We start from the raw sequence: 288,358 nt of genomic DNA, 5'->3' as shown, positions 1-288,358 counted from the left end.
CTTTAGAAAGGAACTTAACTATTTAAACAATAGGATATGTATGTTTTTATTTAAATTTTTTTAAAGCATGAGCTCTTTATTGAAATGTTCACAGAGAAAAACATTGCAACTGATATAAAAAAGTAGTGGATATCATAGAGATAACAATTGCAACCTACAGATGTAGTACACAAGTTTAAGCATTCTGAGAGAAAATCAGGCATGGTATACAGGTCCTATAATATGTTTAGTGAGGTTGGGGCAGAAATTAGTAATCCAAGTGTCCCATGCTGTGGGAAACTTCTTGTAAGCTGGTAAGCAATAAATTGTTCAAAACTTACTATCAAGCATATTTGTTGTTAGACCTCTAATATCCTTGGGACTATATTGCCAATCCATTTGCTCACAATCATCAATCTAGTGACATAGAGTATATGCACCCATCACAGTTCTTTGTCGACATGTGCACTGCCAAAAAAATGTGTTTTTTTGTTTTTTCGAAAATCCCAAAATTCTACATAATAATAACTATTAGATTATAGGTATTGGAATTTCCTTTCAAATTTGGCTGTTAGTAAATGTAACAAATAAAAATTCATCTGAAGTTACAAATTATCCGAAATAAAGAGTGCCACATCTAAACAAATGGAACTAACAAAAAAGATAAAAATTAAGTTCAATGCTTCCGAGCATGCGTCGACTTGATTCTGAGCATGCATGGATTTTTAACCGATGGACTTGCCCACAGATAATCGTTTTTTCTATCGGTTTTTTAACCATCAGATAATTTTAAAACAGGTTCTAAGTTTTTTCACCGATGGGAAAAAACCCGATGGGGCCCACACACGATCGGTTTGTCCGATGAAAACGGTCCATCGTGTGTACGCGGCATAATTGGTATGATTTTCCAGTAAAGCTGTTGCCTAAAACTTGATTTTGTGTCATGTTGTCTGTTGATGTGAAACTAAAGTTTACATTTACAATTGTGATTCTTTTTATTCATTGATAGTTGAAGTAGCGAATAAAAATATTAGTGGGGGAGTTAAAATCTTATTATTTTTTTAGAGTAATTACATACTGTACAAGTGATTTTTAACTGCAGCTATATTTTATTAGATTTTTTGAGGTTGCACTTTTTATTGCAGCAAGACTTAATAAGAATACTGATATTATCTTGGCGCCCGTAACACACACAATTTTTTATATTTTTTTAGAATTGTGAAAAACCTGCCGGAAAACAATAGCACCCAAGTCTTACATTGATTATTACTGAAGTAGGCATGTCAAATTTTTACAGGGCCATTCTGTTGTCACATATGCACCCTTTGTATTTGTGGGCTTTTTCAACCAATAAACAGAGGGGACTTGTGCACACAGCATGGCAGTGGTTTTAAATTTGGATCTCAGCTACCATCATTTTAACAGCAACTGCCTTTTTTTATGGAACCCATGCTAAAGCATGAAAAATGGAAAATATCTTACATGCACATAAAGTCAATATTTGGTACAAGGTTGCTTTTAAATTTAAAGATCCAATGTTGGGTATACGTCCCAAAAAAAATTCTAATGAGGAATCAAGAGGCAACATGTTCTTTTTAACACTGAAAAATCAGTATATACTTAAAAGAAATAAATATGACATTTAGTTTGCTAAAACACTTGCTATAATGAACATCTGCTATTTTCATCAATTCTGTATTCAATTTTTATTTATTTTTTTGCATAGTATTGCTCCCGGAGAACCACAACCTTTTTCATCCACTTTCTGTTCACAAGCACTCTGTAACACTCTATTAAAAGCCCCTTCCTGTCTACAAGTACTCACTCTAAAGTTGGCTATCCATCATAGCCCCTGACTGGATTTCTGACTGTGGCAATAGCAGACAGAATGACAACACAGGCTCACTGCTAATTTTTTACCCACAGGAGTAAGTGTCTAAACAGGAACCTTATAGTGGGTTTACCATGTATTCTACTTTTTAATAAAAAAACTGAATATTTTAAATTATTGAAAACAGGGCTTGAAATTACATTAATATGTTAAAACATGTAAGAGATTGTATTGATTAGGTTTAAATATATTGTAACATAAACCAACAGAATCTCGTAAACATGCTAATTATACTAAAACATTCTTACCCTGGACACATTGAAGTAAATAATGTTAAAAATACATGCATACCCTAACATCATTACTCTTTGGTGACACTGTAATTGCAAGTGGGAATACTTTTGAAAAATGGGGCAGAGCATGACATCTTCACTGACATGATACAGGTTTTTGTAGCAGATGTGACCTATATTTCCTCTAGATGGGCAAGCTGTTGTATACAAATTGTTTAAGCCTTAACCTTTCAAAAATAATAATAAACAGTTATGCCCTGTACACACGATCGGATATCTGATGAAATCTAATCCGATGGATTTTTCCGTCGGATATCCGATGAAGCTGACTTTCATCAGTCAAAAATCCTACCATGTCCAACGCGGTGACGTAAAACACTACGATGTGCTGAGGAAAATGAAGTTCAATGCTTCCGAGCATGCGTCGACTTGATTCTCAGCATTCCATGGATTTTTCTCCGATGGAGTTTCACACAGACAATCGTTTTTTTTCTATTGTTTTTTTATCCATAGGAAAATTTTAAATCATGTTCTATTTTTTTCACCGATGGAAAACAAACCGATGGGTCCCACACGCGATCGTTTTGTCCGATGAAAACAGTTCATCGGTCTGTTTTCATCAGACAAACCGATCGTGTGTACAGGGCTTTATAGTTACTGTACTTGGTCACCTGTTCCTAAAATTCTGTTGAAGTGCAATATTAGCCTAAATTAGATATTAAAGAGTCTCAGAAGAAGCTCATACATTAGAAAACAGTTGTAATCATCAAACATTTGACATTGTTTTTTGACCAACAGACATTTTTCACTTGGTAATATGGCTTTGCCAGTCTATAATAAGAAATACATTGAATAGCAATGATTTTACTTTTTTCTAACCAGGTTTTAAAACCTGTTACCCTTAAAGTATGTCTATATCAACAATCGATGTACCAGAATACTACTAGAACAACGTCCTGTGAAGAGAAAAAATATAAATTTCCAGTTTACGAAAATAAAACACAGCCTACCAACATCTAATTCCAGCCATGAAGCTTAGTGAAGGGCATAATCATGTAGTCAGACTGCTTTGTTATCTCCAGACCTGGAGCGTTTGGAAACAATTTAGATATATATGAGTTCCAACTTGTAACAAGAACTTTTGCAATAGAATATTAGATTGCATGTGATCTAAATCACAAAATATTTTGAGTCATAAAATAAGACAGCTTCATACAGAATTAAATGAACAGAAAAGTCATTAAGACTAAAGTAATTAGCTATTTCAGCTTGACCAAGTCAAAGTGCTGGCCTAAGTCCCATTAATATGTTGTGTCATCATTGAAAACAAACTATTTTAGAAAAACGTGCCACGTTAAAGCTTAACACCAGTCAGGAAAACTTTGTATCAGCAGCTGGGAAACTAGATATATGTAGCTATACCAAGAAACTGGGACAAGACCATGTATGTATAGTGAGATTTTTTTACAGTGAACAATAACCACACATCAACAGCAATAAGAAACTAAACGACAAAATTCATAACAAGCAACCGATAAACTAACTACCGTATATACATACAAATGAGAAACACACAAGGCAAAGGAAAGCAGGGAGCAGTCAGGGAGGGAGAAAACAAAACTGGGATGGGAACAAGGCAGCAGGATACTGGATGCAGGGCAAGGACAAGAGCAATATCAAGAGAAAATGGCTACAGAGTCAGGCAGCAGTATGACAAACAGGGTACAAGCAGGAGCAGCAAAAACACTGAGGCAAGGAGCAGTGGAAAATGTGGAACTCAAGTACCCTCCCAGGAGATGTAGTCAAGTGGAGCTGTTTGCTGGAACCTACTGGCTGCTGGTGGATAAAAAAAACTGCAGCTTTCTGCCCAGAGCACCACAGTGCCACTAGCAGGTGAACTTGGTCCTAACATATGGCTTTGCAACCCCAGATATTACCTTGAAAAAGTCACATTGGCATCATGACTGTGCTGCGCATAGCCTATCCATAGATCAAATCTCTGGCCCTGGGATGGAAACAGAAGGTCTCACCCACATAAAACTGCATCAAGAAAACTACAGGGAGGGTGGAGATAAGACCAGTTATCCTGAACAATGAGAGAAAGTATCAGTGATCAGTCTTATTACAGTACATTCCTGCACAGAGACAACATTTACACTGGATTGCTGCAAATGTCCTGGAAGAAATACACCAAACACTCCAAGATTCAGATCACACTCCAGTTTTTGTGCAAAAAAAAAAGCCTGGATTGGCTTACAAAAAGTAGGATGAATGAAGGTAATTGTCAGTTACCCCACAAAAGAATTGACAACAGATCATAGTCATATGGCTGCACGGATAGATCTGGGAATATGGTAAGGATTCACAGATTTTTCTGCTGTTTTAAACCAAGAGAATTGAAATACTAATGATCAAATAACGGATATATGAACAGGCTTAAGCCTCGTACACACGCTCGGTTTTCCCGGCAAGAACCAGCAAGGAAACTGCTGGCAGAGCTTTCTTGCCGAGTAAACCGAGCGTGTGTACGAGGCTTCCAGGTTTCTCATCTGGATATCTGGCCAGAATCTCAACGAGAAAAATAGAGATCCTGCTCTCGATTTTCTCATCGAGATTCTTGTCGGCCTGTTTCCCTATGAGAAACCCGAGAGTGTGTTTACTTACCTGTCGCTGTGGAAACCCGTGCATGCTCAAAATGACTTTGACGCATGTGCGGTAGCTTCCATGGCATAGGTAGGGTGAAGCAAGATGGCAGCGACGGCATCGAATGTGACGAGCGCATGCTTGTTGTACGCCATGATGTCACCATGTTCTTGCCTTTCAAGAGAACCGCGGTTCTTTTGAAAGGTCTGTGTGTACACTCGGGCGGCAAGAGATTCTTGTCAAGAATCTCGTCGGGAAAAACAACGTTTTTTTCCTGACGAGATTCTTGCCCATGTGTACGAGGCCTGAGACTAAATTTAGGATATGGGTATGTTAGATTGTAGTAGCTCTGGCAAAAAATTATATTAGCCAAGTTGAATTCTATGCTCATGAAATGTGTCATTGCAAATTAAAAAGATGAGATCAATAATCAGTATATGTCTTTACACATTCTATGCTGATTCGATTAGGGAACTGTGCTACCTGTGTGGATATAAATACTGAGGTATGTTTATGACACTCATTTGGACTAAAGAGGTTTAGATAGTCTTTGTCACATCATCACCATTACAGACTAAGTCTATCTGAATGTAATAAACTACTACGAGCTATACCATGACCTGGATAAACAAGAGCCTTCACCAACATATTTATCGCTATCCTCATGCCGCGTACACATGGTCGTTTTTTGTGATGAAATAAAACAACGTTTTTAAAAACGTCATTTAAAATGATTGTGTGTGGGCTTCACATCGTTTTTTGTCTTCTAAAAAAATGTCGTTTTTTTTGTGTCATAAAAAATGATAGTGTGTGGGCTAAAACGACGTTTTAAACAACGTTTTAAACCCGCGCATGCTCAGAAGCAAATTATGAGACGGGAGCTTGAATGGAACAGAGTGCCGTCGTACGTGTTGTACGTAACCACGCTTTGCTAGAGCATTTGCAGAAAACGATGGTGTGTGGGCAATGTCGTTTTTTTAAAATGAAGTTTGAAAAACGTTGTTTTTTTTCATGATAAAAAACAACGTTTTTTTACAAGACAAAAAACGACCGTGTGTACGCGGCATAATTTTGGAATAAAATATGAAGACTTCAAAATAACACAGACTTGTTTATTGTATGCACTTATTTATACACCCCAAAAAAATGTCTTATTAGTATACACTGCAACCATTTATCATGATTAGAATATACCAGTACGTTTCTTATGCCGCGTACACACAATCATTTTTCAGCATGAAAAAAAACGTTGTTTTCAGCATGTTGAAAAAACAACGTTTTTCCAACTTCATCATTAAAACGACAGTTGCCCACACACCATCGTTTTTAAAAAATTATCTAGCAAAGCGCGTTGACATACAACACGTACAACAGCACTAAAAAGGGGAAGTTCCATTCGCCTTTGGGCTGCTTTAGCTGATTCCGTGTTAGTAAAAGACGATTCACATTTTTTTGTCTGTTACAGCGTGATGAATGTGCTTACCCCATTATGAACGGTAGTTTTACCAGAACGAGCACTCCCGTCTCATAACTTGCTTCTGAGCATGCGCAGGTTTTTAACATCGTTTTAGCCCACACACGATCATTTTTTACAACCCGAAAAACGACATTGTTTAAAACAACGTTAAAAAATGCAGCATGTTTGAATTTTTTTGGGTCGTTTTTCAGAACCTGAAAAATGATGTGAAGCCCACACACGATCATTTAAAATGATATTTTTTTTTTAAATTACATTTTTTTTCATGCCAAAAAATGATCGTGTGTACGCGGCATCAGTCTTAAAGGGGTTGTAAAGGAATAATTATTTTTTTTCATAATAAGCATCCTTTACCTGCAGACATTCCTCTTTTCACTTCCTCATTGTTCGTTTTTGCTCAGAAGTTGCTCTATTTCTTCTCTGTTCTGTTCACTTCCTGCTTGTCTGATTTTACTGACCACTGTGATGGGAGGCTTTACTGCGGTGGTCAGTAATGTGCTCACCCCCTCCTGATAAAGTGGAGGAGATGTGCTAAAACTTGAGAGTGCTGATCGTATTGGTATTGTCCCCTCTTACCCTTCTCTCCCCCTCTTTTCCCTTTTTTTCTTCTTTTTCTTCTTCTTCTTCTCTGTTCTCCCCTGCTATTTTCCCCTTTTTTTTTCTACTCATCCGTTTTTTCTTCTTTTTTTCCTTTTGTGCTTTCCCTTTATCTCTTTTGAACAAATGTTTTTTTTTTGTGCCGCTATTATTCCCCTTGACGTTGATCCAGGGAATAGTTTGTTTATGTGGGGACTAATGTCTGGGTCTGGGCGGTCTGGGGGACTTCCCCCCCATTGGCACAGTGAGTTCCCTTACGGGGTGCTGATGGGTGGAGGGTTTTTCCAGATGCCCTTATGATTTGGGTCTCTTGGGTTTGGGTTGGGGCCACTTACAGGTTTATTTGTCTCAAAGTGGAGGAAGATTGTATACATTATTTGGGTATTTACAGGGTTAATTTTGGGGTTTCTCCTAATTTTCATGCTATATGTCTAAGTATCCCTGTCTTTTTTATAGCTATTGCTTCATTTTGGTTGTTAAATGGGGCAGGCCCTATACTCTTCCATGACATCATATCTTCCCCAATATTTGTGTTCTGTTTTTCATTTGTTTTTTGTCTCTGTGATTGTACGAATGATTGTTCTGTACCCTTTACACCCTGATTCTTGTTTTTTTTTCTCCTTTGAAAATAAAAACTTTTGAAAGCAAAAAACTTGAGAGTGCAAAATCGAGTGCAGCTGTGCATGGTAGTCAACTTCTAAGCTATAGGCCCCTTTCACACAGGAGCCTCCGTTAAGCGGAATCCACTTGCTCCGCTAATCGCCACTGGCGGATCACAGGTCCATGTCCACTCCGCTATGCAAAGCGGACATGAAAACAGTTCCGCTCTCCTCTGTGAGGCGATCAGATGGGAACGGCCTGCCTGTCTGTTCCCATCCGATCTGCCAGACAGATTGGGAATAGGTCCACCATCTGTCTGTTTTTGGCAGACAGGATCAGATCAGATGGCGACGAGTGTCAGCGGACATGTGCTGACATCCACCGCTCCATAGACTGGAGTGTCTGATCAGGTCCGCCTTAAAAAACTGACAGGTGGACCTAATCGGACAGCCCGTGTGAAAGGGGCCTTATTGTCAAAGATTAAAGGGGTTGTAAAGGAAAACATTTTTTTTTTCATAATAAGCATCCTTTACCTGCAGACATTCCTCTTTTCACTTCCTCATTGTTCGTTTTTGCTCAAAAGTTGCTCTATTTCTTCTCTGTTCTGTTCACTTCCTGCTTGTCTGATTGTTACTCACCGCCGTGAAGGGAGGCTTTACTGCGGTGGTCAGTAACGTGCTCACCCCCTCCTGGGAACTACATCTGAGTGCCCGGATGCTCTCTTTGTGTTAGAGACTTCAAGGAGGTGTGAATTACTGGGCGTGCTGCAATTCATACTGGGAAATGTAGTTCTTACATGAACAAACGATGCAAACCAGGAAGTGAATGAGAGAACAGAAACTAGAATGCCGGAGGTGATATAGATGGAGGAATTTAATAGGTATTTACTAGTTTTTTAACAGAATCATTACACTTTTCTGTCTGTCTGCCTTGCAGACATTAATTTTAGGCAAAACATTTTTTTCCTTTAGTGACCCTTTAAGCTTTTGAAGAAGCATGAGACTGTAGGCCACACACACACCAGCACCCATCTTAATAACCTATTATAACTGGTAAATAAAGAAACATACACCATTTTCTCTTTTGTCAAATATAAAGGCCGCGCGTACCTTTATTGGTTTTAATCATCATAACAAAAACCACTTTATTTATTAAACTCATCTTTCAATTTTTCAATAAACACCAGCGTCCTGCCCAGTTATCCAAAACTCGGGCAGACAGTATACACCATTTTATTTAACAACCAATAGTCCCCACCAGGCGGGCTTGCTTCAAGCCCGGCCCACCCCCACCACCGCGGCCATTTCAATACCGGATTGCAAACCAAGATTAAACAGATTCAAACCTATTTACGAAAGGTGAACCCCATCAGATCTGTAGAAACCGGGAACACCACCTTCCAGGTCAATATGACGATAAGATAGCCCACCAATGGTGGGCATGTATTTCTCCATGGCCCTATTCACCCTTTTCCTCATCCGCTCCATTGCCCTCCTCATCTTAGAGGAGAGCCATGCCAGGCGAGGAACTATTTCCGAAAATATGGTGACCGTATTTGGGGAAATAGCATGAAATCTACCAAGATCCCGCTTGATAAAACCTAAAAGATCCACAGTTCTGAGATTCCCTAAATCGTTACTTCCTAAGTGCAGCACCAAGATAGATGGAGGTGGCCAAACCTGAAATAAACGTGACAAATGAAAATATAACTGATGCCATTGGAGGCCACGCACTCCTTTCCAAAGCAACCTGTAGGATTCTGGTTGTAGTGATAAATTACCGTATATGGACGATGAGTCGCTCTCTTATGAGCCCAGTGTATGAACGAATGTCCCAGAATCCAAACAGTGCAATGTAAATCTGAAAATTAAACAAACAATTTAGGTCTTATGTACAATTTAAAGCAATCCGACCTCCACCTCCCCATTTCCTTAATAGCAGACTCTTCCATACCCCTCATAGCTCCTTCTGAAGCTGCACCTATCCGGAAAGAATGTGAAGAAAATTTTAAACCTTGTAAACTCAACAAACCCAGGCATTTGTTGAAAACAAAATTAAATTGGTATCTGGATAAAGGCGCTAAATTATTGTGTATAATTGGCCATTACCTTGCGGTCTTACCTTTAAAAATTGATGAACCAAGGATACCGGACATACCACCTCATTGATCTGAGCCTGCAAGGTAATCAAAGAACCTCTACCACATCGATCCATCTTTGATTGCTGCAGCCAAATGCGCACCACAGAACCTTCCACCACCACATGCTCCGAGCGGATGCCCGAGCCACCATATTTGGAATCCGGTACTAACTCTGAAAACCGGAACGCACCAAAAATGCTAAAACAAAAGCGGTTTGAAAAGCAATGCTTCATAATCTGAAAAACACACCATGTTAGTCCCGGCACACAAGCCGGACAGTATTTCCAGTGAGATAGGCCTTCTGTCATCCGCTACAAAGGTTCTCCTTCTGTACCCTTTAATTGCCTGCTTGATTGAAAAATATGACATGCAAGATGGCAGACCTTTTAGCCGACAGAAAAACGAAATACCCGCTAATGATCTTGCTAAATGACTGTAAGGAAAACCATCCTCCATGAGATAAGCCACAAAAGCCAATAGCCCGCCTTCCGACGGCGTACTGCCATTGAAACCTGGATTATTAGCAAAAACCGTCCAATCCCTCCAGGAGGCCGCATAGCCTGCCCATGTCTTGGGCGCCACGGAACTCCTAATCGCCTCGGCTGCCAAGCTCATACTATCGACCATAAGTGGTCTGGGCACCTGGCGCCCACCTCGTCTGCCTCTGGCAGCAAGCTCCGAAAGCGGTCCATCTGAAAACGCGACAGAGAGTCAGCGATTGTGTTAAGTACACCAGGGGTGTATTTGGCTTTTAGCCAAATGTTATATTTTAAACAAAAAAAAAAAAATTTGGCGTAAGGCTTTTGCCACCCATAACGAGCTAGATGATAGACAGTTTTATAGCAAATAACACTCCTTTGTTGTCCGTTTCTACCAAAATATGCTGATTTGCAAACGACTCGCCCCATAATTCCACTGCCACTAAAACCGGGAAAAGCTCAAGCAGAACTAAATTTTAGTAGCACCCAGATGTATCCAGAAATCTGGCCAAGCTACACAACACCAATGGGATCCCCAAATAGCTCCAAAACCCTTGGAACCTGCTGCATCTGTAAATAACTTAAAATCAGAGGCAAACAAAAATCCTTTTGAAAAACCGATCTCCCATTGTAAGATTCCAGAAATCTCAACCACACACGCAGGTCCTCCTTCATAGAAACCATTAATCGAATGTGAGCGAACGGGGATTTCAAACCTGACGTGGCCAATGAAAGCCTCCGAGAAAAAATGCGCCCCAACGGCATTATCCTGCACGCAAAAGCCAAAATGCCTAATAAGGACTGCAGTTCCTTTAACAATACCTTTTTCTTCTGCATAAAACGTGCCAACGTGCCAGAGGATCCCTGAAAACCCTCCTCTTCAGAGAAGCCTATCCTACCCACACCTAACAACTGGATTTGCATTTGAGTCCATCTGATCATCCCCCACAGCTACTACCCATTGTTCCACTTGACCCTCCCTTCTAGATTGTAAGCTCTAACGAGCAGGGCCCTCTGATCCATCCTGTATTGAATTGTATTGTGACTGTACTGTTTTCCCTGATGTAAAGCGCTGCGCAAACTGTTGGCGCTATATAAATCCTGTATAATAATAATAATAATAATAAGAACCTCAATTTTTTAATTTTCGCCTCAGGCAGGCTGAACTCCATCTTCACTGTGTCAATATGTATCCCCAAGAATTCTAAAGAAGAAACTGGTGCGCATGTTTTTTCCTCCGCCAGTGGTATGCCAAAAGACTGCGCCAAGGACTGAAAAGTACACAACAAATTCGCACAACGTGAATAATCCGCTGTCCCAATAAATAAGAAGTCATACAAATAGTACACCACTGTGTGCCCCTGCTTTGGAACAAACTACCCACTGCAAAAATGTGGAAAAGACTTCAAAATAAGCACAATGATTAGCCCATTGGAAGACATTTATCAAAAAAGAAACAGTCATCAAACTGAAAACCTAAAGAGTTAAATGCCCCAGGGGAAATGGGCAACAGACAGAATGCTGACTTTATGTCTGCCTTAGCTAGCAGAGCCCCTGGACCACAAGACCTGATTTTCTCAATTGCCTCCTCAAATGTAGCGTAAGAAACTGAACATAAAGACGCGTCTATATCATCATTCAAAGACTGCCCTTTCGGGATGATGATGGATTAAGCGAAAAGAATTAGGTTCTCTTTTAGGAACTACCCCCAGCGGTGACAATCGGAAATTTTCAAAAGGGGGGACCCCAAAAGCACCTTCCACCCGCCCCTCACTAATTTCCTTCCAAATCTTATCTCTTGCCACTTGGGGATAGGCCGAAACTGATTTCAGGTTTCCTACCATCTCACACCCAACTCCCTTAAAGGTAGGTATCTGAAAACCCTGGGAAAAACCATCAATGAGAACATGGGCCTTCTCCCTGTCTGGATACTGTTCCAGCCATGGGCGCATTTTTTCCAGCCTCACTGGAAAGCAGGCCTTTGGGAAAAATATCCCTCTGTCCAGGTGTGGATACGGCGGCATTCTTTTTAAAACATTTCGCGACCGGATGCGCACCAGCACAAAAAGAATACTCGTGCCTATATTTGCAAGAGGCATTCCAACGACATTGCTGTTCGTTAAAAGCAAAACAGCAACCTTTCCTATAGTTGGCTGATGTTTGGGGAACGGCCATACCCTGCCTAGGGGTATGCTGCTTTTGGGACACCATTAAGTTGAGCCATAGGCCCACGTCCTTCATGCCCCACCTGAGAGAAGGGTGGATAGACAGTTTTTGACGAAATGCTTCGTCATAAAAGAACCATCCTAAACCCCCAACATTTTTATAGGCTTCCAGTATGTGGTCTAAATGCTGGAACAACCCACCGCATACACCTGGGTTTTTTTCAGCCATCACACCTGAATAAATAAAAAATGCCTGGAGCCAATTGTGAAAAGATCTGGGAGCTTGCCTGCGTCTATCCTCCTCCTGCTTCTCCTCCTGCCTGTCAGTTTTAGAAAACAGCTCTTTTTGCATGGGGAGCAGGGACAAAATTTCTATGAAATCTCCTTTCCAGATTTTCTCTTTTACCTGCCTACTCAGGTGGTAGGGAGAAAATTCACATGGCATAACATCTTTCATAAGAGTTTCAGGCAGCCTCTGCTCCATTACAACCATTGTATTGTTAATATTAGAAACATCATCCAGCTGATGTGACAGAGAATTAGAAAAAACAGAGATATTAGCAAGAGAAGCAGATACTGCAGCAGTAGAGGGCGCAGCAGTGACAGAGTTAACAGGAGGAGAGAGAGATTTTACCAAGGAAGACAGGGAATCCATAATAACCTGCAGTGCCTGTGCTTGATTACACTCACTAGCCACTGGGGGTCCTCCTGCTCCCTGCTGCGACGCTCTATCCAGGAACACGCTCTGCACTGTGTCCGTGGAGTTCTGCAGCTTGTTAGCATGGCTGACTGCTGGCTGCTGGTCCCTGTCAGCGCTGAGAGGCCTGGAGACTTTAAAAGGGGATGGCCCCCCTTTTCCTGCCTGATTCGCGGGCTTCTTCGGTCCGCCCCGCCGTCCGCCGCTTGCTGGTGATCGCACACTGGTCCCCCTTTTTCTGCCTGCCCGACTGGCCGCCGCTGACCTCCGCTGCCATGTTCTCCTCCACCGCCGCGTCCTCCGTCCCTGCGGCAGCTGGGCTGGATCTCCTGGTCGCCATTCCGCGCCTCTTTCGTCGGCTCGTCCACCCACTGACCCGCGCTTCTCCTCTGCGACGTGGAGCAACCTGCTTCCTCTTAATCCTCGCTTGCGGTGGCAGGTTCAAGGCATCGACGCAGCCAGGCTTCACCTCCCTCTTCACTGGCCCTGTTCAGGAGCAGCTTCACCAGGGACTCCATTATTCAGGTAGGATGGGTGTTGAAAAACCTGGCAGCACTTCGCCTGTTGATCTGGTCCAGGGGGAAGAGAATGAGCCCCACAGCAGCTTGATCTTTTATAGGCCTACCTGAGGGCTTCCAGTACCTTCCCTGGGTTCCTATTGGGTCAAACACACCTGTAAGGTAAACTGTACATAATTAAGCAGCCTAGCTATCGCTTAATAACTACAGGTGTGTGCTGGCCACACTCTCAAGCAGGAGGGCCCCAATTAGTGCCCTCCTTTTACAATCTATTTGAATACTACAGTGAGATTGTTTACAAATGACCCATAGACTGTACAATTTCTTTACTTTGTATATTGTGATTAAGACACTATGTTATATTTTAAACTGCAAAATATACATAGGAAAGCCTTTCTATAAAAAGTAAGACCTTCTTTTACCTTTCAAAGGTCCATCTTGATTGTATTCTGATCCACACAACTGACCTACACTCTGGGATGCACGTGGAGATCCATGCAAATCCATAAGATGACTACTGTAACTGTCAATGATTTGAACAAGCTGCCTGGAAGACATGTGCATTTTGTGCGGGTGAGGATGACCCTCTGTACGGGTGTACATATCAGTACGCCTGAGTAAATGAGGCCTAAGAAGCTACATTTTTGCAGTCCAAAAACACTCATCTTATGCAGAAGGATATATAGACTATTAACAGCATGGTTTACAAAATCAAGGATGCAATCAGCGCAAAAATATATAAATGATGATAGTAATAATAGTAAAAAATAGTAAAAAACTCCTCCCCCAATAATGCAAGCTGAACACTGACAGGATATTCACAAAAATCCAGAAAATTGCAAAGATGAAAAGAGAAAAAGTTCAATAAGAATATATATATATATATATATATATATATATATATATATATATATATATATATATATATATATATATATATATATATATATATATATATATATATATATATATATATATATATATATATATATATATATATATGACTAATTAATATACAGGTGAAAAAATAAAGTCCAAAGTGTGTGAAAACAAATTCCAAAAATGCCATATTACAGAAATCTTCACCGGGTGATGATTAAAATCCAAACTCAATGTGATCCCTCCACCAGTAAGAATGGGTACTCTCACCTCCAAACATGGACCCCTGTTTTACCAGGTGGTCAAATAAAGCAGATTTCCCAGCATGGAAAGCCAGCAAGCAAGATACATGGATCAATTCCTCATAAGTCAGTGGTAAATGGACCATACATAAAAAAATAAGAAATCCAGATCTAAGTGATCTCTGATGAGCTAAAACATTTATTTAACTGGTTGCCGACCAGCCGCCGCAGTTCTACGGTGGCAGGTCGGCTCTCCTGCTCGAGAGCCCGTAGCTCTACGTCGGCAGGCGAAGCGGCCACTAGGGGCGCGCGCACCCCCGCTCGCTCCTGACTCCCGCGCGCATGCCCGACGGTCGCGATCCCCATCGGGCACCCGCGATCGCTTGTTACAGAGCGAGAACCGGGAGCTGTGTGTGTAAACACACAGCTCCCGGTCCTGTCAGGGGGAAAAATGACAGATCGTCTGTTCATACAATGTATGAACAGCGATCAGTCATTTCCCCTAGTGAGTCCACCCCCCTACAGTTAGAACACATCCAGGGAACATACTTAACCCCTTCCCCGCCCCCTAGTGTTAACCCCTTCCCTGTAATCAATGCCTTTGCACTGATCGCTATAAAAGTGCCAATGGTCCCAAAAATTTGTCAGAAGTGTCCGAAGTATCCGCCATAATGTCACAGTACCGAAAAAAAATCGCTGATCGCCGCCATTGCTAGTAAAAAAAATAATTAATAAAATGACATAAAACTACTCCCTATTTTGTAAACGCTATAACTTTTGCGCAAACCAATCAAACGCTTATTGCGATTTTTTTTTACGAAAAATATGTAGAAGAATAAGTATCGTCCTAAACTGAGGAAAAAAATTGTCTTTTTTATATATTTTTGGGGGATATTTATTATACTAAAAAGTAAAAAATATTAATTTTTTTCAAAATTGTCGCTCTATTTTTGTTTATAGCGCAAAAACTAAAAACTGCAGAGGTGATCAAATACCACCAAAAGAAAGCTCTATTTGTGGGGGAAAAAAGACGCCAATTTTGTTTGGGAGCCACGTTGCACGACCGCGCAATTGTCAGTTAAAGCGATGCAGTGCCGAATCGCAAAAAGTGCTCTGGTCTTTGACCATCAATATGGTCCGGGGGTTAAGTGGTTAAAATTAATCCAACACAGGCTACTCACATTAGCCAAGAAAGAAAACGGCAGTAAAGATGTAAACAGTCACAGAACAGATAATTCAAAAAAATATTTTCCAAGGATGGCAGCGAGGTACAGGAGAAGGAGCCTGGAGACACGTCGCTCGCTGCCATCCTTGAAAAAGATCTTTTTGAATGATCTGTTCTGTGACTGTATACATCTTTACTGCTGATTTCTTTCTTGGCTAATGTGAGTAGCCTGTGTTACATTACTTTTAAATAAATGTTTTAGCTCATCAGAGATCTGGATTTCTTCTTTTTTCATGTATAGTCCGTTTTACCACCGACTTATGAGGAATTGATCCATGTATCTTGCTTGCTGTCTTTCCATGCTGGGAAATCTGCTTTATTTGACCACCTGGTAAAACAGGGCTCCATGTTTGGAGGTGAGAGCACCCACTCTTACTGGTGGAGGGATCACTTTGAGTTTGGATTTTAATCATCACCTGGTGAAGATTCCTGTAATCTGGCATTTTTGGAATTCTTTTTCACACACTTTGGACTTTATTTTTTCACTTGTATATTAATTAGTCTTTATATATATATATATATATATATATATATATATATATATATATATATATATATATATATATATATATTTATATATATATTCTTATTGAATTTTGCACTGCACTTTTTGTTGTCTTTTCATCTTATCAACAGCATGGAACAAGCTTGCTTATGGTGCTTATATTTCTTCTGCTATGGCACTACTGGCCCATATGTTTAGAGTAATTTTTGCAATTGAAAGTGATTGTAAAGTCCTTGGGCCAGATCCACAAAGAAATTACGCCGGCGTATCTATTGATACGCAGCGTAATTTCAAAGTTCCCGCGTTGTATCATTGTTTTGTATCCACAAAACAAGATACAACGGAATGAGGGATCGAACCGGCAGGCGTACGTCTTGGTACACCGTCGGATTGTAGGTGTATATTTACACTGGCCGCTAGGTGGCGTTTCCGTCGAATTCCGCGTCAAGTATGCAAATTAGCTAGATACGGCGATCCACGAACGTACGTCCGTCGGGCGCATTTTTTTACGTTGTTTGAGTTTGGCTTTTTCCGGCTTATAGTTACCCCTGCTATATGGTGGCGTACTCAATGTTAAGTATGGCCGTCGTTCCCGCGTCAAAATTTGAATTGTTTACGTTGTTTGCGTAAGTCGTTCGCGAATAGGGATTTGCGTAGAATGACATCACCGTCGTAAGCATTGGCTTGTTCCGGTTTAATTTCGAGCATGCGCACTGGGTTACCCCCACGGACGGCGCATGCGCCGTTCAAAAAAAACATTATTTACGTCGGGTCATGACGTATTTACATAAAACACGCCCCCATTACATTGATTTGAATTGCGCGTCCTTACGCCGCCAAAGATACACTACGCCGGCCATAACTTACGGCGCGCATTCTTTGAGTATTCGAAAAAAAATAAGTTACGGCGGCGCAGTGTATCTTAAATACACTATGCCTGGCGGAAATATGCGCCGATGTACGTGGATCTGCCCCCTTGTTTTTTTTTTTTCTCTAAAAATTTTACACTTGTTACTTAACTGTTCTGTGCAGTGGTTTTGCACAGGGCAGCCCAGATCCTTGTCTTCTCAGGTCCCTCTTCTGCTCTTTTGGCCTCTCCCTCCTTTCGAGTGCCCCCACAGCAAGCATGCTTTCATATGTGGATGCAATAAACTAAGGTGGAATCTGGACCAGGTTTTCTGGGAGACCTTGGCAGTGTGGAATTCAAGCTAGGTTTTGCTTCCCACTTTTGACCAGCAGCAGGTGGGATAAAGAAGCAAATGGCCTGGGACTTGGGAAAGCCACCTGAGAGAGAACTGCATGTGGAAATTGCTCTGTAAGAAAAAGAAAAGGTTTGAAAAATGATTTTGTCAATGACTGGGAGAAGCCCTTCACCTGTCGGATAGTAATCTGCCCTGTTTGGCTAGTGTGAGGTTGGCAAGAAGTTATTTTCGTGTTATGTTCTGTTTGTTTTGATGGCCACCTTTTCAAATAAAAGTGACTATAAGTCAAAATGTAAAATTTTATTAAAAACGTGCCATTTGGGGACTGTCTCCTTTTTCTCAAGGAAAGTGATCCTCACTATATATATATATATATATATATATATATATATATATATATATATATATATATATATATATATATATATATATATATAAAATATGCTTTTATATACTGACAGTGCAAGGCCCCGCCACTGTACAAAAGGAACGGGTTCACACGGATGCAGAGTGTTTGGCTATTTTGAGTGTAGAAATTTTTTTTTTCAGTTTGTGTAGGCCGTGGCATAGTTCAAGCCTATATACAGATGACAGATCTGCTCCATTGGCGGGACAGGGTTCTCCACCTAAAAAGCCGGATGTATCAAGCTGGGAGACAGGAGGGCTTCATACTAGTGCTTGAGGATTCCCCTATTGATACGCTAGGGCGTGGGCCCATGCATCATGGTGCTGCAAAAAAGAGAGTCGGGAAAGCTGTAACTTTTTTACGTGAGCACAGGTGTTCTGTTAGTTGCTCTGAAGGACCAAGGCAAAATGTGTGTGCAGTGGTAATGCAAAGAGAAGGAGCCAAGTGGCTTTGTATTATTTTGTGCTTTTTCCTGTTTCCTTTTTATAACAGAAGGTGTTATTGCTAGAGGGCTGAAACAATATAGCCAGTGGCCATATTTGGGCATTGATATACCTGCTACATCCGCCCCTTTGTTTAAATGGCTGGGATTCCCAGGGATATCAGTAGTTCTCAGGAACCCAACAGGTGCAAGGCTTCCTTATAAAGCAGTGACAGAGGAAAGTTGTACTATATAGAGATAATACAATTTCTATATATGATTTACAGCTACCACCAGATGAGCACAATTTGGGCATTCACCTGAAACCCTGTAACAGCCAAACTTCAGTCCAAACTAGTGTTGGGCGAATGGTTTGGCCTGAGCATAAGTCCCATTTGGCAAACAGCCAAATTTTCAGGGTGTTTGGCAGTTGTTCGCCCCACTGAATGCCCTGCAATGCACTGCTCGCTGCACAGTGCACAAAGCTTGGCCCAATCAGGGTGCAGTAAAAGCTGCTTGTTAAGAAACAGGGCTGGGAAGCTGGCTGGGAATAGGGAAAATCATAATTGGGGTAATCCGACTGAATGGAGGCACTACCAGTGAAACTGTACGACCAACCTTAGGCCCAAAGTGTCAATATTTTGTGTGGCCACCATTATTTTCCAGCACTGCCTTAACCGTCTTGTGCATGGAGTTCACCAGAGCTTCACAAGTTGCCACTGGAGTCCTCTTTGGGGGTCATTATTATGTTGGAATACTGCCCTGTGGCCCAGTCTTTGAAGGGAGGGGATCATGCTCTGCTTCAGTATGTCACAGTAAATGTTGGCATTCATGGTTCCCTCAAGGAACTGTAGCTCACCAGTGCCGGCAGCACTCATGCAGCCCCAGACCATGACAATCCCACCACCATGCTTGATTGTAGGCAAGACACACTTGTCTTTGTACTCCTCACCTGGTTGCCACCCCACACGCTTGACACCATCTGAACCAAATACATTTATCTTGGTCTCATCAGACCACAGGACATGGTTCCAGTAAGCCATGTCATTAGTCTGCTTGTCTTCGGCAAACTGTTTGCAGGCTTTCTTGTGCATCATCTTTAGAAGAGGCTTCCTTCATGGACAACAGTCATGCAGACCAATTTGATGCAGTGTGCGGCGTATGGTCTCAGTACTGACAGGCTGACCCCCCCACCCCTTCAACCTCTGCAGCAATGCTGGCAGTAGGGATGAGCCGAACATACCCACGTATGAACGTTCGAACATACCGACCGTTCGCGCGAACATTTAGAACCCCATTGAAGTCTATGGGACTCGAACGTTCGAATTCAAAAGTGCTAATTTTAAAGCCCAATATTCAAGTTATTGTTGGAAAACGTCTTTGAGAACCCGGGTCTTGCCCCAGGGAACATGTATCAATGGAAAAAAAAGTTTTAAAAACTGTAGTTTTTTCTGGAGCAGCGATTTTAATGATACTTAAAGTGAAAAAAAAAATTCCTTTAAATATCGTACCTGCTGGGTGTCTAAAGTAGTGGCACGTGTTTATAAATGTCCCTACACAACATGAGATTACTCTCAGAAAAAAGTAATTTAATACTGCTTGCGGCTTTAATGTAATGTTTGGTCCCTGCAATATGGATAAAAATCATGTCACATTAAAGAAAGTTGAGAAACGGGGGGAGGGGGTGTTCTGCTGTCGGAAATGACTCAGCCAGCGAGTTTAGAAGCAGGGTGAGGGGGCGAAAATGACTTCTCACCAGGTGGGGCCTCTAGTAATTTGGGGGGTCCTTTGCAGCTTTGCGGGGCCCTAAGCGGCTTGCATAGTGAGCCTATAGGGAGGATCGGCCCTGACAAGACCCTTTGGCCCTATATACTTTGAACAGCAGTATACAGGCGGTGCAATCAAGACAAGGACTGTAGGTTTTTTTAAGTAGAATCTGAACCATGTCATACTTTGCTGCTGCATATTGCACAATTTCCTAAAGAGACCCTCAACAAACTACATGACACTTGTGCCTGGTGATGAGGCCATTGATGTTCCAGTGGTGGCCCGTGAGCCTGTGGCCATACAGGCTTGGCCCACCAAAGCGCACGTGCTGTGTGGCAACAATATGTTGATTATTTTAGGGGTGGGGGGGACCAATACAATGCCAGATCTTGGCTGAATAAATTATTTTTTTGGGAAAGAAAAATTCTAGAAAAAAGGGTGGTTGCCATCCGGGGCCCCCTTTGAACAAATTCTGTGAAGAGCTCCTGTTCTCTGAAGGCCTCCATTATTTCTGCAAGTCAAAATTTAGCAAAAAAAAATAATGTCAGTCAAGCCTTAGCTTTCTCCCCATATCTAACCCACAAACTCATCCACTGATCATAAAGTCCAAAAATCAAGTTTCGTATCATCGTACTGCACGATCGTTTTCTACCGACTGCGAACGACGTTCTCACTCACGCAATATCCCTTTATACATTGCAGTAAGAGCAACTGCGTTTATGGGCAAATAAACAGCACACGTGCAGTAAGAGCTACTGCGTTTATGGGCAAAAACACAGCAAACGTGCACTAACAGCAACTGCGTTTATGGGCAAAAACACAGCAAACGTGCAGTTAGAGCGACTGCGTTTATGGGCAAAAACACAGCAAACGTGCACTAACAGCGACTGCGTTTATGGGCAAAAACACAGCAAATGTGCAGTAAGAGCAATTGCGTTTATGGGCAAAAACACAGCAAACATGCAGTTGAGCAACTGCGTTTATGGCCAAAAACACAGCAACCGTGCAGTAATAGCGACTGTGTTTATGGGCAAAAACACAGCAAACGTGCAGTAAGAGCGACTGCGTTTATGGGCAAAAACACAGCAAACGTGCAGTAAGAGCGACTGCATTTATGGGCAAAAACACAGCAAACGTGCAGTAATAGCGACTGCGTTTATGGTCAAAAACACAGCAAATGTGCACTAACAGCAACTGAGTTTATGGGCAAAAACACAGCAAATGTGCAATAACAGCCACTGCGTTTATGGGCAAAAACACAGCAAACGTGCACTAACAGCAACTGCGTTTATGGGCAAAAACACAGCAAATGTGCAGTAAGAGCGACTGCGTTTATGGCCAAAACCACAGCAAACGTGCACTAACAGCAACTGGGTTTATGGGCAAAAACACAGCAAACGTGCAGTAAGAGCGAGTGCGTTTATGGCCAAAAACACAGCAAACGTGCACTAACAGCAACTGCGTTTATAGGCAAAAACACAGCAAACGTGTAGTAAGAGCGACTGCGTTTATGGGCAAAAACACAGCAAACGTGCACTAACAGCGACTGCATTTATGGGCAAAAACACAGCAAACGTGCAGTAAGAGCGACTGTGTTTATGTGCAATTAAATAGCCCACGTGCATTAACAGCGACTGCGTTTATGTGCAAATAAATAGCACACGTGCAGTAACAGCTAATGCGTTTATGTTCAATTATATAGCACACATGCAATAACAGCAACTGCGTGTATGTGCAATTATATACCACATGTCCACTAACACTGAGTACTATGTTTAGGTGTAAACTAAACACTATGCAGGCAATACAACACGTTAGGGCACTGCATCTAGCACAATCTACTGCCTAACAATAGGAATAGCTGATCTAGCTATACAGTGTATAAATATATGTACAACGCTAGGATGTATATATATCCTCTACACACTGTAAATTTAACTAAACTGACTAGCCTGCCTGCTATATCTATCTATCTATCTATCTATCTATCTGGTAGAAAAGACGCTGTGTCTCTATCTATCTCTCTCTCTCTCTCTCTAACTGTCTGACTGACTTCTCTTTAACAAAGCCGGAACACGCCTTACAGGCGGCCTTATATAGTGTGGGGCGTGTACTAAACCCCCTGAGCCATAATTGGCCAAAGCCACCCTGGCTTTGGCCAATTATGGTTCTTTGTTTTTTGCGCGCTGTGATTGGCAGAGCATGCAGGGTCATGGTGCATGCTTGACCAATCATCAGCGTGCAATGCCACAGTGAATTATGGGCCAACGCGCATCACTCGAATTTGGCGCGAACGACCCGTTTTGTTCTAAATTCGTCGAACGTACGAACAGACGATGTTCGAGTCGAACATACGTTTGAGTCGAACGACAAGCTCATCCCTAGCTGGCAGCACTCATACGTCTATTTCCCAAAGACAACCTCTGGATATGATGCTGAGCTCATGCACTCAGCCTCTTTGGTCAACCATGACGAGGCCTGTTCTGAGTGGAACCTGTCCTGTTAAACCATTGTAAGATCTTGGCCAGCATGCTGCAGTTCAGTTTCAGGGTTTTGGAAAACTTCTTATAGCCTGGGCCATCTTTATGTAGAACAATAAAAAAAATTTCAGATCCTCAGAGTTCTTTGCCATGTTGAACTTCCAGTGACCAGTATGATAGAGTAAGAGCAATAAACACCAAATTTAACACACCTGCTCCCAATTCACACCTTAGATCTTGTAACACTAATGAGTCACATGGGAAAATAGCGAATTGAGCCCAATTTAGACATTCTCACTTTTGTTGCCAGTGGTTTAGACATTAATGTCTGTGTGTTGAGGGGACAGAAAATTGACACTGTTATACATATACATTGTAGCAAATTGTCCACACTGATGTTGTCACATAAAAATATATATACACAGTGTCTCACAAAAGTGAGTACACCCCTCACATTTCAGTAAAAATGAGCACACAACTTTTGAAAAGTACGATTTTAAGCTTTAGGATTTATTTAGCTAATTACGTGAAAGTAGGGTTACATGAAAGTAGGGTTAAAATTATAACTTGGATTACAAAATCTTCCATTTTACTCAAATTAGTTGCAAAAATGAATACACCCCATAACAAAAAATACTACATTTAGTATTTTGTATGATCTTCATGATTTGTAAGGGCAGCACCAAGACTTCTAGGCATGGAATGAACAAGTTGGCGACATATTGCAACATATATCTTTCTCCATTCTTCAAGAATGACCTCTTTTAGAGTCTGGATGCTGGATAAAGAGTGATGCTCAACTTGTCTCTTCAGAATTCCCCATAGGTGTTCAATGAAGTTCAGATCAGGAGACATACAGTACTTGGTCACTGAATCACTTTCACCTGTTCTTTTTAAGAAATGCAACAGTGGACTTAGATGTGTTTTGGATTATTGTCATGTTGGAAAAGTGTATGACAACCAAGGGCACAGAGTTATGGTAGCATCTTCTCTTTCAATATAGAGCAGTACATCTGTGAATTCATAATACTATCAATGAAATGCAGTTCTCTAACACCGGCAGCACTCATGCAGGACCACAGAAGAACACTGCCACCACCATGTTTCACTGTAGGCATTGGGGTGTATTTATTTCTGCAACATGATCTTGAATGATTTTTGTGCAAATTAACCGCTTAAGGACCTCCTCCTGCACATATATGTCGGCAGAATGGCAGGGACAGGCATATCAAGGAAGGAGGAGAGCTGTTGGTGACGTCATCTGCTCGCGGCCGAGAGCGGTGACAACCATTACACTCGTTACATGCCGTTTTTACAGATCTGTCTGTAAGTGTATCTATTTATTTATTTATTAAATCGTTATTACGTTTTTACGCTATGGAGCCTTCCGTGTTCTTTATTTGATTGCCATCCTTTTGGGAGTGTTATCGTTGTGACCTTTGAGCCTGTACCTGGGGGACTGGAGTGGCAGGCTGGCTGTGAGACCGATATCCCCAGCGGTATCTGCTGTGCTTGTTGAGCCAGCAATATTGTAGGCTTATTTAAGCCTCTTTAAGGTAAGAGGCTTGTGGAAACACATTTCTGCACATCCACACTGTGGGAATCTTGCCGTTTTTTCCATGGTTACAAGCACATATGCACTTCTGAAAATCATGGACTGAAGCATAATTGTGGACTATTGTTTACAGTGGAGCACCTATGCACTTTGGGAAACATTGACTGAAACTTTTTGTCATCATTTATTTTTTGAACACTTGATTCATTTATTTGCATGTTTGTGCACAAAGACACATCTTTTAATTTTAATTTTATTTTTAGTTCACTATGCATGATTTATTCATTGATTTCACCTTATATTTAAAGTAATTGTGGATCTTTTAGTTCCACTTACACATTTTTAATAATTTCTGGTTTGTTTTATTTCATCATTTATCACATTGGTTTTGATATGGTTAGTGTGATATTGCTTTATCTTAATGGTATTAAGATTGTTAATCACCAAAATCACTTTCTCATCCCCCGCATCAGTTTGTTGATGATTGGTGGGTCATTATCGATCAGGAGTGAACCATTTATATTTTTTTCTGACATATTGGGATTGTCGAATTATTATTTATGCACTGTGGGTTGCAGTTAGCAATTTCACCCTCCCTTTTAATATTTTATCATTACACTTTGTAATGGAACACATTATTTGACATGCAGGAATTGTCAGTTTTATATTATTATTATATTTTTAGTACTTAATTTAATTACTAGCAAGCGCCGTTACACCCCCCTCTTTCAAATTGTTAACAGTGTGTGAGCACTATTTAGTTTTGGCTGTTGCTTAGACTTATTAATAGGTTATTAATAATTTTTTATCTTTGCCCTGGTTAGTGTGGTTTTGCGCATTAGTTCCCCCCGTTTTTACATATCAACGTACCAGTACGTCCCCTGTCCGTGTGGTCGCGCGGGAGTATTTTGTAGTATAGTTGTAATATAGCTGTTTACTCAGGTGTACTCATTTATGCTGAGCACTATGGGCCAAATTCTCAAAAGAGATACGCAGACTTAACTCCATTTTTCTAAATTTACACGGCGCGTATATTTGCGCACGATCGTCAAAACGACTTAAGCAAACATTTCCGTATTTTCAGCCGTACTTAAATTAGTTACACCTGCGCATTCCCGGGCGCAAATTACGCTAGGCTCGCCGCTGTTTTTGATAGGCAAAGATGCAAATGAGGGAGTTAGGGCGATTCTCAGAATTAAGTGTGTGTGCCGTATTTTCCGCCCTGTGCGCACCTGTTAGTTTTTCTGACTAAATTTCCACATTATAAAACCAGCCCTAATTTTACACATGCTGTGGAAGGGTTTGCTGAAGGTAGTGACTAGAGGTTAGAGCTCTAGTTGTGAAGGTTATTTGTTGAAAAATGCCAGGACCAGCGATGATTCTGACGGCACTTGCTGCCTTACAGGCACAAAGGAGGAGGAGGGCACAGAGGAGGAGGATGAGGGCACAGGCGCGAGTTTATCGTCCACGGCGTGATATTTGGCAAATGCCAGCTTATGAGGTGATTGGCAACTACCGTTTTGATAGGGAGGCCACCCTGGAGATCACCCAACTCCTTCATGAGGATCTAATCGCCCCAACCCTACGTTCCCATGCCCTGACACCTCTCGAAAAAGTGATGGCAACCCTCCATTTTTTAGCGAGTGGCTCATTCCAGCGTGCATCTGGAGGTGTGGCTGGGATGGTGCAGTCATCAATGAGCAAATGTGTCCATCAGGTGGTCCCTGCCATACTGCGGTGCATGAGCAACCAGTTTGTCATGCCCACCCAGGAGGACCAGCGTGTGCAAGCCATGACAGACTTTTATAACATTGCTGGCTTTCCAAGGACCATCGGGGCGATAGACTGCACCCATGTGGCACTACAGCCCCCCCATGATACTGAACACCTGTTCAGAAATAGGAAAGGCTGGCATTCGATAAACGTACAGGTTATCGTAGATGCACATGGCCTCATCTGGCACGTTTGTGCCAAGTTTCCAGGCTCGTGCCACGATAGTTACATCCTACGGCAGACCAAAATCTACAGAGACTTGGAGATGAACGTTTATGGAGACAGCTGGCTGATTGGTGAGTGACATTGGTGTCAGGTATGCCCCCCCCATGATGCAGACATCACAAGGGGCACATGCATGACTAATATCCTCCTGTCTTTTCCCTTACAGGTGACTCAGGATATGCGTTGGGACCCCACCTGATGACCCCCTTTAGGAACCCCCAAACACCCGGAGAACGGAAATTCAATGAGGTGCACATCCAGACCCGGGCAATAGTAGAGCGGACTTTTGGCCTTCTCAAGTCCAGATTTAGATGCCTTGACAAGACTGGGGGTACACTATTGTATTCCCCAGACTTTGTCTGCCAAATTATTGGGGCATGTTGCATCCTGCACAATTTTGCTTTGAGAAGGGGCCTGCATGTGGAGATATGTCCTGACCTAACCCCCCACCCAGGCAATCCCCCCCCCCCAAACTACTCTACCCGGTCTGCTGAGGGCCAGGCAATAAGGAGACAACTGTCTGAAGGCATCTTTGCCCAGTAAATGGATCCTAATTATCTTTTTGTTTTTGCTTTGCCCAGAACAAATCACAGAGATTATGTGACCTTTAAATATTTTCTTTGCAAATTAAATGCACATTACTTATATGCCAATGAGAATGTTTTTTTTTTGTTACAAAACGCACATTAATTATCTCACAATGAGAATGCATGAATGCACGTCACTGTGGTCCCTAGCACAGACACATCACATGCACATCGAATTGGATTAGATCCAAGTACCCCCCCCCTTTGGTACTTGGGAGCAGTAACGCCCCGCCACGGCTCCAATTATGTCACTGTGCATTCATACACCATTCAGGAACCTAGGATGACTTCTCTCTGGTCCTGGGGATCCATACTCCACCAAAACTGAGGGTGACACCCTTATGATTTCAGGAATGCCACCCCCCCACATTCACACATCATTCACACACATAAACCAAATCATAAGTACAGTAGCAAAAAAAAAAAAAAAAAAAAAATCAAAAGTACCCCTGCAAATTAAGGATGTTGCCGAGTGCTCCTTCTGGGCTGGCCACGGGCACGGCCACGGGGACGGCCACGGCCGACTGGGGGATCTTCACGGGGGGGGGGTCTGTGCAGGGGAGGGAGTATTTTCAGGGGGGGGACTGTGCAGGGGAGGGAGTATTTTCATTGGGGGGGGACTGTGCAGGGGAGGGAGTATTTTCAGGGGGGGGACTGTGCAGGGGAGGGAGTATTTTCAGGGGAGGGGACTGTGCAGGGGAGGGAGTATTTTCAGGGGGGGGACTGTGCAGGGGAGGGAGTATTTTCAGGGGGGGGGGTCTGTGCAGGGGAAGAAGCAGCCTCCCCTGGTGTCTGTCCTCCTGCTGGCCTTCCCTCCAAGGCAACGGCTATCCTTGTCAGACAGGAAGTAATGTCAGCCGTATTGGCCTGCACAGCCCGGGTATTGGCCTGCACAGCCTGGGTGAGGGCAGTCACCTCCTGGGCCACACCTGTTGTGGCGTTCCTCAGGTCCCACAAACAGGTGATGACCCCCACGGAGTTGGTGGCCACGTCACCCAGTGACTCCCTCATTGCACCCAGGCTGCGCTCCACCTTGGTCATTGTTTTTTGTATTGCAGACAGACTGCGGGTCTGCCGGACATTGTCCCTCAACAGACTGACCGCCAGACGCACCAACCCCCCCCTGTTTTCCGGGGTCGGCCTCCTACTTGCCCCTGAGGCTTGTGGCCTTGGAGGAGGAGTTGGAGTGAGCCATGGGTGCTGCTGCATGTTGGAGGAGGGTTGGAAGGGGCGACCCATGATGGTGGCCTGACTGCTGGGCGCCTGTGGGGTTCCCTCAGGGGATGATTCAAAGGTCATATCTTGGCCCATCATTATTTCCTGCCCAATCAGAATATTGTCATCTTCCTCCCCCTCATCCTCCTCCCACTCAACATCCAAATTAGGGGAGTTGTGGGCACTCCCCTCCCATGGCGAATCCTGCCCTTCTTGGGACTCTGCATGAGCCTGTCTTGGGGGTGGTGCAGCAGCCTGCCCTGATGGGCCAGCAACCTCCTGCCCTGATGGGCCAGCAACCTCCTGCCCTGATGGGCCAGCAACCTCCTGACCTGATGGGCCAGCAACCTCCTGACCTGATTGGGCTGCCACCTCCTGGGCTGATGGGGCTGCCACCTCCTGGGCTGATGGGGCTGCCACCTCCTGGGCTGATGGGGCTGCCACCTCCTGGGCTGATGGGGCTGCCACCTCCTGGGCTGATGGGGCTGCAACCTCCTGGCCATCTGGGGAGGACACAAAACAATCACAGGTTGTTGGATCCACACACTTGGCACATCTTCCCTTCCCCCACCCACACATGCTAATCACCAGATAGAAATTCCAAAAAATTACCTGTCCTCATAAGAGGATCATTGTCAAAGCCAGGCAGGCCCACCACCTGCTGTGGGTGGAAACACTGGGCCACTGCCCATTCCTCCTCACTCATCCTGACTGGGCAGGGTCCCCCTCCTCCAGTGCCCCTGGTATGGGCATGCAGCGTTGCCAGCTTGTTCCGGGACACGCTCCTCAAGTCATTAATTTTTTTTTGAACTCCAGCGATGGTCCTGGTCTCCCCCCCCCCGCCGCATTGATCCGATCGGTGATCTTTTGAAGGATCTCCTTCCTCCTGGCCAGGGTGGTGTTGTGGCTCTCAGGGCCATGGAGAAATCGCCCAAATTTAATGACGCCCTGAGCAAGTATATGCTTCTCTGCCAGGGTAAAATTAAGCTTCCTGCGCTTGGGAGCCATGACAGACAACACCCAGCAACAGGGAACTCACCCAAAAAACAAACACTTATCAAAAACAATCAGGCAAAAAAGGAAAACAAAAAACAAACACTTATCAAAAACAATCAGGCAAAAAAGGAAAACAAAAAACAAACACTTATCAAAACCAAACAGGCAAAAAAGGAAAACAAAAAACAATCACACACCAAAAAACAAACACTTATCAAAAACAAACACCAACTATACCCTCCAACTCCACAAACACTTTTCTCACAAAAAAATCTTACCAACAAACACTGACAAACGTTCAAAGCAGAAGCAACTTGCTTTAGGAAGGGAACACAGGGAAATACTTTTGCAATTGAAGTCTGTTTGACTTCGGCTATTTAGACACAGGGCGATCTTCAAACTAAGTACGCTTGGCCTTTTACCTATCTCACTGATTGCGCTGACCAAAGTTCTGCACATGCGCAGTGAGGTCCAGATTCGTGCGCGCATGCGCAGTACGGCCGGCACTTCATTTGCATGGGGTCACGGCTCATTACAATGAAGCACGCCCACTTCATTCCCACTTGCATAACCACGCCTTACGCATTGAAACTTAAGTTAAGGACGGCGCAATTTTGTGCGCAAATGCACTGAGAATACGGTACTTACGACACCAACTTAGGGCGCCGTAACTTAAATGACATAAGTTAGATAATCCTAAATTTACACATGTTTTTGAGAATTTGGCCCTATATATATATAAATTGTATGACAATTAATGATTTTCTGTAAAGTCTGTAATTAATGCTGCTATGTTCAGTGTTTGAGACTTTAGTCAGTATTAATCTTTCTGTGGTCTCACACAGATAGCTGAGAATATGGGGCCAAATCCTCAGCCAGGCGGCGTAACTTAACTTTCAGCAGTTAAGTTACACTGACTTAAAGTTTTTACCTAAGTGCCTGATCCTCAAAGCACTTACGTAAAAATTTCAAGCAGTGTAAGTTAAGTGCCGCCGTCGTAAGGCGTTCCTCCTCTCCGGGGGGCGTTTACAATTTAAATGAGGCGCGCTCCCGCGCCGGCCGTACTGCGCATGCGTGTGACGTCATTTTCCCGACGTGCATCGCGCGAACGTAATTGACGCCGGGCGGCTTTGTGGATTGCGACGGGACACTAAAGTTACGACGGGTGAAAAAAAGACGCGCCGGGAAAACAAATAATTATAAAAAAAAATGACAGCGTCGCTCGGCATGCATTCCTGAGGGAGAACTCCATGCCAATTTTCAATGAAAAAAACGGCATGGGTTCCCCCTCAGGAGCATACCAGGCCCTTAGGTCTGTTATGGGTTGTAAGGAGACCCCCCTCCGCCGCAAAATTGACGTAGGGGGTCCCCCTACAATCCATACCAGACCCGTATCCAAAGCACGCTACCCGGCCAGCCAGGAAGGGAGTGGGGACGAGCGAGCGCCCCCCCCCCTCCTGAGCCGTGCCAGGCCGCATGCCCTCAACATGGGGGGGTTGGGTGCTCTGGGGCAGGGGGGCGCACTGCGGGCCCCCCCACCCCAGAGCACCCTGTCCCCATGTTGATGAGGACAGGACCTCTTCCCGACAACCCTTGCCATTGGTTGTCGGGGTCTGCGGGCGGAGGCTTATCGGAATCTGGGAGTCCCCTTTAATAAGGGGGCCCCCAGATACCGGCCCCCCACCCTAAGTGAATGGATATGGGGTACATCGTACCCCTATCCATTCACCTGTAGGCAAAAAGTAAAAGTTAATAAACACACAACACAAGGCTTTTTAAAATATTTTATTATTCTGCTCCGGACGCCCCCCCTGTCTTCGTTATTAGCTCAATTACCAGGGGGGGCTTCTTCTTCCACTCTCCGGGGGTCTTCTCCGCTCTCCGGGGGTCTTCTCCGCTCTCCGGGGGTCTTCTCCGCTCTCCGGGGGTGTTCCGCTCTCCGGGGGGGGCTTCTCCGGACTCCGGGGGGCTTCTTCCATCTTCTCCCCTCTTCCGCTCTTGACTCGGCGAACCCCGGTTCTTCTGCAGCTCTCCGGTGCCTTCTTCTTCAGCGCTGGCTGCCTGCTATGTTTGTGTGTTAGCTCGATTTCAAACAGGCAGCCGGCGCGGTCTTCTGTGACGTCAGGGTCTTCTGGTCTTCTGTTCTTCCGATGTTGCCTCGTCGCCTGTTGTCGCTGTAATGATGGAAGCGCGCCTTGCATCACATTTATATAGGCATCGCCGTCCCATCATGCTCCGGCAGGTACCCACGTGGTGGGTGCCTACCCACGTGCACCCACCACGTGGGTACCTACCGGAGCATGATGGGACGGTGATGCCTATATAAATGTGATGCAAGGCGCGCTTCCATCATTACAGCGACAACAGGCGACGAGGCAACATAGGAAGAACAGAAGACCAGAAGACCCTGACGTCACAGAAGACCGCGCCGGCTGCCTGTTTGAAATCGAGCTAACACACAAACATAGCAGGCAGCCAGCGCTGAAGAAGAAGGCACCGGAGAGCTGCAGAAGAACCGGGGTTCGCCGAGTCAAGAGCGGAAGAGGGGAGAAGATGGAAGAAGCCCCCCGGAGTCCGGAGAAGCCCCCCCCGGAGAGCGGAGAAGACCCCCGGAGAGTGGAAGAAGAAGCCCCCCCTGGTAATTGAGCTAATAACGAAGACAGGGGGGGCGTCCGGAGCAGAATAATAAAATATTTTAAAAAGCCTTGTGTTGTGTGTTTATTAACTTTTACTTTTTGCCTACAGGTGAATGGATAGGGGTACGATGTACCCCATATCCATTCACTTAGGGTGGGGGGCCGGTATCTGGGGGCCCCCTTATTAAAGGGGACTCCCAGATTCCGATAAGCCTCCGCCCGCAGACCCCGACAACCAATGGCAAGGGTTGTCGGGAAGAGGTCCTGTCCTCATCAACATGGGGACAGGGTGCTCTGGGGTGGGGGGGCCCGCAGTGCGCCCCCCTGCCCCAGAGCACCCAACCCCCCCATGTTGAGGGCATGCGGCCTGGCACGGCTCAGGAGGGGGGGGGGCGCTCGCTCGTCCCCACTCCCTTCCTGGCTGGCCGGGGTAGCGTGCTTTGGATACGGGTCTGGTATGGATTGTAGGGGGACCCCCTACGTCAATTTTGCGGCGGAGGGGGGTCTCCTTACAACCCATAACAGACCTAAGGGCCTGGTATGCTCCTGAGGGGGAACCCATGCCGTTTTTTTCATTGAAAATTGGCATGGAGTTCTCCCTCGGGAATGCATACCAAATGCCGTCGCTTGAATGGGCCTTTACAAGGTGTGACTAACTTTACACCTTGTAAAAGCAGCCCTAGTTTTACACCAGGCAAACTAACACTTACGGCGAAAAAACTAGGTACAAAAGCTTTGAGGATCGCCCTAAGTGCTAATTTGCATACTAACAGAGGCATTTCGACTCGAAATGCCCCCAGTGGCGGATGCGGTACTGCATCCTAAGATCCGGCAGTGTAAGTCCCTTACAGATGTCGGATCTTCTGCCTAACTTAGGAAAACTGCTTCTGAGGATCAGTTCCAAAGTTAGAACCAGAGATACGACGGCTTACGCCGGAGTATCTCTTTTGTGGATTTGCCCCATACTACCCATCAAATCATAAGTCTCAAACTTTTATAACCAATATCTCTACGACAATATGAAGTCATAAGCCCTCTAGCAAACTAAAACGTACAAGCAGAAATACAAGTTTAATTTACAAGAAAGAACATTGTGTATCTACTGCAGCAACACAACTAAAGCCTGCTAAGCACTATCAGAGTAAAAACGTTGCTCTACTATTTATTAACGTCCTATTTAATCTATTGTAATAATAATATATATAATATATTAATCTATGTAATGCTCCTCTTAATAAAAGCAAATGCTCGCAAAGTTTTAAGCAGTGTGGTTCAGTTTTCAAATACTGTACAAAAATATCTAAATATGTGTTTTTTCTCTCTGAATTAAGTATTCATATTTCATAATCACATATTGTTAATGGGCAACTAACTACTACATCTCCTACAAAATGCTTAAAGTCCAGTGGTTGAACCATCTTATTATAGAATGCATGTTTAATGTTTTCATTTCACGTAAGGCTTTTAGCTGTTTTTAAGAGAAACCGCACTGAAAAAAAAAATGTTTCAAAAGGTGATGATTACTTATTAGCTGCATAAATTATTTTTGTTGCTGTACAATTTAGCACTGATGATTTTCATCATCCAATCATGTAAAAGCAAAAATGCTGTATTTCCCCCCGTGGACCTGATTGTGTATTCTTTACAAAGTGAGACTTCACCACATTCACTAAGCTTTGGGGAAAATTAGTGCAACTACACTTGCAAAGTGCACAGTCAATTTGCCTTAACTAAATAATTCCCTTTGTTTGTTAGAGGGAAGCCTTCCAGCACTGGCTTCCATTAAGATGTCTTGTGATCAATTGCCAAGAGACGCAAAGGAAGCTGATGCCGGAAAAAGTTAAATTTAAAGGTCACAATAAAATAGAAAATTGAATATCAAATATTTATCGCAATTTTCCTTTCCATTATTGGCTCCACCTCAGCACACATGGGTAAGGGCCTGCAAACCCCCACAATGATAGGACGTTTAACTCATACATTTTAGCACCTGAGCCAGCACCACGTTCTGTATCTAGCACTCCACTCTAGCCAGTCAGAAAAGGAAAATTGCGGTAAGTATTTGATATTCAATTTTCCATTTTCCTGACAGTTCCATGTCAGCACACACATGGGAAATAACTAGAGAAAATACAGGGTGGGTATTCATTAACAGAAAAATGTTAATCAACATGACACAGAGCCCATGACTCTGGGCCCAACTCCACCATAGTTAAGGCAGCTGGTTCAATACAATAGTGAGTAAGGAAGGCCTTGATGACCAAGTGGCTGCCTTGCAGGTAGTTTGCATGGACACACCCTTTGCTGCTGCCCAGAATGTAGAAATAATGAAAGTAACATGCTCTCTGATGTCATCAGACAATGCCAAACCCTTCACTTATAGGCCACGGTTATAGCTTTAACTATCCAGGAAGTGGTTAGCCTGCTAAATGCTTTGAGCCTTTACTTGATCATGTATGTGAAGAGGACTGAGTTGGCTATCTCAGACCGAGAAGAATGTCGGCAGAACTATTTATTGGTTAGCTGGAATACAGTAGGCACCTTTGGCTCCTTGTAGGCCAGGGCTGCCATCTCCGACATATCTCCCAACGTTTTGAGATGGGAACGAGGGACACCTACTAGCAAAAGTATGTAGGCATAGGACACACCCTATGCCATGTCCCCTTTACAGAGAATTACCCCCCCCCCCCAAAAAAAAAAAATTAAAAAAAGATACAGTAATTAAAACCCACAAGTGATTTTTTTTTTATTTTATTTTTTTTACCACTACTATTCTATTATGTTGTCGTTTGACATTTTGAGATGCAGCAATTGATAAATTGGATGTAAGGTTTAGCACTGGGACACACTTTTTGAAAGATAAATAGTGCATTTTATATACAACTATCCAGATCAGACCAAAATGAGGGACAAATGAGGAGGGCAGAGAGACAGTGAGACAGTCCCCAAAATCAGGGACTGTTGGGAGCTATGATCTCTGAGAATCTCCTTGTGACAAAAAAGGCAGTGTAAAAGGTTAGACACCAAAGGGACATATTTTGCGAGAACATATCTGAAGCCAGAAATCCCAGGACCACGGGTAGGTCTCATTTAAGGAAGCAAAGTTTTCTAGGAGGCTTTAATCTCAGGACCGCTCTGAAAAATTGAACAACAAGGCTACTGGCGGCCCACTGAATCCCAGTGAAGGCATACAGGGCAGAAACATGACCCTTAAGGCCCCATGCACACGAGACGCTGCTAAACTCGAGTTCAGAGGCATTTGGGCATTTTTTTCAACTGCCCCTGAACACATTTAATGTTATCCTATGTGTCCATGCACACAATCACGTTTTTTGGCGTTTTAAAGCAGTTGGGTTTATGTCCGTTTTTTCAGATGCAAAATTTTGGGTTCAGAAGCGTTTTAAACGTTGGGAGGATCTACAATGTCTTTGAGATAAGCGCTGACAGCCGCAAACGCGGTCAAACGCAGATAATCGCGGCAAAACGCTGCGCAATTTGCGGCAAAAACAGGCGTTTAGAGGTGTTTGTAATTGCTTCTCGTGTGCATGGGGCCTAAGAGTACTAAGACTTAGGTTCATGTCTAGGCCTTTTTGGAGAAGGACCAAAATATTACTTATTTGGGCGGAGAAAGGAGAGAAGCCTTGAGTGGAAGCAAAGTCCTGGAACTTGATCCACGCTTATTGTAAGTTGCATTAGAGCTTGGTTTTCTACACTTTAGCAGAGTACCAATTACAGCATTTGGACAGTTGCCTCGATCAGCCTCTGCCTTCCAAAATCCAAGCCTGCACCCGCTGCCTCTGAGGAGATGGATAAAGCACTAAACCCTGATATGGCAGACCCAGGGATATTGGAATTGACTTGAAGTCAGTAGACACAGAAGAACCACAGATGTTTGGTCCAGTTAGGTATTACTGCCAGAACTGTGACTTTACCCTTTATCAGACTTCTGAGAAAGTTGAAGATTAGTGGTATCCATGGAAAGGCATATGCAGTCTGAAAAGACCACGCTGCTGTCAGAGCAAGGTAAACTGGTGTAAAAACATTGGCAGTTTGGCATTCGCTGGTGATGCAAATAGGTCCATCCCCGGTTGAAAAGCCCAAATATCAACATTGACAGATTTGAGGATTCAGGAACTACTTCTTTATTGTCTAACTGATGTCTTGACAAATAGTCTGCCTCGAGAATGGAGAGACCTGGAATTTAGGCTGCCCGCAGAATTGACTGAGCATCCCTGAATTGTAACTTGAAAAAAAGTTTAAAAGACAGCTCCCATCTCCAGGATGTTGGATACTATATTCTTCACTTGGTGGGACCATTTGCATTGGGCTACTCTCCCCTGACAGGTAGCTCCCCCACCTCAAGTACTGGCATTGGTTGTGATAACTATCCAAGCAATCGGCAAAGGGAGTGACTGGAAAAAAAAAATTCTAGGTATCTAGCCACCAACTCAGAATCTTCACCTGTAATGAGGTTTGAATCAATTTGGCTTGTGTTCTCTGACTTCCACTGGGATAGGAAACTGAATCGGCAAGCTCAGGCCTTCCACTGAGTCCATCTGACCATGGCTATTGCAGCTACCATTGTCCCTACTACCTATTGGCACTGTTCTGGCTGCTAGAAAGTTGTCTATCAGTACAGAACAAAATCTCTGATGAATCTCAAAAAAAAAATCTATTCTGGAAGGGACACCATGCTTCGATGAGTACCTATACACACTCCCAGGTATATAAGGCATTGACTAGGTGTGAGATTGCTATTATTTATTTTTTAAGTTGAACAGCCAACTGAAGACCTGAAGAACTGACAGTACTAGCGTCTGGTGTAAAGGAAGAGTTTACCGATTCTGGGCCGGCGAAAGCCTAGGTTATGGTAAAATCAAGCTCCTCTATGTGTTAAAAGGAACACCAGGGAGAGGAGAACCTGGAGCACACCCTTGGAGAGGTTGTAAGCCTGAGGAGCAAACTAACAAACTGATGGTGTAGAGGCCCCAAGGCGAAGCATAGATATCTTGACAGTTTTAATGTATCGGAATATGAAAACAAGAATCTCTTACAGTGGGTGACCGCGATATTGTGTCAATCTCGCTCCCTTTCTCGGCGAGATTGACCACCTACGAGCCCCATCGCGGGAGCCAGCGCCGAGCTGGCTTGCCGCGATGTAGACAAAGCCGTCATAGAAGCGACGGGAGATCCGACTTGGATTCCCGCCAATTCTAGGTGCGGCATTTGGTATGCATTCCTGAGGGAGAACTCCACGCCAATTTTTAAATAAAAAACCGACATGGGTCCCCCCCCAGGAGCATACCAGGCCCTTAGGTCTGGTATGGGTTGTAAGGAGACCCCCCCTACACCAAAAAACCGACGTAGGGGGTCCCCTACAATCCATACCAGACCCGTATCCAAAGCACGCTACCCGGCCTGCCAGGAAGGGAGTGGGGACGAGTGAGCGCCCCCCCCCCCCTCCTGAGCCGTACCAGGCAGCATGCCCTTAACATGGGGGGTTGGGTGCTCTGGGGCAGGGGGGCACGCTGCGGGGCCCCCCCACCCCAGAGCACCCTGTCCCCATGTTGAAAAGGACAGGGCCTCTTCCCGACAACCCTGGCCGTTGGTTGTCGGGGTCTGCGGGGGGCTTATCGGAATCTGGGAGCCCCCTCAAATAAGGGGGCCCCCGGATACCTGCCCCCCACCCTAAGTGAATGGATATGGGGTACATCGTACCCCTACCCATTCACCTGGAGGCAAAGTGTTAAAATTAATAAACACACGACGCAGGGTTTTTAAAATAATTTATTAGTCTGCTTCGGGGGCCCCCCTGTCTTCTTTAGCTCTTTTAGCAGGGGGGGCTTCTTCTTCCGCTCTCCGGGGGGTCTTCTGCTCTCCGGGGGGTCTTCTCCGCTCTCCGGGGTCTTCTTCTATCTTCGCCGCTCTCCGCTGTTGACTCGGGGGACACCCCGGTGCTTCTCGCGCTGTCCGGTGCCTTCTCCTTCAGCTCTGGCCGCCCGCTATCTTCGTGTGTTAGCTCAGTTACTAGCAGGCCAGCACGCTCTTCTGTGACGTCGTCTTCTTCTCCCTGCTTTCGATGTTGACCCGACGGCTCTTCTCGCTGCAATGACAGGTGCGCGGCTTGCATCCGACTTATATAGTCCTCACAGTCCCATCATGCTCTGGTACCTACCCACGTGGTAGCGGGCGGCCAGCGCTGAAGGAGAAGGCACCGGACAGCGCGAGAAGAACCGGGGTGCGCCTAGTCAACAGCGGAGAGCGGCGAAGATAGAAGAAGACCCCCAGAGCGGGGAAGACCCCCCCGGAGAGTGGAGAAGACCCCCGAGAGCGGAGAAGACCCCCGGAGAGCAGAAGACCCCCCCGGAGAGCGGAAGAAGCCCCCCTGCTAAAAGAGCTAAAGAAGACAGGGGGGCCCCCCGAGCAGACTAATAAATTATTTTAAAAACCCTATGTCATGTGTTTATTAACTTTAATAAACACACGACATAGGGTTTTTAAAATATCTGGGGGCCCCCTTATTTGAGGGGGCTCCCAGATTCCAATAAGCCCCCCGCCCGCAGACCCGGACAACCAACGGCCAGGGTTGTCGGGAAGAGGCCCTGTCCTTATAAACATGGGAACAGGGTGCTCTGGGGTGGGGGGGCCCCGCAGTGCGCCCCCCTGCCCCAGAGCACCCGACCCCCCCATGTTGAGGGCATGCGGCCTGGTACGGCTCAGGAGGGGGGGGACGCTCACAGAATCAACGCGATGCTGTCGTGCTAGAAACACATTCTCGGCAACATGTACTGTAGATCCACGGATAGCCGCCAATCTCCTGGTTAAACAACTTTCAGCATGGTTTGACATGATTCTATCTTGAAGTGTTCTTAAAAAAAAGACCATTGTTCTCCTTTTTTAAATTTTTTTAGGGACCAAAAATATTGGAGAACACACGCTCGAGAAGCATTCCTGACAAAGCACTGGGATGATTGCTTTCACAGCAATGTGTTTATATTCAAGGGAAGAGTTCCCCTCTTCACAGAACAAAATCAGCATTTTCGTCAGAATGGACTTCAAGCACGATATCTAGCGAAACAGACAAGCGTGACCCTCGGATATGGTGCGCAAGACACTCTCTCTTACATTGGTCCATACTCTTTGAAACCAGAGCAGACTGGCCCCTACTGGAAGGGACCGGGTGAATGAATCGTCAAAACAGCTTAGAAGCTTCCCGCAGTTAGGCCCAAGCTTTTAATCCACACTTCCATGGCTTGCCACTGACACCAAATTCCATTGAAGGCTTGCATGCATCTCCAACTAATACATAAATCTTTTGAGGTAAAGGTCAGCTCCGATACTGCATCTTCTAGAGATGGGTGACATGCCTTGCCAACCTCAACAGGGCAGAATCAACAACAGGTGACCCATCCAGTTACTTGAGGTCTTCTTTCCTGAAAGGATAAAGTTTGGATAAACAGTTGGGAAAAGAAAATGTGTTCTTTATCTGGGGTCCATTTTCCTGTTGATGTATCTCTGAATTCTTTATGAAAGAAAAAACCCAGCTGTTTTCTCGATATAATTGAAATATTTCTTCTTTTTGGGGTGAGCCTCCAGCTCATTCTCCCATACCAAGGCGCACCTGACCGCCCTCACAAAATCATTCACCTTAGTGAAATCAAACCTGCCCCTGATCTACATTTTCATCTGAGTTTTCTCCTGTATCAGAGCCAGAGGCGTAAGCTTCACAAGGTATTGTAGCTGCAACACCGGTTGCATCCTGAGAAGCAGAGGCCATCCTTTGAAACATTTGTTTCTTATTGACACTAATTTTGATTTGTCTGTTTAGCAAGTAATTTGTCAGGAAGGGCCACGTTTGGACAGGAATAGCATCCGCTTGGTTGTGGCTGTGAGTAATGACTAGACTCATCGCGCTTCTGAGGTGGCCGAAGTTTAATGAAGGAGAAGTGGAGATGGGATACATTGTGACTGGAATGATACATTTCCTTGATCTGCATCCACGTCTTAAAGAGGAGGCACAGTCACCGGTCGAATGGTGATATCTGGAAGGACTATGTTAAATCTGTCATTAGCCAGACAGCTCACGAGAGAGAGGGGATTGAGAGAAAAAAGAAGAAAACAAAAAGTAATATAAATACATATATATATATATATATAGCAACCGCCATACCTTCTTTGCATATGTTGGTGTTTTGGAGGGGTTGGCTCTTGATTTGGCATTCTGTAATAAAAGTCAGGTTAACATCATGCTAATCAAGCAAATACATACAAGACACAACATGCGCATTACCAGGCTTGGGCAGCAGGTGGCAGTGCAGAACATCACAACGTCTGTGCAGAGAGCTTGAAAAAGAGCAAACAGCTGACCCAACATCTTGGCAACTTCTGTCTTAGGTGAACCTGTAGTCACATGATTTAGCCTAGTCCAAGGCAATCCACACAGATCAGGAAGAAGCTTGTAGTGAGGCTGTCTGGCTGGAACTGGGGCGTGCATTCCAGCAACTCTGAAGCCAGGATCCTTTATCCTTCAACAATGGAAAAGCCATGCCAACCCTCCACACAGTCAATATTTACCCAGCCTTACAACAAAGCCCCCGAATACCAGAAGCGGGGTTCCCTCACCCTGCTCCATTTAGAAGCACTCAGTGAGGACTGCATCCAGGCAGTCTCAGATGGACAGCCTGGGATTTACCCCAGCAAGGTAGGCACCGATTGCTCCTGCTATCTCTGTGAGAAGGAAAAAAGAGCAATGTGGTGCTGGCTCACGTGCTAAAATTTATGAGTTAAACGTCCTATCATTGTGGGGGTGGGCGGGGCCCTTATGTGTCTGCTGACATGGACCTGTCAGGAAACAATGGTTTTTAGAATCACCCATCTTTCACCAATAAATCAGTTTATCTGCCATTTAACTGCTATAAAAGCATAAATTGACTATAGGTGCACCCCAAGCCAAAGATTTTCAGTCCTTTCTTGTTGTATATCACATTGTAAAGGTCCTGGGAGTAACCATACAATCTCCTTTTCACAAAATCCAAAACCGCTACACAGATAAAAGTATTTTCAGAAGCACATTTTTTTTTAATCGTATATTTATTAATATTTTCCATGAAAAATACAGAAGTTCAAAAGTTCAAAGAAAACAAAGTGCAATTTGAACAGTATGGTCACCATACAAAGTACCGAAGTCAAGCACAGACGAAAACAAATTAAACTTACAATAATATCAATATAAATATAATATATCAATATAAGAGGTGATATAAAATTGCAAAACTGTTCAAGTGAAGTGTGGACCAGGAGAGAAAGCTTAACAAACAGGTAACATTGTATCTCACTAAAAATAATTTTTACTCTCCAGATCAGCGAACAGCAAGATTCCCAGAGTGTCTGAACTGAAGGACTAGGGCGATTATACTGAACGAAAAAAGAGGGGGGGGAGGGGAGGACACCATGGAGAGAATACTACAACAGTATGCATTCTATGAAGACTAGACTAACAAAAATCGAACGGACAGGCGTTGATCATGAAAGAATTAATGACATGGCACCTGGGTTAAGTTCAGAGTGATACCATAAATCCCAAATTAACGAAAACTGAGGAAGGGTGTGGTGAATTACTGCAGTAAGGTTTTCCATTCTATGGATCTGTTCCAGGATTTGTAAAACCTGTGGGAGTGTGGGTGGGGAGGTTGATAGCCATCTCAAGGGGATAGCCCTTTTAGCCGCCAGTAGGATGAAGGGGGTTAACTTTTGATCGTGTTTGGAGATACCCGGGAATGGCAGACCCAGAAGGTAGTGAATCGGGTCTAAGGGTAGGTTCATCTTGAGTAGGCCTTGTAGGTGTGCTTGGACAGAGGACCAGAATGACTGGATAATGGGGCACTCCCAGAATATGTGAAAGAGAGTGCCAGGATTGTCCTGGCATCTCCAGCATACTAGAGGAGCTTTGGGGTCACATCTATGTAAAACCTCTGGAGTCCTGTAGCAGAAAAATAAAATTTTATCAGCTGTCTCTCTCTGCCCAACACACCTTGATGATTTGGAAACAGCTTTCCAAATCCTCTGCCACTGGAGGTGAAAAATAGGTTGTTGTAGGATCTGAGACCACTTCTGCATATATAAATGGTGTGTATCAGTCAATGGGAGAGAATTGTGGAGAAACTTATAAATATCTGAGGTGAGGTGGGTCTGGTGTAGGCCTTGAGCATATAAAAGTTCAAATGGGGTGGATTTGTCTAGGGTCAGAGTTTGTGACTGAGAGTGGAAATAGTGTTTAAATTGGAGATAATCTTACCTGAAGGGCCTGGTAATTGAATTTGGGGGGACCCCCATGCTTTTTTTTTTATTTTTTATGAATGAATCCTCTCTGAATTGCCGAGAGCCGACAATTCATTATAGCCATGAGTCCGGTTTTAAATGACTTTTTTTCTTTCAGAAATGACACTTTGTGCAGGGACAGTTCTAAGTACTGGAAACATGCGCTATTTCACATGCTAACTTTGCACCCCCCCCCTAGGTACGAAATTTAAAGGAATATTTCACTTTTATTGTTTCACTCTAAGCATTATTAAATTCACTGCTCCCAGAAAAACGGCCGTTTTTAAAACTTTTTTTTTTTGCATTGATACATGTCCCCTGGGGCAGGACCCAGGTCCCCAAACACTTTTTAGGACAATAACTTGCATATTAACCTTTAAAATTAGTACTTTCGATTTCTCCCATAGACTTTAACAGGGTGTTCCGCGGCATTTTGAATTTGCTGTGAACACCTCAAATTGTTCGTTGTTCGCCGAACAGGCGAACAGGCAATGTTCGAGTCGAACATGAGTTCGACTCTAACTCGAAACTCATCCCTAATTGCCAGAGTAGAGAGGGGGATGTGGAGTGAAAGGGCCTCAGTTTTGCTCGCATTTGTTTTGTACCCAGAAATTGAGCCAAATTCTTCTAATAAAACACGAAGATTCTGGAGGGAAGTATGAGGACTGGTCAGCATCAGTAGGATGTTGTCTGCAAACAGAGAGAGTTTATACTCTATCGTAGCGAGACCTCTCGGATGTCAGGATTTGCACGGTTAGCGTCGGCTAGTGGTTCGAAACATAGTATAACGAGCAAAGGGGACAGCGGGCACCCCTGTCTGGTGCCATTGCTCAAGGGGAATAATGGAAAAAAGAACTAGGAAAGCTTAACCTGGGAAGTGGGTCGGGAGTATAAGGCATGTAATGCTGCCATAAAGGGGCCTTTAAAACCATATTTGGAGAGAGTGGCAAACATGAAAGGCCAGATTAGACGGTCAAGGGCCTTTTGTGCATATCTAGGCTCAGGATTAGGGCTGGACGTGTCGTTCTGTTTAGCAGATCAATGAGGTCAATGGTGCGCCTGGTGTTGTCACCAGCATGTCGAGCAGGGACAAATCCTACCTGATCCTCATGTACAAGTTTAGGGATTAAAAGGGAGAGTCTGTTGGCTAATATTTTGGTAAAAATCTTGTAGTCGGAATTGAGTAGAGCTATGGGTCTATAATTGTCAGGGAGGGAGGTGTCCTTGCTGGGTTTTGGGATCACTGAGATGGGCGTGGAGATAGTGAGGATGGGGAACAGTTCCCTCTATCAGGGAGATAAAGAGGGATATTAAATGTGTGCTCAAAATCGAGTAAGGTAGGCCATCTGGGCCAGGAGATTTGTGAGTTGGAAGATTCTTGCCCACGTCTGCTAATTCTTCAGGAGTGACTGCTGAATTTAGGGAGGTAAGCTGGACTAAGGAGAGTTTGGGCAGATGCAGGGATTCAAAAAAGGAGTCAAATTTGTCTTGTGAAAAGAGGTGATTGGGATCTGTGTTTAGACAGTTGTATAGTTTGTGGTAAAATTCTCCAAAGACTTTGGACATAGTAAGGGGACAATAGGTTGGTGTGCCAATAGTTTGCATAAGAAAGTCTGGAGATGAGTGGAAGGGGCAGAGTTTCTGTGGGGTTTGTTGGAGTATTCATAAAACTTCTGCTTAGACCACAAAAGGGATTTACCTGTTTTTTTCATGTCTATGGATCGGAGCTGGTTTTGTAAAAAGATGACGGTTCGGAGTCCAACCACCATGGGGGAAGACATTGGAAGCCTCTTGGCCTTCTGGAGTTTATTTAAGAGATAATAGCGTTGGAAGGTTGCATCTTTTTTTTCAAGCGGGAGCCCATGGAAATACATTGGCCCCGAAAAATGGCTTTGTGAGCTTCCCATAAGGTGGAGGCCTCCAAAACTGTGTTGTTATTGAGCTGGAAAAATTCTGACAAGTTGTTGGATAGGTTCTAGGTGATGCAGAGGACAGGGCAGATCAGGTTATAGGGTCAATTTCTGAGGAGACCATGGATGTCAGTAGGGGAGAGAAGACAAAAAAGTAGTCTAGCCTGGAATAAAGCTTATGAGGGTTGGAGTAAAATGTATACTGTTTTTGTGTGGTGTGTTTAAGTCTTCAAGCATCAAGGAGATTATGTGTTCTAATAAGTTTGCAGAAAGATGTCGAGAGGTGATGGACTGTGGAGGCTGTTGCGGAGGGGAAAAGTATATGTCTATCTTTACCAGGAGACATGGTCATATTAAAATCACCTCCTATGACAGTAAAAGGTTGGGAGACTTTATCTAATTCTGCAAATTCAGTAGAGAGGAATTGGATTTGTCCAGAATTGGGAGCATATATATTCACCAGAATTAGTGAGTGGGTGAGGAAGTAGCAGTCCAAATAAAATATCTGCCATGGGGATCCAAATAAGAGGATTTGAGGTAGGTACGTTTAATTAAAATTGCCTCTTCTGCTTCCCAGAAAGGTCAGAGGCCATATAGGCCATAGGGAATTGCTTACTGGAAAATGTACTGGTTTCTGGCAAATTTGAAGAATCCCCCAGGGCAGAAATGGGTCTATTGTACCATTATTACATCAGCCCCTGGAGATGTAATGTCTTTCAAAGCTAGCCATCGCTTTTGAACAGAGTTTAGGCCTTTAACATTACAAAAACTTCAATGCCATGTTAACTTAAAACATTTAAAGAGCAACCTAAATATAGCATAGAACATAGTAGGTAGGGGTTCCATGGTGTGTGGAACAAGGAAGGGGAGAGGGACATATTAGAAAAAGATTGAAAAAAATCAAAACACTGACATACATGCATCATGTTCAAGAAAGGTCAGAAAAAAAGACCTGAAAAAGAGTACAAAAAAAACAAAAACAAAAAATGAAAGTTACCAAAAAGAAATCTGGGGGTGGTTGTCCGCCAGGAAGCCAGGGCCAAATCCTTGGACTGGGAAGAGGAGCATGGGGTCTCCAAAGATGGGGGAGAGGGTGAACGTCCTCCACCGTCCTCCGGAGTTAGAGTTCCTGGAATATGGATGGTTAATAAACACACATAAGGAGCAAAACAAAAACAAAAAAAGAAGTGAGTGGGCATATAACCAGGGAGGAATAGAAGCAACACATGGTACACTCCATGGGTGTGGGGTGGAAAAAAAGCCTCCATTGTGAAGGCACTGGTCGCGTGGGGAAAAAAAAAGAACATCATGGGGCCAGGTAAGATCAAAGATCAAAGCCAAATCATGGGGTTATGTTCATCAAGTTGGGAACCTGGACACAAGGCATCTCTGGGGTGTGAAGGTGGACTTGTGGTGTTTTTGTCTCACCGGGGTCCAGATGCGGCTTGGAGCTGCTGGTGGTTTAGATGTGACAGGAAGCGGTGCAATGTCCTCTTCAAGGAGGGGTGGGAGACCTAGGTTACGCAGGAAGGCATCACTTTCTTGGAGGTCTCACAGGGAGTGCTGTGTACCATCATGGGAGGTGGAGAGGTGGAAGGGAAAGCCCCAGCCATATGCCACTTTATGAGCCTGGAGGTGGAGTGTCAGTGGACAAAGATTCATCCGTTTTGCAAGAGTAATGGGTGAAAGGACCCTTTTAAATCGAGCCTGGATTTATTGCGGGTTGCAATGATTAGAGCTTCTTTGCTATCATAGTAATGGAAATGGACGATTATGTCTTGTGGGTTTGCCCCAGCCGGGGGTTTGGGAGCTAGTGACTTGTGGGCTCTGTCCAGTCACCAGTCAATATCAGGGATATTGGGAGTCACAACATTGAAGAGGCTTAGTAAATAGGGGTGGATTTCCTGATCTTCCACTGTTTCTAGGATACCTCTAATCCGCAGGTTCTGTCTGCATGCCCTATTTTCCAAATCTTCCTGTTGGGCCTGGAGTTGGGAGACAGTGGGCTAGATTCACATAGATTAGCGGATCTTTAGATCCGCGTAATCTATGTGATTTACGATCCGCCAGTGCAATTTTGCAAGTCACTTACACCAGTCGGATCCAAGGGAGATCTATGCGGAACTGATTCTTATGAATCAGTCGCATAGATCCGACCGTCGGATCTCAGAGATACGACGGCGGATCAGGAGATCCGCCGTCGTATCTCTTGATGAATCTGGCCCAGTGTATTTAATAGGAGCATTGTCCTCTTTCAAGACTTGTACATATTGAACAAGCTCATCAAATTTTGTCTCTAGTGTGTCAGTATGCTCCCCTATTTGTACTATCTCTCCCCTCAGCTCTTTAGCTAACTTTCGCACCTCTTGTGCCATATTGCAGATGAGGGCTTGAAATAAAGTGTTCAATTTATCATCCAAAACCTCAGCTGTCAGGGAGGTAGAGGAACCTTGGGTTTGTGTGAGGGGGAGAACTTGGTGGCGCAACATCCTGGTTACTCGAGGCCGGGGATGCAGGTCTAAGCAGGTAACGGTCCAGGGTGTAGGAAGATCGCGGCCCGGGAAACGAAGAGTAGACGTGCCTTTGATCCCCTATTTTGCCCATGGGGTGTACAATCGTTGTGGGAGTGTAAGGAGGTTACTCCCATCCCTGTTAGAGCTGTGTAATGGGTAGCGGGAGTCCCGGAGTGTTGGCGGGGGACGAAGCCCAAGTCTCACACGTCCGCCATGATCAGAAGCCGCGCATTCATGCCATTGGGAAGCACAGTTTATATATAAGCAAAAAATACAACAGGGAAAAATGAAAGAAAAACATAGGCAAAATACAAAGCCAGAGAAGAAAAACACTACAAGAGAAGACAACTGATAGTGTCAGGAAGAGGCAAAGATTTACAATATAACTAAAATATTATTTTATTTATAGGACTGTTAGTTTTACATATCTTTCAATATTTTTTTCTCCCTTTTGCAGTTAGTTGCTGGTATGCAAAAAATTCACTCCTGCAGTATTAACATGATGACCCAAATTCCAACCATATGAGATGAGGATTGGTAGCATGATACAGTACTTACAACTGGTGTTCTATGTAGTAAAGGCTGCGTGATTATTGCAAAACCTAGAGGGAGGTACATTCACTAAAAAGTCAGCTAGGAAAAATTGCATTTACTCAATAGTGTTTTATCTGTGTGGTACCAAAATATATCAAATTATAATGTATTAATAAAAATAAATTGGACCTTTCTCTTCATGTACTAGTCATGTTTGGAATAGTAACAATGTGAGGGGTTAATGCTCCCCTCAACTCAAGGGAGGGGAATTATATACTGAGGGCAGATTGATTGATGTTAAACACTACAGGGGGAAATGGAAGCACAGAAGGAGAATTGTTTTGCAGTCAGGCTAAAATCAGCCTAAACATAAGGTGGTGGTTCAATCTGCTAGTATAATACAGTCTTTAAATGTATTTTTTAGATTAGCATATAGACACATTATTTTAAAATACATTTTTGTTTATTTAACAGACACCCAAGTGTCAGTCTTAGGAAAGGACAGGAAAAATCCAAAACAACCAGTAGTTTATTCCCCAAGAATTATTGGTCAAAAGTGCTTGTTGTGGACTGATATACCTAGATTCAGGTATGTTGCCGCAACTTTGCGGCGGCGTAGCTTAAGGCATTTAAGCTACGCCGCCGTAAGTTTGCGAGGCAAGTACATGATTTTACAATGTACTTGCCTGCTATGTTACGGCGGGGGTAGCCTAAAGCGGGCGGGCGTAAGGGCGCCAAATTCAAATGTGTGTAAGGGGGGCATGTTTTATGTTAATAAGGCTTGACCTTACGTTTTTGAAGTTTTTTTTTGCTGCGCATGCGCCGGGCACCTACATTTCCCCTTGTTCATTGCGGCTAAGTACGCCGCACGGGCCTATTGATTTTGATGTGGACGTAAACGACGTAAATCCCGATTCACGGACGACTTACACAAACGACGTAAAAATTTTGAATTTCGACGCGGGAACGGCGGCCATACTTAACATTACTATTCCATGTAGGGCTAAGCTCTAACTTTAGGCGGCCTAACTCTAACGTAAACGGCGTAAAAGTACTGCATCAGCCGGGCGTATGTTCGCGAATCTGCGTATCTACTCATTTACATATTCTACCCCGACCTCAATGGAAGCGCCACCTAGCGGCCATCCGAAATATTGCAATCTAAGATAGGATGGCGCAAGCCGTCGTATATTAGATATGTTTAAGCGTATCTCTGTTTGAGCATACACTTAAACATAAGTCGGCGTAGATTCTGAGTTAGGTCGGCTTATCTACTGATAAGCCGGCCTAACTCTTACTGAATATACCTAATAATCCCCATTTTGCTATGCTGAGTTGTCATTTTAAAACTGAGGCCGCGTACACACGATCAGTCCATCCGATGAGAATGGTGCCTACACACCATCAGTTAAAAAAACGTTCGAGTCCAACGCGGTGACGTAAAACACAACGACGTGCAGAGAAAAATGAAGTTCAATGTTTCCAAGCATGTGTCGACTTGATTCTGAGCATACGCGGGTTTTTAACCTACACTTTTGCATACTAACCATCGGTTTTGACCTATCGTTTAGGTGTCCATCGGTTCAAATTTAAAGCAAGTTCTAAAATTTTTGACCGAAGGATAACTGACCGATGGGGCCCACACACGATCGGTTTGGACCGATGAAAAGGTCCTTCAGTCCGTTTTCATCGCTTTGGACCGACCGTGTGTATGCAGCCTAAGTTTGTTGGTCTGGCCTCCTCATATTTTCATGATATAGATGCTGTTTCCATTTAGTTTTGAACTTTAAATAAAATATTTTCTTCACACCATAATTTAAGTCTCATTCACTTCAGAAGCTACACATTTTGCCTTAGCCTTTTGCCTAAACTATTTTTTATTGTTTTATGACTGAGAAGGAGATGATAAGAAATGTAATAAAGTACTGTCCCGGTTGGCATTGATTGGCAAGGAAGGTCACTTGGATCAATAATTTGTTCACACCTGCAATGTTGCACTATTTAAGACTTTGTGCTAAAATTGTCCTTAATGCTAGAAGTAGAGATTTTTATTTTCTCCCAATGCACAAGTAAGATCCATCCATACCCTGTTGCTAATTTGTGAAGGCAGACATCTAGGGCACAGCACAGGGAGACATACAACTTAATATAAAAAGGTATTTTATTATAAACATATTCAAAATATAAAAGACTTTTACAAAAGTCAACTAGAGGAATAGATCCACTTTATATATTGTTCCCCCATGTATCATGCAGGACATCAATGGGCATCAACTTATTAAGTATAACAATAATATGTATAGTTATTTTTTTGTTTGAATGATGACAATAGTGTTGCTCCACTCACAAGTACATGGTCCAGAAGAAGCTGTTTAATGAAACGCATTGGCCATTGCAAGCTGGACAAGATCATCTGGACTATACATATTATTGTTATACTAAATTAGTTGATAGTCATTGGCGTTCTGCATGATATAGGGGGAAACATATATATCTCCTCGCATCTGACCCCAGCTTGGCTGACTACTCTATATCTTCTGCTCCTGTGTATGACCCGGCTTGTTCTTGTAAATTCCTTTGGACTGATTCCTGTGTATGACCCTTGGCCTGGCTCCAGACTTCATTCTTGGTTTACCTACGGTACCACACCTGAACCCTTCCCTGCACGGCTACTGAGTCCGCTCTTCCAGCACACCCCAGCTACCTTGCCTGCATCTACCTAGTCAGTAGCAGTACTGGCAATCCGTGCACCTTTGGACCCCACACTCCCTGTCTCATTCCCAAGGTTGCGGTGCACTTAGCCGCAAGGGGCGCTCTCTCAGCATTCCGGCCTCACACCAGAGACTTGACAGTACAATCCAGCCATGTCGGAGGTCAGCAGAGGTGCGTCCCCATTAGAGGCTCTGTGCCAACAAGCCACAGCTTTGGCCCATGAAGTCCAGAAACTGCAGGAAGCACATCTTCAGCTTGAAGGTCGTTTCCAACACATGACAGAGCTCCTATGGAACCAGCACCATCTTCTACCTACTCCCCAGCATCCGTCCAAGGATCAACCCCAGCGACCCTGACGATGGTGGCTCCTCCTCCAGAGTCCCAATCCCCGAACGATTTTTTAGGGATCGAAGGAGGTTCAGGTCCTTCAGAAATGCCTGTTTACTACACCTGGTTTTGCAACCCCAGACTTTTGCTCTAGAGACTGTTAGGTCGGGTTCCTCATTTCTCTGTTGTCCGGTGACCCCCAGACCTGGGCCCACAACCTATGGGAACAGAAAAGCCTGGTTATTAGCACGGTGGACTCCTTCTTCTCAGCCATGTCACAACTTTATGAAGACCCCCAGCGAACGGCCACTGCACTCGCTACAACAGGGGATTCGGCCAGTGGAGGACTATACTGTGGACTTCCGTCGATGGTCTGCAAACACTGAATGGAATCAAGCGGCTCTAAAACACCAGTTCCGTCTGGGTCTTTCTGAGTTCCTCAAGGATGAATTAGCCAGAGTCGTTATCCCCACTACTCTTGAGGGCCTCATTCAATTGGCCATTCAGCTTGACCGACGCCTGCGATAGCGACAGTCAGAACGGTCTCGGACCCCCAGGCCTGAAATTCTTATTCCTTTTGCACCTCCGCAAGTAGGCCTGGTACGGCACTGACCCCTGACGAGAGACGTCATCGCCGCCAAGCCAACCTTTGCCTCTATTGGGGAGGAAACGGTCACTCCCTATGCAACTGCCCCATAAGGCCCAAGAAGCCATTGTCTTACACCCCAGTGTACTTTCAGGTTTCTGGAACTTCTCCTTCCCATATTGTTCTTCCTATTACGCTGCAGTTAGGGAAAGAGGAAGTGCAGCTCCATGCCATAATCGACTCTGGGGCATGTAGCTGCTTTGTGGACTTAAACCTAGAACCTTGACTTGCCCCTTATCCACAAGAAACAGGGGCTGGAGGTTCACCTGGCAGATGGCACAATGCCTATTTCCGATCCTGTTACCCTAGAGACTGCTCCTCTTCTTGTCACTACTCCTGATGGCCATCGGGAATTTCTTCGCTTTGACACTTTGCGTTCACCTATGTTTCCAGTCACCTTGGGGTTCCCCTGGCTCCAAGCACACAACCCTCAGATCAATTGGAGTACCAAGGATGTTGTGTTTACCTCGCCCTATTGCCAGCAGCACTGCTTGGTCCCTAAATCCGGAAGTATCATCAGCTGCCTGACAGTTCAGCCCACATCTGCCAATAACCAAAATATACCACCAGCCTATCAAGAGTTCTTGGACGCCTTTGATAAGAGAAAAGCCAATACCCTACCCCCACATCGGTCATATGGCTGTCCTATAGAATTGCTCCCTGGGGCCGAAATCCCGTTCGGACGCATCTTCCCTCTCTCTGAGACAGAATTAGGAACTCTACGACAATACGTGGATGAAAACTTGGCAAAGGGGTTCATCCGTCCTTCCTCCTCTCCAGCTGTTGCCAGCATTTTCTTTGTAGAAAAAAAAGAATAAGACTTTGAGACCTTGTGTTGTTTACAGGGACCTTAATAGGATTACCATTAAGAACCGCTATCCACTTCCACTCGTCCCCGAGCTCTTTCAGAGATTCCGCACCACTAAAATATTCACCAAACTTGATCTACGGGGGGCCTACAACCTTGTTCGTATCCGTGAGGGTGACGAGTGGAAGACGGCTTTTAGAACGCGATTTGGACATTTTGAATATCTTGTGATGCCTTTTGGTCTCTGTAATGCCCCAGCAACGTTCCAACATTTCGTTAACGATATTTTCCGGGAATATCTGGATTACTTTGTCATCATCTACTTGGATGACATTCTCATATTCTCGGCTACTCTGGAACTCGATTGGACACATGTTAAGACAGTGGACATGGACATGGACTTTAGGTAAAAGCGGAAAAGTGTGATTTCGAAAAAGAATCAATACAGTTTCTTGGGCTGATCATATCCACTGGAGGGGTAGCTATGGACCCGCAAAAGGTACAAGCGATCCTGGATTGGCTGACTCCATCAGACAAGAAGGGGGTACAGAGATTTGTAGGCTTCACAAATTTCTACAGATGATTTATCAGGAACTTTTCTTCCATCATTTCACCTATCACCCAAGTCACCCGCCTACACACCCGGTTCCAGTGGTCCCTAGAAGCACAATCCGCTTTTGAAAAACTGAAGTCTCTGTTCATCTCAGCCCCCATCCTGCAACATCCTGATCCTGCTCTGCCCTATACTTTGGAGGTCGACGCCTCAGAAGTAGCCACTGGGGCAGTGTTATTACAACGCCAGGGACCTAAGTCATTGCTTCACCCTGTGGCTTTCTCCTCTCAGAAAATGAGTCAGCCAGAGAGGAACTACGACGTAGGTGACTGCGAACTGTTGGCTATCAAAACAGCCTTGGAGGAGTGGAGATATCTTCTCGAAGGGGCCTCTCACCCTATTATGATATTCACAGATCACAGGAACTTAGAGTACCTCCGCACGGCCAAGCACCTGAAACCCCGACAAGCTCGCCAGGCCCTGTTTTTCTCGAGATTTAATTTTCACATCACATATCGCCCCGGTTCCAAGAATGGAAAAGCTGACGCCTTGTCCCGGATGTTTCCTGACACTCCCAAGGAAACTGTTCCAAGTACAATCCTATCTCCACAAAACTTTCTCATGATTCAACCTGATCTAAGGTTCTCATTTGAACAAGCGTCCGTCCAGTGCCCGGAACCAGAGGCATCCTCTTTAAGAAGTCATGGAGGGTACCTTTGGTATCAGGACAAAGTCTTTATTCCACAATCAGCCAGAATCCAGGTCTTAAAGACATTTCATGACCACCAACTTGCTGGGCACTTTGGGGTACGCAAGACAATGAATCTCATCCAACGTTCTTTTTGGTGGCCTGCTTTGAAATCAGATTGCCGGGAATATGTTAGCTCCTGCACAACCTACCAGCGAAACAAGGGGTCCAACGTTAAATCTTGGGGTCTGTTACGACCACTGCCGGTACCAGAACAACCATGGAAGAAAATTTCAATGGACTTTAGAGTAGAGCTACCTCCCTCAGACGAGTTCACAACTATCCTAGTAGTGGTGGACCGTTTGTCCAAAATGACACACTTTTTGCCCATGATGGGTACACCATCTGCTGTGGACACGGCAAAAAAATTTATAAAATAAATTGTCAAAGTCCATGGCCTACCTGATAATATTGTGTCCGATAGAGGGGCACAATTTACCTCCCGATTCTGGAGAGAACTCTGTAAGATGTTGTCAATCGAGCTATGCCTATCCTCGGCCTATCATCCACAAAGCAATGGTCAAACCGAAAGAACAAACCAGACCTTAGAACAATACTTACGCTGTTTCTGCTCTTTTTCCCAGAATGATTGGATTTCATTACTCCCGTGCGCAGAATTCGCATACAAGAATTCAGTACATACTTCCACCAATCAGTCACCTTTTTGGGCTAATTATGGGTTCCACCCCTCATTTTTACCTAATGTCATTCCAGAGGCCTCAGGCCCAGCAGTCCAAGACAGGATAAACTCTATCCAGACAAACTACCAAACCCTTCAGCTAACCATGCAAAGAGCTCAGGAAAACTATAAGAAACAGTATTACAAGAGAAGAAGAGGGAACCCCACCTTTAAAGTTGGTGATAAGGTGTGGCTTTCCTCAGCAAAACTCAAGCTTTCTTGCCCCTCCCGAAAGTTGGGACCTAGATTTATTGGCCCATTTTAAGATCAGACGAGAAATTAACCTAGTAGCTTTTGGACTGGCACTACCAAGTTCCAATAAAATCCACCCGGTATTTCATGTTTCTCTGCTTAACCACTTAAGCCCCGGACCATATTGCTAGTCAAAGACCAGAGCACTTTTTGCGATTCGGTACTGCGTCGCTTTAACTGACAATTGCGCAGTCGTGCGACGTGGCTCCAAAACAAAATTGGTGTCCTTTGTTTCCCACAAATAGAGCTTTCTTTTGGTGGTATTTGATCACCCTTGTGGTTTTTAGTTTTTGCGCTATAAACAAAAATAGAGCGACAATTTTGAAAAAAATGAATATTTTTTACTTTTTACCATAATAAATATCCCCCAAAAATATATAAAAAAACGATTGTTTTCCTCAGTTTAGGCTGATACGTATTCTTCTACATATTTTTCGTAAAATTGGTTTGCGAAAAGTTATAGCGTTTACAAAAAAGGGGGAAGTTTTATGGCATTTTTATTAATATTTTTTTTTTTACTAGTAATGGCGGCGATTTTTTTTCGGTACTGCGACATTATGGCGGACACTACGGACACTTTTGACACATTTTTGGGACCATTGGCATTTTTATAGCGATCAGTGCTATAAAAATGCATTAATTACTATAAAAATGCCATGGGAAGGGGTTAACACTAGGGGCGGGGAAGGGGTTAAAGTATGTTCCCTGGGTGTGTTCTAACTGTAGGGGGGGTGGACACACAGCTCCCGGTTCTTGCTCTGTAACAAGCGATCGCAGGTCCCCGGCGGTGATCGCGACCATCGGGCACGCGCGCGGGAGTCAGGAGCGAGCGGGGGCGCGCACGCTCCTATTGGCTGCTGGGAGAGATGACGTAGATCTACGTGATCTCGCCCAGCAGAGCCGATCTGCCACCATAAAACTGCGGCAGCTGGTCGGCAAGCAGTTAAACCTGTTATCTCTAGTCCATTTCCAGGGAGAAAGGAAGTTCCTCCGCCTCCAATCGCTGTGGGAGATGAAACCGAGTTTGAAGTAGAAGCCATCCTGGACTACCGTCGGAGAGGTAGGACTATTCAATTTCTCATAAAATGGAAAGGTTATTTGGTAGAAGAGAATTCCTGGAAACCTGAAGGCAATATACATGCCCCTAGACTTCTGCAGAGGTTCCGTTCCCGATACCCTAAAAGATGGGCCCGGCTGGGCATCCGAAGGCTGCCCCTTGGGGGGGGCACTGTCAGGGAAACGGCTGTGGAAGTACTGGCAATATTGCCAGTAGAAGAAATGGCCGAAGGCTGTGTTAGGGAAATGGCCGTGGAAGTACTGGCAATCTTGCCAGTAGAAGAAATTGCCGCCAGAGGCACATCATGTGACAGGTGGATCCCCCTGCTATAAAAGGCTACCACTGTCTTACCCAAATTGCTGGATTGTCATCGGTTTCCTGTGTCTCCTGTATCCTGTGTATCCTGAATCTCTGGCTTGAGCCTTGGCTTACATCTGAACCTGTGACTCTGCTTATCTCCTTGCATCTGACCCCGGCTTTGCTGACTACTCTATATCTGCTCCTGTGTATGACCCGGCTTGTTCTTGTAAATTCCTTTGGACTGATTCCTGTGTATGACCCTTGGCCTGGCTCCAGGCTTCGTTCTTGGTTTACCTACGGTACCGCACCTGAACCCTTCCCTGCACGGCTACTGAGTCCGCTCTTCCAGCACACCCCAGCTACTTTGCCTGCATCTACCTAGTCAGCAGCAGTACTGGCAACCCATGCACCTTTGGGCCCCGTACTCCCTGTCTCATTCCCAGGGGTGCGGTGCACTTAGCCGCAAGGGGCGCCCTCACAGCAATCGGGCCTCACACCTGAGACTTGACAGTTTATAATATAATAACTTTTTATATTAAAATGTATGTCTCATACTGTGCCTTAAAAGTCCATCAATTATCTGTACAAGTAATTTTTGTCTGTGTTTTTTGTTAGTATTCATTTAAGATGTTTCCTAAATGTCTGACCTAAGAGCAATTGTACAAGATGCTCACTATCATCTTTATTAGTCATGTAAACCTCTTCTGTGCCCCTTCCTAATTTAGTTTAATTTTGCTGAATTGTAGTCAGACTTTACTTGATTTATGGCTAAACTCCACCTCTTACTATCCCTCACGAATTGCCATTTCATTTGAAAGCACAGGTCACTGAATCGATGTCAGTGGATAATGAAATGGCAGCTGACAGAGCTTAGCCATTAAATTAGAGGCCAGTTACGAACTAAAACTAAATTAAAGTGGGCACAGAAAGAGCTGTATAGAGTAATAGGTATCACTTTTACTTTTTTTTTTTTTTTTTAAATAGCGCACAGGTTCACTATAAATTTGACAAATATACAAGCCACTATGAAAAATATGCATTAGAATCTCATTGATCTACATTATTCTATAATATTAGCACAAGATAGCAGCTTTTGGAGTCATGACATCTATTTATTTCCAGTTTTATATAAAACATTTTTAGAACTTGCAAATTTGTAAAGATATGCAATGTATGCTTTGCATTTCTTTGCATTTTAGGAATGTATTGTTCAGTAAAGTTGGGGCCTGTAGCTGATAATGACGTTTGTCTCAGAGCATCATGTTTCTCTGTTTTGTAGCCAACAAATCAACAACTGCATCCACTCTGATGTTTGATCAAAATATTTAGAGCATGTGCTTGCATTACATCCCCTAGAACTTTTGGAATTTGGGTAAAACTTTAATCAAAGTCATCCTGTAGATTACAACTATTTCTAAGTGAATAGAAATATTGAATACATTTTTATTATAAAATGTTGTCCTGACAGAAGCTCTTGTTAGAACGAAATATGAAGGCTGTCATTCTGATATGCCTGTGAAAATGCTAGTTGCCGTTGACCCCTTTTTCTTTCAGAGTCACTGAGCTGGTACAAAAATAAAAATCAGGACTTCTTATTTTCTTTGCAGTGCCCTCGTTCTTTGTCTTAGTAAAGCTGCAAAAAAAAAAAAAAAAAAACGACAACTAGCATTTTCAAAAGAAGGTCTTGAGCCCTCAAATTTATATTATAACAGGTATTCTTTGCAGTCTATGTAGAGGCATTTTTTTTAAATGTAGTTTTGCATGGTGCAGGGAAGGATTCTGTCAAGTTATTATGACTTTGTCTGTCCCTGTGGAAATACAAGTGTTTGTATATTCTTAATAAGCAGTAAATGAGCTTTAATGCAAATTCTTAGTGACCTGTAATTGTAGGCACTGCAGAACAACCCATCCTCAAAGTTCTCAGTAAGTGCACACATTGTTTAGATTCTTCTCTCAAGTGCTCATCTCACTCTACTAACACCCCACTAAAATATGGTAAGCAAAAAGCAGAAAATGTAATGCATTGTGCATGTTTGAACATGTTTCTACTGCAATCCATCTCTATTGACAAGTATCAATTACTGATAAAACAGAAAATAAATATCACAAAAACTTGATAGTCATGTCATAACTGCATTTTGTGACTGCCTGTGCTTGAAAGGATGCCGTTTGCTTAATTCTACCCTTGACACAAGCCCAACAAATGGTTCTAGCTGTTTTAGAATTTGTCAGACATGCTACAGGGAAAGAAACTATTGAAGCTCCAAAAGTAAACCAAGTAAACTGACATGTATCATTGAAATAAAATATGAATAAGGAAATGGAAGAATCAATACCAACATCAATTAGCCAGTTAGAGTCCCCTAGAGAACTTTATAAATATATTTTATTACTGAACATGCATAAAAAAGAATTGCCTAAGCAATAATCCTTCCTCAGTCACTTTTTGATCTGCACTACTTTATGAGCCTCACCAGGAAAGGGCAAATACATAGAACATATAAGAAAAAAAAAAGTGGCCTCGCGTGAAAATAACACAACACATTTGTACAAAAACTCTGACCTTTTAGCAGTTCAGGCTTTCAGGTTATATAAAATGATTATGCATTTCAGTATCTATCACAGAAGAAAAACACAGCCTGCAGGGACCTAATATAATAACAAAACAGATTGACTATTCATGTGCTGCTGATATATTTACAAAAGCAGTGATCCTGCAATAGAAACAATTCCACTGCTTAAATACATTTTTCAACCCTTTCTGGTTTTTATTTCTAGTCAATTTAGTGTATTGATATAAAACTGAAGAGTGGTAGAGAAATGAATTAAAGAAATAGAAGAAAAATACATTAATGTGGTGCTTAGCATAAAAAAAGCTCTTTTGCTAAGTATATATCACAGTACATGGTGGGTTTAGGTTTGTTTTACAAGTCACTGTCATTTTACATAAAATGCTGCTAACTGTTATAAAGTGCAGGCACCTAGGTGCCCATTATAATGATTTACACCTTGGGATAAATAGGGGTGAAAGGGGGGCATCAAGCTCCAATGCTACTACTAACTGTCAGAGCTTTATCTGACTAGAGAAACATCAGAGGCACTGTAAGACATTTATAAAAGTCTCCAGCTTTTTTTTTATCTTGTTGAAGTGATTGTAGTGACAGTTTCACTTTAAAATAGGTAATTCTTCTTTATAAACAACATTTAAAGTGTATGTAAAGGCAGAAGTTTGTTTAGATAAATAACAACTGCTTGGACCTTGAAGAAGGGGTAACACCCCGAAAGCTTGTCCTGAAAAATTGTATGTTAGTGCAAATAAAAAAAGTATCACGGACAGTACTCAATTTTCTTTAGATAAATAAAGTATGCAAGGATTACATCTGCTCTCATGTTTTATTAATATGTGTGCCACAATTGGGGGAAATTCACTCTTCTACTTATACTGATCAAGAACAAAAAATGTGTGTAAATCTTCCAAAAAAAAAGCTATACATACTGTATACATTAACTCCTCAATTTGGAGATGGCGCATTCCAGACTGTTTTGTGCAGATGGCTTACAAAGTATACAGTAGATTGTCTAACAATTAAAGCCAATCAATTCTTCTGTAACTGGTGTAACCAGACTCCGAACTGTCATGCCTTGTACACACGACCGGTTTTCACGACAAGAAAACTGCCATTGTTTATATTGATCGTGAAAACTTGTCGTGTGTATGCTCCCTAGCAGTTTTCACGACGAAAAAACTGCCCGCAAAAAATTGAAACCAGCTCTCTTTTTTCTTGACGTGTTTCCCGTCAGTCTTTTTCTTGTCACGAAAAACGGTCATGTGTATGCTTTTCCGAGGGGAAAAAGCGTGCATGCTCAGAATCAAGTATGCAGCCCAAAAGCAACCCAAAGGGTGGTGCCATTTGAAAGGAACTTCCCCTTTATAGTCCCGTCATACATGTTGTACATCACTGCGCTTTGGTCTGACGTTTTTTTTCTTGCTGAGAAAAATGGTCGTATGTACGAGGCATATAAGATTTGGAGCAATTGAGAACTGACCTATAGAGAGAAATTGTACCTCTTAATTTCCACAGAAATTAGATATGACAGTTCTCAATATAGTTACAAATATTTACCATCTGGAATTTAAAGATATATTCGATATTTATCAGTAGTTCAATATTTAAGTGACTGCAATGTGAGCAAAGGCACTTTTAAATCAGTTTGTGAACTTTCTGTACATATAATGAAGAATTCAATTAGTGTTTTACTACTGCAATTATATATATGGCAAGCTATTTTTTTTTAGATTTGGATAGATGGGTGGGGGGTTAAAACCAATATTTTATTTTCTGTCTGTGTCCTTGTTATAGAGATATTTATTTTTCTGATTGTCCTGGTCACCAATGTAACCAGAAATGAAAGTTAGGGTAATACAAAATTCTAGGTTAACACCAGAACTTGATTAAAGGAACATTTTTCAAGGACATTTGTTAAAAAATGGGTATATACCTCACATTGGAAATATATCCTCTCACTTTCTATTGAATGTAACTTAGGGGAATTTTTTGGCATTAAAGGCCAGCTGTAAAAAAATGCAGCAGGCAAAAATACTGTCATGGTTATGCAGTAATGTTTGTCTGTCAGCTTATCTCTCCATGTGCTGATTAAGAGGCCAGCTACTCTCACCTGTCTGCTTAAGTAATCTCTCCTCTAAGCATGGCTCCACCCCAGGCCCTATCAGGGAACTCTATATTAACCACTTAAGCCCCGGACCAAAATGCAGCTGAAGGCCCAGGCCAGGTTTTGCGATTCGGCACTGCGTCGCTTTAACAGACAATTGCACGGTAGTGTGACGTGGCTCCCAAACAAAATTGACGTCCTTTTTTTCCCACAAATAGAGCTTTCTTTTGGTGGTATTTGATCACCTCTGCGGCAATTTTGAAAAAAATGCAATATTTTTTACTTTTTGCTATAATCAATATCCCCCAAAAACATATACAAAAAAAAATGTTTTCCTCAGTTTAGGCCGATACGTATTCTTCTACCTATTTTTGGTAAAAAAAAATCGCAATAAGCGTTTATCGGTTGGTTTGCGCAAAATTTATAGTGTTTACAAAATAGGGGATAGTTTTATTGCATTTTTATAAAAAAAAAATTTTACTACTAATGGCGGCGATCAGCGATTTTTTTTCATGACTGCGACATTATGGCGGACACTTCGGACAATGTTGATACATTTTTGGGACCATTGTCATTTTCACAGCAAAAAATGCATTTAAATTGCATTGTTTATTGTGAAAATGACAGTTGCAGTTTGGGAGTTAACCACAGGGGGCGCTGAAGGAGTTAGGTTTCACCTAGTGTGTGTTTACAACTGTAGGGGGTGTGGCTGTAGGTCTGACATCATCGATCATGTCTCCCTATAAAAGCGATCACACGATCGATGCAGCCGCCACAGTGAAGCACGGGGAAGCCGTGTTTACATACGACTCTCCCCGTTCTTCAGCTCCGGGGGAGCGATCGCGAGGGGGAGGCTAGAAACAAATAGCCGCGCCCTCATGCCGGATCGCTCCCACACGATTTTCGACCGCCGCATGTACCGGGGGGGGGGTCCCGATCGGACCCCCGACCCGCGGAAAGGCAGGGACGTACATGTACGTCCATATGCCTGTACGTGCCATTCTGTGGACGTATATATACATGCAGCGGTCGTTAAGTGGTTAACCTGTGCACTGCAAGCCAGCCGTGCTGATCAACATTGTTTGTTAGCTTGTGTGTGTGTCTTGCTGTGTCTTCTACATCTGATTCCAGTTTCCGATCTTGGCTTGTTCTCGACTATCCCTGCCTGCTTGTGACCCTGACCTTTGGTGTGTTCTATGTTTATCCTTGTCTGCTAGTCGCCCCGACCTTTGTCTTATCCCCTTACTATCTTTTGTTATTCTGGGCTGCTGCTTCCTCTCTATCCTCCTGTAGCCTACTGTGAGCTCTAGCTGGGAGACTCTGGGGGCCGCGACCTGGAGCCAGTTGCAGCCCAGTCCATCCTCACCACTAGAGGCTCTGGTAAACACCTTCTGGCTCTTAGACTCTGTGCCCTGGGGAATCTTATGCTCTAGCTCCCTGTGGGATCTGTGTTGCCTTGGCAAGCAGTCATCCTCTTATGATGGAGCTGGAAGGTGAAGCGTATTGGGACATGACTACACTGCAACCAGAAGTGACGCACTGGATAAAAGTCCAGGTGACATGCCGATGGTTTGGCCTACACACTCCCGCGGCTGACTGAGAAGACATTGTGGAGTGGGATATTTGTTTGGAAGTCCCGATGAGATGCCGGGAAGTCCCGGTGAGACGCCAATGATTCAGCCTACACACTGACATTCCCAGGGCTGACTGAGGTGACGTTGTGGAGTGAAATATTTGTTTTTGCTCTTCAGTTTTTTGTGAGTAATTTCTACTATTTTTTTATTAAAATATTTATGCATCATTTTAAATATATGGTGATAGAGCAAGAGAAGGAAGAGATTTGCTGGCTGATTTGTCTGAAGAAAATGGGAATCCCCCACAACCTACACAATCAATTTATGACACTCGTTTTATTAGAGGCATATACACTGCTCAAAAAAATTAAAGGAACACTTTAAAAACATATCAGATCTCAACGGGCAAAAATCTCATTCTGGATATCTATACTGATATGGACTGGGTAATGTGTTAGGAATGAAAGGATGGCACAGAATTTGATGGAAATGACAATTATCCACCTACAGAGGGCTGAATTCAAAGACACCCTGAAATCAAAGTGAAAAAATGATGCAGCAAGCTAGTCCATTTTGCCGAAATTTCATTGCAACAACTCAAAATGGTCCTCGGTAGTTTGTATGCATGCCTGACAACATCAGGGCATGCTCCTAATGAGACGACGGATGGTGTACTGGGGTATTTCCTCCCAGATCTGGACCAGAGCATCACTGAGCTCCTAAACAGACTGAGGTGCAACCTAGCGGCACCGGATGGACCCAAACATGTCCCAGAGGTGTTCTTTTGGATTTAGGTCAGGTGAGCGTGGGGGCCATTCATTGGTATATGAATAAAGGAAATGATGAGCGCAAAAATATAAATGGAATGGTGCAAATACCACATCAAAATGTGAATGATAAGTGACAATTTAAACAGTGAATGTGATCCTCCTAGATAAAGGAACTGACATAAACACACAAACGCCACTAAACTAGTGGTAGCTGGGCTGTGCAATCAAGGGTAATAATGAAAAAGTGTCCAATAAGTGATAATAAATATATTGATAAATATAATGTCCCAAAATGGCAAAAAAGTTGCAGTGATTCCTATGTGAGATATGGAAGCGATGTGCTGTATCTCTTATAGAATGATGAAAACATCCACACGACAGGTGGGCTCACAATGCGCTTACCTCCCCCATGATGGGTAATCAGCCTTAGAAATCCTCAAATGGAAAGCCTGCAGTTCGATCTCCTCTCCCAATGGATGGTCTGCGATGTCCAAGCACTCTCTCCAGAGACGTGTCCTTCCCACTGAATACAGGTTCCTAGGCTTCACAAAGATGGCCGCGCCGTATCCATATAGTTGCCAGGGATATCAACAGAAAAAAGCTCCCATAGTGAAGAATTTCCCAATAGGGATTTATTTATACTTCAAACAATAAATAAAAAGATAGTCCAAACATGGAAAATTTAAAATAAAAGTCCAGCAACGTGTAGTGACAAGCAGTGATGTTTCAAACGAGATGCCGCGTCACTTCCGGTTACGTCTAAAATGCCTTACGCGTTGCGTCACGACACGTGACTTCATCAGAGGCCTTCATCATTCTATAAGAGATACAGCACATCGCTTCCATATCTCACATAGGAATCACTGCAACTTTTTTGCCATTTTGGGACATTATATTTATCAATATATTTATTATCACTTATTGGACACTTTTTCATTATTACCCTTGATTGCACAGCCCAGCTACCACTAGTTTAGTGGCGTTTGTGTGTTTATGTCAGTTCCTCTATCTAGGAGGATCACATTCACTGTTTAAATTGTCACTTATCATTCACATTTTGATGTGGTATTTGCACCATTCCATTTATATTTTTGCGCTCATCATTTCCTTTATTCATTTCCTATATTTGTTGTTAGTACAATTTAGATTTGAGCTGCATTAATTTACATTTAGTTTGTTTGTATTTTTTTACCCTCACTTTGTTAGTATTGGCTAGCGCTTTAGTCACTTCTTCTTTTGTTGCATTCATTGGTATAAATTTCTTCATCCTCCAGGAACTGGCTGCATGCTCTCGCCACATGGGGCCGGGCATTTTCGTGCACCAGGAGGAACCCAGGACCCACTGCACCAGCTAATGGCAGTCAGGGTGCCATTGTGTAGCCTGTAGAGGTCTGTATATCCCTCCATGGATATGCCTCCCCAGACCATCACTGACCCACTATCAGGGAAATAGACGCGCTGATGCGCATGCACGCACAAGGATTCGCGGCACTGTGAATAGGCACACGCGTGTGTGCAATGGTGCACGCCCGGCGTGATGATTGCCCAGCCTATTTAAACCCGCTGCTGACACTGGCGCATCACTGGTGTATCTTCAGCTTGTCCTACATTCCTGAGTTCCGTGTGTCTGCTGTTCCTGATCTGTGTACCGACCCGGCTTGCCCTGACCTGATCCTTCTCACCTTTTGGCTTGATCCTTGGCTTGCACCTGACTTCTCTCCGCCTGCTTCCTGCATCTGATCCCGGTCTGGCTACTGGACTTGTTTATCTTGCTCTCTGAACTTTACTCTGATTCTGGACTGATTTCCTGTGTTGACCCCTGGTTTGGCTTCCGACTCTGCTATCTAGTCTGTCCTCCAGTTCCTGCTTCCTGGACCACCGAAGCACACCTGTCTCCAGTTTCAGCTTCCCGGTGCCCGTGATTCTGTGGGCACCACACCTGCTGTATCACCTTCAGTGGTGTGCTGCGCTCGGCCGCAAGATAAGCCCTCCTAGCATCTCGGCCTTCTACCAAGTTCCTGACACCCACCACCAAACCGGTCATGCTGAACAATGTTACAGACAGCATAAAGTTCTCTGCGGCTTCTCCAGACCCTTTCACATCTGTCACCTATGCTCAGGGGGAACATGCTCTCATCTGTGAAAAGCATGGGGCACCAGTGGCGGACCCGCCAATTCTGGTGTTCAATGGAAAATGCCAATCGAGCTCCACAGTGTTCGACAGTGAGCACAGAGCACACTAGGGGACGTCGGCCCTCAGGCCACCCCCATGAAGTCTGTTTCTTATTGTTTGGTCAGAGACATTCACACCAGTGGCCTGCTGGAGGTCATTTTGAAGGGCTCTGGCAGTGCTCATCCTGTTCCTCCTTGCACAAAGGAGCAGATACTGATCCTGCTGATGGGTTAAGGACCTTCTAAGGCTCTGTCCAGCTCTCCTAGAGTAATTGCCTGCCTCCTGGAATCTCCTCCATGCTCTTGAGACTGTGCTGGGAGACACTGCAAACCTTCTGGCAATGATATGTATTGATGTGCCATCCTGGAGGAGTTCGACTGCCTGTGCAACCTTTATAGGGTCCAAGTATCGCCTCGTGCTACCAGTAGTGACACTGACCCTAGCCAAATGTAAAACTAGTGAAAAAAAGTCAAAAAAGATAGGTAGGGGAAAAAAAATGTCAGACACCTCCACCTGAAAAACATTCCTGTTTTGGAGGTTGTCTCATTGTTGCCCATCTAGTGCACCTGATGTTAATTTCAATTAACAGCAAAGAGGCTGAAACTGATTAACAACACCCTCTGTATACACCCCTCCCCCTCTGCTACTTAACTGACCAGATCAATATCCCAGTTCTGATTCAAAAGTGTTCCTTTAATTTTTTTGAGCAGTGTATATTTAGTGAGTGCAATATCTAAAGGAAGTGGTGAACACACTTGTGTGGTGTTATGAGAGATCACTGGATGAAAGAAGATTACTGTAATACAAAGGTAAACGATCATTGAAATTATTTTTTTGGACTTCAATTTGGATATTTTTGGACTTTTTTTATTTGTTTCATATATTTTGGATTACTTTACATGACACTTGACTCTGGCACTGGGTGTATATATAACTTTAGTTATTTCTTTATATAATATTTTTTAGCGTATGGTTATCAATGCAGGGCCTCTCAGATTGTGTTTCTGATTTGTTTTATAAAAAAATAGAATTATACTCACCATTGGTGCAGCACCAGTCCAATGCCCATTCCAGCTCTAAGACTAAGAAATGAACTATCAAAGGCCACTGATTCCTCCATGTTCCATGATCAGAGAGCTGACGACTGTCACCAGCTCCATGGTTTACTGGAGCACTGAGCTGTGAAGGGGGTGGGAACAGCTGGCTCAGGCACTCAGCAGCTCGCTGAGAGCCTGAGCCAACTGCCAGTCCAGGCAGTTTTCAGAGTCTAAACCGGCTCTGTGATGTCAGCCGACAGTGAGCTTTAGCCTGCTGTCAGCTGAAAACAGATCTCATAATTGCAGAACGAACTGCACTCCTGTGATCCCAGGAAAAGTATAGCCAAAAGAGCTTTGGCTATACTTCTCCATTAAATAAAATACATGAAGATGTAAAACAACCATTATGCGTGACCAGGATGTTGTCTGGTGAAAACCCCTAATATTCTTATTTTAAATCTTGTATTGATAATCTATTGTATTTGAAAAATAAATTACCACCAGGTCAGTAATAATAGAAAAACTATTGTAAATTAAGCTGTGAAAGTCTAAAAGTAATTTATAATAAAATGTGATTTCTGTAGAACTGGATTGTAGATCTATTTATACAGTATTCCCTTGTTATTCCTGTTGTTATTTGTTGAAAGTTGACCCATGTTTGCTCTATACACATATAGAAAAACAGAGAGATTTTCCTCTGGGAAGGCATCTATCAACTAATGCTAAGCAGAAATGAGCAGATTCAGCATTTATGAATAGATTCAGATATATGTTTCCCTGTATCAGAGCTGCCCACATATTTAATTATAATTAAGAATGGGAGACAACAAAGAAGATAAAGATATATTATCAGAATAGTACATTAACTATTGCAGGCATAACTTCCTAGAGAATAGGTTTGCGTCCTATATAATATCTGTGGCTATGCGAATATTGTCTTTTATAATGCAATAGGAAAAAATACTGGTAAGGAGATTTTTCCCCTGCCAGTCTATCCACCAAGATCCTACCAAAGATTTTTAGGTCATTGTTAACTTCCCTGACGGTATAATTATTTCAGATTTTAGGTGCTGAAAGCGGTACCATTATTTTGCATGTAAATATGGTGTTTTATATTGTAGGCCTGTAATTCTTAGGAATAACTCACTTAAATCTGTCCAAACCAAAGCCTAGTAGACATCTTGGGTATGATAACGTTTGAAACACAAAATCATAAATTATAATATAATAAATAATAACAAATAATAATTTAATAATAATAATTAAAAAAAATTGGTCAAACAAGGGTGCAATATTAGTAGTCATGACTCATGTTGCTTCAGTTAATGTCCCGGGTATGGAAAATTTTAAAACAAGGTACAGCACAAATTCCGACGTCACAATCAGGACAATAGAAATGGGTTTCTTTTCGGATTTTCCCTCCAGTGTCATCACGCTTAGAGCAGCAAACCACACACATCTTTGTGGGTGCTGTCTTCTTTTCAGTTGGTGGAATGTGGTCCATAAAGTGACGACCAGTCAGGCGTTCCGGGTTCACAACGCCAGCAGCCCGACGTCCAGATCTGTTTACAGCCGTTGGGGTCTGGTGCTTCAGAAATATAAGTTCGGCAACCTTCCACACAAAGTCTGCATGAACCATAAGCCTGTCACTCCTTTTCCAGCAGAATGAAGGCATTCCACAGCCACTGTTCAAGAAGATGCCTGAAGATTTTTTTGTAATATTTTTTTTGTTGCTTCCTCATGGGTGCATAAAAGGTCATGGCTTGGTCAGCTCTGTCCACACCTCCCATGGTATTGTTGTAATCCAACATGACTTGTGGCTTTGTTACGTCTTTTCCATCTTTGGTGTGTACCATTACATTAGATGTGTTGTGAATGGTACTCATAAGGCACACGTCTTTTTTGTCACGCCATCTCAGTGCCATAATTTTTCCTTTCTGCCAGGCAACTATTTCTCCTGCCCTGAGCTTTTTTTTGGCAAAGGTTGGCGGCATGTCACGCCGGTTATCGCTAACAGTCCCATATGCATCCGTCTTGTTCAGAAGAAGGAACTCAGAGTTCTGGAGAAGTATAAAAATTGTCTGTGTTGACACATTTTTTTTCAGTTTTGGAGCTGGATGAGAACTCTCATCAAAGTGTTCATTATTTGCAAAGTGCAAATATTTCATTATCAGAGAGAATTTGTATTCCGACATTACTGTGCCAAGAAAAGGAGCCGCCAGTAATTTGTTGGTTGTCCAGTACTATTTCCCCACCACACCCTGAAGAATTATAAGGCCCAGAAACTTCCAGATGTCCTCTCTGGTTACCGGTTACCACTTTCTGCTCCTTGAAAACTGTTGATGGGTAGCAGCTTGTTGCTCCTGGTAGCGATTTGTCTCCATAACATTTTTTGCAATAACCTCATCAGTCAAAAAGAGTTTGAGGTATGCCAAGGGGTTGTCATCCTCAACATCTACTTTGATCCCAGGTGCTCCTATAAATGGAAATCTTGGGGGTGCTACGTGCTTCATACCGCAATCAATCGAGCACCAAGTCCACACATCACTGGGCACAGTCGCAGGATCATCCTTGAAATTGCTTTCTGCATCTGATGACGAACTTTCCCACAAGTCGCTATCATTCAACTCCTCTGCAAGCGATTCTGTATCACTGTCGCTGTTTGCCAGCAGGTCATATACCGCTTTTGAGGTGAAGGCACGCTTTTTTGATGCCATGGTCGCTCTGAAGTTTCCAGACACAAATTACAGTAAAACTGCAGGCAAGGGCACTGGAGAAAACACTGGGGGGCAATCTAAGGTCAATTTATTTTGCATTGTAATCCAATAGGATTACATTGTATCAGTGTGTTGGTGCTTTTATACATTTGAATTTGCCACCAGTTCCACCCCCCTGCATTGCGACACTCACGGGGAAGGGAATCCAGGGCACACAGTGTATCAGGTGTAAGATCTGGCCACTGTACACTGCGGAAATACATTGCGGGATCCCGGGAACAAGGTAAGTAACCTCTTCCAGGATGCAGCGATGCAATCCTGAGGGAGAGTGTGATCCTTTAGTTTGCTAATAGCATTTTGTCTAGGAAGCCATTGCCTTATAAGACAGAGTTGAAAAGCCAAACCAGTCTGGGAGACAGATGAGAGGAAAACTTTTTATAATATATGGAGGAGAAACCATCAGGTCTGGGAGCCGAGCCCATCTTTAGTGCCTTGATAACATTCAGCACTTCTGAGTAATTGGTGAGTTAAGTTTATCCAATTGAGAGGTGGTGAGAGTGGGGATTGAAATGGAATTAAACCAGGCCAAATCCTCATCTGAGGGCTCAGACTGAGGAGGCGCCAGCAAAGAAGAGTAAAAATATTTGATGATTTTTAAGACTTCCTGTGGATGAGATGTAGTCAGGCCCGAGGGGGTAGACAATTTATAAACAAATGGAGGGGGGGACTGGTTCTGTCTAGTGTGGAGTTTGCCACCATGTTGAAGTCCCCACCAACAATCATATGAGGAGATTTATATCTAGCTAAGTTATCAAAAATGGGACGTGAAGAAGGAGGCAGAGGATTCGTTTTGGGCGTAGATGCTAGCAATAGTGAGCTCCCTGTTGTGTATAACCCCTTTGATTATGACAAAGCTACTGTCTTTATCCCTATATATCTGACGCACTTCCATCCAGGCGTGTATAAATATGGCAGCACCCCTACTTTTCGAGGAGTGAAGTGTATAAAAGGACTGTGGGAAATTTCTATAAAATTATTTGGGGTGGGAGGCTTGAGAGAAGTGTGTCTCCTGACTCAAAATAATTTTAGTGTTGAGTTGCTTTTAAAAGGCAAAGGCCTTACTTCTTTGATAGGGGAGTTGAAACCTTTAACATTGTGTGAAATGCAGTTAATGAACATAGGTAAAATTTAGGGAATTGTTCTGCTGACTTAATACAATGTAGGTGATTAGGAAGCCAAGCCTCCCATCCCCTAATACTGTAAGAGGTGCTGCCACACTTTGTTGGGAATAGCATAGAGACCACAATAAGATAAACATGCTATTAAACAAGGGTACCGTACCTCACGTACTCATGTAATATATAGGAGAATGACCCATAATCTGAAAGAGATCTGAAAAAAAAGAGTCCAAGAAAGAAAAACATGAAAAAAAGTGAACTGGATTAGGTAACATTATTTAAAAAGAGTGCACTAAAAGGTAGCAACAAGGGGGGAACAAACAAAGTGCACTTCCCAGCTCCAGAAAAAAATAATCTACTCGTTAATGAGATACCATTATGTAGAGAAAAGATCATAAATAATAAAAAAATATTAAAATATATATATATCAATATCATAAAACACCCAGCAGTATGATGTGATAAAAATTATGGGCCAGATTCTCAAAGGCGTTACGACGGAGCAACACCACTAGCGCCGTCGTAACTCCTCATCTGGCCCCGGGTATCTATGCGACTGATTCTTAGAATCAGTTGCGCATAGATACCCATTAGATCTGACATGCGTAAGGCTGTTACGCTGTGAGATCTTAAAAGTATTTTTTTTTCCCGCCGCTAGGTGTCGCATCATCGTTTTCCCCGTCGTCTATGCAAATGAGGTAAGTACGCGAGATTCCCGAACCTACGCGCGTCCGACGCTGAGAATTTACGTTGTTTCCGTAGCGTACGCGACACGTAAGGTTGCCCCTGCTATTAGCAGGGGCAACCAATGTTAACTATGGCCGTCGTTCCCGCGTCGAAGTTTAAAAAAAATACGTCGTTTGCGTAAAGAAGTCCGTGAATGGCGCTGGACGCCATTTACGTAAACGTCTAAGCAAATGACGTTGGGGCGACGTCATTTAGCGCAATGCACGTCGGGTAATTTACCCGACGGAGCATGCGCAGTACGCTCGTCGCGGGAGCGCGCCTAATTTAAATGGTGCCCGCCCCATTTGAATTGGGCGGGCTTGCGCCGAGCGAATTAACGATACACCGCCGCAAGTTTACAGGTAAGTGGGCCAGATTCTCATACATTAACGTTGCTCCTGGGCAGCGTAATGTATGTGCTGTACGCTACACCGCCGCAGGTTTACAGGTTTACATCCTGATTCTCAGAACACTTACCTGTAAACTTGCGGCGGTGTATCGTTAATTCACTCGGCGCAAGCCCGCCCAATTCAAATGGGGCGGGCACCATTTAAATTAGGCACGCTCCCGCGCCGAGCGTACTGCGCATGCTCCGTCGGGTAAATTACCCCGATGTGCATTGCGCTAAATGACGTCGCCCCGACGTCATTTGCTTAGACGTTTACGTAAATGGCGTCCAGCGCCATTCACGGACGTCTTACGCAAACAACGTATTTTTTTTAAACTTCGACGCGGGAACGACGGCCATAGTTAACATTGGTTGCCCCTGCTAATAGCAGGGGCAACCTTACGCGTCGCGTACGCTACGGAAACGACGTAAATTCTCAGCATCGGACGCGCGTAGGTTCGGGAATCTCGCGTACTTACCTCATTTGCATAGACGACGGGGAAAACGACGATGCGACATCTAGCGGCGGGAAAAAAAAATACTTTTAAGATCTGACAGCGTAAAGGTTAAGGATAGTAGCTACTGATACGCTACTGATAATATTGGCCCATTTCCCATAAGGAGATAAGTTTCCTACCTTAGCCGCATATTGATTAGCATATTGGGGATGTCTGTTTTATAATGACATTATTTTGGCATTGTTCGTCTGGTACAAATGTAAACGTAAGGTTATCATATTCCACCGGGTGGTGGGTTCCGCAAAGTGTCTTTGCTAATGTGAAACAATGCGTCTCTACGACGATATGTTGAATTGGTGTATGATACTATGGATTATTTACTTTGTGCAGTGTTAATATATCCTATGCTTTCATTATCCCAATGATATGACAAGAATGACGTCTATGTCTTCCGCTCTCCTAAACACCAATGGAAGCGGACGAGCACGAACGTTCTAACCAATAGCCGTGTAGGAGGGATGGTAAAAGGATGTGATGTACGCCGAGAAGCCACGCCCTCTGTTGAAGTCGGATGTGACGAAACGCGCCAGGCAGTGGCTACGACGGCGTATCCAGGAACTGTTAGGAGTGCGCTCCACCACCGTAACCAGGACAGGCGTCTCCAGTAGCGTGCATTCAGCACAAGCGTGACCCCCTGTGAGCGGAGGAGAGCGGTGAATACACTCTATATGCTCTTTTACAGTGATTTTATTGTACGTAGATAGGAAGCGGTGGGTGTGATTTCACGGGTTTATTGTGTCATATTAAAGCGGAATTACACTATATTGGTGCTTTTGTTTTTTTATGATTCGTGAGTTGGAATTTAAACCTTTGCTGTTTCTGGAATGATGTTGGAGGTCGGATCAGGAGGATCTAACTAATTATAAGGCTGTGTTTAATCTGCTATCTGGTGAGTGTGAACCCCAGAGGGGAAGGGTGCTTCACGTTTTGCGTGGTGAAGATTGGAAGTCGGTGGAGGGAGTAGTACCATTCCTTGAAACACTTCTTTCACTTCTCTGAACTGTGCCTTTTTGACCTACCTGTGGACTTTCCCAATATATATTATCTACATTGGACTCCATCTTAGCGCTGTTTTATCATTGAATAACCATTTATAGATTATATATAGGGTTGAGTGAACCCGAGCTGTAAAGTTCGGGTTCGGTACGGATTCGGTATGGGTTTTTTTTGCTCCCGAACCCGAATAATTGGAAAAAGTCCGGATTCGGAGTTCGGGTATGTTTTGGCGCGCTGCACGGCAGCCAATCGCCATTTGTTTTACAACTGTGACTGGGAACTGATCACAGCCATGCCAACTTATGGCTTGGCTGTGATTGGCCAGTGCAGCGCATGTGACCCAGCATGTGACCAGCCTCTATATTAGATCGAGGCACATAGCACAGATCGTCACTCTGCTTTAGTTATGATAGGGAAAGGCTGCTGATTCTGCGGCTTAGGGACAGTGAGGTTTGATCCTGCTTCATACATCTAAACAAGCATTCATTATTCATAGAACTCCGCTCTAGTTATGACAGGGAGAGGCTGCTGAATGATTCTTAGGGACAGTGTCAGTGAGGTTTGATCCTGCTTCATACATCTAAACAAGCATTCTTTATTCATAGAACTCCGCTCTAGTTATGACAGGGAGAGGCTGCTGAATGATTCTTAGGGACAGTGTCAGTGAGGTTTGATCCTGCTTCATACATCTAAACAAGCATTCTTTATTCATAGAACTCCGCTCTAGTTATGACAGGGAGAGGCTGCTGAATGATTCTTAGGGACAGTGTCAGTGAGGTTTGATCCTGCTTCAGAAATCTAACCAATACTATTTATTTCTTTGACATCATTATCATCTTATGGTTTATGGGCCGCTCGTCAGTCTGGTGTAGCTATGGTAGGGACAGGCTCCGGATTTTGAGGGACAGTGTCAGTGAGGTGAATGCTGCTTCAGAAATCTAAACCAGCATTCTTGATTTCTGTGACATCTGCTTCATATAGTACATTGTTTAGGGCTGGGTTACCTGCTTCTTGGTATAGGTAGAGACATATATAGGTGAATCTCTGCCCATTTCACCAGCACACTCTACCTGTCCCCTGTCAAATACTGTCTGTGCAGTACAATTGTTTAGGGCTGGGTTACCTGCTTCTTGGTATAGGTAGGGAAATATATAGGTGAATCTCTGCCCATTTCACCAGCACACTCTACCTGTCCCCTGTTAAATACTGTCTGTGCAGTACAATTGTTTAGGGCTGGGTTACTTGCTTCTTGGTATAGGTAGAGAAATATATAGGTGAATCTTTGCCCATTTCACCAGCACACTCTACCTGTCCCCTGTCATATACTGTCTGTGCAGTACAATTGTTTAGGGCTGGGTTACCTGCATCTTGGTATAGGTAGAAAAAGATATAGCTGAATCTCTGCCCATTTCACCAGCACACTCTACCTGTCCCCTGTCATATACTGTCTGTGCAGTACAATTGTTTAGGGCTGGGTTACCTGCTTCTTGGTATAGGTAGAGACATATATAGGTGAATCTCTGCCCATTTCACCAGCACACTCTACCTGTCCCCTGTCATATACTGTCTGTGCAGTACAATTGTTTAGGGCTGGGTTACCTGCTTCTTGGTATAGGTAGAGAAATATATAGGTGAATCTCTGCCCATTTCACCAGCACACTCTACCTGTCCCCTGTCATATACTGTCTGTGCAGTACAATTGTTTAGGGCTGGGTTACCTGCTTCTTGGTATAGGTAGAGAAATATATAGGTGAATCTCTGCCCATTTCACCAGCACACTCTACCTGTCCCCTGTCATATACTGTCTGTGCAGTACATTGTTTAGGAATGGCTTCCTGCTTATTGAAATAGGTAGAGAAATATATAGGTGAATCTCTGCCTATTTCACTAGCTTACACTATTTTTGTATTTACAATTTCTCAAAATTAGGGCAAGACCCTAAATGTGAGAAATATATAGGTGAATCTCTGCCCATTTCACCAGCACTCCACCAGTACATTGTTTAGGGCTGGGTTCCTGCTTCTTGCTATAGGTAGAGAAATATATAGGTGAATCTCTGCCTATTTCACCATATTACACTATTTTTGTATTTAACATTTCTCAAAATTAGGGCAAGACCCTAAATTTGAGAAATATGAGGAAAACGTCAAATAAGGGACTTGGCCGCAGTCGTGGTGCTGCTGGTGGAGCTCCTGTTACAGGGAGAGGACGTGGTCGATCTGTGCCAGCTACACGCACAAGTGAAACACCTTTCTCAGGTGCGAGTAACCGACAGAGCCTGCAGCGGTATTTGGTCGGGCCTAATCCAGCTCTGTGAATGTTGAGGCCAGGAGCAGAACAGGCGGTAGTAGATTGGGTTGCTGACAGTGCCTACAGTTCCTTCACATTGTTTTCCAACCAGTCTTGTGCTGAAAGTTCAGAGTTTGCGCCTGCAGCCGATGTCCACCATCAGTCTTTCACCTCACCCCCTTGCAAATCAGCCAAGCAGTCTGAGCCCCAAAGCATCCAGCAGTCTCTTCTTCTTTTTGATGAGTCTGTTAGCATGTGTTCCCAGGGCCATCCACCTAGCCCAGCCCCAGAAGGGGAAGAGATTGAGTGCACTGATGCCCAACCACTTATATTTCAAGATGAGTACATGGGGGGACCATCACAGCACGTCTTGGATGATGATGAAACACAGTTGCCAACTGCTGGTGCTTTTGCAATTGTGCAGACCGACAAGGAGGGCAGTGGTGAAGACTGGGTGGAAGATGATGTGCAGGACGATGAGGTCCTCGACCCAACATGGAATCAACCTCATGCAGGTGACCCGTGTAGTTCGGAGGAATAGGCGGTGGTCACACAGAGCCACCAGCACAGCAGAAGAGGGAGCAGGGTGACAAAAAAGAGCGTCCGTCCCCTAGACAGTACGCCTGCTACTGCCCAACGCAGCAAGTGACCGAGCACACCAAAGCCAGGTCCAAGGAGTTCCCTAGCGTGGCAGTTCTTCACACAATGTGCTGATGACAAGACACGCGTGGTTTGCACGTTGTGCAATCAGAGCCTGAAGCGAGGCATAAACGTTCTCAACCTGAGCACAACCTGCATGACCAGGCATCTAAGTGCAAAGCACGAGCTGCAGTGGAGTAGACACCTCAAAAACCAAGAAAGGTCTCTGGCTCCTCCTCCTTCCTCTTCTGCATCAGTCTCAGGCCTCTCTGCCTCTTCATCCACCTCCGTAGTGACAGTGCCACCTGCCACCCCTCAATTAGAGGACCGGCAAGCAACACTACCACCTGGGTCACCAAACATCTCCACAATGTCCCATGGAAGCATTCAGCTCTCCATCTCCCAAACACTGGAGCGTAAGAGGAAGTACCCCTCTACCCACCTGCGATCCCTGGCCCTGAATGCCAGCATTTCAAAATTACTGGCCTTTGAAATGCTGTCATTCCGTCTGGTGGAGACGCAGAAGTTTAAAAAGCCTGATGGCATTGGCTGTCCCACAGTACGTCGTGCCCAGCCGCTACTACTTTTCCAGGCGAGCCATCCCTTCCCTGCACAACCAAGTGCGGGACAAAATCAGGTGTGCACTGCGCAATGCCATCTGTGCCAAGGTACACCTAACTACGGATACGTGGACCAGTAAGCACGGTCAGGGACGTTATATCTCCCTAACAGCGCACTGGGTAAATGTAGTGGCGGCTGGGCCTGAGGCGGATAGCAGTTTGGCGCATGTCCTTCCACCACCGAGGATTGCAGGGCGCTTCAGTTTGTCTCCTGTTCCTAACTCCTTCTACTCCGCTTCCTTATCCTCTACCGCCTCCTCATCCAGTCAGCATAACAAATTCACCACCAACTTCAGCACAGCCATGGGTAAACGCCAGCAGGCAGTTTTAAAACTTTCCTGTTTGGGGGAAAAACCACACACCGCGCAGGAGTTGTGGAGGGACATGGAACAACAGACCGATGAGTGGTTGGCGTCAGTGAGCCTCAAGCCGGGCCTGGTGGTGTGCGATAACGGGCGAAATCTCGTAGCAGCTCTGGGCCTAGCCGGTTTGACGCACATCCCTTGCTTGGCGCATGTGCTGAATTTGGTGGTGCAGAGTTTCCTGAAAACTTACCCCGATATGCCACAGCTGCTGCAGAATGTGTGGTCAGTCTGTGCGCACTTTCGGCGTTCTCACCCTGCTGCTGCTCGCCTGGCAGCGCTGCAGCGTAACATCGGCCTTCCCGCTCACTGCCTCATATGTGATGTGCCCACAAGGTGGAACTCCACCTTGCATATGCTGGCCAGACTGTGCGAGCAGCAGCAGGCGATAGTGGAGTTCCAGCTGCAGCACGCACGCGTGAGTCGCTCTGCGGAACAGAACCACTTTACCACCAATAACTGGGCCTCCATGCGAGACCTGTGTGCCTTGTTGCGCTGTTTTGAGTACTCCACCAACATGGCCAGTGCCAATGACGCCGCTCTCAGCGTGACTATCCCAGTTCTATGCCTCCTTGAAAAAATGCTACAGGTGATGATGGAAGAGGATGTGGCACAGGAGGAGGAGGAGGAATCATCGGGATCATTTGCAAGGCTTTCAGGGCAGTCATTCACAAGTGGCTCCGAGGGTGGGTTCGTGCACCAACAAAGGCCAGGTACACAATTGTCCAGCAAGGGCACAGTTCTGGAGGATGACGCGGTGGAGGATGAGGAGGAGGAAGACATGGAGGAGGAGGAGGAACCCTGTTCACAGCAGGATGGCATCCAGACCAGCTCATGGCCATTACTGGTGCGTGGCTGGGGGGATACAGAGGACACAGATGATACACCTCCCACAGAGGACAGCTGTTCGTCGACTCTGGGCAGCCTGGCACACATGAGCAATTACATGCTGCAGTGTCTCCGCAACGACCGGCGTGTTTTGCACATTATGACAGGTGCTGATTACTGGGTGGCCACGCTGCTGGATCCCCGTTACAAGGACAATGTACCATCCTCAATCCCCTCACTGGAGCGTGAACGCAAGATGCGCGAGTACAAGCGCACGCTGGTAGACGCACTGCTGGTGCAATTCCCACCTGGCAGCGGGGGCACAGTGGAAGCAGAAGGCGAAGGCAGAGGAGGAGGAAGAGGTCGCCAACGCAGCAGGGGCACCGCCAGGCAGGGTTAGCATGGCCGAAATGTGGAAAAGCTTTGTCAGCACGCCACAACAAACAGCACCACCAGCTGATATGGAACGTTTTAGCAGGAGGCAGCATTTCAGCAACATGGTGGAGCAGTATGTGTGCACACGCCTACACGTACTGAATGACGGCTATGCCCCCTTAAACTTCTGGGTCTCCAAATTGGGCACATGGCCTGAGCTTGCCCTTTACGCCTTGGAGGACCTGGCCTGCCCTGCGGCCAGTGTATTGTCTGAACGTGTATTTAGCACGGCAGGGGGCGTTATCACAGACAAGCGCAGCCGCCTGTCCAGAGCCAATGTGGACAAGCTCACGTTCATTAAAATGAACCAGGCATGGATCCCAGAGGACTTGTCCGTACCTTGTGCAGAATAGACACCGGGCCGGCCTTACCCAGCCATTGTTTTTTTTCTGATCTTTCTAGGGTTGCCATCTCATCCCTTTAAAAGCAAAAACATATTAATTACACAGGTTCTCTGGCTGATTAAGTTGCTGCTAATTAAACTCACTTGGTGCCTTAGCCCCAGAACCTGTGTAATTACTCTGTGTTCTGGTTTAAAGGGATGAGGTAGCAACATATATTAAAAATCAAAACCTGCTGTGTTGGCTACCTCCTCCTCCACCACCGCTTCCACCTACACCGCCACATCCACCTCAACCTCCTAATACATATGGACCTCGTCCTCCTAGGTCAAAATGATTTTATTTTATTTTTTTATTTTTTTTATGTTTTATTTTATGTTATTTTGAGTTATTTCCCTATCCACATTTATTTTAAGAGTACTTAAAAAGAAAAAAAGAGAGAGCGGAGGGCGCACCGACCTAGTGTGATACTGATATGAGTTTTATTAAAATTGTTTAAAATAAATCATTGTACTCACAAGTGGAGTATAAAATCAGGCCTTGAAAGACAATACAGCAGAAATTATTCGAATATACCTCATGGAGTGGGATTGTGTAGGCAGCACAAAAAAGGTTTCAAAATATATAAAAAATTATATCAATTTATTACAAAAATAGATTCAGCATATACAAAAATATCTCAAAAATTACATGAATGTACATTATACAAATCGTAAATGATGCAAATACTGTCCGGCATACGGTACCATCACCAAATTTGGGAGGTAAGTTGTAGCTGAAAGCCGACGCCTTTCGAATGCTACGCATTCTTCATCATGGCATAAACAAGTATTACATCTGAAGTAGATCAAAAAATAATGTAAATATTAAATACATTCACAATATAACATTGTACTTTCTTCATTTAAATACAGAAACAGCACATGTAATAATATACCTTCTTCATCAAACAAAGAAAAAGCACATATATTAGTGAAAAACATCTCACCTATTGTTTAAAAATTCCGCGCCCAAGGGTGTGGACCAAAAAGCCCCCCCGATGTCCTGGGACCCAGATGTCTCCTATTGCAGGCTGCACCATACAGAGAAGTCCCTATTTGGTTTCACTCATAGAGTGGAAAGAACCAATTGGTTCAATTTGAGTGGCGTTGAAAAACCTATATAAGGGAGATAGAGTGAAGAAAAAGATACCCCAGGGGAAGAGGAGAGAGAAACATAAAGTTCTCATCAGTTTGTATAGAAATAAGCCAGTGTTAAGCATCAATTCATCGGTTGGAAATTGTATTCCAAGCAGTTCATGAAACTTACCACCAGTGAGTGGAAATCCTGTGTCCAAAATCCAACTAAATCCAGGTAAATCCTGAAAAAGGGTTTCTGGTTTCCCCAGGCAGGTTCCCCTTGGGGGTAAAAAATGGCTCCTTGCTCTCCTGAATGTGGAGAGGGAATGACACCACAAATCCCTCTTGGCCCTCCTTAAGTACCTACCTTGACTCTGTTCAGGTGATGTGTTCCTCCCCATCCTCCATGGGGGAATTTTTAAGCTTTTAACACAATGGTATGCTACGCCGGATAAGATTAAAAAATGGTACCCGTTGACATCAGATCTTTGCTGGAGATGTGAGCAAGACCAGGGCACTACTATCCATATTTGGTGGGAGTGCCCTCGTCTTAGACCCTTTTGGGATAAGGTGGTCGAGTTGATCAGGGTCATTGCGGATACCACAATTTCTCTCACTTCTGCATGTTGCCTACTACATATTGCAGACTTCTCATGGCAGCATTATAAACAATCACTCACTAGACATCTGCTGAATGCAGCGAAAGTTTTGATCCCCAGACACTGGAAATCGAGGGATACTCCTTCTATCCCCGAATGGCTCAGCGCCATAGAAAATATCTACCAAATGGAGGAAACCGTAGCTATCACCAGGGAATCCACTAAAAAATGTAACCTGATGTGGTCACCTTGGGTGGCGTTTAGGCATTCGGATCAATACCTGCAATTAGAAATGAGATGAGATTGCCGTTGTGACTCTGATCCTTTCTTTTCCACTCTCCCTGATAATTTAAGATGGGCCGTTTTGCACAGTGTCAGCTTCCCCCCCTATCCCCTCCCCCCCCCTTTCCTTTTTTTTTCTCTTTTTCTCTCTTCTCCCTTTTTTTTTTTCCTTCCTTTTTTCTTTGTCTTTTCTTTAATTTTCTTCTTAGTATTAGTTAGTAGCGGGCAACATCCTAGGTGTGATGTGCCCTGTGCTATCTTTTGTGTCTGTGTGCAGTACTCATGTACCCTGGTTGTATTCTGTACTCTGACTCTTTTCTTTTTTCTATTTCAAAATAAAAAAATGTATTTAATAAAAATATTAATTGTTTGGTAAGGAGACATCTCATGTGGTGGTGGTACACTTATATAAATTGTAAACACTGGGTGTATGTGTGTCTCCCATACCCCATAGCATTGATCCTATGATAAGGGTCACCATTTCCGGCAGGATCACACAATTTTTTTTCCTACGTATCCTGTGGAGTCAATTCCCCATTTGCTGAAATCCATCAACATTGGAGGAGTTAGTACTGGTGTGCTAACCAAAGACCTGGGTTGGGTTATAGCCATCTGCCATAATGGCTTACTTTCTGGTAAGCATTCAATTTATCAGGCTGATATAGGACCCAGGAAGTCTTTGTGTTTTTTCTTACCAGCCTTTCCTATTGGACTCAATATTCCAGTACTTTTTTGGACTCATAGCACAATTTTTTATTTTTTATCTTTACTGTGTTTATCACACTATTGTCGCTGCTGTAGAGGGGTTCATAGGATAATTTATTTATTTACACTATCTATTGATCATAGTAAGCACAGTTTTTTACCCTTATTTTTGTACACAGCTGCACAGCAAAACTTAGTTCCATAACAAAACGAATGTGCCTAACCTTGCTGTGAGAATAAGAAAAACATCTTTTTTAGAAACCTTTCTGGGTGGGGAAGTCACACAGCAGCACCGAGGGACAGAATCCGGAACCAGCAGGTGCCATGAGACTGTAGTTGCTCTGTCATCGAATCATGTATAGCCAGGGAGAGCTGTGAAGTGTAGTATTGTTAACTATTGTCTCTGTCCGTGTTGTCATAGCAAATCCTTCATCTATCTTGTCTAGAAGGCAGTGTATGCCAGATTTGAGACGGTCTGGGGGTCAAGGGAGGGCAGTGGTTCGCCTCCGCTCCCAAGAGGCACAGTTTCACCAAAATTTCTTGACCCTCTTGGACCGTAGTGGCTGAATACGTGGATCCGTTATGTGGTATCACCAATTTGAAAAGGAAGCCCCATCTGAAATGGATCCTGGTGGTTAGGAAACCTGCTTTGCGTCAAAGGGGGTGGGGTCACCCATACATGTCACTGGGTAACACCGGCATTTCCCATTGCGTCAGAGGGGGGCAGGGTCACCCGCACACGTCACGGGTGGTCCCGATCGAGTCCTTTTTTTTTTTTCTTCGTATCCTCGCTGGAGATCGAGAATGGATTTACATCGCTGGGGATCGAGAATGGATTTACATGGCTGGATTTTTTTTTCTTTTTTATTCTTTTTACTAAATGACTTAGCCCAAGCTATGAACTGTGGTTTTTAACATTTTTGACACTTTTTTGTGAAATGGTAGGGGTACAACGTACCCCATTATTCACGCTAATTAAATGCAAAGAGATGAAACCGCACCTGCAAGTTCTCAAATACCATCGTATATCATATCGATGGGGGTTCCTTTTCTCCCTGCACTCCTCTTATAAGGGAACTTACTATACCTGCAAATCGAGAAATTAACTCTTGTCATCATTAGAGAAATCCACCTGTTAGCACCCACAACTACAATAGATGGGCCTAAACATGGAAGCATGGAAATCATTTTTCATCTGCACAACAACCTCAAAAATCAGCAAATACTCGGATGGGTCAGCCCGCACAAAATAGGTTGTTTTACCTTCTCCTCCACCTGAAGAAGAATATATTACAGACTGATGCTTTCTAATAGGGGTGATACTTATGTTTCAATCTCCTTAAGATGTTTTCTATAATTCTTGCATTGCATATGGTAACATATTTGTTGTCCTGGAGATGATATTGAGTGGTGTTTGTGCACTTAAATCATGTCTATGACAGATTTAATTTATTTTTTATTATTTTATATATATATATATATATATATATATATATATATATATATATATATATATATATATATATATATTGTAATAGTCAGGGTCCCGGTCACCATAAAAACGCAGCAAAAACGGACACAGAGTCTGCATGTCAGTGGACTGCAGAACTTCACAGCATAACTTTAAAACGGACAAAACTGTTTTGGCAGCTTTCTCCGGGTTTTGCTAAGTTTGAATGGGGCTGTGTGGTTTGGAGATCCTGCAGAGACTTGGGCGGGATGGGATCTCCGGCCCTGTGTCCAGGTCTTGGGAATAGCCAGCAGGTTGGGTGCTCAGGTGAAAACAGCCAATATAATAAATATAATCAGCTGTCTGCCCTTGAAGACTACATCCCTGGTGTGGGGGGGACTTTGTGCCTGGCGGACTGGGAAGGCTGGTAGACCTGAGGTGGCTAGCGAGTCCAAGGGGGCTGGAGGAAGTCCGGAAGTCTGGGAGACAGTAAGCTGGAGAATCCTGTTGAGGCCAGGAGTGGGCCAGGTATAGCAGGTACTGCAAGGCTGAGTGAGCCTGGGAGCCAGGAGGCTTGGTATTTTGTTTCTATGAACATTACTGGAGAAGAACCCCTGCGTGGGAATCCTGTATGTGAACTGTTTATTTTTGCCTTTTAAATAAAAATGGGCTGCCATGCCCTCAAACCTAACATCTGACTGCTGTGGACTCGCTGAAAAACGCATTTACCATTGAGATAAACCCCCAATGTTTACAATATATATACGTTTGGCTGCTTTTACTTCATATTTAAGCATTTTGGCTGATATACCTCTATTTATATATATTAAATTCGATTTTTATTACTTTAAATATTCAATTCAAAGTTTCTAAAATTATAAGGGCTCCTTCAAGCAGTTTCATTAATGGGGCCTATTATTATTGGTATTTGGACTCTTACTAGATATACCATATGAGAATGGCTTTAAGGCTTAGAAAAGTTATTCTATTTTTCACAGGAACAAAGTTGATTACCATTGATTGATGAGTTGATTTGATAGATGGCTTTATCTATACATTGTCTACTCAAATCTATTCAAAGGTTTAATTTTATAATTTTGTTTTTATTCTTTCAAATTTTTAATTATTTTTTATTTTTTAATAATTATATATTGTAACTACTAGTTGCCTCGTAATATTCAAAGGTTTTATTAGACCTATTTTATAATTCTGACTCATTAGTCAAATGATTTTTTTCTTACTGAATGTTGAGATGGCTGTTGTAATCCTGGGGACAGCCACCGCACCTCCATCTTTTCCTCGAGTGACCAGCATAGATTTGGAAAAAAATTGTATCCACTGATTGGTGATGTAACACCATTCATTGGATAACCTACTCCAAATTGGAGCACTTTTTTTATATATATATATTTTTATCTACATTTATAGGTAACTTCTCTCAAACGCCTATAATAATATTGTTACAATAGCCACACAGTAGCGAAACTAGTAGAGATCCTGATCGATATGACCCCCTCCGTTTCATCGCCGTTTCAAGTTTGAATTAATTTCCAAATTATCAGCACATTTTAGCTGCAAAAATCCCCAAGTTTACACAGCCTCGGCTAATACTAAAAAGTGGGGAGCACTAATTGCTTTCCACCCTCAACACCGTTTACCCCAAAAACAGAACGCAAAGACCCTGAATGTAGATACCTGATCCTATCTGGATTACTAATGGATAGTGAGATTACGATTGTCTCTTATTATGCCCCTAACAAAAATCCTGTATCATTTTTTTCCCATCTTTTTTCAGTTATCGAAACACATGAAATAAGTACTCTCATAATTGGTGGTGACTCAAACCAAGTATTATACCCATTCCTTGACAAATCCCCGACTCCACTTAATTCACCTAAAATTCTTCAGAAGCTTATAAACCAATATGCTCTTCTTGATACTTGGCGAGAACATAACCCTGCAAAATGACAATACACATTAATCTTATCCTCATAAATTTTCCAGCATAGATCATCTTTTTGTTCCTGTTAGTACCTCAGCTCTCATTCTAGACTCACAAATTATTCCATGCACTTGGTCAGATCATAATGTGGTAGTAACAATCCTTTCTTCCCTGGTCCCAAAGCCCAATCATCGAACTTAGTACATCAATGATAGCTTGCTGGCAAATTCTTCATATCAATTGGAGTTAGGAAAAGCCATAAAATATTATCTTATCCACAAAAATGCTACTGATACAGACCCCATAACTCGGTGGGAAGCTCTCAAACCCTATATTAGAGGGGTTTGTATTAGTCAAGCATCATCCCAAGAAAAATAACACATACACAAAGGTCTGGAAGAAGGATTTTATAAATCTTCTGAAAAATCTCAGACTACACCTTAACCATCAAATAAACGTATTTATCACAAAACTCGATAGGAACTTGACATATTTCTATCCGAATCAGCTGAAAAAACGCTTTGTAGATCTAAACATACTTTCTATATAAAAGCTAACAAAGCAGACACCTTTTTGGCCTTGGCATTGAGAAAGACCAATTATACCCCAAAACCTATCCATTTAAAAATAATAGAACTGCAAACCGCTATAAAATTACTCAAGCTACGGAAACGACCAGGTATTGACGGCTTTTCAGCCTCTCGGCGAACAGCGAACAATTTAGGGTAACAAATTTGAAAAGCTGCAGAACGCTGTTAAAAGTCTATGGGAGAAATGACACACAGGAGGGGGTGGGGTCATCCATCCACGTCACTGGGTAACCCCTGGGGTTACCCAGTAACGTGGATGGGTGACCCCACCCAGTGACGTCAATGAGTGGAGACTGCAGTGTCGCTGGAGAATGGATCATCATTGGACATCGAGAGACGGGATTACATCACTGGAATTTATTTATTTTTATTTATTTTTTAAAGAAAGGACTTGTCCAGCTGTGTCTGTGTGTTTTTTACAATTTTTGACACTTTCTTTGTGAAATGGTAGGGGTACAATGTACCCCGTTACCAATTCACATGGAGAGGTGGGATTTCAATAAGCCCCCCACCCGCAGACCCCCACAACCACTGGGCAAGGATTGTGGGGATGAGGCCTTTGTCCCCACCAACATGGGGGGGGACATCCTCCCCATGTTGAGGGCATGTGGCCTGGTACAGTTCAGGAGGGGGGTTCTCTCGTCCCCCCTCTTTTTCTGTGGCCTGCCAGGTTAAGTGCTCGGATAAGGGTCTGGTATGGATTTTTGGGGGAATCCCACGCCATTTTTTTTAAATGACATGGGGTTCCCCTTAATATCCTTACCAGACCTGAAGGGCCTAATATGGAATTTGGGGGGACCCCACGTTTGTTTTTTTTGGTTTGGGATTCCCCTCAATATTCATACCAGACCCTTTTTTTCCTTTAGAAATTACATTTTGTGCAGGGACAGTTCTAAACACGGGAAACATGCACTAATTTACAGGCTTACTATACATACACCCCAGATACAAAATTTAGAGGAATGTTTTACTTTATTGTATCACTTTAAAGCATTATTAAAATCACTGCTCCCAAAAAATCGGATGTTTTCAAACTTTTTTCGCATTGATACATGTCCCCTGGGGCAGGACCCAGGTCCCCAAACACTTGTTTATGACAATAACTTGCATATTAACCTTTAAAATTAGCACTTTTGATTTTTCATGTTCATGTCCCATAGACTTTAAGATAATACATCTTGGTCTAATTATAGACCAATATCAATCCTTAATGTAGATATCAAGATATTAGCCACTTCCAGACTTTTTTGTTCAATGAATTTTTATTAAGATAGGACAGACAAATACAGAAAGGAAAAAACAGGAGAACAATGTCGACACAAATACAACACGCATCAGGTCAAGGATCATACAATAAAATAAAAAAAGGGGGGGGTAGGGGAAAGGGACCGCGGCCAGGCCACGGCGAGCCATCGTGACGATTCAGGTGTCGTACATTCATAGCCTATTAAACCTCGCCCCATGGCTTAGCCGCGAACCACTCCCCTCCAATGTTCTTGTCAAATAACACTTGAGCCAAAGCAAAAAAAAATATAGCAAGTGTCAAAGAAAGTCAAGAAGGGAAAGTGCAAGGTGAGGAAAGAAGTAAGAGGCGGAGAAGAGACAGAAAATAGGAGAGGGTGGGGAGATAGGTGGGGGGGGAGGGAGGGGGGAAAGGGGAGGGTAATCCGCAGCAGGTGACCATCAGAACCATTTAGATAAAACAAACATGTTAAGAACAAGCCTACTAGGTAATATCGTCTCAGGGTTCAAGAGATAAGATTGGCATATGTAGAAGTGAATTTAAAGGCAAACCAGTCAGCCCATATTTTGATCGCTAAGTCAGCTTTATTTCTGCTAGATAGTGTGAGACCCTCTATGTGATATGTACTATCAACTTCCTCCAGCCATTGACGCAGAGTTGGAACTGTGGATAACTTCCAGAACCTAGGAATTAGAGACTTTGCCGCATTTAAAAAATGCGGTGTCAAAGATTTCTTATATGAGCTAACTGGTCTGTCCGTACAGTGTAGTAGCACAACCCAAGGGTCGCTAGGGGTCTTGAATCCCTGTATTTCTTTTCATACAATCTAAAACAGAATGCCAAAACGGGCGAATAGCTGGGCAGAACCATCATAAGTGAGCATGTGTCGCTCGATTCCCACAGCCCCGCCAGCAGAGGGGGGAGGTCTGAGGGAAAATCCAATGAAGCACTGCAGGGGTAAGGTGCCACCTGGTAAGAACTTTGTAGTTAACCTCTGCTGTCCTAGAAGAGATCGAAGAGGTGTGGGCTAGACACAGGATCTTGGACTTTTGGGCCTCTGTGAAAGACATATTGAGGTCTTGTTCCCAGTTGTGGAGAAAGATGGGTTGGCCCTTAGTTAACAGGGATATAAGGGCCTTGTAGAAGTAAGAGAGAGGCCTGTCTGGAAGTTGGTCCTCAGCAAAAGCAAGTTCGATGAGTGACAAATCCGTTAAAACTCGAAGTGGACGTGGGAGTGAGCGTACAAAGGCTGAAAGTTGGTGATATTTCCAATGGTCCATTTGAGATACGGGGGGGGGGGGGGGTCCCGTGAGTTCAGGCAAAGGAGTAATTCCAGTGGGGTGAGCACTTGGTGCAGCTTTGTCGCAGTGCCCAAAGACCAATTCTTCCCAGAGGTGTACGTATTCCCTGGAGGGAAGTAGTTGTGTCCAGCTAGAGGCATCAGCGGAAAATTGTGTGCCCATTTGTGAGTTTGGCATAGCGAGTCCCAGATCATCAATGTTGAGAGCGTAAGAGGGGAAGTGGATGTGGCCAAAGACCTGCATTTTCTGGGGATCCACATCTGAGTAGAAAGATCAGTAGCGCACAGGGATTCCTCCAATGACACCCACAATTTAGAATGCTTATGGTATTTCCAGTCCAGCAACCTGGTAAGGACTGTAGAAACAAAGTAGGCTTTGACATCTGGTAGACCAAGGCCTCCTTCTGATTTAGACCTGATGAGAGTGGATCTAGCTAACCTGGGTCGCCTCCCATGCCATATATATTTACATAAAAGGGATCTAAGCAAAGTGAAGAAACCTACAGGAACCTTAAAGGGGATCATTTGAAACAAAAATAGCAGCCACTTCCAGACTTAACCCCATTATAGGATCTCTAATTCACAAAGATCAAACTGGATTTATTCCTTTAAGATAGGCTGGTGACTGACCGAGCTACACTTTTAGCTCATGTGGCTCATACTCACCAAATTCCAACAAACATGTTTCCTTTTATTGGAGATACGAAAGACGTTTGATTTCATTGTCAATGGCCTTACCTACACTCTATCCTTAGTAGATGGGGGTTCGGTCCTCATCTCCTGAGATTGATCACTACTCTATATCAGCATCCTAAGGCATATATAACCTATTTGGGATTTAAATCTGATCAATTTAAAATTGAAACAGGTACTTTTCACTCTCCTCTTTGATTTAGCAATTGAACCCCTTGCCCAACTCATTAGATCCAATCCAGACATAAGAGGATTAGAATTATGTGGTTATCATTATAAGCTATGCATGTTTGCAGATGATGTCTTACTATTCCTTACCTCATCTATAACATCAGTACCAACTCTTCTAGAAATCCTCTTCAAATTTCAAGAAGTATCAGGCCTTAAAGCGGGGGTTCACCCTATTAATAAAAAAAAAAAAAAAAGTACGCCTGTCTTTATTTTTTTAGTCCCGTACTCACAGTGCAATCGTAGACACAAGATTCTGACCCTCCTCGGGGAATGGGCGTTCCTATGGAGAGGGAAGGTGATTGACGGCCAGCTCTGGCACATCACGCTTCTCCGGAAATACCCGAAATAGGACTTGGCGCTTCACGGCGCCTGCGCATAGTCTGTGCGCAGGCGCCGTATAGCGCCGTGAAGAGCCGAGACCTCTTCCGGCTGTCTTCGGGGAGCGTCACGTGCCAGAGCCGGCCGTCAATCACCTTCCCTCTCCATAGGAACGCCCATTCCCCGCGGGGAGTCGGAATCTTGTGTCTACGATTGCACAGTGAGTACGGGACTAAAAAAATAAAGACAGGCATACTGTAGCTCGCGCTACTATGCCTCATGTTATGCTAAAAAGTTGTTATGGAGGGTGAACCACCGCTTTAAGATAAATCCTCACAAATCCAAAGCCCTTAATGTATCCCTACCACTCGATATCCAAACCAAATTAGTTAATTCCTTACCATTTACATGGACAACGACATATAATACATATCTAGGAATTAACCTTACGGCTAATCCTACAGAGCTTTATGCAACAAACTATCCACCAATGATAACACAACTTAATAAACTTCTCACAAATTTATCAAACTTATATCTAGCATGGATGGGTAGAACTGCAGTAAAAAAAATGTCTATCCACCTGAAAATACTATACCTTTTTAGAGTTCTTCCCGTCGCGATACCTTCACACTTCTTACGAATATTACAAAGGAAAACTTTACAATATATATGGGGTAAGATGAAACCCAGATTACCTAAACCTACTTTATATTCTCCTAGAAACCCGGGAGGTCTGGGAGTACCAAATATTACTATGCAGCCCAATTGCACATCTTTTATGGCTCTCTCCTACTCAAAGAAAGATGGTCAAAAAAACCATAACCAAACAACCTGTCTATTTGGGACAGATTGAAAATGTGATTTGGTCTGCAATCTCGCCACAATCCTCTACTTTCCTTTCTTCATAACCCATCATTCTATCCAGCCTGGTCCTCCCCAACCTCAAAGAGAGTATTGACTTGTGCACATAATTTTATACATCCACATCAAATCTCACTACCTTTGAACAAGCCTGATCCTCATAGGCATGGACTAATTTCTGATTATATAGCCAATTACTGTCACACACCACTTCCTCTCCCTTAACCAACAAATGGGAAAGAGACCTTCAATTACAACAAGACAACATAAATTGGACCGAAATCTGGCAAGCCACCAAATGGGCCTTTCTAGGTGGTAACTGATTCCTGACAAAATTTCAAAATGATCTCCACAATATCCTTCCCACTGCTTCCAAAGCTGCCTTACCCCTGGTACACAAGTGCATATATGGTGGGAATGCAAAATAGTCAAATCATTTTGGTCGGAAATGTTTCAAATTTTTAACACAATATTCAACACTAGTGATGGACGAACATCCGACGGGACGGTTCGCGAACGCAAATGTCCACGAACCACAAGTTTGTGGCGGGCCCGCATTGAGTTTAATGGCAGGCGAATATTAAAAACCTGCAGGTCATACTTGCAGCCACAAAATACTTACTAGCTGTGCACAAATAGTCCCACAACATGGACACTGACCTATCAGAAGTATTAAGTAAAAAGCCGATGCATAAGTAATTGCCGCCATTACAAGCCCCAAAAATTAGCCCACAGGCATTCACCTGACAGCAAACAACTTTGTATTATGTGGCTGGAGGTACATTAAGCTATTCACCGGATACAGAATTGTCGGCCATCACAGGCCATAAAAATTAGCCCACAGGCATTCACCTGACAGCCAAACAACCTTGTATTCTGTGGCTGGTGGACATAAGGCATTTACCGGATACAGAAATAAGTGTCGGCCATTACAGGCCCCAAAAATTAGCCTACGGCCACAGGCGTTCACCTGAGCAGCAAACAACCTTGTATTCTGTGGCTGGTGATACATTAGGCATTGTAACAGCACTGGTGAACGGAGTGAACCACACTGCGGTTAGCAAGGAATTCAATGCTATTCTCTATGTGACAACTCAGTATTAGGCCGCAGGCATCACTCCTTGCAACAGGAGTTTGGGGGACCTATACATCATCTCTGTGCAACATAAAGAAAGGTGTTGAGCTACTAAGCATGGACGCATTACAACATGTGACCAAGGTTTAGCGATTAAAATGAGTCAAGGTCAATATCCCAATACACCACTACATGCAGGTGATTATCAGTTCTCTACATCATATCAACCTTAGCATGTAGAGATGTATTTAGGCCACTAGGGGAGATGCTATGAAATAGCATTAACCCCTAGCATAGAAAAGTTAGAGCGAACATGTTCAACAATTAGGTCAAGGCCTATAAGTATTTTATACTTCTGTCAAGCACGTAGTAAATTGTATTTGTAGTTAACAAATAGGGTTTTAGCGAACCCGAACTGTAAAGTGCGGGTTCGTACCGGACTTTTGGATTTTTGGTACCTAGGCCGAACCCAAACAATTTACTGTAAGTTCGGGTTCGGTGTTCGGCAGTGTAATGGCGCGCTGCAGGGCAGCCAATCACCATTTGTTTCACTTGTGTGACCTAGAAGCCATCACAGCCATGCCTACTAATGGCATGGCTGCGATTGGCCAGTGCAGCATGTGACCCAGCATGCGACCCAGCCTCTACATAAGCTAGAGGCACATAGCACAGCTCGTCACTCTGCTTTAGATAGGGTAGGGAAAGGCTGGTGCTGCTGCTACTCTGAGGTAGAGAATTAGATAGGAGTCAGACAGTCTGTCCAGCTTCAGAAATCAAATTACTCAATGAATCTACATAGCACAGCAAGTCACTCTGCTTTAGATAGTTACTTTAGGGAAAGGTTCCTGCCTGGTTTTGCTTTTAGGGAGAGAAATAGATAGGAGTCAGTCCTGCTTCAGAAATCAAATTATACCAGCACTGCATATGTTTCTGTGAGATACACCCTTTAGAAACTTTAGGGAAAGGTTCCTGCCTGCTTTTGCTTTTAGGGAGAGAAATAGGAGACAGTCCTGCTTCAGAAATCAAATTACACCAGCACTGCATATGTTACTATGAGATACACCCTTTAGATACTTTAGAGAAAGGTTCCTGCCTGCTTTTGCTTTTAGGGAGAGAAATAGGAGTCAGTCCTGCTTCAGAAATCAAATTACACCAGCACTGCATATGTTTATGTAAGATACACCCTTTAGATACTTTAGGGAAAGGTTCCTGCCTGATTTTGCTTTTAGGGAGAGAAATAGGAGTCAGTCCTGCTTCAGAAATCAAATTACATCAGCACTGCATATGTTACTATGAGATACACCCTTTAGATACTTTAGGGAAAGGTTCCTGCCTGCTTTTTGTTTTAGGGAGAGAAAAAGGTCAGTCCTGCTTCAAAAATCTAATTACACCAGCACTGCATATGTTACTGTGAGATACACCCTTTAGATCCTTTTGGAAAAGGTTCCTGCCTGCTTTTGCTTTTAGGGAGAGAAATAGGAGTCAGTCCTGCTTCAGAAATCAAATTACACCAGCACTGCATATGTTACTGTGAGATACACCCTTTAGATACTTTTCTTCTATTGTGCTATTCAAAAAACATCCATTTAGGGAACAAAATTGCAGTGTTTCCTCCAGTGTTTGCAGTGTTTCCCCTTCATATCTCTACATGTGAGATAAAACTTTAGCTACTGTTCTTCTATTTTGCTATTCAAAAAACACCCATTTAGGGCAAAAACATATATTTTGCAGTGTTTCCTCCAGTGTTTGCAGTGTTTCCTCCATATCTGTACGTGTGAGATAAACACTTTAGCTACTTTTCTTCTATTTTACTATTCAAAAAACACCCATTTAGGGCAAAAACATATATTTTGCAGTGTTTCCTCCAGTGTTTGCAGTGTTTCCTCCATATCTGTACATGTGAGATAAACACTTTAGCTACTGTTCTTCTATTTTGCTATCAAAAAAACACCCATTTAGGGCAACAAAATATATTTTGCAGTGTTTCCTTCAGTGTTTGCAGTGTTTCCTCCATATCTGTACGTGTGAGATAAACACTTTAGCTACTGTTTTTCTTCCACCTACACTGCCACATCCACCGCCACCTCAACCTTCTACTCCATATGGACCTCGTCCTCCTAGGTCAAGATTATTTATTTTTTATTTTTATGTATTTTATGTTATTTTAAGTTATTTCCCTATCCAGATTTGTTTGCAGAGTACTTGTCATGCTCTTGCCAACATTTTGCTGCCATTTGCAGCCCTCTAGCCCTTTCCATTAGTGTTTTAGAGACATTTTAGTACTGAAAAGTTCGGGTCCCCATTGACTTCAATGGGGTTCGGGTTCGGGGTCAAGTTCGGGTCAAGTTCGGGTCCCGAACCCAGACTTTTTTCCGAAGTTTAGCCGAATCCATCGAACCCGAACATCCAGGTGTCCGCTCAACTCTAGTTACAAGTATTAATTGCTTACGAGAGATGGTGTAGCTCAGGTACTTTGAGGATACACATATAATACACAAGTTGTACTGGCAACTAATAGAAAGGTATGAGAGGCAATATAGCTCAGGTACTTTGAGAGTAAATATAGTATTAGTAGTAACAAGTATTAATTGTATATGAGAGGCAATATAGCTCAGGTACTTTGAGAGTACATATAGTATTAGTAGTAACAAGTATCAATTGTATATAAGAGGCAATATAGCTCAGGTACTTTGAGAGTACACATAGTATTTGTAGTAACAAGTATTAATTGCGTATGAGAGGCAATATAGCTCAGGTACTTTGAGAGTACATATAGTATTAGTAGTAACAAGTATTAATTGCATATGAGAGGCAATATAGCTCAGGTACTTTGAGAGTACATATAGTATTTGTAGTAACAAGTATTAATTGCGTATGAGAGGCAATATAGCTCAGGTACTTTGAGAGTACATATAGCCGGCGTCATTGTTTTTTTACGATCAAACATTTGGGCCACGGAAGCCTGCCTTTTTGCAGAAAAACGTGAGGACGGCATGATGGAAGGTGGAGTGGAGGACAATTGTGAGCATAGAGGGGAAGGAGAAGGAGAATACATTGGACGGTGAGAGCCTGGAGTGTGGCTTTGTGGTTCTAATGGCGTTGCTCCCACTGGGCTCAGTGATGGGAGGCCAGGTGCCTTTCTTAAGGCGGTCGTCCCTAGGTAAGTGTTGGGCTTACCGCGACTTATGCCTTGACTGCAAAGGCTGCAGATGGCAACACTATTGTCTACAGCAGACACGGTAAAAAAAGCCCACACTGCGGAGCCATGGGCCGGCGTCCTGGGAGCTCCAGATGTGACCGTACATTGTTGATGGCTCGCTCCTGATACATTAGGAGTCTTCATTGTCCATCCTGTGCAATGTAAGTTCGGCCTGCTTCTCCTCCCTATATGTTGGTCCATCTCTCCCTCTGAACTCCCCTCCTCTTCCTCTATTGTGGGCACCCACGTGACGTCTGTAGACACGTCATCATCGACGTCACCTTCCCCATCACTAACAATAGAGATCTCGGAGTAGGCAGCAACAGCAGGCACCAACCTCCTTGGGCTGATCTGAGTACTGTCGTCAGACTGCTGAGTGCCGGCTGTTGCTACCTCCTCTTCCTGATCCAATGCCAAGAATGGCTGCGCATCCGAAATGTCTTCTGATGGATCGGAAAATAATTCCTGTGACTCAAGAGGAGGGTATATGGTGGTGGTGGTGGTGGTGGCGAGCCAAGTCTGTTGCGTCCTTTGACGTAATTGAACGAACATTGTGCCACTTCCCACTTTTGCTCCAGCCTGGTGCTCCTGCCCTACCCCTACCACCCCTGCGGAAGGGCCTGCCTCTTCCTTTGCCTGTCATTTTTTAAATGACCCTGTGACAACAAAAGTCTCTAGAGAAGTGCAGTGTATGTGGAAGAAGGTATATAACAAAATCTGTCATTTTGGGGGGGCCACTGGTTTATCGCACCAGTTATGAAACTTTTTTTCAGGATTTGTTTTTAATGTGTGTAGAGGTAACGCAGCGAAAGAGGCAAAAATTCAGCAGTAACCAAATACACTGCCAGTCACAATGCTGCACAATACAAATCCACTTTAATATGCTTTCTATATTCGAAAGTATATTATAAGTGTATATTACACCTATATACTGCAGAGCAAGTAGCACACCTATACCAGTGCTTAAAGGACTTTTGTGGACCTGTTAGGTAGCGATTTGTGTTCCTAAAGTCTGTCCCCTGCTGGAAACGCCAACCTCTCCCTACACTGACAAAAAGTATATGAATGTATTACACACCTATGTACTGCAGAGCAAGTAGGACACCTATACCAGTGCTTGAAAGGACTTTTGTGGACCTGTTAGGTAGCGATTTGTGTCGCTAAAGTCTGTCCCTGCTGGAAACGCCAACCTCTCCCTACACTGACAAAAGTATATGAATGTATTACACACCTATATACTGCACAGCAAGTAGCACACCTATACCAGTACTTAAAAGGACTGAATAAAGCCTGTCCCTGCTCCAAACAGCACCCTCTCCCTACACTGACAAAAAGCAGAATGTAAGATGGCCGCCAGATCAGGTCTATTTATATGGTAGGGGGTATGTCCATGTGCTGAAATGTCTCAATTGGCTGTCCTGCACCACCTGATGGATGTGTCATAGGTCAAAGTTCTTACCCATGTAACATTGCGGACCGCCGCAAACATCGCCAGATGTCCGGCGGTTTGGTGGATCGTGAACGAGCAAAATTTGTCGCGAAACGACCGCCGAGCGAACCGGCAGGCCATCTCTATTCTACCGCCTGATCCAGCTACGGCACTCCTGAACAGTAAACCCCACACCCTATCACATTGTCAATTTAAAGTAATGCTCTTTATAACCACAGCAGCAAAGCAGACTATGTAACTATGTAACTATTGCGACAGCATGGAAATCAAATTAACTACCAGTATGTATTTTATCAGTCAAAAACAGAATTACTCAATCCATGATTCATGCAAAAACCGAAGCAATCTTTCTTGACAGTATATCCAAATATGAAGCCTTGTGGAGACCATGGTTTGAGCATTTCCTACCTCTGGGTTTTGATAAGACATTGTTGTCTCTATGAGGGGAGTTTGCCCTAAATATCCTCTCTGGAAATATTCCTCATTCTCCACTCTATCATTCCCTTACCTGGTTTAGTTTTACATTATTTTTCTTACAAACAAGTTTAAACCAATCAAAACAAGGTCATCTGAGATAGTTAGGAATATAACTTAATCTCCAGATAACGCCAAGTCAATTAGCTGGAACTTGGCCTTGGAATAGTTCATTAATTTCTCCTAACTTTTTTAGGTTATTTTGACCTACTATATCGAGCAAACGCTATCTTCTTCCATTTTCGCGATAACTAAATATTACCTTTTATATTTTTCTATCTTGATTATATATGATTGTTATTGATGATAGCTAGAATAACATCAATAAGTTATGATAACGGAAATGTTGCACTAAGGAATACTCATTACATTTGGTTCTATATACTTCATGAGAGAAGCATAGTTATAACTAGGGTTGAGCGAACCCGAACTGTAAAGTTCGGGTTCGGTACGGACTTTTGTTTTTTGTTTTGTACCCGGACCCGAACCCGAAAAAATTTGCTGTAAGGTTCGGGTCCGGTGTTCAGCAATGTAATGGGCGGGCTGCAGGGCAGCCAATCACCATTTGTTTTACTCCTGTGACTAAGAAGCCATCACAGCCATGCCTACTAATGGCATGGCTGTGATTGGCCAGTGCAGCATGTGACCCAGCATGTGACCCAGACTCTATATAAGCTAGAGGGACATAGCACAGCTCATCACGCTGCTTTAGATAGGGTAGGGAAAGGCTGCTGCTGATCTGATCTGAGGGAGAGAATTAGACTCAGAGTCAGACTGTCCTGCTACAGAAATCATATTACACCAGCGCTGCATATGTTTCTGTGAGATACTCTGCATTAGATACTTTAGGGAAAGGTTCCTGATTGTTCTTATAGGGAGAGTAATATATAGGAGTCAGTCCTGCTTCAGAAATCATATTACACCAGCGCTGCATATGTTACCTGTGAGATACTCTGCATTAGATACTTTAGGGAAAGGTTCCAGATTGTTCTTATAGGGAGAGAAATATATAGGAGTCAATCCTGCTTCACAAATCAAATTGCAGCAGCACTGCATATGTTCCTGTGAGATACTGTGCATATTGCAGCAGCACTGCATATGTTCCTGTGAGATACTCTGCATTATATACTTTAGGGAAAGGTTCCCGATTGTTCTTTTAGGGAGAGAAATATATAGGAGTCAGTCCTGCTTCACAAATCAAATTGCAGCAGCACTGCATATGTTCCTGTGAGATACTCTGCATTTTGCACCAGCACTGCATATGTTCCTGTAAGATACTCTGCATATTGCATCAGCACTGCATATGTTCCTGTGAGATACTCTGCATATTACACCAGCACTGCATATGTTACTGTGAGATACACCCTTTATATACTTCTCTATACTTTAGCCAGTGTTCTTCTATTGTTCTATTCAAAAATCACCCATTTAGGGCAACAATATATATGTGTCAGTGTTTCCTCCAGTGTTTGCAGTGTTTCCTCCATATCTCTATGTGTGAGATAAACACTTTACATACTGTTTTCTATTGTGCTATTCAAAAAAAAAATCTTTTGGGCAAATCATTTTTTTTGGTGCATTTCCTGCATATCTGTAGGTGTGAGATAAACACTTTAGCTACTGTTATTCTATTGTTCTGTTCAAAAAACACCCATTTAGGGCAAAAAAATTATATTTTGCAGTTTTTCCTCCAGTGTCTGCAGTCTTTCCTGCATATCTGTATGTGTGAGATACACACTTTACATACTGTTTTCTATTGTGCTATTCAAAAAAAAAATCTTTTGGCCAAATATTTATTTTTTGGTGCGTTTCCTGCATATCTGTAGGTGTGAGATAAACACTTTAGCTAGTGTTCTTCTATTGTTCTATTCAAAAAACACCCATTTAGGGCAAGATCCTACATTTGAGAAATATGAGAGAACGTCCAAATAAGGGACCTGGCCGCGATCGTGGTGCTGCTGGTGAAGCTCCTGTTGCAGGGAGAGGACGTGGTCAATCTGTGCCAGCTACACGCACAAGTGAAACACCTTTCTCAGGTGCGAGTAGGCGACAGAGCCTGCAGCAGTATTTGGTGGGGCCTAATCCGGCTCTACGAATGTTGAGGCCAGGAGCAGAACAGGCGATAGTAGATTGGGTTGCTGACAGTGCCTCCAGTTCCTTCACATTGTTTTCCAACCGGTCTTGTGCTGAAAGATCAGATTTGGCACCTGCAGCCGATGTCCATCAGTCTTTCACCTCACCCCCTTGCAAATCAGCCAAGCAGTCTGAGCCCCAAATCATGCAGCAGTCTCTTCTGCTTTTTGATGAGTCTGTTAGCATGGGTTCCCAGGGCCAACCACCTAGCCCTGCCCCAGAAGTGGAAGAGATTGAGTGCACCGATGCCCAACCACTTATGTTTCAAGATGAGTACATGGGGGGACCATCACAGCACATCTCGGATGATGATGAAACACAGTTGTCAACTGCTGCTGCTTTCGCAATTGTGCAGACCGACAAGGAGGGCAGTGGTGAAGACTGGGTGGAAGATAATGTGGTGGACGATGAGGTCCTCGACCCCACATGGAATCAACCTCATGCAGGTGACCCATGTAGTTCGGAGGAAGAGGAGGTGGTCGCACAGAGCCACCGGCACAGCAGAAGAGGGAGCAGGGTGCAAAAGCGGAGCGTCCGTTCCCTAGACATTACGCCTGCTACTGCCCAACACACCAAGGGACCGAGCACACCAAAGCCAGGTCCAAGGAGTTCCCAAGTTGGAACTCTACCTTGCACATGCTGGCCAGACTGTGGCCAGACTGTGCGAGCAGCAGCAGGCGATAGTGGAGTTTCAGATGCAGCACGCACGCGTGAGTCGCTCTGCGGAACAGAACCACTTCACCACCAATAACTGGACCTCCATGCGAGACCTGTGTGCCTTGTTGCGCTGTTTCGAGTACTCCACCAACATGGCCAGTGCCAATGACACAGTTCTCAGCGTTACTATCCCAGTTCTATGCCTCCTTGAAAAAACGTTTCGGGCGATGATGGAAGAGGATGTGGCACAGGAGGAGGAGGAGGAATCGGGATCATTTCCAAGGCTTTCAGGGCAGTCATTCACAAGTGGCTCCGAGGGTGGGTTCCTGCACCAACAAAGGCCAGGTACACAATTGTCCAGCAAGGGCACAGTTCTGGAGGATGAAGAGGTGGAGGATGAGGAGGAGGAGATGGAGGAGGAGGAGGAGGAACCATGTTCACAGCAGGGTGGCACCCAGACCAGCTCATGGTTATCACTGGTGCATGGCTGGGGGGATACAGAGGACACAGATGATACACCTCCCACAGAGGACAGCTTTTCGTTGCCTCTGGGCAGCCTGGCACACATGAGCGATTACATGCTGCAGTGTCTCCGCAACGACCACCGTGTTTCGCACATTTTAACAGGTGCTGATTACTGGGTGGCCACGCTGCTGGATCCCTATTACAAGGACAATGTACCGTCCTTAATTCCCTCACTGGAGCATGATCGCAAGATGCGCGTCTACAATCGCACGCTGGTAGACGCGCTGCTGGTGGAATTCCAACCTGACAGCGGGGGCACAGTGGAAGCACAAGGCGAAGGCAGAGGAGGAGGAATAGGTCGCCAACGCAGCTGGGGCACCGCCAGAACCTCAGAAGGCAGGGTTAGCATGGCCGAAATGTGGAAAAGCTTTGTCAGCACGCCACAACAACCAGCACCACCAGCTGATATGGAACGTTTTAGCAGGAGGCAGCATTTCACCAACATGGTGGAGCAGTATCTGTGCACACGCCTACACGTACTGAATGATGGGTCTGCTCCCTTAATTTCTGGGTCTCCAAATTGGGAACATGGCCTGAGCTTGCTCTTTACGCCTTGGAGGTGCTGGCCTGCCCTGCAGCCAGTGTATTATCTGAACGTGTATTTAGCACGGCAGGGGGCGTTATCACAGACAAGCACAGCCACCTGTCCAGAGCCAATATGGACAAGCTCACGTTCATTAAAATGAACCAGGCATGGATCCAACAGGACTTGTCTGTACCCTGTGCAGAATAGACATGTATTCCGGCCTTACCCAGCCATTCTTGTATTTCTGATCTTTCTAGGGTTGCCACCTCATCCCTTTAAAAGCGAAAACATATTAATTACACAGGTTCTCTGGCTGATTAAGGTGCTAATTAAACTAACTTGGTGCCTTATCGACATTAAATTAGCCCCAGAACCTGTGTAATTACTATGTGTTCAGGTTTAAAGGGATGATGTGGCAATCCTAGATCTTTCTCACTCTTTTGGGGTTTACCCTAATTTAAAAAATAAATCAATTAAAAACAAAAACCTGCTGCGTTGGCTACCTCGTCCTCCTCCACCGCCGCTTCCACCTACACCGTTACATCCACCGCTACCACAACCTCCTACTCCATATGGACCTCGTCCTCCTAGGTCAAATTTTTTTATTTTTTTATGTTATTTTAAGTTATTTCCCTATCCACATTTGTTTTCAGAGTACTTGCCATGCTCTTACTGAGATTTTGCTGCCATTTGCAGCCCTCTAGCCTGTTCCCTTAGTTTTTTAGAGACATTTTAGTACTCAAAAGTTTGGGTCCCCATTTACTTCAATGGGGTTCAGGTTCGGGGTCAAGTTCGGGTCCCGAACCCAGACTTTTTTCCGAAGTTCGGTTGAACCCGTCGAACCCGAACATCCAGGTGTCCGCTCAACTCTAGTTATAACTGATTTTTTCATTTTATAATTTTCACTTATGACCTTTGTTATGTTTTATGAAAACATAATAAAATATTCAAACAGAAAAAATTCTCTCGAGAGTAATCAGCTGTAACAAAATAACCAACAGTGCATGGAGGAGTGTTGAAAAAATTGTAATTATAATTAATTCCTCAGAATCTTCATCTCTTCACCACACCACGTGGGCCACTGCTAGCTTAATATTTTACACTCACCAGAAATCAGGTGAAAATCAGCCTTAAATTCCACAAATAAGCAGACTTCCTCTCCTGGTCTTCAGATCATATAACGGACTACCTCTTTAGCTTCTAATGTTATTTCACCAGTATTAGGTCTGTATGGGTTCACACTGTGTTCTATCCTGTAATGCCAGACTCCAATAGATTGCTACTGGATCCCAAGCTCATCAGCGATCATCCCCAAAGGATAAAGAAGCTCTCATAGTATAATTTAGACATGTGCAATTTGTTTAGTTTCTAATTCGTTTTTTAACGAAGAATCGGAAATTCATTAATTTCGAATTTTCGTATTAACGAATTTTTTATTTCCGAATTTTCAGCCTCCCGAAAATTTCGAATTTCCGAATTTCCGAAAATTCGAATTTACAAATTTTTTAATTTCCGAAATTCCGAATTTTTAATTTTCGTATTTCCGATTTTTTAATTTCCGAATTTTCGTATTTCCGAATTTCGGAAATTTGGATTTTCGGAAATACGAAAATTTTTCATTTTTTAAATTTTAGAAATTCCGAATTTTCGTATTTCCGAATGTCGGAAATACGAATTTTTTTTGTTTTTTTAATTCTCGAAATTTCGAATTTTCTAAATTTCGAATTTTTCATTTTTTATTTTTCAATTTTTCAATTTTGGAAATTTCGAATTTTTAATTTTTTATTTTTTGAATTTTCGAATTTTCAAATTTCGAATATTCCAATTTTTTATTTTTCGAATTTTTCAATTTTCGAATTTTCAATTTTCAAAATTTGGAATTTTTCATTTTCGAATTTTCAAATTTCGAATTTTTCAATTTTCGAATTTTCGATTATTTTATTTTTCGAATTGTTCAATTTCGAATTTTCGAATTGTTCAATTTCGAATTTTCGAATTGTTCAATTTCGAATTTTCGAAATGTTCAATTTCGAATTTTCGAATAGTTCAATTTCGAATTTTCGAATAGTTCATTTTCGAATTTTCGAATTTTCAAATTTCGAATTTTCAAATTTCGAATTTTCAAATTTCGAATTTTCAAATTTCGAATTTTCAAATTTCGATTTTATTACTTTCGAATTTCCATATTTCGAAATTTCGAAATTCAGAATTTTCGAATTTTCGAATTTTTCATTTTCGAATTTTTCATTTTCAAAATTTAGAAATTTCGAATTTTTCATTTTCGAATTTTTCATTTTATCAATTTCGAATTTCGAATTTTCGAATTGTTCAATTTCGAATTTTAGAAATTTCGAATTTTCGAATTTCGAAATTTTTCATTTTCAAAATTTCGAATTTCATTTTCGAATTTTCGAATAGTTCATTTTCGAATTTTCAACTTTCGAATTTTTCAACTTTCGAATTTTTCAGTTTCGAATTTTCAAATTTTGAATTTTCGAATTTTTCACTTTCGAGTTTCGAAATTTTAAATTTTCGATATTTCGAAATTTCGAATTTACGAATTTTCAAATTTTTAATTTTCGAAATTTAAAATTTTTAATTTTCGAAATTTCGAATATACGAATTTTTCATTTTCGAATTTTCGAAAATGAAAAATTCGAAAATTCGAAAAATTTGAAAATTCGGAAAAAAAGCGAAAATTCGAAAATTAAATAAATCAGAATTTTCGAATTTTCGAAATTGTGGAATTTTTTGAAATTGTGGAATTTTCGATTTTTTTAATTATCGAATTTTAGAAATTCCGAAATCCCGAATTTTAGAATTACATTTTTTTCGTACTTCCGAATTTTTTCGTTTCCGAACTTTCCGAATTTTTAGAATTTCCGAAAATTTGTTTTTTTTCATTTTCGTTTCATTCGTTTTTTTCAGAAATTTCGTTTTTTTCCGTTTTATTCGTTTTTTGCTTTTTCAGAAATCCGAAAATTCTGAATTCCGAATTTTCGAATTTTCGAATTTCACGAATTTACGAATTTACGAAAAAAGCAAAATAAGTGATAAAACGGAAAAAAATTATTTTTCGATTTTCCCGAATTTCCAAAAAAAAAAAAAAACGAATGAAACAAAAAACGAAAACATTTTTTTTTTGAACTTTCCGAATTTCCGAAAAAAAAAAAAAAAAACGAAAATAACAAACGAAAGAAACGATTTTTTTGGCAGTGCACATGTCTAGTATAATTCCATTTTAAACAGTTTTTAAAAAAAAATCAAAATCCCCCTTTCATATTGCACTTACAAATATAAAAGTGTCAAAATCCAAATCCAAAATCAGTGACCTGATCCGTGATTGGATAATAATTAAATCAGCATATGTGAACAATATATAATTGCCTAAAAAATGATTAATAAATAAAGTCCCAAGATATTGCAGACAGCGCTGCGCATTGATGAAAATGTGATTCAATATGATCAAATATACAGAGTCTTTAAAAGTCCCAAACGAAAAAAAGAAAAAAGAAGAAAGTTGTCCAAAAACTCTTCAATTAAGGTGATCTTCTTAGAAGGGAAAGAAGGGGGGGTGCCACCACCACATGTAAATCTTCAATTTCACCCAAGGTGTAAATATATAGATTGCTCTTACCAGAGCTTGTTGACCACTTTGGTGAAAAAGATGGTCACACAAGCTTATGCAGGATTGTGCCTGCGCACATAAGGATAAGGGAAAACCGATAGTAGATCCAGGAGCTCCAAATAGGATATATGTATAAAAGGAAAACCAGAGGAGATGCCAATAGCGTGATAACGTTTAATTAAAAATACATTAAAATCATGGAAAACAGCCAAATGGCCTCTTACTTAAAAGGGTGCCCACCCGGCACTGAGGCTGCAGACTTGCTACCGCCAATATGCGGTTCGAATTACCGGCTCAAGGGGAGGAAGCTGCCACCGTCACACCACCATGGAAACCTCGCTGTCAACACTCCAGAGCGGGGGGACGTCACGTGACCAGGACCGCCTCCGACGTACGTTTCGTTGTGAGAACGTCTTCAGGGGGGCGTGCCTGGTCACTGATGCATCATGGTATTTGTAGTAGGTAAGGGCCGCTAATTGGTCAATTGGGAAATCTAATGCGGATACAGCCTCGGTGCTAGGACAACACTCACAGGTTAAATTCCACAAACATAGCGCAATAACACAAGGTCTTGTCTCGGTAATCATAGGATTCGATACATACATGTGTGTTTAGAAAATATATACTTAAAAACTTTAAAAAGCAGAGGGGAAAAGGAAAAACAATAAGTTTAAAAATCCGCAACTCTCGCATCCCTCCGGACGTGCAACACCATTGACACTGGATACATCTCACGAAAGATACAATGACATAGGCTGAGATAATCTACCTCAGAAGAGATAGATACGGACTTAATACCAAGAGGTGAAAAATTGGTTTATAAATAGAATGAACTACAAAACCAATAAGTTATTAAAATAATAAAAAAATATAATAAAAAAACGGCACATGAAAGGGAGATAGGAGGAACGCCTCCCCTAACCTTCTGTAGACGTGCATACCCAAAACCAAGGACCAGAGTCTCCCTAAATATATTAGTAAGTTAAATATGATAGACAATCTATTGACAAAGAGTCTAAATCATAAATGGTGGACAAAACCTCAAAATGGGGAACATAGCAATAACCACACATACAGTATAAACTAAAAAAAATAAATAAAAAGATATATAATAAAAAAGGGGGTAATACTTAAGAAAAAGGAGATCAACTTGGTATAAAAAATCAGTCATCAGTTAAAAAACAATTGAGATCTAGCTCAATGTTCAAACCTGTTGGTTGCATCGTACGCAATTTATGAACCCATTTCATTTCATTTTGTGAAACGCTGCGTAACATATGTGTACCTCGCCAGTGTCTATTAATTTTGTCAATACCATAAAAGGTACAAAGGCTAGGGTCACTCCCATGATGGCTAGCAAAGTGCCTAGACACGCTATGATTGGGGAAACTCTTTTTTATATTCGCCAGGTGTTCATTAATTCGAATCTTTAACTGACGGGTAGTTCTCTCCTTTTTTTGAATCGACATGAATCATTAAGATTCTATAAGCGTTATATCGATGACATCATCCTATTCTGGGAGGGACCGGGTGAATGCCTTATGACTTTTGTAGCACAAATGAATCAAAACAATTATGGACTGACTTTTACAGCTGAAACCAGTATGCTCTCTGTTAATTATTTGGATCTTACTATTAGGAAGGTTAATTCTAATTTCCAAACACTTACTTACTTTAAACCTACAGACCGGAATGGGTACGTGCCCACCCATAGCTGCCATCATCCCTCCTGGATAGGGGCAGTCCCTAAGGGACAGTTTATGAGGTTAAAAAGAAACTGTGACACTGAGGAAGATTTTGAGATCCAAGCTAAATTGTTAACCACTAGATTTCTAGAAAAAGGATACACAGGGGATACACTGAAACATGCCTATGATCAAGTTGCCATTTTGGATAGACAATCCTTGTTGGTCCCCAAACCCAAAAAAGAGTATAAGAATGAGGTACCTTTTATATCTGGGTTTCACAGGCAGTATCGTCAAGTAGAGTCAGTGTTCAAACGTCATTGGCACATTTTGATGAAGGACAAAGATCTCATCACTTCAATCCCCAAGGTGCCAAAATTTATCTACAAGAGAGCACCAGGCCTTAGGAATAAAATTGCTCCTAATGTTCCCGATCCACCCAAGAAATTGGTCACCTTTCTGGATGGATCTGGTTTCCATCATTGTACCAGGTGTAAAGCATGTAGGACAACGCGGAAACCTGGAGACAAGAAGAAAAAAATTGAGTTCAGATCTAATGTCACAGGGGAATCTTTCAAAATCAAACCCCTGATCACATGTGCTTCCGACCATGTCACGTATGTTCTCGAGTGTCCCTGCTCTTTACAGTACGTGGGGAGAACTACCCGTCAGTTAAAGATTCGAATTAATGAACACCTGGCGAATATAAAAAAGAGTTTCCCCAATCATAGCGTGTCTAGGCACTTTGCTAGCCATCATGGGAGTGACCCTAGCCTTTGTACCTTTTATGGTATTGACAAAATTAATAGACACTGGCGAGGTACACATATGTTACGCAGCGTTTCACAAAATGAAATGAAATGGGTTCATAAATTGCGTACGATGCAACCAACAGGTTTGAACATTGAGCTAGATCTCAATTGTTTTTTAACTGATGACTGATTTTTTATACCAAGTTGATCTCCTTTTTCTTAAGTATTACCCCCTTTTTTATTATATATCTTTTTATTATTTTTTTTAGTTTATACTGTATGTGTGGTTATTGCTATGTTCCCCATTTTGAGGTTTTGTCCACCATTTATGATTTAGACTCTTTGTCAATAGATTGTCTATCATATTTAACTTACTAATATATTTAGGGAGACTCTGGTCCTTGGTTTTGGGTATGCACGTCTACAGGAGGTTAGGGGAGGCGTTCCTCCTATCTCCCTTTCATGTGCCGTTTTTTTATTATATTTTTTTATTATTTTAATAACTTATTGGTTTTGTAGTTCATTCTATTTATAAACCAATTTTTCACCTCTTGGTATTAAGTCCGTATCTATCTCTTCTGAGGTAGATTATCTCAGCCTATGTCATTGTATCTTTCGTGAGATGTATCCAGTGTCAATGGTGTTGCACGTCCGGAGGGATGCGAGAGTTGCGGATTTTAAACTTATTGTTTTTCCTTTTCCCCTCTGCTTTTTAAAGTTTTTAAGTATATATTTTCTAAACACACATGTATGTATCGAATCCTATGATTACCGAGACAAGACCTTGTGTTATTGCGCTATGTTTGTGGAATTTAACCTGTGAGTGTTTGTCCTAGCACCGAGGCTGTATCCGCATTAGATTTCCCAATTGACCAATTAGCGGCCCTTACCTACTACAAATACCATGATGCATCAGTGACCAGGCACGCCCCCCTGAAGACGTTCTTACAACGAAACGTACGTCGGAGGCGGTCCTGGTCACGTGACGTCCCCCCGCTCTGGAGTGTTGACAGCGAGGTTTCCATGGTGGTGTGACGGCGGCAGCTTCCTCCCCTTGAGCCGGTAATTCGAACCGCATATTGGCGGTAGCAAGTCTGCAGCCTCAGTGCCGGGTGGGCACCCTTTTAAGTAAGAGGCCATTTGGCTGTTTTCCATGATTTTAATGTATTTTTAATTAAACGTTATCACGCTATTGGCATCTCCTCTGGTTTTCCTTTTATACATATATCCTATTTGGAGCTCCTGATCTACTATCGGTTTTCCCTTATCCTTATGTGCGCAGGCACAATCCTGCATAAGCTTGTGTGACCATCTTTTTCACCAAAGTGGTCAACAAGCTCTGGTAAGAGCAATCTATATATTTACACCTTGGGTGAAATTGAAGATTTACATGTGGTGGTGGCACCCCCCCTTCTTTCCCTTCTAAGAAGATCACCTTAATTGAAGAGTTTTTGGACAACTTTCTTCTTTTTTCTTTTTTTCGTTTGGGACTTTTAAAGACTCTGTATATTTGATCATATTGAATCACATTTTCATCAATGCGCAGCGCTGTCTGCAATATCTTGGGACTTTATTTATTAATCATTTTTTAGGCAATTATATATTGTTCACATATGCTGATTTAATTATTATCCAATCACGGATCAGGTCACTGATTTTGGATTTGGATTTTGACACTTTTGCACTAATCAAGGTTTGTGTCTAGTATAGAGCGCCCTCTATCCCCACTTCTAACGTTCACAATCCAGCATTGTTTATGAGGAGCAGCTTTTTTATTTTGTAGATTATTATTTAGGTAATTAGGCGCGGAATTTTTTGCTATTTACACTTACAAATATAGGATTAAAAACAAGCATGTAAACAGTAGCTTGCCTGCCTGGTGTCAATCCACCTCTCCTAGTGTTGAAAGAATCGCGGGGATGCTTCGTCAGAAGGCGTGGCTACATGGCATGGCTCACTCCTATTTATAGGCTGTTTTTTGGTAATTTAACCCTCCGACTGCCTCCAATTTCAATCAATGCAGAGATCACTCTTATCATTACATAATTGCTCTATACTCATAATGTGTGTAGTTTGCATTAATACATCCACCAAACGTACAATGCAACTTTGAGGATAAAATGTTGAAACTATATGATATGTTCTAATGTCTTTGGATGGATCCATGGATGGGTTTGTGCTTCATGTGTAGTGCATCAAACCACCACAAAATATAACTGGATACACATTCTCCAGTCTCTCATTCTAAATGTCTTATATGAATCCATCCAAAACATAAATACTGAATACAAAATACATAATTAAAAACATCTATAATTCATAATTTAAAAATGTAAAATTAAAAAATATTTTAAAAATCCAATCGGTCACTATTGAATAATTGATGTACTGCAAACCCCATAAATTTATATGTAAAGCCAAAATAATAAATTTCTATATTAATAGTCACTAGGGATGAGCCGAACACCCCTCGGTTCGGTTTGCACCAGAACATGCAAACAGGCAAAACATTTTTTTGGACACGCAAACACCGTTAAAGTCTATGGGACACGAACATGAAAAATCAAAAGTGCAAATTTTAAAGGCTAATATGCAAGTTATTGTCATAAAAAGTGTTTGGAGACCCTTTCACACCAGTGGCCTGCTGGAGGTCATTTTGTAGGGCTCTGCCTGTCTCCTGGAATCTCCTCCATGCTCTTGAGACTGTGCTGGGAGATACGGCAAACCTTCTGGCAATAACAGGTATTGATGTGCCATCCTGGAGGAATTGGACTGCCCGTGCAACCTTTATAGGGTCCAAGTATCGCCTTGTGCTACCAGTAGTGACACTGACCCTAGCCAAATCCAAAACTAGTGAAAAACAGAAAAGATGAGTAGGGAAAAAAATGTCAGACACCTCCACCTGAAAAAACATTCCTGTTTTGGAGGTCGTCTCATTGTTGCCCATCTAGTGCACCTGTTGTTAATTTCAATTAACAGCAAAGCAGCTGAAACTGATTAACAACCCCCGCTGTATACACCCCTCCCCCTCTGCTACTTAACTGACCTGATTAATATCCCAGGAGTTCTGATTCAAAAGTGTTCCTTTAATTTTTTTGAGCAGTGTAGAATTTTGGGGGGATCCCCACACCATTTTTTGCACAATTCCGATTAATATCCATGCCAGCCCTGAATGGTCTGATATAGAATGTGGTGGGACCCCCACACATTTTTTTACAGGCACACTATAGACACCCCCCAGGTATGAAATTTAAAGGAATATTTCACTTTTATTGTTTCACTTTAAGCATTATTAAAATCTCTGCTCCCAAAAAAAATTCAATTTTTAAAACTTTTTTTTTGACTGATACATGTCCCCTGGGGCAGGACCCGGGTCCCTAAACACTTTTTATGACAATAACTTGCATATTAAGCTTTAAAAAAACGTTTAAAGGGTGTTCCGCGGCTTTTAGAATTTGCTGCAAACACCCCAAATTGTTCGCTGTTTGGCGAACAGGCGAACAGCCAATGTTCGAGTCGAACTCATGTTCGACTCAAATATAAAGCTCATCCCTAATAGTCACTAATAAAGCAGTTTAAATCCAGCTGGGCAAAGTGTCAGTCAAAAAAATCCATTTAATCCTCTATTTTGACAGTTCCCTGTCTCTATTTTCACCTTGCCAGTTCCTCCAAAACTTCAGGCCTGCAGGGTCCCTGTTATGCTCATGCCTAAAGTGTAATACACTGTGATCTTTATGCCCTGTGCATATATTATAAATATGCTATGAGACTCACTTACCTAGTTTCGGCCAATATACATTAAACCACAAGGGCACTGCATAGACCACTTATGTCGAATTGCAAGAAATAAAATCTTTGATCTCAAATTCACATCCTTTAGATGATGAACTGAACCTAGTAAGACCTCTAATATGAGTATTAACCTGCTGGTAGACCTTACATTTTCTGCATGCATAAAAACTAGTAGCCAGATTCAGGTAGAGCGGCGTATGTTTAAGCGGGCGTAGCGCAGCTCATATGCGCTACGCCAACGTAAAATAGAGAGGCAAGGCCAGTATTCACAAAGCACTTGCTCCCTAAGTTACGTCGGCGTAGCGTAAATGGGCCGGCGTAAGCCCGCCAAATTCAAATTAGGAAGGTAGTGGGCGTGTTGTTTTAAAATGAGTCGTGACCCCATGTAAATGCATGGCCGTACGAACAGCGCATCCACGCGCATGCTCAGAATCACGTCGCATATACTCCCTAAGAAACGACGGCTCAATGCGTACGACGTGAATGTAACCTACGCCCAGCCTCATTCACGTACGACTTACGCAAACAACGTAAAATCCAACGGCAGTTCCGACGTCCACACCCTACACGACTTAGACCAGCTATTTGGTGGTTTATCTTTACGCCGGACGTACGCCTTACGTAAACAGCGTAGCTTACTGCGATGGGCGCAAGTACGTTCGTGAATCGGCGTATCTAGGTCATTTACATATTCGACGCATAAATCAAAGGAAGCGCCCCTTGTGGCCAGCGTAAATATGCACCCAAGATACGACGGCGTAGGAGACTTACGTCGGTCTTATCTTGGCAAAATTCAGGCGTATCTCATTTAAAGAATTAGCATATACTGTAGATACGACGACGCTCATTTGGACTTATGACGGCGTATCAGTAGATACGTCGGCGTAAGTCTTTGTGAATCCGGGCCATAGTGTGTGCCAGAACATCTGTAGTTGTCTGGGCGGATCCAACACTTTCTTTACTATCCTATCCCCAAAAGAAGGTGCTTTTCGAAAAATAAAATTGGGGTAATACTCTTTTTAACTTTTTTCCATACCTAATATCCTCCAATGCTTTTTAAAAATATCTTCTATTCCTCTATATCGAATGTGGAAATTGCTAATAAACCCCCATTCTTGTTTTGTGTCATTGGGTCTCTCATTGCCTTTTAAACATACAAAACCTTTTTCTTCAAAACATTTTATTACGTGTGTAAACATTTCTAAATGCCCATAAATGTGTCTAACACGCCTAAACAAGGGAATAAGCATGTCATTGTTTCTTCTATTGGCTAGAATAAAGTAATACTCTAAATAGTAAAATTAGTTTATGCTCATATGCATCTAAACATAATCTGTGCATAAATGCGCATAAAAATACATATTAGTCCTGGCAAAAAACAATGCTGCATATTTTCATATACCTGTGTGTATGAAGCTTAAGAGGTCTAAGGTGACCTAAGTGTGGTATACTTGTAGTGTCGATGACTACTTTGTGATTGTTGCTTTTTTGTTGCCTCATTATTATCATCCTCCTTGGTTGTCAATTTTACATAGGCATCCAGGATAGTAAACAATATACCATTTATTGTCAAAAGTATTGTGACACCTGCTTTTTCACACACATGAACTTCAATGGCATCCCAGTCTAAGTCCATATGGTTCAAAATTGAGTTTTCCCAGCCTTTGCAGCTATAACAGCTTCAACTCTTCTGGGAAGGCTGTCCATAAGGTTTAGGCTGCATTCACACCTGAGCGACAAAACGCCCGACGCCGGACGCTTCTGCCGCTAGAGGGGAGAATTCCCATTGCTGTCTATGGAGATGGTTCACATCTCATAGACGCCGAACGCCTGTCGCCTGAAAAAAAGTCCCGGACCCTTTTTTTCAGGCGACAGTGGCGTTTTCCCATTGACAGCAATGGGAAGACTTTTGAAAAAAAAAAAAAAAAATGAAAGTTTCATAATCGCGGCAAAATACGCCGCTACCGCCGAACGCGCCTGTCGCTCAGGTGTGAATGGACTCTAAGGCATGTATCTATGGGAATGTTTGACCATTCTTTCAGAATTGTATTTGTAAAGTCAGGCACTGATAATGGAGGAGAAGGCCTGACTCACAGTCTCTGCTCTAATCCAAAGGTGTTCTATTGGGTTCAGGTCAGGACTCTGTGCAGGACAGTCAAGTTCCTCCATCCCAAACTCATTCATCTATGTCTTTATGGACCTTCCTTTGTGCACTGGTGCGCAGTCATGTTGGAACAGGTAGGGGCCATCCCCAAACTGTTCCCACAAAGTTGGGAGCATGAAAAATGTCTTGGTATGCTGATGCCTTAAGAGTTCCCTTCACTAGAACTAAGGGGCCAAGCCCAATCCCTGAGAAACAACCCCACACCATAACCCCCCCCCCCCCTCCACCAAATGATTTGGACCATTGTGCAAAGAAAAGTTCAATAAAGTCACAGGGCCAGATTCTTAGAGGAGATACGACGGCGTATCTCCAGATACGCCATCGTATCTCTGCGTCCGGCCGGTCGTATCTATGCGCCTGATTCTTAGAATCAGTTACGCATAGATATCTATTAGATCCGACAGGCATAAGTCTCTTACGCCGTTGGATCGTAACTGCATATTTATGCTGGCTGCTAGGGGCGTGTACGCTGATTTACGCGCCAAAATAAGTAAATCAGCTAGATACGCGAAATCACAAACGTACGCACGACCGACGCAGTACAGTTACGCCGTTTACGTTAGGCTTTTCCCGGCGTATAGTTACCCCTGCTATATGGTGGCGTAAGTGCAGCGTACCAATGTTAAGTATGGCCGTTGTTCCCGCGTCAAAATTTGAAAAAGTTAAGTCGTTTGCGTAAGTCGTCCGTGAATGGGCTGGATGTCATTTACGTTCACGTCGAAACCAATGACGTCCTTGCAGTGTACTTTGGAGCAATGCACACTGGGAAATTCCACGGACGGCGCATACGCAGTTCGGGAAAAACATCAATCACGTCGGGTCAAGCCTGTTTTACATAACACACGCCCACCTCTTCACAATTTAAATTAGGCGGGCTTATGCCGGCCTATTTATGCTATGCCGCCGCAACTTTTTTTTGAGAATACGGCTCTTTCCTGTAAAAGTTGCGGAGGCGTAACGTAAATAGGATACGTTATGCCCGCACAAAGTTACACGATTCTACGTGAATCTAGCCCTTGGATGATCGAGTTTGGGGTGAAGGAACTTTACTGAACACACCAAGGCCAGTTCTCTAAATGTGCTAGAAACTCAGCCTGTTCCCCTCCAATGATCAGACTTGTCATGACACCCTCCCCTGAACAGCCTTTCACTAAAAAGATTAGTGTGCTGCATTGTAAACTCCCCTAGCTCTTATACAGCTGATAACAGAGGGAATGTAATGACTTACAGAAAGTGTATATATAATGTTTTTTTTTCTATACACAAATGTTTTGCCTTTCATTTCTATTTAAAACTGAATGGGCTGTTTGACAAGGGAAGTTTTTACAATAACTTTTTTTTTTTTAAATCAGAAAGGTGTTTATTGATACATAAACAAATTCAAACAAACAGTACATCTCTCCATTGCACAGACATAGGTTAATTTCTTAAAAGCGTGTAACATACATGAAAATAGACACGTCCCCCTCTTCACCCACCGGCACCAGTCCTCCCCATTTAACAAATATACATGTCCCCCCCCCCCCCGACACCAATAATACAATAGACAAGCCCTTGTGATCCCACAATAGCAGTTGTCTACAAGCACCTCAGAATTCTGGTCATGACAAGCTCCCTGGGGCTCAAACCCGGCGTATCCAGCCACAACCCCCATATTCTCTCAAATCTGCCAGGACACCCTCTATGCTGATAAATATGTTTTCCATCTCTAATGGCTTTCCCACGTGGGAAATCCAAGAGGAAAGGGTCGGTGGGGAGGCAGACTTCCACCTCATTAGTATCAATTTTCTAGCCTGGAACAGTGTCCTAGAGACAGCCACCCTGGTTGCTTCCTCAGGGACTGCATCTTCCAACACCCCCAGCAGGCAACAAACAGGATCGACCGGAACCTTCGTCTGAAAAGCAGAGTTGATTGTCTCCACCACCCCACCCCAGTATCTGTGTAGTTTTGGGCATCACCACAGGAGATGTATCAGGTCCCCCTCGCGCTGCTGGCATCGGCAGCACAACGGGTCCACCCGCCTACCCATCCTGTGCAATCTCACCAGTGTATAGTGTACCCACAGCAATATGTACAGTTGTGAAACCTTTTGTGCGACATTTAGGGAGCATGTAGTTAGGGATTGAAGGGCTTCCTCCCACTGGTCACCCGTAACCTGGCCGAGATCCCTCTGCCAGGCAGACAGTCCCCACATGGGTACGTGTCCAGGTGTTTGGACAGTAGCATCTGATAGCACTGGGAAATAATTCCTTTGGTCTCAGAGATTGATCTCAGCAAGTGGAATACCGGAGCGGGTGACAACGTCCACTCCACAGCATTCCCCTGTGCTGCCACTGCGTGCCTAAGCTGAAGATAGGAGAGCCACATAGATGCCGGAAGATCGAATCGAGCCTGCAGCTGAGGAAACGTCAGCAGCCTGCCATTATGGAATATCTGAGACAACATAGTTATCCCAAAAGTTTTCCAGCGGGATCCCTGCTGCAATTTAGCCAATTCAGTGTAAGAGGAGTTATTCCATATAGGACTATGTTCAGTGAACCCCCTCACCCCCTGGAGCTGCCTACCCTTGTTCCACATCTTTTGAGTTAACGTCAATGTCGGGTTTAGCTTATTGGACTTGAGAAACATTTGTGCCTCCAGGCCAAGGGGAATGGTCTCGGCTCCAGAAGCAAACAGCAGCAGCCGTGCCGCCGATCCCTCTGGGTCCCGAGCCATGGAGCCTACCAAATGCTGTAGCTGTGCAGCCAAGTAGTATACCCAAGGGTTGGGGACCGCCAACCCTCCATCATCCTTAGCTCGCTGGAGCTGCTCCAGCCTGATCCTGGGGGTCCTCCCGCTCCACAGCAACTTTCTGAAAAGGGTGTTCACTACTCTAAAAATCTTCAAGTGAATAACCACCGGGGAGTTATGGAGGAAGTACAGCAGTTGGGCCATTAAGATCATTTTGATTAAGTTTGCTTTGCCTGCCAGGGACATCTTAAGGTTGTTCCATGTGTTAATCTTATCTCTAAATCGGGACAGCAAAGGATATACATTTAGCAAACAGTAGTCTGACAGTTTGGGCGAGATTTGCACCCCTAGATACTTGAAACTATCCACTACAGGAATGGGGCATGAGGCCGGGAGGGTCACCTCCCTGTCCTCATCTAGCATCATCAGGGCAGATTTGGACCAATTAATGGTCAGGCCTGAAAAGTGGCCTTTTACAATAACTTTTACTGTTAGAACTGTTCCCACAAAGGTTACAGTCCTTTAGTGAAGGGTTACTTACTTAACTTGTGCACTATTGATCAAAGTAGAACAATTTCACCATGCTGCCAACCAATAAGTGACAGATGCGGTCTCAAATCCCACTGCTGCCACAGGAATGTGACAATTGCATTCTCTGCATCACGCTGTGGAGAGGTTTTCTAGCTCATAGAACAACAATCTAAATTCCAGTAGATTAACAGTAATCATCACTTGGATGGTTAACTCCACAGCTAACCCTTTACACACATTAAAAGTAGTTGTCATTGTATGAATACACACCATTTATAGAAATGCTGACCTTTACAAAATGTCCGTGATACAACAATATTTGTTAAAAAAATAAATACAAAATAGACAGTAAACTACTCTACAGTAGTCTGCTTGGATTTGGTTTTGACACTCCTGGTAAGTACATTCACTCTGATAAAATAAAGGTTATATATTCTTGCCATTGAGATACTTGGATGTAACAGTGATTGCCGTTTATTGGAATATTAGTGTTGTAATAGAATTTTTTCCCTGGTCCAATTCCAGAATACTTTTCTATTCTGCCTCTGATTCAAATCTATAATGATGTGAATGCATGCATGTAAAAGAATCACACTGGGACACACTGGTTCAGTGCACGCTCTTCCTCATCAACAGGAACCCCTTTATTCAGGTTACAGCTCTTTATAGTCAAAGTGACATAAGCAAACGTTATTACACATGTGTGTATATGATTGGTTCATCCGTATATGGTCCTTTTCCTGTCGACATCTGTTCCTTGCCACGAGGCTGCCTTCCAAAGTTTCAGCAGACATTTTCTTTGCACGGTGGGAGGGGTAGGAAAAGGAGTGAGAGTAAGACATCTGTTTTTCATTTTGAATATCTCTGTCATAATTTTCAGTCAATGAAAATACTACTGTTTCTCACGTGATCACTAAGACTATATATATATTGCAACAAGAAAGAAAATAAATAATAAAAATAATAAAGAAGAAAAGAGAATAACAATATTTGAGTGTTTAAAAGAGAGAGATAACAGAGACATAAAATAATAATTTTATCAACTTCATCACAGTGTTTATGCTGCTTTTAATCCTGAACCAAGTAAATGCAATATTTTACAATAAACATAACTCGTAAGGTGGTTTTACACTATGAGTGTTTAAATATTTATTGGGGACAGTCACCACACTGATATGGATGATCCTGATGATTGTCAGTATCCAGTGGTCGGTTTTGGGATCTTTTCCATCTGGCTTTCTATATGAGACTGGTGCATAAGGTGTCATTTGAGCTTGTGTGACCTTCCGTATTAGGAGGTCCATTTTTTGTGGCAAGGATACATCCTGACCTATGGTGTGGGTAAAGTCATGTGGTGAAGGGATTCTTCTTGGTTCTGAAACACAGGATTACATTTTGTTTGTCACTTTTTTTTTTCCTTTTTTTCACATTTGCATTTTTATATGGACTTTAAATTTCCACTTGGACTTTAGTGCAACACATAAATGAATTCATTGCCTGTTTTTAGGTTTAACTACTTCAGCGCTCACACCTGTAAACCCTCAATGGACCAGAGAAAATTAAAAATTCACGCTATGAATGTTTTTATTCAGTAAATAATGCTTACATGTCTCTCTATTGTCTTGAAACAAGTATCTTTTTAACAAATCCCTAAAAAAAAGTAAGAATACTTAAAATATAATAACGAAACAAAAAAAAATGTAAGTTCAACTCGAACATCAGGTGTTCGCCCGTTCGCTTAACAGCGGGAAATTTGAGTACCACGGAATGCCCCATAATACACTGCAATATGGCAGTGCATTGCTGCATGCTTTGGCCAATCACTGAGATTGGCCAATTATGCCGAGAGGCAGGGTGCCTTTGGCCAATTATGGCTCAGGGGGACTCAAGCCCACGCCCCACACTATATAAGGCTGCTTACATAGCGGCCATGTATAGTGTGTGGACAAAGATAGATTGAGCTAGATTAGGCAGGCAGGTTAGTGGTGCTCAGGCAGTGTATAATATATATATATATATATATATATATATATATATAAATACAGTCTAGTGTATATATATATATATATATATATATATATATATATATATATATATATATACATATATATATATAAATATATATATCCATACCTGACCCTTTTCCGAGCATGCAACCTGGCAGGACGCAGGAAAAGGGGGGACAAGAGAGCGCCCCCCCCTCCTGAACCGTACCAGGCCACATGCCCTGAAAATGGAGAGGGTTGCTTTGAGGTCCTTCCCAAAGCACCTTGTCCACATTTTGATGGGGACAAGGGCCTCATCCCCACAACCCTTGCCCAACGGTTGTGGGGATCTGCGGGTAGGGGGCTTATCGGAATCTGGAAGCCCACTTTAAAGCGGGGGTTCACCCTATCGACGGGAAATTTTTTTTTTTTTTATTTTACCTTAAAATCAGGCATTGTAGCGCGAGCTACAGTATGCCTGTCCCGAATTTTTTACCGTCGTACTCACCTTGTAGTCGTCCATCGAAGATTCCGGGGAATGGGCGTGCCTATGGAGACGGAGGATGATTGACGGCCGGCTCTGGCGCGTCACGCTTCTCCGGAAATAGCCGAAATAGGCTTGGTCTTCACGACGCGTGCGCATAGCCTGTGCGCAGGCGCCGTGAAGAGCCGAGACCTACTCCGGCTGTCTTCGGGGAGAGTGACGTGCCAGGGCCGGCCGTCAATCATCCTCCCTCTCCATAGGCACGCCCATTCCCCGCGGGAGCCGGAATCTACGAGCATGCAACCTGGCAGGACGCAGGAAAAGGGGGGACAAGAAAGCGCCCCCCCCTCCTGAACCGTACCAGGCCACATGCCCTGAAAATGGAGAGGGTTGCTTTGAGGTCCTTCCCAAAGCACCTTGTCCACATTTTGATGGGGACAAGGGCCTCATCCCCACAACCCTTGCCCAACGGTTGTGGGGATCTGCGGGTAGGGGGCTTATCGGAATCTGGAAGCCCACTTTAAAGCGGGGGTTCACCCTATCGACGGGAAATTTTTTTTTATTTTTTATTTTACCTTAAAATCAGGCATTGTAGCGTGAGCTACAGTATGCCTGTCCCGAATTTTTTACCGTCGTACTCGCCTTGTAGTCGTCCATCGAAGATTCCGGGGAATGGGCGTGCCTATGGAGACGGAGGATGATTGACGGCCGGCTCTGGCGCGTCACGCTTCTCCGGAAATAGCCGAAATAGGCTTGGTCTTCACGACGCGTGCGCATAGCCTGTGCGCAGGCGCCGTGAAGAGCCGAGACCTACTCCGGCTGTCTTCGGGGAGAGTGACGTGCCAGGGCCGGCCGTCAATCATCCTCCCTCTCCATAGGCACGCCCATTCCCCGCGGGAGCCGGAATCTACGATGGACGACTACAAGGTGAGTACGGGGTTAAAAAAATCGGGACAGGCATACTGTAGCTCGCGCTACAATGCCTGTCTCGATGGTAAAATGTGTCGGGGGGGGTGAACTACCGCTTTAACAAGAGGGCCCCCATATCCTGCCGCCCCTATGTTAATGGTATCGAGTACATTGTACCCTTACCCATTCACCAAAAAAGGTGTCCAAATGCAAAAATGACAGAAGACAGTTTTTGACAATTCCTTTATTATAAAAAAGTGTCCCGCAATGTCCATCCATCTTCAAAAAAACCCTGCCACCGACTGCTGTCATATGGGCAAGGGCGGGCCATCAGGGTGCTGTAACCAGTTGACCCCATGCCCTTCTGATGTCATGTGATGTCAGATGGGGCGAGGTCACCCATTTACGTCACTGGTTGGCCCCGCCCTTTCCTATGAAACAACTGTCAAAGAGTAAAGACAGCATGGGAAGCCTCCCGTGGAGGCAGAGTTTTACAATTTTTTTGGCGACAATCATAACGCCCTGATTGACAATGGATTTACATTGCGGGACACTTTTTGTTTTTTCTCCTGATGTTTTTACTTTCTTGACACTTGTTTTGTGAATTGGTAGGGGTACAATGTACCTGATACCCATTCACATAAGGGGGGTTGGGATCTGGGGGCCCCGTTGTTAAAGGTGGCTTCCAGATTGTGATAAGCCCCCCACCCGCAGACCCTCACAACCAATCAGTAAGGGTTATGGGGATGAGGCCCTTGTCCCCATTAACATGGGGCCAAGTTGCTTTGGGGGAACCCCAAAGCACCCTCCGCATGTTGAGGGCATGTTGCCTGGTACGGTTCAGGAGGGGGGGCGCTCTCTCGTCCCCCACCCTTTCCGAATGTCAAGAACGCGGTGACGTACAACACTAGAACGAGCTGAGAAAAATTATGTTTAATGATTCCGAGCATGAGTTGAATTGATTGCGTTGGATTTTTGTGCGTTGAATTGTGTACACTTGGTCGGACTTTCCGGCAAGAACTTTTGTTGTCGGAAAATTTGAGAACAAGCTCAGATCGAACATTTGTTGTCGGAAAGCCCAACTGTATGTGCGTGGCATAGCAGGGCATATTTTTAGCACTGATAACTGTAATAATGTCACTGGTCCCCAAACAAGAGAATGTCGCAGTCCCATAAAGAAATTGCTGATTCCAGCCCTTACTAGTAAAAAATTCAAAATAAATAAAAATGCCATAAAATTATCCCACAGTTTGTAGACACGATAACTTTTGCTTTGTTTATAGTGCAAAACATAAAAAACACAGAGGTGATCAAATACCACCAAAATAAAGCTCTATATATGGGGGAAAAAATTATATCAATTTTATTTAGGTACAGCGTTGCGATTTTCAGTTAAAGTTACTCAGTGCCGTATCGCAAATAATGGCCTGGCCATTAAGGGGGTAAAACCTTCTGGGGCTGAAGTGGTTAATTTTTATCCTTTAATTTTTTTGTTTCTTTATATACATGTTTGTATTGCCATGAAAGGTTTATTTTGGGTAACATACTCTACATCAGGTCCTGCCACTCCCTTCCCCCTTTTTCTTCCTGCATTTGAGCAAATGGTTCCCATATATCACACAATGTTTTTGTCCTCCTTTTTTTCCTTTTCCCTGGTTCTACCTCTTTTGTTTTTTACTTTCTTCTACTGAGTCTCTGATGCAGATAGCTAACCTATGGCCATAGAATGTCACCACTGACAGCATGGGGACTCCTGATCTGCCAGTGTTTAAAATGGTGCTCATGTCATGGGTTTTCCTGACATACTCTGCATAGGTGCTGACACTTCTAGCACACACGGGCCATGGTGGTGTTTCTTGTACAGCCAGTGCTTGCATCATTGTGTGGATACACATGGAGCCAAATGGCATAATGATGTCATTGTGTAGGCACCATTCTGGGACATCTGATCTATGCAGAAGCCATTTGGCACTAAGAGCAGATTCTTTTTGAGGCGTTTGTGGCAGTAAGGCTGGATCTGTTTAAGGATTTATAAAGGGGGGTAGGAGACACTAGGTCTGCATGCCTCCTTCCCCTAAATATCATAAGGGTACCTCTGGAGTAGGGATGAGCTTCGAGTTTGAGTCAAACTCATGTTCGACTCGAACATTGCCTGTTCGCCTGTTTGGCGAACAACGAACAATTTCGGGTGTTCGCGGCAAATTCGAAAAGCCGCAGAACACCCTGTTAAAGTCTATGGGAGAAATCTAAAGTGCTAATTTTAAAGGCTAATATGCAAGTTATTGTCCTAAAAAGTGTTTGGGGACCAGGGTCCTGTCCCAGGGGACATGTATCAATGCAAAAAAAGTTTTAAAAACGGCTATTTTTTACGGGAGCAAGTGATTTTAATAATGCTAAAAGTGAAACAATAAAAGTGAAATATTACTTTAAATTTCCTACCTAGGGGGGGTGTAAAGTTAGCATGTGAAATAATGCATGTTTCCCGTACATAGAACTGTCCCTGCACAAAGTGTCATTTCTGAAAGAAAAAAAGACATTTAAAACTGACTTGCGGCTATAATGAATTGTCGGCTCTGGCAATTCAGAGCGAATTTATTCATAAAAAAAAATAGCGTGGGGGTCCCCCCAAATTCAATTACCAGGCCCTTCAGGTCTGGAATGGATATTAAGGGGAACCCCACCGTCAATTTAAAAAAAAAATATGTGGGGTTCCCCCAAATATCCATTCCAGACCCTTCAGGTCTGGTGTGGATTTTAAGGGGAACTCCACCCCAAATTTAAAAAAAAATGGCATGGAGTTCCCCCAAAAATCCACACCAGACCCCTTATCCGAGCACGTTAACCTGGCCGACCGCAGAAAAGAGGGGGGACAGGTCCCGGCTTCCTGCTCCAATGTTGTCTGTATCCAGTGACGGGTGATCTCTCCTGTCCAGCGATGAGAAGATTGCCCGGGGACCCATAGCTCCAGAGCACAGCATCGGAAGCCGTCTCTCTCCGCCGGGCACAGCCCAGCGGAATGACGCGGCTATAGCTTTAACATTTCTTATATAGGGGACCCCGCCCCTTCTGACGCAAGGGGGAAGACCGGGCTTCCCCAGTGGCGTAGCAGAGGGTGCGGGGTCACGTGACAGACTGTGACATCCTCCCCATGTCACACTCTGTCCCCCCCTCTTTTCTGCGTCCGGCCAGGTTAACGTGCTCGGATAAGGGGTCTGGTGTGGATTTTTGGGGGAACTCCACGCCATTTTTTTTTAAATTGATGGCGGGGTTCCTCTTAATATCCATTCCAGACCTGAAGGGTCTGGTAATTCAATTTGGGGGGACCCCCACGCTATATTTCCTTTTTTTTTATGAATGAAGTCAGTTTTAAATGTCTTTTTTTCTTTCAGAAATGACACTTTGTGCAGGGACAGTTTTAAGTACGGGAAACATGCGCTATTTCACATGATAACTTTACACCCCCCAGGTACGAAATTTAAAGGAATATTTCACTTTTATTGTTTCACTTTTAGCATTATTAAAATCACTGCTCCCGAAAAAAACAGCCGTTTTGAAAAAAAAAAATTTCAATGATACATGTCCCCTGGGACAGGACCCAGGTCCCCAAACACTTTTTAGGACAATAACTTGCATATTAGCCTTTAAAATTAGCACTTTAGATTTCAAACGTTCGAGTCCCATAGACTTTAATAGGGTTCTAAAGTTCACACGAACGTTTGGTGTGTTTGCAAGTTCTGGTGCGAACCGAACAGTGTTCGGCTCATCCCTACTCTGGAGTATCAGGCAGTGAGGTGTGCAGGTAAGGTCTGGATATGTAGTTAAGGACTGCAGTTAATTTATCTTTAATAATCTCAATCTTATTAATTCTCAATTACCCTTGCCTTTGCCTGGTCCCCCATGTATGCTGCTTTCCCTAACCTAGTACATTCTTTGTCTAAAAGATCCCCTACAGGCACACAACTGTTAATTGTGTGGATGAATTTTTTTGGTAGGTGATTCTTCTTAGGGCACCCACATGTCCCGGATTCTTTACTTCTTCCAGAGTGCCCCCTTACATTCTGCAGGGTGCCCCCTTACATCCTCTAGAGTGCCCCCATACATTCTCCAGGGTGCCACCTTACATCCTCCAGGGTGCCCCCTACATCTTCCAGAGTGCCCCCTTAGTGCCCCTTTACTATCTCCAGAATGCCCCCTTATATCTTCCAGAGTGCCCCTTAGTACAGTAGTACTAAGGGTGCACTCTGGACAATGTAAGGGGGCACTTTGAAGGTACTAAAAAGGCACTCTGGAGGAGAATGTAAGGGGCACTCTGAGGGATCTTAGGGATGAACAGTAGTACTAAGGAAGCACTTTGGAGGAGGATGTAAGGGGGTACTCTGAAGGTACTAAAAAGGCTCTTAGAAAGAGAATGTAAGGGGAACTCCAGAGGATCTAAAAAGACACTAAGATGGCCCCCTGGAGGATGTAAGTGGGCACTCTGAACACTCCACACTCCTCTCCTGCACATACTATTTACCACTATACACTCCACACTCCTCTCCTACACATAATTCCCACAGCCATGCGCTCTGCACTCCTCTCCTGTACATACCAGCCACCGCCATACACTCCACACTCCTCTCCTGCACATACTACTCACCACCATACACTCTGCACTCCTCTCATGCATATACTGTGATGGACTTGAAACTAAAATGAAAATTTTATGTTATGATTAGAACTATTAAAATGTTTCTCGGTTTATATTTCTTTAATTCTTTTTATATTTCCATATTTCTTTTTATATATGCATATGTATGTATGTATGAGAATGATCAATACTGCTTATTTTCCTTAAAGAGTTTATATCAGGAATGATATATGATGGTTTTTAAAGTAATGAATTTAGCATTGAAAATACAAGGGAAAACTGTTTTGTTCAGAAGCCTCTACATCCTCTCCTTCTGTTTATCGTCTTTGGAATGTGTGCTCCGGCCCATCCCCATCATCCTGTCTTCCCCTCACCCAAATGACTGTTTGAATCTTGTAACCAAAGGAATTCTATGTAAAATGGCGAATGAGTTTGAAAAAAAGACACGAGGGGACTTTATGTCACATGACAAGAAGGGTGCGTGCAACTAGTCTGAGAAGAACATGGAATAGGAAACCACCCTTCTATATGAACTGGCCAATGAGGGTTCCCTGCTAAGCACAGGGGGTATGTAATAAGGGGGCTGGGATGAATGAATTTATGATGTGAACCAATCAAATGCATGTGTCTTGTGATGTCATCTTGCAATAAATTAGAGAGCTGGCTGAAGCTCCAGTCTCTCTCTCTGCTGTTGAAACGTTGGAAGGTGAGCATGTGGTCTGTTTTCTCCATAGATTGCACTGTCTCACCATAGTAATTTGAATCAAACGGCAGGATGGGTAACCCTGAGATTGTATCAGGAAAATTAATTAATGAGTCTCTATCAATACTACCCGCCTCTGAACACGCCACACTCCTCTCTGGCACATGCTACCCACCACCATACACTCCGCACTCCTCTCATGCACATGCTACCCACCACCATACATTCCACATGCCTCTCCCACACATAATACCCACAGCCATATGCAGGGCCGCCATCAGGAATTATGGGGCCCCTTACACAGCTTCAGGCATGCTTCCAGAGAACCGGGGGGGGGTGCTGCCGCCATAAACTGAGGGGGGGCTGCCGCGGATTGAGAAGCGGGGGGGCTTTACACAAAAACGAAGAAATAAAGAAAAAAAAATATAAAAAAAGGGGGGGAACCCATCCGGGGCCCTGGGGACCTCTGGGCCCTTTAATAAAAATTAAAAAAATATATATATAAAAAAATATATTTTTTTTTTTAAAAAGGGGGTTGCCATCTGGGGCTCTGGGGACCTCTGGGCCCTTTAATATATATATATATATATATATATATATATATATATATATATATATATATATATATATATATATATATATATAAATGTATGTGTGTGTGTGTGTGTATATATATATATATATATATATATATATATATATATATATATATATATATATAAAAAAAAAAAATAAAAAAAATAAAAATAAACATTTATTAAAAAAAAGGGGGGGGTTTGCCACACATGGGGCACTGGGGACCTCTGAGCCCTTTAATAATAATATATATATATATATATATATATATATATATATATATATATATATATATATATATATAAAAAAATATATATAAAGACAAAAAAATATATATATAAAAAAAATATATATAAAAAAATATATTTTTTTTATAAAAAAAGGGGGGTTGCCATCCGGGGCCCTGGGGACCTCTGGGCCCTTTAATAATAATAATAATAATAATAATAATATTATATATATATGGGGACCTCCGGACCTCTAAAAAAAAAAATGGCTCTTTATTAAAAAATAAAATAAAAATATATATAAAAAATATATTTTTTTATAAAAAAAAAATAAAAAAAAGGGGGGTTGCCATCCGGGGCCTCCAGGCCCCTGGGGACCTCCGGACCTCTAAAAAAAAAAAATTTGCCCTAAAAAAAAAAAAACATTTTTTTTTTTTTTTTTTTAAAGGGGGTTGCCATCCGGGCCCCTGGGTACCTCCGGGCCCCTTACAGGTTTAATGCCTGTACCCCCCTGATGGCGGCCCTGGCCATATGCTCTGCACTCCTCTCCTGTACATACCACCCACCACCATACACTCCGCACTCCTCTCCTGCACATACTACGTACCACCATACACTCCACACTCCTTTTCTGCATATACTACCCACCTCTGAACACTCCACACTCCTCTCTACACATACCACCCAATGCCATACACTATGCACTTCCCTCCTGCACATAATACCCACAGCCATACACTCTGCACTCCTCTCCTGTACATACTCACCACTGCAGTACACTATTTAACATCACCACTTTTTTTTTTACACTGTAAAGTATAAGTAATCTCAGACTCTATTTAACCACTTGCTTACTGGGCACTTAAACCCCCCTCCTGCCCAGACCAATTTTCAGCTTTCAGCGCTGATGCACTTTGAATGACAATTGCGCGGTCATACAACACTATACCCAAATTACATTTTATATATTTTTTCCCACAAATAGAGCTTTCTTTTGATGGTATTTGATCACCTGTGCGGTTTTTATTTTTTGTTAAAATAAAATAAAAATACAGATAAAAAAATTATAGATTTTTTGTTATAAAATTTTGCAAACAAGTAATTTTTCTCCTTCATTGATGTACGCTGATGAGGCTGCACTGATGTGCTGCACTCGTGGGCACTGATGGGCTGCACTCGTGGGCACTGATGGGCTGCACTGGTGGGCACTGATAGACGGCACTGGTGGGCACTAATAGACGGCACTGGTGGGCACTGAGAAGTGGCACTAATAGGTGGCATTGATAGGTGGCACTGATAGCTGGCAGTGATGGGCACTGATAGGTGGCAGTGATAGGCACTGATGGGTGGCAATAATGGGCACACTGATCGACACTGGTAAGTTGCACTGCTAGGTGGCACTGATGAGGCACTGATTGGCACCACTGGTGGGCATTGATAGGTGGATTTTGTGGGCATTGATAGGTGGCACTCGTGGGCATTAATAGGTGGCACTCGTGGGCACCGTGGGCACTGGCAGGTGGCAATGGCAAGTGACACTGGCAGGGGGTACTGTTAGCACAGATGAGGCAGAATTGCCTCTTCCTCTTCGGTGCCGATGTCCCTTACACATAAGCCAGTGATCAGCTTTTTTTTCTCCTCACGCTGTCAACATGAGGAGAAGGGGGGGATCGGCCCCTTACTCGGATCTGTGATCACCTGAGTCTCAGCGCCTGCGGGGAGCACACAAAGGGGAGGACATCTATTGACGTCCTCCCGGCAATTGGGGTCCACGCTGTGGCCGTCATTCGGCTATAGCGTGGACCCCTAGTGGTTAGCGACACTCCCTTTAAGCCAGGCCCAATATTTAGCACAATTTAAACCACACCCACATTTTGTCCCTACGCATTTTGCGTATCGCATTGTTGTTTTTCCTGATGTTTAGAGCCCACTTTTGATCTTGCAAAATTCTGTCTTGAAAAAAAAAATGAAAAAGATATCTCTGAAGATATTTGTGAAAAATTCAAGTATTCCCACTACATATGAAATATGTTCTAATAAGGCATTAGATCATTGTGACATGCATGTACATTGTATTATGTTTGAAGTGATTAGGAGGTTTATGCAGCAAGTTATGTATATGCTTGTGTATACACAGAAAAGTCTTTGAAAGTCTGGCAAAATGTGAGTATTTCTGTGTTTTTATCCATATTTTATTTTCTATGCATTACTGTTGAGAGACTACTGATATAAAAAGTTTTTTGGAGTTTTCAGTTTTGCATGCCTGGACCTCTACTTATTTAGCCAACGCATTTATGTTTATTTCCTTTAGCGAATTGACTTTAAACTGTTTTATGTGGTAGTTACCAAGCATTTTATTTATTTTTAGGTAAATACTAGGGATAGTTAATTGACATTTTCAGTATCGCTAGCAATATTTGGGAAAAATTGGTCAGGTCACCCAAATATCACTTGCGATATGCTTTGGTGAATAATGGAGCCCACCGAGTGATAGTAGCACATTTTATAAAAATATGCAGAAGTAGATCCCCCTTCCCCTCTGCAAAAATATGAGCAGATCAGTAAATGCTGTAAAGTAGATTCAAATGGCATTCAAATGCATCTGATCTACACTGCATTGCTTACTTTTCGTGGTCTATTTCCATTAGTGCTGGAGTAGAGGCTGCTATGGAAAATTGAATGTTACATTGACCATATAAATAGTAAATGATCATGTAACTACACTAAGGATAGATATGAAGTTGCTAAAATATAAAATACTCCTTGTCAGTAATAGGGTAGGTTTTTAATTTAACTGAAAGTGTTTTATGTATTGGAAATGAGCACTTATCAGCATTAGGTGTAATGATATGATTCAGATGTATCTATGTACTTATGTACATTGTAAGAGAATATTTTACTTAATAGAAAGTATATTTGAGTACTGTATGCATTAATGTTAATGTTTTTTTTTTTATTAGCCAGTAGGATTTAAATATACATAATTTAACCTTTTAAATCCCAGGGCTCTCTATATAGAGAACTAAAAGCTTGATATAGTTCCCTACCATCATTTTGGTCTAGATTTTTTAAGCAAAGATTTCATTCCTAGGTGTATGTATATTTAATATACAAAATACAACATTTACACCACCCTCCTTACCATACCATCCCAAATCAACTATTGTACCTAACCTTCTCTGTCAGCAGATCTACCAAACATGGAAACCCCCAAAACACATATAAATACCACCCCATGTAACTTATCACTCCGTAGACTATTCCCATCCCTCTCTACACATAGACTCCCCTAAACAATCTCTCTTATCTCAAGAAGCCAGCTTAATTCACAACACAGTCAATGCCAACAAAGATTTGACTTCCCTAAAAACTAGGTCCCTTCGGGCCTACGAGTTACAAAGTTTGTTAATACTCACTATACAACCTATACTACTCCATTGTATTTCCTTACGTACACTATAGCTTTGTTATACAACTTTTTGTCATTGTATTTGGATTGAATGATAAACCACTGTTACAGTTTGCATGTTTATCTTCAGGCCGCTGGGCCCATGTAATATCTCATATTGTACACCCACCCGTCTCTGTACACTTACCTTGAATATCCTTAAAAGAGAAGATTTTTTTTTCTATTCATACTTACCTCGGTGGATGCAGCATCAGGCTGATGATGCATCTGTCCCCCGGCATCTCTGCACTGAGAACCGAGCCACGAACACCGCTGTTGGCTCGGTTCTCACTCCTCCTCGACCAGAGCGATGCTGACTGTCAGTCAGCATGTCTTCTGCTCTACTTCTCAGCGCTCATTGGAGCGCTGAGCAGTGGTTGGGCGTGGAGCGGCCGTCTCAGCAGCTCGCTGAGACGGCCATTAATCAGGGCAGCAGGCAGATCCGGACTTGAAAGTCGTGATGACGCTCTGCCCTGACTGATGGCAGTGATATCAGTGGAGAGTGGAAAAACGGGTCACAGGAGTGCAAATCGAATTGCACTCCTGTGACCCATAGGAGAAGCCCAGCCTAAAAAGCTCAGGCTGGGCTTATCCTTTAATAAAATATTATGGAAACGAAAAAATATAAAAATACAACATTTATCAATTATGTTAAATAGAAAAGAAAAAAAAAACTGTGTAGATGATTTCTACTTTGTACTTTGATTGCAATGTTTGATCAGATTTAAAACAAAACTACAGGCTGAAGAAAAAAGTTATGCCGCGTACACACGGTCGTTTTTCGGCATGAAAAAAAATAATTTTTCAGCATGTCCAAAAAACAACGTTTTTCCAACTTCATCATTAAAAACGATGTTGCCCACACACCATCGTTTTTGAAAAATTATGAACAAAGCGCAATGACGTACAACACGTATGACGGCACTCTAAAGGGGAAGTTCTATTTGCCTTTGGGCTGCTTTTAGCTGATTTCGTGTTAGTAAAAGATGATTCACTCTTTTTTGTCTGTTACAGCGTGATGAATGTGCTTACTCCATTATGAATGGTAGATTTACCAGAACGAGCGCTCCCGTCTCATAACTCGGTTCTGGGCATGCACGGGTTTAAAACGTCGTTTTAGCCCACACACGATAATTTTTTACAACCCGAAAAACGACATTTTAAAAAACGACATTAAAAAATGCAGCATGTTCACATTTTTTTTAGACAACCATAATCGTCTGGTTGTTACCTAACCAGGGATACCATCAGTCATTGTGGCAATATACAAAATAGAAAATATAATCAGCGCAATAAAACACAAAAAAGATAACAAGCAGCTGAACACTGGGATTCAATTAATAAAATTCCTGAGAGTAAATGTAAATAGATAGTGCAGCGCTTAAAAGTCCAAAAAATAGAAAGTCCAATATGAATCTTTTCTAAAGTGACTGGTGATGAATAGGAATCATGCAGGTGCTGTAGCGTGAAAATAAGAAGAGACACCTCCACCAATGGTAGTAATGGCCGCTCACCTCACAGATATGACCCTCTGTTAGATAAGGTCATAAACAGCATTCCCATAAGGGTATCGCCAAAGGAAATCCAGCAATGATATAAGCAATAAAAGGCAATGATCTTCAGAGCAAGGTCAGCAATCGAGCATCAAATCCAGGCATATAAAAGAAAAACAGCACATAGTGTTTCTCCGTGCAGGTATAACAGCAAATTTTAATAAACTTTAAAAAAACGCACTTACAGAGCAAGGCACTAAGTCCAGTGCCAGGAAAAACAAACGTGTGTGTAGGTATTCAATCTGTGATCGCGGGTGACGTCACGCTCTCCCTACCGAACGTTACGTCCCTGGGGCGGGACTTCTTCAGCGGTTGTAGGGGAGATAGACAATCACCCTGTTATATGTGCGTCCGTTGCTATGGCAACCGCGACGCCAACTGCAACTACAGTGCGGCGGCGGGAACAAAATAAAATAATCCAATTAACGTAGAGGGAGGGAGTGACGTGGAGCTCAAGGGTCACATGGTAGTAATGGTTGCCATGGAGAAACAACGCTGCATCTGCTACAGTGCGGCGAGGGAGACAAAACCAGGCAATATTAGCACAACGCGGCGAAAGTGTAAACATAGCGATATGCACACAGAGGGACCCTGGTCTCCATAACCACCACCCAATACGACAGGATTTAAAAGGAAATAAAAAGGGGGAATATTATAAAAAACAAATGAGGTTTAAAAACCCCCCATAAGGAAGAATCTATACATAAACCACCTAATCAGATGGTAAAAATGTAAAAAAATATATATATAAAAACACGTGAGGTCAACCACGATCATTATGATAAACACACAATTGCATAATAATACAACAATATAATATACAGAAAAACATATAGATATCTATATAAAAAATACATATAATAAAAATATATTATCAATATATATATAAAAATATAATATCAATATATATAAAAAAATAGTAATATGTAGTAAACTCCCCAAAAAATCAACGATCAGAAATAAAGCAATTAATATCAAAATCTACGTTAAGGCCGTCTGGAATAAGAACATGTGTCTCATGGATCCAATACGATTCTTTCTTACTTAATTGCCGGATGAAGTTACCCCCCCTCCAATGACGGTTAACTTTCTCTATCCCCCAAAAACGTAGACCCTTCAGGTTTTTATGATGGAATTCTTTAAAGTTACGTGATACATTATGCGTAGTTTTCCCTTGCTTGATATTATTAACATGCTCAGCCAGGCGGACATGTAGGGGTCTAGATGTCCTCCCTATATACTGCAGGCCGCAGTCACATTGAAGCATGTATACTACGCCTATAGTGTCACACGTGATGAGCTGCTTGATGTCATACTCTCTATTGGTGGCAGATGCCAGAAATTTTTTCATCTTTTTCAGATTAACCTTGGAACTCTTACATGGTACACATCGTCCACAGGCATAGAATCCCCCCAAGAATTTGAACAATCTGTTGTCAGAAATGACCGGGGGGTTAAGCACGCTAGGTGCTAACCGATCTCTGAGGGAGGGAGCCTTCTTATATATAAATTGAGGCTTTTCTGGTAATACTGGACCCAACACTTTGTCCTGTTTAGGGATAGATCAATTCTTGGCAATGATCCTTTCGAATTTCTTATGTTGGACATTATAATCCAGGATCATTTTAAAATTATGCGTGTCATTAGTGGACGGCCAGTCGAAATGACCCGGTCAGACACAAGAGTGGTTCTGTCTAATTTTTGGACTTGTCCCATTTCAGCATCCAGAATCTCACTATTATATCCTTTTTGGACAAATCTATCAGCCAGAACCCGAGACTGGATAGCATAATCCGTCTCAGAGGTACAGTTCCGACGTAATCGAATAAATTGGCCCTTTGGAATATTGCAAAGCCAAGATTTGTGGTGACAGCTCCCCAGCGGAATATAAGCATTGCGATCCGTAGGTTTAAAATAATTAGTGAGTTTAAAATGATTCACATCCTTCGCAATATTAAGATCCAGAAACACAATTTTCTCATAATCAATGGTCCAAGTAAAATTAATGTTCTTATTATTATTAAGGCCACTAATAAACACATCTAATAAAGACCTCTCGCCATTCCACACGATGATCACACAAATTGTGGCAATATACTTTGCAATAGCCTGATGTCAGGTGACCGGTCATGGCATAAAAAAAAACTGAGTTCCAACATACACTTAGTATCAATTAGCCACCCTTTATTTGTTTACTTATGGTTGCCAGGTGACCGCTTTACATATAAACTGAGGGGTGAAGCAAGGTGGCGCTGCTCCTGATGGTGTCACTGTGATGAAATGTGTAGGGCGGGGCTATTTATAATGAGCTGAATTTAACCACTTAAGGATCAAGCCTCTTTTTGAAACTCAGTGTTTACAAGTTAAAAACAATATTTTTTTTGTTGATGAAAAATTACTTAGAACCACCAAACATTATAATTTTTTTCTAACACCCTTGAGAATAAAATGGTGGTCATTGCAATACTTTATGTCATACCGTATTTGCGCAGCGGTCTTACAAGCTCACTTTTTTTGAAAAAATACACTTTTTTGAATTAAAAAATAAGACAACAGTAAAGTTAGCCCATTTTTTTTATTTTGTGAAAGATAATGTTTCGCTGAGTAACGTGATACCCAACATGTGATGCTTCAAAATTGTGCCCGCTCATGGAATGGCGATGAACTTTTACCCTTAAAAATCTCATTAGGCGACGTTTAAAAAATTCTACAGGTTGCATGTTTTGAGTTACAGAAAAGGTCTAGGGCTAGAATTATTGCTCTCGCTCTAACGATTGCGGTAATACCTCACATGTGTGCTATGAACACCATTTTCATATGCAGGTTCTGCTCACGTATGCGTTCGCTGCTGCTTGCGAGCTCATCGGGATGGGGCACTTTCAATTTATTTTTCTTCATTTTACTTTATTTTATCTATTTTGACACTGTTTTAAAAAAAAATTGGATAACTTTTATTCCTATTACAAGGAATGTAAACATCCCTTGTAATAGAAAAAAGCATGACAGGTCCTCTTAAATATAGGATCTGGGGTCAAAAAGACCTCATATCTCATATTTGGACTAAAATGTTAAAAATAAATTGTTATTTAAAAAAAAAATGACAAAAAAAATGTCCCTTCAAGAGCTATGGGTGGGATAGACATTTTGACGTTGCTTCCACCCTGCTATGGTATGGAGATGGGTGGGGGCCATCTTCCCCGCACTCGTCTCCATACACAGCACGAGAGAGGACCTGATCGCCCGCCACCAACAACTGTGATCTTGCGGCAAATCCACTCATTGAAAAGATGAATAACCTGGGTTATGGCAGCTAGCTGCTGTCACAACAGAGAAATGATTTTTAAAGAGCCAACGTATATATACAGTGGGCGGTCCTAAAGTGGTTAAAGATCTACAACTTTTTCTATGCACACAAAAGGCCTATTTCTCTCAAACAGTGGCCCAGATTCAAGAAGCACTTGCGCCCGCGCAACCATAGGTTACGCAGCGCAAGTGCTTACTTGCTCCGGTGTAACGAGTGCTCCTGATTCAGGAACCTTGTTACACCGACTGCAGGCTAAAATCTGCACGGCAAAAGGCTCTTATGCCTCGCAGATTTTAGGCTGCATTCTTGCGGGGGCCGCTAGGGGGCGCTCCCATTGTGTATCAGCGTGTAGTATGCAAATTGCATACTACCACTGATTCACAAGTGAATCAGCCAATGCTAAAGTATAGCCGGCCTTCCCGCGCCGTGAAATTTGAATTTCACGGCGTTTGCGTAAGTGAAACGTGAATGGCGCTGGACGCCATTCACGTTCACATAGAAGCAAATGACGTCCTTGCGACATCATTTGCCGCAATGCACATCGGGAAAGTTTCCCGACGGAGCATGTGCTGTACGCTCGGCGCGGGAGCGCGCCTAATTTAAATGATTCCCGCCCCCGGCGGGATCATTTAACTTGCGCGCGCTTACGCCGGGCAAATTTGCGGAGCTACTGCTCCTTGAATCGAGGGCAGCGCAAAATATTTGCGGGGGCGCAGGGCAAAATCGTTGCCCTGCTCCCCCGCAAATATCGCGCAATTCTACTTGAATCTGGGCCATTGTTCACAAATCTGTCTAAATTTGTGTTATTGAGCACTTCTCCTTTGCCAAGATAATTTATCCACCTCACAGGTGTGGCATATCAAGTGTGCCTCAGGATGGCCAAAATAAAAGCGCACTCTAAAATGTCCTGTTTTACTGTATTGGGGGGGTTGGGGGGTCCGAAAACCAGTCAGTATCTGGTGTGACCACCATTTGCCTCACGCAGTGCAGCACATATCCTTCGCACAGAGTTGATTAGGTTCTTGATTGTGGCCTGTGGAATGTTGGTCCATTCCTCTTCAATGGCTGTGCAAAGTTGCTGGATATTGGCAGGAACTAGAACACTCTGTCATATATGCCAATCCAGAGCATCCCAACCTTGCTCAATGGGTGACATGTCTGGTGAGTATGTTGGCCATGCAAGAACTGGGATGTTTTCAGCTTCCAGGAATTGTCTACAGATCCTTGCAACATTGGGCCGTGCAACATGAGGTGATGGTCGTGAATGAATGGCACAACAATAGGCCTCAGGATCTCGTCACTGTATCGCTGTGTGTTTAAAATGCCATCAATAAAATGCATCTTTGTTCATTGTCCATAGCATATGGCTGCCCAAATCATAACTCCACCACCACCATGGGCCACTCGATCCACAACGTTGACATCAGTAAACCGCTTACCCACACAATGCCATACACGCTGTCTGCCATGTTCCCTGTACAGTGAGAATCTGGATTCATCCGTGAAGAGAACACCTCTTCAAAGTGAAGACACCATAGAATGTGAGCATTTTCCTACTCAAGTCAGTTATGTTGATGAACTGCAGTCAGGTCAAGACCCCGATGAGGATGACAAGCATGCAGATGAGGTTCCCTGAGACGGTTTCTGATAGTTTCTGACTTGTCACACATATTTGAGCAGCGGTTTTACAAGCGCACTTTTTTTTGGAAAAAATACACTTTTTTGAATAAAAAAATAAGATAACAGTAAAGTTAGCCCAATTTATTTATTTTGTGAAAGATAATGTTACGCCGAGTAAATTTATACCCAACATGTGATGCTTCAAAATTGTGCCCGCTTGTGGAATGGCGACAAACTTTTACCTTTAAAAATCTCCATAGGCGACATTAAAAAAATTCTACAGGTTGCGTGTTTTGAGTTACAGAAAAAGGTCTAGGGCTAGAATTATTGCTCTCTCTCTAACTATCGTGGCGATACTTCACATGTGTGCTTTAAACACCATTTTCATATGCAGGCTCTGTTCACGTATGCGTTCGTTTCTGCTCGCGAGCTCAGCGGGATGGGTTGCTTACATTTTTTTTCTTATTCATTTTACTTTATTTTATTTATTTTGACATTGTTTTACTTTTTTTTTTAAATAGGTCACTTTTATTTCTAGTACAAGGAATGTAAACATCCCTTGTAATAGAAAGAAGCATGACATGTCCTCTAAAAGAATGAACATTCAATTCAAAGGCAACAGCTCTGGTGGACATTCATGCTGTCAGCATGCCAATTGCACGCTCCCTCAAAACTTACAACATCTATGGCATTGTGCTGTGTGAGTATCTTGATATGCCACACTTGTGAGGTGGATGGATTATCTCGGCAAAGTGGAAATATTTACTAACACAAATATAGACAGATTTGTTAACAATAATTGAGAGAAATAGGCCTTTTGTGTACATAGAAAAAGTCGTAGATCTTTAATCAGCTCATGATAAATAAGAGCAAACACAAAAGTGTTGTGTTTAACATTTTGCTCAGTGTATATATTTTTCTCCTTTTCGTATACACATATTCAAGTATTACTTCATTATTTCATTAATTCATTATTTCCTAAGGGGATTTGTTTGTTTACACTTGAGAATGGTTTTTATATGTGAGAGTGCAGGATAAAAAGGTTGGCATACACGCACTTTCTTGCTGGGAGATACACTTTTCACTAAGCACATTTATTGGTTTAAGAGGAAGGATAGTTTTGTTTGCTCAAAGACTGTGCTCTTTGCAATTGCAGTTGCTCCAGCTCTGTGACCAAGCCCTGGTAGGCAGGGCTAAACATGTTAGAGGACATGGCTGGAGCAGCACTGGCCATACACAGCCATATCCACGTCTGAAGCACTGGATCGGTTTTGAGTGGCGTCTTACCTCACTTAAGTAGTTTCTCCAGAGTTTAGTAAATGAGGGAAAGCTCTGCTGACTTCCATCATCCAATCATGCGCAGGCAAAAATAATGTTTTTTTTCTATTTTATTTAACTTACATGTGATTGGGTTTTGTTTGCACAGTGACACTTTACCCGATTTACTAAGCTCTGGACCTAATTTACTAAGCATTTGCACATTTGCCTTTAGTAAATCAATCCCCCAGTGTGTATAAACTGAAATGATGTCAGTTTTCTGTCAAACCTTATGCTGCGTACACACGATAATTTTTCGTGTTGTAAAAAACAAAGTTTTTCAGGCTCTAGAAAAAACAAAGTTTTTTTTCAACTTCATCATTAAAACGGCCTTGCCTACACACGATCGTTAAAAAAAAAAATGCTCTAGCAAAGCGCAGTGACGTACAACACGTACGACGGCACTATAAAGGGGAAGTTCCATTCGGATGACGCCACCCTTTGGGCTGCTTTAGCTGATTTCGTGTTAGTAAAAGACGATTCGCGCTTTTCTGTCTGTTACAGCGTGATGAATGTGCTTACTCCATTATGAACGGTAGTTTTACCAGAACAAGCGCTCCCATCTCATAACTTGCTTCTGAGCATGCGCGGGTTTTTCACATTGTTAAAGCCCAAACACAATGATTTTTTACAACCCGAAAAATGACAATGTTTAAAACGTTGTGAAAAAATAGAGCATGTTCAAAAAAAAATTGCCCGTTTTTCAGAACCCGAAAAATGCTCTGAAGAGCACACACGATCGTTTTAAATTACATTTTAAAAAAACGTTGTTTTTTACAACCCGAAAAATGATTGTGTGTACGCGGCATTATACCGACTGCTGTTCACTTTTACCAAGAGATAGAATGTATTTACTGGCAGCCAATAAAGACAAGTCTATTGGGCCTTTAATTTTAGGAAATCTATTTTGCCAATATCTGATGTCAGTAACCGTGAACACTTGTTCCCAGTGTTAGTTTGAAAAAAATGATTAAAAATATTCTTAAATAGGTTTTGGTACTTTTTTGTGCTCTATGTTAATACAACAAAATGCAAAAACCATCAGGACCCACAGTGGACTTGAATACATCAGTTCTCATAGTTAAGTGGAATTACTGCAAGCTGGAAGAGGGTTTTCTGCAATGCATTAATCTTGGCCATCTACAGCTCGGGTTTCCTTAGGGGGAACAGAGTGATAGGCTTATCAGAGTGTTCTTCCACCTTTGTTCAGCCACTTGTTGGGGCATAGTGTACAGGGAAAGAGTAACTTGGTTCTGACGAGGGTATCAGAATACTAACTGAATAGAATACTTCAAATATACATCTTTCACTTGTGCTTGAATTAATTGGTTATCAATACATAAGCATTACATATTTTATTAAAATCTAAGCAAGCACACTATAATAACCCCTCAGCTTTGTTTCCTCTTGGAAAACCATGGAATGGTTACATTTAAAATGAGCATTTAAGGCCTGAAAAAAACCCAAAACATATTTTTTCTGTAAATAGACACTCTGTAGAATAGATACACAGAGGGGGTTATTTACAAAAGGCAAATGCACTTTGCACTACAAGTGCACTGCAAAGTGCACATGAAAGTGCAGTCATTGTAGATTGTTGTAGATCTGAGCGGAAGATTTCAAATGAGGGGAAGCTCTGTTGCTGTTATCATCCAATCATGTGCAAGCTAAAATGCTGTTTTCTATTTTCCTTGCATGTCCCCCTCAGATCTACAGTGATTGCACTTCCAAGTGCACTTTGAAATACTTGTAATAATATATATATGAATCTGAAATGTATTATGCTTGCTTAACTGTATATTCCCTCTTGTATTTAATCTTTATGTATCTGTATGGAATGTGAGAATGTTTGTATAACAACACATCCCCCATTATGCTGTTTTTGGTCAAGCCTGGAATCCTGTTTACCTTAACCACTTAAGCCCCGGACCAAGACCCAAGGTGTTTTTACAGTTCGGGACTACGTCGCTTTAACAGACAATTGCGCGGTCGTGCAACGTGGCTCCCAAACAAAATTGGCGTCCTTTTTTTCCCACAAATAGAGCTTTCTTTTGGTGGTATTTGATCACCTCTGCGGTTTTTATTTTTTGCACTATAAACAAAAATAGAGCGACAATTTTGAAAAAAATTCAATATTTTTTACTTTTTGCTATAATAAATATCCCCCAAAAACATATATAAAATAGTTTTTTTCCTCAGTTTAGGCCGATACGTATTCTTCTACCTATTTTTGGTAAAAAAAATCACAATAAGCGTTTATCGATTGGTTTGTGCAAAATTTATAGCGTTTACAAAATAGGGGATAGTTTTATTGCATTTTTATTATTTTTTTTTTTTTTACTACTAATGGCGGCGATCAGCGATTTTTTTCGTGACTGCGACATTATGGCGGACACTTCGGACAATTTTGACACATTTTTGGGACCATTGTCATTTTCACAGCAAAAAATGCATTTAAATTGCATTCTTTATTGTGAAAATGACAGTTGCAGTTTGGGAGTTAACCACAGGTGGTGCTGTAGGATTTAGTGTACACTTAGTGTGTGTTTACAACTGTAGGGGGGTGTGGCTGTAGGAATGACATCATCGATCGAGTCTCCCCTATAAAGGGGATCACTCGATCGATGCAGCGCCATAGTGAAGCACGGGGAAGCCGTGTTTAGATACGGCTCTCCCCGTTCTTCAGCTCCGGGGAGCGATCGCGACGGAGCGGCTATAAACAAATAGCCGCGCCGTCGTCCCGGATCGCTCCCCGAGGGAACCCGACCACCGCGTGTAGCGCGGGGGGGTCCCGATCGGTCCCCCGACCCACGTCTAGGCAGGCACGTACAGGTACGTTGATGTGCCTGTCCGTGCCATTCTGCCGACGTATATCTACATGCGGCGGTCGGGAAGTGGTTAAAGCATACTTGACGTGATTGTAGCCGTATTAGTGCAATTGTGACAGAGAAAATAGAGTACTGTCCGTGATACTTTTTTAATTTGCACTAACATACAATTTTTCAGGACAAGCTTTTGGGGTGTTACTCCTTCTTCAAGGTCCAAGCAGTACTGGTTCACAATTTTTTTGGCAGAATGTTAAAACAAAACAAGAAAAAAAAAAAGAGGGAAAATAAAACAAAAAAACCCATAAAAATCAAGGGTCATAAAGATAGCAGCAGAGTTAGTGAGATCAGACAGAGGGAGGCCTATAGACTAGAGGGGGGATGTTAGTCACAGAGGAAGGTCATAAAACTGTAGTATAATGGGTAAGGAAGCCAATATCTAAATTTATGGCCATTCGTTTTTTTTTTTTTTTTTTAAAGAATTATCATTCTTAGTTCAAATGTTTTCCTTTCCTGGATAGTTCTGAAATTCCCTTTAAGAACTAATAGCTAGATTCACCTACATGGCCGCAACTTTAAGGCGGCGTAGCTTAAGGCATTTAAGCTACACCGCCGTAAGTTAGCGAGGCAAGTACATGATTCACAATGTACTTGCCTGCTAAGTTATGGCGGCGTAGCCTAAAGCGGGCGGGCGTAATGGCGCCTAAATCAAATTTAGCTAAGGGGGCGTGTTTTATGTTAATGGGGCTTGACCCGATGTTTTTTAAGTTTTTTTCAAACCGCGCATGCGCCGGGTGCCTACATTTCCCAGTTTGCATTGCGGTTAAGTACGCCGCACAGGCCTATTGATTTTGCCGTGGACGTAAACGACGTAAATCCCTATTCACGGACGACTTACGCAAACGACGTAAAATTTTCGAATTTCGACGCAGGAACGGCGGCCATACTTAACATTACTATTCCATCTATTTGATGGAATAACTTTAGGCGGCCTATCTCTTACGTAAACGGCGTAAATGTACTGCGGCGACCGGGCGTACGTTCGTGAATAGGCGTATCGACTAATTTACATATTCTACGCCGACCGCGATGGAAGCGCCACCTAGTGGCCAGCCTCAATATTGCAACCTAAGATAGGACGGCGCAAGCCGTCGTATCTTAGATATATTTAAGCGTATCTCTGTTTGAGAATACACTTAAACATAGGTCGGCGCAGATTCTGAGTTAGGTCGGCGTATCTACTGATACGCCGGCCCAACTCTTTCTATATCTGGCTATAAAACATTAAGGTCTTCTATAGTGTGGTCCGGTTGTGAGAAGTGATGTCCCACAGGTGTGCAGAAACTGTCTTCCTTATGTTCCTTGATGGTATGTCTGTGTAAATTCATCCTCGCTTGCAACTTCTCTCCTATTTCACCAACATAAGATCCTTTGCCACACCTTTTGCATTGGATGAGGTACACAACATTACTTGAGGTACAGTTGTATGATCCCATGATAGTGAAGGTCCCATTTGTGTGTGTGACACTTTTGAATAGATTGATCTGGTTGCATAGTTTGCAGTGTTTTTTATTGCAGGGTTTGCTTCCATTATTAGCGACTTCATTATCATAGTGAAGTTTCCTGCTGATTAGTTTGTGTCTGAGGTTGGGTGGTTGTCTGAAAGCTAATAATGGGAGTTGTTGGAATATTCCTTTCAGAGTTTCATCCTCTGTTATAATGGGTTGTAAATCTTTGATTATCTTTTTTATCCCTTCTAGTGTTGGGTTGTATGTGGTTATTTGTTTTTTTTTCTCTTGTATTGAAGGAGATTTTCTCTAGGGGTTTTCAAGGCTGTGTTTATGCTGTTGTTGATGGTTTTGTCTTTGTAACCTTTCTTATGGAAGGAGTCTGCCAGTGCTCTGTCTTCTGGGTCTGAACAAATTTGATGGTATCTGATGGCCTGGCTGTGTATGATGGCTTGTTTAGTGTGTTGGGGGTGAAAACTGGAACTATGAAAATAGCTGCATCGGTCAGTCAGTTTTCTGTATATGGAAGTGTGAAGCTTGTCATTCCTAATGTATACTGTGGTGTCTAGGAAGTTAACATGTGTGTTCGAATAATACATTTTTAGTTTGATAGATGGGTGAAAAGTGTTGATCAATGAGAAGAATTGGTTTAGATTTTCTTCACCTTCAGTCCATATCATAAATATATCATCAATATAGCGATAATATCTCTATGGCTTTTGTTGTATGCTGTTCAGGAATTTGTGCTCCAGGTCAGCCATAAATAAGTTTGCATAGTGGGGTGCCATTTTGCTTCCCATAGCAGTACCCATACATTGGAGATAGATGTCATTATTGAAAGTGAAGTAGTTGTGTGTAAGAATGAATTTGATGAGCTGTGTAACATCCTCAGCAGTGTATTTGTGGTTTGGTGAGGATGATAAGAATATGTGACATGCTGCCAACCCATCCTTGAGGGATGTTACTGTACAGAGATTCTACATTCATAGTGACTAGAAGTGTATTTGGTGGTGTAACGAAACTATGTATTTCAGAAGATGGGACATTACTGACAGTTCATTGCAGAAGGTACTGGACACATTACAAGTGGTTTATTTTGTCCTGACTAGGTCAATAGGACAATGACCCTTCAATGCTTAGCTCAGGCTATTGAAATGCTAAGTGGAGCCGGCTTGTGAAATACCTTGTTATTGTGTTCTGCAGGTTAATGGCTGTTGTCAGAGACGGGACGTCTCTAGGAGATAATTACCTCCACTAAATGACTTTTAGAATGTGCTATTTTACAGCTGAACCGGGCTCTCTCTCTGGATCTCGTGGATGGGGATATACCAGCGGTACTCGTATATCGCAACTTGCCAGGGAAAAGGACATCTCCAACGGCTGATACCCTCTCACTACCTGGGTTTCGCTGTTACAGGTGGTAATTGTTGTATATTGTTAAGCTTGTTCAGAAAATCAGTGGTGTCTTGCAGGAAAATAGTAGTGTTCATCACTAACAGTTTTAACATGTTTTCTATGTTTTCTGAGATATGTTCGGTAAGTGTATTCATACCTGTTATAATAGGTCTGCCTGGATTTCCTGGCTTGTGAATCTTGGGCAGCATATAGAAGTCTCCAATATTTGGATTATTCGGAATCGCATTAATGAGTTCTGAATGTAGGTGGCTTGGTATTGTCGCAATCAAACCTTTTAATTGCTTAGTAAAATCCTGGGTCGGATCATAATCCAGTTTTTTGTAGTAAGTAGTATTTGCCAGCTGCCTCTGGCCCTCTTGTATATATTTATCTGTATCCATCACAATGACTGCTCCCCCTTTATTTGCTGGTTTGATGGTTATGGCCTGATTATTGCGCAGATCGTGTACAGCTCTTCGCTCCAGTGGTGAAAGGTTGTATAATATTTTCTTTTGCTGGGTGGATATCAGGGATGTTACTCGCAGCCTGAAGCTGTCAATATAGGTATCCAGTTTGGGGTTCTGTCCAACCACCAAATTGGATTATTTACAGGTATGGTCAGATATGGAGGAATTCTTTAGGAGACTAAGGCTCAAAGAATATTTTCACAGTAATGAAAGAAATCCTAGGACAATAGGAGGTGACAAAAAGAAAAAGAACAGCAACTTCACACCTCCACAAGGACGCTATAAATGAAACAGGAAAATGTTTTGCTGCAAATTTAAAGGATCCCCCAGGGCGGAAATGTGTCTCCTGGACAAGGATTATGTCTGCAGCTGAAGACTTGAACTCCTTCAAAGCCAACCAACGCTTATGAACAGAGTTCAAGCCCTTCACATTATAAGTGAGAACCCGGAGAGCCATCACAATGAAACATGATTAAGCTATGGTGACTATTGGACAATAATGTCCATGCAAACATAAACAAACAGAATGAGCAAAAAAGTCCATGGTGTATCCTGTGGAGGGAAAACATGAAATAGTAGTCATCAACATTAGTGAAGAATGACAATGAAAAATAAAAATGTAGGCACAACAAACAAAAAGTGAAAAATAGGTAAAAAAAGGACCTATAAAAACAAAACAAATAAGTATAGCCCGGGGGGTAATAACCACCCAGGAGTCCACAGCCGTGGCTGTGGAACAAAAGGAGGCACACTAGGTCCCCGCCGTCTTCCGACAAAAAACTTAATAGAAAAATTGAACCATAATCCACGAAAGAAACATCCCATTTGCATGGGTGTAAAACTCCCCAAACTAGGGGAAACTCGGTAAGGCAAGGGCCGAAACCAACTTGATCAAACTGCAGGAGAGACATCTTTCAAGATGGGAGCCTAGGAAAAGGGTGTCGCTGGGGTGTAGAGTAGGCCTTCTGTGATTTTTGCCGAGCAGGGGTCCAAATCCGGCTTGGAATGGATGTAGATTTGGGTATCGCCGGGAGTGGTATGGGGTCTTCATCTGGCAGCGGTGGAAAGCTAAAATTGCAAATGAACGCCTCACTCTCCTGAAGATCCCTCATGGAGTATTGGACCCCAAGGCAGACAAGCAGCAGGGAAATCCCCAGCTATATGGAATGTGATGATTTTGCAAGTGGGTGATCACTGGTCAAAAGCTGCGGTGTTTAGCAAGAGTTATAGGAGACAGGTCACTAAAAATGTGTATTTTAGCCCCCTTGAATTCCAGCCGAGATTTGTTACGCGTGGCCATGGTCAAAGCTTCCTTGCTGTCATAATAATGAAAGCGTACGATAATGTCCCTGGGCTTCACTCCTGCAGGGGGTTTAGGAGCCAGTGACCTATGTGCTCTATCTAGTCTCCAGTCTATGTCTGGTATCAGAGGGGCCACGGTGTTAAAGAGGCTTAGTAGATATGGTCGAATCTCTCTGTCTCCTACGGTTTCAGGGACACCTCTGATCCACAGATTTTGGTGACGTTCTCTGTTTTCCAAATCCTCTTGTTGGGACTGGAGCTGAGAGATAGACTGTTTTAAACCAGCATTGTCCTCTTTCAGAACGTGAACGTACTGTATCAGGTCATCAAATTTGGTTTCTAAGACGTCAGTGCGTTCACCAATTTGAGCGATCTCTCCCCTCAATTCGTGAGCAAGCTTCCCTATTTCCTTGGAGACATTGCTGGTCAGATCTGGCAGGAGAGCTTGCAGCTTATGGTCCAGTATGTCCACCGTGACAGGAGCTGACATTTCTGCGGATGGAGTGGGCACAAAGAGCTAAGATTCTGGCAGTGCCGGTGTGGCTTTGGCGAGGCTGGGGATTCGGGCATATTCAGGAAGTGGTCCAGCGTCTGTGCAGGCCGCAGCTCCGGTGTGTGAGATTGAGCTGAGTGTTTCGGCCTGTATTTCACCATGGGGTGTCTAGGCGTGTCGGCGGATCAGTGCGGAGTCTCCCGTGGCTGAGGCAATGGACATTCGCTGTATGGGAGCGGTGAAAGGCGGCGGGGATAAGAGCAGGGGGGATGCATGTCCCACATCGTTAGACGCCGCGTAAACGCCCCCCCTGATAGCATCTGTGTTGTGTGGAATCCAGGAGGGGGAGGTCTGCGGGGACCTGTAATTTGCGGCCAATGGAGGCCCAAGCAGTCCAGCAGAATGGGTCCACGAAGTATGGAAACCCGAGCCGCCCGGCAGAGTGGGGTCTATGATGATGTGCGGGGGGAGGCTAAACTGTCCAGCAGGATGGGGCCCGTGGCCTTCAGAGGCTTAAGCAATCCAGCAGGATGAGGCTTGCAGAACCCCAGGACCCAGAAGCCCAGCCGGATGGCATCTGAGGCATGTAAAGGCTCAAGCAGACCTGCAACCGCGGAGCCCTGGAAGATGGCGGCCATCACTAGGCCTCAGCAGGCAAGCAGCAAGCACCCCCAGGCAGCGTCCATCCAGGCAGCCTCCAGTAGGACCCCTGGCCGCAGCAAAGAAGAGATCGAGGTGCACTTCCGTGGGATACGGCCGCAGGAAACACCGGGGATCCACAGGCTCAACTAGACCGCGAGCGCTGCAGGTGTCTCCGATGCCTAGCCCAACCTCCGGACTACGTCAGGCAGGAGGGTGGGTGGCAGGTGGGGACAGATGGTGGCTCCTTACCCCCAATGTAGCCGGGATCATGCTCCCTCTGGAGGCTCCAGGCAGGCAATATGGCAGCGGCCTCGGGGACTGGAGGCCTCGTATCTCGGGCGCCCCTCGGCCGAATTCCCCAAAAAGAACAATGCTGGGCACCGCAGGAGACCGAGCCAGGTAAGCCCGAGCGATGTGCAGCCCTGGATGTTTGTTTTTCAGCTCAGGTGGCGGTGGATGGTGCTCGGGATTCCTGGAGCTCCCCGCAGACACCTCTTTAAAATTAGCACTTTTGATTTTTCATATTCACTTTGATTTTCATATTCATAACACTTTAACAGTGTTCAAGTGTTCGAACAAATTTTTTTTGCATGTTCTGCTGCGAACCGAATCGGGGGGTGTTCGGCGCATCCCTACTCTCTATTTTTAGTAAACCCCAGTGGCTCCAGCACTTTTACTCAGCTGTCAAAAGAATATTAAATTGTACTAATAATAATTAAATTTACATGTTTACTTTTTATGTTTCATTGTAATACATGTATCTGAGCTTGTACTGTAAATGCCCCGCGGTGGCCATGAGCCTTATTAAAGATGCACGGATAGAGTGTTAAGCATATTTCTATGTTGTTTGAATATAATTGATGTTATTTATAACTGTTTTGTCTTCTTCCTTGATGTTTTGCCTTTTATTCAGTCTTGGTGGATTTTGTCCTGGTCCCTGTCTCCCCATTGTCTATGGGGGCAGGTGCCATACATTTATTACCTCCCCCTGCATCCTATTTAACAATTTAGGAACCCCACAGATGCAATCCCCAGGCGGAACATCTGATACCATCACAATCTCTGTATAATAGGACTTCCAGGCCACGTCACTTCCGGTTATATACTTTCACAGATTTGGAATGCACAGCACCAAGATCCACCTTATCCATCGGCGTGGTTTTCGTCTCCCACTCTGATTGTATCAGCTGGGAGTGATCACGCCGCCCCCATCTCGCCCAGGTGGCATTTGGCAATCCCAGGAGTTGACTTGATTTGCATCCTCAGTGGCAGGTCAGTGGTCAGATGAGCCTTCCCTTGTCCCTCCGGATCCTACACGATCCTCCTGGACTTGTGGTCTGGGCGATGGGGTGGTCTCAGGGATCCTTCAATTCTCCTCCCCTTGTAATTGAGGCAGACTCCTTTATATATATATATATATATATATATATATATATATATATATATATATATATATATATATATATATATACACATATATATATAGATATTAATATATATATATATATATATATATATATATATATATATATATATATATATATATATATATATATATATACACACACATATATATATATAGATATATATATATATATATATATATATATATATATATATATACACATACACCTTACATAGTTACATAGTTAGTCAGGTTGAAAAAAGACACAAGTCCATCCAGTTCAACCACAAAAAACAAAAAAACAAAATAAAAAACAGTAAAATCCTATACACCCAACTCCATACCCACATCTATGATTGTTTCTACTCACTATACCTTTCATGTGACGAGACAGATGAGGGATACATACACACTCATGACATTGAGATCTCAGGTGAGAACCCCCCTGTAGGGATAACTTTTGCAGGTGTTGATTTATTTACCTAGAATATAATAACTTTGGTAGTTTTTCTGGTACAATGTTTTTATTGATATAAAGAAAAAAAAAACAGATAACAAATTCCCACACAAAGGGATATGGTCATGGAGCATAAGACAGAAGATCATGTAAAGATAAAAAATAAAACATAAAGCGTGTTGTAAAGGTATAAATTATAGACTAACCCTAACCCTCAGGCCAGGGGTCCTTGAGAAAAGGTACATGAAAGAGGGAGGATAGGAGACCGAAGACCCTTGACCAGAATCCCACAAGACGGGGGCAAGACCACCATATATGTATTGCATCTCCTCGCTGACCACACCACCGGAAGCAACTATCACCGCAGGATGGGTTTGATTTGGCAATGCAGGCTGGGACCCAGTACTTTATAGGCTGCCTCCAACCTGGCTGTGTTAAAAGAGCATTTTGCTATGCTGGACCAGGCCTTACTCCAGTCTGCAAGGTCTATGGGGGATAGGTCACGTTCCCAGTGAAGCACATAGGAGAGGGTAGTGGAGGTGCCACTAGCAGTGAGTGAGGAGTAGATCATGGAGATAGTGCCCCAAGTGCCTGGGCTATGCTGGCAGGTGTGTACAAAGGGGGGATAGGTCTATGGGGGATAGGTCACGTTCCCAGTGAAGCACATAGGAGAGGGTAGTGGAGGTGCCACTAGCAGTGAGTGAGGAGTATATCATGGAGATGGTGCCCCAAGTGCCTGGGCTATGCTGGCAGGTGTGTACAAAGGCAGTGATTTGATATGGGAAGGAGTCAATACTTCGGAAGGATGTTATGCAGTTAATTCAGTTAGAGGGCTTTTTGGGTCTCTGGGATTGAGGACCATGTGGTGAAAGAGCGGGAACCAAGAAAGTGACGAACCTGTGAAAACCCATGGGCAGGCCACCACGAGAAGGTGTGAGGTTGTTCCGAGCCAGGTGGGAACATAGGGTTATCCAGGAAAGGGTGTAGTGGCAGAAATGGAGACATGAGTTTTCCAGGTTACCATATTGAGTCCCATAATTTCAAACTATGTGTTATGGGGGCTGACAGAAGGAGGCTGCATTTTAAGGGGTAGCCACAGTAAGGCAGAGACAGGGATAGGTATGCAGTTAGGCACCTCCAGGAGTACCCAGAGGGGGATGTCAGACATTGCCTGGAGCATGGGGAGTTGGGAAAGTTGGGCAACTTGGTAGTATCTTGCAATGTCTGGAACACCCAGCCCGCCCCGAAATCTACAAGCATAACTTTGGTGTTTTTTTTATTGTTTTTTGATAGGTTGCCCCACACTTTTTCCCACACTACTAGCATTGGCCAAGGTTGAAGGATGACTTGGCTTACACATTAAAAAAAAAACTTTTATATTCATAATTTTTTCTTATCCATTTGGGACATCCTCTTGGCCTTGCACAGACTTTGCCTAAGGTCTGTAAGACCTTTAAGTACCCAAACACCCTGCCCCATCGGTTTTTGGTTCCCATCTCCTCCATCCTCTCCCCTCCCTCCCCCCTCTCTCCCTCCCCTTCCTTCCACCACACACCTCCCAGCCCTTCCCCATCCCTCTATCTCCCCTGTTTTCCTCCCCCTCTACCTATAACACTGTCAATATATTGTTTGTAGGCTATTACAGTATATGTACAATTTTGTACTGTTTTAAGGCCCTGATGAAGTGGGATTTCCCATGAAACGTGTAGGAAATACTCCTTGATTTTCTCAGTCAGGACTGGCACATCCTGGACCAAATAATAGTAACTGTGGTGTTAACCAGTTGTATCTGCAATGTTTTAATTCACCTATTTGTATATGGAAAATAAAGATTTATTGTTTTTTTTAAATGTTTTGGTATATGTATTCATTAAACCCTACAAGGTACACACACAGTCCCACCCTACTTTACTTGTTTTAGTTCTCAGCTGTTAAAAGAGTTCTGTAAGGATGAGCATGCTATCAAAGTATGCTGATGTCATGGGGAAGGTAGCAGCAACAGTATAACATATGCATTATTTTAATTAGATTTTTTTTTTTTTATTGTATTATGTTTGCAAAATGTTTTATTGTGGGATCAAAGTAATTTACAACATACATGTTATGTTATTGATATTGGTGGTATTTTGTAAGTTCACTTAACAAAGAATAACACAAATATGATTGTTTTCTCACTGACATTTTATTTATTGCATGGTTTACGCTTAAATTAATAACATGTCTAAAAATAAGTCATGACACCCAAGGTTTTTCATGTATGTAATATGCGATTTAGTTTCATATTAAGATATGTTTATTGTTTACATTATATGTTATTACTGTTACAAGATAGGATTTAAAGATTGTATAATTGTATAGTCATACATTTCATACACTCATAGTCATAATTTTATGTACTTATAGTATATAGATTTCAAAACAGTCTGTTCCCTACTGCCAAATGACACACCTCTGATGGTGATATTTAATTTTGATATTTATATTCACTCTCTGAAGCAGCATTGATTAATTTTAATCCTCATGCTGCTAGAATTAGTAAATAGGAAAGTATATCATATGTACTTGTTTTAAACAAACATTTGTTCTACAAATCTGTAGTTACTTCCTGGTTTCTTGACTAGGCAACTGATGTCATACATCACAGGAGTCTTCAGAAGGGGAGGGGAGGAGGAGGGGTTATGCATGCTTGAGCTAATGGCAGACGGATTCCATGAAGTAAATGCTACATGAATCATTTGGCTTTATTCAAGATGCCACGGCCAGAAATGCTAGGGGTTGTTTTTCAAAATGATTTCTAAACAATATTGCATGGAGACATGGATGGATGGGGAAGTTTTTTTTTTTTTTTTTAAATACTCTTTATTACAAATTCTTGCAAATTAATTTACATATTTTCACATTTATTTTATTCCAATATTGTAACATATATTTCTATTATTATATTCATACACTCATATTCTTCCATCCTTCTCATCCTATCTTATGGTCTCTATTTACAATAAAGAAAAATGTCCCTCCTTTATTCACATTATACTGTATTTATTATATAAATTCTACTATATTTCCAGATCTTCCTATATCCGCGGTTAAATGTGATCTATTCCATTTTACACATATATTATCATATTTCTGCACATTTCCCCTTTGTTCATACATTATACTCTCAAGCGGTACAAGTTGATTTACTGCTCTCACCCCAGGAATAGTACTTCTTGCAGAAATATCCTAGTATACTTAAATTCTCTTTCTTCTTTTTTAAGTACCCCCAACAGACATAGTTCTTCTGTAGCCACCATTGGTTTATTTATAACTTTTCCTACTTTTCCAGCCACCTGTTGCCAGAATTTCCCTATGTGTCCTCAATGCCACATGAAGTGGAGGAAATCCGCTCGCCCCTGCCCACATCTTGTGCAGTTTGGGGTGGCCATTCTTCCCATCCTATACAATCTATTTGGGGCCAAATACAGTATGTCTGGTGTATTATATTTAATTGGATTATCCTATTATTCATTGCTGGGGATACCTTCAAGTGAGAAGAGCAGATTTCATCCCACTCTTGATCGATCGCTCATTCCTGGAATGGCTATCTGCCATTCATCCTTTACTCCCAATGGTTCTCTACCTATTTTACTCTTTAGTAGGTGTGAATATATTTTAAATATCAATCCCTTTGGGCCTTGTGATCTCAGGATACCTATAAGGGGATATTTTGATTTTTTTTTATCCCTTTCTTTCAAACTGTTCCTGCAATAGATGTCTAAGCTGTAAATACCTGTAGAATTGTTTACTATGAAGGCTGTATTGTTTACACAGATTCTCATCTGGCACTATTACATTGTTATTATAAATCTGTCCTATAGTTGTTACTTTGTTCTGTTTTTTTAATATTTACTATCTTCAAATTTTTCTAAATACTTAAATGTTGGGTTGCTCCACAAAGCAGTTTCCGGCGGGGTATCCTCAAAACCCGTTAGTTTTTTTGCCTCCTTCCAAACTAACCTTGCCAGTTTAAGGAGGGGGATTTTTACTCCAATCCTCCTCAAATCTGTTGTTTCAAATCCTACCAATAGGTCTTCTACCTGCATTTTATTCAACAAATACTCCTCCACTCTCGTTTGCTGTTCCTGCTTTACCCATGTTCTTTTTTTTTTTTTCAAACCTAAAATTCTTCTTTATTGCAATATACCGGTAAGTGTATATATGTTAATACACATGCGTATAGGTACATACGTATGCGCCTAAATGACTCCACACAACAGTAACATTTTCTTTTTCTATCATTTTCGTGTTTTACAGCTCTGTACTCCCTCTATTGCTGATTTCTTTTTTTTTCAAATTTTCCTTTTTTTTATTTCGTTTCTTTTCCAAGAAAACAAAAAGCAAGAAAGTGATACAGGAAACATAAGAAGAGGACTGAGCATAGTCCTATACATCAACATATATATGAGAATTATATTTATTCTCTCTCTTCAACTCTATTTACTATTCATAATATCTGTATCACTACTAGTTTCAATCCATTCCTCTATGATAGACCAAATACTTTCTACTTCTAAACTAATTTTCAGACTACCCGAGTATTCCATCTCCCACTAAGTATCCATTTATTCTTTATCTAAAGTACTAATTCCCTCCTTAGTCCCGCAGCACTTCCTTCCTCATTTTATCCCCCCTTTCCCTCCCCCCTCATCCCTACCTCTAGACCCCCTTCTTCCCCCATTCCCCTCCTCCAGCCGTCTATCCTCAGGCCGGAGAGAAGAATTAGGAGAAGAGGAAAAAAAAAAAAAAAAAAACAAAAAAAAAAAAAAAAAAAAAAGAGGGAAGAAAAATTTTTCTTAACAGGACAATACAAAACACCCCTCCTCTCCTCCGCTATCCTCCATCCGTGCGCAAAATGTTCTCTCTCCTATTTTCCTTCTTTCTTCCATCTACTGCCCTTTATCTTATTCTCCTATTAACTTTTTACCTTCCTCCGACTTTAAAAATAATTCCCAAGGTGCCCATATCATTTTAATTTGCTCTTTCTTATCTATTGTTTTTGGGAGGAGTTTCTCCATTATCCCTATTTTCCTTACTTTTTTCAGCCACATAGATATTGGAGGTGCCTCGGGATCTTTCCATTTTGTTGCAATGCAGCTTTTCGCCGCATTTATCAAATGACACATCATTGATCCCTTATATCTCACCGGATATATTTCAGCATGATGTAGTAGAAAAAACGATGGGTCAACTGGAATATGATATTCCGTAAATTCTTGTGTAATTCTCCGTACTTTTTCCCAGAATTGTTGTATTATTGGACATCCCCAAAATGTATGTAGCATTGTCCCTTTCTCCCCACAGCCTCTCCAACATCTATCTGACATTTCAGGAAAAAATGTATTTAAACGCGCTGGCGTATAGTACCATCTTGTTAATATTTTATAATTTAATTCTTGTATTTTCGTGCATCTTGAAGAGTTTAATGCTAAATTTATAATATTTTGGCTTTGTATTGGGGAAAAAACTTGGCCTAAATCTCTCTCCCATTTTACTAGGCTCGACATTCTAAAGTCTTCTGGTGGTGCAGTCAATAATGTGTACATTTTAGAGATCATATGGGCTAGTGGTTCCTTTCCTCCACAGTACTCCTCAAACTTTGTAAGTGCCCGTTTATACTTTTCTGCACCATCCAGAGTCTCCAGAAAGTGTCGTACCTGTCGCGCTTGCCATATCGGTATCTCGCCGCTCCCTCCCCTTTGTGCTATTTCTCCTATTGTCATCCACCCCCTTTCCCCCAGAAAGTGGGAGGCTTGAAATCTACCCTTTTCTTTTAATTTCTTGAGTATATGGGATTCCATACCAGGCTGGAATTCTGGATTTCCTATTATTGGGTAGAGGGGGGAATTATTAGTTGAGAAGTTCGGATTATGACATATTTTATTTCCAGTCCATAAAGTTGGTCCTATCGTTGGGTGAGTTTTAACTGTAAGGGGTAACGCAGAATAGCACCATATTGCCCTATCTAACGGTACAGGGCACATTTGTTGCTCTATAGTGATCCACAATTTATAATCCCCATGTCTACTCCAATCTGCTATCCTGCCCAACTGGACTGCGTGATAGTACTTTAACATATCCGGTGCTGATATCCCTCCCACCTTCTTGGGTAGGATCAATAATTTCCTACCAATCCTGGGCCTTTTACTCCCCCATATAAATTTTGTAAATAAGGCCCGAATTTGATTGAAGTACGACATGGGGATCTGAATTGGTAGAGCTTGAAAAAGATATAAAAACTTTGGCACTACACTCATTTTCAAAATATTAGATCTCCCAAACCAAGAGTGCATCCCTCTACTCCATCCATCTAACATTGTTCTGATTGTACCCAATAATGGCTTAAAATTTAGTTCAAAAGTATCCTTTAAATCTGGTGGCATTTGAGTGCCCAAATAATTCAATGCCCTCGTCGTCCACTTAAACTTAAAACTAAATTCCAAACCATTCTTAATCGACCCTGGCAGAGCGACCCCCATTGCTTCAGATTTATTATAATTTATTTTAAAGTTTGACATCCTCCCGTAGAGTTCTACTTCTTTCATTAAATTTGGAAGGGATATCTGTGGTTTTGTTAGGGAGAAGAGCATGTCATCTGCGTAGGCCGATACTTTATATTCCCTCCCTCCCATTTGAATACCCACTATATCTCTGTTCTGTCGAATCTTGTTTAATAATGGTTCTAATGTCAGTGCAAATAATAAAGGCGACAGGGGGCAGCCCTGCCTAGTACCATTTGTAATTGCTAGAGGCTCAGAGTACACCCCATTCACTTTTACCAAAGCTCTGGGTCCCGCATACACCCCCGCTATCCACTGAGCCATCCGCTCTCCTAATCCCATTTGTTTTACTGTTCCCAACATAAACTCCCAATTCACTCGATCGAATGCCTTCTCTGCATCTGAGTTCAAGAAAACACTCGATATCTTCTTTTCTTTTACTTGGTTTATTAAGTTTAACACTTTAATAGTACTATCCCTTGCTTCTCTATTTGGGATGAACCCGACCTGATCCAAATGTACCAGTTTAGATAGATAGGGCTGTATACGTGATGCCAAGATCTTTGTCAGAATTTTAATATCTACATTTATTAATGATATTGGTCTATAACTGGTGCATGCCCCTGGATCCTTCCCTTCTTTTGGGATAATCGTAATATGTGCTAGTAACGTCTCCGGGGGTAACCTTCTTATTTGTCCTACTGTATTAAACAATTTAGTCATGTAGGTCCCTAATAGTGTACTAAAGCTTTTATAATATTGTATGGTGAACCCATCTGGGCCTGGAGCTTTACCCTGTTTTATTGTTTTCATTATTGATTGCACTTCCTCCAGAGTAATTGGTTTTCCCAAATCTCTTCGCTCTGGAGATGTTAATCTAGTCAGACCTGCTGAAGATATATATTTCTCAACAGCCCCAGAGGGGTTCTCCTTCCCTTGAAGGTTATATAACGCGGCGTAGTATTTCCTAAATTCTTGTGCTATTTCTTTTGAAAGGTGGAGTTTTTTATCTTCTTTGGTTTTAATAAATGGGATATATGACCGTGACTGTAATTTTTTCAATTTTTTTGCTAGTAACTTCCCACATTTATCACCTGAATCATATGTCATCTTCTCTGCATATTGTAGAACCGCTTCAGCCTTATATCTCAGGAGATCCGCTACCTGTCTTCTTAAATGTGTTAATTCAATTCCTATACCCGTTTCTGTCTTTTTTTTATGTTGTATCTCCAATCTCTGTATCTTTTCTAGTAGTTCTTTTATTTGTTTTTCTCTAGCTTTCTTAACTCGGGAGCCATGTTTAATTAAAACCCCTCGGATCACTGATTTATGGGCTTCCCAAACTATTCCCGGATCACTTTCTTCATTATCATTTGTCTGGAAATACCACGTTATTTCTTTTTTTACGTCTTCAATTATATCGGGATTCTGTAGTAAACTCTCATTTAATTTCCACCTCCGCTCTGACGTCTGAGTTCCCTCTCCCCAAGTTATTTCCATTGTTACTGGGGCGTGATCTGTCCAAGTTATATTTCCAATTGAAATGTCCTTTATCAAGTGTAGACACTGATGAGGTATCAAAAATAGATCTATTCTTGAATATATTTGATGTGGGTTTGAAAAATATGTATAGTCTTTCTCTCCTGCATGTAATATGCGCCATCCATCTACTAACTGAAATTCAAATAGTTTTTTTATGATTTGTTTCCTAATTTTATTTGATACTGACGACGTCCCTACTGAGGTATCTTCCTTTGGGTTCAAAGCTATATTCAAATCTCCACCACATATCAATTTGCCCTCTTTAAAGTGCATCAGTTTAGTAATCACCTTTGATAAGAAACTATCTTGATGTATATTCGGTGCATAAATCGTCGCTAATGTTACATTCTCGCCCATGTTCTTAAATGTTTTAATTGCCCCGCTAGGTAGTATATATATAGTTCTGGGATTGGCTGCTGTTTTCAGTCTTTGTAGCGTTTTAAATTTTAATTTACATCTCCCATATGCCCAGATAAATCTGGTCAGCTAGGAGTTTAATTGTTTAAATATATATTTAGGTATCTTTACCTCTGAATGCAACTTAACATATAAACACGTTGGCAATATAATTGGATTTGATCAACTGTGTTCTACCTGCGATCCATAACGGAAATGTTTTCCATATTCCCAGTTTGTTCTTCACATATTATATCAGTGGGCTTATGTTTGCTTTCAGGGCTTCCTCTGGTTTTAAAGTAATATTTATTCCAAGATATTTAAATGTTTTGACTATTTTCAATGGGGTCCGAGGTTCCCCCCCATTCCCCAGCCCCAGTAGTATCAGTGCTGACTTCTGCCAATTTATTTTAAGCCCTGAACATGTCCCATATTTTTCTATTATTTTCATTGCCTTCGCCAGTGATGTATGAACTTCTTCTTCAATGTATAATATTATATCATCGGCATATAATCTTATATGTTCAATCTTTCCTCCCACTTTTATCCCTTTATACTTTTTAGATTGTCTAAATCTATTGGCCAATGCTTCTATTGTCAGGGGGAACAGCTGGGGGGACATCGGACACCCCTGTCTAGTTCCCCTATATAGTTTTATTTTAGGTGATAGAATTCCGTTTATTAATAAGTTGGAGCATGTTTTTTTGTACAGAATACCCACCCATTTATGAAATCCTACCCTGAATCCGCGTTTTTCCAACACTGTCTGCATAAATTCCCATTCTATAGAGTCAAATGCCTTGGCTGTATTCAACTAGACCAAGGCACTCGACTCGTTATATTATTTGTGGTAGATTTCCTCAGCATAAATCCCACTTAATCATCTGACACTACAGATAGGATTACCTCATTGAGCCTCTTTGCCAGTATTTTGCCAATATTTTGCAATCACTAGTAATGAAATTAGTCTATACGACGCACAATTATATCTATTTTTATCTGGCTTTGGTATTAATATTACTGTTTCCTCGTACATAGAGGGTGGCATTTCTCCCTGGAGGAATGTCTCCCTGTATATCTTGGTCAGGGCCAGGGCCATAATTTCCACATACCGCTGGTAAAATTCTACCGGTATGCCATCTGGCCCGGGCGCCTTTCCCTTTCCCATTGAATTGATAGCCTCTCTTATCTCCTCTTCAATATCTCTTTCCATTTCTTGTTTTTGTTCCTTTGTTAACTTCAGAAATTCTAAATTCTCTAGATACTTCTCTATCTCTTCTCTTGTAGCTATCAATGTTGATGTATACATTTTGTCATAATTATTATGAAAACTTGCGAAAACCTACTGTGTTGACAATTTCCCCTCTCTCATTTCTCACCTCTGCAATAGCTAATGTTGAAGATTGTTGTTTTATCAGGTAGTTATTGGCATGGTACCCTTGCTCATAGTTTTGTTGTTTCAGCTGGGACTTCTTACGTTTTGCTTTAACTATTAATTGGTTCTTATATTGCCTCGTTGTTCCTGCCCATTTTATCTGGTTAATATTTGAGTTTTTTTTTTTATAAACTCTGCTTCAGCTTGTCTACATACCTTTGCTAATTCCTCTCCTTCCTGTCTATTAGTGTGTTTGATATATGATTTTGTGAATCCTATAATTCCTCTTAAGTATGTCTTAAAGGTATCCCAAGTTGTGCCTTATATTTTTCTATCCCTGTGGGCTTCCAAGAACATTACCACTTGCTCCGGTATTCGATCATTTTATCCAATCTGGTTCAACCAATAAGGTTGAACTCTGTATCCCGGCATCTACCTCCAGGGCCTATCCTTATATCAAAGACCAGTCCTGAGTGATCAGATACCCACCTAAGCATATAGGTAGATGATTGAATCATTGGGAGTGTCTTCTCATTCCCAAGGGCCAGGTCTATTCTAGTCATGCATCCTCTACTAGATGCATGCCACGAATATACTCTGGCCCCCGGGTTTCTAATCCTCCAAAGATCAATCCATGACACTTCTTTTAAAAGTGTTTTTTTTTGTGTTTTTCCCAAACCTGTCCAGCTTTGGGTTCAACCACATGTTAAATTCTCCCATGCATATAATATGGGCATATGGGTATTCTGACATAAACAACACAGCCTCCTTCAGTACTCCCATTGTAGCCGGAGGGGGGGGGGGTTATATATCCTCATAATAACACATGGAAGTAAGTGCACCAGGGCAAAAACAAAAACATATCACCCATCTGGATCCCCCTTAACCCTGATGCACTCCCATACCACCATTCTGTGTACTATGAGTGAAACCCCTCTGGAAAACGTTGTGTGACATCAGTGGTATGACCACTGTATCCATGTTTTTTTTTATTTGTGTGCCCATACCTCTCACGTTCCACGTCAAAAAAGTGCATTTATTTTTAACCCTCTTTCATTCGGGGGGGGGGGGGGGTCTGATTTCTATATCTCTTTCTGTTCTTAGTAACCATTCTGATTTTCCTTCCACTCATCCATTCATTCTTCCTCATCCATCCCAATAAATTTAGGGCATTACCAACATATCACATCTGCTCTTATATAGGTAATTTTTATAGCTTTCAGCCTTTCTACTCCTCAACCCCCCCTCCCCTCCTTTCCTCCAAGAAGGGAGGATATAATCTTCCAAAAGAAAAGGCAAGGGGAAAGAAAAGCAAATAACACAAAAAAATATATAACTGGTGCTCAGATGCAATGAAGATCCGCTTTAGGAATATTGGGCCAGATCCTCAAAAGAGATACTCCGACTTAACTGCTGTTCAGTCTGTGTGTAACTTTGGAAACGATCCTCAAAAGGCTTTTTCCAAAGTTAGACAGAAGATCCGGCATGTGTAATTGAATTACACTGCCGAATCTTAGGATGCAGTACCGCATCCGCCGCTGGGGGCATTTCGAGTCGAAATGCCGTTGCTAGTATGCAAATTAGCACTTAAGGCGATCCACAAAGCTTTCTAGCTTCGTTTTTGCGCCGTAAGTGTTATTTTGCAAGTGTAAAATTAGGGCTGGTTCTACAAAGTGTAAACTAGTCACACCTTGTAAAAGCCCATTCCAGCGACGGCATTTGGTATGCTTTCCCGAGGGAGAACTCCACGGCAATTTGTAAAAAACAAAACCGGCATGGGTTCCCCCCCAGGAGCATACCAGGCCCTTAGGTCTGGTATGGGTTGTAAGGGGACCCCCCCTACACCGAAAAATCGACGTAGGGGTCCCCCTACAATCCATACCAGACCCGTATCCAAAGCACGCTACCCGGCCGGCCAGGAATGGGAGTGGGGACGAGCGAGCGCCCCCCCCCCTCCTGAGCCGTGCCAGGCCGCATGCCCTCAACATGGGGGGGTTGGGTGCTCTGGGGCAGGGGGGCGCACTGCGGGCCCCCCCACCCCAGAGCACCCTGTCCCCATGTTGATGAGGACAGGACCTCTTCCCGACAACCCTTGCCATTGGTTGTCGGGGTCTGCGGGCGGAGGCTTATCGGAATCTGGGAGTCCCCTTTAATAAGGGGGCCCCCAGATACCGGCCCCCCACCCTAAGTGAATGGATATGGGGTACATCGTACCCCTATCCATTCACCTGGAGGCAAAAAGTAAAAGTTAATAAACACACAACACAAGGCTTTTTAAAATATTTTATTATTCTGCTCCGGACGCCCCCCCTGTCTTCATTATTAGCTCTTTTACCAGGGGGGGCTTCTTCTTCCACTCTCCGGGGGTCTTCTCCGCTCTCCGGGGGGGGGTTTCTTCTTCCGCTCTCCGGGGGGGGCTTCTCCGGACTCCGGGGGGCTTCTTCCATCTTCTCCCCTCTTCCGCTCTTGACTCGGCGAACCCCGGTTCTTCTGCAGCTCTCCGGTGCCTTCTTCTTCAGCGCTGGCTGCCTGCTATGTTTGTGTGTTAGCTCGATTTCAAACAGGCAGCCAGCGCGGTCTTCTGTGGCGTCAGGGTCTTCTGGTCTTCTGTTCTTCCGATGTTGCCTCGTCGCCTGTTGTCGCTGTAATGATGGAAGCGCGCCTTGCATCCCATTTATATAGGCATAACCGTCCCATCATGCTCCGGCAGGTACCCACGTGGTGGGTGCCTACCCACGTGCACCCACCACGTGGGTACCTACCGGAGCATGATGGGACGGTGATGCCTATATAAATGGGATGCAAGGCGCGCTTCCATCATTACAGCGACAACAGGCGACGAGGCAACATCGGAAGAACAGAAGACCAGAAGACCCTGACGCCACAGAAGACCGCGCTGGCTGCCTGTTTGAAATCGAGCTAACACACAAACATAGCAGGCAGCCAGCGCTGAAGAAGAAGGCACCGGAGAGCTGCAGAAGAACCGGGGTTCGCCGAGTCAAGAGCGGAAGAGGGGAGAAGATGGAAGAAGCCCCCCGGAGTCCGGAGAAGCCCCCCCCGGAGAGCGGAAGAAGAAACCCCCCCCCCGGAGAGCGGAGAAGACCCCCGGAGAGTGGAAGAAGAAGCCCCCCCTGGTAAAAGAGCTAATAACGAAGACAGGGGGGGCGTCCGGAGCAGAATAATAAAATATTTTAAAAAGCCTTGTGTTGTGTGTTTATTAACTTTTACTTTTTGCCTCCAGGTGAATGGATAGGGGTACGATGTACCCCATATCCATTCACTTAGGGTGGGGGGCCGGTATCTGGGGGCCCCCTTATTAAAGGGGACTCCCAGATTCCGATAAGCCTCCGCCCGCAGACCCCGACAACCAATGGCAAGGGTTGTCGGGAAGAGGTCCTGTCCTCATCAACATGGGGACAGGGTGCTCTGGGGTGGGGGGGCCCGCAGTGCGCGCCCCCCTGCCCCAGAGCACCCAACCCCCCCATGTTGAGGGCACGCGGCCTGGCACGGCTCAGGAGGGGGGGGGCGCTCGCTCGTCCCCACTCCCTTCCTGGCCGGCCGGGTAGCGTGCTTTGGATACGGGTCTGGTATGGATTGTAGGGGGACCCCCTACGTCAATTTTTCGGCGTGGGGGGGTCTCCTTACAACCCATGCCAGACCTAAGGGCCTGGTATGCTCCTGGGGGGGGAACCCATGCCGGTTTTTTCTTTGAAAATTGGCATGGAGTTCTCCCTCAGGAATGCATGCCGCTGACATTTTTTTTTTTCCCCGACGCAACTTTAAGCCGTCGCGATCCTCAAAACTCGGCGTAACGTAACTTCGCGCATGCGCAGTACGGCCGGCGCGGGAGCGCGCCTCATTTAAATGGGACTCGCCCCATTTGAATAGGAACGCCTTGCGCCGGCGGAATTTTAGTTACACAGCCTGAAATTTCTAGATAAGTGCTTTGTGGATCAGGCACTTAGGTAGAAACTTTAAGGCAGTGTAACTTAAATTGGATTTTTTAAGTTACGTCAGGTTTTTGTGGATCTGGCCCATTGTACTGTGAAAAATATGGAGGCTGCCATTGTTGAACTCCGTATGAAAATGCTAGTTGGCTGATCATCTCTGATTCCCTGACCCAGAACTAGTATGCAGATCATGAAAGTCAATGTGAAGACAGACCCCCTGTATGTTTTTGCCTATTCTATTGACTTAGAAAGTAAAAGTCATTGATTAAACAAGAAAATCAGTAAACCATGATTTTCAAAAGGTGAGATCAACAATGGCAGCTTTTATTCTTCTACAATAAAGGTTTCCTTCACTGTTTTTGAGGGCAGAGGATCCTTATAATAGAAATTATAATATGTGAAAACAAACTGTAGAGGTAACATTTCATAAAACAATATAACATTGTTACAAAAAAGGATTTGTATATAAACAAGCGATGTGTGGACACAATAACATTTGCAAAATTGATTCCTGATTGTGTTTGGCCCTTCAACAGAACTGATTCAGTGTAACCACATGATAGGTATTGAACAGGCCACTTTGCTCACTAACTTGGAAACAAAGTTGGTCCTTCTACAACACTGATGTCTGATTCCATTCCTTAAAGTACTCCCAATGACCCACCTGTCATAAATTAATGCATCAAAATTAATGCATCAAAATTAATGCCTCAATAGGCTTTCTCCACACCTGGGAGAAAGCCTTGCATTATGGTGTGTAGTTACAGACAGAAGAACAGAAAGTGAGGATTTCTCAGAAGAAAAAAGGACATTTAAAAGCAAAATCGAAGGGTGAGGTAAGTGAAGGAGGACTAAGGTAAAGAAAACTATTCAGGGAAAAAAAATTACATTTGCAACCCCCTTAAACCAATCAGTGACAGTATTTGACCACAGATCCCTCTGTTATAGAAACATCATTCTCCAATTCAATCAGCATCCAATTAGAGATCATTTAGGTTCAGGGTTATTTTTTATGATCATTATCCACTGGGGGCCATTCACAGTGAAACTATATACATTTTGTATTGAATAAATTATTTTTCATCATACCCTGTATTTGCAATCTTTTGCATTAATGCAATAATATCGCATGACAGTTCCTTTGTGAATGGTATGCTGGCGTCCAGACTTTTTGTGTTTGTTTTCGTTGTGTATTTGTATTGTTGTGTGTGTCTTTATGTTTTCTGTTTGATTTTATAGCACTACGTTTTTTTGGGGGGTTTCTTCCCCCCTTGGAGGAGGCCCTGTGAGTGAAGCTGTCTTAATATTTATATGTCAATAGACGCATTATGAATTTATGAATTATGCACCCTCTGTGGAATTAATAAACTTTGTACTTTTTTCGTATCATAATCTAGACTAAGACCCTCTGTTGTGTCAGTAGCCGCTTTTGGACCTCGGTAGAGATACCTGGGCTTTCTTTTGTATTGCCATGAACAAGACCCTAAAACCTCATCGACAGTATGCAGCAGCCTATCTGGACAATATAGTGGTACATAGCACTGACTTGAAGTCTCACTTTTCCCATGTGCAGGCTGTTTCTGGATTCCCTCTTCAAGGAAGGTTTTACAGTGAACCCCAAGAAATGTGCCATTGGTTTAGAGGAAGCCAGGTATTTGGGCTACAGTATTGGCTGTGGAGTCATAAAACCTCAGTTGAACAAAATAGAAGCAATTTAAGAATGGCTAGGTCCTGTAAACCAAAAGTAGGTTAGAGCCTTTCTTGGGATGACAGGATATTATAGAAGGTTTATCCCAAATTGTACAACTTTAGCTGCCCCACTAACTGACCTTACAGAAGGGAAAGACTCAGTAATGGTGAAAGGGTCCCCAGTAGCAGAGGAGTCTTTTGAAGTCCTGAAGAACACTCTTTGTGCACAGCCAGTGCTGTACTCCCCCTATTTCTCCAAGGGTTATTTGTTGTTGCGTCTGATGTAGGTATTAGGACAATATTGTCACAGGTGCACAATGGGAAGAAAACCATGTGGTGTACCTGTGCAGAAAGCTCAATGAACATTAGTAAAAGTATGCAGTCATTGGAATGGAAGTTTGATTTAATGACTGACCATGCTCCCCTGAAATGAATGGCTCAAAAGAAGGAGATTAATAGAAGTGGTCGGGTGCACCAGTGGTTTTTGGCTCAACAGGATTACTCCTTCACAGTAAAACACAGGCCAGGTGTTGAGATGGGAATGTGGATGCCCTATCTTGTGTTTACTACTGTTGGGCCACAGGTGTTTCAACACTGGGGTTGAAATGGGGGGGGGGGTATGTAGCTGATCGTCCCAGAGAAAGGTGGGAAAAGGCCTTTTTTCTCCCAGGCTCCTCTCATATTCATTCAGAGATGTCTGATCCACGATCCAGTTCGGATCTTCGGCCTCTACCCCAGGCCAATTTTTAACTCACCTGAGACAGACAGCCAGTGCTCTCTGCCTGGAAAAAATTAGACAACTCCTGTCTGGGAGGGTGAATGCTTGGTGAAAACTTACAAGTTGCATATGTGGAAGCTGACAAGCTGTAGGCTTGCTCAGTTTGGTAGTTAGGACTGGTATATTTTGTATAGTTAGTGCCGAGACACGGCTAGGCTTTTGTTTTGCTATTATTTTTCCTGTTTGTTTTCTGAGACACTGTACATCACCTGTATATAGACTTTTAAATATCAAAAATAAACACCACACTGTTTTGTCACTACCTTTGTGGATTTGGTATCTGTGCCTGAGAGACTGCTTATCCCAGGGAGCATTGTACCTGCTACCTGTTCCCCAGCTTACGATATATATATATATATATATATATATATATATATATATATATATATATATATATATATATAAATATATATATACTGTATATTAACTTTTGAACATCAGGTTTTTATCCAACAGCAAGTTTCTATTTTCCTGTTCCATGGAACCCAGTTAAATAAAGTGAGGCTTGCAGAGAGGCAGATTTACTAAAGTAATTGCATATCTTACAGAAAATACCTTAAAAATCCATGCTAAAATAAAAATAAATAAACAAAAAATGGAAATAAGCAGCGCTAGTGATAAACCAGATAAAAAATCAGGTGACGTATAATTATGACAAAAACATAAAGTGTAAGTACAACTAATTAGTGCATATGAAGTGACTTAGCAAAAGATAAGACCAATCAGGTCAAACTTAAATTTGGTTTTGCGAACTTACTTTTTATGCACTAATTAGTCGCACATGCACTTTATGGGGCAGATCCACGTACCTCTGCGCCGGGCGCAGCGTATCTAAGATACACTACGCCGCCGTAAATTTGTTCTTTTTTTTCGAATCCTCAAAGAATTTGCGCCGTAAGATACGGCGGCGTAGTGTATCTTTGGCGGCGTAATGGTGCGCCATTCAAATCTCTGTGATGGGGCGTGTTTTATGTAAATACGTCGTGACCCGACATAAACAACTTTTTTTTTTAACTGCGCATGCGCCGTCCGTGGGGGTATCCCAGTGCACATGCTCGAAATTAACCCGGAACAAGCCAATGCTCACGACGGTGACGTCATTCTACGCAAATCCCTATTAGCGAACGACTTACGCAAACGACGTAAAAAATTCAAAATTGTACGCGGGAACGACGGCCATACTTAACATTGAGTACGCCTCATAACAGCAGCTTTAACTATACGCGGGAAAAAGCCGAATGCAAACAACGTAAAAAAATGCGCCGGCCGGTCATACGTTCGTGGATCGCCGTAACTAGCTAATTTGCATACTTGACGCGAAATTCGACGGAAACGCCACCTAACGGCCGCCAAAAAATTGCAGCTTAGATCCTTCGGCGTACTAACACGTACACCTGTCGGATCTAGCCGAGATGCCGTCGGATCTTGTTTTGAGGATACAAAACAAAGATATGTCGTGCAAAATTTGAAATACGCAGCGTATCAAGAGATACGCCGGCGTAATACCTTTGGGGATCTGCCCTTTTATGTGTTTGTCATAATTATATGTCACATTTTTTTATCTGGCTTAACTCTAGCGCTGCTTATTTCTGGCCATAACTCTTTATCTGTCTTTGGAAGAAATCTTTGACATTGAAGACCTGGACCCATGTAAATGCTACTTTCAACCTACATTGAGAGTTCAATTATTAATGACTCTGGTCTATACTAGATTTGCATGGAAAACCACAATATATACCATGAGCTTTAATGGAGTCTTGGGTTGCTTAAATGCATTTACCTTAATGCCTGCATACATGTTTTGTAATTCTTCCAAATGATAAGGACAAATCAATACAAAGCACTCCAATTGAAAGGAGGATGTCTAGTCTTTTTTGCTGCATATGGTGGAATATCCATAATGCTGTTTTGAAATGGCTTGATAGTTGACACCTGGACTTTACAGTACATAGCAACATTTTTTTTTTTTACTTCATTTCTCAGACCTTTATACATTTATATATATATTTTTTCTAATGAGAACAAATTGTCAATATAGTGCAATGTCAGGTGCAAAAGAGGGTGAAAGTTTATGCACTGCATGATTACTGACAAAAAAAAAGTAATGGGTGTTAGATAGGGATGAGCCCGATGTTCGTGTCAAACGTAAGTTAAACTCGAACATTCGGTGTCCACCTGTTCGCCGAATAGTGAACAATTTGCAGTGTTCGCGGCAAATTCGAAAGCCATGGAACACCCTTTAAAAGTCTATGGGAGAAATCAAAAGTGCTAATTTCAAAGGCTTATATGCATGGTATTGTCATAAAAAGTGTTTGGGGACCCGGGTCCTACGCCAGGGGACATGTATCAATGCAAAAAAAGATTTAAAAACTGAAGTTTTTCCAGGAGCAGTGATTTTAATATTGCTTAAAGTGAAACAATAAAAGTGAAATATTCCTTTAAATATCGTACCTGGGGGTGTCTATAGTTTGCCTGTAAAGTGGCGCATTTTTCCTGTGATTATAACAGTCTCACAGCAAAATGACATTTCTTAAGGAAAAAAAGTTATTTTATCGGGTCCCGGCAATACAGATAAAAGTCATTTAAAAGTCATTTAAAAAAATGGCATGGGTTCCCCCCAAGTCCATTACCAGGCCCTTTGGGTCTGATATGAATATTAAGGGGAACCCCAAACCAAAATAAAAAAAAAATTGTGTGGGGGTCCCCCCAAATTCCATACCAGGCCCTCCAGGTCTGGTATGGATATTAAGGGGAACCCAGCAACATTTTTTTTTAAATGGCGTAGGGGTCCTCATTAAGATCCATACCAGACCCTTCAGGTCTGGTATGGATTTTAAGGGGAACCCTATGCCAAAATAAAAAAATGGTATAGGGGTCCCCCCAAAATCCCTACCAGACCCTTATCTGAGCACACAACCTGGCAGGCTGAAGGAAAATAGGGGAGGACCAGAGAGTGCCCCCCTCCTGAACCGTACTAGGCCACATGCCCTCAACATGGGGAGGATGGGGAGGTAAAAAACAAGAGACAGCTTGGGACAAGTCCTTTATTAAAAAATAAAAAAATAAAAAAGTCCAGCGATTTAATCCATCTCGACCCGACGAACGGAAAAAAAAGCCGCAACAGATGTGCCTCCATAGGAGACTCCTGTCAAATGACCCGTCTCTCGCTCTGAAGGCTCTTATATAGCTGAGGGCGGTGCCACCCGTTGATGTACATGGGGACCCCGCCCCCTCTGATGCCACAGGAAACCCCTGCGGCCTCAGAAGGGGGCAGGGTCACCCTTGCAGAGTGGCCCCATCCTCAGCTATATAAGAGCTGTCAGAGTGAGAGACTTTTTCCTTTTTTACTAAAGGACTTGTCTCAAGTTGTCTGTTGTTTTTTTTACCTTTTTTTTACACTATTTTGGGTCAAATGGTAGGGGTACAATGTACCCTTTACCAATTCACATAGGGGAGTGGGATCTGGGGGTCCCCTAGTTAAAAGGGGCTTCCAGATTCCAATAAGCCCCCACTCACAGACCCCCACAACCACCCAGCAAGGGTTGTGGGGATGAGGCTTTTGTCCCTATCAACATGGGGACATGGTGCTTTGGGGTGGTATGGTTCAGGAGGGGGGCCGCTCTCTTTCCCCCCCTCCTTTTCTTGCGGCCTGCCATGTTGCGTGCTCGGATAATGGTCTGGTATGGATTTTGAGGGGGACCCCTACACTATTTAAAAAAAAAAGTGGTGCAGGGTTCCCCTTAATATCCATACCAGACCTGAAGGGCCTGGTATGGAATTTGGGGGGATCCCCACACAATTTTTTTTTATTTTGGTTCAGGGGTTCTCCTTAATATTCATACCAGACCCAAAGGGCCTGGTAATGGACTGGGGGGGGGACCCATGCCATTTTTTTCAATTACTTTTATCTGTATTGACGGGACCCAACAATTCATTACAGCCACGATCAGTTTTAAATTACTTTTTGTCCTTTAGAAATTTAATTTTGCTGTGAGACTGTTCTAAACACGGGAAACATGTGCCACTTTACAGGCAAACTATAGACACCCCCAGGTACAAAATTTAAAGGAACATTTTACTTTTATTGTTTCACTTTAACCAGTTGCCGACCAGCTGCCGCAGTTTTATGGTGGCAGGTCGGCTCGGCTGCGCAAAATAACATAATATTACGTGATTTCGCATTTCAGCCGCTAGGGGCGCGCGCGATCGCTCGTTACAGAGCGAGAACTGCACACACAGCTCCCGGTCCTGTCAGGGGGAGAAATTACTGATCGCATGTTCATACAATGTATGAACAGCGATCTGTCATTTCCCCTAGTCAGTCCCACCCCCCCTTCAGTTAGAGCACACCTAGGGAACATAATGAACCCCTTCCTCACCCCCTAGTGTTAACCCCTTCCCTGCCAGTGACATTTTTACAGTAATCAATGCATTTTTATAGCACTGATCGCTATAAAAATGCCAATGGTCCCAAAAATGTGTCAAAAGTGTCCGAAGTGTCCCCCATAAGGTCGCAGTACCGATAAAAATTGCAGATCGCCACCATTACTAGTAAAACAAAAAAATATTAATAAAAATGCCATAAAACTATCCCCTATTTTGTAGACGCTATAACTTTTGCGCAAACCAATGACAATACCATGCATATAAGCCTTTAAAATTAGCACTTTTGTTTTTTCATGTTCATGTCCCATAGACTTTAACTCTTTAACTTTCTGGAGCGAACCGAACCAGGGGGTGTTCGGCTCATCCTTAGTGTTAGACAATACAATAATTTCAACCAATTGGTCATCATCAGAGGCTGCGAGGATCTATTGATTGAAATGCATTGGACAGAGCTGATAAGTGATATCAAATGCTACTACAGACTAGAGGTGCAATGGAATACAAACTAAGATGTGATGTATATGGGTTTTTTATTATTAACCAATGCTTAAAGCGGAGGTCTGTAAAGCTGCAAAAAAATAAAAAGTCGGCAGCTTCAAACACTGTAGCTGCTGACTTTTAATAAGCACACTTACCTGTCCAGGGTGCCCGCGTTGTCGGCCGCACAAGGCCGATCCGTCCTTTGGATCGGGTCCCGACGCTGCCATTCGAAGTAAGGGAAACAGGCAGTGGAGCCTTGCAGCTTTGCTGCCCGTTTCCTACTGTGCATGCGCGAATCGCACAACGCTTTGTGAATGGCCAGCTATCTTCTTCTGGGTCACACACAGGTCCCAGAAGACAGTGGGACCAAATGTCCCAGAAGACGATGCAAAGAGGAGAAGAATGAAGACTTCTGCGGAATAGGAAGTGGCAGATTAGGATGATCCATTTCTGGTAAGTATAAAAAAATATATATATAATTTTTTTTAGGGCAGACCTCCGCTTTAAGGATCTGCACTATGCAGAGTGCTATTTTCCTGTGACTACTGTGACTGCTGGGCTGCAGAGGGTACTGCATTGAAGACGTGTTGCACATGCTACTTTGATTGTGTGGCAGATACCAGGATGGTGCTGCTTAAAGCGGGGGTTCACCCTTAGAGGGCACTTTTCCCCCTTAGATTCCTGCTCGTTTTTACTAGGGGAATCGGCTATTTATTTTAAAATATGTGCAGTACTTACCCGTTTACGAGATGCATCCTCTCCGTCGCTTCCGGGTATGGGCTTCGGGAATGGGCGTTCCTTCTTGATTGACAGGCTTCCGAGAGGCTTCCGACGGTCGCATCCATCGCGTCACGATTTTCCGAAAGAAGCCGAACGTCGGTGCGCAGGCGCAGTATAGAGCCGCACCGACGTTCGGCTTCTTTCGGCTACGAGTGACGCGATGGATGCGACCGTCGGAAGCCTCTCGGAAGGCTGTCAATCAAGAAGGAACGCCCGCTCCCGAAGACCCATACCTGGAAGCGACGGAAGAAGATGCAGCTCGAAAACGGGTAAGTACTGCTCATATTTTAATACAAATAGCCGATTCCCCTAGACCGAACGAGCAGGAAGCTAAGGGGAGAAATTTTTTTTTTTTACAAATGGGTGAACTCCCGCTTTAAGTGTGATCAGATCCCCTATACAGGCAGCCCTTGGGTTACAAATAAGATAGGGTGTCTAGGTTTGTTCTTAAGTTTAATGTGTTTGTAAGTCAGAACAGGTAAATTTTTTAACTGTAGCTCCAGCCAAAAGAATAATTTTGACTTTTTTTTGGATAGCATAGGGACAGGGGCAGACTGACAATTCATGGGGCCCCCGGGCAATAGAAGATTATGGGGCCCCTGGGCTTACAGATGGCCACCACGCCAGGAGGCAGTGCAGAGATGGGGCAGCTAAAATCTCTGGATTTTCGCATCAAAAGCATGTCGGTTTCGGACATATCAGGGACAGATCTAAAAAAACATAGATTTTTACATACTGTCCCTGGTTTTACTGAGCCTGGCAACCCTGATGGGGCCCCTAGTGGCATGGGGCCCTCGGGCAGTGCCCGAGTGACTCAATGGTCAGTCCGCCCCTGCATAGGGAAGGGTTAACACCCTGGTAACATTTGTTTTGCTGTCTGTGCCCCTTTCTGTCCCTATGACAATTGGATTTTGAAAATTCTGAGTCCTTTGTAAGTCAGATGTTTGAAATATGGGGACTACCTGTAATATGTGGGGTTGAAGAATCTGGTAAACAGTTCAATGTGATCTTAAATTTGGGTGTGTTTCCTAAAATCTACACTTAAGGATAGAGTCACACATTCTGGAGAAGCATAAAAGCAGAGTATTGAGGACAATTTAAAAACAACAGACTTTAAGGCCCCGTACACACGACCAGTTTCCTCGGCAGAATTCAGCTTCCGACCGAGTTTCTGGCTGAATTCTGCCGAGGAAACTGGTCGTGTGTACACTTTCAGCCGAGGAAGCCGACGAGGAGCTCGACGAGGAAATAGAGAACATGTTCTCTATTTCCTCGTTGTTCTATGGGAGCTCTCGTCCCGCCGAGCTCCTCGGCGGCTTCAGTGCTGAACTGGCCGAGGAACTCGATGTGTTTGGCACGTCGAGTTCCTCGGCCGTGTGTACGAGGCTTTACACTCTGGACTGGTTAAAATGCCTGTTAATGCATTTTTATGTTTTTTGGGGGTTTTATGGATTAGTAAAAAATGTAGTTTAGAATAGTCAAGCTTAGAATTTGGACTAAATACAAACACAAATTCCTAGTGTTCAATTTATTGCATATAGTTTTTATTTATCTCTCTTATGTTTCTTTATTCTTTTTTTTTTTTTAAGTGTATTTTGTGCGTGTACTCGAGGAGGCGGACTGCAGGAGTTGGGAGTAGGCAGGCCTCCCCCAGAGGCAATCTGCCATCTTTCTCCATGCCCCGTGTGGCAATGGCGGGTGCGTGAGGGGGTCCTCCCACACAGCCTGCCCTACCTGCTCCGCTTTGAAGCCCAACGGGGCAAAGGGACTCCCTATAAGGGAGTGAGAGGATCTAGCCCGCTCAACCAGCCCCGTTAGTCCTTCGCCTCTCTTTTTAGAGACCGCGTGGTCAAAGTGCGTGCATGTTAACCCAATTTCGAGTGCGTGTAGTTCGTGGTTTTTGTGGGAGGGGGGTGGGCGTACTAAGCGCAGGCTTACCTCGCATAGCACACCCACCAGGAGCCGGGCTGAGACCACCAAACTCAATTCACATGTAGCCGAGACCGGGATTCGAACCCCTAGCTGCAGCTGCAGAGGTGAATGGCTTGTCAGCGCAGTGCCAATCGCGTTGAGCCACCGCAGCTCCCTCATTTATCTCTCTTATGATCAGGGGCGGACTGACCATTTGGGCACTCGGGCACTGCCCGAGGGCCCCATGCCACTAGGGGGTCCCATCAGGGTTGCCAGCCTCAGTAAAACCAGGGACAGTATGTAAAAATCTGTGTTTTAAAAAAAATCCCAAGATTACAGCTGCCCCGCCTCTCCAGTAACTTTTCAGTGTGTGTGTATGTGTATTTTGTGTGTACGTATACTGTGTGTGTGTATACTGTGTGTGTATATAGTATGTCTATGTGTGTATACTGTGTATGTATACTGTATGTGTGTGTATACTGTGTGTGTATATTGTGTATGTTTACAGTACTTTATGTGTGTATACTGTGTGTGTATATTGTGTATACTGTGTATGTATACTGTATGTGTGTGTTTGTATACTGTGTATGTATACTGTATGTGTGTGTGGATATACTGTGTGTGTACATTGTGTGTATACTGTGTATGTATACTGTATGTGTGTGTATACTGTGTATGTATACTGTATTATGTGTCTGTATACTGTGTGGCCCCATAATCTATTGCCTGGGGGCCCCATGATCTCCTATTGCCCAGGGGGACCCATAAGTTGTCAGTCCGCCCCTGCTTATGATGGACCATGTGCATTGTGTGATTTTTATATAAAATAATGGAAAATAACATTTATTTAAAAAAATTATTCAGGCTATAGGATAATTTGGACAAACTGTCAGTGAAGAAAAATGTTCACTTTTTTCCTTTAATGTCTATTATTGATCTTTGCTTGGGATTCAACACCCAGCAATATGTATATGTGAAGCAAATCCAGTACACATGAAAATCCCCAATTCTGATAATATAAAATGAAACATGCCAAAAACATGCAACATAATAAAAATCTATGCGACCATGGTTAAAATTGTGGGTAAACTGCATGAAAACCATGCATACACCCACGTTGTGGCCAAACCGCAGCACAGCAGTGCGAAACCGGCCTAATTTATGGGTCAGTCTTTGCTACTGCATATGGTTGCAGCACTCAAGTGTTTTCAAGTAGCCTATCTTAGGTTTTCTGAGTGGTAGCATTAAAAGCATTATTTTACTTACAAGTCCAGCACTGAAGCAATATTGAATGCAATCTAATATAATTTTAAGTTTAATTATTCAGCATTGCACACTTATTAATTTAGCTAATGACAATAAAATAAGAACTGCTATTATTGTTTCAATAATAATGATACAACATTTATCTTTCAAATGTCAATTAAGAGTTGCTCACCGCTTATTTCCTTGTGGGTAAAATTTCAAACGCTGCGATTTAATTCCATTGTGTCTTTAGAGAGATAGACCACCCAGTATACTAAATTAAATCCTGCAAACGCCAATGGAAATAGTATTCTGGCATACTGGTCTATTTTACTAGTTCCACTATAAGGACTTGATGAGATTCCAAGTTGTGTAAGGTCTGCAGCAGGAACATCAGTCTGTTGACAATATGGTGCTCCATAGGGTGGTACATTGTCTTCAAGTGATACATCGCCTTGAGAGACCATTGAGTTAATTCTTTTCTTTAAGTTGCAGTTGGAATCAGAATGCTGCAAAGACAAATTAGTTTAAACAATTATAACTAACTTTGAAACATGAGATACAAATGCTAGAATGATCATAATTAGTTTTAAAACTGCATATAAAATAACATTTACATTTATTGTTTTCCAAATCATACATGTTTCTTAATTGATATTGTATTCATTTCTATCATTTGTAAAAATCATTTTATTTTAACCACTTGCCTACTGGGCACTTTCACCCCCTTCCTGCCCAGGCCATTTTTCAGCTTTCAGCGCTGTCACACTTTGAATGACAATTGCGCGGTCATACAACATTGTACCCAAATGAAATTTTTATCATTTTTTCCCCACAAATAGAGCTTTCTTTTGGTGGTATTTGATCACCTCTGCAGTTTTTTTTTGCTATAATAAATATTCATTTTTTTTAGGCTGATTCATATTATTGGTAAAAAAAAATCGCAATAAGCGTATATTGATTGGTTTGCGCAAAAGTTATAGGGTCTACAAAATAGGGGAAAGATTTATAGCATTTTTATTATTATATTTTTTTTAATAGTAATGGCGGCGATCATCGATTTTTATCGCGATATTGCGGCGGACACATTGGACACTTTTGACACATTTTTGAGACCTTTCACATTTATACAGCGATCCCTGCTATAAAAATGCATTGATTACTGTATAAATGTGACTGGTAGGAAAGGGGTTAACACTAGGGGGCAATCAAGGGGTTAATGTATTCCCTAGGGAGTGATTCTTACTGTGGGGGGAGGGGAGTGACTGGAGGAAGTAGACCGATGGTTGTCCCTCTGTACACGTTTACACACACAGATCCAAGTTCCTGCTCAGTTACTGGGCAATCGCAGGTACCCAGCGGTGATCGTGGCCACCGGGCAGGCGCACCCGTTCCCCAGTGATGCGGTGGATAAAAATCAATGGAAAAAAAGATTTAATTTAAGGTTTAACAAAATAAATGTTGAATTATTTATTTACTGCTCAGCGTTCAAAACTTTTTAAGATAATTTTCTTTAAAGTAGTTGTAAAGCCTCAAAGTTTTTTTTTTTTTTTCATTTATAGGTTTTTATTGTCAAATTTCACATGAGACAAAGCATCGTTTACATTGAACATTCATCTGAAAATGTTTACAGTTCAAGCATAGTATACATCTTTTATGAAAATAAAGGGTGTTGTGGTGACAGCATCATTAGCATTCATTCAACTGACTACCAACTAGTTAGCATCCTAACGATTATAACAGTGGGGTGAACGTAAGGGTGCATATTGCTGCGTAGCAAACTGGAGAGAGTAGGAGGGATGGAACCACCCGAGCACCCCCTAAGGGTGCAAGACTGTGCCCGGGTAGGCCACCCCGCCGGACCTCCCTCGGGAGACCCCTGGTAAGCAACTAAACAAAATGACAAACAATATTGTTATCAACATCAGAGATTAAACATTTTGACAAAGGCAGGGGATGCCGTCCAGGTCTGCCATTGAAGCCACAGCTGCTTTTGTGTCAGTGTGGTACCCTGTTTCAAAGCCAGGGTTGACTCATATGTGAAATGTTCATGTGTGGTTCGGACTACATCTGTAATTGTGGGGGGTTCGGGGTCTTTCCACTTCCTCGTGATATTGAGGTAAAGCCTCAAATTTTTTCACCGTAATGCATTCTATACATTAGGGTAAAAAACCTTCTGTACCGCAGATCCCCCCAGACCCCCCCCCCCTTTATTCTTACCTGAGCCCGATCCGATCCAGCAATGTGCATTAGTGCAGCTGCTCAACCCGTTCTCTCTCCTCATTGGACAGATTGATAGCAGCAAGAGCCAGTGGCTCTAGCTGCTGTCAATCAAATCCAGTGACACAGGAGTGGGGGTTGGGGCTGAGTCCCGCTGTCTGTGTCAATGGACACTGCAGTGGGGCCCAGGAGCGAGTTTGCACAGGTGCCCTTAGGGAAAGCCAAATAAAGAGGAGGGGCCTGGAGCATCTGCGGGGACACCTCAGAAAAAGAGGATTGGGGCTACTCTGTGCAAAACAATTGCACAGAGCAGGTAAGTATAAGCATGTTTATTATTTTTTTTTAAACAAAAACTGATTGGTTTTTATGTTTACTCAAAGTCCTTTATTTAAAACAGTATTTATTTTATAGTAAATAAAAAAATAATTAATTATTTGCCATAATGATAATTTTACTTCATGTCACAGTAAGTAGGTAGAAGACCGTTTACCAATTCAATGGAAGCAGTGAATAACATATTGTTGTGCCCGGACCATGGCAAGTTGCATAAAATCAATTTTTCATATACTTCCATCTATTAGGATATGATAAAAGGGGGATATGCCCTGAAATGCATTGTAATGGCAACCGTGCCACCAGATACACTCCATAATGTTTCATCAGCCCATCAGAGTACCCATCTGCAGCCCATCAGAGTATCGGCGTACCTATCTGGAGCCCATCAGAGTACCCGAGTACCCATCTCCAGCTCATCCGAATACCCGAGTACCTAACTGCAACCCATCAGATTACCCGAGTACCTGTTTCCAGCCCATCAGAGTACCCAAATACCTGTCAACAGCCCATCTGAGTACCTGAGTTCCTGTCACCAGCCCATCTGAGTACCCAAGTACCTGTCACCAGCCCATCAGAGTACCCATCTGCAGCCCATTAGTACCCGAGTACCTATCTGGAGCCCATCAGAGTACCCGAGTACCTGTCTCCAGCCCATCCGAGTACCCGAGTACCTAACTGCAGCTCATCAGATTACCCAAGTACTTGTCTCCAGCCCATCAGAGTACCCGAATACCTGTCACCAGCCCATTAGAGTAACCAAGTACCTGTCTCCAGCCCATCAGAGTACCCGAATACCTGTCACAAGCCCATTAGAGTTACCAAGTACCTGTCACCAGCCCATCAGAGTACCCGAGTACCTATCTGCAGACCATAAGATTACCTGAGCACCTGTCTCCAGTCCATCAGATTACCAAAGTACCTATCTGCAGCCCATGCCTCATAAAATATACCTTGGGGTGTATGCTTTCCAAAATTGAGTCATTTATGGGTAATTCCCCTGTCCTGGTGCTCCAGGACCTTCAACAGTGTGATAGGAAGGAATGAAATTATATGTGTAATTAATGCTTCCAGAACGCCTGAAGGTACTGCTTCAATGTTGGACCTCTGTATTTGGCCAGGCTGTGTAAAAGTCTCACACATGTGGTATGGCCATATTCAGGATGAGTAGCATAATGTATTTTGGGGTGTAATTCTTGCTATGTACATGCTGTGTGTTTGAAATATCTTATAAATTGACAACTTTGTGTAAAAAAAAAAGTTTTCATTTTCTTTCCACGTTTTCAGAAGATTTGTGGAAAAAAAATAACCGTTCAAAAGACTCATTATGCCTCATAGAATATACTTTGGGGTGTTTACTTTCCAAAATGGGGTAATTTTGTGGGTAATTCCATTGTCTTGGTGATCCAGGGCCTGTGATAGCTTGTTAGAAAATTTTATGTGCAATTTATGCTCCTAGAACGCCTGACAGTGCTCCCCACATGTTGGTCCTCTGTATATGGCTAGGCTGTGAAAAAGTCTCACACATGTGGTAATTTGAAGTATGCATATGCTGTGTGTGAGAAATAATTTTGTGTGAAAAAATAAATAAATAATAATTTCTTAATTTTCCCAAGAATTGTGGAAAAAAATGTAAACTTCAAAAAACTCACTATACCTTTTACTAAATACCATGGACTGTCTACTTTCCAAAAAGGGGTAATTTGGGGGGATATTTGTACTTTCGTGACAGGGCCTCGAGATGAGATAGGCCGTCAGTGCATCAGGTGTGATCAATTTTCAATGATTTGCACCATAGCTTTAAGGCTCGATTCACACCTATGCATGTTGCTTTTGAGCGTTGTTGAAGTACTTTTTGCGGTGCTTGCTGTGTTTTTTCACTTGCAATTTTGACGCGATTTGCGTTTTAATTTGTTTACATCAATTTCAATTTTTTTTACATTTCATTTAAAAACCAGGTTAAAAAAAACCCTCAAAGCGCAAATCGCGGCAAAAACGCATTAAAATCGCGGTAAAAACGCGGTACGTTTTGGATGCGGGTCCATTGACTTCTATTACATGCAAAACGCTGCTTTTTGCAGTAAAAAAAGTCCCCGACCCTTTCCAAAAACGCAAAGGCACAAAAAAGCATTGATGTGAACATGTTCCATAGGAACCCATGTTAAAAAATGTCCCTGCTTTTCTGCAAAATGCAAAATGCACCAAAAAACGCATTAGTGTGAATCGAGCCTATGGGGCAGATCCACAGAGATCTGCACGGGCGCAGCGTATGGGAGATACGCTATGCCGCTGTAACTTACATTTTTAAACTTCGAATCCTCAAAGAATTTGCACCGTAAGTTATGGCGGCGCCTAATTCAAATCGGCGAGTAGGGGGCGTGTTTCATTTAAATGAAGCGCGTCCCCGTGCCGAATGAACTGTGCATGCGCCGTTTCTAAATTTCCCGCCGTACATTGCGCGAAATGATGTCGCAAGGACGTAATTTTTTAAACTTAGACGTGACTTACGTCCATCCCGATTCACGGACGACTTAAGCAAAAAAAAGAAAAAATTCAAATTTCGACACGGGAACGACGGCCATACTTAACATGGCAAATCTAACTATACGCCGCAAAAAAGCAGCTTTAACTATACGCCGGAAAAAGCCGACTAGAGACGACGTAAGAGAATGCGACGGCCACGCGTACGTTCGTGGATCATCGGAAATAGCAAATTTTCATACCCGACGCGGAAAACGACGCAAACTCCACCCAGCGGACGCCTAAGTATTGCATCTACGATCTTAAGGCGTACGTAGCCGTACGCCTGTCGGATCAAACCCAGATGCCGTTGTATCTTGGTTTGAGGATTCAAACTAAAGATACGATGCGGGTAATTTGAAAGTACGCCGGCGTATCAGTAGATACGCCGGCGTACTCTGTCTGTGGATCTGCCCCTAGGACTCTATAACTTTCACACAGACCAAATAATATTCACTTATCTGGGTTATTTTTTTACCATAGATATGTAGCAGTATAAATTCATGAACAGAAGTTACTCAATTGCAAAGTTTTAACATAGAAACAAAAAAAATATATATTATTTTAATTTTCACAATTTTTTCACTTATGTTGCAAAAAATTTAAATAAACCCAGTGGTGATTAAATACCACCAAATGAAAGCTCTAGTTGTGTGAAAAAAAAAATTAGTTTGGGTACAGTGTTGCATGTCCGAGCAATTGCCATTGAAAGTGCGAGAGTGCTGAAAGATGAAAATCGGTCTGGGCAGGAGGGGTGTATAAGTGTCCTGTGATTAACCACTTCAATACAGGTCACTTTCACCCCCTTCCTGCCCAGGCCAATTTTCAAGTTTCAGCGCTGTAACACTTTGAATGACAACTGTGCGGTCATGCAACACACACATTAAATTTTGCTAATTTTTTTTCACACAGATAGAGCTTTCTTTTATTGGTAGTTGACCACCTCTGCGGTTTTTATTTTTTGCGCTAGAAACAAAAATAAGCGTCAGTTTTGACTTTTTGCTATAATAAATATCCCAAATGTACCGCTTTCTGCCCAGCCTATAGAAGAATAATGATGGCGAAGCGGTGGTTCAGTTATCCTGACTGGGCATCATATGACATCCAGCAGGATAACAGCCGCCGCGTGCCTGTCGGGACGCACATCGCAGCATTCGATGGTTTGGTGTGTCAGTCTGACACACCGCTACGCTGATCTCGGTAAAGAGCCTCTGACGGAGGCTCTCAGCTGATCACGATGTAAACAGGAAGAGCCGTTGATCGGCTTTTCCTCACTCGCATCTGACAGACGCAATTATAGGAGAGCCGATCAGAGGCTCTGACAGTTGATTGTTGATCAGCGCAGCCCCCCCTCAGATGCCCACACTGGACCGCCAGGGAAGCCGCTAGGACCACCAGGGAAGCCCCTAACATGTGCATGGCCATGTACGTCCTCCATGGCCACTAGGAATGCAAATATATGACCAATATATGCCCAATATATGCCAATCAGGGCACTGACTGGCACCATTATGGATCATATCAGATCAGTGATGCCCAGAAGTGCCACCCATCAGTGTCCATCAGTGCCACCCATAAGTGCCCATCCATGCTCATCAGTGACCATCAGTGCCCATCTGTGACACCCATAACTACCCATTGGTGCAACCCATAAGTATCCATCAGTGCCCCCTATGAGTGCCCATCAGTGTTGCCTTTGAGTGCCCATCAGTGCCACCTATCAGGGGCCATCAGTGCCACCATCATCAGTGCTCATTGGTGCCACCTCATCAGTGCCCATCAGTGCAGCCATATCAGTGCCCGTCATTGAAGGAGAAAACAAACTTATTTACAAAAAAATTAACAGAAACAAAGAAAATGTTTTTTCTCAACATTTTCAGTTTTTTTTTATTTGTTGTGCAAAAACGAAAAATCGCAGAGGTGATTAAATACCACGAAAAGAAAGCTCTATTTGTGGGAACAAAATTAAAATGTGTGTCATTTAAATTGCGACAGCTCTGAAAGCTTAAAATTGGCTTGGGCAGGAAGGGGGTGTAAGTGCCTGGTACTGAAGTGGTTAAAAAAAACAAAAACACATTTTTTCCTCAGTTTAGGTCCATATATATTCTTCTACATATTTTTGTTAAACAAAAACGCAATAAGCGTATATTGATTGGTTTGCGCAAACGTTACAGGGCCAGATTCAGAAAGATCAGCGGATCTTTCTGCTGGCGTAACTCATTTACGTTACGCCGCCGCAAGTTTTTCAGGCAAGTGCTGTATTCACAAAGCACTTGCCTGTAAAGTTGCGGCGGCGTAGCGTAAACTACCCGGCGGAATTCAAATTCGGCAGGTAGGGGGCGTGTATCATTTAAATGATGTGCTTCCCCGCACCGAACGAACTGCGCATGCACCGGCCGCGAATGAATCCCAGTAAGCATGCTCCAAATGACATCGGCAACTCGTCATGCTTTCGACGTTTACGCAAATTACGTCCATCCGTATTCGCGAACGACTTACGCAAACGATGTAAAAAATTCAAATTTCGTCGCGGGAACGACGGCCATACTTAACATTGGCTGCGCCTCATAGACCCAGGGGTAACTATACGCCGGAAAAAGCCGAACGCAAACGACGTAAAAAAAAAGCGCCGGGCGGTCGTTCGTTTCTGAATCAGCGTAACTCCTCATTTGCATATTCCTTGCGTATACAAACTAAAGCGCCACCTAGCGGACAGCGTGAGATTGCAGCCTAAGATCCGACAGTGTAAGTCACTTACACCTGTCGGATCTTAGGGAGATCTATGCGGAACCTGATTCTATGAATCAGGCGCATAGATCCGACCGACGGAACTCAGAGATACGACGGAGTATCAGGAGATACACCGTCGTATCTCTTTGTGAATCTGGCCCATAGTGTCTACAAAATACTGTAGGTTATTGCTTTATGGCATTTTTATTATTATTATAATTTTTTTACTAGTAGTGGTGGTGATCCATGATTTTTTATCATGACTGCAACTTTGCGGCAGACAGATCGGACACTTTTGACACTTTTTTTTAAACCATTGACATTTATACAGCGATCAGTGCTATAAAATACCACTGATTACTGTGTAAATGTCTCTGGCAGGGAAGGGGTTAACACTAGGGGGTGATCAAGGGGCTAAATGTGTTCCCTGACTGTGTGTTCTTTCTGTGGGGGGATGGAACTAACTAGGGGAGGAGACAGATCAGTATTCCTATATACTAGAAACATACAATCCGTCTCCTCTCCCCTGACAGGACATAGATCTGTATGTTTACAAGTGTACATCGCGGCCACCAGGCATGCGCATCGGCTCCATTTTTATGTGGTGGCGTGCACGCTCTCGATGCCGGCGGGAAGCCAAGGACGTCATACGACACCCGCCCGGAAAGAGAGAGCCACCTTGCGGACGTCATATGACAATATGCAGGATGGTAAGTGGTTACATTTTATTTATTTATTTCAATAGCCAATTATTAAATATGCCTGTAAACGAAATTCAGCTAAATGCGAGTTACTGAGTTTACACACATTTACAAGCTGTTGTAGGCATTTGGAGTTTCAAATGCCTCTAAACATCCATCCTGAACACAAGTTTTTAAAAAAATGCTTCCAAATGAAACTGCCAAGAAATGACTAAAAACGAACCTGTGTTCATGTACTGATAAGATAACATAGAGGGGAGTTCAGGGGCAGATGAAAAAAACGCACAACGTTTACCAGCAGCAGTGTACATGAGGCCTCATATTTACTGCCCATAAGTGCACATTTGTGCCAAACTGGGGCCAATCCACTACATTGCAGCTTACTGGCTTTACAGTGAGGGACACAGGTGCATGATTGTCAGCTACACTGCAGGCTTATACAAGTGGATTGCGGATTAAAGGGGTTGTAAAGGATAGTTTTTTTATTTTCTAAATAGGTTCCTTTAAGCTAGTGCATTGTTGGTTCACTTACCATTTCCTTCGGTTTCCCTTCTAAATGTTTTTTTTCTTTGTCTGAATTTCTCACTTCCTGTTTCTCCTCAGTAAGCTTGCCCCCGTCATCTGAGCTGTTCTGGCTTGGGGTTAGTCAGCCAGAACAGCTTACTGAGGAGGCACAGGAAGTGAGAAATTCAGACAAAGAAAAAAAAGACATTTAAAAGGGAAATCGAAGGAAAAGGTTAGTGAACCAACAATGCACTAGCTTAAATGATCTTATTTAGAAAATAAAAAACAAACCTTTACAACCCATTTAAGCTACAGAGAGCACATCCAACCTGGATTATATGCAATATGTATGTGCCTATGCATTTCCTGTTAAATGTAAGTGTGATGAATTGTATCTCTTTTTTTTTTTTTTTTGCCATAATGTAAGGTTTATCTGCGCTAGGGTTGCATTTTATTATTTTTTATGATTTTCTTTCCATATGCAGCATTTTAGAACAAAGCATATAATACAGCAAATTAGTAAATAAACCTTAGTTGCAAGCTATGCATATCAGCTTACATTGGAAAGTTTTGGTGGATTATTATAACAACAAAATCTGTTTTATATATTTTAATGCATGCTAATAGAAAGCATTATTTTTACTTCTAACTCATCTTTAAAGCCAAATCATAGTTACCAATAAAATGTTCAATGAAAAACAAAATGTCTCTAATGATGTAGCTGTGTCTGTTCTAGGTCTAACTCCAATGTTCTAATGTGACCGTTGATGATTAATTGAGTTGTTTGGCAGACCAATATAGCGTTTGTCGAACCTTGTTATTTTTTATTATGATTTGCCATGCTTGGTCCGACAACCATCTGTAGCCCATAGCTTTATTATTTATTTTATAGACTGTCATGGCAATGAAGCCTTCGGCATGATTGGTAAGTTGATTCAGTGGAGTGGGAATTTTACCAGTTTCATCTGAATCACTGGCTCAGCAAAAACTGTTATTTTTAAGGACATATGGAATTTTCATTGAAGGCAAAAGATCACGCTGAGATGATTATTAGCCTACACTATCCCTATAACATGTACAAATTTAAACATAAGCCATATATAAAAACTTATATTTAGGGGGCGTCGCTACAACATGCATGTGTGAGGATGTGTTCCTGGTGAGCGTTGTGAGACCCGCTCGGATAACAGCACCTACAGCAGCCTATGTGGGGGAAAACTCAGCAGATTATTATGCCCCCTATGTGGAAACCATCCCCGTCACCTCTGCGGATTCCTTGGAGCTTTTCCAGTTCACTGGATGTCTATTTTACAGAGACCCACCAGAGTCTGATCGGATACTCCAAGATGGTGCCGGGTGAGCTCTCTGATTCTCTCTCCTCAACTACCTTCACTCACACTTCCTCCCCCCTTCTCCCCCTCAGGCTCAGACAGCCAGGATTGGTGCTCTGATATGGGAAAGGGGCTTGGGGATAAGGACTTGTGCTCTCATCTTCTCTCCCTCCCCACTATGGCTAATCTGGAGCTATTTTCTACCAGGGCTAAGAAGGCCCTGCAGGAAGACACTGAACATATTGGGGGTAGAGTAGAGGCCATGGAGTCACAATGGGAGGAAGTCAACCCTACCATGCAGGCACTCACTGAGCTCTGTAAGTCACAGGACCAAATAATCAACCCTATGCTGGATCAAATGGATGATTTTGAAAATAGGAGCTGTAGAGTTAACATCCACATTAAGGGCCTACCTGAAGCCACTGCATCCCGGAATAGTGTCCCTACTCTGCAGGGGGTGTTTAAACAGATCCTAGGCCATGAGGAACCAGAATACATTGAGATTGATTGTGCTCATAGAACTCTCCGTCCACCTTCTGATGATCCAGATAAACACAGGGACATTATATGTAAACTTCATAAATAATGTTCCATGGTAGAGGAATTCGTCTTGTGGATTTCAATGGAGCTAAACTGTCCTTCTTCCCAGATCTTTCCAGATGCACCCAGATGCAACGCCATGCTCTCAAGCCACTGCTGGAGGCCATACATGATGCCAAGTTGATTTACAGATTGGGCTTTCCTTTCAGTCTAACGGTCATCAAGGCGACACAATGGATCCCAAAGTGGCTCATCACATTCCTCCTCTCTCCGGAGGACAATCTGACTGTATGAAATGGTCTCTGCTGACTGTACAGCTACCCTGGGGGCTTCCATCCTCCTTGGCTGCTGTGTAATCATTTACAATAAGTTAAGGTGCAGGCCTGCACCTTATGTTTGTAGCGGGACCCCCTTTGGACTCACACCTGATGCCTTACCACCTACCCCACAGTAGGCCAACTCTTCTGAGTTATGTCCCCTATTTGGGACCTTACGCTGCTTGCTGGCCTGTTTCCTTGACCTGATGACTGAGTGGAGGCTCCTGACTAGCGATGTTTTTGCATTGTGGTGTGCCCTTTGGGCTTTATGCTCTCTATGTTGTTTATTATGTCTTTTATGCTCTGTTTTATATTTTATAGGTTCCTATTCCTGCTTTTTGTTGTCTCAACGCTCCCTGTTTCATGGTCAGGTATGCTGTGGGTCTCTCTCTCACTCTGACGGAGCCCCGGGGCTTCCCTGTTTCATCTCTCCTCATGGCTTCCCTGAAAATCGCATTGTACAATGTCCATGGTCTGGACTCCTTTTCGAAGCGCAGTAAGTTGTGGCTTGAGATGAAGCGAATGGGAGAACATGTACTATTTTTACAAGAAACACTGCACTGACTCATTCTATCGCCTCCCTACCCATCTATATAAATGATGGTACCCAAGTAATTCACCATGTCCCAAATCAGGGAGTGGCCTTAGCTATTCATCATTTTTTCCCAATGGAAAATCTGGCTGACGCTAATGGCAGGTATGTGTTCCTTAACCACTTAAGGACCGTCTCCTGCACATATATGTCGGCAGAATGGCACGGCTGGGCACAAGCACGTACAGGTACATCCTCTTTAAGTGCCCAGCCGTGGATCACAGGCGTGCTCCCGCGATCCGGTCCAAAGCTCCGTGACCGCGACCGTGGGACCCGATCGCCGCTGGAGTTCTGCGATCGGTCCCCAGAGCTGAAGAACGGGGAGAGCTGTGTGTAAACACGACTTCCCCGTTCTTCACTGTGGTGCCGTCATTGATCGTGTGTTCCCTTATATAGGGAATCACAATCAATGACGTCACACCTACAGCCACACCCCCTACAGTTAGAAACACAGATGAGGTCACACTTAACCCCTTCAGTGCCCCCTTGTGGTTAACTCCAAAACTGCAATTGTCATTTTCACAGTAAACTATTTTTTTTGCTATGAAAATGACAATGGTCCCAAAAATGTATCAAAATTGTCCGATGTGTCCGCCATAATGTCGCAGTCACGAAAAAAAAAACGCTGATCGCCGTAATTAGTAGTAAAAACATGTTTTTTTTATAAAAATGCAATAAAACTATCCCCTATTTTGTAAACACTATAAATTTTGCACAAACCAATCGATAAACGCTTATTGCGATTTCTTTTACCAAAAATACGTTGAAGAATACCTATCGGCCTAAACTGACGTTTTTTTTTTATATAGTTTTTTGGGGGATATTTATTATATCAAAAAGTAAAAAATATTGCATTTTTTTCAAAATTGTCGCTCTATTTTTGTTTATAGCGCAAAAAATAAAAACCGCAGAGGTGATCAAATACCACCAAAAAAAAACATATTTGTCGGAAAAAAAGGACGCCAATTTTGTTTGGGAGCCACGTCACACGACCGCGCAATTGTCAGTTAAAGCGACGCAGTGCCAAATCGCAAAAACTTGCCAGGTCCTTTAGCTGCCTAAAGTGGTTAAAGACACTATTTTGGAACTTAAGTTCACCTTTGCAGCTGTGTATGCCCCTAATTGTAAGAAGATTACTTTTTTGGACTCTGTCCTAGAGTCTCTCTCCTCCTTCAGGGAAGGTCAGCTGATATTGGGTAGAGAGTTTAATGTTAGCCCCGATCCACAATTAGACACGTCCTCGAGCCATTCTGCCCATTTGCCTTTCCAAAGCATATCTGAAAATCCCTGCAAGAGCACCATTTAGTTGATTTCTGTAGGCTGCTCCATCCTACTATGATAGCTATTTTTCATCTACTCATAATGTCTATACTCAAATAGACCTTCTAAGGATGGACCAATTTTCCCTTGAATCTCTGTGGTGCGCCCATTGGCTCCATAACGATCTCGGGTCATGCCCCGGTTTCCATCTTCCTGCATGCACTGCCTTCTGATGCATGGTCATGGACATGGCTTCTGAACAAGAAAATTCTGGATGATGCAGTGGCACTGAAACAAGTTTCAGACACTATACCCCTGTGCTTTGCCAAAAACCTGATGAGTGAGGCGGGGACTGGATCTGTCTGGAAAGGACACAAAGCAGTGGTTCAGGGGAAAATGGCGAGAGAGGGGGAATTACAAACCCTCCTGACAAAGATCCACTCGGTTGAACTCACACATAAGCACTGCGTCACCCCAGTGTTGGCAACGGCACTACAATCCCTCTGTCAGGAGTTGGCTACTCTGCTTGACATCTGGATTTGGACTGATCACTGCGTCACGTTTCCCATAAATTCGATGAATTTGGGAATAAATGCGGGAGATTACTTGCAAGGGCTCTCAAATGTCAATGTGGGCATGTCTATAAACGTACTACTACAGCGGGCCCTTCAGTGGTGCTCTCGTCGAAAATAGTGCACACGTTTTAGGGAATACTCTGCCTGATACTCTACCTGGTTTCAATTGAGCCCCAGAAGGTGGAGCATATCTTGTAGTATCTGGAGGAGGCCCAATCCCCACAGCTCACTACCCCTGTTAATGACCAACTGGACTAACCTATTTCTCCATCAGACATTGTGGCAGCTGTTAAAGACCTCCCTAAAGGGAAGAGTCTGGGCCCGAATGGTTTCACCAATGCCTACTATAGTAAGTTTCAACTGCTCCTCAACTGCTCCCCCATCGCTGCCTATTTCAATGCGATCAATGCTCCTTAACTGCTCCCCCATCTGTGCCTATTTCAATTTGTTAGCTTTGGGCACAGTGATGCTCAAAGAGGCATTGATGGCTAACATTACAGTCACCCCCAAAGAGGGGAAGGACCATACTATTCCTGGTAATTATAGGCCACTTTCGCTTTTGAACACAGACATTAAAATCTTAGCAAAGATCTTAGCCAACTGTATTAAACCAATCCTTCCAACGATCGTCCACCCTGACCAGACGGGGGTTCATAGTGGGGAGGGAAGCCAGGGATAATTCTAATAGAGAAATCCAGCTAATTCATTGGGCTGAAAGGCAGGCTAATCACCATCCCTGTCATATGCTTCCCACAGGTGCTGAAAAGGCGTTTGACATGGTGGACTGGATTTACCTCTGGACAGTTTTGGCCAAATTAGGTTTAGGCCCCAATATGCTCTTGTGGATATCTTTGCTTTAAAGTTCCCCAGAAGCTATGGTAAAGGTGAATGGGGTGTTATCAGCCTGGTCCCCTATTCGCAACGGGACGCAAGAGGGATGGCCTTGGTCACCCCTCATTTTTGCCATGACCCTCGAACCACTCCTTAACACAACATGCCTTAACACTGCCATTGAGGGCTTTACAGTGGACCTGATGGAGCATAAACTGTCATCCTATGGAGATGATGTCTTATTTAATGTCTCTGACCCTTTGATTTCCCTCTCTAATATTATGGCTGAACTAAGAATTTAATCTGCTTTAAAATTTTATAAACTATAACAAGTCAGAGATTCTACCATTTAACTTCCCTTTGGGATTGTGTACACAGATGCAAGCCTCATTCTCCTTTACCTGGTGCCAGGTTTGGGTGTCTATTTACCAGCCCAGTGCTCCCAGTTGTATACCTGTAATTATGTCCCATTGCTTTTCATTATTAGAGTGGACTTACAAAACTGGGACCGCACTGCCTTTTCCTGGATGGGCCGGGTCAGTGTCTTAAAGATGAACGCGTTGCCCCGTATTCTTTTCTATTTACAAATGGTGCCCATTTCATTGCCCCGGTCTTTCTTCTCAACCCTCAACAGTTTGTTTCTGCAATACATCTGGAATGGGAAAAGCCCTCATCAAAAAGAAACAAAGCGATCTTTAGTAAAAAAAAATCAGCACACATTACACATTGTTAGGCACACATTTAACCTGTTGATTACCCGAGATGTTAACACCTTCCCAGCCAGCCAGTGTCATTAGTACAGTGTAGAGTACTATCACTGATCACTGTATTAGTGTCACTGGTGATGTCTGTGGCAGTTAGTCAGTTCTTACTTAGTGGCAGTTAATGTCACATTCCATTACATATACCAAAGTTTGTAGATGCTATAACTTTCACGCAAATAATGATAGTTATAACACTCCACAGGACAATACCAAAACTCAAGCAACATTTTACCACTTTGACCCGAAAGCCAAGTATTTAGGATACAGATATACAATGGTAGATATTTGTAGAGATGGAATAAAAAAAGGCCCGCATTATTTTCTAAATGTACATAATATAACTGGATAATCACATTTATAGGTAAAGTTGATTAAGGAATATCCGATTTCCTCGCGAGTGGTCAGGAAGTATTTTTTTTTTCCTCTAAAGGAGCAAATTAAATCATGCTTTGCTGGTTTTTTTTTGCTTCTCCTGTGGGTTTTGGGTTGTGTATATGGGATTGTATGATTTGTTTTTCCTTTTATTGGTTGAACTAGATGGACTTGTGTCCTCTTTTTTTTAACCAGACTAACTATGTAACTATGTAATTAACTTCCTAACCCCAAAAATCACTAACAGATTTGAACACAACTTTGTTACCTCCTGCTTGCCTGTGTCACAACTAGCGATGGGCTGAACACCCCCCCCCCCCCCAGTTCAGTTTGTCCAAGACCTCCCGAACATGGAAAAAGTTCAGACCTAAGCCATGAACTCTATTAAAGTCTATGGGACCTGAACTTGAAAAATCTAAGGTGCCCATTTTAAAAGCTTATATGCAAGTTATTTTCTATAAAAAGGGTATGGAGGCTGGGTACTGCCCTGCGGGACATATATCAATGCAAAACATTTTTTTTTAAAGATATTTTTTTAAAATATAGTGCCTGTGGGGTCCCCTTAGTCTGACTGTAAAGTGGCACATTTGTACCATGTATAGAACCTGTTGCAGCAAAACTGACATATATAAACAAAAATTGTCAGCAATACAAAAAAATATGCTTGGGGGCCACCCACAATATCCATAGCAGACTATTATCCAAGCATGCAGCCTAGCAGACCAGGAAAGGGGGGGACGGATTGCCCCCTCCTGAACCATACCAGGCCACATGCCCTCAACATGGGGGGTGCTTTGGGCCAGGGGGCATGTTGATGGGGAAAGGGGCCTTTCCCTGACATCCCTGGGCTGTGTTTGTGGGGGTCTGTAGACAGGGGGCGTATCAGAATCTAGAAGCCACCTTTAATAATGGGGCCCCTAGATACCGTCCCTCCTATGTGAATGAGTATGGGGTATATAGTACCCTTACCTATTCACAAAAAAAAGTGTCAAAAATAAATAAAAAATACACACACAGTTTTTGACAATACCTTTATTAAAAAGAAAAAAAAAACAATGTTCCCTGATGTAGATCCATTGTCAATCATGACCCGCAAAAAGCATGCAGTTAGCGGTTAGTGGAGCTTTTTTCCCTTTTTTGTGGATCTGGCAGTGTGGCGGGCATCATGATTGATGATGGATCTACATTGTGGGACTATGGTTTTTTTAATTTTTAATAAAGGAATTGTCAAAAATTGTGTGTGTGTTTTTATTTATTTTTAATACTTTTTTTGGTGAATGAATAGGGGTACAATGTACCCCTGCTCATTCACATGGGGGACCGGGATCTATATTCTGATAAGCCCCCTGACCACGACCCCCATAACCACAGCCCAAAGTTGTGGGGAAGAGGTCCTTGTCCCAGCATGAGGACAAGGTGCTTTGGGCTGGGGGGGTCAGAGTCCCCCCTGCCCAAAAGCACATACCATGTTGAGGGAATGTAGCCTGGTATGGTTCAGGAGGGGGACTCTTGTCTTCCAGGCTGCATGCTCACATAATGGGTCTGCTATGGATTTTGGAGGGACCCCAAGCCATTTTTTTTATTTTGGCATGGGGGTTCCCCTCAAAATCCATACCAGACCTATAGGTCTGGTATGGATTTTGGGGGGAGCCCACACCATTTTTTTAATTTTGGCTTGGGGTTCCCCTTAAAATCCATACCAGATCCAAAGAGCATGGTATGGATTGGGGTGGGACCCCTGCGCCATTTTATTTCCCCTTTTTTCTATTGTCTAAATTTTTTTTATTATTCAGCTGTCATTGGGGAAGCATAGGATGCATTAAGGTGAAAAAACACAAAGTTTTACAACTCCTTAAAAAGAAAAACATCAATGTGAAAAGAGATATGAGCAGTGTCAAAACCTGTTAAGATGCCAAGAAAAAGAAAGTAAAGCTAGACAAGTGTAGGGTTGCTAGCAATATGAACTAGTCTAGATTTGAATCCACCAAATCAGCAACTCTAGGGACTATGACTTACTCATCCTAATTACCTTTGGTGAAAGAAAAGAGCAGAGAAGAGGATAATAGAAGAGTATGAAAATCACAAAGTCAAAGTTCACAAGTAACTGAAGATGGTTTAAATTTGAATTACTTTGGATAAAATGGCATGATACAGACCATAAAAACCACCACATGAACTTAAATGGTTGAAGAGCTGTAATGTTGTTCCTAACCACTAGGTGGCATACGTATCGTAATTGTGTATACAGTATAACTAATACACTTCGCTGTAAAACTTACATGGGTCAAAGCATTGATCATTGTTGCTGTTTATATTATTTAAATTCATGTTTAGAAAACACTATAGTGCAGAGACATCAGGATAATCTTTACCATTTGCAATTGGAGCATAGGGGCCAATGTAACATAAAAGAACCTAAATGTAGACTTTTTTTTTGCTATAATTTATAAACTTGACTACTATAAATTACTAGAAAAAAGTAACAGATCATGCTTTTTGTACTGAAAAGATTTGGCCCTCTTCAGTAAATTGTTTTGTTTTTTACAATTTAAATGGTATAAAATATAATTTCAGACCCATAGGTGTGCGCAGCCTGTTGCATTAGAGTGCACACCCCAAAGCTCAAACACACATGCACATGCAGAGTCCGGGTGTATGCTGCATACTGAGTGCAGTATTCTGGTGTATGCTGCATATAAAGTACAGAGTTCAGATGTGGGGTGCGAGAGTGCAGAGAGCAGGTGTGCGATGCCTATAGAGTGCAGAGAGCAGGTGTGCACTGTGCATAGAGAGCAGAGTTCCTATATAGTGCAGAGTTTATGTGTGTGCTGCCTATAGAGAGCAGAGTTCAGGTGAGAGGGGAGGAGGGGGAGACAGATGGGGAGAAGGAGAGACAGATGGGGAGAAAGGGGGGCATGTGGGGGATTGGGGGGCAGATGGGGTAGACAGATGGGGGAGAACAGGGAGAGACAGATAGGGAGAAGGATGGGGGAGACATATGGGGGAAAGGGGGGGGGCATGGGGGAGACAGATTGGGGAGAAGGGGGGCAGATGGGGAGAAGGGTAAGACCGATTGTGGATAAGAGGGACATATGGGAGAGAAGGGGAAGACATATGGGGGAGAAGGGGAGGGGGAACAGATAGGCGAGAAGGGGGAGCCAGATGAAGGAGAAGTGGAGAGGGGGGACTGATAGGGGATTTGGGGGTGACAAATGGGAGAAAAGGAGGAATGGACAGATGGAAAAAAGGAGGGGACAGATAGGGGAGGGGGGAGACTTATGGGGAGAAGGAGGGGACAGACGGGGGGCATATGGGAGAGAAGAGGGAGACAGATGAAGGAGAAGAGGAGAGGGGGGAATTGTGAGTCATAGTTGCTATAGTTCTAGTTTCTGCTGATATTGGCGATATGCAACCCTACCTGGGCACAGCATCTATGAGAGAGGAATATTGCTTGGGGGCACAACTGAAATCTGGAGGTGCATAGCCCATCCCAGCCCCCCCCCCCCTAGATCTGGCCATGTTCCATAGGAGAGTTCAGACTGCAGGAAGGACACAGGCTTCATGAGATTCTGTGGCCAGGCTAACATGGCTGTGCACATCATCTGCCCAATCCTCAGCTTTCACTGGCATGGGACAGGAAACATGGAGGGTTCAGTGCAGGCAGCCGCTGGGAGAGGAGTGCTGTCACTTGTTGACACAGAAACCTCAGAAGTGTTTACAGATGACAGGAGAATGCGGCAAGCGCAGGGCAGTACCTGACATGGTTCCGGGTAAAAACAAGCCCAACGCCACTGCACAGAGCACTATGCATGCGGTGTGACCTGGCACACCCTGTGCACATGCCTATGTTCAGACAAAAGACACATAGGCATACTTCGGGAACATTTACAAGTATTTTCTGCCGTTTTGAACTGCAGCCAGCAAAATAATGTTCCTAAAATCAGTTGTAACACTATATATAGTCTCTATGTGTATATAATACTTTTTACTGAATAACTTACTGTGACAATCTCATCCTCTGCCACCGCTGTCACAGTCACTGCTGCTAAGGTAGCTGTTTGTTTCACAACCTTCATCATAGCTTTTTGAATCTGGAGATTGGTAAAATAATTCACTGCAGCAAACTCAATGAGTGCAGAGAATACGAAGGCAAAACAGACAGCTATAAACCAGTCCATTGCAGTTGCATATGATACTTTTGGGAAGGAGTGCCTTGCACTGATGCTTAAAGTGGTCATTGTAAGAACTGTTGTAATCCCTTAAAAATAAAGAAGAAATAAATAATATTAGTCACTTTTTATTATGCTACTACGCATGCACGTTACGCACACATGCACAAAGAAGAAAAAATAAAGTCTTCTAATGCAAAATATGTAAACTATTATTTTGGCACATGAACATTAACTAGGATGTTACCTAGAATGAGTGCTCCAATTTAAAATATCTCAGAATTAATTGATTTGTTATTACTGACATCTGCAATTACCCCATTCATTGGCAAAAAACATTCAATCTCTTCAAACACCCCACAACCAATCAAATTACTGGGTGGGAGAATCAATTGTCTGGGATGAATTTTCTCAGGGGATTTCTGTTGTTTCTTAAGCATAAGCCTAACAACATAGTCATCTATTTGGTGAATAACTGATAGCAGCATACATATTTATGTCAGGATCTTCAGGTTGCCCTGTCATGTCTCTGCTACCTTTAGAAGTATTATAATTTCACTGCAAGATTTTCAGACCAGACCATGCATACATTGCTAATCAAAATAAATCGGAAAATAAGTGTCTTCTGTGCAATTGCTTGTTATTTAATACAATTTATGTCTTAATTTTTTCAGTGGTATGGTAACAAGCCAATCTTTTTTTTTTAATTGGCTAATTGATTAAGGAAAAGAGGATTGTACAAAGGTGATGTAAACTATAATTACAATCAGCAATATCTAAATAGATAATTAAATGGCCTGATCATTTTTGGATGTGCTAGATATTGTGTTGGATAAATAATTATCACACCAATGTTTGTTTAATAAGTGCAAAGTTCAGTAAGCCATAGCAACCAATCATATTTGAATCTACTGTAGTAGATTCATAAAAGGCTGTGGTGAGTTATTGTGAAAGTTAGAAACAAGCCTGACTCAAGATTCTTCCACTGTGACAACAATAACATTTGCCTTGTTTTATTACACCAAAATCAACGCAAGCTCATTATACAGATTAATTTAAGGAGAATTATTAAGTCATGTGTAAATGTAAAATATAAACAAAACAAAACATGCAGTACCCCATTGTTATATACCCCATATATTCATGCAGTCATTAGAAAATACTAAACTCACACCTGTGATAGATAGGAAGGGTAAGCTACAGATCTTCCATTTAGATACATAGATACAAAATTCAAAAACATATACAATTCAATAAAAAAAGTTGAGATACATTTGTGTCTTTCTGCTCAACAACACATTCCATAAAAAAAAAATAAAAAAAATAAACATGGATCCAAAAGCATATGGAAATTATGATTAGGTTTAAGACAACTTAATAAATTAAACAGACAAATGACCTAGTGCACTGTGTCATTTGAATTGCAATTAATATAGTGCTCCGATGCATATTTTATCTCCTCCAGCTGATGTAAGTGTCTTGAGAGTTTTAACTGTCTGATTTTGGCACTGGTACAAATCACTGAAGGACTGGTATGCTTGGCTTCTGATACTTTCACAAGCATTGACTAAATAATTAATTGGATGGTTTATTTTGTTTTACTTCTTCAGGAGTTAGGTTATAGTCTAATGTTAGGAAAGGTATACAATTAAATATTAAGGGTTGATTTTCAATAATAGTTTAGGTGTTAGAATAATGTTAAAGGGGTTGTAAAGGTAAAAAAAAAAATCCCTAAATAGCATCCTTTACCTTAGTGCAGTCCTCTTTCACGTACCTCATCCTTCGATTTTGCTTTTAAATGTCCTTATTTCTTCTGAGAAATCCTCACTTCCTGTTCTTCTGTCTGTAACTACACACCGTAATGCAGGACTTTCTCCCTGGTGTGAGGGGGCGAGCAGGTGTGTCAGGACGCCCACTAACACACAGCTCCTTTATCTGCAAAGTAGAGAGTGTCCTGACACCCCTGCTCACCCCCTCCCCCTCAAGAGGCTTTCTCCACACCAGGGAGAAAGCCTCACATTACGGTGTGTAGTTACAGACAGAAGAACAGGAGGTGGGGATTTCTCAGAAGAAATAAGGACATTTAAAAGCAAAATCGAAGGATGACGTAAGTGAAGGAGGACTGCACTAAGGTAAAGGAAGCTATTTAGGGAATTTTTTTTTACCTTTACAACCCCTTTAAGGATTAAAAGTTACATTTTGTAAAGCTTCAATGCAGTGTTGGGTTGTAGTTTACATTCCAGTACTATGTGGTAGGTAAGAGTAAAAGTTTAAACTTAGGGTAGATCAAATGTTAAGGTTGTACAGTAGGTGCACGCGATATTGTGTCAATCTCGCTCCCTTTCTCGGCGAGATTGAGCACCTACGAGCCCCATCGCGGGAGCCAGCGCCGAGCTGGCTTGCCGCGATAGAGACAAAGCCGTCATAGAAGCGACGGGAGATCCGACTTGGATTCCCGCCAATTCTACACGTGTGCAGCGTTTGTTATGAATCCTGAGGGGGAAGTCCCCGCCGGATTTTAAATAAAAATCCGGCATGGGTTCCCCCCTCAGGAGCATACCGGGCCCTTAGGTCTGTTATGGGTTGTAAGGAGAGCCCCCCCTACGCCGAAAACGGCGTAGGGGGTCCCCTACAATCCATACCAGACCCGTATCCAAAGCACGCTACCCGGCCGGCCAGGAAAGGAGTGGGGACGAGCGAGTGCCCCCCCCCTCCTGAGCCGTACCAGGCTGCATGCCCTCAACATGGGGGGGTTGGGTGCTCTGGGGCAGGGGGGCGCACTGCGGCCCCCCCACCTCAGAGCACCCTGTCCCCATGTTGATGAGGACAGGACCCCTTCCCGACAACCCTAGTCTTTGGTTGTCGGGGTATGCGGGCGGGAGGCTTATCGGAATCTGGGAGCCCCCTTTAATAAGGGGGCCCCCAGATACCGGCCCCCCACCCTAAGTGAATGGATATGGGGTACATCGTACCCCTAACCATTCACCTGGAGGAAAAATGTCAAAGTTAATAAACACACCACACAAGGGTTTTTAAAATAATGTATTTTTCTGCTCCGGAGGCACCCCTGTCTTCTTTATTAGCTCTTTTACCAGGGGGGGCTTCTTCTTTGACGTCTTCGGGTGGGTGGGGGCCGCCGTCTGGTTCTCTTCCACCGCCAGGGGGGTCGCTTTTAAAAAAGCCCTTCCGCTATCCCGACGGGTCTTCTCCGCTATCCGGGGGGTCTTCTCAACTCTCCGGGGGTCTCCTTCTATGTTCGCCGCTCTCCGCTGTTGACTCGGCGCACCCCGGTTCTTCCTCCAGCTGTCCGGTGCCTTCTCCTTCAGCGCTGAACGTCTATCTTCTTCTTCCATGCTGTGACGTATTCTTCTTCTTCCGGGCTGTGACGTCATCTTCTTCACTTCTCCAGATGTTGACACGCCGGCTCTTCTCGCTGAAATGACGGATGCGCGCCTTGCATCGGACCTATATAGGCCTCACAGTCCCATCATGCTCTGTACCTACCCATGTGATACCTACCCACGTGGGTAGGTATCACATGGGTAGGTACAGAGCATGATGGGACTGTGAGGCCTATATAGGTCCGATGAAAGCAGCGCACCTGCCATTTCAGCGAGAAGAGCCAGCGTGTCAACATCGGGAGAAGAGAAGAGAAGACGTCACAGCACAGCGGCCTGAAGGGAGAAGTAGAAGTCGTCACAGAACAGCGGAAGAAGAGGAGAAGACGTCACAGAACAGCGGAAGAAGGAGAAGGCACCGGACAGCGGGAGGAAGAACCGGGGTGCGCCGAGTCAAGAGCGGAGAGCGGCGAACATAGAAGAAGACACCCCCGGAGCGGAGAAGACGTCACAGAAGAGCGGTGAAGACCCCGGAGAGCAGGAGAAGACCCCCGGAAATCGAAAGAAGAAGCTTCCCCTGGTAAAAGAGCTAAAGAAGACAGGGGGAGCCTCCGGAGCAGACTAATAACATATTTTAATACCCTGTGTTTTTTATTTGTGTTTTTACCACTTTTCCTCCAGGTGAATGGTTAGGGGTACGATGTACCCCATATCCATTCACTTAGGGTGGGGGGCCGGTATCTGGGGGCCCCCTTATTAAAGGGGGCTCCCAGATTCCGATAAGCCTCCCGCCCGCATACCCCGACAACCAACGGCCAGGGTTGTCGGGAAGGGGCCCTGTCCTCATCAACATGGGGACAGGGTGCTCTGGGGTGGGGGGGCCCCACAGTGCGCCCCCCTGCCCCAGAGCACCCAACCCCCCCATGTTGAGGGCATGCAGCCTGGTACGGCTCAGGAGGGGGGGGGCGCTCACTCGTCCCCACTCCTTTCCTGACCGGCCGGGTAGCGTGCTTTGGATACGGGTCTGGTATGGATTGTAGGGGGACCCCCTACGCCGTTTTTTCGGCGTAGGGGGGCTCTCCTTACAACCCATAACAGACTTAAGGGCCCGGTATGCTCCTGAGGGGGGAACCCATGCCAAATTTTTATTTAAAATCCGGCGGGGACTTCCCCCTCAGGATTCATAACAAACGCCGCACACGTGTAGAATTGGCGGGAATCCAAGTCGGATCTCCCGTCGCTTCTATGACGCGCACGTTGGAATGTGCTGTCACTATTCCAGTGAGTGCGAGATCTCGGCACCATGTCGCCGAGAATCAGCGCGATGCTGTCATGCTAAAAACGCAATATCACAAACACCTACTGTAGATAGGAAAAGATAACATTTCGGAGAGACAATGCAGGGATAGTGCAGGGGGACAGCATAGTTTAGAGTGAAATGCCTGTTTGTTTTTGCTACTAAAAGTCCTTCACTAAAAGGTCCTGCTCCTAATTTCCAGTGTTGTATTCACCAATATAAATAAACATATTTATATGGGATGGTTTTTAAAAAGTAGCAAAATCTATCCCGGAAAATAATTCCCTGACATATTAGGTCACATCCTAATAATTAACCACTTCCCATCCTTAGGCCATTAAAAGATTTTCAGGACTTTAAGTGGTTAAAAGAAAGTCATGGCTGCAGCTAGAGCAAGGAGCTTGGTGTAATTTTTTTAAGCCTTTTATTCACATATCTGGGCGGCTCCCACCACCACCAACGGTGGTTCTAAGGCTCTCTCATTTCAACAGGAAGCACAGGACCATGGTAAACTGCCAAATGATACCTCTAGTTTCAGAGGTATCATTCTGCATCTATTGTAGCTAAGAAAGAAGCTAATCATGCACAAACTGTACTTGATTAGCTGCAATGGAAGGCATGGGGGTCTAATAGACTCTTGGAGGTTGATTTACTAAAACTGGAGAGTACAAAATCTGGTGTTGCTGTGCATGGTATCCAATCAGCTTCTAACTTCAGCTTATTCAATTAAGCTTTGACAGAAAAAAAACACCTGGAAGCTGACTGGTTTCTATGCAAATGTTGTACTCTCTAGTTTCAGTAAATCAACCCCTTGGTGTCTCCAGAAAGAATACCTGTAAACTGTCCATGCTATCACATAAGGAGCCTGTTTTCCTATGCTTTTGATAAACAATTCTGCATATATTTGGCAACATAAAAAAATTGCAACACTATTGTATATCTAGGGCCTCTGCTTTTAGAAAATGTATAATGGTTTGGGGTTATAAATACTTTTTAAGAAAGAAAGGGCTAATTTTAAAGTGTGAGGAAAATTTAAAAACATGCCCTGTGCATGAAGTGGTTAATAGACTTAGTATCCCAATTCATATTTAAATTCAAATGAATCATATCTTTATTATGGTATGCTCATAACTCAGAATTATTTTCCATAGGTAAAACTTAATAGGTGACCATAACATTGGATATTCAGTACATAACAATCTCCAGGTGCAAAGCACCTTCCACCTTCCACCAACCAATGTATTACTGCACCTTGCACCATTATCTTCACATTTTACTGTCTTATTCAATAATATTAAAACTTATCAAGTGTTCAGTGTTAGATATTAAAAAAGTTATTGTTGTTAAAGTTGTAACTTTCTTTTTTTATTTGTCTCCCTGTTTACAGGAACTTACAGCATTATCCAAGGGTAAGATGATGTGACAGACACGTCTTGGGTATAAATCTCCAGCCACATAAGGTACATATTAATTTAGCTATATATAGGTTCTAAAAAATAAGCTAAGTCCATACCCGCAACAGTCCTTGCTGGAACTGATTCTTTGTTGATCCAAAACACAACTTGAGACAACACAACAGTCATGCTGCATGGAATGTATGTATGGATGATGTAATAGCCTATTTTCCTTCGTAGGTAAAACAGTACAGTTTGCTGTGAATATTCACCTGTGACAAATAGACAATGAAATGATCAATGAATAATGAAATGGAAGGTAATGGGTGCATCAATTCCAAGGCATACCAAAAACTGTTCTAGCCGGAACAGATTCTTTGTTGATCCAAAAAGACACCTGAGAAAGAATGACGGTCATTATGCAAGGGATATACGTCTGTATAACAAAATATCCCATTTTCCTTTGCAGGTGGAAATGCACTGTCATTACAATGTATTCACCTGTTGATTAAAAAAACAAACAAACATATAATTAACTCAACAAATACAAATAAATGTACCACCATTATTACAGATACTGTTTTAATTTTACAGTGGGATCCACACTGCTAGTATTGTGGCTGGACTAAATTAATAAAAGAGGGTGTGTGGCCAGCAGTAAAGGAGTATGGCCACTTAGAAGCAAAGTTCCGTTCCACAGCGGCAAATTAAGCTATTCTCGCAGTCCCTGAGCCCGGAACAAATCGATTTCACCGCCCATACCCTCAGGTACCTGTAGAAAACATGTCTAGGAAGAGGAAAACTCAGACGGATGACAGACTTTTTCCAGCAGCACCGCCGGCAGCACAGTCAAGATTGTGTCGGTGAGCAAATAGGAAACCTGCATGGCATATCTCAGGCAAACAGAGATAGCTCCCAACACTTCTCAACCAACAAATCCCAGCCTCATACAGAGAGCAACTTTTACTCCCAATCCTCCTCATCTTCATCCAGCCCTGTGAAGGCAAAACAGCAAAACCTTCCGCAATATACAAATGAAGGAGACATCAGAGATGTTTCTCTCAATGATACAAGGGACATACAAGACTCCATCTTGGTTTTTCCTACTAAAGACCAGCCTGTATTAGACACAACATTAAAAGACATGCTTGTCTCACTGCACAGCACAATACATGCAGATATTCTATCCGAGACAAATAATTTCTAAACTGATTACCTAAACCAAGGCATCTCCCAGATCAGCTACAAAAGGACATGATTGTACGCATCCATTTCTACCAAACCAAGGACAAATTCCTTATGCGCACCTGAAACCCAGAGAATAGGCCTCTGTGCACTCAAGGCTATCTGCATACACAATGCAAAGGACAAGAAATTTGGCTACCATCTCTAAACATTTGTGGAACCATCGGATCATATACCGATGGGCGTACACATCTCGCAAGACTTCAGGCGGTGGATGTGCGACGATGATAGGGAGCGGTGAGGAGATGAGTCAGGACAATCAACAGTAACCGCAGTAGTGTCAGGAACAAAAAAATGCAAGTAATAAAAGCACAGGAGCAGTTGAACAAGAGCCTGAGTTAATGGTTGTACCTGGCCCCGCCAGCAGAGGGAGAAACGACTTTAAATGATTTATTACAAGCGGTTAATGCATGTAAGCACTCACTGGGGGAACTATGTGATCAAATGAAGGGCATTAAAGATGAACTGTCTTTAGTATGACATGAGCTGCAGAAAACAGTTGAAGGAATAACGGCTGCGGAAGGGAGGATAAGTCAAATAGAGGATGATTTATACCCAGTAAAACAGGAGGTTAACATTTTGAAAGATCAAATGGGCAAGTTTGCTGAAAAATGTGGACAATGTGAGGTTTGTGGGGCTTCCTAAAAAGAGTGAAGGGCCAAATCCGATAGAATTCCTGGAAAAGTGGTTCATAGAGCTATTTGGAAGAGAGACTTTCTCACAATAGTTTTAAATAGAAAAAGCACATAGAGTCCCTTTCAGGGCCCCGCCCCCAGGAGGATACCCTAGACCAGGGATATGCAATTAGCGAACCTCCAGCTGTTGCAAAACTACAAGTCCCATCATGCTTCTGACTCTGGTGTCATGCTTGTGGCTGTCAGAGTCTTGCTATGCCTCATGGGAATTGTAGTTCTGCAACAGCTGGAGGTCCGCTAATTGCATATCCCCGTCCTAGACCAATGCTGTTGAGAAATGGGAAATATCCTTGGAAAACAATGGTATTAGGATCTCAATGTATCCAGACGTTTTGCCCGACCTGCAGAAGCGCAGGGCTGAGTTTATGGAAATTAAATGTAGACTTAAAAAATGTAATGTCAAATATGCATTGCTCTACCCAGCGTGGCTACGAGTGGTCGCACTGGAGGGACCAGTTTTTTTACTCTCCTGCTGGAGCGGTATCATGGTTGGAGGATAATAGGGAAAAGCTGCCGATAAAATGAGAGGGAGTGAAGGAAGAGAGAGGGAGACACTTGGATTGAATTTGGGGTCACTGGGAAGATTAATAAGTTAAATTGGTTTGATGGAGTAGGAAGACACACAGAAGAAGAGAGTATCAATGAATGTGGGGGGCACTTGTAAAAATTAAATTTTCTTGGTGATTATAGGGGGGGGGGGGGTGGAGGGGAGAAGGGGGAGGGTGGAAAGTGGGGAGTGTGCTGTAATGGAAGGTGAGGAGAAAGTTGAGCTGCATGTATCGGTCACAAAAAAAAGCCCTTAGGGCAAACCGAAAAAGGTGTAGGGTGGGTAATAGGGGGGGGGGGTTGAGATGGGGGGTGTGGAAAGGTGGTAAGACACACAGGAAGGATGGCACAGAGGACACAGAAGGCACAGAGTTATAATTCATTTGATAGAAGAAATATAGGAACATTTAAAATTTGATGATAAAACAAATATTAAAGATTCACTTAGGAGAAGAGGTTATATTTATAACACAACACAGGAAACAAGAATATTGGGGTACTGAGTTACAAAGGGAAATGATTATATGTAGGATGGTATTTGTTCACTTGGCTTTATTATGCTATCTGTTGAGGATTCCCTCTTCCTCTTTTTTAGCTCTATTTCATTTCTTGATATTCAGTCTAGGATATTGAATATAGGCTCCTAGAATGTCCAACCAGCTAAGAAAGCAGCAGTATTTTCTATGTTGGAAATGCATGGAGTGGGGCTGATCTGCCTGCAGGAGACACACCTGACAAAGTGCACTAAGTTACAGTTTCGAAGCAGGAGGTTTCAATGTCAATATCACTCGGTGTACTCCTCTTATTCAAGGGGGGTGAGCATATTGGTAAGAAGTGGAGTGGTGTTCTCCTGCAGGCAGATCAGCATAGATGAAGTAGGGCGTTATATTTTTCTTTATTGTGAAAAAGAAAAGAAAAAGTATGTTTTGTCAAATATTTACCGTATTTTTCGCTCCTGACCATAAGACGCACCTATGTTTTAGAGGAGGAAAACAAGAAAAAAAAATTCTGAACCAAATGGTGTAATAAAATATTTTCCAAGAGCCCATGAAATGCAGCCTGACCATTCCCATAAATGCAGACTGTCCATTGCCATAAACGCAGACTGACCATTGCCATAAACGCAGACTGACCATTACCATAAAACACAGACTGAGCATTGCCATAAAACACAGACTGACCATTGCCATAAAACACCATAAAACGCAGACTGACCATTGCCATAAACGCAGACTGACCATTGCCATAAATCGCAGACTGACCATTGGCGTAAAACCGCAGACTGACCATTGCCATAAAACGCAGACTGACCATTGCTATAAAAATGCAGACTGACCATTGCCAAAAAACGCAGACTGACCATTGCCAAAAAACACAGACTGATCATTGCCAAAAAATGCTGCACTTGTGGCTGCACCTTGTTTTACTTGCCAGTAGCAGCCATGGGATCATCAGGCATGGGGGTCACCATCCGGACGTCTAAAGCTTAGCATGCAATGCCCCACCCCCTGCCCATGATTACACAGTGCCGAGCAACTGTCTCTGTTGTTTTGGTGCCGCACACCTGCGCTGAGCCTGGATGTCACAGAGGAGGGAGGAGGAGCTGAATCATCGCTACAGGCCTGCCTGGGGGCCTGTAGCTGGCTGGGGATGGTTTGTGTGCGGGACCCGGGAGGAGGCAGAGGGGGGGCTTCTTTCGTGCAGAGATGCCACCCCTGCAAAGTGCACTGGGCGAGGGTGGTGGCGGTGGGGGCGGTGCCAGCGACGGCGGGGGGCAGTGCCTGTCGTATATTCGCACCATAAGACGCAGAGACATTTTTCCCCATATTTCTGGGGAGAAAAAGTGTGTCTTATGGTGCGGAAAATACAGTATATCCCTCTGCCTTTTAAATAAGAGTTTATATATAGACTAATGGAATTTTTGATGGATAAAATTGGAATACCGGTTATAGTAGTGGGGGACTTCAATGAGGTCATTGATAACAAAGTGGACAGGTTTCCACCAGGAACACTGCTGCATAGTATGTCTGAGAACCCGCTGCATCAATTCCTACAAGAATCTTGGTTATTCGATATGCAGAGGGTGCGAAATTCCGGATACTTTGCAATTCTCTTGTTTTTTGAGTTCCTATTCCACATTCTCTAGGATTGATTTGGCCCTAGGTAACAGGGAAGCGCTACAGACAATAATGGATATAGTATATCTACCAAGGAGGGTATCGGATCATTTACTGCTGGTGGTTTCTGTGAATTTGGAGGGGAAAAGGTCTCTTGGGGCATGGAAGATGAGCCCATTCTGGTTTGAACTAATGGGGAGCCCAGATGAGGGTTAAGCTAAAAGAGTTTGTGGAGTTAAATGAAGGTACGATGACCAAGGGAGTAATGTGGGATGCGCTGAAGGCATTTCTTAGGGGCATACTGATCCAGCAGGTAGAAAAAAATAAGAAGAAATCAAGAGAGTGGGAGGATAAAATTAGGAAGGAGCTTGTGAAGGCAGAAAAGCAATATGTGGATGACCCATCGCCAGGGAAACAAAGATTATGACTGAATAAACAACTAGGAGCAAAAAATAGCAGTGATTAGGAAAACAGAGAACAAGTGACTTGTCCAGAAGCAAGCTGCATTTGGGGAAGGGGAAAGTGTAGGACTGATATTGGCTTATCTAGTGAGAACTAATTACTCCCCCTCTGCAATTCCTGCGATTAGGACAGTAGGGGAAATCTCATCCCAGGTTTCAGAGATTACAGATACATTAAGAGAATATTACGAAAACCAGTACAGGTAGCGGGGGATGGCAGGAGGGGGGGGGATTTGAAATATTTTTTAAGAATATGGTGATACTGGCCCTTACAGTAGAGGATAGAGAGGGAATGGAGGCTCCAATAACCATTGAGGAAATACAGCAAGCAGTAGCGGGGATGGTTAACCAAAAATCTCCCGGGCCAGACAGACTCCCAACAGAGACTGAACTGGGCAGAAGTTGTGGGGAAACTGCCTACCTTTTTTTAGAGGCATCAATAATAGTATTGCATAAAGAGGGGAAAGATCCATTAGACACCACATCTTATAGACCAATGTCTTTGCTGTGTTCAGATGCCAAAATATTGGCTAAAGTAATGGGTTTATCTCTGGCAGATCGACCAGTATGAATATAAGAAGGATATTCCTCAATCTACAGATACCAACTGAGAATATTGGAGCAAGAGCGGTTATGTCCTTCAATGTAGTTAAGGCATTTGATAGCCTGGATTGGGGGATTATCTGGCGAGTATTGGAGGGAATTTGGGTTCGGGCCCTCTTTTATCAGGTGGATAAAAACACTGTATAGTGGCAGGAGCACTAAAATCAGAGTTAATAATGATTACTCGGGTAAGATTCAATTGAAAAGGGGGACGAGACAGGGGTGCCCATTGTCAGCCACTGGCAATAGCAATAAGATCAAGCTTAGGTATGAAGGGGTTTTTAAGGATGACAAGATCCCATTATATGCGGATGAGATTAGCCTTTTTTGGGGGGATACAGAGCAATCCCTTAACCACTTTCCCACCGGACCATTTGTCAGCCTTAAGACCAGAGGTGTTTTTACAATGTTCCACTGCGCTGCTTTAACTGGTAATTGCGCGGCCATACAATGTTGTACCCAAACAAAATTTGCGTCCTTTTTTTCCCACAAATAGAGCTTTCTTTTGATGGTATTTGATTGCCTCTGCGATTTTTAATGTTTGCGATATAAACGGAAAAAGAGAGAAAATTTTGAGAAAAAATGATATTTTCTACTTTTTGTTATAAGAAAAATCGAACAAACTCAATTTTAGTCATACATTTTGGCCAAAATGTATTCAGCCACATGTCTTTAGTAAAAAAAATGCCAATAAGCGTATATTTATTGGTTTGCGCAAAAGTTATAGCATCTACAAACTAGGGTACATTTTCTGGAATTTACACAGCTTTTATTTTATGACTGCCTATCTCAATTCTTGAGGTGCTAAAATAGCAGGGAAGTACAAAACCCCCCCAAATGACCCCATTTTGGAAAGTAGACACCCCAAGGAACCTGCTGAAAGGCATGTTGAGTCCATTAAATATTTTTTTTTTGTACCAAGTGATTGAATAATGACAAAAAAAAAAAAAAAAAAAAAATTACAAAAAGTTGTCAATAAATGATATATTGCTCACACATGCCATAGTTATATGTGGAATTGCACCCCAAAATACATTCTGCTGCTTCTCCTGAGTACGGGGATACCACATGTGTGAGACTTTTTGGGAGCCCAACCACGTACGGGGCCCCGAAAACCAAGCACCGCCTTCAGGATTTCTAAGGGCGCAAATTTTTGATTTCACTTCTCACTACCTAAGACAGTTTTGAAGGCCATAAAATGCCCAAATAGCACAAAATCCCCTCAAATGACCCCATTTTGGAAAGTAGACACCCCAAGGAATCTGCTGAGGGGCATATTGAGCCCACTGAATATTTAATTTTTTTGTACCAAGTGATTGAATAATGACAAAAAAAAAAAAGAAAAAAGAAATTACAAAAAGTTGTAACTAAATGATATATTGCTCATACATGCCATGGTTATATGTGGAATTGCACCCCAAAATACATTCTGCTGCTTCTCCTGAGTACGGGGATACCACATGTGTGGGACTTTTTGTGAGTCTAGCCGCGTACGGTGCCCCGAAAACCAAGCATCGCCTTCAGGATTTCTAAGGGCGCAAATTTTTTATTTCACTCCTCACTACCTATCACAGTTTTGAAGGCCATAAAATGCCCAAATAGCACAAACCCCCCCAAATGACCCCATTTTGGAAAGTAGACACCCCAGGCTATTTGCTGAGAGGCATGTTGAGTCCATGGAATATTTAATATTTTGCCAAAAGTTGCGGGAATATGAAATTTTTTTTTTTTTTTGCACAAAATTGTCACTAAATGATATATTGCTCACACATGCCATGGACATATGTGGAATTACACCCCAAAATACATTCTGCAGCTTCTCCTGAGTACGGGGATACCACATGTGTGGGACTTTTTGGGAGCCTAGCCGCGTACGGGACCCCGAAAACCAAGCACGGCCTTCAGGATTTCTAAGGGCATACATTTTTGATTTCACTCCTCACTACCGATCACTACCTATCACAGTATTGAAGGCCATAAAATGCCATGATGGCACCCAACTCCCCCAAATGACCCCATTTTGGAAAGTAGATACCCCAAGCTATTTTCTGAGAGGCATTTTGAGTTCATGGAATATTTTATATCTTGCCACCAGTTGCTGGAATATGACAAACTTTTTTTTTTTTTGCACAAAGTTGTTACTAAATGATATATTGCTCACACATGCCATGGTTATATGTGGAATTGCACCCCAAAATACATTCTGCTGCTTCTCCTGAGTACGGGGATACCACATGTGAGGGACTTTTCGGGAGCCTAGCCGCGTACGGGGCCCCGAAAACCAAGCACCGCCTTCAGGATTTCTAAGGGCGCAAATTTTTGATTTCACTCCTCGCTGCCTATCACAGTTTCGGAGGCCATGGAATTCCCAGATGGCACACAACCCCCCCAAATGACCCCATTTTGGAAAGTAGACACCCCAAGCTATTTGCTGAGAGGCATGGTGAGTATTTTACAGCGCTCATTTATTTTTGAAAATGAAGAAAGATATATATATTTTTTTTTTCTTTTTTCAAATTTCAAATCTTTGTGACAAAAAGCAAGATCTGCAAAATACTCAACATACCCCTCTCAGCAAATAGCTTGGGGTGTCTACTTTCCAAAATGGGGTCATTTGGGGGGGTTTTGTGCCATCTGGGCATTCCATGGCCTCCGAAACTGTGATAGGTAGTGAGGAGTGAAATCAAAAATTTACACCCTTAGAAAGCCTGAAGGTGGTGATTGGTTTTTGGGGTCCTGTACGCGGCTAGGCTCCCAAAAAGTCTCACACATGTGGTATCCCCGTACTCAGGAGAAGCAGCAGAATGTATTTTGGGGTGTAATTCCACATATGCCCATGGCATGTTTGAGCAATATATCATTTAGTGACAACTTTGTGCAAAAAAAAAAAAAATAATAATAATAATTCTCTTTCCTACAACTTGTGTCAAAATATAAAATATTCCATGGACTCGAGATGCCTCTCAGCAAATAGCTTGGGGTGTCTACTTTCCAAAATGGGGTCATTTGGGGGGGTTTTGAACTGTCCTGGCATTTTATGAACAACATTTAGAAGCTTATGTCACACATTACCCACTCTTCTAACCACTTGAAGAAAAAGCCCTTTCTGACACTGTTTGTTTACATAAAAACATATTATTTTTTTGCAAGAAAGTTAAGTTGAACCCCCAAACATTATATATTATTTTAAAGCAAAGGCCCTACAGATTAAAATGGTGGGTGTTGCATTTTTTTTTACCACGCAGTATTTGCGCAGCGATTTTTCAAATGCATTTTTTTGGGCAAAAATACATATTTTTTTATTTTAATGCACTAAAACACACTATATTGCCCAAATGTTTGATGAAATAAAAAAGATGATCTTAGGCCGAGTACATAGATACCAAACACGACATGCTTTAAAATTGCGCACAAATGCGCAGTGGCGACAAACTACATACATTTTTAAAAGCCTTTAAAAGCCTCTACGGGTTACCACATTAGATTTACAGAGGAGGTCTACTTCTAAAATTACTGCCCTCGATCTGACCTTCGCGGTGATACCTCACATGCATGGTACAATTGCTGTTTACATATGACGCCAAACCGACCCTTGCGTTCGCCTTTGCGCAAGAGCAGGGGGGGACAGGGGTGCTTTTTTTTTTTTTTTTTTATTATTATTTAATTTGCTTTTTTAATTTTATTTTAAACTGTTCCTTACTTTTTTTTATTATTTTTATAATTTTTATTGCCATCTTAGGGCATGTAAATATCCCCTATGATAGCAATAGTTAGTGACAGGTACTCTTTTTTGAAAAAATTGGGGTCTATTAGACCCTAGATCTCTCCTCTGCCCTTAAAGCATCTGACCACACCAAGATCGGTGTGATAAAATGTTTTCCCACTTTCCCAATGGCGCAGTTTATATCCGGGGAGGGGACATACCCTCCCACTGCTTGTAAAAGCAGTTTAGAGGCTAATTAGCCGCTAGGACTGCTTTTACATGAAAGCCGACCGCTGGCTGAAAAGAATGATACCAAGATGATACCTAAACCCGAAGGCATCATTCTGGTATAACCATTCAAAGTCCAGCAACATACCATACGTTGATGGTTCTTGTTGGACATGTATTGTAATCTTTTTTTTTTTTCATGCAGCCTGTTGGCTGAACGAAAAAAAGATTGATCGGTGGGTATGCCCACCATTAGAATACCTCCCTTCATCCACCCACTTCTAATGATGGGCATACATGCACTATTTATATATGACGAAGCATGGGGGCATCCTCCCGCAAAAAAGTTATGCCGCTCACACACGTATGTACGCCGCATAAAAAGTTATGGCGCATACACACGGTCGGACTTTTCCACGGGCAAGCTTCCGACGGAATTTCGACCGTATGTACGCGGCATTAGGAGCAAAATCGCTCCTCCACCCCTAATGCCCCCATGCTTCGGCATATATGCTCTTTTTTTAACTGTGGTGGTGAAATCACCTCCCACAGTGTTGGAGTCGCGGCTTTATGTATCGTGGGAGCAAACGCTGTTGCTGTCACGCTAAATAAATCTGCGCTGCAACTGAATGGCGTACCTGCTAAGCAAATGATGGTTAACATTATAACAAAGTAACATTACATTTTAACAGTAAGATCTTACCATACCATACCTGCAAAGCAAATATAAAAAAAAACAAAAACATTTTTTAACGCAACCTGTGCCTAAAAAATATATATGCCGAAGCATGGGGGCATCCTCCCGCAAAAAAAGTTATGCCGCGTACACACGGTCGAACTTTTCCACGGGCATGCCTCCGTCGGAATTTCGACCGTATGTACGCGGCATTAGGAGCAAAATCGCTCCTCCGCCCCTAATGCCCCCATGCTTCGGCATATATGCTCTTTTTTTAACTGTGGTGGTGAAATCACCTCCTACAGCGTTGGAGTCGCGGCTTTATATATCGTGGGAGCAAACGCTGTTGCTGTCACGCTAAATAAATCCGCGATGCAACTGAATAGCGTACCTGCTAAGCAAATGATGGTTAACAATAAAACAAACATTACAGTATAACATACCATACCTGCAAAGCAAATACAATAAAACATTGTAAAAATAGAGAGAATAGATATAGAACAATAGTGAGTGGACAGTAGAGAGTGAACATAAGAGAACAATAAAGAGAGGAGAAAAATACAACCACAACTATTTTTGGATTTTTTATTTTATATATTTTTTTGTGTTTTTGTGTGTTTTTTTTATTTTTTTTCTACTTTTTTTCACTTTTATGAAAACTATAAACTGAACGTTGCAGATTATGGTCTCTCAAAATGTGATGGCCATCACATATTCCGAGACCCTGTGTTGGTGTGCCTAGGACTGTGTGGTGCTGTACCCTACGCTAAAACTGAACTAGTGTGTGGTAGCGTTTGAAACATACACCAATGCAGAGACCAGGTTGGTCAGGACAGTCGGGACAATAAAAGCGGGTGTCACGCCTAAATCCGAGTTTGCTGCAGACACGACATCTTTTTTGGGGGGTTTTTCTGGTAGGGGTACCAGCGAGGACAAAAGGAAAATGCCTCTCATACAGCCGGCTCACTGCATTTGCGTTGGGAAGGTGGGGCACAGCACCATCTGGGAACAGAAGGGCTTCGACGATCTCTTCCTGGAATTTTAGGAAGGATCCAGTCCGTCCTGAAGCTCTGTATAGCACATGAGCGTTCAGCAAAGTCAATTGAAACAAATAAACTGACACTTTTTTGTACCAGCGTTTGGACCTCCGGGCAATTAGGTACGGCGCCAACAACTGGTCATTGAGGTCCACCCCTCCCATGTTAAGGTTGTACTCGTGGATACAGAGGGGTTTCTCCACAAAACCAGTCGCCGTAGGAATTTGGACTGCCGTGTCTGCGTGAAGCGAGGACAGAACTTTCCGTGAATCCCTCCACTTCACTGCTAACAAATTATTACACTGTAAGCAGGCTCTCTCCCCCCGACTAAGACGGGATTCTACAAGCCGTTGGGGGATGCCCCGGCGATTAGGTCGCACGGTGCCACATGCGCCAATTCCATAATCAAAAAGGTGACTAAAAAGTGGCACGCTTGTGTAATAATTGTCCACGTACAAGTGGTACCCCTTTCCGAATAAGGGTGACACCAATTCCCACACTATCCTACCAGCACTCCCTATGTAATCAGGGCAATTCTCCGGCTCTACGTGACTGTCTTTTCCCTCGTAAACCATAAAGCTAGATGTATAGCCTGTTGCCCTGTCACAGAGCTTATACAACTTGACCCCGTATCTGGCACGCTTGCTGGGAAGGTATTGTTTGAATGACAAGCGGCCAGAAAACTTAATCAGGGACTCATCAACGCAGACAACTTGTTGGGGATTATACAAGGCTGCAAACCGTTCGTTGAAGTGGTTTACGAGGGGCCGAATTTTGTAGAGCCGATCGAATCCAGGGTCTCCCCGAGGACGACAGAGTTCATTGTCACTAAAATGCATGAACCGCAAGATCTGCTCGTATCGTGTCCTGGCCATGGAGGCAGAGAAAATGGGCATATGGTGAACTGGGTGCGTGGACCAATACATCCGCAGCTCACTCTTTTTAGTAATGCCCATGATGAGGGAAAGGCCCAGAAAGATCTTAAATTCGGAAACCGTAATTGGCTTCCAATCTCTGGCAAGGGACAGCTGGGGATTAGCGGCGATGAATTGACCAGCGTACAAATTGCTTTGGTCCACAATAGATCTATAGAGATCTTCGGTGAAATACAGCGAATAAAAATCCAGTGACGTAAAATCAACTGTATTCACCTGAATTCCGGGTTGGCCAGTGAATGGGGGAAGTACGGGTGCTGCAGAAGTGGTGGGTACCCAATCAGGATTGGCGAATGCAGCAGGAAGGGCACTATGGGGACGGGCCTGTCTCTGTCGTCTTCTTCTTGGTGGCAGCGGGACACTACTCGTGCTTGCCACCTCTCCAGCTTGAACTGCACTTATGGGACTCGCCACGTCACCAAGTGTTACTGCAGTGCTGGATATATGACCAGGATGTACTAGGCCGCTGGTGCTTGCCAGTTCACCAGAAGGAATAGCGGCGCTAGTACTTCTCTCCTCCATACGAGAGCCCTGCGGTTCTTGCACCTCAGCGACAGCTAAAGATCGGGGTCTGGTACGCCTGACCCTAGCAGGGACCACAACTCCGTCGTCAGAGCTATCTGTCAGGGAGCCACTGTCGTCTACAGGATCGTATTCTGAGCAAGAATTTGACAGATGCGTGACCTCCTCATCACTATCTGTCAGGCTCATAAACAAGTAGGCCTCTTCATCACTGTACCATCGATTTGCCATTTTGGGCTCTAAATTTAGGGGTACAGTGGTGAGATTCACAGGCAAAAAAGCACCTGACCTGTTAGCGACTGAGTCAAGCGCTACCAAAAATACTGTTAGCGATCGCAGAGATCAGGCCTGACTCTGCGAACGCTGCAGTTATGTGTTTTTGTGTTTTGTGTCAGTGATCGATCGATCGATACTGCACTTCGGTGGGTTGGGCTGGGCGAAGGGGCTAAATGCAGGTGCTAGCAGGTATCTGGGCTGATCCCGCTAACAATGCGTTTTTGGGAACCCTAAACTGCAGGGGACGCTAGTATAGATCTGATCAGATCAGGTATCGATCCGATCAGATACTATACCACTAAAGGGAGGCGTATGGTGCGTGCGTGGGTGTTAGCGCTACTGGCACTAATCTGACGCTGCCTGGGGCGACGCAGACCCTATCTGGCGCTAAAACCAAACTTTTATCACACGCCGGGCGATCAGGGGGTTAAAACTTTATTGCAAAAAATATGGCGGGTGCCCTGATGCTATAGAAAATAAACGAACTAAACTGCGTCACCCGTGACACTTATACTGTGATCACTGGTGACAGGGGGTAATGAAGGGGTTAAACCTTTATTGGGGGGGGTTAGGAGGGGTCCCTAGACTTTTTGGGGCCTAAGACTAATTACCCTAACAATTATTTTTGTCACTAATGACACTAGTACAGCGATCAAAAAAAAATCTGATCGCTGTACTGGGTGACACAGTGACAGGCAGTGAATGGGTTAATTTGGGGGGTGATCAGGGGGTGATCAGGGGGTTAATGGTGTGCCTATGTGACCTGGTGTTAGTGTAGTGTTGTGCAACTCACGTTTCAGATGCTCTCTCCCTCTCGGTCTGGAACGAAAAGACCGACACGAGGGAGAGAGCAGTACTTCCCCTGCCAATGTTTACAAAACATTGACAGGGGAAGACAACCATTGGCCAGGAGTGATCACCAGGTCCAGGCCAGATTTTATTGGCCTGGACCTGGTGATTGATCAGTTCTGAAACGAATCTGATCATCGGGAACGGCGGGGAGGCGCGCTCGCGCGCGCCCCCTTGCCGTTCACGCGCAGGACATATAGCTACGGGCTCTCGCCTGGGAGAGCCGACCTGCCGCCGTATTATGACGGTGCGCGGTCGGCAAGTAGTTAAGCAGGTAATGAGTATCTTGGAGAGATTTGGAAGACTCTCAGGATTAGACATGAACTGGGAGAAGTTGGCACTTTTGCCAGTGGACCCCATTAGGAACCCTATACTGCCAGAATTGCCGCAGTTGGAAGTAGTAGAAACAATAGAATATTTAGGTATATATTTGAAGAGTGACCCCAATAAGTATGTAAATAATAATATAAATTCCCCCTTTGGCCAAATTTAAATGTAAAATTAATATTTGGAGTCACCTCCCCCATCGGTAGCTATTAGTTATTATTAGTTATTTATTATTTCAGATTTTCTAATTTTCGGAATTAAAAATTTCCGAATTTACAAATTATTTTCGAATTTACAAATTTACATATTTTTTCCAATTTATGAATATTTTTTCAATTTATGAATTTTTGAACATTTGAATTTAAGAATATATTTAGAAAAGTTTGTTAAATGGGTTTTCATTCATTTGGATATTTCCAAATTTCCAAATTTTTCGAAATTCATTAAAAAATTAATTTGGAACAAAACAAATTGCACATGTCTAGCTGCCAGTGGCACACATGCGTGCCCCAGACCCAGAAGTGCTGGATCATGTACTAGGTACGAGAGCCACCTTGCCACCGTATATTTACATTACATGGTCGGCAAGTGGTTAAAGGCTTCAATCACGTTTTTCCTTTCCCTTTGTTCCTCCAGACTGTACATGGGTAAGTTACTGAAGTCACTCTTGATATCTTTTATCCCTCAGACCTTTCACCATTTTTGCTACCCATCTCTGGACTCGTTCTATTTTATCAATATGTTTTTGTAAGTACATTCTCTCAAAAACGGACATCATGTTGTAAATGAGGTCTCACTAAAGATCTATATAGAGCAGGGATATGCAATTAGCGGACCTCCAGCTGTTGCAAAACTACAAATCCCATCATGCCTCTGCCTCTGGGTGTCATGCTTGTGGCTGTCAGAGTCTTGCTATGCCTCATGGGACTTGTAGTTCTGCAACAGCTGGAGGTCCGCTAATTGCATAGCCCCGATATAGAGGGATCAAGACCTTCTTCCTCTAGTGAGACATCCTAGTATTCTATTTGCTTTTCCCACTGCCTGGCCACACTGTTTGTTCATTTTGCAATCATCTGAAATAAGTACCCCCAAACCCTTTACTTCTGTAGTGCTGGTTAACACTGTACCTCCAATGCTGAACTCTCTCAACGAATAATTTTTCCCTAGTGCATTAATTTACATTTACAATTAGGCGACTGGGAGATTGTCATACTTTAACAGGAAATGTTTAAACAAGAACTTAGAGGTATTATTTTAATTAAAGCTGTGGACATAAAAATATTTAACTTTTGAAATAATATTACCATGTTAATGCTTATTTTAGATATTGGTAACTTGGTTTTTGTATACTTTAGATATATTTCCTTTTAGTATTCAACACAGTTTTTTCAAATTTCTACCAAGAAATCTCTGTAAAACAACCACTTCCCACACATTCTTTAGCCAAAAGATGGCTACATCATGGTTCTCCAGTTCTGGGAGGGCTTCCATGGATGTCCTCCCAGAACGGCAATTCTTGCTTGCCTAGGGTTGACACCTTTTCTTCAAGTCAAACCCGAACACTTTAGCGGCGCACATCAATTTTTTTGTAGTATAAACTATACATATTTTTTGCCATTAAACAACATTTCTAATCATATGAAGTTAATAACAAGAGCTTCTCTTTTACATCTGAAATCACAGAGTGTCTTTCCACTGTAAGGGGGGACTCTGCAGACTCTGATGTAAGGGAGAACTCTGGGGACTCTAACAAAAGGGATGCTCTGGGTACCCTGATTTAAGGGGGAACACTGAGAATTCTGATGTACGGAGAGGACTCTGATGTAAGGAGGAACACTCTGGCCTCTGATGTAAAGGGGAACTCTGATGTAAGGGGTTCTCTGAGAACCCCGATTTACCTTAGTGTACTCACTCAGGCAGGAAAGAGAAGGGAGGGACTTCAGTCACAGGGGATGGATGTTAAGCTCACTCACCCCTTGGCAGTCAGCACCTCTCATCCAGATGTATCTGAGGCTGCTGGACTTCCGGCCCACAATTTCCTTTTTGTGTGGGCAGACACAGAGCGGTAGGGGCGGGAGGAAGAGGTGCAGATCAAGCCCCCTCTTCTCTGCTGTCTGTGTGTTTTGAAGGGATTGTTAGTGCTGGATTTGGGCAGCACGAAAGCGAGTGCAACAGACAATCTCAGCTTAGACTACTGAAGCCAGCATCCCTGCTGGGAAGCCATGGTCCAGTCTGAATAATGTTTCCACGTTTCAGGCAGTCACATCTGATCACAGATTGCGGTAAAGGGCCAGTCACAGCGTGACCATTCGATTACCTGTGTCCAATCCCAGCTGGTTACATGTAAATAGACTGGCCGGTTAACAGCAGTCCATTCCTCACACGGTGCCTCTGTGTGAAAAAAGGAGTGCCGATAACTGGCAAGCCTGACAATACATTGTTTACACTAATAATCAGGGCACTGATCAGGGCAGCCCCATCAGTGCCAATCAGTGCCCATCAGTGCAGATAAGTGCAGCTTATAAGTGCCCATCAGGGCACTGATCAGGGCAGCCCCATCAGTGCAGCTTATCAGTGACCATCAGTACAGCTGATCAGTGCCCATCAGTGCCACCTCTCAGTGCCCATCCGTACTGCCTCATCAGTGCCTCTTTATCAGTGCCCATCAGTGAAGCTTATCAGTACCCATCAGCACTGCCTCATCAGTGCCCATCAGTGCCGCCTCACCAGTGCATATAAGTACAGCCTCATCAGTGTCCATCAGTGCAGCCTGATTAGTGCCCATCAGTGCAGACTCATTGGTGCCCATCAGTGAAGAAGAAAAATTACTTATTTGATTTTTTTTTAAACAGAAACAAAAAAAAATTCAGTTTTTTTTTGTTTGTTTACCAAAAAACGGTGGTGATTAACGCTTCCGGACCACCCTACATACATTTACTGCGGTAGGGCGGCCAGAATGTGCACAATCATGTACCTGTATGGGATTTCATGATTTTGTGTACTACATTTTTTCACTCTTGAGAAGAGGAGAATTAGGGGGATATGATCCACATGTACAAATATATAAGGGGTCCATATAGTGAACTTGGTGCTGATTTATTCACTTTATGGTCAACACTGAGGACAAGGGGGCACTCTTTACGTCTAGAGGAAAAGAGATTTCACCTCCAAATATGGAAAGGTTTCTTCACAGTAAGAGCTGTGAAAATGTGGAATAGACTCCCTCCAGAGGTGCTTCTGGTCAGCTCAGTAGATTGCTTTAAGAAAGGTCTGGATACTTTCCTAAATGTACAGAATATAACTAAGTACTAAGATTGTACTGTGTTTTTTATTTTGTTTGTTTATTTTATTTTTTTGTGGTAGGACTGGATGGACTTGTGTCTTTTTTCAACCTGACTAACTATGTAACTATGTGTGCGTGATTTTGTGCTGAAAGCAGGACAATTATTTTGCATGGAAATTTGGCATTTTATATTGTAGGCCTGTAATTCTTAGGAATAACTCACCTAAATCTGTCCAAACAAGAGTCTAGTAGACTAAGGCCTTGTACACACGAGAGGATTTCTGCTGGAAACGGTCCGCCGGACCGTTTCCAGCGGATAAATCCTCTGGCGGATTTTGATCTGATGGCTGTACACACCATCAGATCAAAATCCCCGCGGAATACATCCGCGGTGACGTGGCTGCGCCGTCGCCGCGCCGATGACGCGGCGACGTGCGCAACCCTGGAAGGTAAATTCTTCCACGCATGCATCAAATCATTACGACGCATGCGAGGGATGGGATCGGACGGACTTATCCGGTGAGTCTGTACAGAGGACCGGATAAGTCCGGCGGACAGGATTCCAGCGCATAGATTTGTTAGCATGCTAAGAAATTTTTGTCCGCTGAAAATCCGTCGGCTGGATTTTTATCCGCCTGAAAATGTCCGCTAGGCCGTACACTTGACCGGATCTATCTGCTGGAACTCATCCGCGGATCAATCCCAGCGGATCGATCCGGTCGTGTGTACGGGGCCTAAGGTGACCAGATTTTTAAAACGAAATCCGGGGACATATTTTTTTTATTGGCAAATTGTAAACTCTTTTATAAGCATATTTTCCTCAAATTATATATGCAGTCAGTGGTGTAGCATGGGTTGTCAGTGCCCAGGACAAGGCAAGAAATTTGCACCCCCCGCCAGACTTTTAGCCAGACTTTTAGCACTTCCTGAGTCCCTTCCACTAGTACAGTAGAACTGACCAACTTGATTCCAACACTGACCTACCTGACCACTACACTAACCTACCTGATTTCTACAATGACCACTACACTGATCTACCTGATTCCTACACTGACCTACCTGATTCCTACACTGACCAACCTGATTCCTACATCGACCTCCCCGATTCCTACACTGACCAACCTGATTCCTACACCCACCTACCTGATTCCTACGCTGACCACTATACCGACCTACCTGATTCCTACACTGACCACTACACTGACCTACCTGACCACTACACTGACCTACATTATCCCTACACTGACCTACCTGATTCCTACACTATCCACTAGGCTAACCTACCTGGTTCCTACACTGACCACTACACTGTCCTACCTGAGTTCTACACTGACCACTACACTGACCTACCTGATTTCTACACTGATCACTACACTGACTAACCTGATTCCTGCACTGATCACTACACTGACCTACCTCATTCCTACACTGACCACTGCACTAACCTACCCAATTCCTACACTGACCAACCTGATTCCTATACCCACCTACCTGATTCCTAAATTGACCACTATACCGACCTACCTGATTCCTACACTGACCACTACACTGACCACTACACTGACCTACCGTATCCCAAAACTGACCTAACTTATCCCTACACTGACCTACTTGATTCCTACACTAACCTACCTGATTCCTACACTATTCCACTACACTAACCTGCCTGGTTCCTACACTGACCACTACACTGACCTACCTGAGTTCTATACTGACCACTACACTGACTTACCTGATTTCTGCACTACTCACCCCCCCCCCCCCCGACATGAACAGTGTAGATTGGTTAATTTTGCTCACCTCTCCATGCAGTTCCCAACACCCAGACGCTCCTCAGTATCCCCTGCCAAGAGCTTCTCCAATAGCTGCCGTATGCTCTGCACAGCCCCTCCCCTCCACTGTTTTCACACACACACGTGGGACGCCCGCACCAGAGGGATCATGGGGGACAGGCTGGACCATAGGAGTCCCTGGGCAGGGGGAGCAACACAGCACACTTGAGAGGCACAGCAGTTATTTTATGCCCCCCCTAAATGTTGCACCCGGCGTGAGAGTACCAGATGCCCCCCCCCACATGTCACTGAAACCCGGGGACAAATCCAGGGACAGAGTGGCTCCGGGACAGTGTCCTCAATCCAGGGACTGTCCCCAGAAACCGGGGATGTCTGGTCACCCTATAGTAGACATCCCGGGTATGATAAAGTTTGAAACACAAAATCATAAATTATAATATAATAAATAACTATAAATAATTATAACAAATAATAATAATAATAATAATAATAATAATAATAATAATAATACAAATTAATCAATAATGTAATCAAATCAAAAACACTGAAATTTGCTCAGTTGCAGAATTGTCGCTGTCATTACTTTCAGTGTCTGAAAACAAATTTCCCCGCAAATCACTATAGCTCAATTCTGCAAGTGATTCTAATTTATTATTTTTTCTAGCTGCTCTAAAACCACTTTTGGCATAAAGGGACACTTTTTGGTTGCTATGGACAATCTCCAGTTTCCAGGCAGAAAAAACTGTCTTTATTATATAAAAGTGCATACAGGACACTAGACAGACCTCTAGGGACAAAGGGGGTGTGTAACTATTTTATACCAGGCCTGTACAAAGTCCGGCCCGCGGGCCAATTGTGGCCCCGTTACGGTTTAATATGGCCCCCTAGTAATTTGTATATATATATATATATATATCTTTTGTGGCCCCCAGGGCCACAAAAGATATATACTGTATTTATCGACACTGTCAGATTATCTACAGGATAATCTCCTGTTAACTCCTGGGCCGCCATTGGACGACTCTTTTGTCTATCATAGGAGGCCAGACATTGTATTAAAGAGGCTGCTGTGTAAACAGGAGATTCTCCTGTATGTAATCTAATCTGTTGCCACTCGTCCTGCACGCTACAGATGAGCATCGATCAGGCTGCACTGATGGCAATGGTGAGGCTGCATTTGTGGCATTGGAGAGGCTGCATTTATGGCAATGGTGAAGCTGCAGATGGGCACTGATTAGTCTGAATTGATGGCCACTGAACCTTATTTTGCTTCACAGTTCTTTATTTTAAATACATTTTTTTCCTGAAACTTCCCTCCTAAAGTGAAGGTGCGTGTTATACGCCGATAAATACGGTATATCCAAATAACACGCCCAAGCTCATCCTTAGTCCTAAGCGGTGCTCAGAGATTCGTTGGAGCCACAATATATATATATATATATATATATATATACACACATACAAATAACATGCCCAACACATCTCTTCACCACACACAGCCACAAAGGCAATAGAATTCTTGTTGGGCAGTGTAGTAGTGCTTGGACGAACACACTTAGATCGACATTTAATAGTACAAAGAATGTCAGGCAAAATGGTCGGCCCCCACGCATCAAATCAAATCTGGCCCTCTTTAAAAAAAGTTTGGACACCCCTGTTTTATACAGTACTGTAATCTGTAAGATTACAGTTTACTGTATGTATTGTGTGTTTTTACTTTTTTGAATTTAGCGCCGATCTCCGCCCCTGTGCGTTGCAACGTTGCAGGGAACAGAGCTTGACGGCACTCAGGCACTGTGTGAATCGAGCGAGGAGACAGCTCGCTCACACAGTGGGGAGACATCGCAGGATCCAGGGAACAAGGTAAGTAACTATGCCTGGATCCTGCAATGTGATCCCAAGTCTGGCTCGGGGATACCGCTAATGGTACTGAAATTTCATCCCGAGCCAGACTCGGGAATACCGCTAGGCAAGTTAAGGGGGTAAATCCTTCCAGGGCTGAAATGGTTGAGGCTATCAACAATCTTGAGATGGCAGTTAATAGTTCTAGCCCAAATGTAATATTTAAGTATTCTCATTCAACTTTGGTTAAAATATATTATCTTGCATGTCTTTCAATCCAAATAAGAACAATTCCTAATGGGAATTAAATGGCATTTTGTTCAGAAACTGTGTAGAACTTAATAAAACTCTATTCTCTTGATGTGATGGGAAAAGTTATATTAGTATAATGGTGCCTCCTAATCAGATTTTCCTAAGCATGCCTTTAAAGCAGCAGTAAACCGCTGGGTGTTTTTCTTTCTTTTTTTTTTAAACCTGAAATGCAATGCCATAATGTGTTAGTATGTGATGCATACTGTTGTGGAAATTGTATGAAGATGTATTTAATATGTATTGTCATAGTGTCACCCATTGTTGGTTCTCCCGCAGCCCGCTCTAAAGAGCAGATTGGGGCAGAAGGGTGTTTGCGGAGTGGGGGTGTCGGCCGGCCAAAGGGCCCCTGTGTGATGCACAGAAATTTGCCTGTGGGGATGCGTCCACTCTGCAAACGCATTGTCGGTTTAGCGGATATATGCTCTTGTCATCTCTCAGTGCCTGATCAACATTGTATTGTGACGTGTGCATATACCTGCAGATAAGCTCCCCTCATCAGGAACTGTGTTCATTGGTTATTGTACTATTACTGTATCGTATTGTTATTGAATTATTACTGTATCATATTGTTGTTGCATTATTACTGTATCATTATTTTATCGTATCATGTTGTTGTTGTATTATATTGTATTCATGTATTGTATGTATCTAAATATCCCTGTCGGAAGGGTTATCATATATTGTCACATCCATATATAGGCATTTTGCTGTGTGGAGCCCCCATGCTGTGTCCGGACTTCCCATGGAGGAGGTCACATGCTTTGACCAATCAGCTGTGGTTTGTGAAAGCTTTTGTTATAATAAAAGGACGCTGTGTGGGCGTTGGCAAAGAAGTGATTGCTGGGAGCTATGATGAGAACAGTCTGGTGTTGAGGTCTCTTGACTTGAATGGATGGCAGATCGGATGAATGGTGAGTGAAACTTTTAGCTTAAAGATGGATAATTTCACTAAGATGAAGTGTGTGGTTATAGCACAAGGCAGAATGGTGGTGTGCTCTGCATACAACCAATTTTGCCACATTAATACTAGCACATTATGTGAAATTTATGTGAAGCCTTCCAGTGGTGCACTGTCACCTCTGAAGGCGCTGCCATCTTCATCCAGTCCTCTGCCTGTGTGAGTGGCCTGATGACGTCACTCACACACATGCATGTGGGAGCCTCCGTTTATGGCCGCGATGACATCACTCCCACACATGCATGTGGGAGCCTCCGTTTATGGCACAGGACTCAAAGGTTTCTACAGGAACGTCACTGTATGCTGGTCCTTCAGAGTGCATGCGCCGGTGACATCACTGGCTGCATGTACACTAAATATCTACTAAACCATGCACGTTTAGGAGATATTTACAGTAGACATGTGCACACTGAAATATTTTGTTTTGGAATTTCGGTTTCGTATGAAATTTGTATTTATTTTGTTACTCCCGAAAAAAATTTTTTTATTTTGTTTCGTTAAAAAATGCATTTGCCTGAAAATCTGAATTATGGTCAAATCGGTCAATTGAAGGCTTATAATGTCTGTCAGATGTTCTAAGAGGATTCGACAAAAGCAGCTAAACTGTATGACGCCGTGATCAGACATTTCCAGTCGAATGCTCCACCCACAAGCTATAGTAGAATTCTAATGTTGACTAGTAATGATTATAATTATAAAAACAACATTAGAAATCTTCTATAGCCTATGGGTGGAGCATTTGACCGTGATGCCGCGTACACACGATAATTTTGTTGTTTTAAAAAATGTCGTTTTTCAGGTTGTAAAAAATGATCGTGTGTGGGCTAAAACAGCGTTTTAAACCCGCACATGCTCAGAAGCAAGTCATGAGACGGGAGCGCTCGTTCTGGTAAAACTACCATTCATAATGGAGTAAGCACATTCATCACGCTGTAACAGACAGAAAAGCGTGAATCGTCTTTTACTAACACGGAATCAGCCAAAGCAGCCCAAAGGCGAATAGAACTACCCCTTTAGAGTGACGTTGTACGTGTTGTACGTCACCACACTTTGTTCATCATTTTTTTAAAACGATGGTGTGTGGGCAACGTCGTTTTTAATGATGAAGTTGGAAAAACGTTGTTTTTTGGACATGCTGAAAAACAACGCTTTTTTCATGCCGAAAAATGATCGTGTGTACGCAGCATAAATGTCCACTCATGACGATCGTATTTTTTTAGCTGCTTCGTTGAATCTTCATTTCGAATGTCGAATATTTTATCTCTATGTCGAATAATTTTGGACTAATATAGTTTTTTTTTTTTTTTTGATCAAAAAGGTTTTTATTGCTCACACAACAGATAAACATAGTACAGATGACATTGTACATTTAAAATTGCAAAAGAGTATATCTTCAAGAATACAGTTCAACCATCAGATGCATTTTATAAGGTCACTTATGCACGATCGTTTTGACAACAGACCCATCCGGGCACCAACCCTTCCACTCCACCCCCGCCCTCTCTCCCCATTCTCCCCCCTTCATTTGTCCGCACATGTACGCAGGCCCAGGGCTCCGCAAATCAGTCCCCGTCTCTACATCCCCCCAAGTAACCGCTCTTGAACTAGTTCCACGGGGCTCAGCCCCGGCGTTGCGAGCCATGGGTCCCACAGTCTGAAAAATGTACCTGCATTACCCCTGTGCTGGTAGATGTATTTCTCCATCAGTAAAGTCTTGCCCACATGTTGTACCCAGACCTTAACAGACGGGGGCTCCCTTGACTTCCAATGTATAAGGATAAGCTTTCTCGCCTGGAATAGAGCCCTGGCAAACGCCACTCTAGTGGTTTCTTCTGCTATCGCCCCTTCCAACACGCCCAAGAGGCAGCAAAGTGGGTCCAATGGGACACTAGTCTGAAATACCGAGTTCAGGGTCGCCAGAACCTCCGACCAGTACCTGTGGAGCTTTGGACACCGCCATAGCAAGTGGACCAAGTCTCCCTGGGTTGCCCTGCATCGACCACACAGTGGGTCTGGGGCACAGCCCATTCTAAAGAGTTTGACCGGAGTGTAATGCACCCTGAGTAGGATGTAGAGCTGAGACACCCTTTGCGACACATTCAGCGAGCACGCGTTCACCGCCAGCAGGGCCTCCTCCCATACCTCCCCCTCAATCGGCCCCAAGTCTGTCTCCCATTGCTCTGCCACCTTCATAGGATGCCCCTCTAACAATGACGACAGGAGCATATTATAGCATTGCGAAATCATGCCTTTGGTATCCTGCGCTTGAAACAACGTTCGGAAAACCGGAGTGGGGGACTGAACCCACTCAACCGCTGTCCCCTGCGCTCTCACTGCATGCTGTAGCTGTATGTAATAAAAGTGCATATTGTGCGACAGGTTAAATCTACTTTGTAGTTCACTGAAGGGAAGTAGGGCCCCCCCTCTAAAGATATGTTTGAGATGCGTGACCCCACAGGAGCTCCACCTGCGACCCTGCTCGAGCTTGGCCAGCTCCCCATAGGCGTCATTCCCCCAAATGGGACTGAACTCTGTGAACCCGGTTACTCCCTGGAGCTGTCTAGCCTTGTTCCATATCTTCTGGACAAGCGCATATGTGGGCATTCTCCTATTGGGTTTTTGAAATTTACACGCCTCCAGCCCCTCTGGTATCAAGGCTGCCCCCGATCCCCGCAGCATAAGTAGAGCCGCCGAGGCATCGGGTTGCACCCCCGCGGTTCCTATCAAATGTTGGAGTTGGCCCGCATATAATATATCCAGGGATTTGGTAGTGCCAGCCCACCCCCCTCCTTCGGGCGCTGCAACTGCTCAAGTTTGATCCTAGGGGTTTTGGTGTCCCACAGCAGCTGCCTGAAGAGAGAGTTGACCACTCTGAATACTTTCAGGGTGATCACCATAGGAGCATTGTGCAAGAAATACAGCAACTGGGGCATTAGTATCATTTTGATGAGATTAGTTTTGCCTGCCAGGGACATTTTTAGTTTGTTCCACACTTGAATTTTGTCTCTGAATTTGGATAACAGGGGGTATATATTTAATTTACAGAAGTCGGTAATCGTGGGGGATATCCAGACCCCCAGATATTTAAAAGATGACACTACCGGTACTGAGCACGCGGGGCCACCCCCCTGCGCGGGTGCCCCATCCAGGAACATCAGGGCTGACTTGGTCCAATTAATTGTAAGCCCCGAAAAGCGGCCAAAGTCAGTAACAATGGCCATGGTCTGTTGCAGAGATCCCTCCGTATCCTCCAAAAAGAGGAGCATGTCATCTGCGTATAGCATGATTTTCTCATGCATGTCTCCATATCTGAACCCCCGAATCGCCTCGCAGCTCCTCACCAGGACCGCGAGGGGCTCGATGGCCAGAGCAAAGAGCAGGGGGGACAGGGGACAGCCCTGCCTAGTCCCCCTGCCCAGAGCAAAGGCATGGGACACCCTATCCGCCATACGTATGGCCGCCTGAGGTGTAGCATACAGAAGCCGGACCCATCCCTGGAACCTAGGGCCGAAGCCAAATTTGGTCAGTACCGCCCATAGATACCGCCAGCCGACACTGTCGAAGGCCTTATTGGCATCTAGCGACAGCAGTGCCCTACTGCCGACGGCCTCCGAGGGGGTCTGCATGTTCAGGTACAGCCGCCGGAGATTCGTCGCCGTGGATTTGCATGGCATGAATCCTGCCTGGTCTGGATGTATGATGGACAGAATAATTTTGTTCACGCGCATGGCCAGGACTTTTGCAAGTATTTTGACGTCGCTCTGTAGCAAAGAAATGGGTCTATACGATCCGGGATCCAAAGGATCCTTGCCCGCCTTCAGTAATAAGATAATATTCGCCCTTGTCATGGAAGGAGGCAGGGCCCCCGAGTCGAGCGAGGCGTTAAACACCTCGAGCAACCTAGGCAGCACCACCCCCCCATACTGGGTATACACCTCCATGGGTAGGCCGTCATCCCCCGGGGCCTTACACGTGGGAAACGAGGCCACCGCCTCCCCCAGCTCCTCCAGAGTCAACGGCTTCTCTAGCTCGGCCCTTGCCCCCTCTTTCAGGGCCGGGAGAGCTATCGCATCCATGTAGCGCTGCAACTCCTCGTCCGTGAAGTCATCCCTTGAACTGTACAGTGTCGCGTAGAAAGCCGCTAACTCGGTCAAGATTGATTCAGGTTCATTCACCAGCCTACCCTTTGTATCCCGAATTGCTCCTATGGCCGGGGACGCCTGTTGTGACCTCGCTATTCTGGCCAACAAGCGGCCTGTTTTTTCCCCTTCCTCATAGTAGGCCTGCTGGGTAAAGAATCGCTTTTTCTCCGCGGTGGAGGATCTCAGCCGGTCCAGGGCGTCCTGGGCCGACATCCACCCCTCCCTCGCGGATTCCGAGGGGTCAACAACATAGGTCAGTTCTAACTGTCTCACCTGGTCCTCCACCTGCTCCATAAGAGCAGAGGAGTTGTGTTTTTTGGACGCAATCTCCTCAATGAACGTTCCCCGCAGGCATGCTTTAAAGGCATCCCAGCCCAGGGCCCTCTCCGTCCCCTCCCAGTTGTCTCGGAAGTATTGTTCTATTCTGCGAGTAATATGGTCATGGGAGGTGAACAATTTTAGCCAGAAGGCGTTTAGTTTCCACGGGGCCTTGGGCAGAGAGGACACCGGGCGCGTGACCAGGTGGGCCACAAGTGGGGAGTGATCAGAGACCCCCCGTGGAAAATATTCCACCCTAGGGATCATATGAAGTACCTGCGGGGACCCGACACATAGATCGATGCGGGACAGTGAGCCGTGCGTTTTGGAGAAGCACGAGAACTGTTTGGTCGCAGGGTATCTAGCTCTCCAAATATCTAGCCACCCTACCTCTCCCATTAATCTGCTCAGGGCTGTCCCCCTACTCCCCTGGGGCATCCTAACCGGTGGGTGCCTATCCTCCCTCGGGTCAATACATGCATTGAAGTCCCCCATAATCATCACGGGGACATCCGACTTATCACCCAGGTATGACAGCAGAAGCTGTAACACCTCTCTCGAGAAAGGGGGGGGAATATATACAAAAGCAATAACCATCGTTACCATAAATACTTTGCAATATAGAAAGACATATCTACCGAGCGGGTCAACCTGTGCGTCTATTTCCTGGTAGGCCAAGGAACCGTGTACCAGCACACTCACCCCCCTTGAATATGAGGTGTGAGTGGAGTGGTATGCCTTGCCCACCCAGGAAAATCCCAGACACCCAACCGTGTCCTTGGTAAGGTGAGTTTCCTGCAACCCCACAATAGCAGGGAGAAATTTCTTCAGGCCCGCCCGTATCATAGACCGTTTCAGTGGATCATGTACCCCGCGCACATTCCAAGTCACTATCGGGGTGGTGGCCATAGCTGAGTCTGAAAATAGTTATCGTCCAGGGTATAAGGCCTCGAGGCCCTTTCCGAAGGGCTAGGCCCCAGCCGGGGCCGGGTCTGGTCCATCAAGTAACCATGCATCATGTGGCATAAGTCTGTGAGCAGAGTATCAAAAATAACCAATAATAAAAAGGAGAAAAAACAGTTAAACATACGTGTCCACCTCTCGGTCCCGTCCGGGGCAGAGGTCGATATCCTGTTGCGTGGATCCAGCAGTCCCTGTGTGCCAACAGGGCGCCAAAAAACTAGGGAAGACTCCCCCGGCCGGGGTTCGTCGCTGGTACCAAATAGCTCATACGTGTAGGCCCCCCCCTGTAGCATGGAGTCCAGAGGGGGTGCGATTCAGCTTCCGAAGCTCTTAGGTAACGCTATCAAAGTGAAATCAGGTAAAGTTCCGGCTTGCAGGTAACAACAAAACTGGTCTGCGGCGAACTTAGCGGCTATGTAGGGGTGTCCCTAGGGCCTCAGTCCCCCCTGTCTTCCTCGTGGCGTCTCCTCAAGTCCTGTTCGTTGTGGTCTAGCCACTGTGCGGCCTCCGCGGCAGATTCGAAAAACGTGGCTTGACCCCTCACCGTAATCCTCAGCTTGGCCGGGAACAGCATGGCGTAGTTAACTTGGATCCTTTGCAGGCACTTTTTAACATCCACAAACTTGGCCCTCTTGCGTTGCACCTCAGCTGAGAAGTCGGGGTAGAACGACACTCTGGCACCGTTGTAGTGCACCGATCCCCTTTCCCTGGCCAGCCGCAGGATGGTTTCTTTGTCCCTATAATTTAGGAGCCTGGCTAGGACGGATCTGGGGGGGCTGCCAGGGGGAAGGGGTCTGGGAGGCGTTCGGTGCGCCCTCTCTACCGCGTACAGCGTGGAAAATGCCTCCTTGCCAAAAGTCTCCTGGAGCCACGTCTCAATGAACGTAGTGGGGTCCCTACCTTCCACCTTCTCGGGGAGACCCACTATGCGGACATTGTTCCTCCTCAGGCGGTTCTCAATGTCATCTGTTTTTGCGGCGGCCTGTGCGGACTGCTGCAGTGCTGTCCTAGCATCCCTGGTGAGGGGTGGGAGCGCGTCCTCTACCTCGCTGATGCGTCCCTCCACAGCCGTGGTTCTCTCCCTAATTTTCTGGAGGTCATGGCGCATGAGAGATACTGTCTCAGTAAGCTCCCCAAACTGTGCCTTCAGGCCGTCCACAGAGGCTGTAACTGAAGTTGTGCACTTCTGCACCGCCCGGAGGATCTCACTAAGTGTGGGTTGTGGGGCATCATCCTGTAATTCCCCAAATATGTCCTGCATAGTGTCCGTGGAGCTCTCAAGTGGCAGCGTGTCATCCATAGCAGAGTCTCCATTGAGGCCCTGCACTCTCTGCGCCCACGTCGGCTGTGTATGCGCCGGGGAGCTGGTAGAGCCCTGCAGCCTTTGGGTGTAATATAGCATGTCCTTGGGGGGTTCTTTCCCCTGGTGTTTGGCCGCTTTGGGCGCCTTACCTCCAGCCTCTGCCTGTCTTTCAGGCCCGCGCACTGCACGCTGCTGCTGAGAGGCCCCGGCGCCATCTTGGATCTCCATGGCCGAGCCGACCGCGGCTCCTTTCTCGGGTTTGCGGGTCATTCGGATCCCCGCCGCTCGATCAGACACCCCCCGCTGAGGTCCGTGAAGTGCGCTGCCTCTTTTGGTCCGCTCGTTGGCGTCGGATGTTGCCGGTAACAGGATCGTAGCAGGATCAGTAGCGGGAGCTCCGTGAACTGCGACTGTTCACATGCCCGTCCAGGCCACGCCCCCCGGACTAATATAGTTAGGTTAGGCACAGCCAACCACAGGTTCAATAGACACAGATTGCCGTGGTCACCGACATGTCAAACCTTCTATCTATCTATATCGAACTGTTGTCACAACAATATGAAAATATAATGGATACGAAAATAAAGCATTTTCTTATTTTGGATTTCTGATTCTGCCTGTTCATTAAACGGACATGAAAATCCCCAAAATTTGGATGAAAACGAATGTCCATGTCTAATTTAAAGTACCTAAGCCTTATTGTAGGCTTACCTCACCTATAGGTATAATTCATGCATTGGAAAGGATAACACTTATGGAAACTGGGTGCTCAAAGGTCTCAAACCTAGGACTATGTGAATGACATCCATGCCCCATGCTCTATTGGGGTTGTAAGTAATTTTCTAGCAAAAAAAATACTGATTTAAACTTGTAAACAAAAAGGGTCAGAAAAGGCCTGGCCTTCAAGTGGTTAAACTTCCAACATATGAATCAGACCATGAATTCACATAGGGACAAGTATATCTAATGCATTTCACTTTAACAATAGTACATAGCAGCTTGGGAAAAGCTATGACATGGTAACACAAAGAGTCAAATGTGTAATTTTTTTTTTTTTGTAATAGTATCAAAAGGCAACAGCAGGGGGAGGGGGGTGTTCTGGGAGTGCTTCCACTGTGACCTCAGCAGACAAGCCCCCTGTGCTACACCAAAACCCTAGTCCAGAGTTTTCAGGAACTTAGCTTCACACTGTACTCTATACTTTGCCCAATGCTGATAGCTATGACTCAGTGGCGGCCCGTCCATAGGGGGCGCCCTGGTGCCGCCCCCCCCCCCTCCCCCAGCCAGTAAAAAAAAAAAAAATGTCCCTTTAAAAAACGAAAAAAAAAATCCTTATGTGCACTGTGTCCCGGCGTCGGGCGCCGCGCATAGTGCGGTATGGGTAGTGCCACGTCTGTGCAATCACAAGATTGCAGACGCAGCGCTACATTGGCAGCTAAAATATGCCTTTGTGGCGCAAACCGACGCGCCACTATTTCCGGCGCGATGGCCTGTATTATGGCCGGGCGGGTGCAGTGAGTGCACACAGTGCATAGAACTATTTCACCGCCCCAGTGGGCGGTGCTTTCTTTCACAGTCTCCAAGCACAGGAAGTGACCTCAGCGCTGCAGCTCAATAGAACACGCATGGCCTGAGAGGATCTGCTGCAAAGCGGTAGGGAACTAACTGAAGCCATGCCTTCACCCCCAGTCCCCCATGTGCACTAACCCCCCCCACTTAAAACTTTTTTAATGTACCATCTGGCCGAATAGGCGGCCGTCAGGACCCCCCCCCCCGCTTATTGAAAGTTTCCGGGCGGCCGTCACTGATAATGATTTTTAATGTTCAATGCAATGCATATTATGGGTGAAATGCCAGCCGTCAGCAGCCTGAGCCCAGGAGAAGATGGGGAACTACAAGTCCCAGCAGGTTATAATATAAGGCTCCTAGGTGGATGGGTGTCTTATATTATAACCTGCTGGGACTTGTAGTTCCCAATCTTCTCCTGGGCTCAGGTGCATGCAATCCACCATCTATGGGACTACAAGTCCCAGCAGTGAGAAAAACTGGACAAAGATGGTGGATTGCATGCACCTGAGCCCCAGGAGACGATGGAGAACTACAAGTCCAAGCAGGTTATAATATAAAGCTCCGAGGTGGATGGATGACTGGACAGTGACACAGTGGGGACAATTGGCACAGCGACAATTAAAGGGCACAGTGGTGACAATTGGCACAGTGGCTGTGTTTGATGGCATGGCACAGTGGCTGTGTTTGATGGCATGGCACAGTGGCTGTGTTTGATGGCATGGCACAGTGGCTGCGTTTGATGGCATGGTACAGTGGCTGCATTTGATGGCATGGTACAGTGGCTGTATTTGATGGCATGGTACAGTGGCTGCATTTGATGGCATGGTACAGTGGCTGCATTTGATGGCATGGCACAGTGACTGCATTTGATAGCATGGTACAGTGGCTGCATTTGATGGCATGGCACAGTGGTGACAATTGATGGCACAGTGACCACAATTGATGGCATGGCACAGTGGTGACAATTGATGGCACAGTGACCACAATTGATGGCATGGCACAGTGGCTGCATTTGATGGCATAGCACAGTGGCTGCATTTGATGGCATGGTACAGTGGCTGCATTTGATGGCATGGCACAGTGGCTGCATTTGATGGCATGGCACAGTGGTGACAATTGATGGCACAGTGACCACTTTTGATGACATGGCACAGTGGCTGCATTTGATGGCATGGCACAGTGGCTGCATTTGATGGCATGGCACAGTGGTGACAATTGATGGCATGGCACAGTGGTTGCATTTGATGGCATGGTACAGTGGTGACAATTGATGGCACAGTGGCTGCGTTTGATGGCATGGTACAGTGGTGACAATTGATGGCACAGTGACTGCGTTTGATGGCATTGCACAGTGACTGCGTTTGATGGTATGGCACAGTGGCTGCGTTTGATGGCATGGCACAGTGGTGCGAATTGATGGAACAGAGGCTGCATTTGATGGGCACAGTGAGGCTGCGATTTTTTTTTCTTCGTTTGCGCTCCCCCAAAAATTTTGAGCACCAGCCGCCACTGTATGACATACTCTTCTTCAACGTCACACCACAGTTGTGTCCCATTGTATCCTATATAATCATATTTTTGTCTCCATACGTTTTATTTTTAAAATGATACCATTCACTGAATCTAGCTATTTTATGTCATTCAGCTCAGTGAAAATGTGTTCTGCCAGCTTTGTGCAGTCTAACCAAGCTCACCACAGCTCAAGCTCAATAAGAATGCTGATGTTTTCTCATGTGTAAGACATGAAAAAGACATGGGAGACATGTGAACGTGTGGCATAGGGAAGAACTTCTCCAAAGAAACACATTATCAATATGTGTGCTGGTACACCGACTGGGGAATTGTGGACTTATGCCATTTATGTCATTTATTGCTTGAAAAGTCAAAAGCAAAGTTCTAAAAATAATGTGTATTTTATTCTTATGACATTCTTATGTTATGCACACTGAAAATATCAAGTGACATCAATATTATTGTAACATTCTAATATGATTTATTTATTGTGTAATGATAGACAAGATAAAATGTGGTGTCCAGTAAGAATGAACATTTTGAGGTTGATTTACTAAAGTGGAGTTCCACCCTCAATTTTTTTTTTACCAAAAATCCTAAAAAAAAATTTGAAAAAATAAAAATTATACTTACTAAAAATAGCGTAATCTGCCTCTTTGTCTGTGGTGGGTCTTCTTTCTCCGTCCTAGTCGTGGTGTCTTCTGGTGAATGGGGCTCGCTGCCTTCTGGGAACTGTGTGTATCCCAGAGAGCAGCTGGCCCATGCGTAGTAGGAAACGGGCATGGCTTCACTGCCTGTTTCCCTTACTGAGGATGGCGGGACCGGGAGCTGCTAGGATCGAGGGATCGGCCTCGGGGGGCTGACATCCCGAGTGAGTAGGACTGGTAAGTGTCTTTATTAAAAGTAAGCAGCTACAGTGTTTGTAGCTGCTGACTTAAAAAAATGTGGGTGGAAACGCCCTTTAAGACAGAGCTGAGTAAATTAAAGTGATTGTAAAGTCTTGTTTTTCCTCTTAAAATACCAAACATATTATACTTACCTGCCCTGTGCAGTGGTTTTGCATAGGGCAACCCAGATCCTCCCCTTCTTGGATCTCTCTTCAGCTCTCCTGGCCCCTCCATCCTGTCGAGTACCCCCACAGCAAGCAGCTTGTTATGGTGGCACCCGAGCCGAGAGAGGTGGGGCTTAAGTAAGTATTAGGTGGTTCTGGGGGGGGGGGGGGGGCTGCTGTACACAGAGGTTTTTTTTTTTTTATCTTAATGCATAGAATGCACTAAGATAAAAAAAAAAGTCTCAATTTACAACCACATTAAGTGAAGCTTCACTTTGCAAATACCCAATCGCAAAGACAGCATTTTTGCTTTCACATGATTGGATAATAGAAATCAGCAGAGCTTCTGCTCATCTATTAAGCATTGGAGCAACTGTTCTTGCAGAGTGCAACTGCACTTTGAAAATTGCAGTCTATATGCCTTTAGTAAATTAGCCCATTTATATCACAGTGAATTAAATAATTTGTAGAAAAAAAGCAAAGATGCCCTAAATAAAATTTACAAATACCATACTGGTGACCCCACAATAGGGATAAAACTTTTTCGCGGAAGGCAGTTTAACAAGACACGTGGCCACTCATTAAAATTGGAATAATAGAGGTTTAACCTTAAAATTTGTAGAGGGCTTTTTACTGTAAGAGCGGCAAGAATGTGTAATTCCCTTCCACAGGCAGTGGTCATCGATGGTTTCAAGAAACTATTAGATAAGAACCTGAATGACCGCAACATCCAGGGATTTACAGCGTAATACTGACAAATAATTACACACAGGTTGGACTTGAAGAACTGTCTTTTTTCAACCTCACCCACTATATAACTATGTAACTATGTATATGATAGGCTTTAAAAATATTTTTTAAATAAAATGGCCACATGACTAAAGACAAATATAGTAGAATACCTGTATTAGATTTCATTGTTTCACTTGAAACTGTTTGCCCAACAAGATCATATTGAAGAAGACTTGAAGATTCTTCTGGTACCTCAACCGAGTATAAAGGTCCTTTCTTCCACGTATAAACAATTTCACTTTTTGGATATGCATCTGTTTAATTAAGTTCAGAACAGAGAAAAATATTAAACATAAAACATGACCCTGGCAAATGAGTAGCAATGCTAAACCATATTTCTTCCTCATATTCCAATTCCTGACAGGGGAGAGGGAAGGTAGAGTGTGTGTATGGGGGGAGGGGGTGCTAAGAAAGGCACTACAACTGAATAATAGAAAAATGTAATTCAGTTACAGTTTCAATATTTTTACAATGAGCTTGCCTTGCTGGATCATAAGGCAATAACCTGCATTCTCAATGTAGTGTTATAGAAATGTCAGAAATCTTGTCAGCTGATAACATCCTGTGCTTTTTGTATGTGCCACATTTTAATCTGTTACATTGATTCCAGATATTTCTGTGGATGAACACAAATCCTATGTTATGGAGAGGGAATGTGGAGGAGAGGACTTTGTGTTCTCTCTTAGGATAGGAACGCTACTCCTCCATAGATACAGTACCATACATGTGCATTATCACCCTAGTACAGGAAGAATGTATAAAAGAATAAATAAAGGAAATAAAGCCTGAAAGGGAAAAAAAAAAAAAAATCAGCTACCACATATAAGTACTGGTAAGATGGAATATATTTTTTTTCTTGGCTTTGATAGACAATAATAGCAAACAATATTGGGTTTTTGTTATTCCATTTTCAATGTAAGATTTTAGGATAATGTTATGTTCTAGGCTTGAGATAATGGAGTAACTCAGGGATAAATGACTGAGTAAAAGAAAAAGTAATATTAAAAGTTTAGTGAGAGTTAGATAGGATGCCTATCTGTAGCTCTCAAGGCCCCATACACACCATAGAATCTATCCGCAGATAAATCCCATCAAATGGGTTTCTGCGGATAGATCCTATGGTGTGTACACTCCGTCGGATATTTATCCGCAGATAAATCTCCCCTGGAATGGATTTCCAGCAGATGGATATTTGCTGACATGCTCAACAAATCCATCTGCTGGAATCCATTCCAACGGATGGATCCGCTCGTCTGTACAGACTTACCGGATCCATCCGCCCAAAGGGATTCCCCGCACGCGTCGTAATGATTTGACGCATGCGTGGAATTCCTTATATGACAGCGTCGAGCCCGTCGCCGCGTCATAATAGCGGCGACGGCGCGACACGTCATCGGCAGAGGATTTCAGCGCGGATTTCAATGCGATGGTGTGTACACGCCATCGCATTGAAATCTTCTGAAATCCTCGAGAGGATTTATCCGCGGATACGGTCCGCTGGACCGTATCTGCGGATAAATCCTCTCGTGTGTATGGGGCCTCACTCTTTCTCATTCCTCCATAAGAACAGTTGAAGAAACATTTGTGTAAAAAAAATTATATGCATTCACATGCAAAGTGGATAGCGCCTTTAAGGGACATACATCCCCGGAATGGAGCATGCTTTTGTGCTTCTATCACTGCAGCATTTGTACTATGACAGAAAAGGCAGGCAAAGTGAACGTAACCTTCTTACAAGACATCTGCTTATACATAGGAAAGGCCTAGTTCAATAACTTGTAAGACAGTAAGGAAATCAATGTGTTCTAAACATTCCCTAAAAAGATGCCTACAGCTGCATGTACAACATTTCTGAACAGCAACATCACTGCTAACACAAAACTGTTCCAGTGTAATCCATTATAACAACAAATGTGTGATAACAAATAATGGTGTATAAATAGCACATTGTAATAGGTCTCCATAAAAAAAAAATATAATAAATTAATTCTACATACAGCTGCCAAACTTCAGAGGGCATGCATGTCCATCCATAGGAAAATTCATTAACCTCATAGGACATTCTGCTTTAATTGTCAATCTGAAATAAAGATACTATGGCATTTTAACACAGTATACTTTGTTTTACATTGTTTTGTGCTCTGCAAATATTAAATTATACAAGTTTTTTTTTTTGCCAAAGCAAATATATGTGCAACCAAACATTTTTAAGACTCAGATTGACAGATTTGCATTCCTATTGCAGTCAGAAATGTGTTAATTACAGTGTGCCATCTTACATAATAGTTTCAAAATGTGCTTTCCTAAGGCCAGTTCAGTGTTGACATATGGAGAAAATAAATTTAATTAAAGGCTAAGTTCACCTTCTCAGGCAGAATTTCACTATCTTATAAAAAAAAGAAGTCTTTTCTTTTTTTTAAAATCAGAAAAAATGTTTTATTGTGCCAGCAAAATAAAACACAGGTTACAAACCATAGTTAAAGGGTCACTAAAGGAAATATTTTTTTTTAGCTAAATAGCTTCCTTTACCTTACTGCAGTACTGATTTCATGTCCTCATTGCTAGTTTTTGCTTTGATGTTGCTGTAAAACTGCTCTGATCTCCACACTTCCTGGTTGTCTGGCTCCTTATAATGCCGCGTACACACCATCACTTTATGTGATGAAAAAAAAATGACGTTTTTAAAAACGTCACTTTAATTGACTGTGTGTGGGGGAAAACATCGTTTTATGTCTTGTAAAAAACGACCAAAAAAAATTGAAGCATGCTTCAATTTTATGTGTCGTTTTTCAAAAGTGCACTTTTTACTTCACAGAAATTGACCGTGTGTAGCAAAAAACGTCGTTTTCTAAGACGTTTTTTCATCCACGCATGCCCAGAAGCTACTTATGAAGCAAGCTTCAATGGTAAAACGTGGTGGAACGTAACCTCACTTTGCAAGATCATTGTGAGAAAACGATGGTGTGTAGGCAACTTCGTCTTTGAAAATTGAAGTTTCAAAAACGTCATTTTTTACTTCACAGAAAGTGTCGTTTTTTTTCATCACATAAAGTGATGGTGTGTACGCGGCATAACTATCATACTGGGAGCTTTTCATGGTGGTCTAAGCTGTCATTACTGTGTGTCTAAAACTTAACAGAACCAATCAGATTCATTTTAAAAACAAAACACTGCCCTGGATTTGTTTGTTTTTATTCTGTGTGTCTCTTTACTTCACATAAACATGAAACCAGTTTAAAAATGAAAGTGAAACTGTAGGCACATTATATGGTTGATTTTTATCTATTTTTAATCATTTTTAAAGGAATCAGTTAACTTTTATGTCTCTATACCCTGTAAACAGTCATTTCAGCAAAAAAAATGTTTTCCTTTAGTGATCCTTTAAGAAAACAGCATGTAACACATCAATAAAGCAGATAAGATAAGGTAGGCAGCGCTGGGCGGGCAATTGCGACTTCACCCCCCAACACAACCAAACATGAGGCCAATGGGCCACAACTTAAACACTATGCCCCACAGTCTGTCCACGTTTTCTGAACCACTTCCCACCGTAAATCGAAGACGTGTGCCTAGATTGCAACATCTATGTGATGTGTACTTCAAACAGAGACAGATCTCCTCCCTGAATAAAAATGCCCTTTATACCTGCAGCAACCGAGTCAAAATCAGGGATGCCATATGTCATAAAATTTCCAGGCAGCATTTCTATGCTGATATGTAAGGTGCTCCCATATAAGGATGAGGTTAACCTGTTTAACCCATTGTTTCTTGGTTGGGACATGCGGGGATAACCAAAATCTAGCCACCAACTTTTGTGCTAAATACAAGAGTCTGATCACTGCAATATTAGTTGGGTGAGGGTATAGTTCTTCATCAACTGCACCCAATATGCATATTAGGGGGTCCAAAGGGACCCTATCTTGGTAAACCGAGGAAATAACCTCAGTAATACTACCCCAGTACCGGTGCAACTTAGGACATCGCCACATCAGGTGAATGAGCGACCCTTCATCGCCGCAATGTTTAGTGCATAGCAAATAATCTCTTTTTCCCCAATGAAACAATTGTATAGGCGTGCGGTAGGCCCTATGTAACAGAAACAGGTGAGACAATCTGTGTGATTGTGAAACCAAAGTGAGAGGACCTGCTTGTAAGCATGTGTCCCATGTTTCGCCATTGATGACCCATAGGTCTTCCGTCCAACCTCTTCTACTTGGTAAAGTCGCTGAGTCCTGTACGGTTGACAAAAGGCTGGAATAGATATGGGATATTAGGGCCTTTTTCTCCCAACCAAAAAATATGCATTTTATTAAGGGATGACTAGAGAGTAGGAAAACAGAAATCTGACCCTGGGCCTGCAGGGCATGCCGGACCTGAATGTATCTATAGAATTGGTGTCTGGGGAGGTTAAATTCCTCTGCACTTTAGTACATTTTGATTATACAATTGGGCAATATTGCAGATACCGGCCAGTCTCCAGGACTGGAAGCCGTCTAATTTGGACACTTCCACAAATTTGTGGTTATCCCAGAGTGGTGTAGCTGCAATAAATCCTGAAATACGCAAGCTAGACCTCACCGTGGACCATAGTTTTTTTACGGAGGACTACAGTAGGCGCCGCCCATCGCAGGTGAGGAAACGCTGCCTCCAAACTCGCCAGCACTGAGGTGTTCCGTGTCCCTGTCCGCAACTGGTTTTTAATAGAGTCAGATTTGCTTAAGTGCCCCAACCCACCTAGGTGCTGTAACTAAGAGGCAAGGAAATTAAATTTGAGGTTTGGAACTGCAGATCCTTCCTGATCTTTAGCGCAGCCTCTTTTTAACATCATTAAACTGTGCACATTGTTTTTGCACCTCTGCCAAAAAATCCGGGAACACGGATATTTTAGAATTATCCATTACCAGAGTGTCCCCCAAAGAACGTGCTTTAGACAAGATGACATCTCTATCTTTATAGTTCAGCCATTTAAACAGGAAGGCTCTGGGGGAATTAACCAGGGGCAGAGGCCTAAGAGGGACACAATGCGCACACTCCACTGCAAACATAAAAACTACTCTTTTCCAAATTTCTCTATCAGCCATTGCTCTATGAAAGCAACTGGGTTCTTCCCTTCCATCCTCTTTGGAATACCGATAGCTCTAACATTGTTTCGGCACATTCTATTTTCGAGTTCATCGAGTTTTGCTGCATGTTTAGCCACCATTAATTGTTGGGCATGCGACTCCCTTTGCATGGGGGCCCAGTCATACTCCAAAGTGCTGATGCGCCCCTTTGGCCCTATATATTTTGAACAGCATTATACAGGCGGTGCAAACAAGACAGGCAATGTAGGTTTGTTGTTAAGTAGAATATGTTTGTAATTTTGAACTGGTACTTTTTTAAAGTGTAGCTCCAGCCATAAAATCTATTTTTAAGCTTTCCTGAAAACATAGAGAAGGGTTATCACCCCTGTAAACATTTGTTTTGCTGTCTGTGTGTATCTGTTCAAAAGATTGCAATTTACTTTCTGTCCCAATGACAAATGATGTTTTGAAAATTATTTTTTTTTTGTGAAACAAGGATTGGTGATAAAGCATCAGTGGACAGGAGACACCTCTTACAGAAGAGAATTTCCCTTCCTAGGGGTAGATTTCCTCTAACTTCCTATTGTCTCCTTCCGTTTGCAAGTAGGAGTCGTTTGTAAGTTGGATGTTTGAAAGTAGGGGCCTGCCGTATATACTCTGCAGAAATTTGGACCCTAAGTGTTGGTGTTGCCACAACACTGTAAGCCCTCACAGTTAGTCTTGGTGGGTGCTGGAATGCCCTGCTGTGTGAACTATTATATCAAGAATTGTAATTACATGCCATTGTTGAACAGTGGTAGAAAAATTGGGCATTTGGTACTGGCACTGGTGCCACAACTCTGTAAGCCCTCACAGTTACTCTTGGTGGGCACAGGAATGGGCTCTGCTGTGAAATATTAGATCAAGAATTGTAATTACATGCCCCTGTTAAACAGGGGCTAAAAAATTGGGCCTGTGTTGGTGGTGGTGCTGGTGCCACAACACTGCAACCCCTCACAGATACTCTAGTTGGAGCGCAGGAATGAGCCCGCTGCAAAGTATTGCATCAAAAATTGTAATTACACGCCCCTGTTAAACAGGGCAGAAAAATTGGGCCTTAGGCACTGGTGCCACAACACTGCAACCCCTCACAGATACTCTAGTTGGAGCGCAGGAATGAGCCCGCTGCAAAGTATTGCATCAAAAATTGTAATTACACGCCCCTGTTAAAAAGGGGCAGAAAAATTGGGCCTTAGGCACTGGTGCTGGTTCCACAACACTGCAACCCCTCACAGATACTCTAGTTGGAGCGCAGGAATGAGCCCGCTGCAAAGAATTGCATCAAAAATTGTAATTACATGCCCCTGTTAAACAGGGGCAGAAAAATTGAGCCTTAGCCACTGGTGCTGGTGCCCAGAACTAAAAATGTTCTTATAAGCTATCAGCATTATCATTGAGAAGGAAAAGGATAGTGACTCAGCAAGCATAACAGTATAGTCACTCAGCATCAGCATAGGCAGTCTTGAAAGGATCTGACATTTCAAACAAAATTATTCAGTTACATCAGCATCAGGTGCTTGGTAGCTGGTGGTGATCCAAGCCTGATTCATTTTTATGAAGGTCAGTCGATCGACCGAGTCGGTGGAGAGGCGCACCCTGTGATCAGTTACAAAGCCTCCAGCAGCACTGAATGTGCGTTCTGAAAGAACGCTGGATGCAGGACAAGCCAGTAGCTCAAGGTCCGCAACCGTATTCTTGTAACGTGGATCAAGGAGATTTGCCAGCCAGTAATGATCCCTCTCCTTGATAGCACGAACACGAGGATCCTTCTGCAGGCTTTGCAGGATCAGGGAGGCCATACAATGTATGTTTGCTGAGGCATTCGGTGAGGAGTCCTCTGGGTCACTGAGGACGACAGGATCCGCAGCCACCTCATCCCAGCCATGTACAAGTCCATGGGTTCCTTGGGACTGTAATTGATCCCTTGAAGACTGCAGCTGATTCTGAGTGCTAGGCTCCACCTCTATGCTGACACAATCCTCCTCCTCGTCCTCTTCCTGTGTGATAGGCAGGCAAGCAGGAACACTGTCTGGATAAAGGGGGCCTTGAGAGGTAAGGAAGTCCTCCTCTTCCTCCCTCTGTTCTGCCTCAAGGGCCCTGTCCATTATTCCACACAGCGTGTGCTCCAACATGTGAATAAGAGGGACAGTCTCACTGATGCATGCACTGTCACTGCTCACTATCCTTGTGGCCTCCTCAAATGGTGACAGGACAGTGAATGCATCCCTGATCATGGCGTGGGGGAAAAACCAAGCTGACCCAGTTCTGCTGCCATATTGGCACAGATACTCATTGATGGCCCTCTTCTACGTGTGCAGCCGCTACAGCATGCCAATGTAGAGTTCCACCTGGTAGGCATGTCACAGATTAGGCGGTTCTTGTGCAGGTTGTATTCCACTTGGAGGTCTGCCAGCCGAGCACTGGCAATATATGACCGTCGGAAATGCACACAGACTTTCCTGGCCAGATTCAGGACATCCTGTAAGCCCGGGTACCTGCCCAAGAACCGCTGCACCACCAAATTAAATACATGAGCAAAACAGGGCACATGGATCAGTTGTCCCTGTCGCAGGGCGGAGAGAAGGTTGGTGCCATTGTTGCAAACCACCATTCCTGGCTTAAGCTGGCGTGGCGTCAACCACCTCTGAGCCTGCCCCTGCAGAGCTTGACAGAACCTCTGACCCAGTGTGGCTCCTGTCCCCAAGCACACCAGCTCAAGCACCGTATGGCATCTCTTTGCCTGCGTACCTGCATAGCCCCTTGAACGCCTACGGAGCACCGCTGATTCCGAGAACACATCAGCACAGGAAGAGGCCACAGATGAAGACGAGGAGGGGGTGGAGGAGAGAGGTGTCTCACAACCAGTAGTAGCATTTTGGAGGTGTGGTGGCAGAACAACCTCCAACACTACTGTACCTTGTCCTACATCCTTCCAAGCTGCCAGCAGTCACCCAATGCGCTGTGAAAGATAGGTAACGTCTCTGTCCATGCCTGCTGGACCATGAGTCAACGGTAATATGCACCTTACCACTGACCGCCCTGCCCAGCGAGGCATGGACATTGCCTTCCACATGGAGGTAGAGAGCCGGAATCGCCTTCCGTGAGAAAAAGTGGCGTTTGGGAACTTGCCACTGAGGAACCGCACATTCCACAAACTCACGGAAGGAGGCAGAATCTACAAACTGAAAAGGCAGTAGTTGACGTGCTAGCAATTTAGCTAAGCTAGCATTCAACCGCTGGGCATGTGGATGGCTGGGAGAGAACTTATTTTGGCGCTGCAGCAGCTGGGGCAGGAAAATTTGCCTGGAACAATCTGCCATCGGTGTACCGATAGTAGATTGCCCGCATGTTCTAGGCTGTGCCACACCTAATTCTACACCTTCAATCCTATCAGTGCAGGCTTCAGAGAGGACTGAGGGTATAGTGGGGTTGGAGATCCCAACTGATGAGGGGAAAGGGGAGGTCCGCTTTGTTCTTTGGTGTGGGTCTTTGAGGTATGCTTGCCAATGAACTGCATGGCAGGTTGACATATGTCTGGTCAAGCATTTGGTGCCCAAGCGGGTGATGTTTTGGCCACACGAGATACGCTTGAGACATATGTTGCAAATAGCAGCGGTGCGATCTGATGCACTTGTCTCAAAAAAGGCCCACACCAAAGAAATTTTGGAATAATTCTGAGACACAGCAGCGCCCTGCACATGCGTAGCTCTGCGTTGTGATGCAGTCGGTGTTCTGCCCTTAAGCTGTCCCATGGAGGGCATCCTGCCTCGTTGGAGATGTGCCTGTGCCTCTTCCTCCTCCTCCTCCTCTCTCCTATCAGGCACCCATGTAGAGTCAGTGACCTCATCATCCCCTCCCTCCTCATCACTGTAGAAAACCTGGCAGTATGCTGCAGCTGGGGGAACATGACTGCCAGATTGCTGTCCTTCTTGGGCACCCCCTCTCTCTGGGCTCGCGTAAATGCCTTCCTCTAGCTGTGTACCATAATCTGAGCCTTAAAAACGCTGTGCATCCTCATGCAGCATGTACCCAATACTGTGGTCAAACAGTTCGGGGGACTCCTCAGGAGTACATGGTGGGGCTAGGGAAGGAGTGACTGATGCCATTGAGCAGAGGGAAGAGGACACCTTGGCAGCTGCTTTGCCAGACAAAGTAACCTGAGCCTGGGTGAGAGAGGATGAGGAGGATGAGGACAGCTTGGTCATCCACTCTACCAAGTCTTTGGCATGTTGCGGCTCAACGTGGCCAGCTGCCCAAAACAAGGACAAGCGTGTCCAACAACCACGTGCTGATGAGGATGCACCGTGTCCCCGACCAGCACTGTTGCCTCTAGACGCAGAGCCTGCTTGCCCTCGTGACTCTCTGCCTCTCCTTGTTGTCCTTCCAGACATACTAATGGCCTGCAGAAGACAAAGGCAGTACACACACCTCGTAGCTTTAGGTGTAAACTGCAGAGGACACTGGCAATACACACCAAGTGGCTTTAGGTGCAAACTACAGAGGAAAGGGCAGTATACACAAAGTAGCTTTAGGTGCAAACTACAGAGGACACGGCCAGTACACACCAAGTAGCTTTAGGTGCAAACTACAGAGGACAAAGGCAGTACACACACCACGTAGCTGTTACGGAACCATGAACCAGACGTACAACAAGAGATAAGTGAAAATAAGAAGGCTTTATTGAATATCAAGCATTAAAGCAAAAGTCCAAACGGATGGTGAACCCGAAGCAGAGTCTTGCGAAGCCAGAGGTCAGGAACCAGAAGGGTAGTCAGACGAATCCAGGATCGAAACCAGAAGCAGCAGCAGTCTTAGAAGCATGTGAACACAGGAGGACCAAGCAAGGAACAGAGCCACAGACCTCCTATATATATATATGAGCCAGGCATCCAGCTCCTCCCAGTGGGAAGGAGGAGCCGCAGGGTGGGAGGCTACAAGAGACCCAGAAACCAAGATGGCCGCCAGCACATGTCAAACGAAGGAGACAGGAGAGAGGTAAGACCATGACAGTACCTCCCCCTCAAGGGCCCCTCCTCCGCGGTGCAAAAAACGGTTTCTGAGGGAAGCGTGCGTGGAAGGCTCGGAGCAAAGCAGGAGCATGGACATCAGCGGAGGGAACCCAGGAACGCTCCTCTGGACCATAACCACGCCAGTGGACCAAAAACTGCACCCGACCGCGTACCAGGCGTGAGTCCAGGATATTGCTCACCTCATACTCCTCATGATTGCCCACTTGGACCGGACGAGGCAGAGGAACCGAGGAAGTGAAGCGATTGCACACCAGTGGCTTCAACAGGGAGACATGAAACACGTTGGAGATCCGCATGCCAGGAGGAAGCGCAAGGGCATAGGCTACCAGGTTTACCCTGCGAAGCACTCGGAAGGGACCAACAAAGCGAGGAGCCAGCTTGGGAGTGGGCACTCGAAGGTTGAGGTTGCGAGTGGACAACCATACACTGTCTCCGACCTGGTAGGAAGGAGCAGGCGCTCGTCTGCGATCAGCCTGGAGTTTCTGGCGCTGCGCAGAGACCTCAAGGGACTTCTGGATCTGTACCCAAGAGGCGCGTAGGACGGAAAGGTGATCCTCCACAGCCGGAATATCCTGGGGAGAGAATGCCTCCGGTAACACGGCAGGTTGGAACCCATAATTGGCCAAGAAGGGAGACGTCCCAGAGGAAGAGTTCACCGCCGTGTTCCTGGCAAACTCAGCCCAAGGCAGGAGGTCAACCCAATTGTCCTGGTGATCGGAGACATAGCAACGAAGGAATTGCTCCAATGCCTGATTGGATCGTTCTGCGGCCCCATTGGACTGAGGGTGGTAGGCCGAGGAGAAGGAGAGATGAATCCCCAACTGGGAGCAAAAGGCGCGCCAGAACCTGGACACAAACTGACTCCCCCGATCCGACACTATCTCCTTGGGCAAACCGTGCAATCGGAAGACCTCCCAGGCAAAAATCGTGGCCAACTCTTGTGCAGAGGGTAACTTCTTGAGAGGAACACAGTGGCACATTTTGGAAAACCGATCCACAATCATCAGAATGACCGTATGGCCTCGGGATGCAGGGAGGTCCACAATGAAATCCATCCCCAGGTGTGACCATGGGCGCTCCCCGGTGGCTATGGGTTGCAGCAGGCCCAACGGAAGGTGCCGAGGGGACTTACTTTGGGCACAAACGGAGCATGCCGCTACATATGCGGCGATGTCAGAACGTAGGGAAGGCCACCAGAACAGACGTGAAACAGCCCAGGACAGCTGATTCTTACCAGGATGCCCCGCGGTCTTGGAGTTATGGTAGGTTCGCAACAACCGAGTGTGCAACTCCTCAGGCACAAAACATCTGCCGTTGGGTCTCCCAGAGGGAGCACCAGATTGAGCCGCCAAAATCTGCTCACCAAGGGGAGAGGTCAGGATGGTGCGAATGGCGGCCAGGATCTGATTCGGAGGTATGACCGAAGTCGGTATAGATTCCTCCCTGGACAGCTCGGAGTACTGCCGTGATAAGGCATCCGCCCTGATGTTCTTGGAACCGGGTAGGTAGGAGACCACATAATTAAAACGTGACAAGAACAGAGCCCATCTGGCCTGACGTGGTGTCAATCTCTTGGCCTCAGAAAGGTAGGTCAGATTCTTGTGGTCCGTCAGGATGAGAACCGGAACCACCGAGCCCTCGAGCAAGTGCCTCCACTCTTTGAGAGCCTGCACTATGGCCAATAACTCCCTGTCACCAATCTGATAGTTGCACTCCGCGGGTGACAGTTTCCGGGAGTAAAACCCACAAGGAAGCAGCGGACCCTCTGGTGTTCTACGCTGAGACAGAAGGGCGCCTACTCCCGTCTCAGACGCGTCCACCTCGAGGACAAAGGGCAACCCAGGGTTGGAATGAGACAGAATCGGAGCCGACACAAAGGCGGATTTTAGGACCTCAAAAGCCCGGATGGCCTCGAGCGGCCAGACCTGGGAATTACTGCCCTTCCTGGTCAGATCCGTGAGAGGCTTGGCCAGCACGGAGAAGTCCTGATGAACTTCCGATAATAATTGGCGAAGCCCAAAAAGCGCTGCAAGGAACGAAGACCACTGGGCTGAGGCCACTGTAAGACAGCCGAAACCTTCTCAGGGTCCATGGAGAACCCCTCAGCGGAAATGATGTAACCTAAGAAGGTTACCTGGGAACGGTGAAATTCGCATTTCTCAAGCTTACCGAACAGCTTGTTCTCTCGTAACCGTTGCAACACTCGCTTGACATCCAGAATGTGGGCCTCCATGGACTCGGAGTATACCAAGATGTCATCCAAATAGACCACCACACACTGCTGCAACAGGTCACGGAAAACATCGTTGATGAATTCCTGAAAGACTGCGGGCGCATTGCACAACCCAAAGGGCATAACCAAGGATTCATAATGACCGGTCCTGGTGTTAAACGCGGTCTTCCACTCATCGCCCGCCTTGATCCTTACCAGGTTATATGCCGCCCTCAGGTCGAGTTTGGTAAAGACCGTGGCCCCCTTAAGGCGGTCGAACAGCTCGGAAATCAAGGGTATCGGGTAAGCGTTTTTGATCGTGATGCGATTAAGGCCCCTGTAATCGATGCAAGGCCTCAACTCACCGCCCTTCTTCTTCACAAAGAAAAATCCAGCCCCTGCCGGGGACGAGGATTTGCGAATGTGACCACGGGACAGCGCCTCCATCACGTACTCCTCCATGGCCTCATTCTCCGCAACCGACAGTGGATAGACCCTGCCGCGAGGAGGAACGGCACCAGGTTGTAACTCTATGGCACAATCATATGGGCGGTGCGGAGGTAGGGCAACTGCGCGTACCTTATCGAATACATCCCGGTACTCCTCGTATTCATGAGGCAACAGAGAGTCCGAGGAAGTACACAGCAACTTGACAGGCCCATGGATGCACTTAGCCCCACACTGTGGTGACCATGAGAGGATCTCGGCCGATCTCCAGTCGAAAGTCGGATTATGCTTCTGGAGCCAGGGGTACCCCAAGACCACCGAGTAGTGTGGAGACGAAATAACTTGGAAGCAGACCGACTCTCTGTGAACGGCACCAATGGCTATCCCCACTGGAAGGGTCTCATGAGTCACGTGTGACGGCTGGAGGGGTCTGCCGTCTATCGCCTCTAGAGCCAGCGGGGAACCTCGAGCCTGTAGAGGAATGGAATTGGCGGCAGCGAACTCACTATCAATGAAAAAACCACCAGCACCAGAGTCCACCAACGCCTGGGTCGTCACCGAGCCCCCGACCCAGGAGAGGACAACAGTGATCAGTGGTTTATCAACACGGGAAACCGGGGACGAGGAGACTCCACCCAAGATCTGCCCCCGACAGGATCTCAGGTGCGAGCGTTTCCCGGACGGTCCGGACATGCCAACCGAAAATGCCCACCGAGACCACAGTACATGCATCGGCCCTCGCGTCTCCGGAGTACCCTCTCTCCCTCGGACAGGCGAGCAAACCCCAGCTGCATGGGTTCACCCCCAGACAAGTCAACACCAGGAGGCGTGGGAGGAGAGGTAGGCACGGGTGGGACAGCAAACGTAGGCGCCAAACTGTTAGGAGGCCTCCGCAGGCTCTCCTTAAAGGAAGGTCTCTCCCTGAGTCTGGTGTCAATCAAAATCAGGAAAGAAATAAGAGCCTCGAGCTCCACTGGTAGGTCCTTAGCTGCAACCTCATCCTTCAAGGCATCCGAGAGACCATGAGAGAAAGCAGCGACCAGAGCCTCATTATTCCAACCTACCTCTGCTGCCAGGGTACGAAACTCAATGGCGTATTCGGCTACGGATCGTGAACCCTGTCTGACGGACATAAGGAGCTTCGCAGCAGAGGCGGCGTGAGCCGGCACATCGAATACCTTCCGAAGAGTAGCAACAAAACCGGAAAACTCGGCAACCACCGGATTGTTGTTCTCCCATAAAGGGCTGGCCCAGGCCAAGGCCTTGTCCGAGAGCAGCGAGATCAAGAACCCCACCTTTGATCTCTCAGTGGGAAAGGCATGTGGCAGCAACTCGAAATAAATGCCCACTTGGTTAAGGAAACCTCGGCACTGAGTTGGCTCTCCCCCAAATCGCTGTGGAAGGGGGGCAGAACCGGTCATACCCCGAAACACCGCAGGCGCAACAACAGGTGTCGGGGTAGACTCTGGCGCAACAACCGGAGCGGCAGTAGGAGCGGGCCCAGGAGCGACAACCGACCCATCGGCAACGGGAGCGAAATGAGCCGTGCGTTCAAGCAGGGTTTGCAACGCCACGGCGAACTGACCCAACAGGGACTCCAGCTGATCAAGTCTGGCAACCAGCGTGGGTAGCGAGGATGGCCCTGTACCGTCAAAATTCATGGCTTGGTCCTAATGTTACGGAACCATGAACCAGACGTACAACAAGAGATAAGTGAAAATAAGAAGGCTTTATTGAATATCAAGCATTAAAGCAAAAGTCCAAACGGATGGTGAACCCGAAGCAGAGTCTTGCGAAGCCAGAGGTCAGGAACCAGAAGGGTAGTCAGACGAATCCAGGATCGGAACCAGTAGCAGCGCAGTCTTAGAAGCATGTGAACACAGGAGGACCAAGCAAGGAACAGAGCCACAGACCTCCTATATATATATGAGCCAGGCATCCAGCTCCTCCCAGTGGGAAGGAGGAGCCGCAGGGTGGGAGGCTACAAGAGACCCAGAAACCAAGATGGCCGCCAGCACATGTCAAACGAAGGAGACAGGAGAGAGGTAAGACCATGACAGTAGCTTTATGGTGCATACTGCAGAAGACACAGGCAGTACAAACTACGTAGCTTTAGGTGCAAACTACAGAGGACACGGGCAGTACACACACTGCGTAGCTTTAGGTGCAAACTGCAGAGGACACGGGCAGTACACACCAAGTAGCTTTAGGTGCAAACTGCAGAGGACAAAGGCAGTACACACACTACGTAGCTTTAAGTGCAAACTGCAGAGGACACGGGCAGTACACACCACGTAGCTTTAGGTGCAAACTGCAGAGCGGTCAGTCCGCTCTTCTGTAACATCATCTTCTTCTCTTCTCGTCTTCCGTCTTCTCCAGATGTTGACACGCCGGCCGGCTATTCTCGCTGCAATGATGTGTGCCCGGCTTGCGTCAGATTTATATAGGCCTCACAGTCCCATCATGCTCTGGTACCTACCCATGTGATACCTACCCACGTGGTACCTACCAGAGCATGATGGGACTGTGAGGCCTATATAAATCCGACGCAAGCCGGGCACACGTCATTGCAGCGAGAAGAGCCGGCCGGCGTGTCAACATCTGGAGAAGACGGAAGACGAGAAGAGAAGAAGATGACGTTACAGAAGAGCGGACTGACCGCCGCCAGTATAGCGGCGGCCAGCCCTGAAGGAGAAGGAACCGGACAGCGGGAGGAAGAACCCGGGTGCGCCGAGTCAAGAGCGGAGAGCGGCGAATATAGAAGAAGACCCCCCCCAGAGCTGAGAAGACCCCCGGAGCGGAGAAGACGTCACAGAAGAGCTGAGAAGACCCCCGGAGCAGAGAAGACGTCACAAAAGAGCGGTGAAGACCCCGGAGAGCAGGAGAAGACCCCCGGAAATCGGAAGAAGAAGCCTCCCCTGGTAAAAGAGCTAAAGAAGACAGGGGAGGCCTCCAGAGCAGACTAATAAAATATTTTAATACCCTGTGTGGTTTATTTGTGTTTTTACCACTTTTCTTGCAGGTGAATGGGTAGGGGTACGATGTACCCCATACTCATTCACTTAGGGTGGGGGGCCGGTATCTGGGGGCCCCCTTATTAAAGGGGGCTCCCAGATTCCGATAAGCCTCCCACCCGCATACCCCGACAACCAACGGCCAGGGTTGTCGGGAAGGGGCCCTGTCCTCATCAACATGGGGACAGGGTACTCTGGGGTGGGGGGGCCGCAGTGCGCCCCCCTGCCCCAGAGCACCCAACCCCCCCATGTTGAGGGCATGCAGCCCGGTAAGGCTCAGGAGGGGGGGGGCGCTCGCTCGTCCCCACTCCCTTCCTGACCGGCCGGGTAGCGTGCTTTGGATACGGGTCTGGTATGGATTGTAGGGGGACCCCCCTACGCCGTTTTTTCGGCGTAGGGGGTGCTCTCCTTACAACCCATAACAGACCTAAGGGCCCGGTATGCTCCTGAGGGGGGAACCCATGCCGGATTTTTATTTAAAATCCGGCGGGGACTTCCCCCTCAGGATTCATAACAAACGCCGCACACGTGTAGAATTGGCGGGAATCCAAGTCGGATCTCCCGTCGCTTCTATGATGCGCTTGCTGGGATGTGCTGTCACTATTCCAGTGAGTGCGAGATGTCGGCGAGATCTCGGCACCGTGTCGCCGAGAATCAGCGCGATGCTGTCGTGCTAAAAACACAATATCACAAACACCAACTGTAGGTGCAAACAGCAGAGGATAAAGGCAGTACACACACTACATAGGTTTAGGTGCAAACTGCAGAGGACAAAGGCAGTACACACATCACGTAGCTTTATGGTGCACACTGCAGAAGACACAGGCAGTACACACTATGTAGCTTTAGGTGCAAACTGCAGAGGACACGGGCAGTACACACACTACATAGCTTTATGGTGAACACTGCAGAGGACACAGGCAGTACACACTACGTAGCTTTAGGTGCAAACTGCAGAGGACACGGGCAGTACACATCAAGTAGCTTTAGATGCAAACTGCAGAGGACAAAGGCAGTACACACACTACATACCTTTATGTGCAAACTGCAGAGGACACGGGCAGTACACACCACGTAGCTTTAGGTGCAAACTGCAGAGGACACGGGCAGTACACACCAAGTAGCTTTAGGTGCAAACTGCAGAGGACAAAGGCAGTACACACACTACGTAGCTTTAGATGCAAACTGCAGAGGACATGGGCAGTACACACCACGTAGCTTTAGGTGCAAACCGCAGAGGACACGGGCAGTACACACCAAATAGCTTTAGGTGCAAACTGCAGAGGACAAAGGCAGTACACACACCACATATCTTTATGGTGCAAACTGCAGAGGACACGGGCAGTACACACCACGTAGCTTTAGGTGCAAACTGCAGAGCGGTCAGTCCGCTCTTCTGTAACATCATCTTCTTCTCTTCTCGTCTTCCGTCTTCTCCAGATGTTGACACGCCGGCCGGCTATTCTCGCTGCAATGATGTGTGCCCGGCTTGCGTCAGATTTATATAGGCCTCACAGTCCCATCATGCTCTGGTACCTACCCATGTGATACCTACCCACGTGGTACCTACCAGAGCATGATGGGACTGTGAGGCCTATATAAATCCGACGCAAGCCGGGCACACGTCATTGCAGCGAGAAGAGCCGGCCGGCGTGTCAACATCTGGAGAAGACGGAAGACGAGAAGAGAAGAAGATGACGTTACAGAAGAGCGGACTGACCGCCGCCAGTATAGCGGCGGCCAGCCCTGAAGGAGAAGGAACCGGACAGCGGGAGGAAGAACCCGGGTGCGCCGAGTCAAGAGCGGAGAGCGGCAAATATAGAAGAAGACCCCCCCCAGAGCTGAGAAGACCCCCGGAGCGGAGAAGACGTCACAGAAGAGCTGAGAAGACCCCCGGAGCAGAGAAGACGTCACAAAAGAGCGGTGAAGACCCCGGAGAGCAGGAGAAGACCCCCGGAAATCGGAAGAAGAAGCCTCCCCTGGTAAAAGAACTAAAGAAGACAGGGGAGGCCTCCGGAGCAGACTAATAAAATATTTTAATACCCTGTGTGGTTTATTTGTGTTTTTACCACTTTTCTTGCAGGTGAATGGGTAGGGGTACGATGTACCCCATACTCATTCACTTAGGGTGGGGGGCCGGTATCTGGGGGCCCCCTTATTAAAGGGGGCTCCCAGATTCCGATAAGCCTCCCACCCGCATACCCCGACAACCAACGGCCAGGGTTGTCGGGAAGGGGCCCTGTCCTCATCAACATGGGGACAGGGTACTCTGGGGTGGGGGGGCCGCAGTGCGCCCCCCTGCCCCAGAGCACCCAACCCCCCCATGTTGAGGGCATGCAGCCCGGTAAGGCTCAGGAGGGGGGGGGGGCGCTCGCTCGTCCCCACTCCCTTCCTAACCGGCCGGGTAGCGTGCTTTGGATACGGGTCTGGTATGGATTGTAGGGGGACCCCCCTACGCCGTTTTTTCGGCGTAGGGGGTGCTCTCCTTACAACCCATAACAGACCTAAGGGCCCGGTATGCTCCTGAGGGGGGAACCCATGCCGGATTTTTATTTAAAATCCGGCGGGGACTTCCCCCTCAGGATTCATAACAAACGCCGCACACGTGTAGAATTGGCGGGAATCCAAGTCGGATCTCCCGTCGCTTCTATGACGCGCTTGCTGGGATGTGCTGTCACTATTCCAGTGAGTGCGAGATGTCGGCGAGATCTCGGCACCATGTCGCCGAGAATCAGCGCGATGCTGTCGTGCTAAAAACACAATATCACAAACACCTATTGTAGGTGCAAACAGCAGAGGATAAAGGCAGTACACACACTACATAGGTTTAGGTGCAAACTGCAGAGGACAAAGGCAGTACACACATCACGTAGCTTTATGGTGCACACTGCAGAAGACACAGGCAGTACACACTATGTAGCTTTAGGTGCAAACTGCAGAGGACACGGGCAGTACACACACTACATAGCTTTATGGTGAACACTGCAGAGGACACAGGCAGTACACACTACGTAGCTTTAGGTGCAAACTGCAGAGGACACGGGCAGTACACATCAAGTAGCTTTAGATGCAAACTGCAGAGGACAAAGGCAGTACACACACTACATACCTTTAGGTGCAAACTGCAGAGGACACGGGCAGTACACACCACGTAGCTTTAGGTGCAAACTGCAGAGGACACGGGCAGTACACACCAAGTAGCTTTAGGTGCAAACTGCAGAGGACAAAGGCAGTACACACACTACGTAGCTTTAGGTGCAAACTGCAGAGGACAAAGGCAGTACACACACCACATATCTTTATGGTGCACACTGCAGAGGACACAGGCAGTACACACCACGTAGATTTAGGTGCAAACTGCAGAGGACACGGGCACACTGTGGCCCAGATTCTTAAAGACTTACGACGGCGTATCTCCAGACCATTGTAAGTCCGAATGGCTGCCGTTGTATCTATGCGCCTGATTCATAGAATCAGTTATGCATAGATTTGGCCAAGATACGAGCGGCGTAAGTCTCCTACTCCGTCGTATCTTGGGGTGCATATTTACGCTGGCCGCTAGGTGGCGCTTCCGTTGATTTCCGCGTCGAATATGCAAATGAGCTAGATTCACGAACGTACGTGCGCCGGTCGCATTTAGTTACACCGTTTACGTAAGACATACGCCGGCGTAAAGATAAAGCAGGTCTCTAGGTGGCACAGCCCATACAAAGTATGGACGTCGGAACAAGCGTATCTTGTTACGTCGTTTGCGTAAGTCGTACGCGAATAGGGCTGTGCGTAAGTTACGTTCACGCCATAGGCAGTGTTCGACGTATCTTAGGCATTCTATCCGACGCATGCGCACTGGGATACGTCCACGGACGGCACATGCGCCGTTCTTTCAAAGCGTAATTTACGTGGGGTCATGCTTTATTTACATAAAACACGCCCACCTCTTCACAATTTGAATTAGGCGCACTTACGCCGGCACATTTACGCTATGCCACCGTAACTGAGGACGCAAGTGCTTTGTGAATACAGCACTTGCCTCTCTAAGTTGCGGTGGCGTAGCATAAATACGATACGCTACGCCCGCCAAAACTTACGCCTCCCTACGTGAATCTAGGCCTGTAACTTTAACTGACTAGCCTGCCTGCTCTATCTACCTAGAAAAAATGACACTCTCTCTCTGTCTCTAACCACTGCCGCAACACACTACACAAGGCCGACCTGCAGGCGGCCTTTTATAGTGTGGGGCGTGTACTAAACGCCCTTAGCCATAATTGGCCAAAGCCACCCTGGCTTTGGCCAATTATGGCTCTCTGTTTTTTGCGCACTGTGATTGTCCAAGCTTGCGGGTCATAGTGCATGCTTGGCCAATCATCAGCCAGCAATGGATTGCGATGCCGCAGTGAATTATGGGCCGTGACGCGCCACTCGAATTTGGCACGAACGGCCCGTAACGTTCGTATTTCCATGAACTGTCGAACATACGATGTTCGAGTCAAACGTGAGTTTGACTCGAACACGAAGCTCATCCCTACTGCAGAACAGCCTATTAATTTGAGAATGAACTGCCTGCCACACCTCAATAGCACCAAAGTGCATGGGTCTTTTTTTTATTTTATTTTTTTAATGCCGCTGCACCAAAATGCATGGTGCTTTTGTTAGCATGCATTTTTATTTTTGTGATTTTCTTTTTTATTTACACACACACATATATATATATACATATATATATTTTTTTCCAGAATCGTGCAGCTCTACTGCCTTTAGGAATTATTATGAGAAACACCAGCAAATCTATTGACGTAGCTTTAGGTGCACACTGTACAGAGGACACAGACAGTACACCATGTGAGAATACTGCAGCTAGCACAATCACCTGCCTGTCAGTAAATTAGGAAGAGCGGATCTAGCCAAACTATACAGTGTATAAATATATATACAACACCTGGGATGCATATATATCCTCTACACACTGTGGCCCAGATTCACGTAGAATGGCGTATCTTTGTGCGGGCGTAACATATCCTATTTACGTTACGCCTCCGCAACTTTTACAGGCAAGTGCCGTATTCTCAAACGAAAGTTGCAGCGGCGTAGCGTAAATAGGCCGGCGTAAGCCCGCCTAATTCAAATGTGGTAGATGTGGGCGTGTGTTATGTTAATTTTATGTGACCCCACGTAAATGACGCTTTTTACGAACGGCGCATGCGCCGTCGGTGAAAATATCCCAGTGCGCATGCTCCAAATTAACCCGCAAGAAGCCAATGCTTTCGACGTGAACGTAAATGACGCCCAGCCGTATTCGCAAACGACTTACGCAAACGACGTAAAATTTTCAAAATTTGATGCAGGAACGACGTCCATATTTAACATTGGTACGCTGCATGTATGCCTCATATAGCAAGGGTAACTTTACACTGGGAAAAGCCTAACGTAAACGACGTATCTGTACTGTGTCGGACGGGCGTATGTTCGTGAATTTGCGTATCTAGATGATTTACATATTTCTAGGCGTAAATCAGCGTACACGCCCCTAGCGGCCAGCGTAAATATGCAGTTAAGATCCGACGGCGTAAGAGACTTATGTCGGTCGGATCTAATACAAATCTATGCGTAACTGATTCTAAGAATCAGGTGCATAGATACGACGGCTCAGACTCAGAGATACGACGGCGTATCTGGAGATATGCTGTCGTATCTCCTTTGAGAATCTGGGCCTGTAACTCTAACTTACTAGCCTGCCTGCCTGCTCTATCTAACTCCAAAAAAATGACACTCTCTCTCTCTGTAAACCACCAACACACTACACAAGGCCGACTTCCAGGCCGACTTCCAGGCAGCATTTTATAGTGTGGGGCATGTACTAAACCCCCTGAGCCATAATTGGCCAAAGCCACCTTGCTTTGGCCAATTATGGCTCACCGTTTTTTGTGCGCTGTTATTGGCTAAGCATGCGGGTCATAGTGCATGCTTGGCCAATCATCAGCCAGCAATGCACTGCGATGCCGCAGTGAATTATGGGCCGAGACACGCCACTCGAATTTGGCGCAAACAGCCCAAAACTTACGTAATTCGACGAACGATCTAACATACGATGCCCCCCTAAGATGCCCTTTCTTATGTTTTTTCTGCCCAGCCATCCCAGTGTGTTCTCTCACTTACCTTGTCCACGGAAGCTTTGGATTTTCTCCTCTCTGTTCAACTTTAAGCTGGCTTCCTGTATCATAAGTGTAACCTTCTGGGAAACTTCATATCCCATTATGCACTCCCCTATGCATCACATAATAAAGCATGTTTACTACTCTGGACCAGACCTCCATCAACTCTTTTTATTTCCATCCGCTTTCTTATTTCTTCCTTTAAGATGGCTATACATGATAAAATCTGGATGTAAAATCTCCTTTAGATCTATCATCAACTATGTAGTGCAAGGGCCTGCTTGATTTGTTAACAACCGAATGGATTGTTTAGGTGGGTTCTCCCATTACACAGTTTTTGTAAATCTAAAAGAAATTGTATAGAGATTGTACAATTGCATAGTGCATGGCCAGGTTTATACAAGTTGATGGAAGGGAGACATTCAGCTGTTAATGTTCTTGTAATCCATGTCCATTTCAGAGAGGGGAAGGTGTAAATAAACAAATATCACTTATAGGCCCTATTCCCTCCATCATATTGGGAGGGCATTTTTTTGGTGTATTTTTCCCGTGACATGCATAGGCCAGCCTATTGATTTCAATAGACTGCCCTACTAATGACAAGTGCAGCAAAGTAGCTCATGGGACATTTTGATGTGTTTCAGTTTTCAATTTTTTTGCCTTACGTTTATCGCATATTTGTGCACTTGACAAAATTCACGTATGCTTCCACATTTGGGGCGCCATTAACAAATAATTCCACCAAAATTATAATTATTCTTTTTTTGTGTATATAGGTGGCCATACACTACACAATATGATTGTACAATCTCTGTGCAACCTCCTTTAGATTTACCGAAACAATATAATTGGAGGACTCACCTAATCAATCTGTATCCACTCAGGCATGCTCTTACACGCCATATTTGAGAGGACATCTAAAGGTGAATGCATGGTCAGACTCTATAGTGTTGAGTGAGATTTACAGATTTTTAGGAACACACCTATCCTGTTTTCAATACTACAGCTCTGTTCAACATAGGCTGTTGTGTGATCACTAAGTTCCTGCACACACTGCCAAATGAACAATCTATGCAAGAAGAAGGTATAAAACCGATTATAGCTTTGTATACAAAGAGGGAGAACAGTGATCACTTATAATGTCTGCATTGCAAAAGCATGAAACTACAGAGGTGGGTGGGAACAATCTTTTGGAGGGGGAGGGCAGATGCAGAGTGTGTTTTAATGAGGTCAGCTGCTGAACAACTTCCTTCTAATGGTTTTCAGGTGCTAATGGTCAGATAGCAGGAAGTAATGAAAGAGTTTTCTATCGGAAAAAGGAGAGGCTGAGGTAATCCTGTCCTAGAATACAAAGCAAGTGTTTTCTTTTATGCAGCAGAGATACATTAATGGTATATAGGTACGTATGGAAACTGGAATTTAGGAAAAAATGTGAACTTAGCCTTTAAGTCTAGCTGCACAGTACAAGCAAGAGGTGAGGTATTTCCTTGCCTGATGCTGCAGGCCATTTCAGTTAGTTAATTACATCTGGAAATATCCCTCACTTCTAAGGCCTCCTGCACACAGGAAAATAAAATGCTGCAATGTTTGTACTGATTTAAAATGAGAGGCATTGTTGTCTATGGAACTATGCACACAGCTAAGTAAAGATCAGATTTGATCAGCATTGAGTACAGAGCCATAATACAAAGTGTGCAGTAACTTACTCACATACCCCTGTTAACTCATCTATAAGCATGTTTACGCAAGTATAAATGAGTACATTACAACACTGGCAATTAAGAATAATAAGCCTAATAGTGTTAAAAGATAACAAAAACATTGGGTAAAGCCACTAGGGACTAGTTAGAGGTACAGTATTTCCTTTATATTAAAAGCTGAGTTAGAACTACTTGTATTTCAGCAAACAGATAAAATAATAGTATGTTCCAACGCCTGCTGCATAGGACTACTTAGATAGAAATAGCTATCTCCTACCTGCTTATGTCAAATGTTCTGTTCAATTTTTTCTGATTTAACCTTTTTGTCATGTGCATTGCTTTTGTTTACATTGAAATGTACTCAATAAAATATTTGAACAAGAAAATTAATAGTATGTTATTTATACCAATTTTATTAGTTATAAGTTAATTGCACTAAATTGCATTTGATAAATTGTTTACATTTTGTTTGGATGATGTCACACTGGACTGAATGTCAACCGATTAAGGACCGCCTCACGCCGATATACGTATCGGCCTAAACTGAGGAAAAAAAAATAATTTATAGATTTTTTGGGGATATTTATTATAGCAAAAAGTAAAAAATATAGAAGTTTTTCAAAATTGTCGCTCTATTTTTGTTTATAGCGCAAAAAAATAAAAACCGCAGAGGTGATAAAATACCACCAAAAGAAAGCTCTATTTGTGGGAAAAAAAGGACGCCAATTTTGTTTGGGAGCCACGTTGCACGTCCGCGCAATTGTCAGTTAAAGCGACGCAGTGCCGAATCGCAAAAAGGGGCCAGGTCCTTTAGCTGCAAAATGGTCCGGGGCTTAAGTGGTTAAATAATGTTGCATCACATAGTGTTGTAAATACAGTAGCATGTTTTGTATTGCAATTTTTTTCTACATCAGATTCAATTTCAATTGTAGGCTGCAACCCTATAGGGTTATATCCCTTTGTGATTCAGTCTGAGCCAACTATCAGTATTATTTAGACTCACAAAGTGCACAAACACTGTACTTTGGAATATTAATTAAATGGGAGGGCCACAATATCAAAAGTCATTCCAGCTGACCTATTTTTTCTCTGGCTTATTACACTAATTATCAAGGTCAGCTAAAGTTTAAAGCCATGAGAGACTATGATGACATTTAAGGGTGATTTGGTACGTTGGATGTGATAATGTAAAAAAAAAAAATGTGCAAGCATTTGATGGGTTTTAGGTACTTGGCAAATTGTAACCAAGTTCAGTAACACATTTATTACTTGGGGTAATGCCCTTTCTTACCTCATAGTATAGAGGATTGTTCCATTCTGCATAATTCGGAACAGTTTATTGGGTGTCGTCATATTATGAGAGATTGACCTTTTCCCATTTCTAAAAAAAGTGTCTGGTGTCCAAATCTTACTGACCATTAAATTATTTAACCTAAGTATTTCTGTAGGACCATCAAATTTTAGCCGTTCGTCAATCCATGTCTGCCGGAAAAAAACATCCATTGTGTATTCCTGTAGGAAAAATAAGACCATTAAAGATTTCAGGGAAAAATACCAGACCAAGTAATTTAATAGACAACTTAACTAGCATGTTAGCCACACTTCTGTCACTGCTTAATGATTTTAATCCTATTACCATTAAGCAGTTACTTAAAAAAGCTACTATAGGGGGAGGGGGAGTGTGCTTTTACTTAACGTCTCACTGAACAAAAACTTAATCAAGCAGTATAAAATAGCTTGAATGTTCTAAGGCAAATTACCTGAAAACCTGTAAAATAATTACATGCAAAAATATATAATACTTAAAATAAAAAAATGTAAGAAATGGATTGAAAGCACTAATATAAAACTTTATCTTTGGAACAGAATCATAATGCTAATATAGTGAAAGTTTAATTTGTTATGTGCAAAATTAGTTGTTTTTCCTATTACAACATAGTGTGAAATTAAGTTACTGCCATAGTAATATTTCTTCAAGACTATGACACTAAGTTAAGAAAATTTGAGGTCAGTGTCAATTTTTTTTTTAGAAAAAGCTATCATGCTGATATGGTTTAATTCCATGTGGGAAGATTTGTAATAGTGGGAATATTCTAATTAGCTATTATGCTATGTGATAACATTTATGCCATTTTTATAGAATTGACTTTTATATGTGCAGTGACCTACTACATGCTTCTACTTGATTACTCACATGTTTGCATATAGATCAGTCATGTTCTTCCTTTTGGATCAAATTGATGCAGCATATGTAGTTGGTCAATTATGGATAATAAAATGAGTGTTTGGTGTAACCAGTAAGTACCGGTATAAGGAACAATTCATTTTTTTACTCAAAGCAAACAATCCAATTTTAGCTATTTAAAAAAAAAATGGTTGTTGAATGGTTGCTATAGCATGGTATTTGAACTAAGAGGCAAAATATTTACAAACCAGAACTGAAAGACTTGGTTTTATGAGGTTCCAATATGTTAATGTCCTGGAAACAGCCAATGATCCAATCAGCATAAAAACATACAAATTGGTAAATTGGCAAACTGAATTTTTTTTAACTCCAAAAAGATGTTCTCATTCTGCAGGGCATTCTAAATTTCACAATTATCTGCAGATCAAACAGGTTAATGGTAAATTAAAGTATTCAGGTAAATATAAATTCATTAATTTGCAGTGCTCCAGATTTAATTATCAGTAGTTGATTTACTAAAACTGGAGAGTGCAAAACCAAATGCAGCTGTACATGATAGCCAATCAGCTTATAACTTCAGATTGTTCAATTAAGCATTGACAACAAAAAAAAAATAGAAGCTGAACTTTTACTGAATTTAAAGGTATTATTTTTACTATTTGTTTGGAGAGTATAATTAACTTGTTGTATGTACTGTAAACAAACAGATTATTAAAAGCTACTATAAGAAATATGCTTTCACTAACATCTTACTGATCAAAAATCAAGTACAGTAGTTGACCCATGCCCTCATTGGCTAGGAACCAGAGGAAGCTGGCAGAGTTTGTGTTCCTAGCTGCCCGGCAAACCCTGGCTAAAGCATGGGAACAACTGTTTCTGAATTTTGATGAAGTTCATCAGAGGTTCATGGGCGAGATGGTACATGAGAAGCCCACCTCCATTCTAGAGGACACCTAAACCAACTTTCGCAAAGTTTGGGATCCTTGAATCACCTATAATACCCATGGACAGGACCTTGCTCTCAATTTGACCTAGTCTAGCAACTTGCTGGTGCAATGCTCTGGCTGAACCCTGTGGGAGAGACTTCTCCAGCCCCTCCCCAACTTCTGTTACCCTCTTTCTTCCTATTTCCTCCTTCCTCTGAGGCAAGTCTCCCCTGAAACTATTCTGACTTCTTCCCCCCTTTTTTTGGGAGGGGGGGCAGTACCCATTGTGGCACATTGTAATTTTGAATATTATCCATGGAGAGCAGCACTCTCCACCTGATGTATCGTACTGATTTTCTCAACTGAGATTTTTATGCAAACTGTTGGGTTTGGTATTTTACCTCTAACCTCTAACCTCTAATATGGGCCACCATTCCCTTGCAACCTTTGATACAGTGTGCTTTTCTTGTCCCATTATTTGTGCCATTTCCCTGTATTTGACCGCAATGTATGCCTTTGTTTTCTATTGGAAAACTTGGAAAGCATAATACAATTTTTCTACAACAAAAATCAAGCAGATGAATACTCCAGGTCACAAGTATCTTGGTGTTCTTTTTTTACAGTAGTAAACAGGGGCAGCAAAATGGCAAAGCCACTTTCTGACTTTACGCCAACTTTACAATGTGATCATTTTATAAATATATTTTGTAGTAAATGATGAACAGTCATGTAATGATACTTTCATATGCAGTGTTACAGGCAGATAATGTTTAAAATTGTACAACATTTTACAATTATTATCTTATGTGGACCTTTTAAATAAAATTTATTTTTCACTTTGATAAAAAGTGACAAAGGAGATAAATGATACATTATTAACCTCCCTGGCGGTATGATTATTTCAGAAAAAAAGTACTGAAAGCGGTACCATTATTTGCAAGAAAATTTGGCATTTTATATTGTAGGCCTGTCATTTTTAGGAATAACTCACTTAAATCTGACCAAACAAGAGTCTAGTAGGCATCCCCGGTATGATTAAAAAAAAAAAAATTATAAATTATAATATAATAAATAATTATAAATAATTATAACAAATAATAATATAATTATAATAAAAATTATTTAATAACGTAATCAACTCAAAATCACTGAAATTTGCTCAGTTGCAGAATTGTCGCTGTCATTACTTTTATTTTTTTATGACAAATTTCCCCACAAATCGCTATCGTACAATTATGCAAGTGATTATAATTTATTATCGCTGTTTTCTAGCTGCTCTAAAACCATTTTTGACATAAAGGGACACTTTTGGTTGCTATGGACAATCTACAGTTTGCAGGCAGAAAGAACAGTTTTTTATTATACAAAAGAACATGTAGGGCACTGGGCAGACAACTAGGGACAAGGGGTGTGTGTATTTTTTACATACAGTACTGTAATCTATAAGATTACAGTATACTGTATGTAAGGTGTTTGTTTACCTTTTTGAATTTGGCGCCGTTCTCTACTCCCGTGCGTCGTAATGTCGCAGGGAACGGAGATCGGCGGCACACAGAGGCACTGTGTGAATCGAGCGAGGTCCCGCTCGCTCACACTGCGCGGCGGCATTGCTGGATCTAGGGACAAGGTAAGTAAACCATGCCTGTGGATTCTGCGAGGCGAGCCCGAGTCTGACTCGGGGTTACCAATCGCAGCACAAAAATGTAACCCCGAGTCAGACTCAGGAATACCGCCAGGGGGGTTAATATGATTATTATTATCATTATACAGGATTTATATATAGCGCCCACAGTTTGCTCAGCACTTTACAACATGAGGGCAAACAGTACAGTTACAATACAATTTGGCACAAGAGGAATCAGAGGGTCCTGCTCGTTAGAGCTTTCAAGAGGGAAGGTCGAGTGATGCAAAAGGTAATAACCGGGGAGGATGAGCTGTTGGAGAGATTAGGAGATAGTCAGACAGATTGGGGTAGGGAGCTTTAAAGGATGGAAGAGTCGTGGAGGTGAGCATTGCGAGGAGGTGACAAGGGAGCTAGAAAGCAGGAGGTCTTAGGAGGATTGAAGAGAGCAGTTTGGATGATATTTTGAGACCAGATTAGGGATGTAGCTGGGGCAGAGTTGTAGATGGCTTTGTAAGTTGCTGTTAGTACTTTGAATTGTATTCATTGGGTGAGCAGAATCCAGTGGAGGGATTGGCAGAGAGGGCAGCATGATTTGGACAGAATTGGCTGAGGGCCTAAAAGGACAGTTCAGAGTCCAGGGTTACCCCTAGCACCCTGGCATGCGGAGACAGACTGATAGTTGTGCCATTGATCTTGACAGAGAAGTCAGGGGAGGGGGTACGAGGGGGAAGAAATATTAAGAACTTGGTTTTGGATAGATTGAGTTTGAGGAAGTGGTTGGACATCCAGTCTGATATGTCTGTTAGTAAATCAGTGATGCATTTGTAAACTGATGGGGTGAGCTATGTGGTAGAGAGATATATTTGGGTATTATCAGCATAGAAATTATATAAGAAACTATGTGAAGCTATCAGCTGCCCCAGGGAGGAGGTGTATATTGAGAATAGGGGATGTCCAAGGATATAACCTTGGGGGACCCCGACAGTAAGAGGAGAAGGAGAGGAGGAAGTAGAGTTGTAGGTGACACTGAGGGTACGGTGAGATAGGTAAGATGCAAAAAATTGAGACTATAGTCGTAGAGACCAAGGAAGTACAGATTCTTGAGGAGGAGGGGGTGGTCAACTGTAAAAAAATCCAGGGGAGAGGTCCACGAGTAAGAGAATGAAATAATGACCATTGGTTTTAGCTGTTAGTAAGTTATTGTGAGTTTAAGGAGAGCGTTTTCTGTGGAGTGTTGTGGGTGGAATCCAGAAAGAAGGGGATCAAGAAGGTTATTCTCAATAAGGTGGCAGATCAGCCAGTTGTAGATTAGAAGTTCAAGGAGTTTGAAGGCAAATGGGAGTAAGTAGATAGATGTTAGGTTGTTAACATTAGTGGGGTCCAGTGAGGACTTTTTAAGTATGGGGGTTATTAGTGCATGTTTTAGAGGGTTGGGGAAGATGTCAGTAGAAAGGGAGAGATTAAAGAGTGTAGGATAGAGCCAGAGGGTGACCATAGTATTTGCGGGGTCCAGGGACAGGTGGTTAGGTGGGCGTTAGAAAAAAGTTAATGACTTCCTCTATAGTAGGTGGGTTAAATGAGGGAGGTATTGATGGTGTAGGTGGACAAGGAGTGTAAGGTGAGGGAGATGTCTGTACAGCAGAGATCTCATCATGCATTGTATCAATCTTATTTTTGAAGTAATTAGTGATCTCCTGGGCAGTAAGTGAGGGGGAGGTAATGAAGGACGAAGTAGAGAGTTAAAGGTAGAAAATAGATAATGGGGACTGTGTAAGAGGGTGTTAATAAGAGTGATAAAATAGCTTTTAGTTTCCAGTGTGGCAGTACATTATATTTGGTATATGCTAAAGCATAAAGTCATCAGGATTGCAGAAGCAGCATTTAGAGGATTGCAGATTGTTTTAATTGTGTATTGCTTTGATTGTCCCTGAAAGATTGTGGTAACCTGATCCTTTCCTTTTTTCAGTGAGAAGAGAAAATGAGAAACCTAACCACACATGTGCTGCTTCCACAATTAGGCAAAGCCACACAACAAACAATGACAGGTTGTGTGGATTACAAACACTGGGTAGATGTCTTCCTGTCAATGCTTCTTTTAGGTAAAACCATACCTGCTAAAAAAAATCTTGAATATACTTACCTTTCCAGACCATTTCTTGAAACACTGCCACTTCACTGCTCCCTGGCTACCGAAGGTATTTTAGATCTTGAAATCTTTAAGATACATAATCAATTTCATACCAGAAACCATTTTAAATCTACTGACCGCAACACTTACATCCCCTTGAATAGTTGCCACCATCATTTGTCGTTGTGCAACATCCCAAGAGGGCAATTTATTTGGCTTCGACACAGTTGCACACCAGAGGATGAGTTTTTGTCACAGTCAGAAGTTTTAGCAACAAGATTTAAACAGAAAGGTTACACCCACTCAGCAATCATTAAGGAAATTGAGAAGGCGAGAACTACTGATAGAACCACTATCGTAGCTGATAAGGTTGTCAAACCATCTGATGCGGGGATTACTAACCAGTTTAGGATGACCATGGATTACAGTATACAGCATAAAAAAAATTGAAAAATTGTGGCTAAATATTGGCCCATTTTAAAATATGATTGTATACTGGGTCCTCATCTTCCTAATCGTGCTGAATTTATCTACCGCAAAGCACCCTCCCTTTGTGACAGTTTGGCACTTGGGGTCATTGATCCACCAAGGATTCCTGAGAATAAACTTTTTAGTTTTCTGTCTGGTTTCTAGGCATGTGGCAGATGTGCCACATGCAAACAAGCTAGAAACAATGTAAAAAAGCAAAAAATTTGTGTTCAGTTCCTCGGTTACCAATAAACAGTATCAGATCAAAGATCTCATTACATGTGCGATTGTTGGTGTAGTTTATATGCTTGCGTGCGACTGCGGATTGCAATATATTGGCAGAACATCTAGAGCACTGCATGTACGTGTTGGTGAGCATATACGCAACATCAAAAGGGGTGTTAAAACCCACAGTGTATACAGACACTTTCGGATATGCCACCAAAGGGATCCTAAACACCTGAAGTTTTGGGGATTTGAAAAAGTCCCCAGACATTGGTGAGGCGGTCATTACATTCACTAGCTAAGATGTAGAGAATCCTTTTGTTTTTTTTAAACCAAAGTTATGGCGCCAGCTGGCATGAATGTTGACTTTGACCCTAATTGTTTTATTTCCAACAGAAAATGTAGTATTTTTTTTAGATTAGTCTTTCTGTTTTGGTCAATGTGGATTGAGTATTGGATTTAATTTTAATATGATTCAGAATTTTAATATGTTTTATAATGTTTTTAATGTTTTTATGCATGTACTGTATTTACATGTTTCATATATATCTTGAAAGATGGTTGCGGGGTGACATCCTTTTATTATTAGTCCTCTAGTAGGATTATATATTTTTATTCTTGCTCTATGAGCAGAGTACTTTTTTTAATGAGGGTGTATTCCCCTTTAAATCCCTAAACCTGGGTGTCTCTTTATTATTAAAGCAGTTATTTTCTTTTCCCTTACAATCACATATGTCACCATGAGTTGGGGTTTTATATAAAAAAAAAATTCTTAAAGTTTAATATATGCTTTTTTCTAAAGTATGATATTACAGTTCGGCGATTCATCTTTCAGCGATAAGCCTTTGTCTGTATAGACTTGATTGCAGAGGAATTGGTTTGTAGTTGGTTCCGCCCTATTCCATAGCGTGATTGGCTGAGGGGTGGTCGCTGTAGTGATATAAACAAGTCTGCGGGCCACTGACGTAACTCCGTCCCCACGCTGAAGAAGTCCCTGCCTACTGGACGTAACGCATACGGGGGGAGGAGCTACCTTGGACGTCACTCGCATCCATCTTTCGGGTTTGAAACAAACCTGCACGCTATACCAACTTACACTGGTTTCTTGAGTGCTCATTTTGTGAGTATTATTCTTTTATTTGCTGGTATTAATAAATTGTTATAAAAAGGAGAGCACTATTTTGTCCCTTTTGTTTCTTCCTCCATGTGTGGTGTGAGACCCATGGCTCCATCTAATTTATATCCTTACCCCAGGAGTGGGTATGAAGCCTCGTACACACGGCCGAGGAACTCGACGTGCCAAACACATCGAGTTCCTCGGCCAGTTCAGCCCTGAAGCCGCCGAGGAGCTCGGCGGGGCGAGAGCTCCCATTGAACAACGAGGAAATAGAGAACATGTTCTCTATTTCCTCGCCGAGCTCCTCGTCGGCTTCCTCGGCCGAAAGTGTACACACTACCAGTTTCCTCGGCAGAATTCAGCCAGAAACTCGGTCGGAAGCTGAATTCTGCCGAGGAAACTGGTCGTGTGTACGAGGCCTAAGGCTGTGTGACCTTACTCAGGTCAGTTTTATAAGGTGAGAGGCTTTAATTATCTGTGGTGGAGGGACAGCACTCACCTTTATTTGTCTTGTTGCAAGATCGCGGGGAGAAGATTTATTTCTGTTTATATGAAGTGTTATTCCTGGATGGTTTTACATGGACTATTATGATTCATTGATTAAATTAACAATTTTTATGGACATTATTAGCTATTTTTTTAATTATTTTGCGTTGTACTGTTCCCGCTTTTTACTGAAGGTATTTCGCACTTTTATGTGTGTGGAATACCTACTACCCCATGACACACAGTGTTTTCTTTTATTGGCTGATACATACTTTATGTACATAACATACAAGCTGGTGGGAGGAACAAGAGTGTGCTGTGGGGTAAACAGTTATTAAACCTCTTTGACCTGTTGAAAGCATGCAGCAGCCAGAGCACAGTAAAGCAGTGAGGTTTCAAAAAAATTGCCACTAGCAGGGTATGTATATCCATGCTTCTTTTAGTAGGTATGGCTTTGAATAGAATTAGGACTTAAGGGACCATAAAGATCCAAAAGACCAAAAAAAGGAAGGGGCAAGAGGACTATATCGGTACTGTATGAGCAGATAAACTCAAAGAGTAATTATATAAAAAAATATATAAATTTATTAACATGGTATCAAAAAGACAGACATAATCATAAAATACATCGAAACAACAATACAAGACAATAAACATATAGCGAGACTGACCATACAAGTCACCAAGCTAGAATAGTCACCGTAGGGAGAAAAGAAAGAGAGAGGGGGGGGAAAGGGGAAAAAAGGTGGAGCAGAGGAGGTACGGAGCAGAGAAGGAGAGAAAAATGAAGGGGAGAAGAAGGTAAGGAAAGGAAAGGGAGGAGGGGGGACGAACATACTACAGGAACAGAAGGGAGAGGGAGGGAAAGAGGGGAGCAAAAGAGGAAGGGAGGGAAAGAGGTATGACTTTATATAGAAGTGACCATTTGCTAACAAGAAAACTTGAATCTTGCTTACAGTACGGGCTGTAAGATAATCTGTGTATAAAACATATCTGTAGCAATTTCTACCAGAATGTTAAAAGTCTCCTTCCAGTGTACTGTTACATGCCTACATTGTGGGATTGTTTTTGAACATGTTTTTTAATTTAAAGATTTGGTTATAAAGGTCATGAAAAAACACTAAATATAATGTAGATGAGAGATCAGATACACAGGCATTTGCTCATCATCTATACTGAATGTAATAAAGGTAAAGTGTATGTAAACCTCAAACTTTTTTTTTTTTTTTTGCATAGAATGTGGAATTATTAGAACCTCTATATAGTCTTTATTGCTGTCTCTTTATTGCTGTTTGAGAGATTTACCCAACTATTGTTGCCATTGACCATTGTCTTTGGTACAGAATTTAAGGGGAAATGCAACCTGTTCTAGTACTAAAAGTCTGGGAGGGCATAGCCTCCATCTCTCTGGGACAGGAATACTCTCCAATGGTACACAGATCAAAAAAGAAACCTAACAGGGGTCTTAAAGGGTACACAGCGTCTCTCCGCAGGGATGTAGTCCCAAGGGAGGGGGTGAGCATGCTGACTAACCCCCAGCCAGAACAGCTCAGATGATGGGGGCAAGCTTACTGAGGAGGAACAGGAAGTGAGAAATTCAGACAAAGAAAAAAATATTTAGAAGGGAAATCGAAGGAAAAGGTTAGTGAACCAACAATGCACTAGCTTAAAGGAACCTATTTAGAAAATAAAAAACAAACCTTTACAACCCCTTTAATCTTAACCATCCCATACTCTCTAACCATAATAAAAAGAAAAATACCTCATATACATCTTAACTGTATATGTGTGTTACAAGACATTTTCAGGTGGAATCAGACAAGACAGTATTTTTGTTTTGTAATTAATGAAACTAATACTGTTATTAGCTTCCGCACTTCGAGGAAATCTGTCTTGAGAGTGAAATGTAGTAGCTGATACTGCAAACTACATTCTGCTATTTTGTCTCTTGATTCAGCATTTATAAAATTGCTAAACCAGGTATAATATGCAACAAATTTTAACTTAGAACTGACCCAAGTCAATGACAGAAAAAAATATTATGGCCACTAAGGTCAATGTGGCAAGCAGACAAAGAGGCAAATGAGTAACATCAACCTATTCTGTATATTTCTCTTACTACATCATCTTTGTCCAGGCAGCAAGTAATAATGTCAGGGATTATGTCTTTAGACAGCCACTTGTTAATGCTCACAAAGATTAGGTCACAGTACAGATAGATTTCACATAATTGTAATAGCAGAATTAAAAGAAACAATTCAACTAACAGTTAAAAAAAAAACTTTTAATGTAAGAGTACATAATTGTACTACAATGTATTTTTAAGCTTTGCCCAATGTTCTGCTTAAATCCAGGAACATATGGGAGAGAATTACTAAAATTGGAGCATGCCAAATCTGGTGCAGCTCTGTATAGAATCCAATCAGCTTCTAGGTTTTCCCATCAAGCCTTAATTAAACATGCTGAAGTTAGAAGCTTATTGGCTACAATGCACAGCATACCAGATTCTGATTGCTCAATTTTTAGTAAATCTACCCCATAGTGTTGCTTTATTATAGGAGCAGAGCATAGTTGCTTTGCAAAGATAAAATTCACTTTACAAAGTTAATGTTTACATAGCTTAGTGAATGATGTAAAGCTAAGTGAAAGTTTGCAAAGAATACTATGCAAAAATATAAAAAAAAAAAATGATGTTTGTGCACACATGATTGAATGATTGAAGTCAGCCTAGCTTCATGTTATTCACTAAGCTGAGTGAAAAGTCACATTGTTTAGTAAATAAGCTAAACTCCTTTGGTGTCCAGATGATACATAGAACAGCCATGTTTTGTACATCAGATGTCCATTAATTTCTGTATACAGACCTTCGGTCACGATCCCCCTCCATAAGTTAAAAAGTGATTTTCTAGTCTGCCCTGAGAGGTTCATGGAGGCTCACATTGCTGAACTCTCCTTTAAAACAGTGTATTTCCCTGGCTTACTGAGTCATTGACCTAGAACAAGCATAAAGATAAGGAATTCTGACATGTTTAAGGTATTAAAGCAGTAGTAAACTATACAAAAAAAAAGCAAAAACAAATGGCCTCCCCAAAGTTAATGTCATAATGTGCTAGTATGCATCTCATACTAGCACATTATGACAGATTTACCTATAAAACTGATTCCTCCAGCAGAACATTATCACTGCTGTCAGGGATTCTATCTTAGCCCTGTCTTCCCTATGGGTTTGCATGCTTTGAATGGCCAAACCACAATAATGTCACTCCTGCGTATGCATGCTGCAGTCATGGTTGTGGCAAAGCACTCTCACTGGACAGCACACTCGAGCATGCCCTCCATTCAGAGCTCAGTATGCATGCACAGGTGATGTCACTGGCGGCTACACATCTAAATATCTAAGGGCCAAATCCTCAGCCAGGCGGCGTAACTTAACTTGCAGCAGTTAAGTTACACTGACTTAAAGTTTTTACCTAAGTGCCTGATCCACAAAGCACTTACGTAAAAATTTCAAGCCGTGTAAGTTAAGTGCCGCCGTCGTAAGGCGTTCCTCCTCTCCGGGGGGCGTTTACAATTTAAATGAGGCGCGCTCCCGCGCCGGCCGTACTGCGCATGCGTGTGACGTAATTTTCCCGACGTGCATCGCGCGAACGTAATTGACGCCGGGCGGCTTTGTGGATTGCGACGGGACACTAAAGTTGCGACGGGTGAAAAAAAGACGCGCCGGGAAAACAAATAATTAAAAAAAAAAATGACAGCGTCACTCAGCATGCATTCCTGAGAGGGAGAACTCCATGCCAATTTTCAAAGAAAAAAACGGCATGGGTTCCCCCCCAGGAGCATACCAGGCCCTTAGGTCTGTTATGGGTTGTAAGGAGACCCCCCTCCGCCGAAAAATCGACGTAGGGGGTCCCCCTACAATCCATACCAGACCCGTATCCAAAGCACGCTACCCGGCCGGTCAGGAATGGGAGTGGGGACGAGCGAGCGTCCCCCCCCTCCTGAGCCGTGCCAGGCCGCATGCCCTCAACATGGGGGGGTTGGGTGCTCTGGGGCAGGGGGGCGCACTGCGGGCCCCCCCACCCCAGAGCACCCTGTCCCCATGTTGATGAGGACAGGACCTCTTCCCGACAACCCTTGCCGTTGGTTGTCGGGGTATGCGGGCGGGGGCTTATCGGAATCTGGGAGTCCCCTTTAATAAGGGGGCCCCCAGATACCGGCCCCCCACCCTAAGTGAATGGATATGGGGTACATCGTACCCCTATCCATTCACCTGTAGGCAAAAAGTAAAAGTTAATAAACACACAACACAAGGCTTTTTAAAATAATTTATTATTCTGCTCCGGAGGCCCCCCCTGTCTTCGTTATTAGCTCAATTACCAGGGGGGGCTTCTTCTTCTGCTCTCCGGGGGTCTTCTCCGCTCTCCGGGGGTCTTCTCCGCTCTCCGGGGGTCTTCTCCGCTCTCCGGGGGGGGCTTCTCCGGACTCCGGGGGGCTTCTTCCATCTTCTCCCCTCTTCCGCTGTTGACTCGGCGAACCCCGGTTCTTGTGCAGCTCTCCGGTGCCTTCTTCTTCAGCGCTGGCTGCCTGCTATGTTTGTGTGTTAGCTCGATTAGTAACAGGCAGCCGGCGCGGTCTTCTGTGACGTCATCTTCTCTTCTGTTCTTCTCCCCTCTTCCGATGTTGCCTCGTCGCCTGTTGTCGCTGTAATGATGGAAGCGCGCCTTGCATCACATTTATATAGGCATCACCGTCCCATCATGCTCCGGTAGGTACCCACGTGGTGGGTGCACGTGGGTAGGCACCCACCACGTGGGTACCTGCCGGAGCATGATGGGACGGTGATGCCTATATAAATGGGATGCAAGGCGCGCTTCCATCATTACAGCGACAACAGGCGACGAGGCAACATCGGAAGAAAGGAAGAGAAGACCCTGACGCCACAGAAGACCGCGCTGGCTGCCTGTTACTAATCGAGCTAACACACAGATAGCAGGCAGCCAGCGCTGAAGAAGAAGGCACCGGAGAGCTGCACAAGAACCGGGGTTCGCCGAGTCAACAGCGGAAGAGGGGAGAAGATGGAAGAAGACCCCCGGAGTCCGGAGAAGCCCCCCCCCCGGAGAGCGGAAGAAGAAACCCCCCCCGGAGAGCGGAGAAGACCCCCGGAGAGCGGAAGAAGAAGCCCCCCCTGGTAATTGAGCTAATAACGAAGACAGGGGGGGCCTCCGGAGCAGAATAATAAATTATTTTAAAAAGCCTTGTGTTGTGTGTTTATTAACTTTTACTTTTTGCCTACAGGTGAATGGATAGGGGTACGATGTACCCCATATCCATTCACTTAGGGTGGGGGGCCGGTATCTGGGGGCCCCCTTATTAAAGGGGACTCCCAGATTCCGATAAGCCCCCGCCCGCATACCCCGACAACCAACGGCAAGGGTTGTCGGGAAGAGGTCCTGTCCTCATCAACATGGGGACAGGGTGCTCTGGGGTGGGGGGGCCCGCAGTGCGCCCCCCTGCCCCAGAGCACCCAACCCCCCCATGTTGAGGGCATGCGGCCTGGCACGGCTCAGGAGGGGGGGACGCTCGCTCGTCCCCACTCCCATTCCTGACCGGCCGGGTAGCGTGCTTTGGATACGGGTCTGGTATGGATTGTAGGGGGACCCCCTACGTCGAATCTTCGGCGGAGGGGGGTCTCCTTACAACCCATAACAGACCTAAGGGCCTGGTATGCTCCTGGGGGGGAACCCATGCCGGTTTGGAATTTACAAATTGCCGTGGAGTTCTCCCTCGGGAATGCATACCAAATGCCGTCGCTTGAATGGGCCTTTACAAGGTGTGACTAACTTTACACTTTGTAAAAGCAGCCCTAGTTTTACACCAGGCAAACTAACACTTACGGCGAAAAAACTAGGCACAAAAGCTTTGAGGATCGCCCTAAGTGCTAATTTGCATACTAGAAGAGGCATTTCGACTCGAAATGCCCCCAGTGGCGGATGCGGTACTGCATCTTAAGATCCGGCAGTGTAAGTCCCTTACAGATGTCGGATCTTCTGCCTAACTTAGGAAAACTGCTTCTGAGGATCAGTTCCAAAGTTAGAACCAGAGATACGACGGCTTACGCCGGAGTATCTCTTTTGTGGATTTGCCCCTAAGTTCCTAAATGGTGCACATTTAAGAGATATCCACTGTACCTACAGGCAAGCATTATTCTTGTTTGGTTGTGAGTGGTTGTACCGGCGCAAATAAATATTAAATATTACGTGTTAATATAAATTAAATTATTTGGTCTGCTGCAGTTGTGGTGTACTCCACCAGGTGGTGCAGTTGTGCAAAATATTAGAGTGTATTCGTACAGTTTGTACTCCTGCGCTGACCTTAAAATATAAATGAATATGTATATATCCGTGACATTCATACACCAGCTCTTGTGAATCGTTATCTCTAAATCTGTGATACATTCACATATATAGAAACAAAATTTAAAAATTATATAAAACACTAAATTTATGAACCCCTTCTCCCCTGCAAACTCTTAAGCGCGTCTGCGCTATTAATCAATAATGAAAAAATGAAAATACGGAACTATAAATACACGAAATAGTCCAGTGCAATCGTGCATTAATACAATGTCCTCAAAAAGCGTGCCTCCAGTAAGTGCAGGAATTTGTGCCTTGCTGCAAAAAAAAATTGTGACTTTGCCACCTTATAGTGTCACCACCACCTCCTATTGCGCTATGCTCTCACCAGATTTAAAAAGGTAAACTGCATATAATCATATGGTGTGCGGTTTCCTCTTCTGGTTCCCGAATCTCTGCGCTCCAACTCTCTATGGGTTCTCTTATACTCCCAAGAAGAAAAAAGGCCCATATGGTGTAGTACGTTTTAACAAGTTTTATTCATGAAACATTAAAAATTAATTTTACACTCACATGTTCCTGTGCCCAAGCCGGCACTAGCCTGTCCAGCATCACTGCTACCTTCCCGGCGTGCTTTCCAAGCCTTAACCGTGGTGCGTTCCAGCGGACGAAAATGCCTGTGCCGTATCATTCCAGGGGTCAAGGATCGTGTGGCGTGAAAAAGATGTGCGGTACCCCCGCATGAATAAAACTTGTTAAAACGTACTACACCATATGGGCCTTTTTTCTTCTTGGGAGTATAAGAGAACCCATAGAGAGTTGGAGCGCAGAGATTCAGGAACCAGAAGAGGAAACCGCACACCATATGATTATATGCAGTTTACCTTTTTGAATCTGGTGAGAGCATAGAGCAATAGGAGGTGGTGGTGACACTATAAGGTGGCAAAGTCACAAATTTTTTTTTGCAGCAAGGCACAAATTCCTGCACTTACTGGAGGCACGCTTTTTGAGGACATTGTATTAATGCACGATTGCACTGGACTATTTAGTGTATTTATAGTTCCGTATTTTCATTTTTTCATTATTGATTAATAGCGCAGACGCGCTTAAGAGTTTGCAGGGGAGAAGGGGTAACGATTCACAAGAGCTGGTGTATGAATGTCACGGATATATACATATTCATTTATATTTTAAGGTCAGCACAGGAGTACAAACTGTACGAATACACTTTAATATTAAGCATTATTCTTGGCTTACCTGTAGGTTTAAGTTTAGTTGACTTTTTAAGGCTGTTTTTATTTAATACTAGCAAAAGAGTGGCTATCTAATCACAGAATGTATTTTGTGATGGAATGAAATTTGACATTTAGAACATAAAATATTAATTTGAAGTTCATTTTGATACTCTATATAACATCTAGTATTGTTTAAAAAAAAGACCCATTGGGTTGCTTTTTCATCTTATATAGTACTGATCCATTAAAATATTGATCACATTGGACATGGGACAAGAAGTAAAGAGAAGTCTACCAAATGGAACACAGATGGCAAAAAAAAAAAAAAAACCTACAGGTGTTATTAACCCCATTACTCTATCCAAAAGAAAAACATGCCTTCAGTTCTACTTTAAAGTCAGTGGCTTAGAACACATGAAGTCAAACGGTTAGCATGACAGCTTGTAATATGGGAACGCAGGTTCACCAGCCAGCTGGTTGTAAAAGTAAATAATCATTGTCCAGATATAAAAAAAAAACACACAACACAGCTCACCACCAGTATCTATGTCCCACACTGGGGTTTAGGGTTCCCATTTGTTTCAGATCACACAACAAGCTGTGACAACACACAGATTCCCAGTCTCCAGAGTCCACACTTGTTCACAGCTTTGGACCATTGCACATTACTTTTAGACACAGGCTGCCTCCTTCATGATGCTTTTCAAGACTCCCTTGCATGTGAAACCCTTCAGGACCAAAGTCCATATAATCAGGGACATTACGGGTCCCAAATGAGGACTCTTCTCTCCTACTGGCAAATAAACTGCACTTTGCAAGTGCAGTTGCACTCATTTTACCCAGAGCTTAATAATTGTGGTGAAGATTTGTTGCTTTCTATCATACAATTGTATCTGAGCAAAAATGCATTTTTTTTTCCCTTGCACCTGATTTGGTATTCTTTAAAGTGAAGCATTGCCACATTTTCTAAGCTCTTGGGAAAATGAGTGCAGCCCCCTTGCAAAGTGTATGGCCTATTTGATTTTATTAACTCAACACCATAGTCTCATAACTTAATTTTTGATGCTTTCAAAGTGTTTAACTATTTGAATGTATTTTACTTTGTCATAGTTCAAGATTTATATTCAATCCAACAGTTTTAAGGAGATTTCTGTAGAAAGAACTACTAAGTACGTATATAGAACACTAGTACCTTCTGTGACATACTATGTATTGACAAGAAGATTATACAAAGTAATCTGCTTTAATCACTTTGCTTGTACACTGTACAGATATAATGTAATGTAAGAGACACTAGTAATGTAGCACAAATAAGCACTGAAATCAAACATATACTGTCTATAGTTTTTAAGGAAAAACAGCCAAATAATCCTTACCATTTCAACATCTGAAACTGGACCAAAGCTAGTCACATAGATATCAGTTTTGACTTCAGTTACAGGACCTGGTAGACATGTTAAGAAATTATAAAAATGATTACTGAAATGTACTACATTTTATCAAATAAAACATAAAATAATTAAACACATCAATTAAATATAAGATCCAAAAATACCTTCTATTATACTAGACACTGCGGTATAATATTTTATATAGTTTAACTGAAAGTTTTTTGCTCACAGAATTTACCTCCAAATCCAGGACGGAGTCTGTTATCATAACCATCTAGTAGCCTATCCAAGATGCGAGTTATATTTTCAGAGTATATATTGTCATGAACTGTGTATTCTCCAAGACCTCTACTTGCCCTAAAACATTGGAAAGCAATTGTTTTTAACTTAAGTCAGATTAAATTGTATTCAAATTTCAGAAACAGGACACAAGATAATGTATGCATATGTAATACAATACACTGACACATAATAATACTGTAAGATAATGCAGTATTATTAATAAAATAATAATAATAATAATAATAATAATAATAATAATAATAATAATAATAATAATAATAATAATACAGTTCTAATACAATAACATGAATATCTTAATTAGTAATATTAACTTGCTTACCTTAAATTGAAGTAGCATAACCAGAAGATCATCCAAGCCATGTCTCAGTGCAGTGAAAATGACCAGTGAAATCTTTTTACCAAATTACCGTGTTAAGTTTCACATGTCATAATTTTTTTTTCTTTATTTTTTCTCAATAATCCAGTTAAAATTCAGTGCAGAAGTATGTGATGCAGATGGAAAATATCCCCCCTTTTTGCTCTTTGACTTCCGTATAACGGTTAAGACTCAACTGACTTGTTTAGCTCAGGGAATTAGATGTTTGAAGGGACAGTACACGCTTGGAGAGCATTGACAATAATCGAATAAGGCATTATGGGAGATTAAAAGGAAGACATCCACAGCTAGTTTTGGCAAAGAATTAGCAGGGACCTGTTAGGAAATCTGGACGAGCCACGGTTTCTCGCTGATACAGAATGGCCCTCGCTCCTGCCATGTGTACTAAAAGTCATGTATATATATATTTCAATTGTAAAGTTATATAATCATTGTAAAATTAAGAAGAAATGCCTTAATTTCTAATTTTAATTTAAATATGATGCAGCCCTTGGAAAACAGCCAATAAATAGTATTTAAGGTCTGAGCGGTCCATGTAATTAGCATGAAAAAATGGATTCATTAATTTTTTCCCATTGAACTAATCCCTTAAACCACAGTAAACTAGTGTCATTAACCCTAAGTAAAGAGATATACGACGATTAAAAAGTGCATCAATTACAAATTCTTGTCAATTATGCCTATGTGTTGTGATAGTTAGGACTTAATAATCGGGAATTGGATCATTAAGCACCACAAGCTATAGTTCATTGGGTGGGTTATTACACAGAGTCCAAACTCAGGCAAAGAATTGTACTCATTTACCTCAATTAATGATATAAAATGCAGGACCATTTTGCTTGCGTTAGAACAAACCAGCTGGAAATTATATTGTAAAGAATGCAGACAATGATAAACAGCTAATTGGTATTGAAACCACATCATTCATTTCATTATGAAGCTACAAAGCAGATATCACTATTTCTTGTGAGAATATAAAACTGATCAGCATTGTTAAATTTCTGCATAGTAAATATTTACATGAAAACTGGACTTCAAGCAAACTGCTAAATACTATAAATAAAATATAAAAGGGAAATGTTTTATGTGCCAAAGGGTTGTATTCCTATAAATCTATCTAGTCCTGGTATTTACACCTCCATATCAGTCAACCGATCAATGTTGGCAAGCTGATTTGTCTCTCCTACTAGTAAGAAAAACAGCTTAGTCACATCATACGCTCAACCTGTGATTGGACAGTGAACGAGCAACAGATAAACTGATCCTCCCGCAAATGTTTTTGGTTAGCACGTGTGCATACAACACACCTTATTAGCTCCTAATGCTGGCCCTGACTCATCTGAGTACTGTTGTATAGGGGACTATTGATAGGCTGATACCAAATCAAAGCCAGGTATTTGAACTAAAAAAATAAATACATTTTTGTTTTTGTCTGTAGCTCAGTTTTAAACAATTTTGAGGTTGATTTACTAAGGGCAATAGGCTTTTCACTTTGCAAGGGAGATTGCATTTTGCAAGGGAACTTACCCCAGAGCTTAATACATGTGGTAATGTTTCACTTTGCAAAGAATACTCAACCATGGGCAAGAAAAAAAAACAGCATTTTTACTTGAACATGATTGGATTATGAAAATCAGCAGAGCTTCACTTCCTTCACTAAGCTCTGGGGTGAATTCACTTGCAAAGTAAAGTTTTGCTTACAAAGTGAATAGCGTATTTGTCTTTTGTAAATCAATCATTTTGTCTTCAAGACAGTGCTAGCATCACAGACCGGGCTGGGACAAGGGGTGGCAGGAGGGGCAGGAGGGGAAGCTGCCCTGGACACAGTGGAGAAAGGGGGCAAAGAATAGACACAGGGCAATAGACATATTCTATAGCATGCATTAACACTGGGGGAGGAGGCGCAGTTCTGCATCCTTGCCCTGGGCGCTATAAGAACCTGTCCGGGTACTGATCATTGAGTGGGCATTGGAGGGCTCTACAGCCTAAAAAATATATTGGTGCATCCCAACCAATCTGGCTGCTATGACCATGAGGGCTCCCAATTTAGGTGTGTACGTACAAGGGAAAATCTTCTTCTTGTTTCCATGTATGATATAACATATCACATGATGCAGAAACACAAGAAGGAAGGGACACGTGCATTTAATGCTCAATAAAAGGCTTTTTTGCACAGTCCAATCCCTGATACATAGTCACATCTGCATACAGAATTTTCAATATTTACTTCTATAATAAGGATATGCACTCTCATTAAAGTTACAATGATCCCCTTCTGGTCAGTGTGTGGAGCTGTTTCTGCTCCAACAAACAAACATTTAGTCTGCAGTAGGTGTTTGCATGAAAAAACATTACAATAAAAAACAATTATGCGGGAGGGCAGAGCTTGCCAAGGACCGTGATGGCCGCAAGAGAACAGAACTCCAGAATCACCAGGGACACAGCGGCCCATACAGCAGCGATCCAGACACCCCAAATCGGCAAACATACACCGCAGAAGCTGCCCAGCATGACAAATAAACGGAAAGAGCACTGGAGGCCACAGAAGCTTACAGCTTACTTCACACAGGGGCAGAAGCCTCTTCACACAGGGGCTCTCCTGTACCATCCATGGCTAGCACTCCCCAGCAAATGCAAAGGAAGAGCAATCCCTCAAAAAGGAATTCACCACCAAGTAGCCAACACTCCCCTTTATCCGCATCTGCATTGGGGAGCCCAGAGAAGGTAAGATTCAGGCTGGATGGCACGGATCCTGCTCCTAAGGTGAGAGTGGGCCTAGACCCAGGGGATGATACCAGGGAACTCCCTGACTCCATAGATCACTTCCCCACTAGCGATCAGCCAGTACTAGATACTACTCTTAAAGATATGTTGGTATTCCTTAGAAGTTCACTTCACAATGACTTGATGGCCTGTGTACATAAGTTTGGGAAGGAAATACAGTCAGTGTCTGCAAGGGTGTATCATGTAGAAACAAAGATGTGGAATATGCCTCCACAATTAACAGTCTGGTTGATGCACGTGACACTAAAGAAGAGGAGATGGATCTGCCTGATCTTACAGAACTGGATGTTACAGTGGACAGAATTCATAGATTGCCAAAACCCTCTTATCTCCCAGATAAAGTACCAAGTAATGGCCACGGAAGGTCCCAAACCATCTACACAGCGGTTCATACTCTGGCACATCCAGCCCCTCTACAAGGAACCCGGCAAAATCCAAACCGAGGATGGACTCCCCTGTCAGGCCACATAGAGATCCTAACATGGAGGTAAGCAGGCCGCGGGGGAAACCATAACAAAAAAACAGTCTCATATCAAACACCATGCTTAAGGAAAGGTTGCTGTCCCTCAGATCCTCACTTCAAGATGACATGTGAAGGGGATTAACCAATGCCACAAGGAGGTTCAAGCTATCAGGGTCAGAGTAGATTGGGTCGAACAACAGATGGATAAATACACAACCACATACAACACCATGGTGGATGCATGCGCGGCCCAAAGAGAGGATATAGCATGGTTAAAAGATAAAGTTGCAGACCTTGAGGATAGGTCCAGAAGGAACAACATTAAGTTAAGGGGTGTCCCAGAGTCTTCCTCCCGCTGTAATGCTGTGTGCACGGCTCGCACCAATTTATATAGGCCTCGTTTAACGTCACAGTCCCATCACAATTTAATGGGGCGGGGTCACTGGGTGATATCCTCCCCCTTATGTCGTCACCACCTGGAGCATTATGGGACTGTGGCATTACAGTGGAAGGAAGCAACGTGTCAACATCAAAGAAGAAAAGAAGGCAGAAGGCGACAGAAGCCCAGGCCCCTCCACTCGTAAAAGAGCCAAAGAATAGACCGGGGGCCCCCGGCGGAAGAGAACCAGACGTCACTGAAGACCAGGACTGCCCCGGCGGAAGAGAACCAGAAGGCGGTGAAGACCGGAACCTCCAGGGCCTTCAAAAGTGTAATAGGTAGTCAACAAGTTAGATGTGTAATTTATGCTCCTAGAACACCTGATGGTGCTCCTTGCATATTTGGCCTCTCTATGTGGCCAGGCTGTGAAAAATTCCCACACATGTGGTATCGCCATACTCAGAAGGAGTAGCAAAATGTATTTTTGCGCTTCATTTGTGGCATACACATGCCATGTGAGAGAAATAACCTATTACAATGACAATTTTGTGGGGGGGGGGCAAAAGTAAATCTTAATTTTGCAAAGAATTCTGGGAAAAAATGACAACATCAAAAACCTCACCATGCATCTTACTAAATACCTTGGAATGTCTAATTCAAGAAATGGGTAATTTGGGGGGTATTTGTACTTTCCTGGCTTGTTTGGGTTGCAAGAAATTATATAGGCCACCAGTACATCAGGTGTGATAATTTTTTTATGACTTGCACCTCAGCTTGTAGACTCTCTAACTTTCACAAAGACCAAATAATATCCACTAATTTGGGTTATTTTTACCAAAGATATATAGCAGTATAAATTGTGGCCAAAATTTATGAAGAAAAATGTATCATTTGCAAAATGTTATTGCATAAACTAAGAACCAGAGGTGATCAAATACCACCAAAAGAAAAAAAGGACAAAAAATCCACTTGGATACAGTATTACATGACTGAGTAATTGACATTCAAAGTGTGAGAGCACTGAAAGCTGAAAATTGGTCCGGGTACGAAGGGGGTTTAAGTGCCCAGTAAGAAAGTTGTTAAAACTGGTATTGAGCATAGAAATAAGAAGCCACACATTCTTGATTTTCCAACTATTTTTACTCACATGTGCGTTATAAAATTTAGGAGAAAATTAAAACCTTTTTTTCTTTAAAACTTTTTTTTTTTTTTGGTTTTGCATAAACAGGCATGTTTCAAAAAATAAAACATATAAAACTCTGGAATTTACAAAGTTCAACCTTTGAAAAACTGAAGGCAATATCAGACATTATATATACCTAGATTCACATAGATGGCCGCAACTTTAAGGCGGCGTAGCTTAAGGCATTTAAGCTACGCCGCCGTAAGTTAGCGAGGCAAGTACATGATTCTCAAAGTACTTGCCTGCTAAGTTACGGCGGCATAGCCTAAAGCGGGCGGGCGTAAGGGCGCCTAATTCAAATTTAGCTGAGGGGGCGTGTTTTATGTTAATGGGGCTTGACCTGACGTTTTTGAAGATTTTTTTGAACTGCGCATGCGCCTACATTTCCCAGTGTGCATTGCGGCTACATCCGCCGCACGGGCCTATTGATTCCGACGTGGACGTAAACGACGAAAATCCCTATTCACGGACTACTTACGCAAACGACGTAAAATTTTCGAATTTCGAAGCGGGAACGGCGGCCATACTTTAACATTGGCTATGCCACCTAGGGGGCATCTTTAACTTTAGGCGGCCTATCTCTTACGTAAACTGCGTAAATGTACTACGGTGGCCGGGCGTATGTTCGTGAATAGGCGTATCTACTGATTTACATATTCTACGCTGACCGCAATGGAAGCACCACCTAGCGGCCAGCCAAAATATTGCAACCTAAGATAGGACGGCGCAAGCCGTCGTATCTTAGATATGTTTAAGCGGATCTCTGTTTGAGAATACACTTAAACATAGGTCGGCGCAGATTCTGAGTTAGGTCGGCGTATCTGATGATACGCCGACCTAACTCTTACTGCATCTAGCTAATAGTGTTTAAAAAAATGTGTTTGCTGTTACCTTCATGTAATGGGGTGATGTCACCACTGAACAAGCCAAATTTTGAAGATGCACACAGTGTGCATCAAAATGTGATATCGCCCATCATGGGGGATCAATGGACATGTTTTGGGGGTGTAACCCTTTCCTCTCACCTACTTGTATTGCAAGGAAGGGGTTGCACCCACAAAACACGTACTTTGATTTCCCCTGATGTTGACACACTGGCCCGGATTCAGAAAGAATTGCGCTCTATTTGCGGAGGCGCAGGGCAACGATTGCCCTGCGCCCCCGCAAATATTTTGCGCTGCCCTCGATTCACGGAGCAGTAGCTCCGTAAATTGCGAGGGCGCGTCGGCAAAATTGCCCCGCATAAGCGCGCGCAATGTAAATGATCCTGCCTGGGGCGGGAATCATTTAAATTAGGCGCGCTCCCGCGCCGAGCGTAGAGCGCATGCTCCGTCGGGAAACTTTCCCGACGTGCATTGCGGCAAATGACGTTGCAAGGACGTCATTTGCTTCAAAGTGAACGTGAATGGCGTCCAGCGCCATTCACGATTCACTTACGCAAACAACGTAAAATTTGAACGTCGCGACGCGGGAACGCCGGGTATAGTTTAGCATTGGCTGCCCCTGCTATTAGAAGGGGCAGCCTTACGCTAAACACGCCATACGGAAATGACGTAACTTGCGTACGCAGGGAGCGCACAACATTGTGAATCGGCGTAAGTATGCAATTTGCATACTATACGCTGACCACAATGGGAACGCCCCCTAGCGGTCATCGCAAGAATGCAGCCTAAAATCTGCGTGGCATAAGAGCCTTATGCCACGCAGATTTTAGGCTGCAGTCGGCGTAACGAGTTCTCTGAATCAAGAGAACTCGTTACGCCGGCGCAAGTCAGCAATTGCGCTGCGTAACTATGGTTATTAATTTGGGAAATTATAGTCCCAAAAAAAATGTAAAATGGTGCAATTATACAAAGATCTTTAGACTCTCCCCAACACATCAATCATGTTCTTAATTTGTTGGTCAAAACAATTGAGTTTGTTCCTTATAATGTCTATGTCACGACTCATAACCATGAGGTCCTGTATTATGATTTGTGCGCTACCACTTGAGAAAGGAGAAGATTGCTCTTCAACAAGCAGCACATCACCTAAAAACAAAAAGTAAAAAAACATGTCCTAATATATATGCATGTATGCATCTATTCCCTGAATTTGTGGTGACAGACACTGACCTGTTGTGGTGCCAATTGCGGACACTTCCTCCACCTCTCCTTCCTCCACCTTTTTTTCCTCCACCTCTTCTTCCTCCACATCCTGACTTTGGGGTTCTCTGTGAGGTTGGGGTTCTGTGTGAGGTTGGGGTTCTCTCTGAGGTGTGGGGTTCCTGGGCTCCTCAGAGTGGTGTCCTCCGAGTCTTCGCTCCCCTATGAGAATGAGACAAAAGGTATACTTAAAGCACACAGATATTTGAGGGCAGAAATGGAAATATGAAACATTGCTTGGAAGTGTGGTACAATTGTCTGTTTTGGTAGAGTTCCAAGATGAAGACATGATTTATTATAGTTTTCCAAAGCTGGAATACTTACCTTTTTTGGGACAAGTTTCACACATGGAGATACCCCAAGAATCCAATGGAGCACCTGTGTGGGACACCCTAAAAAGGTTGTTTTGGTGGCCCACACTAGTGCTCCAGAGTCCAGATGTGTAACCAGCTGCTGAGTGTCCTCTCCTTTACACCGAATCAAGTTTGCATTTCACATTTTAGTTACAAACACATCTAGACAACAATGTTCTAAATGTTGTTTTAATACAAATAGGCATGACCAAATGTAGTTTACCTGTATCTGCGCAAAACATCGTATTTTGTGGACAAACAATGTTTACTACGAACGGTTAGACTTTGGCCACTAACCTGAAAGTTGCCATTTTAAAATGTCCAACCAGTCAATAAAAGCACATGGAGCAACATGAAAATAATAATAAAAATACTAATAACATAGGAAAAATACTTACTTTTTGCAAGAATTTTTTTGATCTTCCTGTACTGCTCCCGCTCCCTCAGCTTCAGGTCAGACCACCTTTTTCTCAACTGCTCTTTTGATCTCCGGACCCCAAATTTTTCTCGTACAGACTCCTCACCACTTTGCTCATTATTTTGGGCTTTCTGAGATTAGGGTTGGTGTACAGCCCATGTTTCCCATCATAATCTCTACACCGCAAGATGTACAGCATCTGCACCATTTCTACAAAGGACATATTACTGGCCTTGTATCTTCTCCTGGATCCATAGTTTTCCATCTTTGTGCATTCCTCGTCGTTACTTAAAATATCAGCCACCTGCTGTCTCTCCGCCATGTCGTCTCCCACTGCGCGCCAAAAGAGAAGGGGCAGGGAATATACTAGAAAGAACATCAAGGGCGGGCGACGTTTCACGCATGCTCAGTGTATATAATGCTAACACACATGTGTTGTAACTACATTTTGTGTGCGGAGGAAGGACGACCGGAAGTTCCGAACGTCATAAAATAAGGTCAAATTGAAACTTGGGGCATCAGTGGCCTATACTGCGTCATGATTGAGGCCTATATTGGGATAAGATTAGGACAGTTTAGGCTGACCTAGTGTTTTTGTCTTGTGTTTTATCTTGCAGAAAATATGCAGAAGTTTAAAGACCCTGGGCCAGATTCTCGTAGATCGGCGCATATTTAGTCAGGCGTAGCGCATCTGAGATGCGCTACGCCGACTTAACTTGGAGAGAGCTGCCCCATATTCCCGGACCACATGCGTCCTACGATGCGCTAGCGCAACTTAAATGTGTCGGCGTAAGCCGGCGCAAGTGAAGGTAGGAGGGAAGTGGGCGTGAAACATTCTAATGAACCGTGACCCCATGCAAATGATGTCCAGACCGAACAGAGCATGCGCCGGACGTGCCCCGCCCTCTGCGCATGCGCAAACCAACAATAGGTGTAACTCCCCCCTGAGATGGGCCGGCCCAGTGCATAAAAGCTTCACCACATGCGCCCAACGAGCGCAAAGTTACTCCATTTATTGTGTTGGTGGTGTCCGTGTGAGATTTGGAATTTTTGCTTTGCAATGCCTGGACCCAGGAAGGAGAGACGCAAAAAAAACTTCACCCCAGATGAGAGGGCCATAATTGTCTCTGCCATGGAGAGATACGATGCTCGCCTCCATGGTGCAGATAGTGCCAGCACCAGCAAGTCAAAAAAGGATGAGATCCTTATGAGAATTGCTGCCCAGGTGAATGCCTTAGGCCATGAGGTCAGGACCCCCCAGGACATTAAAAAAAAAATGAATGACCTGCGGGGTGTGGTGAGAAACAAGCTTGCCATGATTAACAAGCATTCCAGGGGCACTGGAGGGGGGCCACCCTGTCCCATTCGGCTCACAGAAGAGGAGCAAGTGATTTCCCGCTGCCTTCAGAGGGAGCAGGTGGAGGGCCTGGAGGGCCACGACTCAAGTGAGCCGGCCATGAGGACAGGTAAGTGTGTTTTATCGTCTATCTGGTGTGTAGCATGTTTGGGGGGGGACATGTGACAAGTGTGTGGGTCCACCAACATGTGAATGTTTTGTGTCATCCACAGGTGTGCAGGAAGTAGCGGGGCCATCCGATGCTGCCAGTGGCCGTCCGAGATCATCCCCTGAGCATCCTGTTTCTGTGGCTGACCCCCTGGGAAGCCAACAGGCCTTGGTGGAGGGGAGTGGGCAGTCCTCTGCGCAGGAGGTGGTTGAGGAGGAGGTCGTCCATGAGGAGGTGGTCCATGAGGTCCAGACAGACCAGGCAGATCAGGATGTGTTCCTCTTTTTAGAGGATTTGCATGTGGTGGCAGGACCATCCCAAACCCGCCACATCTCCAGCCCCTCAGGGTCCAACAATACCCTCTCCAGTCCCTCCCGTCCCATCCCCCTCATCTCCAGCCCCTCAAGGTCCTCCCCCTATGCAAGGGCCCCAGCCACTCCTGTCCCCAGGAAGGCGACCCATAAGCCAAGGGGTGCGGCAGGAATGCTGCAAGAAAATCTTGCCAGGCAGCAGGACCAACAGAGCCGCCATATGGGGGAACTCGTGGTGGAATTGAGGCACCTATCTAACAGCCTGGCCTCCTTGGGAGCAGTACCTGATGCTATCCAGGATGTCGCTGGAAACAGTGCAGCAACAGTCACCTGCCTCGGGGAGCTGCAGACGACCACAGCTGAACTTGTGGGGGGGGTCAGGTGCCTTCGAGTGGCTGTACAGGCCCAGACAGCTTCCCAGGAGGCCCAGACAGCTTCCCTGGAGGCTGTGCTCACCCGCATAGTGGTGGCTTTGGAGGGCAGACAGGCAGCCAGGGAGGGACCTGGGGATGCTCCTCCACCTGATGCCCCACCCCCCCCAACTGAGGCTCCCCGCAGGCAAGTGAGGGCCAGGAACCTGGACACCAGGCGTAGCCCGCGCCAGGGCAAGTGATTTTTTTTCCAGTTATGTTTGCTCTGGTTAAGAGCTTTTTTATTTATTTTTGCTCTGGTTAAGAGCTTTTTTATTTCTATTTGCTCTGGTTAACCACTTAAGCCCCGGACCAATATGCTGCCTAAAGACCCAAGGGGTTTTTACAGTTTGGGACTGCGTCGCTTTAACAGACAATTGCGCACTTGTGCGACGTGGCTCCCAAACAAAATTGGCATCCTTTTTTCCCCACAAATAGAGCTTTCTTTTGGTGGTATTTGATCACCTCTGCGGTTTTTATTTTTTGCGCTATAAACAAAAATAGAGCGACAATTTTGAAAAAAATTCAATATTTATATAAATTATTTTTTTTCCTCAGTTTAGGCCGATACGTATTCTTCTACCTATTTTTGGTAAAAAAATCGCAATAATCGTTTATCGGTTGGTTTGCGCAAAATTTATAGCGTTTACAAAATAGGGGATAGTTTTATTGCATTTTTATTTTTTTTATTTTTTTTACTACTAATGGCGGCGATCAGCGATTTTTTTCGTGACTGCGACATTATGGCGGACACTTCGGACAATTTTGACACATTTTTGGGACCACTGTCATTTTCACAGCAAAAAATGCATTTAAATTGCATTCTTTATTGTGAAAATGACAGTTGCAGTTTGGGAGTTAAACACAGGGGGCGCTGTAACATTTAGGGTTCACTTTGTGTGTGTTTACAACTGTAGGGGGGTGTGGCTGTAGGACTGACATCATCGATCGAGTCTCCGTAATAAAAGGGATCACTCGATCGATGCGCCGCCATAGTGAAGCACAGGGAAGCCGTGTTTACACACGGCTCTCCCCGTTCTTCAGCTCCGGGGAGCGATCGCGACGGAGCGGCTATAAACGAATAGCCGCGCCGTCGTCCCGGATCGCTCCCCGAGGCTTACCGACCACCGCATGTACGGGGGGGGTCCTGATCGGACCCCCGACCCACGTCAAGCAGAGGACGTATACAAAGTTTGGGGAATACAACAGGGTACCCCCAGTCTTATCCAGGCATCGGAAACGGGACTTCAGGAGGCCAAATGTCCGTTCCACCACTCCAGGAGTATGTGCGTTTGCTTCATTGTATCTTCTCTCTCCTCTGGTTTGGGGGTTCCGGAATGGAGTCATGAGATGGGGTCCAAGTGCATATGCAGAGTCACCTGGAAGGGAAAAGACAGGAGGATGTTAGTCATGCATGTGCCCCTCGTGATGTCTGCATCATGGGGGGGACAGTCATGCCTGACACCCATGTCACTCACCAACCAGCCAGCTGTCCCCATACACGTTCTGTTCAAATTATGTGGAGATGTTGCTCTGACGGTATATGTAGCTGCCGTGGCTGGACCCTGGGTGTTTGGCACCGACATGCCATATGAGGCCTTGGGCATCCACTATCACCTGTACATTGATTGAATGCCAATGCTTCCTATTGCGATAAATGTGCTCTGTGTCATGGGGGGGCTGTCCGTCAATTAGGCAGAAATCATGCATTGCCTTCAGCCGCAGGTCCTCCTGGGTGGGTTTGATGATTTGGTTGGCCATGCGTCTCAGGATTGCGGGGACAACCTGGTGCACACATCTGCTCATGCTGGTTTGTGATATCCCAGCCACGTCTGCACTTGTGTGCTGAAAAGAACCAGTGGCCAGGAAATGCAGTGTTGCCAGGACCTTCACCAGTGGCTGTACTGCATGTGAGCGGTGTGTCTGGCTGGTGATGTCATCCTGCAGGGCTCTGGTCATTTCCAGGATGGCAGCAGGGCTGAATCTGAAACGGCGATACACCTCCAAATCACCCATGCCAAAGAGGCTAATGCGCGGTGGGTATATCCTCTCACTTGCCCTCCTCCTTCTACACGCCTCTGCCTCTGCACACACTAGTAGTGCTAAGACCACGCCTGCCCCTGGCATGTTGGCATACGAATGTGTTGTCCTATAAGTGTGGTTGCTCAGCTCGTCCGGGATGGTGCTGCTGTATTTGCTTTCAAGCTGACTTACTCAGGTCTGGGGCAAAGTTACCCGTGCTTTATGAGGGGTAACTTTCGGCCGGCCATTCGTCTTACGCGCACAGCGCGTAGCCTACGCCGATCGCGCGTAGGTTCGGGAATCAGCGCATCTACATAATTTGCATATTTGAATACTAATTCTATGGCAGCGCAGGATGCCATCAGCGGAAATATGCGCCTACGCTGCGTAAACTTAAACAAGTTAAGACGGACGGGAGAAGCCTTGTTTCTGGCGTATCTGGTTCTGTGACTACGGCGCATAGATACGACGGTGCATCTTTACACTTACACCGCGCATATTCATATACGCCGGCGTAACTTCTTTGAGATGATTTGATTTGAATCAAGATCTTCTTTTTTGCCATAGCGGGGCCATCCGATGCTGCCAGTGGCCGTCCGAGATCATCCCCTGAGCATCCTGTTTCTGTGGCTGACCCCCTGGGAAGCCAACAGGCCTTGGTGGAGGGGAGTGGGCAGTCCTCTGCGCAGGAGGTGGTTGAGGAGGAGGTCGTCCATGAGGAGGTGGTCCATGAGGAGGTGGTCCAGACAGATCAGGATGTGTTCCTCTTTTTAGAGGATTTGCATGTGGTGGCAGGACCATCCCAAACCCGCCACATCTCCAGCCCCTCAGGGTCCAACAATACCCTCTCCAGTCCCTCCCGTCCCATCCCCCTCATCTCCAGCCCCTCAAGGTCCTCCCCCTATGCAAGGGCCCCAGCCACTCCTGTCCCCAGGAAGGCGACCCATAAGCCAAGGGGTGCGGCAGGAATGCTGCAAGAAAATCTTGCCAGGCAGCAGGACCAACAGAGCCGCCATATGGGGGAACTCGTGGTGGAATTGAGGCGCCTATCTAACAGCCTGGCCTCCTTGGGAGCAGTACCTGATGCTATCCAGGATGTCGCTGGAAACAGTGCAGCAACAGTCACCTGCCTCGGGGAGCTGCAGACGACCACAGCTGAACTTGTGGGGGGGTCAGGTGCCTTCGAGTGGCTGTACAGGCCCAGACAGCTTCCCAGGAGGCCCAGACAGCTTTCCTGGAGGCTGTGCTCACCCGCATAGTGGTGGCTTTGGAGGGCAGACAGGCAGCCAGGGATTGACCTGGGGATGCTCCTCCACCTGATGCCCCACCCCCCCCCAACTGAGGCTCCCCCCAGGCAAGTGAGGGCCAGGAACCTGGACACCAGGCGTAGCCCGCGCCAGGGCAAGTGATTTTTTTTCCAGTTATGTTTGCTCTGGTTAGGAGCTTTTTTATTTCTATTTGCTCTGGTTAAGAGCTTTTTTATTTCTATTTGCTCTGGTTAACCACTTAAGCCCCGGACCAATATGCTGCCTAAAGACCCAAGGGGTTTTTACAGTTTGGGACTGCGTCGCTTTAACAGACAATTGCGCACTTGTGCGACGTGGCTCCCAAACAAAATTGGCGTCCTTTTTTCTCCACAAATAGAGCTTTCTTTTGGTGGTATTTGATCACCTCTGCGGTTTTTATTTTTTGCGCTATAAACAAAAATAGAGCGACAATTTTGAAAAAAATGCAATATTTTTTACTTTTTGCTATAATAAATATCCCCCAAAAACATATATAAATTATTTTTTTTCCTCAGTTTAGGCCGATACGTATTCTTCTACCTATTTTTGGTAAAAAAAATCGCAATAATCGTTAATCGGTTGGTTTGCGCAAAATTTATAGCGTTTACAAAATAGGGGATAGTTTTATTGCATTTTTATTTCTTTTATTTTTTTTACTACTAATGGCGGCGATCAGCGATTTTTTTCGTGACTGCGACATTATGGCGGACACTTCGGACAATTTTGACACATTTTTGGGACCACTGTCATTTTCACAGCAAAAAATGCATTTAAATTGCATTCTTTATTGTGAAAATGACAGTTGCAGTTTGGGAGTTAAACACAGGGGGCGCTGTAACATTTAGGGTTCACTTTGTGTGTGTTTACAACTGTAGGGGGGTGTGGCTGTAGGACTGACATCATCGATCGAGTCTCCGTAATAAAAGGGATCACTCGATCGATGCGCCGCCATAGTGAAGCACGGGGAAGCCGTGTTTACACACGGCTCTCCCCGTTCTTCAGCTCCGGGGAGCAATCGCGACGGAGCGGCTATAAACGAAAAGCCACGCCGTCGTCCCGGATCGCTCCCCGAGGCTAACCGACCACCGCATGTACGGGGGGACGTATAGGTACGTGCATGTGCCTGTCCGTGCCTTTCTGCTGACGTATATTTACATGAGGAGGTCGGCAAGTGGTTAAGAGCTCTTTTATTTCTATTTGCTCTGGTTAAGAGCGTTTTATTTTTTTTGCTGCACACAGGCAGTAGTGCAGAGTACAGTGTGAATGGTGTGAATGTGGGGGGGTGACACTCCTGCCAGTAAGGGGTGTCACCCTCGGTCGCTGGGGATAAGTTCTCCCCAGGTCCGTATGAATGACGTATAAGTATGGACAACAACATCATTGGGGCCTTGACGCGGCGTTGCTGCTCCCTAGTACCATGCGGGGTACTTCGGTCTAATCCAATGTGATGTGGATGTGGGGTGTGTGTGCTAGGGACCACAGTGGTGTGCATGCGTGCATTCTCATTGTGCCATGTTTAATGTGTGTGTTTAACGTTCAAAGATTTGTTCCACGAGGCATCTCCTGACTGCTGTACCATCAGCAGATGGGGTAGCCTCAGGCAGGGGGGGATTATCTGGTTGGGGGGTCAGGTCATCACGTATGTCAATCTCCAGGCCCTTTCTCACTGCGAAGTTGTGCAGCACGCAACATGCAGCGATGATCTGGCACACAAAGTTTGGGGAATACAACAGGGTACCCTCAGTCTTATCCAGGCATCGGAAACGGGACTTCAGGAGGCCAAATGTCCGTTCCACCACTCCACGAGTACGTGCGTTTGCTTCATTGTATCTTCTCTCTCCTCTGGTTTGGGGGTTCCGGAATGGAGTCATGAGATGGGGTCCAAGTGCATATGCAGAGTCACCTGGAAGGGAAAAGACAGGAGGATGTTAGTCATGCATGTGCCCCTCGTGATGTCTGCATCATGGGGGGGACAGTCATGCCTGACACCCATGTCACTCACCAACCAGCCAGCTGTCCCCATACACGTTCTGTTCAAATTATGTGGAGATGTTGCTCTGACGGTATATGTAGCTGCCGTGGCTGGACCCTGGGTGTTTGGCACGGACATGCCATATGAGGCCTTGGGCATCCACTATCACCTGTACATTGATTGAATGCCAATGCTTCCGATTGCGATAAATGTGCTCTGTGTCATGGGGGGGCTGTCCGTCAATTAGGCAGAAATCATGCATTGCCTTCAGCCGCAGGTCCTCCTGGGTGGGTTTGATGATTTGGTTGGCCATGCATCTCAGGATTGCGGGGACAACCTGGTGCACACATCTGCTCATGCTGGTTTGTGATATCCCAGCCACGTCTGCACTTGTGTGCTGAAAAGAACCAGTGGCCAGGAAATGCAGTGTTGCCAGGACCTTCACCAGTGGCTGTACTGCATGTGAGCGGTGTGTCTGGCTGGTGATGTCATCCTGCAGGGCTCTGGTCATTTCCAGGATGGCAGCAGGGCTGAATCTGAAACGGCGATACACCTCCAAATCACCCATGCCAAAGAGGCTAATGCGCGGTGGGTATATCCTCTCACTTGCCCTCCTCCTTCTACACTCCTCTGCCTCTGCACACACTAGTAGTGCTAAGACCATGCCTGCCCCTGGCATGTT

At 43.6% G+C, this 288,358-nt stretch overlaps 1 protein-coding gene across 3 annotated transcripts; it reads right to left on the bottom strand.

The window, feature by feature from the left end:
- Window positions 1-170,183: 170,183 nt before the first annotated feature.
- On the bottom strand, window positions 170,184-272,789 carry GABRA6 (gamma-aminobutyric acid type A receptor subunit alpha6). 3 transcript variants are annotated; one of them, XR_005747971.1, is made up of 10 exons: window positions 272,390-272,789; window positions 272,006-272,124; window positions 271,753-271,820; window positions 254,921-255,141; window positions 231,973-232,055; window positions 230,086-230,229; window positions 196,037-196,189; window positions 189,721-189,977; window positions 185,082-185,252; window positions 170,556-170,638 (listed from the first exon to the last, which is right to left on the bottom strand). XR_005747971.1 is itself a non-coding variant. In XM_040344728.1 (9 exons), exons 1-9 carry the CDS (start codon window positions 272,428-272,430, stop codon window positions 170,348-170,350), a joined length of 1,377 nt encoding a protein of 458 aa, XP_040200662.1. In that variant the 5' UTR covers window positions 272,431-272,788; the 3' UTR covers window positions 170,184-170,347. The 3 variants fall into 3 exon arrangements, 2 of the variants coding, with proteins under 2 accessions (XP_040200662.1, XP_040200661.1); XM_040344728.1 differs by lacking the exons at window positions 185,082-185,252; window positions 196,037-196,189 and adding an exon at window positions 196,266-196,418 and having other exon boundaries at window positions 170,184-170,638; window positions 272,390-272,788; XM_040344727.1 differs by lacking the exon at window positions 185,082-185,252 and having other exon boundaries at window positions 170,184-170,638; window positions 272,390-272,775.
- Window positions 272,790-288,358: the final 15,569 nt, after the last annotated feature.

The sequence above is a fragment of the Rana temporaria genome, chromosome 3, assembly GCF_905171775.1.
Source record: "Rana temporaria chromosome 3, aRanTem1.1, whole genome shotgun sequence".
NCBI lineage: Eukaryota > Metazoa > Chordata > Amphibia > Anura > Ranidae > Rana > Rana temporaria.
This window is presented reverse-complemented; position numbering and strand designations above follow the sequence as displayed.

Bases quoted from the DNA above. Each gene is read 5' to 3' on its own strand.
- GABRA6 (XM_040344728.1), bottom strand. From the start codon at position 272,430: ATGGCTTGGATGATCTTCTGGTTATGCTACTTCAATTTAAG. The intron at 255,142-271,752 runs GTAAGGATTATT...TTTTTCCTACAG, and splicing joins CAGTTTCAGATGTTGAAATG to GAATACACAATGGATGTTTT. The intron at 196,419-230,085 runs GTATTCTACTAT...TTTAATCAACAG, and splicing joins AACAATGAAATCTAATACAG to GTGAATACATTGTAATGACA.